The 288358-nt window shown below is 32.4% G+C and overlaps 3 protein-coding genes and 2 long non-coding RNA genes across 11 annotated transcripts; 4 read left to right on the forward strand and 1 right to left on the reverse strand.

The window, feature by feature from the left end:
- Positions 1 to 35912: 35912 nt before the first annotated feature.
- Positions 35913 to 40464, forward strand: LOC143069443 (uncharacterized). 2 transcript variants are annotated; one of them, XR_012976398.1, is made up of 4 exons: positions 35954 to 36025; positions 37268 to 37350; positions 38608 to 38853; positions 39597 to 40464. It is a non-coding gene; the product is annotated as an uncharacterized LOC143069443 (long non-coding RNA). The 2 variants fall into 2 exon arrangements; XR_012976397.1 differs by lacking the exon at positions 37268 to 37350 and having other exon boundaries at positions 35913 to 36025.
- Positions 40465 to 42365: 1901 nt separating this feature from the next.
- LOC143069444 (GPI-N-acetylgalactosamine transferase PGAP4-like) lies at positions 42366 to 51047 on the forward strand. 3 transcript variants are annotated; one of them, XM_076244079.1, is made up of 2 exons: positions 42366 to 42430; positions 49677 to 51047. In XM_076244079.1, the coding sequence occupies exon 2, from the start codon at positions 49732 to 49734 to the stop codon at positions 50968 to 50970; it is 1239 nt and encodes a 412-aa protein (XP_076100194.1). In that variant the 5' UTR covers positions 42366 to 42430; positions 49677 to 49731; the 3' UTR covers positions 50971 to 51047. The 3 variants fall into 3 exon arrangements, with proteins under 3 accessions (XP_076100194.1, XP_076100197.1, XP_076100196.1); XM_076244082.1 differs by lacking the exon at positions 42366 to 42430 and adding an exon at positions 42936 to 42954; XM_076244081.1 differs by lacking the exon at positions 42366 to 42430 and adding an exon at positions 46351 to 46479.
- Positions 51048 to 53144: 2097 nt separating this feature from the next.
- Positions 53145 to 57450, forward strand: LOC143069445 (uncharacterized). Its single transcript, XM_076244083.1, has 2 exons — positions 53145 to 53830; positions 57073 to 57450. The coding sequence occupies exons 1-2, from the start codon at positions 53194 to 53196 to the stop codon at positions 57102 to 57104; spliced, it is 669 nt and encodes a 222-aa protein (XP_076100198.1). The 5' UTR covers positions 53145 to 53193; the 3' UTR covers positions 57105 to 57450.
- An 11634-nt stretch (positions 57451 to 69084) lies between these two features.
- LOC143069448 (ATP-binding cassette sub-family C member 10-like) lies at positions 69085 to 222459 on the forward strand. Of its 4 annotated transcripts, XM_076244087.1 has the most exons (20): positions 69086 to 69199; positions 70209 to 70271; positions 70457 to 70542; positions 71143 to 72716; positions 73650 to 73877; positions 75435 to 75597; positions 76414 to 76532; positions 77040 to 77288; positions 80354 to 80452; positions 81474 to 81663; positions 82388 to 82612; positions 83375 to 83468; positions 83840 to 84026; positions 85111 to 85326; positions 86584 to 86711; positions 87385 to 87554; positions 92654 to 92814; positions 94769 to 95022; positions 98330 to 98573; positions 100317 to 100570. In XM_076244087.1, exons 4-20 carry the CDS (start codon positions 71208 to 71210, stop codon positions 100554 to 100556), a joined length of 4476 nt encoding a protein of 1491 aa, XP_076100202.1. In that variant the 5' UTR covers positions 69086 to 69199; positions 70209 to 70271; positions 70457 to 70542; positions 71143 to 71207; the 3' UTR covers positions 100557 to 100570. The 4 variants fall into 4 exon arrangements, with proteins under 4 accessions (XP_076100203.1, XP_076100202.1, XP_076100201.1 ...); XM_076244088.1 differs by lacking the exons at positions 70457 to 70542; positions 100317 to 100570 and adding an exon at positions 222206 to 222459 and having other exon boundaries at positions 69085 to 69199; XM_076244086.1 differs by lacking the exon at positions 70457 to 70542 and having other exon boundaries at positions 70209 to 70275.
- An 11061-nt stretch (positions 222460 to 233520) lies between these two features.
- On the reverse strand, positions 233521 to 234764 carry LOC143069446 (uncharacterized). The gene is made up of 2 exons (XR_012976399.1): positions 234707 to 234764; positions 233521 to 233710 (listed from the first exon to the last, which is right to left on the reverse strand). It is a non-coding gene; the product is annotated as an uncharacterized LOC143069446 (long non-coding RNA).
- Between the last annotated feature and the right edge of the window lie 53594 nt (positions 234765 to 288358).

Genomic DNA, 288358 nt, shown 5'->3' on the forward strand with positions numbered 1-288358 from the left:
CTCATAAGAGATAATGTGGTTTGCAATGAAGTATTCACAAAAACACCGATAATTGCTTATAAAAGGCACAGAAATTTATCAGATATTCTGACATCGACCAAGGTAAAGAAACCATAATTTTTTAAACATATAGGACAATCCCTGATGATGGCGGACCTATATAACAATATTTTATTTATCATAAAAAAATACCGCCGAAACGCTATATTAGTGTAGGATTGATTGCAAACATATAAAATTTATAAATAGCATATATAATACAAACCTGATAATTTCTTATCAGAAGGAATCTATCTCTATATAAACATAATTATAGATTATGTGATATAATTATTGCAAAACATTAGTGAAACCAATATATTTCGATTTGGTTCCGAACATGAACCTTGCAATGTTCTATGAAAACAATGATAGTAATTGTGTGAAGATGAAGAGGGAAGCCGTGGACGTTGGGTTTCGCTTTTTCTTAAAGGATTGATTGCAAACATATAAAATTTATAAATAGCATATATAATACAAACCTGATAATTTCTTATCAGAAGGAATCTATCTCTATATAAACATAATTATAGATTATGTGATATAATTATTGCAAAACATTAGTGAAACCAATATATTTCGATTTGGTTCCGAACATGAACCTTGCAATGTTCTATGAAAACAATGATAGTAATTGTGTGAAGATGAAGAGGGAAGCCGTGGACGTTGGGTTTCGCTTTTTCTTAATTGTTTATGTTGGGTTTTTGCCCACCGGAACTTACCCGAGAATAATCATTTAGTTGATTATCCGGTTTTCCCATACTTCACTCAATTAATGTCATTGCATTGTAATATTTACAAAGAGATCATAATACATATATAAACCATGTTATAAGCTCTATTGTTTTAACAAAGACTCCATGACTGTATTTTATTACAGTCAATTGTTTGCTCAAACCAGCCTGATAGTGCTTCGGTGGCCTTTGAAAATTTCAACCGTAACAAATTTATAATTACCAACAAGTAGCAAAATTTGTCGATTTTGCCGGTCCCCCTTTCACCCTCATAAGATTTATGAGATCCTATAAGACAATGTACTTCCTGCCATTCTAGTGATCTTTGACACTAGTAGACTTTGGTCATTTATACTTTGAACGTTTAATGTACTGCACGCCATTTCTAGTAAAGATGAGTAAGCTGTCTCTAAATAAATCCAAAAAGGAGGAAATTCCACCAACACAGGATGACTTCAAGGACCCTATTGATACGGAGGATTTTGACCTATCTCTTCCCCTGACAAATATTTCGTCGGCATCGAAGAAGGAGGAGGACAAAACTGAAAGTGATTTCTCGGATGTGGTATCTGGCGCCGTCAGGGATTTGAGGACTATTATGAACAGCAAACTGGCCATAGCTAAGGCCAGAGAGGGATTGGCCTATGGCCTGCAAGAGGATGGGAACATTCCTCCATTCTGCAAAATCCTTCTTGATTGTAGACCGGACCTCCTGAATAGAGATTATTCAAAGGAACTGGTTGAAATATGGACAACCAAGCTGAAGGAAACCAAAACAACCCTCCTTACAGAGTCCGTTAAATTCCTAGACAATAAAATTTCTGACATTGATGGGGAAATTAAGAAAAAACTAGATAACACCAAAACTATCATTGGTGCAGCAACTAAATGTGCTGGCCTGGCTCGATCCGATTTGGCTAAGAGATTCTTGGACATGAAGGAACGCCAGGAGAAGGATCTAGCAGAGTTCAAAACCGACATACGTGCCAAACAACCCATCCCTACATGGAAGAGATCCAACATCCATTTCAAAAAGGGCAACAACAGGAGAGGAAGACCATACTAAATAACTGTGTAATAAACATTATACTGTGTAAACATGAACATATTGGTTATACCTACTGGATGAGTGCGTAAAATTTTGAACGTGATTATTTGACAGACTATATGTTTTTTTCACATTGAGATTAATTTTCTATTTAATGGTATGTTATTCTTTTTTATCAGACATTATTTAGTCGCTTTTTGTATTCCATAACGCATGATGAACAGTAAATATTTTATTGTTTTGATATTTTTCATATGGGATAATTATCAATATAAAAATGTGTTAAACTTCCAATGTTTTCGTTACTTCCTGTCAATCAGTAAATTTATATCAATGACCAATCAGATAATAGCTATGCTATCCAGCCACACCCCATTGAGTTTCCCAGTCTGCATTGACACACAAGACAATTTCATCTCTGCGATATTGCGGCAGTCATGGCTAGACGCTTTAATGTTCATATGAAAAAGAAAAAGTATGGCAAGCGCCAAAGAAACAAAGTTGCAATGCAACAATCAAAAATAAAATTCCAAATAAAACAGGCTAAACAGCATGTGGTTAATCTGTCAATGAAAACTTTAACTGACAATGAGTATTTGCTGCTTTCAAAAGGGTTGAAATTCATACCTGCTCCCGCATTGAAAGGGGCAAAAAATGATTTAATGAGAGACTTTAATGAATTTGCTAGAAAATTAAGATGTAAATTTCTATTTTATTCAAAGAATGAAAATATACACCCATTCAGGGAGAATAGCAAATATGAACCTCACTACAGCTGTGATGCACTTGAAAATTATATTTTCCAAACAAAACATGAGTTGTCGTCAATGCAGCCTCGGAGATTTAGAGACAATCTGAAACCTGGTGAGAGGTCAAGCATATCTTCACTTTTGCGAGACAAATCAATTCTTATTAAGAAAGCTGATAAAAGCAACAATGTTGTTGTTCTTGATAAGAGTATTTACTTATCCGAAGCTTATCGGCAATTACAATCGCATCACTACACAAGTCTTGACGGTTTTGACTTCAAGGTTCTCAGAAATAATATCAATGATTATGTCACTAGAATGCACATTCATAATGAAATTGACGAAATTTCATTCAAATACATGATAAATGGCAATCAGAAAAATTACGGACCGGGACAAATGCATATATTACCGAAAATACACAAAATAAATTTTGTAGATTATGACAATGTCATGAGAAAAGGATTTAATATTGATTTAATAGTTCCTCCAGGGAGACCTATCATTTCCCAGATTGGTACGATCACTGAATACATAGGTCGTTATGTTGATTATTTTCTTGTGCCAATAGTTAAGAAACACCATACTTTCATCAGAGATTCATCTGATTTTATACAAAAAATAGAAACAATCAAACCATTAGACAATTGCCTATTATGTAGTTTTGACATAAGTCAGATGTTTACCAACTGTCCAATTGAAGAAATTCTTTTAGCAGTAAGAGCAGCATATGATGCATTTGATAAATCGCATTACACTATAAAATATCCCTCTACAGATGATTTAGTTTCCCTCTTGGGATATGTTCTGCAACATAATATCTTTGAATTTAATGATCAATTATATCAACAATGTCTAGGTTCTGCAATTGGGGCCTGCTGTGCACCGGAATGTTGTAATATTTTATTATATCAAATAATGAAAGAAATTATTTCGTCATTTCCTTACAAGACAAACATATTTTATTATGCCAGATACATGGATGATGGAATAATAATACACCACGGTAAAAGACCTGAACTTGAAGAATTTTTTAAATTGGCTAATAGCCATCACAAATTTCTCAAATTCACATATGAAATTTCAGAATCTGACACAACATTTCTAGACGTTCATTTATTCAAGGGCAGAAGATTTATAGCAGATAATATATTAGACATGAAAACCCATTTCAAACCTACGAATTCTTTTCTATATTTGCACAGAAATAGCTCTCATACGGAGCACGTGTTTAAAGCATTTATCCGGGGAGAAGTAATTCGTTACAGAAGATCAACAAACAATGATAATGACCTTAGAGAAATTCTCTTAAAGTTCAAACAGAATTTGATAAATAGGGGTTACACTGACACTGAAATCATGTCTAGCTTCAATGAAGCCTTAACCAAAGAGAGAAAACATTTGTTTTCAACTAAGGAAGGGAAACGTAAAGAGGAAATTCCTCTTGTAATGGCTACTAAATATAATCCTTGCATAAGCAAATTACGAAAACACCTTTTAAAACATTGGCATCTCATAAGAGATAATGTGGTTTGCAATGAAGTATTCACAAAAACACCGATAATTGCTTATAAAAGGCACAGAAATTTATCAGATATTCTGACATCGACCAAGGTAAAGAAACCATAATTTTTTAAACATATAGGACAATCCCTGATGATGGCGGACCTATATAACAATATTTTATTTATCATAAAAAAATACCGCCGAAACGCTATATTAGTGTAGGATTGATTGCAAACATATAAAATTTATAAATAGCATATATAATACAAACCTGATAATTTCTTATCAGAAGGAATCTATCTCTATATAAACATAATTATAGATTATGTGATATAATTATTGCAAAACATTAGTGAAACCAATATATTTCGATTTGGTTCCGAACATGAACCTTGCAATGTTCTATGAAAACAATGATAGTAATTGTGTGAAGATGAAGAGGGAAGCCGTGGACGTTGGGTTTCGCTTTTTCTTAATTGTTTATGTTGGGTTTTTGCCCACCGGAACTTACCCGAGAATAATCATTTAGTTGATTATCCGGTTTTCCCATACTTCACTCAATTAATGTCATTGCATTGTAATATTTACAAAGAGATCATAATACATATATAAACCATGTTATAAGCTCTATTGTTTTAACAAAGACTCCATGACTGTATTTTATTACAGTCAATTGTTTGCTCAAACCAGCCTGATAGTGCTTCGGTGGCCTTTGAAAATTTCAACCGTAACAAATTTATAATTACCAACAAGTAGCAAAATTTGTCGATTTTGCCGGTCCCCCTTTCACCCTCATAAGATTTATGAGATCCTATAAGACAATGTACTTCCTGCCATTCTAGTGATCTTTGACACTAGTAGACTTTGGTCATTTATACTTTGAACGTTTAATGTACTGCACGCCATTTCTAGTAAAGATGAGTAAGCTGTCTCTAAATAAATCCAAAAAGGAGGAAATTCCACCAACACAGGATGACTTCAAGGACCCTATTGATACGGAGGATTTTGACCTATCTCTTCCCCTGACAAATATTTCGTCGGCATCGAAGAAGGAGGAGGACAAAACTGAAAGTGATTTCTCGGATGTGGTATCTGGCGCCGTCAGGGATTTGAGGACTATTATGAACAGCAAACTGGCCATAGCTAAGGCCAGAGAGGGATTGGCCTATGGCCTGCAAGAGGATGGGAACATTCCTCCATTCTGCAAAATCCTTCTTGATTGTAGACCGGACCTCCTGAATAGAGATTATTCAAAGGAACTGGTTGAAATATGGACAACCAAGCTGAAGGAAACCAAAACAACCCTCCTTACAGAGTCCGTTAAATTCCTAGACAATAAAATTTCTGACATTGATGGGGAAATTAAGAAAAAACTAGATAACACCAAAACTATCATTGGTGCAGCAACTAAATGTGCTGGCCTGGCTCGATCCGATTTGGCTAAGAGATTCTTGGACATGAAGGAACGCCAGGAGAAGGATCTAGCAGAGTTCAAAACCGACATACGTGCCAAACAACCCATCCCTACATGGAAGAGATCCAACATCCATTTCAAAAAGGGCAACAACAGGAGAGGAAGACCATACTAAATAACTGTGTAATAAACATTATACTGTGTAAACATGAACATATTGGTTATACCTACTGGATGAGTGCGTAAAATTTTGAACGTGATTATTTGACAGACTATATGTTTTTTTCACATTGAGATTAATTTTCTATTTAATGGTATGTTATTCTTTTTTATCAGACATTATTTAGTCGCTTTTTGTATTCCATAACGCATGATGAACAGTAAATATTTTATTGTTTTGATATTTTTCATATGGGATAATTATCAATATAAAAATGTGTTAAACTTCCAATGTTTTCGTTACTTCCTGTCAATCAGTAAATTTATATCAATGACCAATCAGATAATAGCTATGCTATCCAGCCACACCCCATTGAGTTTCCCAGTCTGCATTGACACACAAGACAATTTCATCTCTGCGATATTGCGGCAGTCATGGCTAGACGCTTTAATGTTCATATGAAAAAGAAAAAGTATGGCAAGCGCCAAAGAAACAAAGTTGCAATGCAACAATCAAAAATAAAATTCCAAATAAAACAGGCTAAACAGCATGTGGTTAATCTGTCAATGAAAACTTTAACTGACAATGAGTATTTGCTGCTTTCAAAAGGGTTGAAATTCATACCTGCTCCCGCATTGAAAGGGGCAAAAAATGATTTAATGAGAGACTTTAATGAATTTGCTAGAAAATTAAGATGTAAATTTCTATTTTATTCAAAGAATGAAAATATACACCCATTCAGGGAGAATAGCAAATATGAACCTCACTACAGCTGTGATGCACTTGAAAATTATATTTTCCAAACAAAACATGAGTTGTCGTCAATGCAGCCTCGGAGATTTAGAGACAATCTGAAACCTGGTGAGAGGTCAAGCATATCTTCACTTTTGCGAGACAAATCAATTCTTATTAAGAAAGCTGATAAAAGCAACAATGTTGTTGTTCTTGATAAGAGTATTTACTTATCCGAAGCTTATCGGCAATTACAATCGCATCACTACACAAGTCTTGACGGTTTTGACTTCAAGGTTCTCAGAAATAATATCAATGATTATGTCACTAGAATGCACATTCATAATGAAATTGACGAAATTTCATTCAAATACATGATAAATGGCAATCAGAAAAATTACGGACCGGGACAAATGCATATATTACCGAAAATACACAAAATAAATTTTGTAGATTATGACAATGTCATGAGAAAAGGATTTAATATTGATTTAATAGTTCCTCCAGGGAGACCTATCATTTCCCAGATTGGTACGATCACTGAATACATAGGTCGTTATGTTGATTATTTTCTTGTGCCAATAGTTAAGAAACACCATACTTTCATCAGAGATTCATCTGATTTTATACAAAAAATAGAAACAATCAAACCATTAGACAATTGCCTATTATGTAGTTTTGACATAAGTCAGATGTTTACCAACTGTCCAATTGAAGAAATTCTTTTAGCAGTAAGAGCAGCATATGATGCATTTGATAAATCGCATTACACTATAAAATATCCCTCTACAGATGATTTAGTTTCCCTCTTGGGATATGTTCTGCAACATAATATCTTTGAATTTAATGATCAATTATATCAACAATGTCTAGGTTCTGCAATTGGGGCCTGCTGTGCACCGGAATGTTGTAATATTTTATTATATCAAATAATGAAAGAAATTATTTCGTCATTTCCTTACAAGACAAACATATTTTATTATGCCAGATACATGGATGATGGAATAATAATACACCACGGTAAAAGACCTGAACTTGAAGAATTTTTTAAATTGGCTAATAGCCATCACAAATTTCTCAAATTCACATATGAAATTTCAGAATCTGACACAACATTTCTAGACGTTCATTTATTCAAGGGCAGAAGATTTATAGCAGATAATATATTAGACATGAAAACCCATTTCAAACCTACGAATTCTTTTCTATATTTGCACAGAAATAGCTCTCATACGGAGCACGTGTTTAAAGCATTTATCCGGGGAGAAGTAATTCGTTACAGAAGATCAACAAACAATGATAATGACCTTAGAGAAATTCTCTTAAAGTTCAAACAGAATTTGATAAATAGGGGTTACACTGACACTGAAATCATGTCTAGCTTCAATGAAGCCTTAACCAAAGAGAGAAAACATTTGTTTTCAACTAAGGAAGGGAAACGTAAAGAGGAAATTCCTCTTGTAATGGCTACTAAATATAATCCTTGCATAAGCAAATTACGAAAACACCTTTTAAAACATTGGCATCTCATAAGAGATAATGTGGTTTGCAATGAAGTATTCACAAAAACACCGATAATTGCTTATAAAAGGCACAGAAATTTATCAGATATTCTGACATCGACCAAGGTAAAGAAACCATAATTTTTTAAACATATAGGACAATCCCTGATGATGGCGGACCTATATAACAATATTTTATTTATCATAAAAAAATACCGCCGAAACGCTATATTAGTGTAGGATTGATTGCAAACATATAAAATTTATAAATAGCATATATAATACAAACCTGATAATTTCTTATCAGAAGGAATCTATCTCTATATAAACATAATTATAGATTATGTGATATAATTATTGCAAAACATTAGTGAAACCAATATATTTCGATTTGGTTCCGAACATGAACCTTGCAATGTTCTATGAAAACAATGATAGTAATTGTGTGAAGATGAAGAGGGAAGCCGTGGACGTTGGGTTTCGCTTTTTCTTAATTGGGATTGATTGCAAACATATAAAATTTATAAATAGCATATATAATACAAACCTGATAATTTCTTATCAGAAGGAATCTATCTCTATATAAACATAATTATAGATTATGTGATATAATTATTGCAAAACATTAGTGAAACCAATATATTTCGATTTGGTTCCGAACATGAACCTTGCAATGTTCTATGAAAACAATGATAGTAATTGTGTGAAGATGAAGAGGGAAGCCGTGGACGTTGGGTTTCGCTTTTTCTTAATTGTTTATGTTGGGTTTTTGCCCACCGGAACTTACCCGAGAATAATCATTTAGTTGATTATCCGGTTTTCCCATACTTCACTCAATTAATGTCATTGCATTGTAATATTTACAAAGAGATCATAATACATATATAAACCATGTTATAAGCTCTATTGTTTTAACAAAGACTCCATGACTGTATTTTATTACAGTCAATTGTTTGCTCAAACCAGCCTGATAGTGCTTCGGTGGCCTTTGAAAATTTCAACCGTAACAAATTTATAATTACCAACAAGTAGCAAAATTTGTCGATTTTGCCGGTCCCCCTTTCACCCTCATAAGATTTATGAGATCCTATAAGACAATGTACTTCCTGCCATTCTAGTGATCTTTGACACTAGTAGACTTTGGTCATTTATACTTTGAACGTTTAATGTACTGCACGCCATTTCTAGTAAAGATGAGTAAGCTGTCTCTAAATAAATCCAAAAAGGAGGAAATTCCACCAACACAGGATGACTTCAAGGACCCTATTGATACGGAGGATTTTGACCTATCTCTTCCCCTGACAAATATTTCGTCGGCATCGAAGAAGGAGGAGGACAAAACTGAAAGTGATTTCTCGGATGTGGTATCTGGCGCCGTCAGGGATTTGAGGACTATTATGAACAGCAAACTGGCCATAGCTAAGGCCAGAGAGGGATTGGCCTATGGCCTGCAAGAGGATGGGAACATTCCTCCATTCTGCAAAATCCTTCTTGATTGTAGACCGGACCTCCTGAATAGAGATTATTCAAAGGAACTGGTTGAAATATGGACAACCAAGCTGAAGGAAACCAAAACAACCCTCCTTACAGAGTCCGTTAAATTCCTAGACAATAAAATTTCTGACATTGATGGGGAAATTAAGAAAAAACTAGATAACACCAAAACTATCATTGGTGCAGCAACTAAATGTGCTGGCCTGGCTCGATCCGATTTGGCTAAGAGATTCTTGGACATGAAGGAACGCCAGGAGAAGGATCTAGCAGAGTTCAAAACCGACATACGTGCCAAACAACCCATCCCTACATGGAAGAGATCCAACATCCATTTCAAAAAGGGCAACAACAGGAGAGGAAGACCATACTAAATAACTGTGTAATAAACATTATACTGTGTAAACATGAACATATTGGTTATACCTACTGGATGAGTGCGTAAAATTTTGAACGTGATTATTTGACAGACTATATGTTTTTTTCACATTGAGATTAATTTTCTATTTAATGGTATGTTATTCTTTTTTATCAGACATTATTTAGTCGCTTTTTGTATTCCATAACGCATGATGAACAGTAAATATTTTATTGTTTTGATATTTTTCATATGGGATAATTATCAATATAAAAATGTGTTAAACTTCCAATGTTTTCGTTACTTCCTGTCAATCAGTAAATTTATATCAATGACCAATCAGATAATAGCTATGCTATCCAGCCACACCCCATTGAGTTTCCCAGTCTGCATTGACACACAAGACAATTTCATCTCTGCGATATTGCGGCAGTCATGGCTAGACGCTTTAATGTTCATATGAAAAAGAAAAAGTATGGCAAGCGCCAAAGAAACAAAGTTGCAATGCAACAATCAAAAATAAAATTCCAAATAAAACAGGCTAAACAGCATGTGGTTAATCTGTCAATGAAAACTTTAACTGACAATGAGTATTTGCTGCTTTCAAAAGGGTTGAAATTCATACCTGCTCCCGCATTGAAAGGGGCAAAAAATGATTTAATGAGAGACTTTAATGAATTTGCTAGAAAATTAAGATGTAAATTTCTATTTTATTCAAAGAATGAAAATATACACCCATTCAGGGAGAATAGCAAATATGAACCTCACTACAGCTGTGATGCACTTGAAAATTATATTTTCCAAACAAAACATGAGTTGTCGTCAATGCAGCCTCGGAGATTTAGAGACAATCTGAAACCTGGTGAGAGGTCAAGCATATCTTCACTTTTGCGAGACAAATCAATTCTTATTAAGAAAGCTGATAAAAGCAACAATGTTGTTGTTCTTGATAAGAGTATTTACTTATCCGAAGCTTATCGGCAATTACAATCGCATCACTACACAAGTCTTGACGGTTTTGACTTCAAGGTTCTCAGAAATAATATCAATGATTATGTCACTAGAATGCACATTCATAATGAAATTGACGAAATTTCATTCAAATACATGATAAATGGCAATCAGAAAAATTACGGACCGGGACAAATGCATATATTACCGAAAATACACAAAATAAATTTTGTAGATTATGACAATGTCATGAGAAAAGGATTTAATATTGATTTAATAGTTCCTCCAGGGAGACCTATCATTTCCCAGATTGGTACGATCACTGAATACATAGGTCGTTATGTTGATTATTTTCTTGTGCCAATAGTTAAGAAACACCATACTTTCATCAGAGATTCATCTGATTTTATACAAAAAATAGAAACAATCAAACCATTAGACAATTGCCTATTATGTAGTTTTGACATAAGTCAGATGTTTACCAACTGTCCAATTGAAGAAATTCTTTTAGCAGTAAGAGCAGCATATGATGCATTTGATAAATCGCATTACACTATAAAATATCCCTCTACAGATGATTTAGTTTCCCTCTTGGGATATGTTCTGCAACATAATATCTTTGAATTTAATGATCAATTATATCAACAATGTCTAGGTTCTGCAATTGGGGCCTGCTGTGCACCGGAATGTTGTAATATTTTATTATATCAAATAATGAAAGAAATTATTTCGTCATTTCCTTACAAGACAAACATATTTTATTATGCCAGATACATGGATGATGGAATAATAATACACCACGGTAAAAGACCTGAACTTGAAGAATTTTTTAAATTGGCTAATAGCCATCACAAATTTCTCAAATTCACATATGAAATTTCAGAATCTGACACAACATTTCTAGACGTTCATTTATTCAAGGGCAGAAGATTTATAGCAGATAATATATTAGACATGAAAACCCATTTCAAACCTACGAATTCTTTTCTATATTTGCACAGAAATAGCTCTCATACGGAGCACGTGTTTAAAGCATTTATCCGGGGAGAAGTAATTCGTTACAGAAGATCAACAAACAATGATAATGACCTTAGAGAAATTCTCTTAAAGTTCAAACAGAATTTGATAAATAGGGGTTACACTGACACTGAAATCATGTCTAGCTTCAATGAAGCCTTAACCAAAGAGAGAAAACATTTGTTTTCAACTAAGGAAGGGAAACGTAAAGAGGAAATTCCTCTTGTAATGGCTACTAAATATAATCCTTGCATAAGCAAATTACGAAAACACCTTTTAAAACATTGGCATCTCATAAGAGATAATGTGGTTTGCAATGAAGTATTCACAAAAACACCGATAATTGCTTATAAAAGGCACAGAAATTTATCAGATATTCTGACATCGACCAAGGTAAAGAAACCATAATTTTTTAAACATATAGGACAATCCCTGATGATGGCGGACCTATATAACAATATTTTATTTATCATAAAAAAATACCGCCGAAACGCTATATTAGTGTAGGATTGATTGCAAACATATAAAATTTATAAATAGCATATATAATACAAACCTGATAATTTCTTATCAGAAGGAATCTATCTCTATATAAACATAATTATAGATTATGTGATATAATTATTGCAAAACATTAGTGAAACCAATATATTTCGATTTGGTTCCGAACATGAACCTTGCAATGTTCTATGAAAACAATGATAGTAATTGTGTGAAGATGAAGAGGGAAGCCGTGGACGTTGGGTTTCGCTTTTTCTTAAAGGATTGATTGCAAACATATAAAATTTATAAATAGCATATATAATACAAACCTGATAATTTCTTATCAGAAGGAATCTATCTCTATATAAACATAATTATAGATTATGTGATATAATTATTGCAAAACATTAGTGAAACCAATATATTTCGATTTGGTTCCGAACATGAACCTTGCAATGTTCTATGAAAACAATGATAGTAATTGTGTGAAGATGAAGAGGGAAGCCGTGGACGTTGGGTTTCGCTTTTTCTTAATTGTTTATGTTGGGTTTTTGCCCACCGGAACTTACCCGAGAATAATCATTTAGTTGATTATCCGGTTTTCCCATACTTCACTCAATTAATGTCATTGCATTGTAATATTTACAAAGAGATCATAATACATATATAAACCATGTTATAAGCTCTATTGTTTTAACAAAGACTCCATGACTGTATTTTATTACAGTCAATTGTTTGCTCAAACCAGCCTGATAGTGCTTCGGTGGCCTTTGAAAATTTCAACCGTAACAAATTTATAATTACCAACAAGTAGCAAAATTTGTCGATTTTGCCGGTCCCCCTTTCACCCTCATAAGATTTATGAGATCCTATAAGACAATGTACTTCCTGCCATTCTAGTGATCTTTGACACTAGTAGACTTTGGTCATTTATACTTTGAACGTTTAATGTACTGCACGCCATTTCTAGTAAAGATGAGTAAGCTGTCTCTAAATAAATCCAAAAAGGAGGAAATTCCACCAACACAGGATGACTTCAAGGACCCTATTGATACGGAGGATTTTGACCTATCTCTTCCCCTGACAAATATTTCGTCGGCATCGAAGAAGGAGGAGGACAAAACTGAAAGTGATTTCTCGGATGTGGTATCTGGCGCCGTCAGGGATTTGAGGACTATTATGAACAGCAAACTGGCCATAGCTAAGGCCAGAGAGGGATTGGCCTATGGCCTGCAAGAGGATGGGAACATTCCTCCATTCTGCAAAATCCTTCTTGATTGTAGACCGGACCTCCTGAATAGAGATTATTCAAAGGAACTGGTTGAAATATGGACAACCAAGCTGAAGGAAACCAAAACAACCCTCCTTACAGAGTCCGTTAAATTCCTAGACAATAAAATTTCTGACATTGATGGGGAAATTAAGAAAAAACTAGATAACACCAAAACTATCATTGGTGCAGCAACTAAATGTGCTGGCCTGGCTCGATCCGATTTGGCTAAGAGATTCTTGGACATGAAGGAACGCCAGGAGAAGGATCTAGCAGAGTTCAAAACCGACATACGTGCCAAACAACCCATCCCTACATGGAAGAGATCCAACATCCATTTCAAAAAGGGCAACAACAGGAGAGGAAGACCATACTAAATAACTGTGTAATAAACATTATACTGTGTAAACATGAACATATTGGTTATACCTACTGGATGAGTGCGTAAAATTTTGAACGTGATTATTTGACAGACTATATGTTTTTTTCACATTGAGATTAATTTTCTATTTAATGGTATGTTATTCTTTTTTATCAGACATTATTTAGTCGCTTTTTGTATTCCATAACGCATGATGAACAGTAAATATTTTATTGTTTTGATATTTTTCATATGGGATAATTATCAATATAAAAATGTGTTAAACTTCCAATGTTTTCGTTACTTCCTGTCAATCAGTAAATTTATATCAATGACCAATCAGATAATAGCTATGCTATCCAGCCACACCCCATTGAGTTTCCCAGTCTGCATTGACACACAAGACAATTTCATCTCTGCGATATTGCGGCAGTCATGGCTAGACGCTTTAATGTTCATATGAAAAAGAAAAAGTATGGCAAGCGCCAAAGAAACAAAGTTGCAATGCAACAATCAAAAATAAAATTCCAAATAAAACAGGCTAAACAGCATGTGGTTAATCTGTCAATGAAAACTTTAACTGACAATGAGTATTTGCTGCTTTCAAAAGGGTTGAAATTCATACCTGCTCCCGCATTGAAAGGGGCAAAAAATGATTTAATGAGAGACTTTAATGAATTTGCTAGAAAATTAAGATGTAAATTTCTATTTTATTCAAAGAATGAAAATATACACCCATTCAGGGAGAATAGCAAATATGAACCTCACTACAGCTGTGATGCACTTGAAAATTATATTTTCCAAACAAAACATGAGTTGTCGTCAATGCAGCCTCGGAGATTTAGAGACAATCTGAAACCTGGTGAGAGGTCAAGCATATCTTCACTTTTGCGAGACAAATCAATTCTTATTAAGAAAGCTGATAAAAGCAACAATGTTGTTGTTCTTGATAAGAGTATTTACTTATCCGAAGCTTATCGGCAATTACAATCGCATCACTACACAAGTCTTGACGGTTTTGACTTCAAGGTTCTCAGAAATAATATCAATGATTATGTCACTAGAATGCACATTCATAATGAAATTGACGAAATTTCATTCAAATACATGATAAATGGCAATCAGAAAAATTACGGACCGGGACAAATGCATATATTACCGAAAATACACAAAATAAATTTTGTAGATTATGACAATGTCATGAGAAAAGGATTTAATATTGATTTAATAGTTCCTCCAGGGAGACCTATCATTTCCCAGATTGGTACGATCACTGAATACATAGGTCGTTATGTTGATTATTTTCTTGTGCCAATAGTTAAGAAACACCATACTTTCATCAGAGATTCATCTGATTTTATACAAAAAATAGAAACAATCAAACCATTAGACAATTGCCTATTATGTAGTTTTGACATAAGTCAGATGTTTACCAACTGTCCAATTGAAGAAATTCTTTTAGCAGTAAGAGCAGCATATGATGCATTTGATAAATCGCATTACACTATAAAATATCCCTCTACAGATGATTTAGTTTCCCTCTTGGGATATGTTCTGCAACATAATATCTTTGAATTTAATGATCAATTATATCAACAATGTCTAGGTTCTGCAATTGGGGCCTGCTGTGCACCGGAATGTTGTAATATTTTATTATATCAAATAATGAAAGAAATTATTTCGTCATTTCCTTACAAGACAAACATATTTTATTATGCCAGATACATGGATGATGGAATAATAATACACCACGGTAAAAGACCTGAACTTGAAGAATTTTTTAAATTGGCTAATAGCCATCACAAATTTCTCAAATTCACATATGAAATTTCAGAATCTGACACAACATTTCTAGACGTTCATTTATTCAAGGGCAGAAGATTTATAGCAGATAATATATTAGACATGAAAACCCATTTCAAACCTACGAATTCTTTTCTATATTTGCACAGAAATAGCTCTCATACGGAGCACGTGTTTAAAGCATTTATCCGGGGAGAAGTAATTCGTTACAGAAGATCAACAAACAATGATAATGACCTTAGAGAAATTCTCTTAAAGTTCAAACAGAATTTGATAAATAGGGGTTACACTGACACTGAAATCATGTCTAGCTTCAATGAAGCCTTAACCAAAGAGAGAAAACATTTGTTTTCAACTAAGGAAGGGAAACGTAAAGAGGAAATTCCTCTTGTAATGGCTACTAAATATAATCCTTGCATAAGCAAATTACGAAAACACCTTTTAAAACATTGGCATCTCATAAGAGATAATGTGGTTTGCAATGAAGTATTCACAAAAACACCGATAATTGCTTATAAAAGGCACAGAAATTTATCAGATATTCTGACATCGACCAAGGTAAAGAAACCATAATTTTTTAAACATATAGGACAATCCCTGATGATGGCGGACCTATATAACAATATTTTATTTATCATAAAAAAATACCGCCGAAACGCTATATTAGTGTAGGATTGATTGCAAACATATAAAATTTATAAATAGCATATATAATACAAACCTGATAATTTCTTATCAGAAGGAATCTATCTCTATATAAACATAATTATAGATTATGTGATATAATTATTGCAAAACATTAGTGAAACCAATATATTTCGATTTGGTTCCGAACATGAACCTTGCAATGTTCTATGAAAACAATGATAGTAATTGTGTGAAGATGAAGAGGGAAGCCGTGGACGTTGGGTTTCGCTTTTTCTTAATCGAAAAATTTTTGGGACCCTTTTATGCAGAATTTTTTTTTTTTTTCGGTTTTCGGTCATTGGACGGTTAAAAGAGGAGCTACATGTTGTGATGTACATAGGACTTATAAACAATTCATGAATGCAAAACTATTTAGAAATCTTGACTTCTGAATAGAGTAAAGCATGATTAATTGAATATGTAAGCAACACATTTTTGAGATACAGAATTTACTCAAAATTGTCCAAAATATGCTCTTCGGGAACGTCTCTATTACTTTGTCAATATTCACACTGAAATCCCGATGAATATAATAGAGTAATGCTAGCGATAATAACCTAGCTGTAGTTGTTCATGGTTAATCATACATATATTTTCAAAAGATGTAGTACACTGAACGATCTCTCCGCGGTAGCACTCGTGTTCGCCATCGAGCGACCTCCCGATTGAATTTGACAAATTATGTGCCAGGCCAGTTTCGTATGTCTCAAACAATGCAGATATTTGTTCGTTTGTTGTATAACCGACAACACGAGGAAGCAGATAATGCGCATAGAAGCGATTTCCTGATGATATCAGACGCGACTCCAGTTCCAATACTGTTTTAGCGTGTTTGCTGGGGGGGATTGGCTCTGGTAGGCTGTCGAACACATCGCCTCGGCATACTTTCAACGATATCGAAGGGTACTGATAAATCTAATGTCAATTGGTACATCGCAGTCCAAACAGTTAAACCGTACTCTGTAAAATGTGCCCTGAAACTACTGGAGTATAACAAATTCAAATCTTGTAATAGATGCAAGTTACTGTTAGTCTTTTCATCTCCAATAAAACTTTAATTTTGAAACCAAATGCCACTATTTAATGACATTACATCATTAAAAAAAGCGATTACATATATGTAAACATTTAATTTATAAATTTTTATTTTGCCATTTTTTTTTTTTTTTTTTTGCATGCCGAATTGATGTGCACGCAACTGCGTGTTGGCGTATAGGGAGCTACGCGCCTGTCAAATATTTCATTGGATAAAGCACATATCAAAAAAAAAAGATGGCATTGCGTATTCCAAGTGTACTTCAACAAACATGACATATACAACATGACAAATAATGTAAATAAAACATAATGCAAAATAAGAGAAAATTTATTATATGCTGTATCTATAACTACAAGTCTATTTTGTGTGTAGTTCTTCATTTATTTATGGTAGACTAACTGACACTAAGCATTGTTTTGAACTAACTTTAAATTGTGGTTTTCTCATTGTTGATTTAATGACCGTACGGTTTGCCTGTAATTACAATGTACTTATATCCACTTCATTTGAACTTTGGTGGATAGTTGTCTTATTGCCAATCATACCACATCTGACATCTCCTTTTTTGCATGAACCCCCTGAGGGGTTCATGCTTATATATTGGCGAGTTTTGGGTGTGTCTATGGGCCACTCGATATCTCTCGGCCGGAAGTCAGAATAAAATTCTCGGAACGTCTCGAAAGTTTTCGGTCATTTATACAGGTCTTAACAGGTTGTTATCTACGTCTTTGATATTGTCCCTTGATGGCCCTTGACGACGCTATTATAAACGACCACTGTACTCTGTGTGTATCTGGGTCAATTATAACGTGGTATTTTCTGTTGTTTCGATAACATGTAACTAATTAATTTTGAAGATTTAACCACGGGATACTGTGTATTTCATCATAGACTTACGGGAGAGAACATTTTGGTTAAAATATTAATATTAGATAGGAAAACAGAAAGATAATATTATCAAACGTATTTAATTCAATCGGAATCAAAGAAATATATATATATATATATAAAATATGTACTGTATCTATGTTTCTGAAGAAACTAACAATGATTGAAAGCAGATTATTTTCAGAGTTGCAATTAAGAAATAAGTATTTTATATGACAAGATCGTCTGCTTTGGTATTTTTAAATATTCATTTGTAAAGGAAACATAAAAATTTAATATTAATAAATTCTTGCATCCTACAAAAAAAATGTTTATAAACAATAATCATTATATTTCTACGTTAATTATTTCATACCATTTTTAGTATTTAAGTTCTATGAGTAAGTATTATTTATTTTTTGTATTGTAATATATCCATAAAATGAAAGTAAGATAAATCTATTAGATATTTAAATTTTTTAAGGTGCCAGTCTTTGTAAGAATCAGGCAATTTAGGTATTTAGGTAAAACTTAAAACATGATAAGAAAAAACCCACCGAGTTAATCAAGCTATTTGATACTAACCATCATCCTGAGTTAAAAAGTATTAGTCTTTCGTTTGTGTGTGTCTGGTAATATCAAATAACTTGGTTAGAAAATTGGTTAGAATGATAGCAAATTACAGAGTTATCTCCCCTTATTCGTTAATTTCTAGTGCATTTCAACCAAATTGTATCTTCTATTACCAGAGCAGAAAACAGAAATGCATGTTATTTTTGTGCATAACTACATATTATGAACTAAATGTCAAATTGGGTGGGGTTTTTTGGTCATGTTTTCACCACTGCCTGATTCTTAGGCAGATTGGCACTTAAAACGGTCGTGAATAAAAATACTTGTGTGTTTTCAATTCATAAAGCATGATTTTAAATCCTTGCAATTCACAATAACCGTAAAAATAATTTACAATAATCACAACAAAATTTAATAACAACCATAATGTTGATTATTTTATACTGTTTTAGTATGGATTTAGAAGTCTTTGCTTATATTTTGTATAGTAATATATTCACAAAGTGGAATGTTAGAATTTAAAAATAGATTCATTCGATAAATAAAATGTCCCTCCGTAAATACTTGACGTTCGTGTTTAAGACATGAATCAATCAAATTAAGGTCATCACTCAAGAAATTTTACGGTCGTCATCATGAGCTGATTATGACAAAAGTGTGTCAGAAATCATATCCGATATTCTTCCTCAGTCATAATAACCTTCCATAATTACCGAACTGAACAAAGAAATAACACGACGGGTGCCGTATACGGTGCAGGAAATGCTTACCCTTCCGGAGCACCTGATTTCACTCCCGGTTTCTAGTGGAGTTCGTGTTGTTTCTTGATTATTATTTATAACTGTTGATGTAAATGTCCTTTGGTTTTGTAAGTCTTTGTTTACTCCTTGGTTTTGATTGTTATTGTCTTTATTGATATTATATATATTCAAAAGAATTTGAAAAAAAATTACTAACAGGAACTTTAGTTTATCATAAAGTTTTAATTCAATTTTTGTTTTTTTTGTTTTAATAGTTTAACCTTATAGCATCTTTATATTTGTACTATGGTACGGTTTTGAAAATGGTATTCATTGTGTTGACCAACTATCCTACACGTCTTCATTCATTCACATTATATATCACATTTCAAAAGCACACTATCGGTTTGCGTTCTCAAAAATTCCGGATAAAATGTCAATGAATCCGGAGTCAAAACATTTAATGTAGGCCGTTTGGCAACTATTAGATTAAGATATGTGATGACGCAAATGCGTATTCTTTTCCTGAGTATCAGTGAGATGCTTTCTATTTACTATTTTGTGCGCTAAAATACTACTTGCATGTAATAACACTCGTGAAAGCTAATTTTCGTTTTTGTTATCTAAATTCAGGACACGGCAGAATGAGCTCTTCATGTGACTTTCAAGCACGGTCATCATTACTCACGGTATTCTGACTTCGAGTTGTTTCTCTTTTGTTTCGTTTTTGAGTCACTGTCCTATTATAAACTTGGACCTTTTCGAAAAGCTAAGGATTGTCTACCCAAGGAATATATTCTTAACTTTATAATGTATTAAGCCTTTTAACTTTTTTCATTCGAGCGTCACTGATGCTTTTTTGTAGACTTAACTCGTGTCTGGCGTCCATCATTTTAATTCTGGTATCTTTTTACATCTACCTACCTTTTTATATAAATTGATTATTTTGTAAGTGTGTACAGGTATTCATAAACATCTGAATTAGGAAATTCTTCGGCAAAACTAAGTTTTCCTGTAGAATGTTTAAATAAATTTAAGTAAAATCAGGAAATCCTTAAAATTTGAGATGTTTTATGGGTCCCAATCAATTGCATGCCACAGGTTTCACCGCATACAACATCTACCATGAGTAAAGACAGCTTCAAATACGACTTGAGAAAATTAAGGCATTCATGTAGGAAACAAAGTATAAAGATATGATAGATAAAAATAAATGCATCCAGAATTCCAGATTACAAAGCAAACTGAGTTCATAAATTTATATTGCGATAGGTTTGTGCAATTTGCATAAGTCATCCGGTTAGTAGAAATTATGATTTGCCAAATGGTTTTAATCGGAAAAATTATGTATAAATTGGCCCCAGCAACATCTGAAAAATGCCACAAGGCCAATATGTTGGCCCTTAATTGGTAAACATATTTTTCATATTTTCTGAACAAATACGGCTTTATGTCTTTTGAAATGTTGAAAATAAGTTGGTTTGAGAACTACGACAGTTTAATTCAAATAATTTAACGGTTTTATTTTCTATACTGTAAACAATAGTTTGACGTTGACGTTTATTACGTCACTTTCACAACAACAACAGGTACCCGCGCTGAAACAAACACAACGTTAGAACACTGTAGCCATATATAAAACTTCAAATTAAAAAAATATATATATTTCTTATAGACTTGAATACATCGGTTTTACTGTGTTAGAAAGTTCTTCATACAATCGAAATCTTCATACATGTTCTTCTATCAAATTATTATCTATACAATATATGCATGTAATAAAATCATGAAAAGAAAAGTAGGGATTATCGGGCCAAAATTGAAAAAAAAAACGAGAATAAAGAACTACCTCTCGTTAGAACTTGCAAGTGCAAGGGGAAATCCGTGACGAACGAATGTAAACAAACGTACACTGCAATGAAAATAGTAATACAAGATTTTGAAGGAATAAATCAAATACACCTAATCATTTAACAATATGCTAAAAGGAAAAGAGTTTGATTTTTAACACATGGAAACCCATGGAAAATAAAAAAAAAGTAGCATGGCTCTATAATCAATTCAATTATTTTTCATATGCAACACGTGTTATGTTTAATTTTAATCAATGCCACAATCCGGTAAACTTCGGCACCACACTCGAAAGTTAATAAACTTCCAATCAACAAGTACTGAATGAAACATCATTTGTCGGTAATACGTTATAGATTGGTAATAAATGTGCATACATGAATTATTTCCGTATAAACATTATGCATACACAAGTTCAATAACTTTTATGACCCTGTTAATGCAATAAACTCATTTCATGTAAAGTGCAATTTCGAGACTAAACATATTACACTGATATGATTTATCTGAGATTACATGTGTTATAGTAATCTCAGGATTTATAAAACGAATGTTGTTGGTTTTTTTTTAAATTGAAATGTTTATTGATAGTTTAAAAACATATCTGACCGGCATTTACAAGTTCTTCTATTAGCTTTGTCTGTGTATTTGCAAAATTGATATTTTCACCAAATACCATTTACATTGTGAACATGGTGAAATAGGAAAACTTATGAAAAACTTTCATATTCGTGCATTTTTGACGTCAAATGGAACTTTGCTTAATACGGCAAATATGGCAACTCCTTGTTTCTGTATTTTTCCGCTGGAAAAAAATGCTGAAGACCCCAAATTTATTTGCGAAAGGGTTGTAAAGAATATATACTAGACAGAGGAGCTCCTGCAATAGCATATTTTATGCTCATGTTTACAACTAATCTTATGAAGAAGATAGTTCTTGAAACAAACAAGTAAAACTGTTCGCTATTCTAGTAGTTCTGTTTTCATGAATCTGATAAACTGTTAGTGATAGAGTATATATTTTGTCATACTTTAACGGATTATCCTATATATATCTGTAGATAAAAGTATAGATTTAACAGAAACACTTTCCGACTGCATGTGAATTTCCTAAAATCTTATCAAATGATTATTTCATCTCCCCTATAACAAATCCCCACTTAAAAGAATATAAGCACACTTTCCCGATGTTCAAAAGAACTATTGTAGTCAATGTACAACCGTTAGAAGAAAAGGAGTGAACAGTCTAGAGAAAATATCATAGTAAATATAACCAAAGGCATTATTGAAAAGTGTTTCATTATGTCAATATGATAAGTTAATGAAGCAAGGTTGTTTGTTTTTGTTTTTTGTTTGTTTTTGTTTTGTTTTTTGTTGTTTTTTTTTGGGGGGGGGGAGGGGGGTAGGGGGGTCGGATTAGGGTGCGCGTATCGTGAATTTAAACAGTTAGTGTATGATAATGATCGTGTGTTACTTCTTTTTGTTTGCGACTGAACAGAATTAAGAATCGTTGAAGTCCAATTCTTATTTGCAGACGAAAATAATGTAATACTATAAAAATCTCAGAAATTCAATATTCTTTTTTGAATAAACAAAAATCATTTATTTAAGTGTCAAAATAATTGTGTGTTTCTATTTCATTTCTCTTAATGGATAAGTGAGAAACCCCCTTTATATTTCAAAACATTAAATATGTACTACATGTATTTATAGATACCCACGTCTCTCGCTCCAAGTAGAAAAAAACAACACAAAAAAAAATTACCAAAAAGTTCTAAAAAATCTTGGCAAAATGTTTTTAATTTCATGAACATAAAATTAACGAACCGGAATGTTAACAGACAATTGAAAAATATGAAGCGGCTAGCAAAATTATTTCCCCTGAATGTCTAAGATATTTTTTCGCGAACTTATCGATTAAATCGACTATTGATTGATTTCTTATCACATATATTGAAGTATCTACAGCACGGTATTACAAAACGTAAAGTTTCAGGCAGAAACGATACCACTTTAATCCATCTGCAAAGTTAAAGCTGATTCTTCATTGAACATGCAATCTAAATATCTGTATACACCTGAAAGAAACCATCGATTGATTGACCAGTTGGTTGGACCACGTGCACGCTCTGTAATGACACAATATATACCATCAAAAAGCCTCAAATTTGGCATCAAACTTTGGATGCTGGTTGAATCTATTTCCTGTTATCTCATACATACTACTGTTTTTAGAGGCCGTCGTTTTGATCCTGTGTCTGATGGGGAACTTCAAAGTAGCATTATATTTAAAAGATTTATGATAAATTCGTACACTATCACGCCTACGGTTTATTCATGAAGTAGTTGAAAGCTTATTAACAGAACACAAGAGATCGATTTCTGGGTCAGTTAGAAAATCGGAAGCAAGAACTTTAAAGGTTAGTCAACGACAAAGTGAAAGATTGTGTCGTATGTTCATATGGGAAAAACGGAAGAAGGAAGCGATCAAGTCTACTATGTTGTATAACCACATTGTAGATCTCTTAACGGTGTACAGTCTGTGTGTCAACAGACATTTAGTTCTATGTGACGAATAGTAACTTTTTGACATTTACAAATAATAAACTCCGGATTGCTACTTGTTATTAATTCTAATTCATTATTTATAATAATGATTTCTGAAATAAATAAGTGTTATTAGTTGTCAAGAAACTGCCCCCCCCCCCTTAAAAAAGGCAATTAACTTTAAAAACACTTTTTAAAAATGTAAGTTTTCCCGTGTAAGGTCGATGGTTCTAATTGGGCCGTTCTAATAGGGGCACTCTGGCTTTCCTCCAACGAAAATTGAATTGGGACAGGCGCACAAATGCGACGGGGTTAAACATGTTTCGTGAGATCACAACCCTCCGATCTATACCTCTAGCCAATAAAGAATGAAAAACACCAGTGGCGGATCCAGCCATTTTAAAAAGGGGGGGGGGGGGAGATTCACAACCCAGGACAAAAGGGGGGGGGTTCCAACTATATGTCCCCATTTAAATGCATTGATCGACCAAAAAAAGGGGGGTTCCAACCCCCGGAACCCCCCCTCCTTGGATCCGCCACTGAACACACAGTAATACGAACAGTAAAACGCACTTGAAAAGGAAATACAAGTCCTATGTCAGAATAGGAAACAAACGAAACTAATCAAAATGACAATGATGATAAATTAACAAAGGACTACTATATATAAAGCTAGCAGTTACTGTCATACGCCAGCTCCAGACCTCAATTAAACTGATTGAAAGGTTATGTCTTCATTATACACACTCTCTCCCTGTTTTATTTATTGCTAATTTGTTCCGGAACATTCATGAAATATGCGTTACTGGCAACAAAAAATCGATAATTTAAAATAGGTTGTTTACGTACAAATTACGAAGTAACTTAGGATTCAACTCCCTCTGACAAAGTAGCCTTTATAGATGGATTTTGATATGTTTTAACTTATTTTTCTTGACTTTCAAATTTCAGTTTTCAGCGTTCCGTAGTTGCATTCTTTACTTAAAATTCAGGGTTTTACATTGTACTGGTTTTTCGAGAGCAACATTGGTGTATGGCCAAAAATGGAAAAATTCATCATGCAGCTGACACTGTAGTTTGCTAAAAGTCGATTGTCGTACGATAACTTAAAAAAAACTTCAAAATGCAAATACGGAACAATAATATCCCTTAATACAAAAAAATCCCTTTACTTTTATTTACTATTTAAAAACAGTGGTTGATCTAGGACCCATAATGGAGCTTCATGTACGTATATGATAACCAGTCCAAACGTTGTCTATAAGGGAGCAACCATTTAACTTTAAAAGTGGGGTGTTTTGTCGAAGCGCTAACTATTTTATTAAGTATATCGCTGATATATACTTTAATTTGAAAAGAATTTAATTTTCAAATTGCCGACACCTACAAATGGATAGATGGGCGCTTAATGTAGTACAGCGGTAACTATTACATACATATGAATGCTGAAAATAATATTTATGGTATACGTTTATATATGATATGAATGGTTTCAACTTTTACAAAACCAGAGCTATAAGTTTGATATAAACGTTTAATTTATTTGGCCTTTTTAATTTTATTTAACTTTATTTGCCTTTTTAACTTGATTTGAATCGAGCGTCACTGATAAGTCTTTTGAGGACGAAACGCGCGTCTGGCGCAAAAACGGCAAAATTTATATCCCGGTATTCATTTATGATGAGTTTATGTAGATACCTTGTAGTAGTATCTTGGCTCCAATCTACTAATATTTGGTCTTAGTACTCTTAATTTGAGCGTAAATAAGATATATATCAAAAACCTCCACATTGTAGACTAGTACAACCTTAATTGGGACACCATGCATTCAGTATTCCTACCGTACCAAAAAAAATATTAACTAAAATCATTGGTACAAGGCAATATAATTATGATCGTCATACAACCGATAAAAATGAAAACTTAACGTTAAAAGTTACGACCGAAGCGCTTTTCTGGATCGACCTTCTTAGGGAACGCTCAAAGCTGAATATTAAGGGCCAACAACTTACAAAGAACAGATTAAATTACATATTCTTTAGCCAACATGATTGCAAAAAGTAAGAAGTCGTAGAGCAAAACAGAAAAATTTGAAATCAAAAGAGATAATACACCGTGTATTGAGCCTTTCTATTGCTTAGAGTTCAGTAGAAAATATATATACATGCTCAACCTAAACATACTATTTGACCTACTGCGAGTTGTTCAGTTTTTACTGTTACTCCTGTTTCTCCTAAAATATGGGTGCTAGAAAAAACAGCAAGTAAAATGGCCAATATCAGATCCGTACGTCTTGTTTTGAAATGAATTCTCTTCTTTTGAGAAATATTTATTTTGTCATCCAATTTTTCACCGCTTACAACTGTCTGTCTGTGGTTTTATTTCATACATTTTAAAACTTTTAAGTATCAGTATGTTTTCAATTTATATTGTTTCGTTTCGCTTTTTTGCAGGTACCCCTCTTTTTGCCCCTTTTCTATTTTTAATATTTTAATCAAAAATTTATAAAAATCAAACTTTCAAAAAGTGAAATAATCAACATTGCACGTAAGGTTTAATATTCTAGAAGTTTGATCAAAATCCAAAACTATCAAATTTAAAAACAATGTTTAGAATTTTAATATTTAAATAATTTGGTTAAAATTTCAAAATTTCAAAACTTTTACACAATTTGAAATTTTGATATTTTAAACTTTGATCAAAATTCCAAAAATCCAAAATTTCAAAACTTTTTAAAACTTTGAATTGATAAGTGTTACACGGACCCCATATACATCATCCGCCATTTTGAAAAATCCCGATATATTCAATTTTTGACAGAAATTGCCCAGAAATTAAACTGTTTCAAATAGTATTTTTCGCCAGATATATGTTTGAATATACTTAATCGATTTGCAAAGTTTTCCCTTACAGAAATGAAAAGTTTGCTGCAATATTGCAACAATATAGCGGCAATATTGCGGCAAACAAATTTGTTTGCAAGAAGTGTTTGCAAGAAAGTTGCAGGTTGTTGCAGCTACCTGCAACATTCTCGCAATGTTACTGCAACAAAAATATGTTTGCAAGAAAATTGCAGCAAGTTTGCTGCAATGTTGCAAGAAAGAATTTGTTTGCAAGAAAGTTGCAGGAACTCTTTCTTTTATTATTTAAGAAATAACTATTTGCAACAACTTTGCAAGAAAAGTTTTTTCCATAATGTCTGAGACTGAGACATGATAGTCTGCACCAATTTTTGAAGCATTTCAAAATATCGTATATGCATTATTTGCTTTAAGGTTCAAATAATACACAACATATTGGTTAGTTGAACATTTGTTGATATTACTATTTATCTAAATTTGTTATCGTCATACTTTATTTTACTCAGAAATATCTGGATATTTGAATTATTCATTTTAAATAAATCTACAAATAACAAATTGAATATGCTTATAAAGAATTCCTAAACTGTACATCACATTTATATGATAGTTTGTAAGGAAAGAATTTCAAGAATACTTTGGTATTTAAAATTTAATCTAAATAATTGAGTCATAATCATTTTTTGTTCTATATGTATAATTATTATGCCTTTTTGTCACTTTTTTGTGACATTTTTCTATGAACAATATTTTTAATTCTAATATTTTCCATCAAATGAATTTTAAGCCTCACCTGCAGATTGCATTTTGTTTAATTTCTAGTATCATTATTCTAAAATTATTTATACACAAATTATCTTTATCATCTCAATAAGTAATATGAGCTGGTGATAGACATGTTATATGCCATCTGGTTTCCATTAATTTATCTCTGTGTAGTGGCAAAGACAGGAAGTACCATAAATTAATGTACACACATAGTTTGAGGCCAAATCAAGGACGTATAACTAACTATACGTCCTTGGCCAAATTAAGGAAAGAGCAATTCTTCTTTGTATATATTTCCATTATAACAAGATAAACAAATATATATATATATATAATTATTTTTTTTTTTAATTATAATATATAACAAATATTCAAGATTTAGGCAATTGATATATATAATTAGGGGCAAATTTCAAAGGGATCACACTGTCATTATACCCTTAGCAACCTTGATCAACATATTCAAAATTTGAACTGGACATGAACATGCATATACAACAAAAAAAGATGTCTTCTATCAGGAACAAAGTAATATGAATTTTACAGTGGATTTAGATCCAAATGTTCCAATTAATTCTATTGACACTGGATAGTGCACATAATAGCCTTCAGTTGACATGACTCTTGGATTTAGGAAGATTGGTGTTTACACATAATTTGGATAACATCTTTTGGTAAGTACAATGGAGTAGAATGTCCATCATTTTGAATAAGTGTATTCTCTAGCTTACAGTTCAAAAAAGTAATATTTAAAGAGTCATCTTAACTTAATAGAGTTGACAAAAGTATCAGACAATAGATTTATGCACATGAATACTATTGAAATTTTGTAAGACAGGAGATATTTTTTTAAATCTTTTTAAGTTTATATGTTTTAGAAAGTACATTACGTAAATTAAAACAAGAATTTAAATCTTCTAATAAAAGTAGTTTGGTATTAAATTAGAGATCTGTGATTTGACTGCCAATAAGACATCTATCAACAAATGACAACAATATATACTTCTTATATATACACAGCTAATCACAAAAATTAAAATTTTAAAGAATAGGCAAGACCAATTATGTTATAAGTTCAATGAAAAAAAGATTCAAAAAAGCAATAACAACCTAGTACTGAGTGGCATGAGGTTAAATGTATTCTATAGTAAAACTGTATATATATATATTAATTGCTGATCAAGAAATTTAAAAAAACATGCAATTTCTAGAAGGACTAGTTTTACACTAGTAATTTTTGGGCCCTTTATAGCTTGTTGTTCAGTGTTGTCCAAGGATCCGTGTTGAAGGCAGTACATTGACCTTTAATGGTTTATTTTTATAAATTGTTATTTGGATGGATAGTTGTCTCATTGGCACTCACACCACATCTTCCTATATCTATAGACCCTTTAAGTGAAACAAATGCTTGAAACAATTGCTCTGTAATCATCTCTTCAAAAAGAGTTATTTTCATTCTACAAGTCCAGAATTTACAATATATAGTTGTAACTTATATCTTTATAATGTTTAGTTATTCTTTTTACATATGCTAAATTTTTCAACTTTCATTTTGCAGAATTTGAAACCAGAAAATTCAACTTTAAGGACAGTGAGTACAGAGAAACGGAACTAAAAGATACACAGATGTAACACGACAACCTATAGAGGACAGAGGAATTTTTATTTTTATTATTAAATAATATTTTCTTAAATGCTTAGTTTTTAATTCCTAATTTTTCACCTAAAAATTGTTGAAAGATTTGCTGCAATGTTGCTGCAATATTGCAAGAAATTAATTTTCCTGCAATATTGCAGCAACATTGCAGCTAATAAATTTGCCGCAATATTGCTGCAACAATCACAGCTACTGATTTTCCCGCAAACATTTGCCGCAATATTGCCGCAATTAGTTGCGGCAATGTTGCAGCAACTGTTTGCAAGAAAACTAATTTGCATACGAAAAATGAATATTTGCAGCAATATTGCCGCAAGTATTTGCAAGAAGCCTTATTTTTCCATAAGGGTTATTTTTATTAACGGAATTTCTTTATTTGTTGTACACACGGGGGGGGGGGGGGTAACTTCGATATCTTTTTGGTAGGGGTGTGCCATTTGTGCCTCAAAAAACGTACCCATTTTAATATAAAATTCTCTGAAATTCAGTACCTATAGTTATATAAATATTAAAGAAAGAATGACCTATACTTATATACAATACTTAAAATATGACCCATGCTTATATAAGCACTAACTCATCATCACTCATAATTCATAAATATACCAGCTACCCTTAAGTTTTTATATATGAATTGACATCGTTTGGTGCACATATATTTTATTGTTATATATACGCATGGATTGTTGGATTGGTGTGTAGATTATACCCCAAATCAATATACAGTTATCAAACGTAAATGCATTTTAATATAGGATGTCATTAAAAAGGAGGGTCATTTTTATATAAAATCTCGCAAAATTATGACCCATATTTTTGGCACATCCCCGTATACCCAATAATAGGAAGTTACCCCCCGTGGTTGTACAAGTAGACGGTACATTAGCATTGAGGTAACGAAGAAATAACGAGAAAAAGTAAAGTTTTTACGATTCTCATTTGACAGAATTTAATAAAAAAAAAAAAAAAATTAAACTGTTAGGACCAACATTGTTTGATAGAAATATGTTTGAATATCAAGGATTGATTTGCAAAAGTTAGAAAACGGGGTCAGGTTAATGAGAAAATTAAACTTTACAAAATGGCGGTTGGTATACGTTACAAAAGTCACGTGATGTCCGACTTAGTTGGAGATGAAGTTAAACCAAAAAGAATGCACTGTGTTGCTGTATTCATTGGTATCATGATTAAAACAGAAACTGAGCGACTTTCTTATACATGTATTAGATTGTGTAAAAGTTGTCTTTCTATGTTTTAATTATGATCGGAAATAACACCCAGCAAATATTACTTTGGCACTGGCTACGGTTACATGGAAATGTAACAATAATAAAAATATTATTGTCACATTGAAGACTAATTGCCGGAATGCATTGTTGGATAAGGAACCGATTAATTACGAATGTAACAATAATATCTGAGGCTACGGTTACATGGCGTTATTGTTACATGAAAAACAGCAATGTACGATGGAATATGTACTAATGATAATAAAAATTAAAGACATTAAAATTTTATTTGATATGCAATGTATACAATAATAACATACAATTTCGTGATTTTTTTTTTTATTTACAATGACAGTTTCTACATATCCAGTAAGTGGTTTTTGGAGCATGTTCAAGTCCGACAAATTTTTGATGAAACAACTCCAAGCAATATTCGTATATAGGTATATGGGTTAAAAAAGGGAAAAAAATACCTTTGGTTTGGGTGAGCTCCATCCGTGATTTTGAAACGAAATTACGTCCTCCATGGACGAGATTGAGCGGATGGATACATCATCGTAACATATATACAGAAGTTCATAGTATTTAAGTTCACAGTAAGCAAACTTTGCTTTTGATGTATCAATTTTTTTTTGTATATATGAAGTTGTAGGTTTGTGTCTTGATATTGTTTCAGTTTCGTTTCAAACGCATTCCAAGTTTTAATGTTTTCACCCAATACTAAATTGGTAATAGGAATCTCTCCGTCCATTGTTCAAAATATAATGACAGTTATAAAAGTAGCTGTGCAGTTAAATACTTAGAAGGGCACACTTTTCTCAGCCCGAGTTCTCAACAACAAACCATCATGAACTATATTTTTCGCCTACTTATCTGAAGTAGTATATCTTTCAGAACATCAAAACCATTAATACGTAAAACTATTTAAACACCATTTGTTGAATAATGATATTTATTATTTATCATTATAACAAGTATTATTTAGTACATATGAAAGAATTAAGCAACAAAACTATAGAAGATTTAAGTTTAATAAATCTAGCGTACATTGCTGTTTTTCATGTACTAACAATAACGCAATTGTAAATGTAGCCTCAATAATTATTGTTACATTGATTTCGTAATTAATCAGTTCCTTACCCAACTTTGCATTCCGGCAATTAGTCTCCAATGTAACAATAATATTTTTATTATTGTTACATTTCCATGTAACCGTAGCCAGTGCCTATTACTTTTGTATATTATATTGAGGGTTTGGATGGGGTTAAATGATTAAAGAATAATGCCCTTAAAAAATGAAGATTAGAGAATAACAGGCAAAAAAATTAAAAAATTAGAGAATAACAGGCAAAAAAAATGAAGAGTAGAGAAAAAGGGGTTAATTTTTTGAAGATTAGAGGAAAAAAGGGGTGAAAATTAAATGTTTACAGAATAACAGACAACCCCCTCCCCCACAAATCCAGACCCTCTTATATGGCCCCGAGAACACAGTTATTTCGTAGTGCATTTATTTTAGAAAATGCAAATTTAAAAAAATGCACCTGTTCTATCTCAAAAGAAATTTTACAGTGTAGTGTACTACTATTGGGACAAACAATATAAAAATTATAGAAAAGTCTACCAGAACTAACTCAAAATATGGACAATGTTATGTTAAGGGGGTCTTAAATTCAGTTTTAGAGCTTCAGACATGTATACTATTTTTTTACCTTTTTTCACTGGACTGCTACTTAACATAAAGATTCAGCAAGTAATTTCATCCCCTTTTTTATTATTTCATGCATAAAATATTAAGAAAAAAATTGTTAAAGTGTATTTAAGAAATTTGGAAAGTTATACACTGTTTACACTAGGGACTATATTCGTCCTCGGACCATATGCCCATCTCGTAAAAGTTTTGACGAAAAGAAAACACGTGTAATATCCATTTTTGTCAACTCCTTTACACCAGCATGTGTAATTATCAATGTGCAAAAATAGAATAAAAACATGTTTATAAAAATTAGAAGATGTGGTATGATGGTTAGTGAGACAACTCTCCACAAGAGACCAATTTTACATAGAACTTTACAACTATATAGGTCACCGTACAGCCTTCAATAATGAACAAAACCCATACCGCTATAGTGTGAATATCAAAAAGAGAGAAAATAAGTGTGTTTGACGTTTGAGTCCGTAAAAAGGCAAACCACCATTTAACTGTTTCAATGGCGGAACAATGAAGACAAATGTACTAATTCTTATATGAAATTGTATTGTCTTTATTCGCATGATTTGTTCTCTCTCTCTCTCTTTCTGACAACATTGACAATCTCTTTTGCTTTCTCGCTAAGATATTTTTTATTCTTTTCTCAGATAAAAACATGAGGCGTCAAGGTATAAATATATATGCAATGCCCTAAAATTGTCATGGCTTAGTGTACATGATAAATACCGGTTATTCGGGCATCTGACAACCAGAATATACCCGGACTATTGTTACTAAGTTGAACTTTCACTTTATTTTCTCCATGAACACATATATGTTTTGGAATAGTGAAAGATTGTTCTCTAAATGCCATATCATTGCTTAATCCTGCAAAGTCTGTCACTACAGGAATGTTGTTTACAAGTATATCAATAAGACCATGATAATGTTGCCCTGTGCAACCGTTGAGTCCTAAATGTATTTCTTGTAAAAAGTCCAAATCTATGATGCTAAATATAATGTCCACGCTACTTCTCATTGGATAGTGTAGGAGTTTATATGGCATTCCAGGTCTGTACTGGTCTGTGGTCTCTGTACACTGGAAACATACATTGTCGTATGATTGGTTAAAGTCTAGAAATATACAGGAACTTTGTATACCTACAAAATATTATTTGAAAAAATTTAAGTTGTACATTTTTGTAATTAGATAGATTGATTGATTGATTGTTGGTTGTTTAACATTCTTTTTTTTTCTAATTTTGTTATTGTTCTAACGTTAAGATAAAATGCACATATAAGCCCACCTTGCGATTTTATTAACTTCACTACTTTTACAACTAATTAGATACTTTTCAATTCATTCCTGCATGTTTCTAGTTGATGGATATATGTTATTTCTCTTTTAATGTGATTTAAATAAAATGTATGTATGTCCTCGAGAATATCTGTGTGTATTTGTTGGTGTTCTTTGTCGTTTTCGAAACAGTACGAACTTCACCCCCCCCCCCCTCTCTAAAATAAAAACTAAAAAAAACATCATTTTCTCACATTGTTCATTTTTATAAGTATAGAACAGACATTAACTTCGTAGTTCAGTGACGATTTTATGCAATCGTAAATTGGAAAATCTTCAGATCAAGAAGACAGACTCCTGACTGACAGCAAGCATGAAATATTTGCCACTGGAGGTTCAGCAACCAACAATCAATCAGACTAGTGTAGTTGACCATAGAACGTATGTGTGCTTAAAATGGCAAAAATAAGAGCCTTTTTGGAATTGCTTAGAGTTGCAGTTAATAGATGTTAGAGTTTTAGTCAGAAAATAGTGGCTGTCAAGATAAAAATAACATTAAGCAAATACTAGTGCAACAAAAGCATTTTTTTTAAATGTATTACATATAAAAGATATTTTAAGTAAACTAATAATAAATTAACAAACACAATAAAAGATGAAAATGCTATTTACACTTACTGAGGCACAGTGAGTCGTACGTTCGTCGATATTTAGTTGAAGACGGATCATGTCTCTGTTCGTTGAAACTCCTTTTACGCGAATTAGTTTCAATTTCTGTGAATTCCCTGAAAAGAAAATAGAAGATGCCGTTGTTAATTTATAATTCAACGTGTAACGCTGCTGAAACTGTTCAGAACCCAAACAATCCATACGTTTCATAATAAAACCTTGAACTCAAATATTATTTGGAGAGGTTTAAGCCCTCCGATTGGTGTCAGAACCAGTCCATACCCCAACTAATAAGTAACCAATATATTTCAATTTGTAGGTCCGACAACTTTAGTACAAAAACTATGGTTGACGTACGTTCCTAACGGAATAAATAGTTGGAATATTTGTTCCAACAGGAATAGGTATTATGACATTGTTTATAACAAAGTTTCTAGTGGAACTTCTATTAGGTGAACAAATATATACGTTGACAACATGCGGGCAGGTCTTTTTGAATAATTAGAAAAAAATACATATAATAAAAGAAGATGTGGTATGATTGCCAATGAGCCAACTCTACACAAGCGACCAAATACATGCATGATATATATATAGAATTTAATTATCCAACCGATTGTCCAAAAAAACAAAACACTTGCTGCATGTGTGAAGGACTGTGAACATACTGCCATTGTCAAGAACACAACTTACATTATAAGCTGTTACTTAATAAGTCTAAAAGGAAGTTGTAAATATCTAACATGATAGTCACGCTATTTTTAATTACGGAAATAAAATGAACAAATACATTACTTACATATTGTTGGAATAGGTTGTTGCTATGGACGCAAACCTTTTTTCCAATTATTTGCAGTAAATAGTCGATAAAATATATACTGATGTGATTCAAGTCTTGTTCAAAATTGAATGTTTATATAAATCTTCCTATATCAAGATCAAGATCAAAAGTTTAAGGAAATTGTAAACCAATTGAAGCGTTTTGTTTACATTTAAACTAAAAATCAATAACAAATACACAATATATGGAATTTAAAAGCGCATGCGTAACTATCATGACTATATATATATATATCCAGAGCCCATACATTTATTCAAGAAAATTTCATTCTTGTTCTGAAATAAATAAAATCTTGTCTGATTTCAAACAAATCAAAATTTTCTTTTGAATTGAATATGTAGAAAGTAATTCCCCCCTCAACAGAAATCATCATTATCATCGCGGTAAATTTTATTTTCAGACATTTCTGGAATACGCGGGATTCGGTTAAACCTATTTTTTTGTTTTGTAACCAAATTTATCACTTTGATATCTAAAAACGAAATACTTTAACAGTTTTTCTCACAAATTATATTTAAAAGAAAGTATCACCATTAAGTTTTACAATGCAATAGTGAAAAGAAGCAATTCAATAGCGACTATAGAAGGCATGCATTTTCCCAAGTTTTCTGAAAATATTCGAAATATCTCATGTGCTCCGTTCTGATCATAACATAAAAATAAAACAAGGATTATCATTACAAAGCGATCCAAAGAAAAAGTGACAGAAACAGTTTGATTTACAGTAACCCCCCTTTTTTCCCGCCCCGTCACGAATGTTTTATTCATTTTTGGTACTGTTAAAATGGTTGAAAGAACATCAACATACAAAAATAAGACACAATGATCTTACAAACGTTGTCAATTTATACAATACAAGATAGACAAACAACCTGGATATTAGCCATAAACATATATCTTAAAACAATGGAATTATGACACTAATCATCGATAAATTTGATTACTTAACAATAGTTCTTTACATAGTCACAAAGTATAAAACCGGAACCCAAAACCCCTTAACTGAGGAATATTCTAAATAATAACGTAGTCAGCAATTATTATTTAATGTTACAATATAATAATGAATACTAGATCTTAAACAAAATTAAAAGGTGAGTTGTTTAAAATAAGTATTATCGGTTATGTCTGTTTGTTTTTCTAAATTGTTTACTTAAAGTGCACGTCGTTCAAAATCTATTTTCTTGTTTTTCGGGCTTTGCACACATCATTTCGATTAAAACTGAAATTATTTCAAAGATATATATATCATCGACACTTCACGGATACATGTCACCCTTAAGTTCTTCCATAAAAAAATCATTAGAATTTCATTTTCAGAATTTCAAAGATACAAAGGCATGTACCTCTGTATATCATATATATAAGATACAAAAATACGTATGGAAAAAATATAAACAATATGACGAAATGCACCATCTTTGTTCCTAATTCAATGGTAAACTCGACATTCAGCTTATCAACCTTTCATTCATAGACAATGGACGTAAAGCAAACAACAACAATCCATCTCATTCATATACGGCTAAACATGGGGAAGATATATAGCTTTACATGTGCTTATTATGCCCAATTCTATAAAACGATTGTAGTTATATTTAACTATTTATATCTAAATTTTCTCAACCAAAACACGACACAGCATATAAACAACACATTTCCAAAAAAAAAAAAATCTTGTTAGACTGGATATATCCAGACCATGTCATTTCTTGGTGCTCATCTATAATAAAACTAGACTCTAGAATCAGTCTATATATCAGTCGATCATCTTCCGACTGCAGTATTTGTTTTAAAAAATATATACTAGTATGCGGACATTGTCCTATATTCAACCGTTTGGTCACTGCATAGTTTGGTCAGTGTGATACCAAAAATAATCTTATGGTTACACTGTTTTAGGGCGCAAAGGTTGTTTCAGATAAGGCTAGGGCTCTTCATTTGTAGCCATTGCAAATTACGAATCTACAGTTCAGAAGAAAAATCAATATCATGACTTCAAAGCCTTAAACTCATCATTAAAGTCTTCTGATTAAAAGATGGGGACAAGGTCGGTTATTTTTTGGGGAAGGGGAGGGGGGGTCATAATTAAATTATAACTTTATTTTTACTGAACTTCTAGCCCATATATCTTCTTGATGAACTATATAGGGACTCATCTACATAATTGCGAATCTGGTATTTCTTATTTAGGCCTCATTGACTCATCTTAGTTATAGAACTACCATTACTCACACATTTAAGATTTTGTATCTGTTAAATTGGCGTGAGGCGGTTTTTCACATTTCACTCATGTTCATGCTATTCACATAATGCACACATTCTTCATTTGAAAGCTATAGGTCAATGGCATCCAGAAAAAGTGCACCTTTCGGGTTTCTCGATTCCTCATCCGGATCCATCAGCAGTATTAGTACAGGTATATTGCTCCATTTCACTAACATTCAGAATATTAACAACCTATATCTGTATGGATGAACGCCTGTCCGTTTGGTGTCATGTCATTTGAACATCTAATAGCATCTAACAGTATGGCTTACTAATATTGCATCAACCGCATTTTTCACATCATCAGAATATTCGTTCATAATTACTGCATGACATAAAACTGTTCTTATGCATGGCTCAAAGCTAACGCGTTATTATGTCAATCTTTATACAGCAACCGAACAACACAACAAACTAGTGTTATCTTCGTCGTTTGAACTCTGGTAGATTAAGTATATTTTATATTTCAACTCCGACTTCGTTTCTGATGGTTTTAGTATATTTTGGTAATCTGCTCTGCTCTTCCTTTTTAGATATCAAGACGTGGATGTATATAACGGCAACTTGTGTCCCCCATAATTTACTTAAATCTTAACCAGATTCATAATTTTATAATTAAAAAATGTTTATACAAGACGTGCACAACATGAGTCTAGATAAGACTCGTCAATGACGTTAGAATCAAAACAAAGGCCAATTAATCACAAAAAGTTTCAAAACTTTCTACGAAAACAGTTCAATCCATCATAAAAATAACAAAAAGGCCAATGCAATGTAAATCGCAGTGAATTCAGAAATATTTGTTGCAGATATAGGTTTCACACAAGTACAAACTCTCATTTTAAATTTTGACATCATTATTTGCAGTGCATGTATAGCAATTCTAGAAAGCGCAATATAAACTCACATATTTGTCCATTGTTCAACGATCGCAATTATTTATTCACGCAAAAATTTCTTAATTTTCAGTAATTTAAATCAAAATACTGTAGAAAGTCGGAAGATACCAATGGGAGAATCAGCGCTCAAAAGACGAGGAAAAGCTGCCCAAATCATTAAAAAACGACGAAAACACAAACATCCGTTTATAAATCGCTTCATACAAACTTAGAATAGAGTAACACAAATCACGATGTCGAGAAACATATAAGTTCATTCATTTATTTTATAAGTTCCGAATGAAAGAATTATTCTGTAATCTAATTTACACTGGAACAAAAGTTACAATATTTGTTGCAAACGGTATGAATGATATTTACTATTTGTTCCAACGTTAACAGGAACAAGTATTATGCCAGTGTTTATAACAAAGTTTCCAGGGGAACTTCTGTTAGACAGAATAAATAAATTTTGACAACACAATAACTGAGTGTGATATCAGGTGATAAAAGTTTTATCTTTTTTACAGGGGACATCGGGAATCTTGAAATGGCCGATCTGTCATTTGATTCTCAGAATTCATCAAGATTAGAGAGAAAAATGAATATCGATGACGAATTAAAAAGATGTGAAGATTCGTTACTTGAAGCACAGGAAACCAATGTTAAGTGCCAAGTAGCACACGAGACCATTGAACGTGTTCTCCATTCTAATAATACCAAAGGAGCAGACATTTTTACAAGTAACAGAGGAAGATGGTCGTCACCTAGACCAAGTATGAATAGCTTTACAAAAAGTGTAGATAAAAAGTGTGATGATGTATTAACGTGTATACTAATTTACAGAAAAAAGTACAAAGTCATTTAACTTCTCAACTTAAGATTATATATATATATAAGAAGATGTGGTATGAGTGTCAATGAGACAATTCTCCATCCTAGTCACGACGTATAAAAAGTAAACAACTATAGGTCAAAGTAAGGCCATCAACACTATCTTAATTATTATGCCCTTATAAACTTTTGGAATAGAAAAAAACGGAATTTTCTCTTTCGTATCTGTGCGAAAAAAATATCATTTGTTTTAGAAATTGAATATATAAAAAAGAAGATGTGGTATGATGGCGAATGAGACAAGTCTTCACAAAAGACCAAAATGAGTCAAATGATGGCATGATCATCTTCAATCGGAGCTTGCTTATAGTGTCCATGACCATTGTCATTTTACATAATATATACCCTTACATCTAGTCACAGCGCTCTAAAAATGACTTCCTTAATCTATGTTCGGTTCACAAAGGTCCAACCTAAAGCCAGGCAAATCATTACTTTTGTCCCTACAGTAGCAAATCAAAAGCGAAATACTGAGGGTCTAAATTCATTTGCCACAAAGCACCACATGTAACTTTATACAAAAATATCTGTTTTTCAAAATGAAAATCTTCGACTGAAAAATGAAATGCTCTAATATGACTTAGAACATAGCTTTTAGAAATATTTAAATAACTTTTCTTTCTAGAAACTGCACCCGCAGATAAACGTATGAATGGTGACCAACTCCTCGACGACGAAGATGAATTTGACCTCGACACGAAAAAGACGACACTTCATGGCGCAGCAATATGTGGGGACACAATTCTTATGGGTCAGTTACTGAAAGTTGGAGCGAGGGTAAATTCGCAAGATAGCAACGGGAAAATACCGCTCCATTACGCAGCTGAGTATGGCCAACTTCCGGCATTGCGGGTTCTTATCAAATCTGGATCTATTGTTAACATGATAGATAACAGAATTAAGGCTCCACTATTTTATGCAGTGGAACATGGTTACGTGGCCGCCGCCAAAGAGCTTATTGATAGAGGTGCGTCCGTTAACTGCGCGGATAAACGTAAAAGGATGCCATTACATTGTGCCTCTGAAGACGGAAGGAAAATGATGGTGGACCTTCTCCTGCGGACTGGAGCATCCGTGTATTCTATGGACTCTGATATGAAGGCCCCGGTTCACTATGCAGTGGAAAAAAATTACCTGCAGATCACTCAATCTCTTGTGATGCATGGCGCACCAGTAAATCAGAGTGACGGAAAACAGCGCAAACCTCTCCACTACGCTGCAGAACTTGGATATATCTCTATAATCGACTTCTTAGTCCAGCGAGGTGCAACTTTAGACGCCTTAGATTGTAATCTTCGGACACCAATGTTCTTAGCTATTGAGCATGGTCATGATTTTATAGTTCATGCTTTGATGAATTATGGAGCCTCTGTCAAAACTGCAGACAGAAATCGCCAGACACCTCTCCATGTCGCAGCTTGTAAAGGTTTGGTTGCCACTGCTAATGATCTGATCAGGAAAGGTTCTCGCCTAGATGTTCAGGATGATGAAGGGAAATCACCCTTATTTTATGCCGTAGAACAACGAGAGATAAGTATGGTGGACACACTCTTAAAGTCTGGAGCCTCGGTCGATATGATAGACAACAGTGCCAAAAGTCCTCTCCACTATGCCGCCGAAACAAAGGATACAGACCTCATGTATCTGCTGGCCCAACATGAACTCAAAACATCTAAAACTAAAAATGTTTATCGAAGAGTTCTCGAAGTTGCTATACGGTATAACAATGATTATCTTGGACAGGTCGTTTGGAACCGCCTTCTGGATAAATATACAGATGCAATCATTGCAAGCGATAGAACGTATCCTTATGACTTTGAATCAAGAGAAACCACTAACATTGTTAAAATACTCCTCCGTATGACCTGCGAGGCTTTCGCTAAAGTTCACAAGGAGAGGTTATGGAAAGCCAGTCCTGAACTTCAAGATGGAAGTGGCGAACGACCACTGATTGTGGCATACGTTTTCTTGTGGCCACACACAAAGAAAAAGGTATTCATGGGAATTCCTGTTGTGTACCGCATGTATAGCGCTACCAATGAAACCGATGCCGGGTATGATGATGTGGATTCTCAGTTTAAGAAATTCTGAGAAGCTAACAAACAGGATTAACCGATCTCATGACAACAGTTGTAGCCATTTTGTTTTGTTTATTTCATGCGACTCGTTGACAGTTTTGAAGACGAAAAAAAACATCGTTAAGTTTTGTAGTTTTTTTCTTAGCTGTTAATCATTAAAATGTGTATTTAAATACTATATTACGATAATACGTTTTATTCCGAAGTCAAATACAGCTGTTTTATGATACATGCTACATTGTAGGATAAAAAGTTTATACGCACCAATAATAGAATTTTTATAAAATATTCTTTAATTATACAACACACAAATATAAATGTTTACATGAAATACAATATAAATACAAAAATACAACATATACGAAAGTTTTGGTTTGATTCGGTTCACATTGAAACAATACACGCATCAATGATTAAGCTCTTGAGAACTTTTTGCAACCGGGGAATGAGGAATTAAAATGAAAACCGACCGTGATATTCGTTGCCGTCTGCGGATGGAAGCAGGCATTAATAGGACATCAAGTTGGAATCATTCAGGTTTATTTTGGCAGCGCTAAAATTACTAAGATTGCGTTTTTTTCCTTCAAAACAGGATCATTTCATCTCAACAGAGACATATAATACAAGACTCTGATCTCGATCTCAATAATAAAACAAAATTATCGCATTCTCTCTATAACGATTTTTTTACTTTTATTTTTGATTTAGTTGTCCACACAGGTACATGTGAAGTATACTTGAAGAGTAAAGTTAAATTCTCTCCCAGTATCTTTTTTTCAGATTCTTGTAAAGAAAAGCGGTTTATTTTTTGCATTCTAATAGATATATAGGAAGATGTGATGTGAGCGCCAATGAGACAACGTTCTCTCCATCCAAATAACAATTTATAAAAGTAAACCATTATAGGTCAATGTACGGCCTCCAACACGGAGCCTTGGCTCACACCGAACAAAAAAGCTATAAAGGAACCCCAAATTACTAGTGTAAAACCATTCTAACGGGAAAACCAACTGTCTAATCTATATAAAAAATGAGAAACGAGAAACACGTATAAATTACATAAACAAACGACAACTATTGTACATCAGATTCCTGACTTAGGACAGTTGCAAACAGTAATGTTCTCAATTAAGTACGAACATACATGTAAAATATTACAATAAATCTTCTATACCTCCAAATTCACAAAATGATTGTGTTTCTTCGCAAGCGCTTGCCTATACTGGGCGCTCCTTAAAAAAAACAGACATATAGGCACTTTTCGTATTTTTTTTTACGGAATTAGATCGAATCCGATTCTTCATTTTTAATTCAGTGACGAAAGAGGTCACAATATAGGGCGTTCTTAATCACGAAACACTTATGTTAAAGTCACAAAAATGTAAGTTCCTTCTATTATACTTTTATTAAAGCAAGTAGACTAAGTTAGCGGAGTGGTACCAATCTTTGTCTTGAATTTAATAGCAGAATATGGAAACTTTCAACATTTTCCATTAACATTTTTATGATGTTAAACCGACTGTGTGATGACTGATCGTCTGATGCATCCGGGCGCAAGTCCTGTTATGATCTGATGATCGTTAGCTGTCTAAGAGCTCTGTAGAATCACTGATCTCACAGATCACTCTCTCACTTGAGCTCTGTCACTAACTGTAGTATACACAATATGTCTCTGGTCAATATCACAACAGCTCAAAATATTGGCCACTAAATACACCTATACAATAAATAGAGGTCCATCAAGGGGTAATGACAAGGATTCACTCATAATTCAGTTTTATCAACATATATCACACTAAACAGGACATGAATATAATCAGAGACATATACAATACTGATACAATTTATAATACTGGTGTAATACAGTCATAACAAACAACCACAAGATCAAGGACTTGATTGCTGGTATGTTGCTAAAGTTCTACCCAAGGGAAATCCTGGATGCATACTCTTGATTAATTGATTGCTTAGTTTTAGGGGACACTAGTGGACAGGCTTTTAAAATGGATCTTTCTGTGTTGTTATCAGCAGAGCAAGTACATGTATTAAAGTATTATACATGTACAGTATACACTGGGGTAAATGTGATCTCCGTAACTGCAGTTACGTATATCCAAAGATGGCGAACGATGTTTCTGGTCAATATTTCTTTTGTCAATTGTGTTATAATTCTGTATTATTCTTCGGTATTTCGTGTCTTTTATAACGTATTACAATATTTGAAACTGAAATACTAAGTGTTTAATTCATAATTCAACCGCTAAATGGAGAAAACAGCCATTTAAAATATCGTGATGATATGGGTAACTGAAGTTAATAAATTTTTAATGATATACGTAACTGGAAGTATTGATATCCGTAGAGTAACTGATTTTATTTTTAAATAATTCAATCATGTTTGAAATGAAATAAATGTCTCCGGTTATTAAAAGTGTAATAAATATGAATCAGAAATGATCTTCGAAGTTCGAAGTCTTAAATTATTATGGAAAAAAATGATCAGGCTTCCAATTTTTAATTTCTATATTGTCAGCAGCATGCATGCATAGTGAGCTAAAGGATTGGATAGCTTATTATAGATGAAATATAAGTAAAATTGAGAACGGACAGTACTTAAGCAAATGAGAAAAAAAAATCTAAAAAAACACCAAACGAATTGATAACAACTGTCATATTCTTAATTTGGCACAAACATTTCCTTAAGTAGAAAATGATAGAGTATAAGCTGGCTGTATAACTAGCTAAGCCCCTAACTTGTATGATAGTCATATAGGATTCCATTATATTTACAATAATACAAAGCAAACAGACATGATAGGTCAGAAATCAAAATTTGGGGAACGATGCATCTAAGTCAACATAATTTTAAAATTTATTACACGATTAACAATTATTTCAACAGAGAAACACAAAATGGCATATACACACGTTAAAGATAGAGTTCATAAAACAAATTTGAGGGCAAGAGTACAAATTGACCATAGCACCGTAGTACAATGGCTGTATGTATGAATACTGAGCCACCCCAAAAAATAATCAAACAGTACTATAGAGTTAAGGTTAACAATAAACATTTGGACAAAACAAAGTAGCACAAAATCACGTACATCAGATGATAAACAACAAGTACATTAACACAATATTTCAAGACCCCCAAGAGTGACTGCGGTTGGAAAAATGGTCTCCATTGGTCTACCTCCCCTTAAATTATAGCCATAGTGTTGTATCAGTTTTTGCTGTCCAGGATGCACAAGTACGCATCCACTTCTGGTCAGAATAGGGACGTTAATTCAGATGCCACATGTTGAGAGAATTCCGTGCTCTTTGTAGATAGGTTAATAACCCTTGTAACAAATCTTTGAGGGGTCCATAAATGGCCAGTGGCAAAGACAGACTCCCGTCCCTATCCAATCTGCCATACCCGTGGTAGTCCAAATTTCTTTTACCTTCATCCGGGACGGCCTCTGATGCAAGACTTACCTACTGTATCTATATTTTTTTCTCTTCCTGAACATATATTTAATATAAAGAAAATGTGGTACCACTGTAATAGAGACACAAGAGACTAACTGACACAGAAATTATTATTTTGGTCACCATACGACATTTAACATTGATCAATGCCCATACCGCATAGTATTCTATAAAATATAATTCAAACAAGTCAACTAATGGTCTAGGCCTTATTTAGGTGCCATTTTTTTTTATAAATAACGAAAAACACAGCAACAAATCACATCCAATGCATTGCAGGCTCCTGATTGGTGTCAGACCTAGGCAAATACTGGATGTGGCGATGATAAACATGTTAACTGGCGTCCAATGCTCCACTGACTTGGACAGTGGTGTAACAGTACAACATAAGAGAAAGCTAAAAAAATCAGTTGAAAAGGCTTAACTCATCAGGTGGATACAATTAAAAATAATTTGTACACAAAAAAAAAGTGAACGTGGGAGGGTACTTGTACATCCCAAAAACAAAATCCCAAAATTAAACAGTCACTAAATTAAGATCTGGGAGTAGTCGCAAGTACTGAAAGCTATTTCAAAGCCAAAAAGAAAAATTAAAAAATCATGCATCTAAGACTAATTTATCAGTTAATGCACATCCCGCATCCAAGGGATTAAGTGTGAAGAAATCTTAAACAGTAGATTTTTTTTCTAATGTTGTTAGAACATTGTGGACATATTATTTTTGATCCCGATGATTTCATATATTTAGCTTAGCCGTATTTGGCACAACTTTTGCAATTTTGGGTCCTTAATGCTCTTCAACTTTGTACTTGTTTCAAACGGCTTTTTAACTGTTTTGATATGAGTGTCACTGATGAGTCTTATGAAGACAAAAGGCGTGTCTGGCGTATTTAATAATAATCCTGGTACCTTTGATAACTTTTTACACCACTAGGTCGATGCCATGGCATGCACTGCTGGTGGACGTTTCGTCCCCGAGGGTATCGCCAGCCCTGTAGTCAGCACTTAGGTGTTGACATGAATATCAGTTATATGTCTTTTTAATAACTTTCCTGTGTACAAAACTTTGAATTTTTCGAAAAACTAAGGATTTTCTTATCCCAGGAGTAGATTAAATCAATCTAATTAAAACCCGATCTCTCATTGCTCCCGCGCGACATATCAGAAAATGGGAGCGATGAGAGATCAGGTTTTAATTAGATTGAGATTACATTAGCCGTATTTGGCACAACTTTTTGGAATTTTGGGTCCTCAATGCTCTTCAACTTTGTTCTTGTTTTGGCTTTTTAAATGTTTTGATATGAGCGTCACTGATGGGTCTTATGAAGATGAAACGTGCGTCTGGCATATTGAATTATAATTCTGGTACCTTTGATAACTATTTTGACGAAATTATGACAGATTTATTTCCGAAATAAATGATGGTCAAACTATTTAATCGAGGATAATGAATGAAGCAAAAACAACAAAATTCAACAGTTACGGATATCCTTCTATAACCATTTATTACAGTTACGGATATCAACATTTACAGTTACCCATATCCTCGGGATTTTTTTATTTGATGATTTCTCCATTTAGCGGTTGAACTATGACAAGAAAACGTTGTATGTAAGTTTCAAACTTAGTAATACTTTAGATAAGACACGAAATACTGAAGAATAATACAGAATTATAACACAATTGACAAATAAAATATTGACCAGAAACATCGTCCGCCATCTTTGGATATACGTAACTGCAGTTACGGAGATCACATTTACCCCAGTGGTATAGAGGGAGCTGCAAGGCGCTCTCCAACACCGTCAATAGGTGTCTCTCTCTCCCGTTGAGCAAGGATTTGTATTATACTATACAAATCCTTGCGTTGAGTAAAAACCAGAATTGGTGTCTTCACCGTATACATACAGATACAGATACAGAAAGATAAATAAATAAATATGGGCCATTTAAAACGTTAGTTAGATGGAACAAACACCAGTGGGCAGTTCTTCATAGTTTTAAGAATATAATCCAGCAACATTAAGCAGTTAGTAATTATGAAAAAGTGTAAATTGAACAAATGTGTTTTATGTCATACTTGTTTTAACAATAGACGACACTGACAAGTGTCTAAACTGATGTATATCTCAGTGATACTGGCCCCTCCTTTAGTGTTTAAAAATTTGTAAATTATATATATAAGGAATGACTGGAGCAGGCACCCTTATGGTATGAAAATTGCTGGCTCTTAAAGATTGTACCATTAAAATCACTTCAGGATTAGGAATTTATTTAATTTATTTATTAATTTATTCAGAGCTCCAGATAAGAATTCACAAATTGGGGTTTTTACCCACCATTTTCTTATGTAATTGGGTGATAAAGTTTTTGAATTGCATTATCAATTTTAATTCACCCCCTCAAGCAAATATCAAATTGGGTTTTTCACCACCGAGTTCCTTAAGGTATATGCCTGGCAGTTTTGTATTTTGTCACAACTTATATATGATAAAAATAGAATTACGCGAAGACTGTAAACTGATAAGGGTTAATAACGCAAACGATAGAGAATAAAAGCGTTGAAAACTCATGGTTTTGGCATATAATTGAGTTTTCCTTTGAATTAATTGGGTTATTGAACCCTGCAATGGACAATTGCATTGGGTTTTTAATTATTTGTATTGCGTGATCACGCAAATACGCAGCTTATCTGGAGCTCTGATTTATTTATGAAATGCACATTTATACTTTATAATACAGATTTTCAAATGTCAAAACACAGATACATGTAAAACAATACAGTTGAGTAGTTACTACATTGTACAGAAACCATTACTTATCAATCTGCTGATACAAACATCATGCCATCTACCACTGTAGTGTAATATTGGCCACTTTACTTCCAAGAAGATCCCACATAAACAATGCAGTATGTTTTGAAAAATGTCTTAGGTAAAAATTTGAATAAAAAAAGGAAATAAAAATAAAACAACATTCAAGCTGTCATAGCTAGCAAATGGAAATATGTATACACTATTTCAATATGAATGAATTCACAGCAACAGTATAATTATACCCATGATCAGTAGGTCTATAAAACAATGATAAAGAAAAAAGGACAGTGCCTAGAGACAATGACCAAGATTTAGAAATTTTTCATCAGTATCTGTGTCATGAATTTCGTCAGGAGCAAATAACTCTAGATGGATATAATATTTAAAACAGACAGAGACTGTTGCAAAATGTTCAATCAGATTTGATTCATAAATCAAAAAAACTCTATAAGAGACCTAATTTGCAACCATGGCCACTTTTGAAAGGACTTAAAATGACCCCCCCCCCCTTTCCTCTCCCCCAAAAAATCCAATTTAATTTTACACTCTTACACTTGACGAAGTTAAAAGCCTTTAACACTCTAGTGAAATAATAAATATATTGATTGAATATATTAAGCATTAGTAAGGTCCTGTTTGGTTTGAATAGCATTTTGGTAGTGTGCTCCTGGCTCAGCTAGTAATGCTGATGGGAAAAAACCTGTGACAAACTTTTCTTTTTAGCAAAGAAATATAAATAGGTACGGATTGCATGTACCCAGCTAAATCAGACAGGTCTTTCAGGCCCATTCAATCAACAAAGAAAAATAAATTCATATTAAAGCAAGAAATCTTAGTGTCATCTCAACCCTTCAACATTATTAAAATAAAGGCAGGCAGTGATGACTCGAAAGCTTTTTTTACTTTATTTAAGTAAACAAAAACAATATTTAAGCATTTTCGTACACAGTTTGTCTGGAAACGTTTTTTGAATGAAAACACAAGGCCTTACATTTTTGTACTCAGACTAACAGTTCGACCGATTCATGTACCTGATTTTTGGTTTCGAGCTCACATTTTGTACTCCAAGTACTGAGTATAAAGTGTTATTACAGAAACCTTAAAATCAGACGGGTAAAGTCCATAAAATCGTATGTGACTGGAGCAACGATGGCTTTCGTGGATTTCCTGTTGGAAATCAAGATATTTTAATCAACTCATAAAAACTATTGTTTTTTAGTGAAAGTCTTAATTTTCGCTCATTTTTTCCCCTAATCTTTTCCATGACCTTTCTTGTTTCACTTTCCTTTATTGTAAAATTCGTCTAGCAAAGGCCTTAACTACTTTCCACTGGGGTTTAAATTAAGAAAAAAATAATAAACAAATCGTTGCTATTCCAGGATTACGATCCGTTCTATCCTAGCTCTCTATAGGGGAAATAATTTGTAAAGTCAAGCGCTGTTGACGTAAAATCGAGGGCTTAAGATATATAAAGTCTGCTGGGATATCAAGTCCGGTGCTTTCAGTTTATTTTCTGCCAATCATTTCAGAGGCATTTTGGACTCTGGGTGATATATTTGTCTCGTTAAGCAATCTCCCTTTTTAAAAATTTACCTCCAGAATTAATATATTCTTACAGTTGCAAAAGTGTCGGAAAACAGTTGTAAATTGGCTACAAATTTAGATTTGGCATGGCTTTTCAAAACTTTAAATTTTCGAAAAACTAAGGATTTTCTTGTCCCAGGAACAGATTACCTTAGCCGTTTTTGGCACAACTTTTTGGAATTTTGGATCCTCTATGCTCTTCAACTTTGTATTGTTTGGCTTTATAACTATTTTGATATGAGCGTCACTGATGAGTCTTATGTAGACGAAACGCGCGTCTGGCGTACTAAATTATAATCCTGGTACTTTTGATAACTATTTACACCACTGGGTCGATGCCACTGCTGGTGGACGTTTCGTCCCCGAGGGTATCACCAGCCCAGTAGTCAGCACTTCGGTGTTGACATGAATATCAATAATGTGATCATTTTTATAAATTTCCTGATACAAAACTTTAAATTTTCGAAAAACTAAGGATTTTCTTGTCCCAGGAATAGATTACCTTAGCCGTATTTGGCACACCATTTTGGAATTTTGGATCCTCTATGCTCTTCAACTTTGTATTGTTTGGCTTTATAACTATTTTGATATGAGCGTCACTGATGAGTCTTATGTAGACGAAACGCGCGTCTGGCGTACTAAATTATAATCCTGGTACTTTTGATAACTATTGTCTTTATTTAATGAAACGACTTTAAACTGCATTTCTTTGTAAGAACAGGTATAACAGAATTTAAACTTTGTATTTTCCAGGGCTTTTGAATTAGAGACCACCAAGTAATGGAACGTATCAAAAGTTTATTGATCAATGAAAAAACACAGATGTTGGGCTTTCAGGATGGTTCAACTTCCAAAGATCATGCGCAATATTGTTCTAATACTCACGGCAACGTCAGTCTGCATACTGCTCTCTATCCTTTACGCAAACAACAAGCCCTTTTCGAAAGTTTACCATTTATTTAATTCTAAAAACGATGTTTTTAAACTTGCAAAGCAATTAAATAGTGAACGCTTGTTCAAGGCCCATCAATATTTAGATGGATTAAATAAAACTCAGCAGCCGAACTACGACAGCCGACCGGAACTTGCAATAGTCATAGTAACCGTCAAAAGAAAAGCGTATGATGCAAGTAGCCTTGGATACGTATTACAGTCCATATCAGCCACACATAAACTTTTTGTAAATGATCTTGTCTTCCCGAAGAAAACCATGATGATATGCAATGTAGACTTACATCCTGAAAACTATACAGAAATTGTTAACCTTAAACCGTTTATTCCGGTAGTGGAGCGATATGGAGCATCCTCTTTACCAATAACCATTAATAGTAGCAGGATTAGTATGTATGCAAAAAGAAGATATAATAGTAAATATGATAAAGAGACTGTAGACTATATGTACTGTTTAGAATCGGCTTATTCACTTGGTGCTAGTTATGTACTGTTAATAGAAGACGATGCTCTTCCTCGGGAAGATACATTAAAAGTGCTCAAAAACAAAATACTATATATAAAGAGTAAAAATAAGGGACGTTACTCTTTCATTAAGTTGTACTATCCACAAAGATGGCAAGGATATGCGTATGAATCTAGCCGGATACTAGAGATTATAAGTGTAGGGTGTGTTGGGGCGGGATTGGCAGTCGCTATCCAATTTATTACATGTAGAACGAAGTCATACTTTTTACAAGTGATGTATTTTTCGTGTGGTGCTTGGCTGTTTGTTACAGCTGCTCTTATCATTGGAAGACAAAACGTGTTTGAATTTTATAGAATTTCTAAATATTTATATTCTTTGAGGAATTCACCTGGGTGCTGTACGCAAGCGATGTTGTATACAAGGCAATTCATTCCGGCATTAATTGATTTTTTATCGGTGAAACACAAGGCATTACATACGGACTTGGCCATATATAACTTTACAAATGTGACTGGTATCCCAGCGTACCAGATCGAACCGAACTTGTTCTACCATGTTGGAATGTATACCTCTTTGTCATCATCCGATAAACACAAAAACGCAGAAGAATTTATCTTCGATCCATGATTTATATGCAATTATATATATTTATTTGTTATTTTTTAAGAATAAAATTGTTTTTACTCTATTATTAATTTAAATAGTATCTATTGAGTGAAAGTTTTTTTTTCTTCTAACACATCCATGAAGGGTTTCTGTTCCATGTCGTCCTAACCGCCTCTAAGGTCTCGTAGTATCGGGCTCACATCAAGTGTGGTAGGAAGTTTGTTCGTTCAAAGACTGGGACAAGCTTCAGATTTTGAAATTGTTATTTGATGTTTCTTCTTTAAGCACACTGCTTTTGTATAGTAGTCAGAACTTTCAAGACTTGTGATCAGAGTCAAATTCAGAATGATATTTTCGGATAGGATAACTTACCTTCCTGCAGATTCATGCTATTTTAGCAAAAAAAAAAAAAAAAAAAATATCGATTCCCATGAAACCCTTGCTAAAGTGGGTTGTCTGTTTGGGTTGTTGATATGTACACGCCCGGTCTGTAGGGAGGCAATTACTTAGATGGCTCTTGTATCTAGTGAGTGAGATGGAGATAGTTTTACGCTCGCTACAGGTAAACGAACTGTAACAACAACTCGCTGAATGTCCGTACGGTTGATTGCCTGTTGCATGCAAAATGTATGTCCCACCCAACATACCCTTATGGTATATTGTCAGCAAACATTCTTGCCCGTCATCCGCCCTTCCTATATGCAGAACCTCTAAATAATAAATAAATTAAAACTAATTTGATCACGTTCTGAGGTCAGATGCTAAAGTGCATATCAGTTTTTCAAAGTTCAAATTAAAAACCTTTTTTGGCGTGGAAAAAACAGTAATTGTTTAATTTCATATTTTTAGAAAATTTCATGTTTTAAATGACTATTTAAATGAGTTTTTTTCTTAAACCAAGTAGGCTATATGAGATATAACCTCCTTGCCAAAACTATTTGTACATCAACTATTTTTTTCATAATTTTACATGAAAATATTACTTTTCTTCGAGTGAATATATACGCTATTTTATTCAAAATCTGATTAACATATTATAGAAAACCTTGAGATATTACAAAGTTTATGTTACAGTGAAATATGCGTCTCTGTCACGGTATTTCTTATTTAACAAACTAAGGAACAACATAATTATATCCATCTGGATGACACTAATTTTGGAAATGACTGACACTATCACCATCGTTTAATTATATATTTAAGACGCGGACGTGATAGAGAGCACCCATTAGGTCATGAACAAAGTTTAATTACATTCTCTCTTTGTGATAATGAGTTTCCATGTACTTAGTACATTTTAAATGTGAAAACAAGCACATAGTACTACAAAGGTTATGAGGATGACAAAATATCCAATCAGGAACTTGGTCTTCACTAAAAGAAAAGGACAAACAAGGTTGTTGTAATTACTTTATAGTTAAGTCCCAAAATCGTATCAGTTATTGGTACAACTTCCTTCAAATATAAATTAATAAATACCTTCTGTTAATATCATTAGACAGTAAACTACTTTATAACCCCTTAAGGTCTTACCAGAGACATTTAATTATCTCTGCTTTAACTAACTGCCTATACCATCTTTATCTTATCTTTATCTTTATACCACTGAATTTTCAAGTCTAAAAGTAGTCTCGTAAATTTCCCTATCCACAGTTCAGACATTTGTCTTATTTTTTTACCAAAGGAAACACATTTTATTTTATTTTTGCCTCTTCCCATGCACCCAAAACTTGATAGGTCGTCCGTAATTATATGGTTAGGAGGAAGCACACTACGAAACGATTGCAGTCAATTTCTTAATAAATTTATTGAAAATTTCGGATTAGATCATAGCAGCGATCTAAATAAAGATTAGTTTATAAGAAATCCTATAGAAAACATAAAATACTTTGGCTATAAACTTCAACCTTCTTAAATTTTTAATTTCTTGTCTTGAGTTTGTTAGTTTTAATCTCGTTTTAATGAATGATGATCATGCAATCATTAAATAACAATTATATTTTTCAATTTACTTTTGAAAGATGATATATATGTAGTAAGTATATATATTTCTGTATTAATAAGGTAAGTATGTACACCTGTAAGGCCGATCTGTCTAATAAATAAAGTGTGTTAACCAACCGTAAATATTATGTATTGATCGTTCACATGTGTTATTTTCTGCAAAAATCCTTATCATAATCGTATATGCATTGTGTATTACCCAACACATGTTGCATCGCCTTGGTTGTTTATTTTGAAAAGATGGCTTCAGAACCTATGAGCGCCGAATATGCTAAATCAGCGAAGTCTGCATGTAAAGGCTGTATGAAGAATATAGCGAAAGGAGAACTCCGTATAGGATTCGTCGGCAAGGCTAATTTCGGCACAACTGCGTGGTACCATTATGATTGTATTTGGAAGAACTACGAAAATCTCAAATCAATCGACAGCTCTAAAACAACAAAAAGCATCGTTCTGGGATATTCAGATTTGAAGGAAGATGAGAAAACGAAACTAGATGCGGACTTGCCTAAATATTGCAAAGAAGCCGCCGAAAAGGCAGTCGCTGCAGCCAAAGAAAGACCATTACCCATGGCTACAGAATATGCTAAGTCTGCCAAATCTTCTTGCAAAGGTTGTTCAAAAGGTATCGACAAAGGGGCACTCCGTGTTGGATTCACAGGAAAGGCTAACTTCGGTGCCACAGCGTGGTATCATTATGACTGTATTTGGAAGGACAATGAAAATTTAAAGTCAATTGATGGCTCAAAAGCGGCGGAGAAGATAATTAAAGGATATTCCGATCTGCAGGATAAAGATCAAGATAAACTTGAAGCCGACTTGTTGAAGCATTGTAGTAAACCACCAGCAGAGAAAAGAAAATCGGACGCTTCTAAAGGTAAATTAACATACAGGTTATATATATGTAGCAAAAAAGAGCGACTTTGAGATGGACTAACTTATATTTCCAACAAGTTTTCAAAAAAGAATAAAAAAAAGAGGGGGGTCTTCAGGCTCCCTCAATGTCCCATATACAATATAGTAGTAGAGCTTACATCCTTCGCCACCAATTCGAAATCATCTATAATATATATATATATATTATAACATGAAAATGTATGTAGTTCGTGTACTCTAAGAACTATATAGCAAGTAGACAATTAAAAACAATATGATGGATGAAGCACAGAGTCATTTGCATGCCCTGTAAATAGAAAATAAGAAAAACTTGTAATTAAGCCGATGACATCTTTCATGTCTTTATTAATAAGTTATATTGTGCCCGTTTTATTACAATGTAGTTTTAGTAATGACGAAGTTGCTTTCAAACAACAAAGTCATAATATAACTACATCCATTACTATGATAACATTGTCACGAAATTTCTGAATAAAACCAGTGGCAGGTTTTGTATGCCCCTTTCATTGGCATTATGTTTTCTGGTCTGGTCGTCCGTCTGTCCCGCTTCAGGTAAAAGTTTTTGGTCAAGGTAGTTTTTGATGAAGATGAAGTGCAATCCACTTGAACACATGATCCCTATGATGTGATCTTTCTAATTTTAATGCCAAATTAGAGTTTTGATCCCAATTTCACAGTCCACTGAACATAGAAAATGATAGTGCGATCGGGACATCCGTGTACTATTGACATATATGTATTTTGTTTGTTCCCTGTCAACTTCAATTATCATTTTGACCAGCCAACTAGTCAACCAGTCAACCAGCCATAAAACGCACTAAGACATAAAATGCACCATAGACTGATCATGTCAGACAGACATATCTGGGTTTGGGGAGGGGTTAACACGAATAATTCAGTCGTTATATTCCGCTGATCTACGAAGCTGCATTAACGTGTGGGAGAAAATCGGGCACGGAAAGGGCTTGAATTATTCGAGTTAGGGAGGGGGTCTTATTTCTTTTTTTATGCCATTTTCTCCATTTTTACACGACCGCAAAAATTTTAATTTTTCGTCGTATATTGCTATCACGTTGGCGTCGTCGTCCTGCGTCGTCTTGCGTCTTGCGTCGTCGTCGTCGTCGTCCGAATACTTTTAGTTTTCGCACTCTAACTTTAGTAAAAGTGAATAGAAATCTATGAAATTTTAACACAAGGTTTATAACCACAAAAGGAAGGTTGGGATTGATTTTGGGAGTTTTGGTCCCTAAATTTTAGGAATTAGGGGCCAAAAAGGGCCAAAATAAGCATTTTCTTGGTTTTCGCACTATAACTTTAGTTTAAGTAAATAGAAATCTATGAAATTTTGACACAAGGTTTATGACCACAAAAGGAAGGTTGTGATTGATTTTGGGAGTTTTAGTTCAAACAGTTTAGGAATTAGGGGCCAAAAAAGGGCCCAAATAAGCATTATTCTTGGTTTTCGCACAATAACTTTAGTATAAGTAAATAGAAATCAATGAAATTTAAACACAAGGTTTATGACCACAAAAGGAAGGTTGGGATTGATTTTGGGAGTTGAGGTCTGAACAGTTTAGGAATTACGGGCTAAAAAGGGGCCCAAGTAAGCATTATTCTTGGTTTTCGCACCATAACTTTAGTATAAGTAAATAGAAATCTTTGAAATTTAAACACAAGGTTTATGACTATAAAAGGAAGGTTGGGTTTGATTTTGGGAGTTTTGGTCCCAACAGGTTTTTAGGAATAAGGGGCCCAAAGGGTCCAAAATTGAACTTTGTTTGATTTCATAAAAAATTGAATAATTGGGGTTCTTTGATATGCCGGATCTAACTGTGTATGTAGATTCTTAATTTTTGGTCCCGTTTTCCAATTGGTCTACATTAAGGTCCAAAGGGTCCAAAATTAAACTTAGTTTGATTTTAACAAAAATTGAATCCTTGGGGTTCTTTGATATGCTGAATCTAAAAATGTACTTAGATTTTTGATTATTGGCCCAGTTTTCAAGTTGGTCCAAATCGGGGTCCAAAATTAAACTTTGTTTGATTTCATCAAAAATTGAATAATTGGGGTTTTTTGATATGCCAAATCTAACTGTGTATGTAGATACTTAATTTTTAGTCCCATTTTCAAATTGGTCTTCATTAAATACCAAAGGGTCCAAAATTAAACTAAGTTTGATTTTAATAAAAATTGAATTCTTTGGCTTTTTTGATATGCTGAATTTAATCATGTACTTAGATTTTTGATTATGGGCCCAGTTTCAAGTTGGTTCAAATCAGGATCCAAAATTATTATATTAAGTATTGTGCAATAGCAAGAAATTTTCAATTGCACAGTATTCAGCTATAGCAAGAAATCTTCAATTGCACAGTATTGTGCAATAACAAGAAATTTTCAATTGCACAGTATTGCACAATAGCAAGAAATATCTAATTGTGCAATAGCAAGAAATTTTCAATTGATTGGAGTTATCTTTCTTTGTCCAGAATAGTAGTTGAATCAACTTAAATCATTGTTTTATACAATACACAATGTATATTCACTTTTACTACCAACTGATAAATTAAAACAATCTTTACCATTCAGTGATAACAAGCACTTTTTGTTACATTTTAATATTTTATGATGTAATTAAATGAGTAGTTATTGTTGCAAACTCCATTAGAAATTTAAATTGAGATCAGTTTTGAAAAAAGGGAAAGGGGGATGTAAAAAAAAATGGGGGGGGGGGGTTAAATTTTTCTCATTTCAGATTTCATAAATAAAAAGAAAATTCTTCAAACATTTTGTTGAGAGGATTAATATTCAACAGCATAGTGATTGCTCAAAGACGAAAAAATTATTTTAAGTTCATTAGACCACATTCATTCTGTGTCCAAAACCTATGCTGTGTCAACTATTTAATCACAATCCAAATTTAGAGCTGAATCCAGCTTGAATGTTGTGTCCATACTTGCCCCAGCCGTTCAGGGTTCAACCTCTGCGGTCGTATAAAGCTGCGCCCTGCGGAGCATCTGGTTTTACATATTATTTTCTATTCTATTAATTATTTTTTACTACCCATTATTCTCTTTTCTTTATTTTGTCAATAATAGTGTCAAGCAAATTATACCATTTGTCGTGATATATAGTGCAGTTTTTTTTTTAAGGAACACAGGTCTTGTGCGATAAATTTGGTCTAATACATTTACATTCAGGAAGGTTTCATTTCTTTTTTTTTAGATGGTCCAACAGCTGCCAAAAAGTCTAAATAGGTCACCACGTGTACAGATGGAGGACATGTGAATATAATCATCGAGAATCCATGGACACAGATTCGTGAGAACTTAATGTGTATTGGACGTTAATATATACGCATGCGTTCGTCTACATTATATGTGCTTTAAGCTTTCTTATAATCCTGCTGGAATCAAGCGGAATAGTTAGTGTGGGTGCCAGGTTTTTATGTACTTTTCCTAATAAGGAATGTGACTGTCGTGGTAACAGTTTGAGTGTGATTAACAAAGATGACTGAAAGTTTGTTTTGCTTTGAACTTTGTAACATAGTTTATACGCCTAGTCATTTTATTCATTTAAAAATAAAGCTGTCAGGAGTTTAAAGTTTAGTTTTAAACATATTTAATTATAGTGGATTGGGAAACAAATTTTGCAATTTATATTAATCCCTTTCCACTTTGCAGGTGCGAGTGCTGCCTTTTTGCGGCATTAGCCTGCTCTTTTTCGAAATCTACAAGGGTGTCTTTAACGTGCAAGAGATATGGCTCTCTCTTAACACGGGTCATCCATTTATCGTCCCCTTCCGACGGACTATCATCGTTTCCTCAAGACCATACTCGCAAATGGTGTCAAGGGAGCGCCGAAAATTCAGTCCCTAAAATTTTCATCCCAGACGGGAATCAAACCAGGAACATTTGTGTTAGTGGTCCGATGCACTAACCACTACATCACGGCGACAGCTGTCAGGAAAGTCAGTCATTATTTAAAAGTAAGATAACAAAAATACTGATCTTTAAGGAAATATCAAAAAGGAATATCCGTAATCAAAGGGCAAAATCAAAAGTGAAAACACATCAAACGAAATGATAACAACTGTCATATTCCTGACTTGGTAAAGGCATTTTCTTATGTAGAAATTTGTGAATTAAACCTGGTTTTTGTCGAGCCTGCAACTTTTGTTGCAGAAAGCTCGACATAGGGATAGTGATCCGGCGGCGGCGGCGGCGGTGTTAGCTCACTTCTTAAAAGCTATATATTTTAGAAGGTGGAAGACCTGAATGCTTCATATTTTGTATATAGATGCCTCATGTTACGAAGTTTCCGTCAGTCACATGTCCAATGTCCTTGACCTCATTTTCATGGTTCAGTGACCACTTGAAAATAAAGTTCAAAATTTTTGTAGTGTTGAATTCTCTCTTATTATAAGTAATAGGATAACTATATTTGGTATGTGCGTACCTTGCAAGGTCCTCATGCCCGTCAGACAGTTTTCACTTGACCTCGACCTCATTTCATGGATCAGTGAACAAGGTTAAGTTTTGGTGGTCAAGTCCATATCTCAGATACTATAAGCAATAGGGCTAGTATATTTGGTGTATGGAAGGACTGGAAGGTGTACATGTCCAACTGGCAGGTATCATCTGACCTTGACCTCATTTTCATGGTTCAGTGGTTATAGTTAAGTTTTTGTGTTTTGGTCTGTTTTTCTCATACTTTATGCAATAGGTCTACTATATTTGTTGTATGGAATGATTGTAAGGTGTACATGTCTAGCGGGCAGATGTCATGTGACCTTGACCTCATTTTCATGGTTCAGTGGTCAAAGTTAAGTTTTTAAGTTTTGATCTTTTTATCTAATATTATATGCCAAAGGTCAACTATATTTGGTGTATGGAAATATATTATGATCTATATGTCAGTCCCACAGGTTTTATTTGACCATGACCTCAATTGTACGGTTCATTGGACAGTGTTAAGTTTTTGTGTTTTGGTCTATTTTTCTTAAACTATAAGTAATAGGTCAACTATATTTGTTGTATGGAAGCATTGTTAGCTGTACATGTCTGCCTGGCATGGTTCATCTGACCTTGACCTCATTTTCATGGTTCATTGGTCTTTGTTTAACTATCTTGTTTAATGTTAAGTTTATGTGACAGTTGTAATAACGCTTTATACTTAGGACTATCAACATAATATCAATGATTAGTAAAGAAGGCGAGACATTTCAGTGTGTGCACTCTTGTTTTAGATAGGTAGACCTCTTACTTATATGACAGTCGCATAATAATCCAGTATATTGACAACGATGTGTGAACAAAACAAACAGACATACTATAGGTAAAAATGTCAAAAATAGGGGTACAGCAAGTGCATGTCGGAAATTATTGCCATGTTTAAATCAGAATTCAAATGAGATATTGAGATAATGTTATTGTCGAGCCTGCAACTTTTGTTGCAGAAAGCTCGACATATGGATAGTGATCCGGCGGCGGCGGCGGCGGCGTTAGCTCACTTCTTAAAAGCTTTATATTTTAGAAGGTGGAAGACCTGGATGCTTCATACTTTGTATATAGATGCTTCATGTTACGAAGTTTCCGTCAGTCACATGTCCAATGTCCTTGACCTCATTTTCATGGTTCAGTGACCACTTGGAAAAAAAGTTCAAATTTTTTGTAATGTTGAATTCTCTCTTATTATAAGTAATAGGATAACTATATTTGATATGTGCGTACCTTGCAAGGTCCTTACGTCTGTCAGACAGTTTTCACTTGACCTCGATACTATAAGCAATAGGGCTAGTATATTCGGTGTATGGAAGGACTGTAAGGTGTACATGTCCAACTGGCAGGTGTCATCTGACCTTGACCTCATTTTCATGGTTCAGTGGTTATAGTTAAATTTTTGTGTTTTGGTCTGTTTTTCTCATACTATATGCAATAGGTCTACTATATTTGTTGTATGGAATGATTGTAAGGTGTACATGTCTAGCGGGCAGATGTCATGTGACCTTGACCTCATTTTCATGGTTCAGTGGTCAAAGTTAAGTTTTTGAGTTTTGTTTATGTGACAGTTGTAATAAAGCTTAGCTTTATACTTAGGACTATCAACATAATATCAATGATTAGTATAGAAGGCGAGACATTTCAGCGTGTGCACTCTTGTTGTTATAGGGGGAGCAGCATAACGACACAATACAAAAAGACGTTTAGAGCACAACTGCCGTCTTCAACAATTGGTATAGTTTCTATACGATATTTCAAACTCTAAATTGTCCAGAGTCTTAAACGTTTGATAAATGAAACCGTTACTATCGAGATCAGTTTTATTTAAACTTGTCATAAAAGAGTATTTGTTATCAATGATAATTAGTTCTTTCTGTGTCGGATTCGACAAGGGAGAGCCTCTTCGCTATCCAAGGGTAGCTATATCCTCACCCCTATTAGGCCCTTGGTTAGCGAAAAAGGGGGAGGTGTGCATGGAAGCTTCTGAAGGTAAGAAATTTAAGTAAAGATTTAAGAAAATGAAGCTCGCCATATTTAAAGCATATTTGCGTTTTAGTAGTAAAAAGGCATCTTATTCTCTTTAAGTATAAGCATCTGCGATAAATGTTTAAGATAGTAAGTTTATTTTCACATGTAAAACAATATTCGATATACACTCGTGTGTGTTTAAAGTAATACACATAATGTTATGTTAATATATTCGTTATAAACGAAACTTCCGCGATCTAATAAATTAAATTAGAGCATTGAATCTAAAGAAGTAGAATTCAGTTTGTATTGCCTTGCAGACCGATTGTGATGGCTAAACGCTAAGGTGATTCATTGAGGCGGAATTTCCGGATCATATTTGTGAACAATTATATAACAACTGATAGTAATTCTTGTGTGGGTGGAGTCTTTCTGTTCCGCTAAATTAGACAGAAGATCGTAATACTGTGACGAACTTTCAACGCCAGTAACGCGGACAAAATAAGTAGTTATTTATTTTCCATAAAAAATGATGAATTCAAGTAATGCATTTCTGATGAAATACAATAGAAAGGATAAATAAAGTAGGATATTTTAAATAAAATAACAACTTTAGCGATTAAAAAAAAAGTATCGTTTTCTAACATAACTGTCTAAGGTCTTCGACCATGAACGTCAGTCATAAATACAACTCGACTTTAGCAACATCTAATATGCCATGCATGAGGGCCTGACTGGTTTAATTTCTGTATTTCTTATATTAGCCCACATTCTCTTGTTTACAATCTAATTAGAATATAGAACTCTGATTTAATTACACTTTATAACGACATCAGAGTTCTAAAATTTGTTTGTAGTTTTAATTATTTGACATGTTGATCTCTCTTTTCTCTTTTTGTTTTGCCAATTTTTTTCTCCTCTTTATTTCTTTTCCATTTTCATTTGTTTATATAAAAAAGAAGATGTGGTGTGATTGCCAATGAGACAACTATCCACAAAAGACCAAAATGACACAGACATTAACAACTATAGGTCACCGTACGGACTTCAACAATGAACAAAGCCCATACTGCATAGTCAGCTATAAAAGGCCCCGATAAGACAATGTAAAACAATTCAAACGAGAAAACTAACGGCCTTATAGCCTATTGTTCATTTTGTAAACCCTATCCAGACCACCAAACACGCTCATAAACATTCAATATTTGCAAAAGTGTTACTGTGTAATATATTCTAGGATACAACATGAACTAAATTTCTACAAAAAATAGGTAGAATCAAACGTATATTAATATACACAGCTAACTTCTCATGAAAAAAGGTGTTAACTTCTAGTAAATTGTCAAAAAGACGTATTGGAAAAGAGTCGTTTCTGTTTCATCTGTATACATAAGTAGATTTTAAGGTCTTCGTTACTTTGTTATAAGTGTTTTAAGATGCTTGATTTCTTGATTGACAACATATTTGTTACGTTTTGAAGACGTGTTTTTCAACAGACAGTCGGAATTCCAATGGGAACCAATTTTGCCCCTCTTTTTGTCTACTTGTTTCTTTATTATTATGAGGCTGACTTCACACAGGAACTTCTTAGGAAGAAAGATAAGAAGTTAGCAATGTCCTTTAACTTTAAGTTCCGCTATATAGCTGATGTCCTCTCACTAAATAATACAAAATTTGGTGACTATGTTTAACGATTCTATCCCATCGAACTAGGGATAAAGGATACTACAGATATAGTTAAGTCTGCCTCATATCTTGACTTAAATCTAGAAATTAACAATAAGGGTCGGTTGGAAACAAAACTTTACGACAATAGAGATAATTTCAGCCTCCCAATTGTGAACTTTCCATTTCAATGTAGCAACATCCCAGCAGCGCCTGCATACGGAGTATATATCTCCCAATTGATACGATATTTCCGGGCTTGTATTTCTTATCAGTATTTCCTTGATAGAGGATTGCTGATCACAAGGAAGCTATCAAACAAAGAGTTCCAAATGGTGAAGTTGAAATCATCCCTTCGTAAATTTTACGGACGCCATCACGAGTTGGTTTAACTTGGCGAATGTGATATACCGAATTAGACTATTTACCAGATTTGTAATAACATAAGCAACACGACGGATGCCACATGTGGAGCAGGATCTGCTTACCCTTCCGGAGCATCTAAGATCATCCCCATTATTTTGGTGGGGTTCGTATTGCTTAGTCTTACGCAAATTGGGCCTTGCAGTATCACAACGCTACATGCTTATTTTCTGTCGATCTCTTTTTCTTTACTTATATATGTAATTTTTGTTCATCGTATATTTTCGTTCGACGATATTCATAATTTAGCGTATGCAAGAAAAAGGCTTGAAAATGTAACAAAAATCACATGCATTGGATTCTGTTTTGTGCAACATTCTCTGTGCTATACATTATACCTTAAACTTTTTGAAAAGTATATTATATACAAGACGGCCTTGGAGGAGGGTCTGAAAGTCGCCTTGATTAAACCAAGAAAAACACAGACTCTATGCGTACATGTCCAGTTCGAAGCTAACATGTTATCGCCCTGAATATGAATGTTATATTTGCGGGCATAACTTTTGATTGATAGTTGGTTTCTTAGCGTCCAGTGGCAAAAAGTTCTTGCATTTTTATAACGAGAACAATTTAACAATAAATGCATTATGTAGGTCTTGCAATAGATGCCATACGGGGTGCGCGAACATTGGAAATTCAACAGCCATCAACCAAACGAAGAAGAAAAAGAAGCTTTGTTCGAATTGAGAAGTAGCGATACCACCAACAGGTCGTATCATTGTACTCACTATGGAAATAAGGAAATTTGGCAAATAATGGAATAAGGCAAATTTATCAGAACGAGGGTGTCCTTGTTTGTTCGATATCAGTAGATTGTTTATTAAGGATTTGTTTAATTAATATGATAGGAACTTGAAGGTTGTTTTGCATTTAACGGCAACATTCTTGGTAAAGGGTAAACTCATATTTTTATAATTTTGATTAAAGTATAAATGACTGGGCATCTAGTAAGCGGGTCTTGGTACATAATCAATAAAAGGACAGGGGCGTGTTTTGTAGGTAAACGTAGCGAAATATTCTTTTTAGATACTTCATTATTTTCTTAGTCTTTAGTTTTCTATGTTGTGTCTTGTGTACTATTATTTGTTTGTTTGTCTGTTTAGTGTGTAGCCATGGCGTTGTCCATTTATTTTCAATCTATGAATTTGACTTGTCCCTCTTGTATCTTTCGCATGCTTTGTAAATCCAGCCATACACGACCCTGCTCGAATCTTCCCCTGTAGGGTACAGTTTTCTGAAATATTTTGATATCGTTTTGTTGTTGTTGCTGAAGCTTTACAAACCACATATATCACATTTCATTTCAAACATATCATTTATTCTTTTCTATACTTTTAAACGAGAAGACCTGATTTTGTGTGTCGCTTCTCTTCCTTCACACAATAAATCAATCATCATGCCTCTGTGTCCTATAGATAACATGATTAGTCGCATTTGTCATCCATTCTTATGATTATCACAATTGAGTTATTTGGGAGAAAAACGACAAAAAAGAAGTCCGGATATGATTCCGTCATCGGACTGACTTTTAGTCATATATAAGACTTCCGGTTTGAAACATGCACAAATACAACCAATCGTATGATAGATAACAAAAATGAAAAATAAATAAGCCAATCAGAGCGTTCTCTATATCATGGTGTTTAGATCGCAAGAACCACAACTATCATACCTCCTTATAGAGGACAATTATTTTTCGTGTTTATCTACATGTAAACTACGATTAATTTATACTACTTTAATATATAGAGACTCTGTATTCTGTCTACTGTTTTCTTTGATTTTTTTACTATTTAAGGGGTCATACCACTTGCATATTACTAGATGCCCAGTCATTTATACTTTAATCAAAACTCGTTTAATAGTTGCATATGCTCAACTTCATCTAAAACTACCTCGACCAAAAACTTAAACCTGAAGCGGGACAGACGGACGGACGACCGAACAAATGGGGCACAAAAAATTATTGTTGAAAGGGAAAATAGTGATTTGGCCAAAATGAAAGTGAGGTAGAGATTAGAGGGTAGCAGGACCATTTTCGGGGCGTCGGGATCGGGTGTTTTTAAGCTCGGGATTTGGGGATTGATCCTCAGGGGATCCGGGAATACATTTTTCGATTTCGGGATTTCGGGATATGATTTTTTTTAAATTCTGCATTTCGGGATTTCACGGTTTTGAGCCCGGAATTTCGGGATCAGGACCCCTCCGACCACCCACCAAATTAGCCTAAGTCGGTCTTATAGTCATTTTCAATGATACATGATTCATATTCTACCATTGACATATTAATAAGGCTCTCAAAAGAAAAAGCACTGGTGGATTGTCCAAGAAGCCTATTTTATTAGACTAATAATGGTCTATATATAAGCAGTTACATTTATTTCATATTTGAAATGGTGCAAATTTTTAATTTGATTTGACTTTTACCAAAAGAAGCATTGTAGCACAGGAGAAGAATAACTATAAAGACACACGAACATAATTGAATTTAACAGAAAGGAAACGAATATCGGACTTTGGAAAAAGGGGAGGGGCTTTTGATACCTTTTATGAAATTCTCCATACATAATATCTTTTACAAAAAATCATCCTACAACAGTTCACAAGTTGTATATGCCCGCGATTTCGCGGGTGTGTTCTAGTGTTATATATATCAGGCGAATTACCAGTATCTTTGAAACAAACAAAAATACCCGAGGACATATTGGTTGAAATCAGTAAGATAAATTTTATTTTGCCACTATATGAATGTGTAATAGAATAGAGCTGAAGTAACTTCTTTGTGAACAAACAATTAAGATTTTTTCGTGGAGATATCATCATGATTATTATATGTTGCCCTCTTCAAAATGTCGGCGAATCCTTTCACTTGGATAGGAGTACACCTCAGTTGCACATGCACTTTTGTTTTGGCTTTATAGTTTACCATGCATATGAAATAGGTTTTGTCGGGTGGTCTGAAGGATTTGAACAGTAAAATCGTAATTTGGTCTAAGGTATGAAAAATATTCACGGACAGATACAAGATATCTTAATGAACTTAATATATTGAATAAGAAATCTTTTCAAACTTATACAGTTTATAAGATATCATTTTTACATTAATGCTAGCAAGACAAATCTTTGTTTGGCTTGCTTGCTTTGTTTGTATCAATGTTTGCTCAAGCATGGTAATTAAGATAGGCGGGGCTTCAGCTTGTATACATCATACTTAAATTTTATTGGACGTTATGTTGGAGGTGACACATGACACATATTCGCACATGTTTCCTTACCTGTAAATATACAATACAGACAGGATTCTACTCTTCGTCGAAATTATCTTCCTATTACGCCAGTTCATTTTCACAATCTTAGAAACGGAAGACAATTTTTTTTTCAGAGATCTAACTTAAAGACTGTCGTTAAGCACTTTTAGTAAAATAGCTATTCGAACACACCTACTCTGATTTTGTGCTCCATTAGATAGGTATTTCACTTGACCCCTATATTTCATCTTTTAGTACTGTGATTTTTTTTATGTTATAAAGTCAACCTGTAGCTTTGCTATATAAAATGATAGAGTCTGAAGCGAGATGATGTATCAAATACTCTTGTTTTGTACATTTTCAAGACAAAATATTCATCTTCATTATTCAAATCTAAGTATGATGTATACAAGCTGAAGCCCCGCCTGTGTTAATTACCATGCTTGAGCAAACACTGATACAAACAAAGCAAGCAAGCCAAACAAAGATTTATCTTGCTAGCATTAATGTAAAAGCTGTAATAAATTAGATTTCTTATATAGTTTATAAAATATCACATATTTTTTCAAAGATTTCGTTTTTACCGGCAGAAGAGATATATATCTTGCCGTATAATTTTAAAGATATCTTATTTACTGTATCATATATCAGTCATTCCCAAAAAATGGGTACAATTACAAAATTTCAGTGTCGCCGGCAAATAACCACAAAATGCAAGCTTAACATATGTCACAGATAATCTTTTTCGTGTTCTAAGTGATTAATATGTATACTAAAATAAAATTATATTCTTTTGTGATGTATATCGTAAATATATTTGTGTGATTTTCTATTCAATATACGGAAATCACACGAATTCCGAATGTCGCCAAGAAAAACTCCTAATATCGGTGTGAATTAAAATACTTTATTTCATCTAAATCATGATTAGATTTGCTTTTTTTATTTGACACTATATTGATTTTTATCCACAAAAATATTTTAGAATCAAAAGTTATAATATACACTTTGATTAACCCATTAAACCAATGTCGCCGATAAACGTATAACCTACCGTAACGTATCTTTAGGTACAGTCAAAACCTATTTATATGATTGGAAATCATGCCCAAAGTGACTTCAAGCAAAGTTGATACATCAAATTTTAAAATCCTGCCTTTAACTTTTATTGCAATGAAACGAAAATAAAAAAAAATCTTCTCTTTCTCTTTTTTTTTCGATTGTCGCATATAAGAATCCAACCTACGTAACGCGTATTTTGGAACGCACTAACCAAGAACAAATCAAAATGATGATTATTTCATTGAAAGCACCCATAAAGCTTCTCAATAATCAGTTTTGAGAAAGCAACTCAACAATATTGTTACATATTTCCATGTATAATGTAAATAAAACTAACCTCCGTTTAAATAACCTCCGTGACGCAGTTATTTACAGTTAAGTTGTCAGAATTTTTTATCAGTATCAGCGGCTGCCGACACTACCGAAAGTCATTTTTCAGTGTAGCAGACATCATTTGTTATAAAGAAAACAGACAAACAAAATACAGATTTTGAGAAAAAAATGTTGTTTTGAGAAAGGTAGGTTAACTTGTTTTTTCCCTATTATGTGAGCAACATTATAACGTTTAATAAACGTTATATCAGCCATTTTCTCAGATTTAAAATAGTCTACAACACAACTTGTGTAATTACGACGACAATCATAACTTTAACAGCGGTTTATGGCAAACATTTACAAGATTATTTAGGACTCATCAATGTAACGGAGGTTATACAAATAAAAAAAATCTAAAGATGCATGTAAACACGATCATACCAATTGAAATTCTTGTACATTGTTATAGATACCAAATCAGTTCATCAATTATCACTAATAAAAATCAAAAGTTGATGTCAATCATAGACGACATCATTGATTTATGTTACGGAGGATAGAAATTTAAGGAAAAAAAGTTTTTTTTTCTCTAACAGGACTTTACTCTTTTTAGATAACGATTTACTAAGAAAAATGTTTAATTCTGTTGTCTTGTTTGTCATTTAATTCCAATATTTACATTCATTTATATGTTTGCTGTTGGTAAGAACTGGAATTGTCCGTTATGGAGGTTTTAAATGTCGTTACAGAGGATAGAAATTTTCGAAATGCAACTATTTTGACTCTAAAACTTCATAGTTGAGTATAATACATACATTATGGTGTGAAGGAAGATGACATTATCTGTATAGAGCTAATAAAATTAAGTTGAACAGTATTCGGTTTAGGTAAAACATATTTTTGAGTGAAAGTTCATGAATCGTTACGGAGATTTTGACAAGAACAAGTCCATTTGACTAAAAGGAACATATAACTTGATAGAAAACAGTTTTTTAGTTTGTAATGTCAATAAATTGTTTAGAAAAGCTAGCATTAAAGAGTTAAGTGTTACTATGTATCAGCATTCAGATACTGGTTTGATATCAACCTCCGTAACAAAGATGGGGGTGTGGATTAATACAAGCATAAAAAATACATACAAGTGATTCAAAACATAAATAATAGGGTTTTTCCTGGAAAGCTGTATTATGAAAATAAAATATTATACAGCATAACATTTCATTAGTTTAAATTTATTACTAAACAAGTTGTGAAAACTACTTATTTGAATTATTTTTTAAACACTATATTAATTCAGACCTTAAAATTGGTATTTGCTTTCAATATATACAGAATAATACGTATAAATCAGTTTGCTATGGTGGTAAATGTAACCCATTTCACATGAGCCTGGATTTAAATCTTGTGTTTTTCTCTAATGCAATTTTTAAGATGACTTCATACAACACTAACCTCCGATACGTTCATACTAACCTTGTCTTACAAAAAATACTAAAACTAGAAAACAACTTAAATGGTGTAAGTAAAAATTAAAATAATGACAGACTAGATATAGACACAGAAGAAAACAACACTCTCTCTCTGCTCAGTTGAAATTTATTTTTTAACAGTGTCTACATTCGAATTGTACCCATTTTTTGGGAATGACTCATATCGTAATTTTAATAAGATTTTCATAATGGATCCAAAACATATCTTATATTAGATTTTTTTTTATCAGATTCCTAAGTGTCAGATAATTTCAGTTTACAAGATTTAGGGGGAGGGGGGATATATCCATGATAATTATTTTATGAGATATATCATACGTGTGCCGTTTTTTGATAAGATCAGTATCTTATTAACGATATATTGAAAATGGAATTATACGATAAAATAGCTTGCAATAGGTGTCAATTTTTTACTGCCTGGCTGACTGTGAATTATACAAATTTTGATCTGACGCAAGGCAAAAGAAAAATAAAACAGGCGTGACACAAAATTACCCGCGTTTTTTTGTGGTCCGCGTTTGGGTCATGTTAGCATTGTGTCATACCCGCTAAACCTAATCGTGGTCACAAATGCGCTTCAATGACGTCCTACTTTCACTTTCTCCACAATATGACCTGATTCCTGACACCGGCTGAGAAAAAGTAGTTTTAGCAACAACAGCCATTAGTTTCTTGATCGGTAACATTTAAAAGCTGCATTGGGTTTATTCAAATCTCATTCTCTGACAATGTTTACGTTAAAATAATCAGAGTTTTAAGTAATATGCAATTTAACTCATTTTCGCTTGCACAGTATTGAAGATTTATAGATATAAATTGAAATTATAATTAATTATGCATTAAATTCATACATTGTACCAAGAACTACTCATTCAATGATTCATTTTAAAATATTAAAGGGAGATAATCATAGCTCATTATAGTAACTACAGCTCATTTGAGCTATACACAGCCATTTACGTGAAGGATTGGCTATATATTGTGATGGTCAGTTTTTATGTATTGCATGGTATATGCCCAATTTAACTATTGATTTTCACTGATGATAACTTTTTATTTGAATTGCAGAATAACCCTTGGTTTCTTAATCATGCTGTGTCTTAGTCCAAATAATTATGACGATTTGACATGTTTGAAAGGCTATTATATTTTTTTCTTTGACGTGGCTGGAAGGCGTCAAAGCAATAATTTAAAGTAGCCTCCCAAGATGTCATAATTATTTGGACAAGCTCAGTGTATCTAAGTGATTTGTCTCATTTCATGTATCTGCAACCGCTCCTGCATGAACAACTTGTCAGAATTTTGTTAAACTTTCACTGAATATTACTTACATAATGTTACTTTTGAACCTCCTATTTCATTTCTTCATCTGAAGTGTTTTGGGGTGTCCCTTAGCAAATTATTGGTTTTGCTAGGGGCAGGGTAATCTGTTTCTAGGCTTTGCTTTCAGTATTCAGATTTTCTTGTAATTTTATGACAAATAACTTTCTTGCTAATATACATGTAAGGTACACTTTTTTTTATATAACTAAATGTCAACTTTAAAACTTCCATACTGCATGTACTGTTTTCTGCAAAAAATGTAATTTTATAATTAATAAAGCAGCTAAAGCATCAGATCATATTATCTTGACACTAAAAATAATATAATTAAACAATTATTTACTCTCTTGTGCCCATTTTTACAGGAAAATAGACTATGGTGAGAAATTGGTACAAACGGAGAAGTTCAGGAGATAAACCGTCTGACTGTAGGTAGATTTTCTGTTAATTTTAAAATTAGAAACATTTAGAGCCTCTACTGATGTCTACAAGTATGTTACTTTATATTATGATGGAAATTATCTAGATTGATTGATTGATTTTGCAATGGTGTTTAACACAACATTCAGCATTATTAAATATGTTGTAGCCATCTGACACTTTTTATTGACAGAGGAAGCCAGAGTGCCCCAACCATACTCTGCAGGAACACTGACAATTTTAGTCATTAAGGATGTGAATCAAATGCACATGATATAGGTAATGTAAAACAGCACAGCCTAGCAATAATAGAATATGCTAGATGAACTATTTAGACCATCAGCCAATCAGTCCCACAAAATTATGTTGACTATCTTTTTGTTTCAAGGAGCATTATGTGTTATAAAGCTTAATAGTTTGGCTTAAAGCACAAGCATTAAAGTTTTGTTCATAAAGTCATTGCATTATCAGTAAGGGGACTTACTTAAATGAGTGATTTTCTAAATCACTGATTTAAGTAACATTATGTTCATAAAGGTTGAAAGTAAGAGTTGCCTTTCTTTAATAATCACCTATTTAAGTAGCACAAATTTATCACTAGATTAAGTGATTTAATTTTATTGTAGTTTTAAATATAGAATACTAATGATTCAGTGACTAATTATGTTGCTAAAATTATCAGAGCCAACATCTGTATTGTCTAGGATTACCAGGTCATGTTAGGTGATGGCCTTGAACTGAATCTAGATAGGCTTTTTCATTCAATATGTTATCATTAGCTGTTTATATTTGAAAAAAAAAAACATTAATTTTTTGTTAGTTGCTATCTTAAAAGTTAGCCTTTTCTATAAACATCATTTAGTGATATATTTTTTTTAGGTTGATAATGTTGAAAATCATCTTAACCAGTTTCTACACAAAGTGAAGGTCAAACACCATACAAGATGGGAGAGGAAACGTATTGGAAATCACTTTGTGGTCACCATGACAACATGACAGCATGGAGTCATGGAGATTTTGGTCATTGTTTTGAACATGTTGTGATAGTCCTTCCAATCCATGTGATACTGATATTAGTGACAACATTCCATATAGCTCAGACCAGGAGGGTATTATTTTACGATTCTGTCTCGTTACCAAATAACGTCAGATTGAGATTATTTATAACGGTATGTCTCACGATCCTGCCAATTGTGCAAGTGACTGTCAATTACTTTGTAAATCATGTAAAGCTTAGTGCTGTCGACATATTAGATTTGTGTGTTCTGACTTTATGTTGGTGTTTACAATCAGTGTATATTTACCGATTGAAGTACATGTTTTGGGAATCATATCGAGGACATGTTGTAAATATTGTTGTTTATTTAATGTTATTTGTATCAGTATGCTTTGAGTTGTATACTGCCATTTTAAATACATTGCAAAAACGACATTTGATGGAATCTTACTGTATTTTTGTAACATTTGGAGGTCATATCTTGTACTTACTGACCTTGACATGTAGAGGTCAACGTGAATTAGAAACTGGATTATTACATGGTACCATCAATGTTTCACCATCAGAAACTATGAATTTTGCTCAGAATTATCATTCATATGGTTCTATACCAGTAGAAGAAAGGGAGATTACTCAAGCAGAGAGAGGAGCCTCATGTTTTTCTAGACTTACATTTTATTGGGTTAGAAAATTAATGTTGAAAGGTTCAAAGCAACAAATTAGGTCAGCAGATGATATTTTTTTACTGCCAGGAAGGTTAAATACTGTAAAAGTGAACGCTTTATTTGATATTTGTCTTAAATCAAAGGAGACTGTTAATTCATCAAGCAGTTCATCAGACGTACCAGAAGTCCAAATTCACTCGCCAAAACAGAACAGAACATTAGTGAGAGCTTTGCATCAAGCATTTGGTGTTGAGTATTACTCATTAGGAATTCTTAAGCTACTGGCTGATGGGGCAGGATTTGCTGGCCCTATACTACTAAATTTTCTGGTCACATTCATTGAGGAGAAAAAAGACCCACAATATTATGGATATATTTATGCTTCCTGTTTATTAATAGCAACTCTTATTGGATCATTCTTATCAACACAGTTTGATTATAATGTCAAGGTTGTAGCCTTTAAAATCAGGACTGCCATAATAACCACAATTTATCGAAAGTCTTTGACAGTTAGCAGTGTATCTGCATCAAACTTTAGTTCTGGCGAAATTGTTAACTTCATGAGCACAGACAGTGACCGGATAATCAATTTCTGTCCAAGTTTTCATGCGGTATGGAGCTTACCATTCCAGATTGGTGTATCTTTGTTTCTATTATATCAACAAGTGGGATTGGCTTTTTTAGCCGGACTTGGATTTGCCTTGATACTTATTCCTATAAATAGATGGATAGCTAACAAGATCGGAGAGCTTAGTACAGACATGATGGCACAAAAAGACAACAGGGTCAAGGTAAGTTAAGTACCTGATACTGAACATTTTGGGGCCACAAAAAGTTAAGACTCAATTTTATTGTGAAGTCATGAACTATTGGTAAACCTATGTTCAACTTAAGTTGTAAGATTTTTTTTTGTGAAACTAGTCACAAGTAGTAGTCTGTCCATTCTTAGACCAGAAAACAGTCAAGATGGTTAAGTACCACATGTGTCAATTTTGAAGCCAGAAATGTCTGATCCCTACCAGGCTTTATCTTACTGCAAAGCATGGCTAAGTGTGAGATCTAAAGTTCCTGGTTACATGGTTACCAGTAAAGACTTTTTTTTGAAATTATCAGAATGAACAGCAGCAATTAATCCATATTCTTTAAATTTATTGATTTATTCCAATTGTTCTACAAGCATGACAAGTATATTCATATTGTCTTGTGTACAAAATGAACATGTACAAGAAGAAAAATAATATTGATACCCAATGAATAAAATTATGCAATTAAATAGGAATTAGTTTTATAAAAGAAAAAAAAATAATTGTGAAATTTTTATCATATAATTTATTATTGAAAAAAATGCTATTGGATAGTAGATGTAAAAACAAAATTTGCATTCAAACTTTTGACTGAATTACAAATGTATTTGTATACTGCATTTCCTGAAAAGAAGACCCAAAATGACTTGGAATAGAATATTAGATGTTAAGAGACTTGTTAACATCAACAGACATTGGGCACACTTCAGAAAACTGTCAACGACCAACAAAAATAGTAAATCTTCCTTACTGCCCGATACCAATGGGTGCACATGGGCAGTAAGTAATTAAGCATTTCCTGAAATCAAAATAATTGATAACTGTTTAACAATTGGGGATAATAATAAATGCATTAAAAAATATCTGAATTTACCAAATATATAAACTCATACCATATCATAATATTTGTATATTTAACAGATGATGAACGAAATACTTTATGGTATAAAAGTTGTAAAGTTTTATGCATGGGAGGACCATTTCAAAACAAAGATAGAAGAGCTGAGACATGCTGAATTAAAAAGTTTGAAAGGAAGAAAATACTTAGATGCTCTTTGTGTTTATTTCTGGGCCACTACTCCTGTGCTGATATCAATTATAACATTTACTACATACTCACTACTTGGACATGAACTAACAGCAGCAAAGGTAGGGCAGTTCCACCCATTTGTCCAAGCTCTGACATAAACTAGTCCAGAGCTTCCGAGTTGTGGGCTTTTTTTCTTTTAAAAAGTAGGATTTTCCTGTTTTCAGACAATAATTCAGAAGTTCTTAGAGCAGTTTTCATGAATATTTTAAGATTAGTAGTTTATGTCTGTTGAAATGTCCTCCCTTTATTTTATCTTTTTTATAAATTTCTGATAGGAAATTAATGAGTTATGGAATTTTACTAATTGCAAACACACAAACAACTGGGTCAGGGGACATAAATTGCAGTATATATCTTTATTTCTCAACAAACCAAATTACAATGGTATAGAGATACACACAATAACTACATAGTGTACATGTATATGTACAGACATACAAAAATTATACGAAAGCAAGAGGGAGGTACATATCATATATTACGGTATACATATTAAACTAAATGGTATCAAGTACATGAATTACCCAGGAGAGCCTAAATGAATATTTACAAGTCTTATAAATTTGCACAAGTTATTAAGATCAGAAAGATTTTTACTATTCATCAGTTCATTAAATTTCAATGCATTTGGTTGATTTCTATATTTGTTTCTCAAAAACTTTTTACGATCATCATTGAATACAGCACACATAAAAATATAATGAAATTCATCTCCGATGTCGCCAGAATTACAAAGTAAGCATTTTCTATTTTCTCTTGCAACATTTTGCCATCTACCAGTCTCAATAGGAAATCTATGATTTCCTGTTCTCAATCTACATAATGTAATAATATTTCTATCATCTAAATTTTTAAAATAATATTCAAATTCACAGTTTTCTTTATACATACGGTAGTTTATAGCTTTTGGCGATTCTTGCACGTTAGTATTCCATTTCTGTTTAAATTGATCAGCAAAATTTGTTTAACAATAGTATATAGCCATGTATTATTTACAAAATATTGGGTATCCCACACAAATGATAAACCAGATTCATCAAGAATGGATTTAACATGTTTCAACCAAGTAATATCATTTTTATATTTATACAATGAGTACTTGTAATGTGATTCAGCTAGCATTTCCTTCATTGTTATAAGCTGATTAGTAAAATATTTACTATTTTATCGTAAAAAATTAAATGACATGAACTTACCACTGAATAAACTTATATTAGCTTTTGATATTTAGCTGAATTTTGTTTCTGAATGACTATAGATATGTCTTCAAATAACCATTGCAATAGACAACAACATTTTAATAAGTACATGTATGACATCAAATTATAAAAATTTAGAGGCAAACTTTTTGGGAATCTTTGAAGTACCTGGTGAAAAATTTGAATACAAATGTGAATACGTCTATGAGTTTCTGGATTGGGTTTACAGAGAATAATGGTCCAAATGTACCTCAAAATTAAAGAAAAGAGGAAATTAGGCCAAAAAATAAGGATTAAAGAATAATGGGACTCGTTAATTTAAAGATTACAGAAAAATGGCCTAGAAATAAAAGAAAACAAAAATGATTGACTTTGTACAAATCTGTTACAAGGGAAGTAACTTTATTGTTTTTGCAGGTTTTCACCAGTTTGTCTTTGTTTTTAATGCTGATTAGTCCATTGAATGCCTTTCCCTGGGTAATAAATGGTCTGGTAGAATCCTGGGTATCACTGAAGAGAGTTCAGGCTTTTGTTTCTGTGAAAGATCTTGACTTGGACAGCTACTATAGTAACGACACAAGTAAGTGTTTCTATAAATAGTTATGATAAAGTGCATTTGCAGGTTGTGTCATTTAAAGTTATATTTATTTGGATTGAGGAGGCTCGCGTGTATAAATCATTTTTTTCTGTATATAAACTTTATCCAATACTTACATGTAATAGAAAAATAAAATAAAAATATGGTGTCTTTGTTCATTTAAGCTCACAATCTGCCTTAGAGCATGCATTTTTGTTAATGTACCTTTTTTCTGTTGAACTAATAGAAAAAAAGGTAATACTGAAATAAAAAAGAACTAAATTACAGAAATCACTTAAAATTTACAATATATTAGTTTGAGTACAGTTTATTTGAAAAAAAATAATAAAAATATAGGTCACTGATGAGTTAGAAAAAGTTATTACAATTTTAATGCAAAAAAAAATGGCATTTTTTCACCAAAGGGAGATAATTTGCAGCTTTTTCAATAGTACATGTAGTAATAAATAAAATTTTTAATGAAAAAAAAATGTTTCTAGCCTCCTTAACATATGATGAATGCTGTTTGTAGAGGTGCAACTTTAAACTACAAACAATTTTCTAGGAGCAAAAGGCAGAATATGCCTTGGGATTTTTATTGATAAATTTTGAAATTGAATGATTCATCAGTTAAAAAATTAACTTTTTTGATAGCATCATAGAAGTGGGGTGTAACTAGTAAATTAGAGGACTTCTTTCTTTTCAAATGAATAAACATGTATGTGTGATAGAATTGTTTGTGAGCACAAATAAAAATAATATGATAACCATGTTTTTGTTATGAAATTGTTGTCTTTGTCTTTAATTTGTATTTCTTAGATATTTACAATCCAGAGGAAGTAGTCAAGGTCAGGGATGGAGTTTTTTCATGGACTGAATCATCAAATGAAAACCCTGGAACACTGACGCTGAGGAATCTTAACTTTATTATTGAAGAGGTAGTTTTATTTATAGATAGGTGCTTGTTTTAAAAAAAATGGTATACCTGTTCTATTGATTTTATACAGAGATAATTTAAGGTGGTACCCAACACTTTCACTAAAATTAATTTGGCTCGTTTAATTTTCCTAAAATTTTGTCAAAGCATTTACTTTGACACTTTAACAAAAATATAAAAATTTAAAAAATTTTGAACCAACCGTTTTGTCAGAAAAATTACACTGGTTATATAGCAGATTGACAAACACCAATTTTGATCATTGAGAAGCTTAATATTCCCTTTACAACACAACGTTATTAAAACGTTAGGCTGATTTTACAGAGTTATCTTCCTGTAGTGTTAGGTACCACCTTAATGTCATTTAAGTCAAATATCAGTTAAGTGTAATTACAAAAAGAGAGCAGGTTTATAGGTTTTCTATTGAATTAAGTTCCATTCTAATGTAAAATGTAGGAGATTGAAAGAAAATAAGATTAAGAAAATACCTTCTCTTCTTTATTTTCAGGAACAGTTTGTAGGAATTGTGGGTAAAGTTGGATCTGGTAAAAGTTCAATATTTAGTGCAATCCTGGCTGAGATGTCACATGTCAGTGGATATATACATGTCGAAAATTTAGATAATATTGCCTTAGTAACACAGGAACCATGGATACAACATGCCACTATCAGGGATAACATATTATTTGGACAGGAGTTTGATCACCAAAAGTATGAAGCTGTTATTGATGCTGTAGCTTTGCAAGATGACCTTAAGGTAAGAACAGTCGTTTTTACCAAATTGAGAATAGTCAAACCAAAGAATGTACAATTGATAGTTTTCTGATAGGGTTAGCTATGAGGCAAATTTTTAATAAATAACCTTAACGCATAAGACAGCAATTGAAAATGTTTTTTTTAGATTGCAGTATAAAGACAATAATAGTGCATTGACTTGACATATCAACGATATAAGGATTTGGCCCGAAACGGGGAAATAGCTTGGCACAGCCTCGCATTTCCCCGTTTCTAAGCCTCATCCTTATATCGTTGATATGTCAAGTCAATGCACTATTATTGTATATTTATATAACGTTTTTTATTGGATATTTTTTTTTACTATTAATATGTTCTGGTTTGAACATTGATATTAAAAAAATATCTGATAAAAAATATTGAATGTAAATGATATCAAACTCATAAGTGATCTATTCTTTTATGCCACCCTTTGTGTACATGAATGTCTAGTACATTTTACTGAGACATTGACCTTCACTCAAAAACTTAACATAACTGTAGCTAAAAGTTAATGTCACTTTATCAATAGTGTACTACCCAAGGTCTACATGTACAGGTCAAGTTTGTATATATTAGCCTATAGTAGCTGAGAAAGTTGCTGTGTTACACATTTATTTTTCATTCGTTTTTTTGTACATTAATTCAGCCGTCAGATTTCTTGTTTGAATTGTTCTACATTTGTGATTTCGGGGCCATTTATTGCCGTCTATGAGGTAATGTGCTTTACTCATTGTTAAAGGCTGTACAGTGACCAATAGCAGTTAATTTCTGTGCCATTTGGTCTATTGTGGAGAGTTGTCTTATTTGCAATAATACCACAATTTCTTTTCCATGCAGCCTTAACCATGTTAACTTTTGAGTCACTAAGCCAGAGGCTCAATTTTTAGAAAATTTTAGTCCAGCATCTTGGTTTGCACTCATGTGTCAGAGTTGCCAAATAATAATTTGATATATTTGTATAAAAATTATGTTACTAAGGAAGTACATACAAAAGTTTGCCAAAAAAATTGAGCAGGGGTTCCCCCCATTTTTAAGCTTTCCCCCCCCCACCAACCTCTAAACCCAGGACTATCTGATGCAACAAAAAAAAAGCAAAGAGAAGATGGGAGAAGGTTCCCCTTATCCTAAAGGAACCAGTCCTCTCTTTGAGAAATGATTTTGTTTCAATTAACGGTAACCTACCTGTGAAATTTGCCACTGCATGTTGTATCATCGAGTCTAAGTTTTGTTTTAGCATTATAATTATTCAAACATCTGGCAGCTGTTTTGCCAGACGAAGCTTGTCTGGAAAAACAACCGTCGGACGTCAGGGAGGGTAATATAGGACTAATCTCTGGGCTGGTCAAACAAACATCTTTGTCTCATGGTCTCCGTTTGAAATTAAAACCCCCCCCAAAAAAAGAAAAAGTTACAGTATGGCCTTTACCAGGCTATACAGGCCTTACTTCATATTTACATATGGATAGACACAAGTGCAACGCTGGCAACAGTGCCATTGGCTGTGATATTAGCAGTATAACTTAAAGTTTTAGGTTTGTTTGTTTGTTTGATTTTTTTTTGTTATTGCATGATTGGAATATTGTCCTTTTTTGTCTTAGTCTAAAGTTTTAATAATCAGATTTTGTGGTACATTTAACAAGTAAAATGTATGTGTTTTTCTTCTAATTACCATTTGTAGTTTATCCTCTGCTATTCATGCTTGTCTGCCTGTCGTCTGCTATCCCAAGTGAAATTCCCACCAACAATCCATTCACATTCAGTATAGCAAGTGTAGTGTTCTTGTCTCTCAAGAGAAAACTCCGTCAGGGGAGATAATTACTGAGGCTCCAAATGGGATAATTTGCCAAATTGAATGGGTTTTTTTTACATGGTCCATGATTTGCCAGTCAATTTTATTTTTTATTTATATACATTGAATTCCCCTAAAAATGTTTGAATAATTTTCTAGACTTGAAGTTGTTGTAGATTGGCATATCAGATAATCTTATATTAATACAATTTGACTGAATATGCAACCAAAAAAGATCAATAAAAGCTTATTATAAAAAAAATATACTATTATTTGCTAAAATCAGCATTATTAAATATCAAGCAAATTATATTCAAAGACTGAGATTACTTATGGGACTGATTTTCGACATAAAACTATATATTTTTATTGAAATCTGAGAATTGGGTGTTGATAACACTTTGTAGGTCTAAGTCTTCACCGGTTTCCATAGCAACACAATAAATTGGGGTCTCTGAACTACCAATTCTTTAAAAAGACTCAATACAAATCGTTTTAAGTGGTTTTCAACTTAATTAGTGATTTTGACACTTTCCATATTTTTGACAAAATGCTTGGTACCTGGTGACTTTCTCTCTTAACCTTGTGAACTAGCTTATAACAAATTTAGCATAGCTTGTGAACTATTTTAAAGCAGTATTAAAATCATTTTATAAAGTTCTTTGTTTGAGTAAAACTTGACTTTGCCGACAGGAAGTTGAATACATTTATGTCTCTTGCTTCAGATGACTTCAAATTGTTTTCTGATTAGTTAATAAATTTTATTCCACTAATATGAATATGAAAACAATTTATTTTTATTTTGGAGCTAGAGTTGAGAGATCTTTCTTGATTTCAAATAAATGCCGACTATATCAGAAAAAAAATACTGGTTTTTATCAAGGGAAATCACTCTGAACAAATAAAAAATGAACATTCAGTCTGCTTCTTTCCATCAGATACAATAATATTACTTTGTTACCCTGTATCTGCTTCCAGTAAGGGTAAAAATGTTACCCTTTTACTTAAATTGGAACAGATTACTAGTGATACATGTAGATTATATATAATTGCCTTCTATAAGACAACTAACAGTAGGCAGTTATAAATCTGCAAAGTCCAAGGTAGCACAATTTTGCACTTACTAGGGACAGGATAATGTTTACAGGAAGAAGACATCACTTATGGTGTTGTAACTTGTGTCCAGTCCCTTCATTTTCCCTTTTGCTATTTTTGCAAATAATATATGTTTAAACTTAAACATGTCATTTTTACAGATATTACCAGCTGCAGATAGGACTGAAGTAGGGGAGAATGGAGTCACTCTAAGTGGTGGACAGAAAGCAAGACTTTCATTGGCCAGAGCTTTGTATCAGGTGAGAACAAAAAGAAAGAAACACTGCCTGATTGGCTAAGTCTAAATATCATATACAGACAGAAACTAATCATTGGCTCAGGCTAAATATCAAGTGAGGACAAACAGAAAGAGGTCATTAGTCTCTGCTTTGTATCAGATGAGGGGGAAAAAAATAAAGGACCATTTGCCATTGCTTCTTATCATATGAGGTAAAAAATGTAGGTTGTTTTGATATATGAGGAAAATATAGCATTCATCAACTTTAATTTGTATTAACTTAGGACAGAGAACAAAGGGGATTGTGAAGAGAGTCTGATTTTTCCCCACAATGAAACTATGGCTATGTAACTTGAAGATATGTATAAAAAGCAAGCCTATTTACACTTTTTGCTATTTGTCCACCATAAGACGACTTCATAGACATTCACATAAAAGTCTGAAATCTGAAGAGAAAGTGTCTGACTTCACAAAAGAGAAATTATTATTGTATGACTTTAATAGTTTAAGTGTTGTAATTTTTTATGTCAAGAGTCACAAATTCCAAAATATCAAATAGATCTATTTGGTGGAAATGTCGGGCTGATTAATTAAAAGCTAGGCTGTATGGGTTTGAATAACAAAAACTTACTTTTGTAAGAGAAAATTAAAATGAAAAGTAAGAAGTCAGTTAGCAAAACTTTCACATTGTAGCAATTATAGCAATTATTAATATAACAAAAATTAAGATACGATATCGATCCATCCAAACTTTATAAATGATATTTTAAGTGAGATATTATTAACAATAACATGCCTTTTACTTTGGCTTTTTCAGATGAAGGATGCTTTGAATTCCGTTTTTTAATGTACTGAGAAGCACTTTCCATTGCTTTTTGGGAAAAATAAACTAAATTATTATGTTTTTGAGTTGCTGTCCTATTTACATACAATTTAAAAAAACTTGTATTTATTTTTTGTCATAAAACTGCCAAACAGTGTAACTTGTTAGCAACAGCCTCCATATTATTATAATCAAGTATGTATATCCACTTATTTTATAGGACAAATCTGTTTACTTACTGGATGACCCACTAGCTGCAGTTGATGCTCACGTTGCTAAGCACTTGTATACAAAATGCATTATGGGATTGTTAAAGAATAAGACCAGAATCCTTTGCACTCATCATACCAAATACCTCAGCAATGCAGATGTTGTCATGGAGATCAAGGATGGTACTATAGTCCAAATTGGTAAGCTACAGAAAGAGGATTTTTGTTGAGAAATTATATCCTATATTTTTAAATACCTAGAGTTGTCTAGATATTCAATGTTGAGTTTTTTGAGTATCTCTCTTTTTAGAAGATATTTTGTATAAGTATACACTAGAAATTTATAATTGTGGAAAAACAATGCACTCAACAGATGATTCAGAAATAGCCACTGTTATCGCTATTTTTCCTCTGATCAATGTTGATCTTACTGACTGATAATTTTCCTTCTCAGTACAGTGATATGACAAATTATTGCTAAAAACTAAGGACAAACATGCTTTTGTCAATGAAATTAACAACGTCTTCATATAGGTATAATAGCAATAGACAGATTATCATTGGTCATCTCAATCGATTGCTTTTTCTCCATTTCACCTTACCCGCTGAAGTGAGAAAATCAATCTCATTGAGATGACTTACAATAATCTATAATTATTTATGCAATAGAATGCTGATTCTGGAAGCAATATCTATAAAACATTTAAGAGCATCATACATGAAATGGCCTTAAAACAGAGCAAACAATAATGTAGAACAACTTTTCATAAAAAAGTTGCTACCTTTGATTAAATTTTGTTAGATAATACATAAAGTGAATGATATCATGAAATGACAATGGAGTTGAAATTTGAGAATAATTAAAAAAAGATAAAAAAAATTTGACACTGCTATCCAAAAAAATGTACTTCTGATCCTTTTACAGGAACTCCATCTGAGGTTCTTGGTACTATTGAGCTTCAGGATGAAGAGGAAACCACAGAGACAGAGATCCAGGATGTAGAGCAAACTGAGATGGAGGATTCTGGTTTGGTACAGGAAGAAGAACAGGAACAGGGTGTGGTCAGATTACTGGTATACAAATCCTACTGGTTTGCTGTTGGTACCTGTCTAGCTCCTCTAGTATTGATAGCATTGTTTCTTATGCAAGGTATGGTGGTAAAATCATTAATAACAAGAATGTGTCCATAGTACACGGATGCCCCACTTGCACTATCATTTTCTATGTTCAGTGGAATGTGAAATTGGGGTCAAAATTATAATTTGGAATTATAATTAGAAAGATCATATCATAGGGAACATGTGTACTAAGTTTCAAGTTGATGTAACTTTAACTTCATCAAAAACTACCTTGACCAAAAACTTTAACCTGAACTTCGCTCTATCATTTTCTATGTTCAGTGGACCATGAAATTGGGGTCAAAACTATAATTTGGCATTAAAATTAGAAAGATCATATCATGGGGAACATGTGTACTAAGTTTCAAGTTGATTGAACTTCAACTTCTTCAAAAACTACCTTGACCAAAAACTTTAACCTGAAGCGAACGGACGCACAGACGGACGCACAGACGGACGGACGAACGAACGGAGGCACAGACCAGAAAACATAATGCCCCTCTACTATCGTAGGTGGGGCATAAAAATTGTTTTTAAACTACCCATTATCAGGCATGAGAAATGTTTTAATGTTTTAGTTTTAAGGCTCAATTTAGGTCACTCCCTTTTTTGCCCAGTCTAGTTTTATACTACAGCAGCATTTCTATTTCATTGTGTCTCTTACCAAAAACAAAAAACCTTTACATTATGGGTTATATGTGCAAGTTGTCATATTATATATCTTCTGAAGTTTGTTTTGGTCTCTACAATTATTATATTGCCGCAATATTGAGAACATATTTATTTATTTCAGCATCCAGAAATATAAATGATTGGTGGTTGTCCTACTGGGTGACACATTCACATAGTCAGGATAGTCCTGTGGATGAAGTATACAGTGGATTTGGGTAGGTATTATATAAGTTTTATACATGGTTGATGAGTAGTTAGTTGGTACTGTCACATATTTTTTTCATATTATTCATGCAACTAGGACACAAAAACTTCACCCAAATATTTATAACGTTGAAAGATCAGGAAAGTCTAACTGTTATTTAAGCCACCATCTGAAGTATTTTGCAATATACTTTGAATATCAAACTTGCATTTTGGGTCTGTACATCTTAAAATGAAATATATCAGTAAATTCCTCTTAATAGTACATGTATTTACATATTTTCATACTTATATATTTACGTATTTACATATTTACATTTTTATATATTTACATATCTATATATTTACATATATATTCAGTCTTAAGAAACTTTCATTTCAGATCTCTGCATGAGGGTTGGAAGAATTTGACACAAGCAGAAGATAACTTGCATTTCTATCTGACCGTGTATGGATGTCTGGCTGCTGGTAATTCTTTGTTTACATTGATGAGGGCATTTTTGTTTGCCTATGGTGGAATTTGTGCAGCTAGAATCATGCATACACAAATACTTGATTCAATTTTGAAGGTAATTGTTTCGGCTTGACATTATACATTTATATTTCTGAAAAAAAAAAAATAATGGCAAACTTTATTAGTTATTATTACTGTGAGACTGTTGAAAACAATTTCTGAATAAAACTGAAGTACTTCAGAACTTTATAAATGATTTGCAATACTTTTTTTTTGGCAAATTTAAGACAGTATTGGTTAGATTTCCATGCCAGATTTATTTTATAATTTTTAAATATTACAACGCAGCTGTTTTCCTTAAAGTCATAAGAAACGAGTGACTGGTGAAAAATAATGTTCATCCAATTCTTGAACCAATGCATGTATATATCATAAACTTAGTCTTCTGTGCACGATTTTATCATTTTTTACGCAAATATATCGTATATTCGTCAATTTTTTTTCTATCTGTCTGTTATGATTTAACAAATATGGCTACTCATTAAATGCCGTGTTTTCAAGCCGAAGTTTACCGATTGTCACCTTATAGTAAATAAACAAGAAAAAGCATGGGTATTTAGCACGTGTTTAACATATACAATCAGGTAATTGTTTATTTTAATGACAGATTCATGCGTATTGCTATCACCGGATTTTAACGAGGAGGGTCACGCTTAGGTCACTATGCATACGGAAAATATGTCGGCGAATTGCTTCCTGGCAGCAAGCAATTAAAAATAAGTAAACTTCTTCTTAATTTGGACAAATTAAAGAATTTTCCTCAGAAAAAAGTATATGTACATAAGTTGTATAATGAAAACTATCCATTTAGTTTTAAAAAAACATATGCATATTTGTTTTTTTATTTGAGGTTTCGTATGACTTTAATGTACAGAGGTATTTTGATCAACATTTAGCAATCAAATCTGCTCAAACAGATGTAAAGAGTCATCTTAAACATTTAGTGAAACAAGAGTTTTTACTTCATGTCAAAGTCCTTATTGCAACTTTAAGGTGAAGAACAGCAATACAAGTGTTGTTCCTTTGCTTTTTTTTCTCATGTGAGCCTAGTGATTTTGAGTCATGAATTGATATCAATTTTGTTTCTTTTCCATTGTAAATCTATAAGAAGCAAGTATACACATATATATTTATTTTAGGCTCCTATTTCTTTCTTCCAAACAACACCCATCGGACGAATTATCAACAGATTTTCATCAGATTTATACAGCATTGATGATTCCTTACCATTCATACTGAACATATTCCTGGCCAATGTCTATGGAATTTTGGGTACAATTGCTGTCCAGTGTTATGGGTTACCATGGTTTGCTATTCTACTGGTTCCTTTGGGACTTATCTATCTTAAACTTCAGGTATGTAAAGAGATACTGTGGATACAATATTGATTGTTGGATACCAACTTTTTGTGGATTTGCAGGGTCAACCATGAATTTAACGATATACAAATTTTTTATAAGGTTGTATGCAGACTTTGGCAAATACGATGCAAGTTTTATTTAATCCATGAAAATTGGTACCCACTTCAGTGAATCCACACTAAATATTTTGTACAGTTATGTCTGAAAGAAAAGATTAAAGGCAAAACCTAATGATAAAAAACAAACAATTAGACTAATAAAAACAATAATGTCTGAATTGTGACATTCTGTGGATTTATTTATTTTCGTGGGTATCAATTTTCGTGGATTGCTGAAAGCTTGTATTTTCGTGGATATTTGATATCAATGTTTTGCCAATCTCTGTATTCAAAGTCTATTGAAAAGTTGGTATTTGTTGAACATTTGAATTCGTGGTTCACCTGTACCCACGAAACCCACAAAAATTGATATCCCATGAATATTAACGAATCCACAGTAATCTGCAGATTTATTTAAATGCTGGATACTTATGCCAATTCAGGGGGTAGACCTTGATTCAGGGAGATAACTCTTTAAATCAGTTATGCGTTTATAAAAGTCAAGTATCATCAATGTATTTTAAGCATTTACCTGAAACAGATTGGAAATAATCTATGTAACCTAGAAGCTTAGAATATATTTATGAAAATGGTTGCAAAACGTACTGATGATTTTAAGAGTTATTTTCCTTAACCTAGGTCTACCTCCTTAAATTAAATGTAATTGATTTTAATCCACACGTACAACAAATTAGGGGTAACGTTTGATGTTTATTTTTTTCAAAGAAAAATCCCCCTTAATAACATCATGTTAGTTTTAAGTTTTGATAATGGGTAACTGTTCATGTCTGTTGCTATGTAAATAGTAGATGTAGACCTATTCCAGTTCCAGGACTTGAAAAGAATAATTGTATTGAAAAAACAACCCTAAAATGGGTTGATATATTATTGTGAATAGTGTGTGCTTGCAACTTTGATCTTCATTTTAACTAACCCTAAGATTTTACAACAGCTTGAACTAAATTTGCTGAACTGAAGGGTTAACTTATGAAATATGACATCAAAATTTTAATGAATATTCTTAGAGTTAAAAAAAATTGCCAATTAAATGTTTTGAATATAAAAATGTTGTTTCTTAATAGTTACATGGTTGATGAAAGTTGATATGTCATATCAAAATGTATTTGATTTTTTTTTTCTTTATTTTATTCAGCAATATTACAGACATACATCCAGAGAGCTAAAGAGAATTGCAAGTGTCACTTTGTCACCAATATATGCTCACTTCTCGGAAACTATCACAGGCTTAGTGACAATCAGAGCTTTTAGGGCCACAGAAAGGTAAAAATGATAACAATTTAAACAATTTTGAACCTTTTATCTTTCCAAAGAGAGTACAAAAAAAATAAAGAAATTTCACAATATACATTCAATTTCTGAATAGCTGTCTCAGTTCTGATAATGAACAGAAATATCCCTATGGTGGTCAAAGGGAGATAATTTCCATCAAACATATTTTATTAGCAGTTTAGTAGAACATCATTTTACATCTTCACCAATTTCAGTAATTTAGGAATAATATTAACAATGTCTTTTCTTTCATTAGCTAATCATCTTTCTGTACATTGTAGCAAGTTGATGTGAAAAAATTGTAACATGCACACACACAACATTTGCTATCACGAATTTTTTTTTTATAAAAGATAGATAGAATCAATAATTGAAAAGGATAAAAAGGCTTTAACATATTGTAAGAACTGACAAGTATTACATATTAACACTTTTAAATTGTCCATAGTGGAATAATATTCAGGCACAATTGAAGGACAAGTTTCTTGAATAGATATAAGATTGACTTCTATCTTCATGTTCAAAATTGACTTCTATCTTCATGTTCTTGTGAATGATTCAACATGAAAATGTACAACACATTTTATTCCTAATGCATTGATTTTTAATTTACACTTTTATTAAATAGTCTTATGGTCTAACAATCACATTAATTATGTTACAGATTTAGAAAAGAGAATTTAATTAGACTAGACATTAACCAGAGAGCCCAGTTTGCTGGTCAAGCAGCTTCTAGTTGGTTAAACTTTCATTTACAAATGGTTGGAGTAATTATGGTTGGAGGGATAGCATTCATTGCTGTAATACAACACCATCTAGATACTGTCTCACCAGGTATACTGCTGTTTATTATCACTAGGGTTTGGGGTTGAGGTAGTTCGGTTATGGATTGAGGGATAGCATTCATTGGTGCAATAGTCAATGCCATCTAGATACTGTCTCACCAGGTAGTATGCTGTTTATTACTGGGGCTTTAGGGAATTATGTTATGGTTGGAGGGATAGCTTTAATTGCTCTTATTCAATAGAATAGAAAGATTTTTATACCCCCACTGTTTCTGCGCATTCGGTAATATCGTGCATTACCTGATTTTGTAATATAAGCAATGTAACGCAAATAAAATGGTTCTTGTTATTGTTTTAGTAATCCGAAGGGACAGAAAAGATTAAGATTGATAAGTTCAAGATTAACTTAATAACTACAATCCGATGATTAACCATATTTTGACAATCACCATTAAAAATATTACATCATCAGATAGAATTTGCTTTATTAAATTTTAAGTTTAATTAAAATCAGATGGAAATAATTTTTGCTCTGCATACTTGGCAGTCTGTTTGGTTCAAATTATATTTTGTACTATAAAATCTTTCCTTTTATTCCCTTTAAAAATGGAACAATTGCTGAACTTTTGTTTCCATTCTTTTTAAAACTTAAGTTTGCCTCAAACAAATGTTATCAAACTTATACACAATGCTCAGTACCACAAAGCTCTGATCAATTACAAATTTGATTGGCATCACTTACTGTGAAAGTACTTTAATTCCACGAAAACCACGAAAATTGGTACCCCAAGATTAAAATACTTCCACAGTATACAATTCTTGGGTTATGTCTCTTTATAACGTCATATGCAAGTGAGACATCATCTGTGTCCCATTACATTTAAAAAAAAAGTTGATATAGATGGTTGTGATTAAAAAAAAATCAGTTCACTGTAGAAATTAAAAATTATTTCTAGTTCCCAAAATGAGAGTGGGTTTCTTAGCTACAAACTCCTTCAAAGTGCAATAGTCTTGGAGATTAGATATAGTGGCAAAACCTCCTCAAGTTCAACGAATATAGATAATCTCTATTTTCTTAGACAAAGTCAATGTCATTTACATTTTGGCCTATGACCCATCATGTTCTCTCTTGAAAAAAAATCAAAAAAAGTAGAGAAGCTAGGTGATATAATGTATTCATACAGAATTATCAATTTTTTTTTTTCTGTATGAATACATTATATCACCTAGCTTCTCTACTTTATGTGTTACCACAGGTTTGTGTATGCGCCTAGTGCAGTTGGAAGTCATAGACTCTTAAACTGCCGCTGGATAGCTTATATTCATAGGTGAAAAGAAAGCCGAGTGCGTAAGTCTTTCCTGCCAGTACATAGCCTCTACACTAACAAGACTTCTACAGTGCCTCCCCGCGACAGCACACGGTAACTAGGACCTTGTGTCCTAGGCCTTACTGTAGAGGATCTCGGAGTAGCAAGGACCCTAGAGATGAAGTGTGTAGGCCCACCGGCGTGTGGATACGCCCTAGCACTCATCAACCTTGCCCCAGTTATGGGTTAATAGCCGGCTAGATGAAAGTCGTCAGCCTTGAAAGGCAATTCATATAGGAGAAGAAAACTCTGATATAAAATACCGGGTAGATTTGACTCGTCAGCCTTGGTCGGCAATGGATCTATAGGAAAGAAACCTTGAGTAAAGATTCTCTGGTTCTCCAGGTTGGGGATTGAGCGTTAGGCCAACAACCTATCCTTGTAAAAAACTTTAAAGTTACAGAAACGCGAAATGGAAGAACGACTTTTCTGATGGGAAATACCGAGGTGAGACCAGAAAACAGAAATCAGTTAGAAGGTTTAATGAATGATGTTGGCCAAACCCAAAATCAATTGGAAGCAAACATCAGGAGAGAACCGTTGGTTCACCCTAGAAAACAGATCAAGGTCGGATGCTGGAATGTTAGAACAATGTATGCACCTGGAAAGACATACCAGGTAGTAAATGAAATGAACAACTATGGAATTGATGTATTGGGTATTAGTGAATGTCGTTGGACCGGAACAGGAAAGATCAACCTCAGAGGTGGTGAGACTATGCTATACTCAGGACAAACAGAAAGACATGAGTATGGAGTAGCACTTATTATATCAAAAGCAAACAGAAAAACACTCATGGAATGGCAACCTATTAATGAAAGAATAATAACAGCTCGATTTTTTTCTAGACATATAAAGTTGACCATAATACAGTGTTATGCACCAACGAATGACGCTTCTGATGAAGTAAAAGAGGAATTCTACCAAACCTTGAACGATGTAACAGCAAAAGTTCATAAACATGATATGATAATTGTAATGGGTGACATGAATGCAAAGATAGGATCAGATAATGTTGGATATGAAGATGTAATGGGGAAGAATGGGTATGGTGTTATCAATGAGAACGGAGAACTATTTCGGGATTATTGTCAGACTAACAACATTGTAATTTGCTCCAGCATATTCCAACATAAAGATATTCATAAATATACATGGACGTCACCAGACGGAAACATCAAGAATCAGATTGATCACATCACGATTGACAAAAGGTTTAGAGGATCTATGGAAGATGTACGGTCATATAGAGGTGCTGATGTTGGTAGTGACCATGAACTACTTATATCCAGAGTTAAGCTTAAACTTTGTAGACAGAGAGTAAATCAGGGACAGAAGAAAAGATATGACACAGATAAGCTAAAGATACCAAAAGTTGCACAAGAGTTCAAACTTGAGTTAAGGAACAGATTCCAGGTATTGGGAGAAACAGAAGGCATAGAAGAACAGTGGATAGATATTAAACAAGCAATATGTGAGGTTGGTGAGCAAACATTGGGATTTAAAGACAGAAAACAACCAGAATGGATTACTACCAACAGTATCCACAAAATACAAGAACGTAAACAGATAAAACAAAAAATCAATGCTACAAGATCACAAAGACAGAAAGAAAAGCTTGAGAAAGATTATAAGGATAAGAACAAGGAGGTAAAATTTAGTACCAGAGATGATAAGAGAAAATATATTGATAATATTGCAAAAAGTGCAGAAGAGGCAGCAAATAGAGGAGAGCAGAAAAAGCTATATATGCTGAGTAAGAAAATTTCCAACAGCAGCATGAGAGGGAACAGACCTGTAAAGTCAAAAGAGGGACATGTTATAACCAACGAGAAGGAACAGTTAGAGAGATGGAAAGAACACTTTGAAGAGATTTTAAATGCGAAAGATCCACCAGTACTAGCCGATATTCATCCTTCAGATGTTGTCGATATGAATATTGAACCACCAACCATAGAAGAGATAATAAAGAGCATAAAGGCACTCAGTAATGGTAAGGCTCCAGGTATTGACAACATACAAGCTGAACTATTGAAAACTGATGTAGGCACAATAGCAAAAGTCTTTTGCCATTTATTTACCAAAATTTGGAACAGGGAAGAAATACCAACAGACTGGCAAAAGGGAATTATAATCAAACTCTCAAAAAAAGGAAATTTAGAAGAGTGTGAAAACTGGAGAGGAATTACCTTACTATCTGTACCTGGGAAGGTCCTCTGCAGAATCATCATCAACAGAATTAAAGATGCTATTGACAACATACTACGTAAAGAACAAGCTGGGTTCCGAAGAGGTCGAGGCTGTATCAACCAAATATTCATCCTTAGAAATATTATAGAACAATGCATTGAATGGAACAGCCCCCTATTTATCAACTTCATCCACTTCAGAAGAGCATTTGACACTATCCATCGAGAAACCTTAAAAAAGATCATGGCAAACTATGGAATCCCAGGTAAAATAATCAGGATGGTTCAAGCATTTTATGATAACTTCAGTTGTGTAGTAGAACATGAGGGTAAACATTCGGAATGGTTCCACATTAAATCAGGAGTCAGACAAGGTTGTATAATGTCTGGTTTCCTTTTCTTACTGGTTATAGATTGGACAATGAAGCAAACAACACAGAAAAAGCGTGGTATCAACTGGGGAAGACTACAGGTATTAGAAGATCTTGATTTTGCAGATGATATTGCTCTCCTATCAGCAACAAGAACGCAGCTGCAAGCTAAAACAGATGATATACAAAAGATAGCTAAAACAACTGGCTTAGAAATAAACAAGAAAAAGAGTAAAATAATGTATGTAAAGGCAAACAACATCCAGCCTATTACATTGAACAACGAAGAAATAGAGATAGTAGACAGCTTCACATACCTTGGATCGGTCATAGATACCAACGACAATGCAACAGCCGACATAAGGAATAGAATTAAAAAAGCAAGAGCAGCATACTATAAGCTAAGAAAAATATGGACATCAAACCAATACAGTAAGAAACACCAAAATGAAAATTTATAAAAGCAATGTTATATCAGTGTTGCTATATGGGGCAGAATGTTGGAAGATAAGCAAGAGAGATGGAGATAGACTTAACACCTTCAACACCAGGAACTTGCGTAGAATCTTTAAGATATTTTGGCCAACTACGATATCCAACGCAGAACTGCTACAAAAAGCCAATATGTGCAACATAACCAACACCATTAAGATCAGGAGATGGAGTTGGATAGGTCACATCCTGAGGATGGACCCATGGAATGATTGTAGAATCGCCTTGACATGGACACCACCAGGAAAGAGAAATGTAGGAAGACCAAAAGAAACTTGGAGACGAATGGTAGATAAGGAAAGAACAGAGTTTGGATGGAGAACATGGGGAGAAGCACAACAAGCAGCAGCAGACAGACTCAGATGGAAGGCTTCCATTCGCGCCCTATGCGACACATGGCGCTAACGGGAGTTGTAAGTTGTAAGTTGTAATTATACCCCTGCTTTAAAAAAGTGGTGTTATACTGTTTTACCTCTGTCTGTTCATCCGTCCATCCATCAGTTAGTCTGTCCATCCATCTCATAAATTTTTTTGTCGCATCTTTCTCAGGAACTGCATTACAAGGATTTCTGAAATTTGGTTTGAGGGTTTACATGAGTCGGCTATACTGTTTGAGGCGTTTTCAGATTCATCACTCAACAACTTCCTGTTTACCTTATACTTTTAGCAGAAGGGGGTATCATTAGTGAGCACTAGTCACTTGTTATATGCTGTATTTCTTTTTTTTAGGACTTGTAGGTCTGGCTATTTCTTACTCCTTATCTGTAACCAATCTTTTGTGTGGAGGTGTAAACTTTTTCACAGAGACAGAAAAACAGATGGTCAGCATAGAAAGAACACAGCATTATATAGACAACATTCCTGCAGAGCATATGGAGGGGTCTTTGATTGTAAGTTATATTTTGGAAATATGCTATCTGTAGATGAGGTTTACAGAATAGAGAATAAAATGCATAATGTGCAGAATGAGGGTTGAAAAAAATAAAGAATAAGGAAAAGATAACCCCTATCTAGACCCTGAATGAACCAACTCTTTACTGACTCTTAGAAAAAAAATTAACACTGGGCAAATGAACTTGTTACCAATATGACTATATATAAGACAAGGGATATACATTAATGAGACAGCAACCATACAACAAAATAAATTGAAAGATATCTAGGTCTAAATGCAAATCTCAGTAAGTTTAAACATATTTATTTAAAGTGGATTGGGAAACAAGTTTTGCAACTTATATTAATCCCTTTCCACTTTGCGGGTGCGAGTGCTGCCTTGTAGCAGCATTAGCCTGCTCTTTTTTGAAATCTACAAGGGTGTCTTTAACGTGCAAGAGATATGGCTCTCTCTTAACACGGGTCAGCCATTTATCGTCCCCTTCCGACAGACTATCATTGTTATATTTTGGAAATATGCTATCTGTAGATGAGGTTTACAGAATAGAGAATAAAAGGCATAATGTGCAGAATGAGGGTTGAAAAAAATAAAGAATAAGGAAAAGATAACCCCTATCCAGACCCTGAATGAACCAAGGCTTTACTGACTCTTAGAAAAAAAATGAATCACAATCTCAGTAATAGGCAGGTGTCAAAACTAAACATGTTTGTCATGGAATCCATCTCTAACTCATCTAAAGTTGGGAAAGGTTGTGAATGAATTAACAGAAAATTTCAAAGAATTGCATTGAAGAAGAATTTTATTTCAAAGACGATCAATAGATCAATAGAGTCCAACCTTGTTGTGTCGAAGTCGAAGGGACCAGACAAAAGTATTTGACTCATCCGAGGTTCGACTCATCTGAGGTAGGTCGAGTGTGACGTCATATATTTGAAATGTATGAAATACCAATATGCGATTTCTGTAAACTAGATGCATGTTTATTGATCATTGTGCTTTTTTCGATATGATAATATATGATTGTGTATTTATGTTCCGTATTTTTAAAGATTCAACACACAACAATCACAAATAAAATCAATACACAAATATTTACAAAGATCAATCACTATAAATTATGGAATCATTAGCGAAAATATTTTCATACCTAATCTTTAAAGAATGTGAACAGTGTTCATAGATTAAAAAGACCGACTCATAATAATTAATAAAATATTTTAATCCTTTTAATTATTGTTCTTATTCCAATGACTAATTTAATCTCAGCTTGGGTGATTGAAATTCGTTTCGTTTTTATACCAAGTGAAATAGGTTCAGCACATTCAAGTTCTGCATGGACGATCAACAAAGGTATTGATTAGCGGTCATCATAAACATGTCATTTTAACTGTTTTACAAACAAGTATGTTTACAAAGCTTTAATCAGTTATGGAAATGAATAGGTTAAACAAGAAAAACATCTGTTATGAATTTTATTTTTAAAGTTTTTATTTCTTTCGATTTTTTTTAAAATTTTGAACTTCGAGACATCAGGGTCAATTTACATCAATTTTACATCAACGGGACTTAAGAATTACCTCGACTTAACCGAGAATTCGAATCATCCGAGTTCGACTCATCAGAGGTTAAAATGCATTGATCAAACTGGAATTATACTGGGACCCAGAAATTACTTCAACTCATCTGAGTTTTCGACACAACAGAGTTCGACACAACAGAGTTCGACACAACGAGGTTTGACTGTATTGTTTTTATGCCCCTTTTTGTCTTTTTTCACTCTTCACTTGTTTCAGTACTTTTACATCTTTGGTTTTCAAATATTTTGTTTTAGGCATTCCTGATGACGGTAACTATAGAAAAATTATTTGGATGCAAAAAATTTACAAAATGTTATTTTTTATTTTTATGAGAACTGTTTAAGAAATGACAATATTTTTTGTATTTTCTAGGTATCACCAGTTTGGCCAACAGCAGGAATAATCTTCTTTAAAAATGTGTTCATGAGGTACCGTGAAGGATTACAAGATGCTTTGCATGATGTCACATTCCAGACACATCCAGGGGAGAAGATCGGCATTGTGGGAAGGACTGGATCTGGAAAATCCAGTCTATTTTTAGTACTGTTTAGAATTGTAGAAATTCAAAAAGGAAGTATTACTCTGGATAATACAAATCTACAACACATAGATCTCAAAGATATTAGGTAGGAATGATAACTTCAGACATTTTGAATTTAGAGATCAAAAAGCATTGAGGAATTTGTGATCTGACAAAGAAGAAATGGTCTGTTTATCCCTGTCATCTTTCATAAATTTTAAGTATGTTATACTGAATAATTTCTGAATGCGGGATTGAGATCCTTAGATATCTTGCAGATGTTTGGTGGCTGTTAATATTATATTTGATACTGAAAATATGAGGAAATTGATGTTATTTAACAATTGAAAACAATGCATTTTAAAGGTCAGGATGAAATGAATAACAAAATATTCTTTAGAATTTTCATTGTCAATTTCTGGTGAAAAACTAAATCAAACCGAATGTTATGTTCACCTTTAAATTTATCTAGAATTGAAGCTGACTTGAACAAAACTTGTCTGGCAATAAAGGGAAGACTACTTTTTCCCTCCTGTATTTCCTTTTTAGCTCACCTGGCCCAAAGGGCCAAGTGAGCTTTTCTCAGCACTTTGAGTCCATCGTCCATCGTCCATCTGAAACTACTAGAGCCAAATTAAACCAAACTTGGCCACAATCTTCATTGGGGTATCTAGTTTAAAAAATGTGTCCGGTGACCTGGCTAACTAACCAAGATGGCCGCCATGGCTAAAAATAAAACATAGGGGTAAAATGCAGTTTTTGGGTTATATCTCAAAAACCAAAGCATTTAGAGCAAATCTGACATGGGATAAAATTGTTTTTCAGGTCAAGATCTATCTGCCTTTAAATTTTCAGATGATTCTGCTGTCCCTGAAATGGTAATTTTAAGGAAATTTTGCCGCTTTTGGTTATTATCTTGAATATTATTATAGATAGAGATAAACTGTAAAAATCAATAATGTACAGCAAAGTAAAACCTAAAAATAAGTCAACATGACCAAAATGGTCAATTGACCCCCTAAGGAGTTATTGCCTTTTGTATAGCATATTTACCTGAGGGTATCAGGATATTGGTATTTAGTCAGATCTTAACCAGAATATGTGACACATTTAGAATTCTAAAATTTATAAAACGTAAACAACATGTCGAAATATTTATGCTTGAAATAAATATATTTTTGGATAAGTTATTTCAAGCACACAAGGTGTATAGTGTCTTATACAATTACAGGTTTGTAATGTTTAACAACCCTATTATATCAGTGTGTAAACACGTCTAATTATGAGCTTTGAAAGGCAAGTAGTTCGAGCATTTTTCTGAGTTAGTGTTAAAAAATTTCAAACAAATATTCTTTACTGTGGTTAGCATTCATTAGTCGTAAGTATCTATAGATTAACAAATTGTGGTTATATTGATAATTTAGAATCTTCCCTAAAGGTGGCGCAAAAATTTGTAGCTAAATAATTCGATTGATGTGTCATTTGTATACAAGAGTTATATTCCTTTGAAATATGAGTCTCTGTTCAATTTCATAAAGTCTATATGTTGATTGTCTACCTTGAACAGGGTTATAGTTTTATCTTATACATGTAGTTTTTTTTTTATTGAATTTAAAATTGTTACAAAATCTGCAATGTACTAGATACTTGCATTTTTCATTAGTATATCAAAGACATTTAGGTATTTTCTTTTATTTGTTTTGAAATGTTTAAAATTAATATATACCAATATAAAGAATTATTTTGTTATCTTATAAATATGTTTTTGTTATCTGAAAGCATTCATACCGTCAAAACTAAGCAAGGTCAATTTTCCTTTATCATCACCAACTTTCTTAGAGCGATGAGACAAACTGCTCTAAATCACAGATCACAGGCACTCGTTTCAGAATAAAAATATCCTTTATTTATGAATTGAATGCTTCTTTTTTTAAATTCATTAAGGTGTAAAAGCGTTGACCAAAGTACATTTTGTATAAAGTGCAGAGGCGCTTCATTTTAAAAATGTGCGCATGGTCAACGCTTTTACAACCTTATGAAGTTACAAAATTAAGCAATCGATACTTATGATTACATTTTTTTAGCTATGAACATGAAAACAAGAATTTTATATTATTTTTATTTAATTCACCTGTGCACTTTATTGTGGGACCACGTGTTATCATGAATGGTAAGTTTTATTGAGCAATGCAATTGCTTAAGGAATAATATGTGATGTGCAGTTAGCCAATCAGAATAAAGTATTATAATGAAACATACATCTAATGTAATTATTATACCTTAATATGCCATTAAGGTAAATAGGGGGAAATATTCTGAAACAAGTGACTATGTCACAGGAAAAGCATCTTCCAAGTATTCATGAAATTGCTCTCTATTAAAGCCATTTCCTGGAAATTACTAATAAAAACCACTTTTTTCCTTCTCTTAATTTGAGGTACAATATTCCGGTGAAAAACATTATTTGTGTTGTCAAGAATACATTGTTTCAAGTTGTAGTATGCATAAAAAAATGCCCAACAGCATTCGTCATTCTACTCGTAAAGGCATCTGTTTCTAAGATCGGTATGGTTTATACCATTATGCCAGAACTTAAATGAAGCAGAAAGATGATGTAACTTATCTGCTTTACTCCATCCCTTAAGACAAATACATGAAAGAAGTGTAATAACGCCTAACACAAACACAAAACAGTACACCATAGTCACCATTTTATTCCAGAAGCTTCTAACTGATGCCGAATGCTAGAGTGTAAAATTGTAATTGAAACCTACCCAAAACAATAAGAACTTTTCTGAAAAAGACTTTAAATGAAAACAGAACTATATCATCTTCCCATAATGATTGAATGTAAGGAAAATTGTCCAGAGTTATCTTACTTTAATCACAGAGAGGGGAAAGGAAACAATTTTTAATTTAAGCCTAATTAACATTAAAACAATTTTTCACTAACAAATAAAGTTACCTTATTGAAATATACGGACTTTGTTAGCTAAATCTATTAATTTTATTAGATATTATGAATTTTTATGACAATAGAGAAACATGCTACTTTATATTAAATTTTTAACAATTTTCATAAATTTGTAAATTTTTACTAACTTTTTCTACTGACACTGTAACTACTGGGCCAAGTTTATTTTAGATAGGGATAATTGTAAGCAGCACGAATGTTCAGTAAAGTGAGATCTACAAACACATCACCATCACCAAAACCCATTTTCGTCATAAATCCACCTGTGTCCTTTGTTGATTTTCACATAGACCAAGTTGAGCGACACAGGTTTGAGAAATATTGTAGTTTTGGATTTGTCACATCGTATAGGAGAAGATTTCAACAAATTGATGTAAACACTTTTCTTGTATTTCCTATAAACATTTTCATTATAGAAAAAAAATCCCTTCTTTTTCAGGTCAAGATTAGCCATTATTCCACAAGACCCCTTTTTGTTCAGTGGAACTGTGAGAGAAAATCTTGATCCTACATCATGTCATATAGATTCAGATCTGAATAATGTATTAGAAAGATGTCATCTGAAGGTACCTGTAGATAGACTGGGTGGTCTAGAGGCTGATGTAGGAGAACGTGGCAGAAATTTCTCTGTAGGACAAAGGCAACTTGTGTGTCTAGCTAGGGCATTATTAACTCGAGCAAAGGTTAGTAATTAGATATTTTTTCTTGGATGATATTTCTGTGTAGGACAAACATACCTTGCCTGTATAACTAAGGCATTGTTTACCCAAGCAGTGATAGATTTTTATATTCAGTCAGATATGACAGTTTTTTGTAGGGCAAAGGCAGTTTGTCATTTTGCTATGGTATTGTTAACAAAATCTTGGGCAATATTTTTTTCTGTATTCTGGCAAGGTTTCTCTGTAGGGGAGACACCTGAAGTGTTCTGCTATATTTTTGGAAATAGAAGAGATGATACAAGTTGAGCAGGTATAGCTGTCCCTCTGAAGCACATGTTGGTATCAGATTTATGTTATCTGGCTTGCAACAAAATTTGCAGAAAGTAGGAGAAAAATACGATAATTTTTGGGTGGCATGAACTATTTATAATCTTTAAATTTTAGTAGGTAGAATAAAATTGAGAATGGAAATGGGGAATGTGTCAAAGAGACAACAACCCTCCCAAATAAAAAACAACAGCAGAGGGTCACCAACAGGTCTTCAATGTAGCGAGAAATTCCCGCACCCGGAGGCGTCCTTCAGCTGGCCCCTAAACAAATATATACTAGTCCAGTGATAATGAACACCATACTAATTTCCACATGCTTCATGTGTTTCGTTGAAAAACTCACTTTTTGTCATGTAAATTTTTCACTTATTATGAGTAATAAGAAAATTTTATTTAGTACATTGGATCCTAGAAAGGTCTTCAGGTCTGTCAGACAGGTTTCACCTAACCTCAGCTTCATTCCATAGATCAGTGATCATGGTCAAAGTAATGGGATTCGGTCCATTTGTCAGTAACCATAAGCAATAGGTAAACTGTACTTGATGTATTCAAGGATTGTAAGGTGTAAAAATCCCACTGGCAGATATCATCTGACCTTAACCCCAAATTCTTTGTTTATTGGTCAAGTTCATGTTAAGATTCCCAAGATTGGTCCTATTATTAAATACTATTACTGCTGTAACCATATTAAAACTAGTTTACTGATTATGTCTATTTGTTCATGCATTGTTGTAAAAATAATGGAATTTGATGCGACTGTCATACAAGTGAGAGGTTTAGCGCTATAAAACCAGAACCAATCAACCATTTTCTACATTTGTAAATGCCTGTACCAAGTCAGGAATATGACAGTTGTTGTCCATTTGTTTGATGGATTTTATCATTTGATTTTGACATTGATTGGGGACTTTCCGTTTTGAATTTTCCTCTGAGCAGTATTTTTGTGATTTTACTTTTTAGGAAAAGTTCAATTATATCTGTTAGGCAGGGTTTATCTGACCTTGACCTCATTTTTCATGGTTTGCTGTTCAATATAAGGTTTTTCTGGTTCAGTCAATGATTTTAAATAGGTTAATATTTTTTGTGTATGGAATAATTGTAAGGTGTGCATTTTATCTTGCAGAGTTAAACTGACCTTGACCTCATTTAAATGGATCAATTATAAAGTTATCTTAACTTGCAACATAACAACCAATCATAATCTGTGAAGTAGGTGACACATTTCAGTGAGTGCACTGTTGTAAATTTAAAAAATAAAGAAATTGAAATAGAACACTTCAAATAAAAAAGTAGTTTGAATATGTAAGAATACTAAAGACCAAAAATAATGATCCTGGGAGAGAATCAAGATTTCAAAAGACTTCAAAGCAGATGATTCTAACTGTTTAACTTACATGTCAAATATAAAATGCTGTAGATAGAAATTTTATTATTTCAGGTTTTGTGTATAGACGAAGCCACTGCCAGTATCGATTTTGAAACTGACCAACTCATTCAAGAAACAATAAAACAAGAATTCCATGACAGTACCGTGCTGACTATAGCACATAGAATCGACACTATACTGAACAGTGATCGTGTGTTAGTGATGAGTGAAGGCAGTGTGGCTGAGTTTGATCAGCCAAATATCTTATTACAAAAAACTGAATCTCTTTTCTTCAAACTAGTCCATAAATAAATTATGTCACTATCTATTTAGTTATTGTGTTTATATGAATGCCATTAAAGAAGAACCTAATTTACGGGCATTTATTTCAGGTAAAAACTGAATTGAATCTGATGTTGGGTTAAGTTTTGTAAACAGAAAAAAATGGGACTATCAAAATCAATAAATTTAGGCATTTTGCATCACCAGTGTCAACAATTTCTTAAGGTTTGTTATCCAGTTTGAGAGTTTAAAGGGAACCATTTAAGAATAGTTGGAGATATTTGTTATAAAATTGTATCAGTTTTGGCACAATCATTTTCTATTTAGATTAGTTGGCCATGTTCCCTCAGTTATGACTTAAACTTTTATAAAGAGTATAGATAATTGCATTGGATATTAGAATGCAAGTACCATACTCACACAATCCCATTAAAAAACGAGAGGTTCTAAAGAGCTTTTGTTGCTCACCTGATATATTTGTTTACAATTGATGCACCCCCACAAACTATGAATCTTGAAACAAGCTCACTATAGACACTAGGATTGAATATTTGACGCCAGATGAGCGTTTCGTTAAATGAGTCACCAGTGACCATGGTGACGGTAACAACAGTTTAAAATATCTATTTACTGTGCAGAATTATAAATTAAAAGACGTACACTTCATGATTTTTGAACAAAATAAAAAATAATATATCAAATATATTATTCCTAAACTTATAAAAGTGCTTTTGTAAGATGCATGTCTAATTGTATTAATCACATGAATTAAGCCTTAATCAATTGATTTTTATAGTTTGCTTTTATGTTGTATCATTATCACAGGTTATGGGATGGTTAGCCCCCTCAAACTAGTGTAAACGCGGCATTCTATATATGTCCGTCTGAAGTTAGGAACCTATAATTTAGTGGTTGTTGCTGTTTATCATATGCATTTGTTTCGTTTAGTGTTTTGTATAGTGTGTTATTGTGTTGTGCTGTTGTACTGCTGTCCAGTGTTATAGGGCGGGTTTGGTGCGATCAAATAAGTTTCACCCTACCATACTCTTTATGTGTCACTAAGTCAGGAGCCTGTAATTAAGAGGTTGTCGTTTGTTGCTGTGTATCATATTTGTTTTACGTTCATCATTTGGTATATAAATTAGGTCGTAAGTTTCCTCGTTTGAACTGTTTTACACTTGTCATTTTGATGCCCTTTACAACTTGCTGTTCGGTGCGATCGAAGTCGCCAAGTAGCCGTGTGGAAGGCCGTTAATTTTGTGTCCTCAATGCTCTTCAACTTTGTACTTGTTTGACTTTATAACTATTTTGATCTGAGCGTAACTGATGAGTCTTTTGTAGACGAAATGCGCGTCTGGCGTATTAAATTATAATCCTGCTTCCTTTGATAACTATTGACCTATAACCGTTTTCATCTTGAATATTGAGATTTGGATGAAGAGGTGTCTCGTTGTCACTAATTCCACATGTTCTTATTTCTATGTACATAAAAAATTAAAAAAAAAAAAACAACCTTTCTTTGTTCATAAGATCTTTTTTCTTTTGTTATTTGAAACAACGAGGAAAACATTTATCCTAACTGATGTAATAATGTTTTAGAAATATTTCATATGAAGGCTACTGTTGATAGACTTGGGGACCTGGAGACTAATGTTGGAGAACGGCGCATTTTGAATTCAAAGGAAACTTGTCTGTTTAGCTAAGGGTTAATCGGACAAGGATAAGAGCTAAGCTTAGTTTCTTAGACACCATCTTTGCGTAGGATAAATTTACAACACTTTTTAGATCACCTGGCCCGAAGGGCCAAGTGAGCTTTTCCCATAACTTGGCGTCCAGCGTCCGTCGTCGTCCGTTGTCGTTAACTTTTACAAAAATCTTCTCCTCTGAAACTACTTGGCCAAATTAAACCAAACTTGGCCACAATCATCATTGGGGTATCTAGTTTTAAAAATGTGTGGCGTGACCAAAATGGCCGCCATCGCTAAAAATAGAACATAGGGGTAAAATGCAGTTTTTGGCTTATAACTCGAAAACCAAAGCATTTAGAGCAAATCTGACATGGGGTAAAATTGTTTATCAGGTCAAGATCTTTCTGCCCTCAAATTTTCAGATGAATCCGACAACCGTTGTTGGGTTGCTGCCCCTGAATTGGTAATTTTAGGTAATTTTTGCTGTTTTTGGTTATTATCTTGAATATTATTATAGATAGAGATAAACTGTAAACAGATGTCGTTTGATTGCCAATGAGACAACTGTTCACAAAGGACCAAAATGACAAAGACATTTATACAACTATAGGCCACCGTACAGCCTTCAACAATGAGCAAAGCCTATACCACATAGTATGTCTTCATTTTAATGGCACCACCGTCAGGCTATTGAAAATGCATATTTGTATTTATTTTATGTAAAATAAAAAGTGTAATGAATAATACAAAGTTTAGATGGATATTAAAAAAATATTAAAACTCTCAAAAATTAGACGTTTTATCAAATAAAAAAACTTCATAATAGTGTAATGTGTATCAAAAGTAATGTATCTAAGTCATCACACTAACAGTTTAAGAACAATTTATCCCGTTCAATCAGATATTTATTCTCTATTAATTAATCAACCGTTGAATTACTATATCAAGACAAATTCGGGCCGTCTATAAAAAAAACATACTGTCTATGATGATTAGTCACACCCTATATAATGTCAGTCTGTTTTAGAGTGACAACTTGGGCAGTCCTGCAGACAATGGTTCGTTCATTTTATGATAGATATGAAAAGATAAATGGACAACCTCGACCTTTCTATGGGTAACACTATATACCTGGAAAAAAGTATTCCAACACTTCCATTAAAAACAATGCAAAATGACATGATTGTAGAATGTGTATAATTTGGGTTTTGCTAAATACCTTTAATCTGTTTATGGTTTCAAATTCAATGCAGTGTATTAACTTACTTTTTATCTAATATTAATACTTTTTCCAGGTGTATAGTATCGTCAAATCAGTCTGTTCGACCTTCAAGCAAAGAAAAAAAAGAAGAAAAAAAAATGATTCATTCTTAAGCAATAAACCAAAATTAAATATTGAATACAGTCACTAATATTTTAGAGATTCACGACTTGGGAGAGGCACAAAAAGACTATGTGTTGGGTTGAATATGTGAGATTGCATAGCCTTTCCCTTGTCGAGGGACAGTGAGGAAACCGCTAAACAAACGATAAAAACCAGTGTGAAAGAACTTGCTTCATCTAAACACAAAAGCAAATAAAAGATTAGACAAACAAAGTGTCGAGCTAAGAAACATACAGTTACTAAACACAAAGATGAAAGTTCACTACAACTTAGAAATAAATCGTATTTACGAGAACTACATATCAATCAGTACATATCTGAAATAGGCTATAATTCTGTGTAATGCTGAAATACAATTTCGACATCTTATAGTCCAGAAATTATTCATAATTGTATAGCAATACATAAGAAGTTATGTTTGAATTTATTGAAACATGTTAGTAAGTATACAAATCTTACTTTGTATATTTAATAAAAATGGGGTACTATATATGGAATACATCATTTCGGGTCTAGTTTTTAATACTGAGGATTGATATTCTTTTTTTCTTGGATACCAATTTACGAGGATTGAAGACAAACATCTATTTCGATATTCTCTTTTATCTCTCCACACACACAAGTATGTATAAACTTATTATTCTTATTCGCGTTTCACCTATAGCCAAGAAATATACGAAAATTATACCCATTGCAGAAAATGAATCCACAATAAACTGCTTCGAAAAATATAAGGTTTCTATACAGATTTGCTTTAAAATAAGCGAGATAATTAACCACATCCGATGTACAAATAATACCACTTCTGATGTCATAAGTAACTTTCATTATATTGATTCGTACCAAAAACATTGATTTTAATTTTTCAATACATAAGCATGCAATACGGGAAATAATTAATATATAATATGTAAAGATTAAGCAACAGAAATCAATGGTAAACATTTGGTGTATGCGGTTTCTGCTCCACATGTGACAACCGTCATTATACTCTTCAATTACAGATCAAATGATAAGTTGATTTCGGTAACGTGACAATCAAATGCTATATTACAAAATTCTTTATTGGGAATCTGCTATACATACATTTCTGGCTTGTTTTAATTATATAAAAAAAAATCCTTATCATGGTTCTTTGCTATAGTCATTCTGATTGTCTGTTAAAAACAACTCTTTCTTTTGTACAAAATGCATAAAATGTGGTGTCAATAAAAAATCAATTATTATGAAGGCTTTGTTTATTAAAGTAGAATTTGTCTCTTCTTTAACATTTTGAAATAAGATATTGTATCTGCGTTTCTCGTTTTCTGTCATCAAACAAAATTCTTTCAATCGGTTTTTATGCTTAGAATGAGAAAAACAAATATAAAATGAAGACAAGTCAAATGTTTAATACTATTGCATGAGGGAATAGGACATTGATAGTATATACTATATCATATCTTTTCAACTTTTCTAACTTTTAAGTTTCCAGATCTGATCCACACCACCTCTAACTAGAGTAGTTAGTTTTCCCAGTAATGGTGAAGCCCGGTTTTTGTTTGTTAAGGGATCTCTGAAGGACACCAGATAAAAAAGATGATATTGATATGAATACCGGAGCAGGTTTTAAGGGAATATTTGGCATACCAAGCAATGTTATAATGTTTGTTAGGACTCTTATTTAGTTTGGGTGTAAAGAAATATAATAGATGACCCAGTTCTATATCTTTGAACCTGGCCCGTTTTTTTCTCTTTTGTAATTTGTTTATCTGTACCGTTAAATGCCTATCATGGAGGTAAGACAAGTGCTTAACAACATTTAGGTGTTTGTAGATAGATGAAACACGAGTGCTTTATTCTGATTTGTTTCAACGACCTCACAGTCTCAGCACATTCGAAAACAAATATAATCGTTTTCATTATCATGGTTTGCTTATTATCTGGTGTAATCACTGAGTAAGACCTTCACTACAGTTGGTAATCAAAACCCACAAGTGAAATAAAACAGTCAACAATATGTCTAAATATTTAAAAATTTAAAATAAAAAAATACGATAAAAACCGCACAAAAACAGAAACCCCATCAAAAACTGGAAGTCAACTCAGGTGCATCGGAATTGACAGTAGTTCCTGTCGCACTAGTTCTTCCAGTCGTGTAACTGAATGATAGCATTCGTTAAATTTTGGAGTGATGACTTCAATTGATCATTGTAAACAGAAATTCTTTAAACACGAAATCAGTTTAGAAAATATACCAGCATTGTACAGTTGTCCATAATTTTTCGAGTTGAAAGCCGGTGCCGAAATAGTGGTATTACACCTGAATGTTATGTTTTCGATTGAAAAGTAAAAGAAATTATATTAACTCTGGAATAAAATTGTGGGTTATATTTAACAAAAATTATTTACTGCAAAGACTTTAAACCCAACGACAAGGATAATGAAAAAGTTTGTCTCAACTGCATTTCAGCAAACATATTCTATACTATACGATGCAATTCGGTGTTGCATTCGTTCATTCTTTTTAGATCAACTTTGAAATACACAAATAGCTTCTAGCTATGAAACTAAGACTATTGTTGGTTGGAAGCGTTACACAGGCGGTCTAGTTATTTAATAAAAAATCAATAGAGATGCGATACATAAGAACAGAAAGTCCCTGATTTCACAAGACTGCAAAATTGCCATTTCATATGACAAGACGAATAAAAGAGGGACAAAAGATACCAGAGGGACAGTCAAACTCATAAATCGAAAATAAACTGACAACGCCATGGCTAAAAATGACACTTTTGACCATATAAGGAGCAAGTTGAACATTTTATTTTATGACAACGTTAAAACGCTGCCCTGTAAAAGTTCGACTGTGCTATTCAAAAGAAGTAAAATCACAAAAATACTGAACTCTGAGGAAAATTGAATCGAAAAATCCCTAATCAAATTGACAACAACTGTCATATTCCTGACTTGGTACAGGTATTTTCCAATGTAGAAAATGGTGGACTGAAACTGGAAATACTGTCATCGACCGATTACAGACTGGAGTATTCAAAAGAGATGAAGAAATAACTGAAAATATTTGCCAGAGCACAGGTTCTTAAATTTCGAATAGATACCAGTAGACTGGTTGTATTAAAGCCTGACCGAGGTGCTGACGACATTGTCTGTAGACTCCTGGTCAAGGTCGTTACATGTGGGTATTTATTCTATGGAATCGAAGCGTGGCCCCATCAGTCACTGCAAGTGGGCAAGACAAGACAATATAATTTATTACAACTTAGACATGTGTATGGCGCTAAAAGAGGATTATAGGTGATATCATACAATAAATATACCAGGGATATACCAGGATTCAGAAGAAACAGCTCATATACAGTCTGCAATCAACAGTAACAACATGGCTCTAGAGGCCGTATCTTGGACCTTTTTTTTTAGGCACAGACAGAATAAAGCACGAGAGTGCGTCAAGTTTAGGGTCGGGATATTCTGAAATTGACGCAAAATCTGGTTCAGTTATGTGTCCCGTCTAATTCTTCAGAAACGTAACGTTATGGATAAACTGGTGTCTTCCGACTCAATAGGTTATGGTTTATACTAGGATAATAAATAAAAAATACTTAGGCAGTCACAACACTTTTATTTACTAAAACAAAACCAGACAAGACCATAGTAATAAAACAGCAATAAAACTTCTAGCAGTCAATAGTTCAATAAAAAAAATATCAAACTGAAATGAAATTTTCAAACGAAAAAGTCCCGTTGGCAAAATCAAAAGTTCAAATATTTTTTACAAAATCGCTACCCCGAAATCTAGTAGTTGAGCAACTTCAACCAGGGAATGGTTTCAGATGCAGAAGACGGGTCAGCAGGTCTTGTTTGAGAGGTCTAGGTGATCTTATTTGAAAGGATTGTTGAGTCATATTCAATAATTAGGCAAACACCATATAAAGTTGATTTTATGTTTTTCTTACGAAACTTAAAATTTAAAATTTGTTAAACTATAGTTAGATGTATTTTATCAAAAAATTGAGCAAGGTAAACGTTTGAAACGAAAAAAAGTCTCCTATATATGTACGTAGGAGTAATAAGATTGGCACTGTTTAACAACGCAGGCATTTGAAAAAAATAATGAGCAAATAATCTAACATTGAAAGCATAAACAATATGAACTCCTTTTAGCAAAGGAAGAAACGGAGGTGTACGTACTTAGGGGGTAGATAGTATTTTGTAATCTGATAGCACTTGTCATGTTACTCACTGTATTGGAAAGTTTTGAAATAAGTCATTTTTATTGATAATCTTGATGTTACCAAAATGGAGCAAAAAGAAAGGATAGGATCAAGAAAGAGTGGAACATTTTCATTATCATTTGTGACTCTGATAGTACTCAACGGTCAAACAGATTCCGAATCCCTGAAAACAATTATGGGATCTTTAGTTTAAGCCCCACTCCCACTAGACCACGATCGCACCACGCTCAGCGCGATCTAAAATAAATTTAGATCGTGGTGAGGTCGCGGTATGAGCGGCATGAAATTGTTAATTTTCGTTGCTTTCACGATGCTTCTACGTCCTAATTACGCTTCTATAACGATCCCGCTACGATTAAACCACGTTCTCACTGCGCTTATTCTACGACCTCACTACGCTTATAAAGATCTTTCTACGCTCTTCACGTTCTCACTACGCCCATACCACGAGTTATCCGATTGCAACACGATCTTTCTGCGATTATAGCACGTTCTTACCACGATTATACTACGTTCATATCACGATCTTACTACGTTCTCAGCAATACCGTCAATATCGTGTTTCATATCAATATAGTTCCGTTCCTTCTATATCTGATTAAAACGGCGATTTCACGCAAACAATAAGACATGCCACCAAAATCTACTAGAACACGTGGGCGAGGTGGTAGGGGTTGATGTAGAGGAAGAGGGAGCAAAGTATGAACGCCATACTAAACTCCAAAAAGTACACAAGAAACTAAAATTAAAAATAGTACAAGACTAACAAAGGCCAGAGGCTCCTGACTTGGGACAGGCGCAAACATAGTGGGGTTAAACATGTTTTTGAGATCTCAACCCTCCTTCTATACCTCTAGCCAACGAAGAAAAGTAAACGCATAACAATACGCACATTAAAATTCAGTTTAAGAGAAATCCGAGTCCGATGTCAGAAAATGTGACTAAAGAAAATAAACAAAATGACAATAATACATAAATAACAACAGACTACTAGCAGTTAACTGACACGCCAGCTCCAGACTTCAATTAAACTGATACTATACACATAAGTAGTATATTACTTGTCATCAAGAGATGTCGGAACGACCAATCAAACCTGAATTACAACCTATTGCTGGTCCATAAAGCTCAAATGACGATATTTAAGTGAACGATAGCAGAGATGACACAGATGTGTCAATATATATAGGAAGATGTGGTATGGGTGACAATGAGACAACTTTCCATCAACGTAAAATATATAAAAGTAAACCATTATAGGCCAAGGTACGGCCTTCAATACGGAGCCTTGGCTCACACTGAACAGCACGCTATAAAGGGCCCACAAAAATACTAATGTTAAACCATTTAAACGGGAAAAACCAACGGTCTAATCTATTTAAAAACGAGAAGCATGGTTGAGCCGTTAGAGCAAATGGATAAATACATTCAGACAAACAAAATCTAGGGAGTTTGTTTTAATATATTTTATGTAAAATTACAATAAAAATGATGGTCGTAGTGTGAACGTAGTAAGGTCGTGAGAAGAGCGTGATGAGGACGACAAGGGCGTGCTAGAATCGTACTATGGTCGTGAACAGCGTGGTAAAGTCATAGTGGAAGCGTAGTTGGATCGCGGTGAGAACGTGATGGTCGTAGTAAAGTCGTGATAACGTCGCTGTAAGATCGTAGCGCAATCTCTCCGAATAGAATCACGCTTTCGCTACGCTCACGCTACGATTGTACAGCGACCTTTGCGATCTTGCTACGATCTTAGTACGCTTCTACTACGACCTTATTTCGCCACGACCGCACCACGATTGTTTTGAACATGTTCAAAGTTGGCCACGCTCTTCACGATCCTGAAGACTTCACCACGACCGTGGTACGACCTTACTGCGACCTACACGATCGTACCACGATCATCAAAATTTGCATTTTTTTCACAGATCGTAGTGCGATCGTGGCCTAGTGGGACTAGGGTATTAAACAACATGTTTTTCTTCAAAAGTGCACAAAATACAATTATACAATAAAAAAATACTGGGATTATATACCAAAATTGAGAAATGCGATAAAAACGTCATTAGGAGAGATAGCATTAGAGATCATATGTAAAGGATATAAATAATAAATTATCAAGAGATAACTAGACATAATACATAGACAATTATAGTGCATTGCCTTGACATATCAACGATATAAGGATGAGACTTAGAAACGGGGAAATGCGAGGCTGTGACGAGTTATTTCCCCGTTTCGGGCCGAAGCCTTATATCGTTGATATTTCAAGTCAATACACTATTATTGTCTTTATACTGCAATCTAAAATAAACATTTTCAATTGTTGTTTAATGCGTTAAGGTTGTTTATTTGATTTAGATATTAGGGGGAAATACCCTTTTAAAAGGCCTCACATCATGCTTGCGGAGAAATATACAACACAATGAAATTAACATTTACCTGTTGAAACCAACACTCGAAGGTGAACGAAATCGTTTGAGTATGGACTTAACTATCAACCATAAGCATAAAAAATAATGATTTATAGGTTGCAAACAAATATCTTAACAAATTAAATATGTTTTTCCAATAATTGCAAAAGAAACAATGTTGAGTCGTTTCACGCATCGTTGTATGGATTTGAAACAAGAACAGGTTGAAGAGGTTGTATGAATAATTCAATATTATTTCGACAATTTCTATTTAAATATTCATGAGGAAAAGTGATATAGGGTCAGTGACTGTATATGACATAGAAATATACAGTCTACGCATTTTGACTGCTCAAATAGAACGAGTGCAGTATAAATTTCTTAATACTGCATTCGTCCTATTTGAACAGTCAACGTGCGTCAACTGTAAATTTCTATGTCATATACAGTCACTAATCAGATATCACTTTTCCTCGTGAATATTTAGATAGTAGAGCATGAACTATATTTAAATATGCATGACGCCCCCTTCAAGCGTGAAACGACTCAAACTTATTTCTTTTATAATTGATGGAAAAACATATTTCACTTTTTAAAATTACTTGATTAAACCATAAATCATTATGTTTTATGCTTATTATTGATATTTTAGTCAAATGAATTTGTTCACCATCGATTTGGTTCAACAGGTAATGTACATTTTGTTGTGTTATATATTTCTCCGCCATATGTGAGGTATTTTTAAATGGAATTTTTCCATTTTTTAAATCAAATAAGTAGCAATGACACAATAAACAAAATTTGCAAATGTTTTTTTCTACATAACAGTATAAAGACAATAATAGTGTTTTGGCTTCGCATATCAACGATATCAGGATTAGGCTTAAAAACGGGAAATATTTATTTTTGAAATTTACATTGGAGTTTTCTATATTTTATTAGTGTTTTTTCATAACGAATGTTCACAATTGGTACTAATAAATCTGGTAATACACTTCACTTTTATTTCGAAAATAAGTTACCTCGCTAAAATAAAATTATTTTCATAAAAAGTTTTTCCCCGTTCAGGGATCCGTATCGACTACAAATGATTGTATATATTTTCTCACAGCGCATTTACATTCTGATTAAGTCGTTTTGATGTAACAAGCAGGTATACACGTTCTTGTGTGAGCATACCCGTTTAAACTAAAAATACCGTTAAGCAGTAATTATACTGCAATTACCTATTTTACTATACAGATAAAGCTATACGTATAAACGTTAACTTTATACGTCAATGACCTCAACTAACCTGTAAGCCCCGCCTACTTACCAGAACTACTGTATTTCATCAACAACGTCACGTCACAACCATGACAACTTGTAGTAACAAAGGTCAAACTTTTATGAATTTAAACTTGTTATGTCTTCAAATTGGTAATTTATATACCATGTCTATTAAATGTTATTAATTAAGTTCATTTTTCCTTTCTAATTCCTTAAAATGTCAATGTTTTACCGCCTGGACTACGCTCATAGGGAAATACCCCAAAATGGTACCCCAAGAGGGAAATTCCAAACACTTTTTTTTAACAATGTTTGTTACATATTTTTTTTTTTTTTTTTTTAATTTTTTATCGATTTCAGTATAAAAACAATATACGTATAGTGTCTTGAAATATGAAATTTATTTGTATTCGGCACGAAACAGGGGAAATAATGCTCGGTAGAACCTCGCACTTCCCCCGTTTCTAAGCCTCATACAAATAAATTTCATATTTCAAGACACTATACGTATATTGTCTATGTAGGCGTCAAGCAGATTCCAAAATCATATATACATGACTCAGCAGTGTCAAGCTGTTGACAGAATACGATAACATGTATTCACTATTACAACGTTGTGATATGTATACCTTTTGAACATACGGACGAATGGACACCCAGACAGAAAACACATGGAAAATATGACTGCTATGAATTCCAACCCGGATAAATATGACGTATTCATTTTGGATTTTATTTTTAACTCCTGAAACATATCTTATGATGAACAATTTGATAAGGAAATTTTGAAATAAATAGATGCGATACAATTGTCACGTAATCAGATATCAATCAGATATACCATGAAAATGAAATGAATAATAAATGCTATGTGATTATACTGCACATAATACTTTTCTTTAGATTTAAAATGATAAGTTTGATAAAAAGATATGTACAGTCAAAGTCCGTCCATTTGTTGCGGAACAGTTTTCATTGCCTACATCAGTAAGTGAAAGGTTCATGTGTACACAGCCAAAATTTGCTCGCATGAATTCACATGAATCTCATGTGAGATTCACCTCAAACGAGCTTATACATGAAACTCACTTGAAAATTTTCATGTGAATTTTACGAGATATTTTTCATGATTTTTATTCAATTTGAAAATTTAGATGTTATTTGAATTACTCTATTTTAAAAAAGTCGAAATTCATATGAGTTTCACATGAGATTCAAGTGAAACTCACAAAAACTGATTTTATGTGAGTTTCACGTATAAGCTCGCGTAAATTCACATGAAATAGATGTGAGTGAAATTTGCCTGTGTAGCACTTCTGTTTTGACTCGAGTTATCATTGATATGTTCATAATTATAAATTAACAAAACTTTGATTTTCTATAAAACGAAGGCTTTTCTACCTCAGGAATAGATTACCTTAGCTGTATTTAGCAAAACTTTTAGTGATTGTTGGTCCTCAATGCTCTTCAATTTCACTTTATTTTATTTTTGACTTTTAATTTTTTTTTATTCGAGAGTCACTGTTGAGTCTTTTGAAGATGAAACGCGCGTCTAGGGTAATTATAAAATTTCAATCCTGGTATCTATGATGAGTTTATTTCCTAACCAAATAAAGAGTCTTGGGAATGAAAATAATTAAAGTTACATAACTGTCAGCTTGAAATGAATATTAAAACTCAAAAGAAAATCTGCAGGTAGATTAAGTTGTATACAAGTCTCGAGTTTTTTTCCCTATTTTAGTTTTAATTGAAGTTGCAGCTTTTAGTGATAATCTACAATAGTTTAATATACATATGCCACTTATTTTCTTAATTTGTCCCTTTTTAATCATAAAAGATATTTTGACATTGGCACAATTTTAAAATGCAAAACAATTAAAAAATATTAAAAAAACATTTTTTTTAAAACTGTTTAACCGGTGATTAAGTTATAAATATAGATACACCATGAAATAATAAGAAGAAGAACAATGTCAAAATTGTAGATAAATCATAAAAATATAACCAAAACATTGTCAACACGATAATAATATTAAAAGATACATCACATAACTAATACTAGTATCAATCTAAAACAAGGTTCAATCCACCATTTTCAACATTTGAAAATACCTTTACCAAGTCAGGAATATGACAGTTGTTGTCCATTGGTTCGTTTTGTTTTATCTTTTGATTTTGCTATGTGATTAGGGACTTTTCGTTTTGAATTTTCCTCTGAGTTAAGTATTTTTGTGATATTACGTATTTCTATAACCGCAATATCGAATCATCATCTAAATAATTATATATAACAATAAAGATACAATATATAAATAATGATAATAAAACCAATGTCAACAAAGAACATGCATCATAAGAATAATGAAAATATGAACAATTTAGATACAACATACAAATAATAAAACTTTGGTTGTAACACGTCTTCCAGTTTTGTCTATCAGCTCATGGACATAATTTGGCATTTGACGTCAGCAACGGTTATTTTTCAAAATTTAAACCTTAAAATGGAATTTAGAATTGAATTATAAGGAATGACTGTAGCATTTTTTCCGTGTACTCGATGGCGCATAATTTAAAATAATTCTTATATGATTTGCATATCTAAATATACTTGAATTGGACTGGTCAATTATAATTTTTCTCTAGTTTTACACTTCGATAAACCATGACCCTGAAACTACTTTCGTAATCTATTCATGCGCGATACCGTTTTTGCAAGGATACTGGGATTTTCAGCAAATTGAGATTAAAGCATAACAGTTGTTTCTATTCTAATGCATATATATAACAAAAAGATTTAAAATTAATGCACTAAAGCTTCGAAAATGTGAATTTCCGGACGCAGAGTTCATATCCGTTCCATACATGCTCCGCAATACTGCACTTAGTATGAGTGTAGTGTTACAAAGTATTGAACGGAACGGATATGCTCTCTGCGCCGGAGATTGCGAAAATGTATAAAAATAAATTTAGATAAAATTCCGCGAAATTTCATGAAGGATTTGGCGAAGTTACGTCATGGCAAAAGACGACGTCATAGGAATGAAAACTTTCAAGAGACAGTTGGAAAGCAGGTTACGGTTTGACCCCTAGTTTATCAGCACCAATAGAGTCACGTGACCGTTAAAATTAAGTTAAAAAACGGACGAAACAAACCTGATTTTTACTCAGTAAATACTATTGTCGTAATAAAAAAATATTGACTAACCTTATCTTGAATATACATAGTTTTCACTCGTCAAAACTTACACATCAAATAAAAGTCCTTTATTCTTTATTTTATCTTCAAACTTGGAGTTTGGGTGAAAATTGTCGAGTCTCCCGATCGAAAAATCTAAATATTTATAAGGAAACTAAAAATGATGGGCTGAATTTAAATTTAATAAAGCATCTCATTAAGACAAACACTCGATATAAATATCTCGGCACTAGAATGTTGGATACGCAAACGTCAAGTTATTTTCGATACGAAGCGGTGGTTTTTATGCCGATTTGTGCAAGTGGTTATCTCCCCTTAATATCACCAGTCAAATATAAAAACCCAGTAAAATGCATAAAAAGGAGTTTACTTTACAAAAATTAGAAAGAAAATATACGAAACTCGATTTACAACTACATGTATGTTATAATAATATAAAGAAGAGATACTTCCCTATTTTTCAGAGAAGGACTAAATGTAATAATTATAAGACACACTATTTATATTAGTAAAAAAAAAAACAATTCAGAAATGTGGATAATTGCACCTACATATAAAACTAAAAACCTAGCTATATTGATATAAATTAGATCTGGCTGATGAAATATACTTTGTAATATTTATAATTGTATATGGGATCACACCTAGTGGAATTTTTTTAAACACTTCTGATAATATTTAATGCAATAAAACATATTTTATACAATTTGAATAATCTTTCTGAAAATTGATAGAATAATAGTACTGATCATTTATATTTTATATTCTATAAAGTGGGACCAAGAGTAACAATAACTTTCTTCAAAATAAGAGAGCCTTTAAACTGAAGCCTATGTAACTGTTTCTTAGTTCAACAGTAAAATACTGCATAGAAAATATCCTACAGAAAAGGGATAACGTTTTATTAACCCTCTTGCTGCCGAGTTGTTTTCTTGTTTTGTCGCGCCAAAAGCATCTTGACGTTTCTTATCTGTGACGTTGCAAACATGTGCCTATCTGTAGAACTGCGATTTCCCGCCGTCCATAATTTTTCCCGCGTCAATGTGGCCGTAATTATGAAAACGATGTATAAGTAATTTTACGGAAGTTAAATATGCTCTAAGATTGTCATAAACGATGTTTTTAATACAAGATTATTTAAAAATATAAATTTTAACCCTGGAATATTTTCTATTAGGTAATTGGTATAAATACTGTAAAACAATTCTCTCAAATCATTATATAAACGGCAAAACAACGACACTCAATGAAAATGAAAATAAAAACAAAGCGTGTACAATTCTTAAAAATAAATAAAATCTCCGAGCAGCTGTTTTATGATTCTATGAACTACTTCTTGTTGTGAAGTATCAAACGTGTCAGATTAAAATTATCATGATTTCAATCCTTGTTTCGGTAGGCGAGGAAATATTTTTTATATAAAAATTATTATCCATATTCATTTTGCTTATTTTTTTAATCATGTTTATTATAATTTTGTTGACCACTTATTGCTCAAAATTTGAGAGAAAACGAATTAAAAAAAAACCACAGCAAAACGAGGAAATAAATTCTCTAAAATGAATTTCTATTGTCTACAAGTGAACCTGAATCAATCATAATTCATTTTCATTTACTATGATAAAGTACACACTGTAATTGACATACACGAAATATCTTTAAATCTGTTAATTGATAAATAGTTCTCTTCTCAACGTTCAGTGGCAAATATTTCATGCAATATTAAGGACATCTGAAATTCAATATACAATAAATCTATTGATCAATAAGTCCTACAAAGTAAACGATCTGTGGTGTTACCAGAAAAAAGAGGTTGCCACTTGGAAAGGATATCTATGATATATATGATAGGAATAGAAATCATTGTGTCTACTACTTATTTAACATCCCCATTTGGAATGAAAATAAACATTTTTAAGGCAGTGCTTCCATGATGAAACAGGTTTAAAATGTATTGAAATTTCGTATGGCAATACATGTACATCGGTTAACATGTGTGTACTTTTACAAGAAAAAAAATTCCGAACTGATATTTTAATCGTGGTATTTGAGCCCTAAATAAATTATCCAGTTCTTTTAAATAAAACGTGTATTGTGAATGAATATTAATATTTAACGTAATCAAGTATAACAGTTACCTTTGTTATGATTATTTATCAGGGATAAGATTTTTTCTTTATGAGATATTCTGATTGATAGATGTACGAAAAAAACATAAAACAAATTTCTCGAAAGAATGCAACATTTTACATGAAAATGACGAACTAGATAATTAGTAAACAACTTAAAATAATTGTTATTATAGTACTAACAAGCTTATGATCCTGTATCATTTCTTGACATCCGTTTTAAGTATACTTTTAAAGCATTTTATTCAGTTTGCTTCATTCCCGCCAAAATCGCCCTTTTGACGCCGTATTTTTACGTTGTCAGTGCCCCTGAGTACTGTGACGTTACAATGGACCTTTGACGTTCTACACAATCAACAAGATTTGTATGTAGAAGCCATAAATGTCCATTTGGCAGCAAGAGGGTTAAAATTATAAGTGAAAGTGACACAATTTTGAATTCCAAAACCATTATTATTGTAGAATTAGAATTAAACTATTAGATTAGCTTGCACAGTAGCCCTTTGTCTTATTTCTCATTATATAGATTATGAAAGTAAATTTTTTGAAAAAAATTGGGCTTCTTCTCTTCAGATTGCTGTATCAGCTGCTGTATTGTATATATATTTTACTGGAATAATTGGATATTAATCTCAGAAATGAAATGAAATGAAATTGGTGGGACAAATCTTGTGTATTTTACTTTAATAATGATCAATGATGATTAAATTTGACAAGAATTTGCCAAATAAATTCAATTTTGTAAGAACACATCTTTTGACTGAATAAGCTAGTTTTTGCTCTTATTATTGTAGCTTGCTTAGTAAAGAGATAATAATATAAGCAAGATTTTAACTTATAAAATATAAATACAATTAACTGACCTTCATTCCTTTTTTAGTATGTTTTTTTCCTCCAGAAATTTTCTTTGCAATGCATTTCTATTGCTATTTTTTGTGCTTGTGTCCATCAATAGGCTAACAATAATTTGTCAGATTTGTCAGAATTTGCCGAGACGTATAGTTTCAAACGCAATAAAGAAGATCTTTGTTGCATGACGTCGTTGATAAAAGAAAACAAAGTCACCGTCAATTTGTGAAGGGGATCAAAATGCGTTTTAGTTACTTTAAAATACAGGTGTCGTATGGAATTGTGAAAAAAACACAACTTTTAATAAAAAATTCATTCATATCTTTAATAAATTCAGTATTTTACAGTACTTTTGAAACAGGTACAATAAAAGAAGCTAAACTTCACTGTTTTGAAGTAGAAACGCAGCTAAAACCAAATACCAATTGACATGGCTGGTGGTCACTAAAATTGACGTATAATGGTAAAAAATGATGGCTTCAAAAATGTGTAGAAATTTGAAATATAATATATTTGCATTTAACTAATTTAGAATATAAAAGTTTATGCATTTAATCAACTGTATAAAAGAGGGGCGAAAGATCCCAAAGGGAAAGTCAAACTAACAAATCGAAAGTAACCTGACAACGCCATGGCTAAAAAACACCAAACAGGCAAAAAATAGTACAAAAGACACAACATAGAAAACTAAAAACTAAACAACACGAACCGCACCAAAAAATGGGGATGATCTCAGGTGCTCTAGAAGGGTTAGTACATATCATGACAATGATAACACGACACATTATTAGTGCCTATTATTTTTTTTCTCACCTCGTATATCTGAAATACATAGTATCGATCTGAATCCCACTGATGAATTACAGTTTCCAGAATGTCTGTTTACATGTAAGAAAAACACTTTTTGTTACTCACTCTTGTTATATGAATGCTGATTGTTAGCATCCGTCTATAACACTACGACTTCTTTTTTTTTAGAACTTTATTTCGATATATATTCAAGTTTTCGTTAAACATTAACATTGAGCGCTTTTCCAATAAAGTAGATATTTATGTTTTTCATTTTGGAGTTAAACAATTTAAATTCATGGCTGAATATGTGCAAACAGATTTCTTTCTTTCTTTCTTTATAACGTTTTATATTTTTGAATGTTGATAAATTTTAAGATTTAGGAATATTCTAATTATGACATTTAAATAACGAGGTTCGATGTGTAAGCCGTAATTACAAAAAATCGGCGAATCAAAGAATTCAACGTTGTATCTAGAAAAGTAATCAACAAGTGTATCTAGAAAAGTAATCAATAAGTGTATCTAGAAAAGTAATCAATAAGTTATTACTTGATTTATTTCACTTAACTGAGTGGAGTTTAACCCGTTTGCTCATCCTTGATTTATTTCACTTAACTGAGTGGAGTTTAAATAGACTTATTAAAAGGGGATATAGTTACGATACTGTTGTCAGGTCATTAAAGATTGCATATTTTGGCTTTAACATTGATTCACTGATAGGGTCTTTGCATCGGAACTAAACACATTTATTTCTAAAAAAACAGTTGTTGGCATGACACGGGTTATGTTCTTCTCATATATTTTATGATAGTATGATACTAAACCCCTAACGGGAGGGATTGTACCTGATATTCATATGATGAAGACATAATCTTTCAATCAGTTTAATTGAGATCTGGAGCTGGCATGTCAGTTAACTGCTAGTAGTCTGTTGTTATTTATGTATTATTGTCATTTTATTTATTTTCTTTTGTTACATCTTTTGACATCAGACTCGGACTTCTCTTGAACTGAATTTTAATGTGCGTATTGTTATTCTTTTACTTTTCTACATTGGCTAGAGGTATAGGGGGAGGGTTGAGATCTCATAAACATGTTTAACCCCGCCGCAATTTTGCGCCTGTCCCAAGTCAGGAGCCTCTGGCCTTTGTTAGTCTTGTATGATTTTAAATTTTAGTTTCTTGTGTATAATTCGGAGTTTAGTATGACGTCCATTATCACTGTACTATTATGCATATTTTAGGGGCCAGCTGAAGGACACCTACGGGTGCGGGAATTCTCGCTACATTGAAGACCCATTGGTTGCCTTCGGCTGTTGTTTGCTCTATGGTCGGGTGGTTGTCGCTTTGACATATTCACCATTTCCTTTCTCAATTTTATTTAACCCGTTTGCTCATCCTTGATTTATTTCACTTAACTGAGTGGAGTTTAACCTGTTTACTCATCATAGAACAATTCATCTATAGACAGGTGATTCAGGATAAACTCATCAAGTCTAGTTATTGATTCTGGTAAAATAAATTTGTATCGTAAAATAAATAATTAGATACAGCCGTATATTTTCTAGTAAAGCAAAGTTAAAAACATATTAAATTTGTCAATGCACTTCAACTTCGTACTTTGATTGGGCTTTTTTTTAACATTTTTTTTATTCGAGCGTCACTGATGAGTCTTGTATAAATCAAACGTGCGTCTGGTGTAAATATAAAATTTCAATCCTGGTATCTATGATGAATTTATTCACTTTTGTAATTTTGGAATATGAAAGTATTAAATTTGAGAAGCAAATAATTTTATACTACTTTTTTAAAATATTATTTAAAAACATTAGTTATGAGCTATAAGTCACGTGGCTCGAGCATTTTTCTGAGGAAGTTTTAAAAAATTTCAAAGAAATATTTTTTACGGTGGGTTAGCTTTCATTAGTCTTCACTATCATATAGATTAACAACTTTTGGTTATATTTATAATTAAGAACCTTCATTGCAGGTGGAGCACGAATGCACAGTTAATCAATTATATTAATGTGCCATTTGTATGCAAGAGTGACATTTCTTTGTATTATATGCCGATTCAAAAAGTTATACGAGTATTTTCTCCCTTTAACATGTTCATTATTTTATAATTAAGTATAGGTTTCTGATATAATTTTGAATAATTACAAAATGTATCAATTCAATATATTTAAGTTTTTGTTATTGGTGTATCAAAACATTTATAATTTCATAAATTTGAAACGTTTAAAATGATTACATACCTATATTAAGTTATCAAAGGTACCAGGAGTATAATTTAGTACGCCCTACACGTGTTTCTTCTACACAAGACTCATCAGACGCTCATATCAAAATATTTATAAAGCCAAACAAGTAAAAAGTTGAAGAGCATTGGGGATCCAAAATTCCAAAAAAATGTGCCATATACGGCTAAGGTAATCTATGCCTGGGATAAGAAAATCCTTAGTTTTTCGAAAAGTTCAAAGTTCTTTAAACAGGAAAATTATAAAAAAAGACCATCATTATTGATATTCATGTCAACACCGAAGTGTTGACTACTGGACTGGTGATACCCTTGGGGCCGAAAAGTCAACCAGCAGTGGAATTGACCCAGTGGTGTAACTAGTTATCAAAGGTACCAGGATTATAATTTAGTACGCCAGGTGTGATTATATCTACAAGTATCATATTTTGAAAAAAAGAGAACTTAAACATGATAAAGCTGTACTTTCTTTAAGAGTGATGTTTGAAGTTAGCATAATTAACTGATGCACAGATAAGTGTTCAATATTCTGGTAAATTTTGAAAGGATGTCCCGCACACGCTCGCCTACATGAATTGTTGATTGATTCAAAAATTCATTCTAAGCTCGAAAACGACCTATTGATAACACACCAGTTAGTCTTATAACTATGTTACTAATTAGATTTATAAAGTAAGTTCCCTTAAATCGCGTATGAGGCATGAGGCATCGATAATTAAACCCAAGGCTGCACATGGTTGTTACATATGCAAAAACCGCTTCATATACTTGTTACATATGTAAATTAAGAAATAAAAGTGCAATTCACATATATAAAACGACTAAAATATGCAAAACAATCCTTTTAAATTTATCCTGAATACTTTCACAGGAAAAGATACTGAATTGAAATGTCCGTTTTGCTTTGGTGCAATGGAATAACACTTTTATTATTAATTGGAGAGAGTTGCAATGCCAACCTAGATTGTAAGATAATATCTAGTTGTGAAATGGTGTGTCAAACCGAAGGACCTTCGTATGAATGCTACGGAAGAGAACTATTAGAAGTACCAATCTTCCCTGAGACAACATTATTTCTGTATGTAGTGATCATATGTAGAAGAAACTGTTTAAATCATATATTCTTTGCCCTTTTAATAACATGTTATTTTACAAAGTCATGACTTATCTTCTATTGCTTAACATGTAATATTGACTCTTTGGAACTTATGGGTTTGACTTTTTTATAAGAATATTAACATTTTAAATGTGAAAAGTCCTAGAAATTCGAAAAGCTAGAAAGTCTTAAACTTAAACTTGATCTCGGGCAAACATCATGCTCTTACAAAAAAGAACTTGGAATGGTTCGATTAAAATAAGAAAATATCAAGGCGAATATACTATCATTAAGATATTCTGACAACACAAATGCCAAAAATCAAACATAGAATGTTTACTGGTCAACACAGATAAGATTGTGGTATGCTGAACTGGTTTGTTTACAACCTTGTAACTTTATTATTGAATTTCCGATGATTTTTTTTCTTCTTTCTTGTGTGTCACAACCTTATTATATGTTTTTTTCTTTTTTCCATCTAGTGTAACATTGTTATTTTTTTTTTAACAGTTTACTCCTTGAGTATTACAATATGAAATGGATTAATATAAGCTAACAGCTTGTTCCTGGATCCTATTAATTATTTCACATGTATTATTATGTAAATTTGTGTACATTACTTTACCTGAATTTAATTAATAAAATATGTGTACACTTACCTTGTAACTTGTGATATCTTAATATTAGGGATGTTAACAAATGCTAAGTACTTAATCATTGCTTGTTGTGAGTATCGAGTATTAAATGACCCTCAAGGACGTTTAGTTTAGACGATGATGGTGTACATTCTTTTTTTCTTTTAAAAATATAATCTCCATCTTTGCATTGACTGATTAAATTCACAACTCTTATCAAAGAATGAAATAAATATTCATTAATGAAACATACTTCTACTACGCTTTGTATGATTTATACTATATACAATTCAAAGCGTTAAGTTTTGCTAAAAGGCCCACTTAATCTTCTGTTGAAAAATAAGTACTACGTGTTTTTAACAGTAAAACTGAACAAAAGTATCAATTTTTTTTAGGTAAATGGTTAAGGCATAAGTGGCTTCTAATCGTCAAGTTCTTGAAACTGTGCTGTCTTAAGGCGAAGTGTACGTAATTAAACTACACAATGGATTTTTTTAAAATGTTACATGTAGTTTCTGCTTGTAAAAATAAATCGGAAAATAAAATAAAAAAAGGGGGTAACCGTTTTCGTTTTTGAGATACGAGCTGTTAAAGTTAACAGCATCATACACCAAAATTACAAAGGATATATAGGGAAAATCGTGAAATTCAGCAGGAATTGTTACATTTCCAACATTTTCTATTATATTAGACAATCGATTTTTTTAAAAATGTATGAGACGATTCTAAAATGTCTGAGGAATCGATTGGTGCAAAGAAAGTCCTTAGCAACCGTGCTACTTTTCAAGCTATACACTGTTAAAGTTGAATCTTGAGTGTAAAAAAACAAAAAACAACGACAACGTTATTGACGTCGCAGCAACAGTTACGACGCTTCATATAGTTTTATATATAGTATACCATTTTGTTGGAGTTCGTGTTGCTCGGTCTTTAGTTCTTTATGTTACGTTTTGTGTACTATTGTATTGTATTTGTCTATTATATTCGGGTGCGTGCGGAGATCGCCAAGCTAGAAAACGGTTGACACTTTCTTCATTATGAACTAGAACTATTTTTGACCTTGGTCTCTTTTCAGAATATCAGTCATCTGTCTGGCACAGGATAACAAATCAATATTTAAGTAAATTTAAGTTGTGTTGTAATTCTTAGTACATTTGGGTAAATTAATCTTATCTTTGTGCCGCATAAGCATCTTTATAATTCAACACATCCCTGAGCCACGACCTTTACTTTTATGTGCATTCGGGATTTACACAAATTGTAACCCGAATAATTCAGTCGTATTATTCAGCTTATGTACGAATGCTACATTTCTCGTGTGGGAGAAAATCGGACATGGAAAAAGCTTGAATTATTTGAGTTACTCAAATTGAAACTCGGGAATATATTTCTAGCTGTTCGGAATTCGCGGAAAAAAAAATGATTTTTTTCGGCATTACGGTATTGAATCAATATGAGACAGGGGCGTAGCTAGGTATTCAGTCAACTGTGTACACATGACATTCAATAATTAAAGAGTTTTGACAACTTCACCGGTTTTCATCTACAGATAACATTTTTTACTAATTTTTTTTAATAAAAGAAAAAAAATGTGAAAAAAATTATGTGTAGGCACGTGCCTAAAGTGCCTAACGGCAGCTACGCCCCTGTGAGATACCAATTATTTCTTTTCACAAATTCGATTACCGGTCAGTTTATAGGACTTCAGTTTGAAATAGGGGCGGCAATTCATTCATTTTATCCAATCAATTGGGGGAGGGGTCAATATTGATAGTCAAAAAGCCTAGAAATATTCGATAAAAAACGTTGAATGTAAATTATATGAACTACAAAGACTCATATTATAAGACTAGTAAACCACAGTTTTCTCAATTCATGTATGATCATGAACTTGGTAAAAACCTAGAGCTGACCGAGTGCGAGATCCTCATGGATAATCATCGAGGTCGTTAAACACCCCTTGCAGTAAACTTGGGTTCAATTTAAAAAAAAAATCGAAATGTAATAGTCTGAACACATTTCACCTCTCATTCCACTAAATATAATATTAAATTGCAGTTACAAGTTTCACAAAACTTCCCTGACCTCTTTTCTTTAACCATAATAGAGGAAGGAGGGAAGGAGGGATCCAGATCCCGAAAACCCTGGGTTAAAAACACGAAATCCCGAGGTTTTAAAAAATAAATAAATCCCGACTACCCGAAATTCGGAAATAGAATTCCCGGATCCCGAAAGGGTCAATCCCGAAATCCCGAGCTTAAAAACACCCGATCCCGGAGTTCTGATAAAGGTCCTACCCCCCCTGTAATTCTATATTCTATTCATTCATAATCTTGAATTGAGACTTGATACTTTAAAATTACATTCTCTAATTTTGAATGATGCATACAGGCACATTAAAAGAAAACAGATTTCGCTATATATCTCTTCGAAATTGGAATTTGTGAAAGAAGAAATGACATGTTATATTTTATGTTACATGTGTTCTTTCAATTTCAATATTGTTCTAAATTTAGATTTAGTTTTATAAATTGCGGACGGAATAGAAGACACCTGTTTATTTTCTGCACATGTAGAAAAAGTTGAAAACTGGGAGTTGAATGACAGAATTTTTACTTATTTTAAGATAAATGTTAGAGTGAGACAACTTTTAAGTTACTGAGTAATTTTAGGGCCTAATTTGTTTATTTTTTGTTTGTTTTCCGTCTTTGTTCTTCCGACTGGTAAGTTTTGCACTAGTGGTCAAATTATTCTCTTGGTATAGTCTGATTTCTTATATGAATATCAATCATGTCCTTAAATTTTCAATTGCACAAAATACGAACATTTCAACGTCTTTTTAATTAAACAATTAAATTCACACGTCTTTCAATAATTATTTGTAACCTATAATAAAACTTTACGTTGAGTATTGTGTTTTTCGTTCAAGACTACGGCTTTTTTTAAAACGATATTGTTTGGTCATTTCAGGTTTTATTTTAATTAATTTGATATCAATAGAAGAAAAATTGTTACATGTTTATTTGTTTCTAATTTTGTTGTGAGGCGTTTTTTCTTTCTGTTGATATCATTATAAACACGAAATGCCTTCTCCTACGCGCCTAAAACAAAACAAAACAGTGTTTTTAAGTCAAGCTGCCAACAGAACAACGTACAGAATGCTGTGATTTCTAATTGGAGTTATTTAGATAATTTCTATGAGGTTTACGAGGGCACATGCGTGCTTGTTGGATTCATTATAGACCGCAGAAAGTAGTTTTCTTTCGTGTGTCCTTTCTTGGAGTAAGGGAGATAACTTGCGTAACTAACGACGAACGTTTTTAATCCCGTATTCCGCTAGAGGCGTGCAATTACGTACACTTCGCCTTAACAAAACATAAGGGTTCTTGATCTGGTTTGACTCATATAATTATTTGTTGTTCAATTATTGATAATACAATTTTTAAATGAGCTATCAATAAGGGTTTATAATGCAAATCAACAAATAAAACGAAAGACTGAACAACACAAAACACACCAACAACAGGTGCTCCGGCAAGGTTGGCAGATACTGTTCCACATGTGATACTCGTCGTGTTTCTCATTGATGTACAAACCGCATAATATATATAATTTGGAAAGTCACAATCAGGGGAAGGGGATGAGGTTGTAATTTCGTCATCTGTGAAACAAATATACCATTACATTCAACCAACTCGTAGTTCAATCATTAGAATGAATTAATTTTCTCCAAACAATAAAGTTACACAAGTGTATATATATTGCAAAGTTACATTTTTTTTTGAAGAACAAGTAACCAGTACCTACAATCATTAATTATTAAATTACAAAACAACCAGGAGGTTTGACCCTTTCATATTTTTGTATTTTGGTCTACATACCTTGTAATTAACCATAGTGATGACCGCCGAAGACTGTGGACAAATAAGAACAATATAACTAAACTAGTAAAGTTTTGATGCAAAATGACATTACTGGTAACACACCAACCTGATCGAATAACTATTACATATGTTTACATCTCATTGGGTAGCCTAATTAAATTGACTACTATTTTCAGTGCTTTATTACCGGAATAAATTGTCAATTTTTCTATCATTTACGAACTCCAATAAGTGTCCACATTTGATGGAGACAGCATCAGATGGTGACCATTTCAAAGAGTATGTCACGGGTCGCACTTTATCTAAACCATATAGCATTTTTAACTATACCAAATAAATATTAGAACAAGCAGATGTCACTGAAAGATATTTTGTCAGCAATTTTTAGTTATCCTATTCTTTCTAATAGATTTAATTTGCTCAAGATAAAACAATTGATGTTGTCAAATAACAATATGTGTTTTTGTTTTTGTTTTAGGGATTTGTCTTATAACGCCATTAAAACCTTATACAGTGATACTTTTGAGGATTACCTCAATTTATATAGACTGTAAGTAATAAAATAAACGGTTAACTTTAAATAAATAGAAAACATATAACGAAAGGAGAGTAATATGTAAGAAGTGCTGTCATTGCTAATTAGTATATCCGAGGAGCATGTATTCCCTCCGTCTAGTCCCCACTAGCTATATATAGGAAATCGCAGTGAAGTTGATGATGTTGTCTCTATTCATAGTATAGTCAGTGTGTATAAAAGACATAAGATGTAGTTCTTTGAAAAAAAACTCAAATGTATATTTATACCCAGGGAATGTGATATAACCTCCCTAACTAACACAAATATACTGACAAATAAATCGAACTTAAACAAGGACATGCTGATGTGTAATTATATCATTAGATAGCTTACGGTGTAAAGTTTATTAAAAATCGTGGCAAAGACTTCTTCTTCAAGATATTCATATTAAAGCATATCTTACATATTGTGCCTTTCTCACAGTTTTGGGTACATTTGTTTATCATTATAGTTATCAAAGGTACCAGGATAATAATTAAGTACGCCAGACGCGCGTTTCGTCTACATAAGACTTATCAGCGACGCTCAAATCAAAATATTTATAAAGCCAAACAAGTACAAAGTTGAAGAGCATTGAGGATCCAAAATTCCAAAAAGTTGTTCCAAATACGGCTAAGATAATCTATGCCTGGGATAAGAAAATCCGTAGTTTTTTGTTGTTGTCTATTTTCTGCGCAATGTAATTTTATCAACTCTTTCTATAATTTAAAAAAAAATCGAACTGGGATGCCAGTATGACCTTGTTCTAATATTTGTTTAGTTTTTCAGTTTAATTTTCGGGTTTAAAACGCCTATTGACTATCTTTGTTCCAAACGAGTTACTCCCCTTTATATATTGAAAACGCTGATTTACCTTTTAAATGAGTTGTGGTTTCTCTGCCTATACTGTAGTGAGTTTAAGTTCGATTCTTTCATTTGTATGTCAATATAATGATAAGACTTACGTATCGATTGATACAAACAATTATGAGAACATGAACATGACCTTTAACTTTTTAGAGGTCACGAGGTGTTGTCATTATACGTTTTTTTTCTGGAATCAGGGTGTTCACCGGAAACGATCTTCAATTTTGCACGCCTTTATGACGTAATTTACCAGATATAAGGTGCGTCTGTATCCCTGCTCCATTTAAAAGTATCCAGCACTTTCATAATCGTAGGGAAGTATAGAAATAATTTATGTTCCTTATGTACGTATTCGTGATTGCCGAATTACTGAGGGAGGGTAACCATCTTATAAGATTTTTTTAATTACCAACATAATTTGTGCTGTAAAAAATAAAACTTTGTCACCCGTTCGCTCAACATGTGTTGGGAATGACGATGCATATATTTTTGTCACGTGCTGATGGAGTCACATGAGGTCCGAGTACACAGTTATTTCGTAGTGCATTTCTTTAAGACAATAAATGAAAATTAAAAAAATCCCACCTGCGCTTTCTCAATAATATTTTTACAGTGTGTTGTAGTACTTTTGGGACAAATTATATCAAAATTATAGAAAACTTCATCAGCTCTAACTCAAAATATGGACAATATTGTGTTAAGGGGGGTCTTGAAATCTTTTGACAGCTTCCGAAGTGCTAATTTTTGACCTTTTTCAGCTGGACCTAATCACTACTTTACATTAATATTTATGACCCAAATTGTTTTACAGTGTCATTTCACCCCCCAACTTGCTATATGAGGCATAAAACATAGAGAAATAAATTTGGAAGGGGTATAACAAAAATTGACAAGTAACACACTGTCCACACTAAGGACTATATTCGTGGACAACGAAAATCAAAGGACGATAACTGTGTACTCGGACCATGACATGTTCGTCTAGAACCCGTATCCCGGAACTGGCCTATTTGGCAAGAATTATGTCAGTTAATGATTTAAAACATTAATTCCTTGAAGAAAATTCATCCCAGGCAAACAGAATAACAGCATCTGAAATATGAGTAAAACGGTGCACGACCGCTTACACATCTTCTCACCAACTGTACCATTATGATAAATATAATATATATTGTGCTTTATAATACCGAACCTGTCTTACTGTAGCAAGAACTTATCTTAAAACCGGACTTATTATATTAAAACCGAACGTCCGAAATAAAGAAAGCAATGGAATTAAGATAAATTACTTATACCTAATATCGTTACAGTAAAATCGCTCTAATTTTCATCAAGGATTTCAATCATATATTTGTTTAGATTTGGTTGATTGATTAGTGTTTAACGCAACACTTTAATGATATTTTGTGACGGTCAGTTTTTATTGGTGTAGGAAACCGGATGGGCCGGAGAGTAACACCGACCTTTAGTAACATCGATAATAATTTGAAAATGCTTTGCGTCCTCTGGTTTGTTGTTTTGAGTTGTTTCATTATATCTTAGCATGATGAAAAGACAGAATAGGAATATTACGAAATACACGATGTCAAATTAATGTTTTTGTCTAATCACAGAGTCCTAATCAAAGTTAAGATTTTATTGACATGCATCACACAATGTAGACGTAATGAAAACATGTAACCAGAAGGTTAATAAGCTGCCGTCAGCTCCATTTTGTGAAGTAACAGGCATAATGTGATACAACATTATACACTCAACACGTGTTAAAAGACACCCAATCACTGATAAGTTGTCTATTCTAATTTTAGATTGATTATTCAAATTGTATTATGAAAAAAACTTTGCTTGACAACTGGTGAATATATTTATTTTAATTAGAAATGCACATTGGAATGAAGGTAATATATTGATGTCAGAATTAATACATTAGTTGCTGACAAATTATTCATAAATAGAATAATTTTCTTGTTTGATTTTAAAGAATTTACTTCCTTACCATATTGATATTTATGTATATGAATTAATCCCCTAAATGTACCTTCTCTGTTTTCTGAAAGTGTTCACAATCAATGACATTTAACTCTAAACTTTTTTTTTTCAATGTAGGGATTTATCTAACAACTATCTAACTGGCTTACCTGCGTCTGTTTTCAGTAATAATGTGGCATTACAATTTCTGTAAGTATAACATAACTGTTCTCATGTTAGTATGCCTTTTGAAAGGAAAGTATTTACTTTTTATCGCTAATTTACGAAATTGTCCTTTGATTTTACTGCCTGGTAATTCTCTACCTCTTGACATAATGTGTTGAGTGATATGAAAAGTTAATACTAGAAACAAGTGGCGCATGTGCCGCCCATCATCAATTGATTTAACAACGTTATATTACGTAAAATAGCGATTAACATATTATCATTGGTCATCTGAACTCGATTGCTTTTTTCACTTTCGCCGTACCAGTTCAAGCGATAAAATCAATCTCATTGGGATAATTGTTGTCAGATGTTTTTTCAGAATCTTACAGTTCAATATATACGTTTAAAGTACTTGATAATTATAATTTAAAAAGCATGTGGTAAACTTGAATAAACACAGTAACCAAAATTCCTAAATTATCTGAATCTTATTAACAAGAGAACAAGCAATCTTTAGAACATCATTATCATGCATCAAAATTATTAAAGGTTATGAATATACTAGATAAAAAGGACAAATAGCTGAAACATGCACCATTTTGTCAAATAGTATGTCCATTATAAGTAGACATTAGACAATCAACATCTATGACGAGACAACCAGCAACTGAAAATGTTGACTATCATTATTCTTGCTTGTTTTGTTTCAATCAGTTTTAATAATAAAACTTCGTTAGCTACCTAGTACAAGTATTAATTCACTTCAATGTGATCTAGAACTAAATAGCTGTTTGTTTAATTTAATACAGACATTTATCACACAACAATCTAACTAGCTTACCTGATACTATTTTCAAGTACAATGTGGCACTGATGAAATTGTAAGTAAACAATAAATGTTATTATGTCAGTATAATGGTTGAATGTCTTTAGAAGAAAGAAAAGAAGTAAGCAGCTGTGTTCATTAAATTTACTTTTCCCTATATAAATCGCGTGCTCTCACTAAATAATTCAAAGTGGAGTGACATTGTCGTACGCAACTATCCAAAGGATACGAAAATACAGATACAGTTAAGACTGTCTCATATATTGTGTTACATCTAGAAATTGACCATGAGGGTCGCCGCTTGAAAACAAAATTTTATAATCAAAAGTTTTCAGCTACACAATTGTGATCTGCCATTTCCTAGTAAACATTCAAAACACACCTACAGGCGGAGTATATATCTTCCAGTTGATAAGATTAAATATTCCAGAGCATGTTTAACATGCCATGACTTTCTTGGTACAGAGTTGCTGCTCCTTAGGTGGCTACTAAACCAAAAGTTCCGAGTGGTGCAGTTAAAATCTAGACTGTGATCCCGCTATATATAATCACCTTCATACCACATCTTCCTATATCTATTGTTCTATAAATATATGATATATGAAATATGTAATATTAACATTTATCTAGACAGCTAACCAGTCTAATTGAAATCTTCCCTTCATTAATATTTCGGACTCCATGACGAATGGGTTGGCCGTTATGGAATATCCGTATGACAGTTGTTGTCTATTCGATTGATGTGTTTTATCATTTGATTTTGCAAGTTGATTAAGGACTTTTCGTTTTGAATTTTCTTCGAATTTCAGTATTCTTATTTGTGACGTACCGAATAAGACTTATTATCGGTTTTGTACCAACATGGCGTTGTCCGAATGAATAATTTAATATGTACAAACTAGTATATTTCAATTTAAAAACAGCATGTTATTTCAGTTTATTTCATAACGGTTAATCTTTATATAAGCTTCGGATTTCAAATATTTTGGCCACAAGCATCACTGAAGAGACATGTAATGTCGAAATGCGCATCTGGTGCAGAAAATTGGTACCGTTAATATTATTATCGATAATATACAATATGAACGGAATTTGGACTTGTGGTTCGACTAATAAAATTTTGCCTGTCAAATCGAGCCAAGTAATGTTGACTTATTTTATGAAAAGACGACATTTTGTTGTGAAGTTAAGTGGCGATCGAGATAAGTGCTTCGCATTCGTTCGAATATGGTTTTCGATAAATATTTTTGATTATGATTTTATCGCCTTAATCAATACACAATATAAAGGTGGTTTTTGCGATGAATGTTTGTAGGATTTGTTTTTTTCTTTATCAGCTATTGATATTTGTTTATGTCACTATTATCCATATTCAATATTGCAATGAATTACATTGATTTCCCAGTAAAAAATAATTCAAATATCGACTTATATTCAATTCTTCACCGAACAACACTGATAATTAACAATGCGCTACGCTCATTCGTGAATTGATGTGTTGTTCGGTCACTTGTTGAATATTTTTCTCTATTTAAATTCCTCGATTAGTTTTCTATAATTATCTTCAATTTGTCAATCAAACAATATTATCAAATACTTGTAACTTTGACATTGAAATGATTGTTATAAATTGAGTAAAAGATGGAGATTAGTTTTCGATGTGACTGAATCCTATTAAAATCTATTCCAATATGTCAGAGATGTAATGTCTATGACGTCAAATAAATTTAAAATATGAGAAAAAAAAATTGTAAAGCGCGGCAGCCGATTCTGATCTATTTCCTTTTCATCCATTCCATTATTTTACTATTATTATGCACAATTACTCTCTATGTAAGGGTTGGTAAAATCGTAAAGATTCTTTGTTTGGTTTTTGTATTGATATTTTATAATTTTGTCCTGATATTATTAATGTATTTACATTCTTATAAGAGATTTAGATGGAAACTCTTTGACCACCTTGCCACTTAATCTGTTCTCCTCTAACGTTGGATTGCTACATCTGTAAGTAGTGTTTGTAAAAGTTATCAAATGTCAAGCTGACTTTAAAAAAGAAGATGTGACAACTGTCCACAAGAGACCAAAATGACAAAGAAATTAGCAACTATAGGTCATCGTATGGCCTTCAATAATGAACAAAGCCCATACCTCATAGTCAGATATAAAAGGCCCCGATATGGCAATGTAAAACAATACAAACTAGGAAACGAACGGCCTTATTTATTTTTAAAAAGAATATGAAATAAAAACAAATTTGTAACACATAAACAAACGACAACACCTGAATTACAGATTCCTGACTTAGGACAGGCACATACATACTTTAATGTGGTGGGGTTAAACATGTTTGCGGGATAGTTCGTTATCACATGGAGGCAGGAGATACAAATATGAGAATCAAAATGCATGCATCGATCAAAAACCGACAAAACTACGACGAAAATAGAAAATTCTACCATAAAATAGACATCTGTCTACAAAACAATACATATATATAATGTAACTAACCGACATGAATCCGTTGCTGGAGGATGATTGCAGCAAATCTGAACAGGTAGGAAGAGAATGGTCCATATGTTGTTTCCCATGGTACGAGACAAGGAAAAGGCTTAATTTTGTTAGATTATTTGGCAATTGAGATAATATAACATGATTGTGACTTCAACTACTGAAACATATCATAGTCATCTGTGACATCAATAACAATTAACGAACTGATGATGACATCCATACAATTTTCGAAGATAGCCATTCATCTTCACTTTTTAATACATTACTCTATGGGTTTCTCAAAAGCAGTATTAGGTAAAATAGCGATTAACATATTATCATTGGTCATTTGAACTCGATGGCTTTTTTCACTTTCGCCGTACCAGTTCAAGCGATAAAATCAATCTCATTGGGATAACTGTGGTCAGATGATTTTCAGAATCTTACAGTTCAATATAAATGTTTAAAGTACTTGATAATTATAATTTAAAAAGAATGTGGTACACTTGAATAAACACAGTAACCAAAATTCCTAAATTATCTGAATCTTATTAACAAGAGCACAAGCAATCTTGAGGACATCATTACCATGCATCAAAATTATTAAAGGTTATGAATATATTAGATAAAAAGGACAAATAGCTGAAACATGCACCATTTTGTCAAATAGTATGTCCATTATAAGTAGACATTAGACAATCAACATCTATGACGAGACAACCAGCAACTGAAAATGTTGACTATCATTATTCTTGCTTGTTTTGTTTCAATCAGTTTTAATAATAAAACTTCGTTAGCTACCTAGTACAAGTATTTTTCACTTCAATGTGATCTAGAACTAAATAGCTGTTTGTTTAATTTAATACAGACTTTTATCACACAACAATCTAACTAGCTTACCTGATACTATTTTCAAGTACAATGTGGCACTGATGTATTTGTAAGTAAACAATAAATGTTATTATGTCAGTATTATGGTTGAATGTCTTTAGAAGAAAGAAAAGAAGTAAGCAGCTGTGTTCATTAAATTTACTTTTTCCTATATAAATCGCGTGCTTTCACTAAATAATTCAAAGTTGAGTGACATTGTCGTACGCAACTATCCAAAGGATACGAAAATACAGATACAGTTAAGACTGTCTCATATATTGTGTTACATCTAGAAATTGACCATGAGGGTCGCCGCTTGAAAACAAAATTTACGATAAAATGTTTTCAGCTACACCATTGTGATCTTCCATTTCCTAGAAAACGTTCAAAACACACCTTCAGGCGGAGTATATATCTTCCAGTTGATAAGATTAAGATCTTCCAGAGCATGTTTAACATACCATGACTTCCTTGGTAGAGAGTTGCTGCTCTTAAGGTATCTACTAAGCCAAAAGTTCCGAGTGGTGCAGTTACAATCTAGACTGGGATCTCGCTATATATAATCCCCTTCATACCACATCTTCCTATATCTATTGTTCTATAAATATATGATATATGAAATATATAATATGAACATGTATCTAGACAGGCTAACCAGTCTACTTGAAATCTTCCCTTCATTATTATTTCGGACTCCATGACGAATGGGTTGGCAGTTATGGAATATCCGTATGACAGTTGTTGTCCATTCGTTTGATGTGTTTTATAATTTGATTTTGCAAGTTGATTAAGGACTTTTCGTTTTGAATTTTCTTCGAGTTTCAGTATTCTCATTTGTGACGTACCGAATAAGACTTATTATCGGTTTTGTACCAACATGGCGTTGTCTGAATGAATAATTCAATATGTACAAACTAGTATATTTCAATTTAAAAACAGCATGTTATTTCAGTTTATTTCATAACGGTTAATCTTTATATATTAAGCTTTGGATTTCAAATATTTTGGCCACGAGCATCACTGAAGAGGCATGGAATGTCGAAATGCGCATCTGGTGCAGAAAATTGGTACCGTTAATATTATTATCGATATTATACAATATGATCGGAATTCAGACTTGAGGTTCGACTCATAAAATTTTGCCTGTCAAATCGAGCCAAGTAATTTGACTTATTTTATGAAAAGACGACATTTTGTTTTGAAGTTAAGTGGCGATCGAGATAAGTGCTTCGCATTCGTTCGAATATGGTTTTCGATAAATATTTTTGATTATGATTTTATCGCCTTAATCAACACACGATATAAAGGTTTTTTTTTTGCGATGAATGTTTGTAGGATTTATTTTTTTCTTTATCAGCTATTGATATTTGTTTATGTCACTATTATCCATATTCAATATTGCAATGAATTACATTGATTTCCCAGTAAAACATAATTCAAACATCGACTTATATGCAATTCCTGACCGAACAACACTGATAATTAACAATGCGATACGCTCATTCGTGAATTGATGTTTTGTTTGGTCACTTGTTGAATATTTTTCTCTATTTAAATTACTCCATTAGTTTTCTATAATTATCTTCAATTTGTCAATCAAACAATATTATCAAATACTTGTAACTTTGACATTGAAATGATTGTTATAAATTGAGTTAAAGATGGAGATTAGTTTTCGCTGTGACTGAATCCTATTAAATCTATTCCAATATTTCAGAGATGTAATGTCTATGACGTCAAATAAATTTAAAATATGAGAAAAAAAAGTTGTAAAGCGCGGCAGCCGATTCTGATCTATTGCCTTTTCATCCATTCCATTATTTTACAATTATTTTGCACAATTACTCTCTATGTAAGGGTTGGTAAAATCGTAAAGATTCTTTTTTTGTTTTTTGTATTGATATTTTATAATTTTGTTCTGATATAATTAATATATTTACATTTTTATAAGAGATTTAGATGGAAACTCTTTGACCACCTTGCCACTTAATCTGTTCTCCTCTAACGTTGGATTGCTAGATCTGTAAGTAGTTATCAGATGTCAAGCTGACTATAAAAAAAGAAGATCGACAACTGTCCACAAGAGACCAAAATGACAAAGAAATTCGCAACTATAGGTCATCGTACGGTCTTCAACAATGAGCAAAGCCCATTCCTTATAGTCAGATATAAAAAGACCCCGATATGACAAGGTAAAACAATACAAACGAGAAAACTAACGGCCTTATTTATTCAAAAAAAAAACAATGAAATAAAAACAAATATGCAACACATAACCAAACGACAACCACTGACTTAGGACAGGCACATACATACTTTAATGTGGTTGGGTTAAACATGTTTGCGGGATAGTTCGTTATCACATGGAGGCAGGAGATACAAATATGAGAATCAAAATGCATGCATCGATCAAAACCGACAAAACTACGACGAAAATAGAAAATTCTACCATAAAATAGACATCTATCTAAAAAACAATACATATATATAATGTAACTGACCGACATGAACCCGTTGCTAGAGGATGATTGCAGCATATCTGAACAGGTAGGAAGAGAATGGTCCATATGTTGTTTCCCATGGTACGAGACAAGGATAAGGCTTAATTTTGTTAGATTATTTGGCAATTGAGATAATATAAAAGAGGGACGAAAGATACCAAAGGGACAGTCAAACTCATAAATCTAAAACAAACTGACAACTCCATGGCTAAAAATGAAAAAGACAAACAGAAAAACAATAGTACACACGACACAACATAGAAAACTAAAGAATAAACAACACGAACCCCATGATATAACATGATTGTAACTTCAACTACTGAAACATATAATAGTCATCTGTGACATCAATAACAATTAACGAACTCATGATGACATCCATACAATTTTCGAAGAAAGTAATTCAACCTCACTTTTTAATACATTATTCTATAGGTTTCTCAAAAGCAGTATTAGGTAAAATAGCGATTAAGATATTATCATTGGTCATCTGAACTCGATGGCTTTTTTCACTTTCGCCGTACCAGTTCAAGCGATAAAATCAATCTCATTGGGATAACTGTGGTCAGATGATTTTCAGAATCTTACAGTTCAATATGAACGTTTAAAGTACTTGATAATTATAATTTAAAAAGAATGTGGTAAACTTGAATAAACACAGTTACCAAAATTCCTAAATTATCTGAATCTTATCAACAAGAGCACAAGCAATCTTGAGGACATCATTACCATGCATCAAAATTATTAAAGGTTATGAATATATTAGATAAAAAGGACAAATAGCTGAAACATGCACCATTTTGTCAAATAGTATGTCCATTATAAGTAGACATTAGACAATCAACATCTATGACGAGACAACCAGCAACTGAAAATGTTGACTATCATTATTCTTGCTTGTTTTGTTTCAATCAGTTTTAATAATAAAACTTCGTTAGCTACCTAGTACAAGTATTGTTTCACTTCAATGTGATCTAGAACTAAATAACTGTTTGTTTAATTTAATACAGACTTTTATCAAACAACAATCTAACTAGCTTACCTGATACTATTTTCAAGTACAATGTGGCACTGATGAATTTGTAAGTAAACAATAAATGTTATTATGTCAGTATTAAATGTCTTTAGAATGTTAGAAGAAAGAAAAGAAGTAAGCAGCTGTGTTCATTAAATTTACTTTTTCCTATATAAATCGCGTGCTCTCACTAAATAATTCAAAGTTGAGTGACATTGTCGTACGCAACTATCCAAAGGATACGAAAATACAGATACAGTTAAGACAGTCTCATATATTGTGTTACATCTAGAAATTGACAATGAGGGTCGCCACTTGAAAACAAAATTTTACGATCAAAAGTTTTCAGCTACACAATTGTGATCTTCCATTTCCTAGTAAACATTCAAAACACACCTACAGGCGGAGTATATATCTTCCAGTTGATAAGATTAAATATTCCAGAGCATGTTTAACATGCCATGACTTTCTTGGTACAGAGTTGCTGCTCCTTAGGTAGCTACTAAACCAAAAGTTCCGAGCGGTGCAGTTAAATTCTAGACTGGGATCCCGCTATATATATAATTACCTTCATACCACATCTTCCTATATCTATTGTTCTATAAATATATGATATATGAAATATATAATATGAACATTTATCTAAACAGGCGAACCAGTCTAATTGAAATCTTCCCTTCATTAATATTTCGGACTCCATGACGAATGGGTTGGCCGTTATGAAATATCCGTATGACAGTTGTTGTCCATTCGATTGATGTGTTTTATCATTTGATTTTGCAAGTTGATCAAGGACTTTTCGTTTTGAATTTTCTTCGAATTTCAGTATTCTTATTTGTGACGTACCGAATAAGACTTATTATCGGTTTTGTACCAACATGGCGTTATCCGAATGAATAATTTAATATGTATAAAGTAGTATATTTCAATTTAAAAACAGCATGTTATTTCAGTTTATTTCATAACGGTTAATCTTTATATAAGCTTCGGATTTCAAATATTTTGGCCACGAGCATCACTGAAGAGGCATGTTATGTCGAAATGCGCATCTGGTGCAGAAAATTGGTACCGTTAATATTATTATCGATATTATACAATATGAGCGGAATTCGGACTTGTGGTTCGACTAATAAAATTTTGCCTGTCAAATCGAGCCAAGTAATGTTGACTTTTTTTTTTATGAAAAGACGACATTTTGTTGTGAAGTTAAGTGGCGATCGAGATAAGTGCTTCGTATTCGTTCGAATATGGTTTTCGATAAATATTTTTGATTATGATTTTATCGCCTTAATCAATACACAATATAAAGGTGGTTTTTGCGATGAATGTTTGTAGGATTTATATTTTTCTTTATCAGCTATTGATATTTGTTTATGTCACTATTATCCATATTCAATATTGCAATGAATTACATTGATTTCCCAGTAAAAAATAATTCAAATATCGACTAATATTCAATTCTTCACCGAACAACACTGATAATTAACAATGCGCTACGCTCATTCGTGAATTGATGTGTTGTTCGGTCACTTGTTGAATATTTTTCTCTATTTAAATTCCTCGATTAGTTTTCTATAATTATCTTCAAATTGTCAAACAAACAATATTATCAAATACTTGTAACTTTGACATTGAAATGATTGTTATAAATTGCGTAAAAGATGGAGATTAGTTTTCGCTGTGACTGAATCCTATTAAAATCTATTCCAATATGTCAGAGATGTAATGTCTATGTCGTCAAATAAATTTAAAATATGAGAAAAAAAGTTGTAAAGCGCGGCAGCCGATTCTGATCTATTGCCTTTTCATCCATTCCATTATTTTACAATTATTTTGCACAATTACTCTCTATGTAAGGGTTGGTAAAATCGTAAAGATTCTTTTTTTGGTTTTTGTATTGATATTTTATAATTTTGTCCTGATATTATTAATATATTTACATTCTTATAAGAGATTTAGATGGAAACTCTTTGACCACCTTGCCACTTAATCTGTTCTCCTCTAACGTTGGATTGCTACATCTGTAAGTAGTGTTTATAAAAGTTATCAAATGTCAAGCTGACTATAAAAAAGAAGATGTGACAACTGTCCGCAAGAGACCAAAATGACAAAGAAATTAGCAACTATAGGTCATCGTATGGCCTTCAATAATGGACAAAACCCATACCTTATAGTCAGATATAAAAGGCCCTGATATGACAAGGTAAAACAATACAAACGAGAAAACTAACGGCCTTATTTATTTTAAAAAAAATATGAAATAAAAACAAATTTGTAACACATAAACAAACGACAACCACTGAATTACAGGTTCCTGACGTAGGACAGGGACATACATACTTTAATGTGGTTGGGTTAAACATGTTTGCGGGATAGTTAGTTATCACATGGAGGCAGGAGATACAAATATGAGAATCAAAATGCATGCATCGATTAAAAACCGACAAAACTACGACGAAAATAGAAAATTCTACCATAAAATAGACATCTATCTACAAAACAATACATATATATAATGTAACCGACCGACATAACCCGTCGCTGGAGGGTGATTGCAACATATCTGAACAGGTAGGAAGAGAATGGTCCATATGTTTTTTCCCATGGTACGAGACAAGGATAAGGCTTAATTTTGTTAGATTATTTGGCAATTGAGATAATATAACATAATTGTGACTTCAACTACTGAAACATATCATAGTCATCTGTGACATCAATAACAATTAACGAACTGATGATGACATCCATACAATTTTCGAAGATTGCCATTCAACTTCACTTTTTAATACATTATTCTATGGGTTTCTCAAAAGCAATAAGATTTATTCAAAAACATATGACAAAAATGCAAGTTCGTGGATACCGTTTTAATATGTAGGTATATACTATATATTAAAAACTGCTGAAATGATGATACATTAAAATATAAACATTACAATTGAAAACTGAAACCATTTCTCTTGTTTTACAGACTCAGTTTTATAATCAACAAGCCTTATAGTTTTAAAATGTTAGTCAAGATGTTTTCTGCGTTATCCTTGATTTTAAGTTCGATAAGATCAATGTTTGGCATGGTAACCAAACTGTGAATTATTATGTAGATTGTATGTACCATTATATCAAATCTTTAGGAAGTGTTTAGTTTCTATCGAGCTCGTCAATTCAGTATGTTGTTTTACTGTTACCTTGAAATCCGGTGTAAATTAATGATATAAATGAGAAACAAAAAAGAATATATATATGTTTAGATGAAATAAAAGAGGCCTAATGTCCACATTTGGCCAACTTTAACATGATACGAATGATTACAATAATTTTTCAAAATGATAGTATACTAGTCAACAAAAGAAACGATACACAAGTTTGAACTCCAATTTATCATACAATATGATAAACAAGAAAAACTTTTAAAATATCCCATGGAAAATATTCACAAGCAAATGCATATGATTGAAAGTATCTGACCAAATTAGAAAATTAGAAAATACCGAGTTTTTGAACGCTGGGCTAAAATTCATATTTTTTTTGCTAAAAATGATGACAAGGTCGACAATTTCGAGGACAAGAATTAAGTATTCAAAATAAGGGACGAAAGATACCAAAGGGGCAGTCAAACTCATAAATCGAAAATAAACTGACAACGCCATGGCTAAAAATGAAAAAGATAAACAGACAATTAATAGTACAAATGATACAACATAGAAAACTAAAGAATAAGCAACACAAACCCCACCAAAAACTAGCGCTGATCTCAGGTGCTCCGGATGATTTCAACTTCACTATTTGGACCCGTTGGTTTAATAGCTTCCTTGTGAGTAGCAACCCTCTATCAAGAAAATCATGATAGGAAATGCAAGCATGGGAATATGGAATCAATTGGGAGATATATACCCCGTCTGCAGGTGCTGCTGGAATGTTGCTACTTAGAAATGAAAAGTTCACAATTGGAAAGCTGAAATCATCTCTTTTGTTGTGAAGTTTTGTTTTTAACCGACCCTCATTGTCAATTTCTAGATGTAAGTCAATATATGAGGCCGACTTAACTGTATCTGTAGTATTCTTTATCTCCAATTCGACGGGATAGATGCGTTCCACATAGTCACAAAATTTTGAATTATTTAGTGAAAGAACATTATCTATATAGTGGAAAGTAGATTTAAGGATATCTATAACTTCTTATCTTTCTTGAAGTTCCTGCATGACGTCAGCCTCATAATAATAAAGAAACAAGTCGGCAGGTAGAGGGGCACAATTTGTTCCCATTGGAATGCCGACAGTCTGTTGAAAAACAACTCCTCCGAACGTAACAAATATGTTGTCAATCAAGAAATCCAGCATCTTGATAATGTCAATTTCAGAGAATTTTTGTTTGAATCAGAGTGATCCTTTACCAAGTAGGATTTATCCCTCCCTAAGACAAATTACTGGTATTTACGTTGGCCATTCTTTTTTATGAAGCAAAGCAATACCAACTCTTTCAATTTGTCTTTTAGTTTGGAATGTGGAATACAAAAATATGCAAAGGCATTCAAAATTTTAAGAATACCATGTTTAAGTTTAAAATTTTAAGTTGTAAGATAGCTTTTGATTATTGTTTAGTAAAATTATATTTGAAAAAAATATTTAATTTTACTACCCTTACACCATAAAGTGATATTTTTTATATCATTATAAAAGAAGGAATCGTGGGTGACCATATAGTTCTTAACGTTTTATGATTGATTAACGTTTACGTTCAATGTCATAATATAAGAAGCACATACTAAAATTAAAATATAAAACAATACTGGCAAATCGTCATTAAAACCAAATGTTTTGTTTTCTGAGCCCTTGTTCTGTTTTAAAGTGTTGTCCGAATATTCTACTTCAGGCATTGTGTATTAGCTATACAATAACAATATTTGTTTGTACTTTTGCATTTTCATTGTTATATCTTTTTGGTACAACTGAGCACATATAACTAAAACTTGTTATAATTTTCTCTTTTAAAGTAATCTCGACTTTAATTATACAGTTAGTTTGCAACAGAATATTTTCGCTAACAACTTGGATTTACAAACGCTTAAGTATTTCTGATGAAGTATTCATGGCACAATAGCACATGTGTATTAAATTATTAAAACACCAAGTAAATGCATTATTTGTATTATGTGTTGCCGATAGGTACATTTTGTTACCTAAATGTTTCATTTCTCATTTGAATGGCAATCGCCCTATATTGATAAGTCCGTCTGTCCGTATGTCTGTACTTCCGTCGGTCCGTTACAAATTGTGTCCGATCTTTGTCAAGAGAACCGTTATGATTCATACTATATATCTATATTAACCAACACTCAAAGTAGTGTCATAATGTATATACTTCCTAGTTTGAAGGTCAAGGTCAAAAACTTTTGTTTTAGTTAACAACAGAATGTCATATTGTAAGGATCGTGTTCGGCCTATATCTTGAGAACGGGAATTGTTTCGAAGTTTATACTTGCCATGTAAATAAACCAACACCATAGGGCGTGTCATAATGTATGTACAACTTAATTGGTCACAGTTCAAGGTCTAAAACTATGGTTTCAACTAGAGAACAGTTATGATTTCAAAGTTTATAATTGACACGAACATTAACTAACACCAGGAGGTGTGTCATAATGTATGAACAACCTTCTATGACAAAGGCCAAGGTCAAAATCTTTGGTTCCATTTCAAAACCATTGTCATAATCTAAAAATACAACGTTTTTACTGCACACTTTTCACATCGGGGCCCAAAGAGATTGCTTTCAGCTCAATGATGTCTATTTTTTATTGATGATTCATGAGCATTTCGCTTTTTCATTTCAAGTTTCCCGTGTTTGTTCCCTAAATGTTGGATGTTAAATGTTTTGACAGTAATCTAAAAAGGGAAATTACTCCTAAAACGGTTTCAAATTTGTCCAATTTTACATCATTAAATACAATAAGCTGTAGTATAGTTTCTAATCCAATTTTTTTGATGTGTTGTTCGGTCACTTCATGCACTTGTTGAATATTTTTCTCTATTTAAATTCCTCAATTAATTTTCTATAATTATCTTCCATTTGTCAATCAAACAATATTATCAAATACTTGTAACTTTGACATTGAAATGATTGTTATAAATTGCGTAAAAGATGGAGATTAGTTTTCGCTGTGACTGAATCCTATTAAATCTATTCCAATATTTCAGAGATGTAATGTCTATGACGTCAAATAAATTGAAAATATGAGAAAAAAAAATTGTAAAGCGCGGCAGCCGATTCTGATCTATTGCCTTTTCATCCATTCCATTATTTAACTATTATTTTGCACAATTACTCTCTATGTAAGGGTTGGTAAAATTGTAAAGATTCTTTTTTTGGTTTTTGTATTGATATTTTATAATTTTGTCCTGATATTATTAATGTATTTACATTCTTATAAGAGATTTAGATGGAAACTCTTTGACCACCTTGCCATTTAATCTGTTCACCTCTAACGTTGGATTGCTAAATCTGTAAGTAGTGTTTATAAAAGTTATCAAATGTCAAGCTGACTATAAAAAAGAAGATGTGACAACTGTCCACAAGAGACCAAAATGACAAAGAAATTAGCAACTATAGGTCATCGTACGGCTTTCAACAATGAGCAAAGCCCATACCTCATAGTCAGATATAAAAGGCCCCGATATGACAATGTAAAACAATACAAACGAGAAAACTAACGGCCTTATTTATTTAAAAAAAAATGAACTAAAAACAAATATGTAACACATAAACAAATGACAACCACTGAATTACAGGTTCCTGACTTAAGAAAGGCACATACATACTTTAATGTGGTGGGGTTAAACATGTTTCCGGGATAGCTAGTTATCACATGGAGGCAGGAGATACAAATATGAGAATCAAAATGCATGCATCGATCAAAAACCGACAAAACTACGACTAAATAGAAAATTCTACCATAAAATAGACATCTGTCTACAAAACAATACATATATATAATGTAACTGACCGACATGAACCCGTAGCTGCAAGGTGATTGCAGCATACCTGAACAGGTAGGAAGAGAATGGTCCATATGCTGTTTCCCATGGTACGAGACAAGGATAAGGCTTAATTTTGTTAGATTATTTGGCAATTGAGAAAATATAACATGATTGTGACTTCAACTACTAAAACATATCATAGTCATCTGTTACACCAATAACAATTAATGAACTCATGACGACATCCATACAATTTTCGAAGATAGTAATTCAACTTCACTTTTTAATACATTATTCTAAAGGTTTCTCAAAAGCAGTAAGGTTTATTCAAAAACATATGACAAAAATGCAAGTTCGTGGATACCGTTTTAATATGTAGGTATATACTATATATTAAAAGCTGCTGAAATGATGATACATATAAATGGAAACATTACAATTGAAAACTGAAACCATTTCTCTTGTTTTACAGACTCAGTTTTATAATCAACAAGCCTTATAGTTTTAAAATGTTAGTCAAGATGTTTTTCTGTGTTATCCTTGATTTTAAGTTCGATAAGATCGATGTTTAGCATTGCAACCAAAATGTGAATTATTATGTAGATTGTATGTACCATATCAAATCTTTGGGAAGTGTTTAGTTTCTATCCAGCTCGTCACTTCAGTATGTGGTTTCACTGTCCGGTGTAAATTAATGATATAAATGAGAAACAAAAAAGAATATATATATATGTTTCGATGAAATAAAAGAGGCCTAATGTCCACATTTGGCCAACTTTAACATGATACGAATGATTACAATAATTTTTCAAAATGATAGTATACTAGTCAACAAAAGAAACGATACACAAGTTTGAACTCCAATTTATCATACAATATGATAAACAAGAAAAACTTTTAAAGTATCCTATGGAAAATATTCACATGCAAATGCATATGATTGAAAGTATCTGACCAAATTAGAAAATTAGAAAATACCGAGTTTTTGAACGCTGGGCTAAAATTCATATTTTTTTGGCTAAAAATGACGACAAAAGTCGACAATTTCGAGGACGAGAATTAAGTATTCAAAGAGAGGGACGAAAGATACCAAAGGGGCAGTCAAACTCATAAATCGAAAATAAACTGACAACGCAATGGCTAAAAATGAAAAAGATAAACAGACAATTAATAGTACAAATGATACAACATAGAAAACTAAAGAATAAGCAACAAGAACCCCACCAAGAACTATACATATATATAGAATGAAATTCAAAACAGTGTGGCTGTGGCCATTGATTGACACATTAAATTCATCCATTGACTGGGACAATTTAGTTGAACGTTTGTATGTAACGACCACTGCCCACTATGCACTTTTTAATGACACTTAAAATATGGGGTCACCAAAGGTTCTGAACACCTTTTAAATAAAGTAATTCGAAAAATTAATCAGAAATAACACGATGTTTTGATTTATATCAATTATATAAATCAAAGCATAAGGCTATTCCTGATTAATTTTTCGAATTATTTTATAATTAAAGGCGTTAAGAAACCTTTGGTGACCCTACAGTTTAAATGTCTATCGTAGGTGGTCGTTACAGACAAACGTTCACGTAAATTGTCCCAGTCAATGAATGAATTTAATGTGTCAATCAATGGCCACAGCCACACTGTTTTGAATTTCATTCTAATGTAACTGACCGACATGTCGTCATGTAAGATAATAGAGATATGAATTGTACCAAATAGACATTTTCTTCCATTTTAGATTTATAACGGGAAATCCCATCGACAATATAGACACACGTTTATTTGATAATCACAACGACATCGGAAACCTTATAGTGTAAGTATGTATCTAAATGAAACTCAAAACAATAAACAGATTGCTTAATCAGTGTCCTATTACACTCCGGAGTACACGAGATAAAGGTGTTTGGTGTTGGTTCGTGTTGGTCATCCGGTCATATTTGTGGAAATAGTGTTCAATACACCGATGTTATTCTTTTCATTATTGTTACATATTTTGCCATTGTGTTTTCAGTTCTCCCCATCTTACTAGTTTTGAAAGTCCATTGAGAATTATTCATATGAAATTATCCAATTTTTCTTTCTGATCACTAATTAACATCTTGGCTTTAGAATCATAGGTGTTTAAAATTGGCTGTTACAAAATATTAGAAATTATTATAAATTAAGGAATGTATCTTCCTCATGCAAAGCTCTGATTCCTTTCACGGATTTGGCTATACTTTTTGGACCTTTTGGATTATAGCTCTTCATCTTTTATATAAGCTTTATATAATATTTTGGCCACAAGCTTCACTGAAAAGACATGTATTGTCGAAATGCGCATCTGGTGCAAGAAAATTGGTACCGTTAATTTTATTAGTAATGTTTATACAGTGATGAATATGTGTGTTTGTATAAGAAACGCCAGACACGCCATATGCAGAAGTTTATAACTTACCTACACCCGATGCTAATCCCTGTATGTGTTTACATGATATATTAAATATTAAAAAAAAGGATAGCAGTTGTAAAATATAAAACCATGGTTGATACGAAAAATTGTTTTAAAATGAAACCCCGAAAGTAACCTTACGAACGAGAACTCCCTAATTTTGATAGAATATGAAAACAAAGGACAGGAGGGCATCTATTAATCAGTAAATTCACAGCAAATAACCGCACTAGGTTATACATTAATGTTTCTCTTATATTGCTTCCTTAAGCTTGGTTTGTACATCATATATCTCTTTTATTATGAAAGTATGAAATGAAAACTAAAACATCAATTCATTAATCTATCAAACAATTACATTTTTTTATTTGTTATTAACTGGTTGACATGAAAATAGTATCATTACTTCTCACACTGTATGTGCATAGTTGAAATTGTAGTCGAAAGTTGCATAGAAATACAATTGAAAAATGGAAGTTATATCCTTAAAAAATTTCTTTTTTAATAACTCTTTAATTGTTAAAAAATTAATAATAAAAAGATTAAAAGGAGGAGGTATAAACTTTCCTTTTATTATAAACCACGTCATGCATGATTTTAAAATTGATGTGATTCTCAAGTGTTTGATCCTTGTCTGCCTTACGTTTCCAATCAAACTACGACAATACATATTGACATATAATGCTTATTATTTCTTTAGAGATTGCAGTAAATGTTTTGACTGTGACTGTTTGTCTGTTTCAACCTATGAGTGGATAACGAAAAGGGTAACAGACCTTTTTTTATACAAATTCTCATGCCGTAACGGAGTATCTCTCCCTAACACCGTGGTTAATTGCTCAGGTTAGTTGTCCCCTTTGCACACATTTATTCTCTAATCATGTTAACTGATTTGTTTTTATCTCGTCTCTTTCATCGTTTTATTATAAAATGTTGTCCTTATATCATTCTGATTTTACAATTTCCTTACAGCTGAACTTAATTTTGGAGTATTCCTTTTATTAAAAACCAAAAAACTTCTGCTAGGCAACATATTACCTCACCAATGAGTAAACAGAGATAATTATAAATATGTCAAATGAGAGATTTTCGAATTACAAATTCGAAGATGCGACCGGAATAAACAAACTGCCGTGGTTTTAAAAGATCGCGTACTTATTCTATTGGCAATATGTGAAAAGTGTTGAATGTACAGAATGGAAGGAGAGAAATGAAATTGGAAAGACGTTTCCGTTTTTAAATTTGAAGAAACACGGAGTCTTGTCTCACATCAAACAGCAAGTTATAAAGGGCCCCTGCAATGATTTGTGTAAAATAATTCAAACAGGGAAACCAACAGTAATATCTATATAAAAGACAAGAATCGAGAACCACTTATGCACCATATGAACAATCGACATTTACTTTGCAATTTTGCAAACAAAGTGTTTAAAGTCATTCCCATAGTCTTATCACTAAGTATAAATATTCTCCACTGACTATTTTTTTATTTCTTAGATTGTGGTTGTTTTAAAATTGTTTAATTGATCTTCTACGTCAGCAATTTTTGGAACTCTTTCAAGGCAAAGTATTGCATTTGTGTTCATTGCCGTCAATATACATGTATATTGCAATTTTTGCATTAACTCCTGTCCAACTATACGTGTCTGATGAAGTGCTGTACTTGCATGTTTGTCTTCCGTCCATAATGCAGTAATTAATTGGATTTTATTTCGTCAGTATGGAATTTAATATTTTAAATCAGTGCATTATAAATAAATATATGAACTAATCTTCTCTTAATTACGGATAAATTCTCATCATCTATTAAAGAAACATTTCACAAATGTAAAGCTGTCAATACACAGATCATCATCGAAGATAGACTTTTGAGGCAATGATTGACAAATCGGTATCATTTGACGTAACATCTGTTTTAAAGTTATAAAACTCCAAAAACAAGACTAAAAGACACAAACAAATACTGTTCATCCATTCGTTTTTTATGCGTCTTGTCATTTGATTTTTCCATGTGATTATGGACTTTCCGATTAGACTTTCATCTGAGTTCATTATTTTTGTGATTTTACATTTTTCATAACATTACAAATCATAACAAATTGAAAAAGTAAATCTTGAAAATTAAAATAATTCCAATGGTATTCGTATTATTTTAATAGACGACGGATCATATTTATCAGTGATGATAATGCCAAATGAATCATCGTGTAACTGCAAAAATTCCATTGCAATGAAAGCATCCTTTACGGATACAACGACTGTAGGAACCCCGGCTTTGGAATCAACCATTAACAAAGTTCAGCATAAGACGAAGACCAAAGGCAAGTCACATTAGTAATGTTTAAATTTGTAAATATATATACTAGTGATGGAAGATGGAAAATCATTAAGATATCAGCAAAGTAACAACTGAAATATATGTATAGAAGTCACATTGTTAGGAGACTATTTATCACTTTGAACTATTACTGGCAAATATAGAAACTTAACAAAACATTATTGATATTATGAAAGATTTACACAGTGAATATCTTGTATCATTATATATGTTATATAATTTTCTTTACTAGTTGAATTGCACCAGTTGAACAATCCATTAATGATGCACTGATCTATAAAAAAAAATATAAACACAATACATTTGACTAGCCTAATTTCCATAGATAAAGTTGCTGTTGTAAAACTGATACAAAATATAAATACAATCGCTTGATTTTTTTTTAAAGAAAATATAAGTATAACCATATAGTCGTCCTTAACATGCATATGTTAAACACTGCATGTTAATCAAAATCAGTGAATTAAAAGAAACAAATAAGAAATTCAGCGAAACATTACACTTAACGTACTGTATAAAGAGGTCATATTTAGGGACACTTTATCATGGTAAAACAAAAAAAAAGGGATTGATGCCGTTCGTGGTAAACGTATCGCCCCCGAGGTATCACTAGCTCAGTTGTCAGCACTTCGGTCGTCACTTCAAATATATGGTCATTTTTATAAATTTGATGTTTTCAAAAGTGTGATTTATTCGAAATACTAAAGATTTTCTTATCCCAAGAATAGATCACTTTAGCCGTATTACGCACAACTTTTTTGGAATTTTGTCTAGTCAATGCTCTTCAACTTTGTACTTGGTTTTTTTTCGAACTTTTTTATCTGAACGTCACTGATGAGTCTTCTGTAGACGGGTCTGTGGTATCAAATTATAAGCCTGGTACTTTAGTTTACTATTTACGTATTTCATTCAGGTATCAAACATACTGCATAAGATATTTATCATCGATACACAAAAACAAACCATATACTATAGTAAATATATTTCACTGACCATATTGCTATAATGTTACAGATGCTTTTTTATTGGATTCCCTTAACGTGATTATATAAATCGATTTATCAGCCATCGTCGTATTAAATCATGATTTGAAAGGAACTCAATTTAAGTTTTATTTTTTTCTTCAATTAGGCTCATCTTACACCTATATAGGTGTTATAATAAGTGGAATGGCTGCATCAATTACGCTTTTTACATCATTCACAGCACTGAGACGGTTCATAAACACAGCGAGTAGAATTAGACATGTACATATTATGTTTATTTATAAGACACAGACATACTTACACGTATATATACATTTTGAACCGCACATTAACAACTTAATAGAAACATTTAATACAGAGCCGTCTTCAGAGCTCTACAACCCAAAGCAAAGTCAGAGGTCATATCAGGTGTCTCGGAAAGGTAGCACGTCATATCAGATATAATAACCCATCATTCTGTATCTTCAAAACTTGCAAGGAATTACGGATCAAAACTAAGACTTCCAAATATGTAATCCAAGGGTCTTGATCAAGCACGTGAAATGAAGGACTTGTCAGTTCGGTGTCAAAATATCTTAGAAGCTACCATGTAAATTATCAAATACAGTGTGTCAGACAGACACAAAAACAATTAAGGAGATGTGATATAATTGCAAATGAGACAACGTACCATCAAAATTCAAAGTAAGTTTCAAATGACTCTTTGATATGTTAAAGGACTAAATATATATATGCAAAGGATATTTGTCAAAGAGTATTAAAAAAATTTATTAGAAAAATGCCTGTATTAATAGGATGGAAATATCAGGTCCTAGGTTGTTTGATGAATTCCATACATAGTTGATAAATTAATAATCTGTTAAATTTAGTAACATATTGTAATGATAATTAACAACGTTGTCTTAACCTGTCGAATTAGTGCTAGTTAATCCAGCATCTCGTTTAAATACATTCACTGAATACATTTACAGAACTTTCAACATTGTTGTACATCGTCTGTAATGATTGAACCCTCCTATGTCTTGTGTTATCTGGTATACTTAAACATCTAACATCAATCTTTTGTTGCGATACCTTTTGAAGTTTCAAGATGATTAAGTTTTGATTGTATCTTTTTAATTTCAACTGTGTTATGCTTTATATTTTCTATTATTTAGTCAGATCTGACTGACACTGAACACAACATCTCAAGCAATGATGGTATTGATGTCATCAGAGCACTAAACTGTAATGGACAGATCGTCAAGGAATACAACAACATTCCACCTAAAAGTCACGTGAACCCAAGCAACGATGGTATTGATGTCATCAGAGCACTAAACTGTAATGGACAGATGAACAATGAATACAACAACATTCCACCTAAAAGAGCACTAAACTGTAATGAACAGATGGACAATGAATACAACAACATTCCACCTAAAAGTCACATGACTTTGTCTTCTTTCAGCAACATTCCTTACACTCACCATTTAATGGTTTTTGAGAGAAATTCAACCAGTGGAAAAAGTGAAATAACTTTTGTTGAAGCTTCCGAACTGTAAACTTGTGCATAAACATGTTTTTGATATTGGAATTGAACATTGTAATGCAAGTTTGTAAAGCATGCATGTGTGTGTTTGAATCAAAAAGTGTGATGTTGGAAATATATTTTTGTTTTTATTTCACACTCACAAAAAAGAGAAATTAAGACGACAGTGGTTTACCGATGTTCAAATCTTTTATATCGATTCGAAAGAAACAAATTAAAGTTACACATAAAACCCGAAAGAATTCATAACATCTAAAACATGATGGTTTCTTCGAACAAAATACGGATGTATGCCATGTTCTCTTTGTTGGAAGTTAACCACTAATTAATGGTCCCATTGCTTTCTATGTTAAACTTCTTCGTTTCAAGCAGGCACACGTCTTTTGTTAAAAGTTCAAATAAAGTGGCAATCATTGCATTTCAAAGCAACACTTTATGGTGTCTTTTACTGAAAAAATCAACATACCTTTAATGGCATATAAGAAAGAACTGTTTACCAGAACTTCGGATGTACCAAAACAGGTACTTCAGATCTGACAAACAGACAAAATGTACCCTCTTTTTAAAATCTGGTGCAGTTTTTTTAATATTCAAAATTAAAAGTCCAAAAGTGTTCTAGAATGATCACCAGTCCTTCAGCTTTTATTTGATACCAAAAATACCTAAATATTCTACATATTTTGAAAGTTACACTCATGCGTAGGAACTATTTTGTGTTAAATATGTACTACTTTCTGGTATGTGCTTTCTGGCCGGGACCGAATTAGTGGTGTTACACCTGTTACGACCCTACGACGGCTACAGTTGTTCATATATCTTATACGACCTCTAACGTGGAACGTACCATAGTCATCTAATATTGGGTTGAGCGATATCAACGAGCTATCCTTACTTCTTTATCAATTTCGGGATCGACGAACAGAAAACGTTCCTGATCATCATTATGTTTGTTGTTAAGCAACTCGGTCCTCTAATACATGCACTTGACGGTAAATCACTAGCTTAACATGGACGTTGGCGAGTTCAGCTGAATTTTTGTTGTGTCGACCTATGACTCCATTGTTTCGGTGTACTAAATACTTCAATTCGACCTTTACGGTTAGCAAAATGGACCAAAAAATATGTTTTCGTCATTTGAGATATAGCCGAGTACTATTTGGCTATCTGTATAGAATTGGGAGATTTCATTATCTATGTACAGTTGTTCTGTATTTATCTCTGTTGTGCCAATTGTATGAACAGCGACACATAATTCATAACGGGGTATAAAATGTCGTGCTTCGGAGCAAATTTTACTTTCCTAATAAAGAATCCAATATCTCTAACTTTAAATGAGAACACCTTTAACTATGCAACCGCGGCTACAGCTTCTTTCGAGTCATCACAAAAACATTAGCGTTATGCCTAATCGAATTTTCAATTGAATGTACAAAATGCATTCTCGGAATATACAAATTATAAAAGCGCATCAAAAAAGAGTCATCCTATATTTCCAGCGTTTATGAAAATCTTCCTAGTCAGTAGACGAAGAACATGCTCATGTAGACACAAAAGTGCTGAATACTGGGTTGGTGGTACCCTCGTCGACGATGAAACGGCCTCAGCATATGGCATCGCCTCCACTCAGTGACGATGAAATCTCTTTATATGCACCAGGCTTAGAATTTGGTACATCATACATCATACATAATACTCATCATTTTAGCTAGAATAAAAAATGTTGAAAGACAAAATTAAAAAGTTAGAGCGCATAAACCAAAATTTCATACAAATTGTACTGAATACAGCTAATGTAATATACGCCTTTGGGGCAGAAAAACCGTAAGTTGAACTATGCCGTATGGAGACAAAACAATCACTAATAGACATTGGTGACTTTAATTACTATCTGAACAAACTATTTATGATTTACAAATTAACCAAGTAAATCTGCAATTAATTTACAATAAGTCCTGCAAAAATTCCAGAAAAGATTGTGTTGCAACCAAATGAACATACAATTAATTATGTGTTTAGTTGCATAGAAAATCATTATGCAATTCAATAAAACAAAAATGAATTTTCATTGATCATTGCTTGAGATAACAATTCAATATAAGATAACTATTCATCAATTTTCGGAGGGTGAAATGCATGATATTTTTCATTGACATTTACCAAACTATTCTTTTCTTTAAACTACAAACTATCAAGACAGCATTAAGTATCTTTCAAACAAGAATAGCATGAGGGTTTTACATTCATGAAACAATAATTCAACACCAAAAAAAACCTAAAGACGCTTTTTTATAAGAATAGATCCTCGTGTTTAAGTCTTACAAACATATGCTTAATTATCTTACACAAAATGAACTTAACTGTATTGAAAAAGGTTCTGTTTATGCATGTGGTTATTCCCAAATTATCTATATCGGCTTCAATCATTAAACTGAATTTCAGGAACAATAAGTACAAAATAGGGAAAATGTATTATATACTATTTGTCATAATGCTGGTGTCTCAAAGGAAGTAATAACGTGGTGTATAGAATCTTTTGTGGAGATTGTGAAAAACCTCATAGAATGACCAGACTGTCTAAAAACCATAAAACAATAACCTCTCAAGATTATCAAGAGCTACCTTCAATCGTGCAAGAAGTTAGTAGCCAGTACAGAAACTACAACAAGAAGTTTGAACTCTATTGTCCTTCCCATACATTAATCATTCGAAATGTCAACAAATGAACCCACTGTCAGACATTTTAAGGAAATCACATGCCTCGGTTCAGTTTTTCAAAAGGGATTTGAAAGATGTAAAAACTAAATTAAAAAACACCATAAAAAACCTGAAAGTATGAATCAGTACCACAAATATTAAAAAAAAACCAACAAAAGCAGTTGAGAAAATTCGCAGAAAGATAATTACTAGTACTTGAATACATTAGAGCTGAAATACTTGATGACTTGGAGTCCATGCATTCAAAGCTGAAGTCAAATATGACTACTTTCGTGCAACAAATTGAAAGTGAGCCAAGCAGATAGACCGAATGCAAAGCGAGTTTATAAATTAAAAAAAGTTTGAATGTGTGTTTATATAAAACCACATTCAACGAATCGCTTCAAAACATATTCTCTCGTATGTTAAAATATATTTTAATGTAAGGATTTAAATGGCAACCCGTAAATAATGGACTAACTTAACGTTTAAAGGACAATGATAATGTCAATAAAAAATATGTATTTCAATACAATACATCAATGTAATTGTTATATCAAAACAAACTTTAATGATCTAATGAATTATTACAAAATTTTAAAAACTCAGTTTTCGACGTGACAAAACAATCAAAGATAATGCAACATAAAGATCTTTCTTCTGAACAATGATGTATAATTAAGGTAATGCGGTTCGTTCAAATCACTTTGTCACCTCACTTATATGTGCGCCTGATATTTGACATTTTACTTCCCGGTGAAAATTCCTTCTCATCAAAATGGCGATGGTAAGAAAATCAGGGATTATGATGTTATAATTATTCAAATTAGTCTTCAAAAAATGCATGCCGTTGCAGTATATGTAGAGCATCAACATTTTTAACTCTTGAAAAATAAAATCACAAAAATACCGAACTCCAAGGAAATTTCCAAACGAAAAGTCTCTAATCAAATGGCAAAATCAAAAGTTCAAAAACCCCAAAAGAATCGATAACAATTGTTAATATATATGGTACATACATTTTCTTACGTAGAAAATGGTAAATTAAACATTGTTTTGTGCCTGTCACTTGTAGTACAGTCGCATAAAATTGCATTATTTTGACAGCGATGTATGAACAAAAGAAACAGACATATAAGGTAAAAATGTCAGAATAGGGGTACAGCATTCAGAGGGATTATATCTAATCAATCAAAAAAACAATTTTAATATAAACGTTTTAGAATTCTCTCGTGCAACAAATTGAAAGTGAGCCAAGCAGATAGACCGAATGCAAAGCGAGTTTATCAAATTAACACAAGTTTGAGTGAGAATATGTGTTTATATAAAACTAAATTCAACAAAGCGCTTCAAAGCATATTCTCTCGTATATTTAAATATTTTTTTTATGTAAGGATTTAAATGGCAACCCGTAAATAATGGACTAACTTAACGTTTAAAGGACAATGATAATGTCGAGAAAAAATATGTATTTCAATACAATACATCAATTGAATTGTTATATCAAAAAAAACTTTAATGATCTAATGAATTATTACAAAATTTTAAAAACTCAGTTATCGACGTGACAAAACATAGATCAAAGATAATGCAATATTTTTAGAGACTACGACCGGGTGAAAATTAAAGATCTTTCTTCTGAACAATGATGTATAATTAAGGTAATGCGGTTCGTTCAAATCACTTTGTCACCTCACTTATATGTGCTCCTGATATTTGACATTTTACTTCCCGGTGAAAATTCCTTCTCATTAAAATGGCGATGGTAAGAAAATCAGGGATTATGATGTTATAATTATTTAAATTAGTCTTCAAAAAATGCATGACGTTGCAGTATATGTAGAGCATCAACATTTTTAACTCTTGAAAAATAAAATCACAAAAATACCGAACTCCAAGGAAATTTCCAAACGAAAAGTCTGGCAAAATCAAAAGCTCAAAAACCTCAAAAGAATCGACAACAATTGTTGATATATATGGTATACATTGGAGACCAAATGACACATAAATTAACAACTATTGGTCCCCGTACGGTCTTCACAATGATCAAAGCCCAAACCGCATAGTAAGCTATTACAGACAAAACTGTAAAAATATAAGGGCATACACTACAGGCACTAAGACACATTCTACTGCATCTACAAAGCATGAGTAACAAACCTCAAATGTTTTCATTAACTATGTTTCACTCTAAATCTGATATATTGATCATGAGGAATCTAATCTCAATAAATGAAAAATTTAAGGAAGTACACCATTAATTTTTTGCCAAATTGCTTTCTAAGTTAAACTCCTCAATGTCAAGCAGGCACAGCTTTTTTGTCTTATGTTCAAATAAAGTGACATGCATTGCATTTACACATCTCGACACAAAACATCCATATGTCGTCTGCTCTTCGGTCGGTTTATTGTATCTTTGGCACATTCTCAATTTTATTCATAATCAATATCATAAGAATCAAGGGCAAATTAATTTACGGCTCAAAATACTATGTTGTAGGGCGGAAATATTCCAATTAATGAAGAAATAGCAGAAATTTCTCCATATATTCATCACAGCAAAATTGCCTCAACGGAACAGCCAATTTGTACAATATGCGATGATGATGGAATCTCGAAAACAGCAGTCACGTGGTGCACAGAATGTGAGGTTTTCTTTTGTGGAAAGTGTGAAAAACCTCACAGAAAGTCAAGACTGTCTAAGGACCACAAAACCATGTCAGCTGAAGATTATCATCAATTACCTACATTCATTAAAGAAATTAGTAGTCAGTGCAAAGAACATCAGGAGAAGTTTGAACGCTACTGTTCTTTTCATGCCTGTCTCTGCTGCGTGCAGTGCATCACAGATAAACACCAGAAATGTCAAGACATAAAACCACGTTCAGTTATTCTAAACCAAGTAAAGTCATCTGCCTCAGTTCCGCTTTTCGAAAAAGATTTGAAGAATTTAAAAAGAAACTTAGATAAGGCACTAAAATACATGAAAAAAAGGATAAGTGCAAACAATACTAAAAAAACAGAAGCCGTCGATGAAATCCGACATATGAGAAAGTTGATCGATGATTTCTTAAATGAATTAGAGCAAAAAATACTTGATGAGTTGGAGTCAAAACATTCAAAGCTGAAATCAGAGATGGTCATTCTCGTTCAACAAATGGAACAGCGAGCCGTTCAGATAAACCAGTTGCAAGTCGAGTTTACCAAGATGACGCAATATGCAACTGATCTACAAATGTACGTTGGCCTGAAAGAAATTGAGAAAGCTACATCAGAAGTAACAAAATATATAGAAGATTTAAAACGGGGAGGCCAATTTGATGAAAACAGTATAGAGGTTACCATCTCATCTGATCTTCATTCAATTTTACAAGATGTCAAATCGTTTGGATATATCAATATTCATACCACCCCTTCAACTTTCTACGTGAAGGCAGGAAGAAAAGATCAAGCACAGCACATGCTTGAAAGCAACACTGATATCCAACAAATTATGCCATCGTTGTTCAGAACACTGACAATTCCAAAAGATATGAATTCTTTAAGTATAAGGGCTTGTGTAGCATTGCCTGAATGTAAAATAATAATACTTGATTATAGCCAATTTCAACTTCTACTGTTCAGTGAGAATGGCATCTTTATCAGAAAAGTAATTTCATTCACAGCAGGTCCATGGGATGCTTGTTATGTTGTGAAAAATACAGTGGCTGTAACATTAGGAAATGCAAACCAGACGGCTATCGTGAATGTAGAAAAAGGTACATTTATTCAAACAATTACACTTTCTCATTATTGTAACGGAGTAGCAAGTGATGGCAAAACTTTGGTCATCAGCAGTAATCATGACCAGACTACTTCAGTGAATTTAAAAGATATGTCTCGTACAATCTTAAAAGAAGTTAGGGCAAGTAGTATTTCTTTATTCCAAGGAAATATTTATGTTTCCATTTTCAGAGGAAATGAAATCAGCTGCTACAAAAGAACCGGAAATCTTCTCTGGACATTTATTCACGATGACCTTTCATTTCCTCGAGGACTTGCCTTAGACAAGGATGGCTTTATATATATAGCTTGTAAAGAGGAAAACTGCATCGTTGTAGTATCTCCAGATGGTAAAACATGTAAGACAATACTGTCGGAGGCTGATGGAATCTTAGATCCGTATGCAATAGACATCAACAGAGAAACGGGAATGATGCTAGTGTCAAGTGAAAACAATTTATGTGAAACAGTTTATGTTTACAAAATTTAATATATAAATAAACTCATCATAGTAACCAGGACTACAATTTTGAATACCAGACTCTCGTTTTGTAAGCAAAGAAAATTATCAGTGACGCTCGAATCCCAAAAGATGAAAAAAAGGTTAATAAAATATTTTATGACCAAAAATTCTGAAAAGGTTTGCCAAGTTCAGCTCAAGTAATCTATTCCTGGGATAGAAAATTTCAAACTTTTTTTCAACAGTTTATTTATAATCATGACGATATCAAGATAAATAAAGGCAACAGTAGTATATCGCTGTTTAAAACTCGTAAATTTATGGACAAAAACAAAATCGGGGTAACAAACCAAAACTGAGGGAAACGCATTAAATATAAGAGGAGAACAACGACACAACATAATGCATGCCAACACAGAAGTGCTGACTATTGGGTATGTAAAACCTCTACCAGCAGTGGCATACAGTTGTTGTAAATACTATAGCAGATTCATCATAGATACCAGGATTAAAATTGTGTTAGCCAGACTAGTGTTTATTTATTATGTTAATAAAGATTTCATAACGGAATTTATTTACAAAACATATTGTTTCTTGGTGAATTTCAACTCCTTCATTTAGGATACTCAATTAGAAATATTGACAACTGATTATGGATAAATTTTCAAGGACAGCTTTTTATTCTTTTTTTTATATCATTATTTAACAGCTTTTGGTGTTTAGTCAAGGTTATCGAATTAATCGTACCCTCTGACATTGCATGCGTGTTATGTTATATCTTTATCATAACTACTATAATTTAACGGACGCTACCAGGAGTTGGTTGACCGTTAAGGAATACATAGTACCGATTTTATTATTGGTTTCCATTTTGCTTTCGGTTCATGGTAAATATGTATCTTACTGCAACATAAAAGCAGAAAGAAAGATTATACAATTAACTTGCCTTTTCAAAAAGATTTTGGAGTTATCATCAAGACGACGATCAATAATGAAATTTATCTTTTTATCAATATTCATGTTTATATCAGATTATATAACCGTCCGCAGTCTCGGAGGTCAACTCGATGGTTGGTTATATGGATTCTAGACTAAAATACACACGAAATTCTGATTCATATTATGGAGTTCGTGTAACATGAATTGTTTATTAATACTTTTTTTATAATTTTGAATTTCATTTCAGTATGCTATAAATCAAATTTGAGAATTTTACCTAAATTGGCGAACATCAATTTGACAGCTTATGTCCCATTAACATTAAGGTATTTACAACAAGTATCCCATATGCTTAACATTATCAATGATCAATATAAACGCAGTGAAGGTAAAATCAAACTGCCAAACAGATATACACAACTTATAATTGCTTCATACACAAAATCAAATATGATCTATTGCTTTAAAAAAAAATTCATTGAACTTTTATGGATAATTGTCCCATTGGCAATTATACCACATCTCCTTATTTTTATACAGACCTAACCATGAAATTTTAATATTGATCAATAAAACATGAAAAATGAGGTCCAGATCAGATTAACCCTGCCAGACAGATATGCACACTATAAAAGTAGTTCATATATCTTTTTCATGTGGACAAAACTTGTAATAAAATTAACGGTACCAATTTTCTTACACCAGATGCGCATTTCGACAATACATGTCTCTTCAGTGATGCTCGTGGCCAAAGTATTTGAAATCCAAAGCTTATATAAAAGATGAAGAGCTATAATCCAAAAGGTCCAAAAAGTATAGCCAAATCCGTGAAAGGAATCAGACCTTTGCATGAGGGAGATACATTCCTTAATTTATAATAATTTCTATCATTTTGTAACAGCAAATTTTAATAACACAAAAAATCCGTATTTTCATGCCAGTACCGAGGTACTGGCTACTGGGCTTCTTGCACCAGATGCGCATCTGGTTCAAGAAAATTGGTACCGTTAATTTTATTACTACCACTGGGTCGATGCCTCTGCTGGTGGACTATTAGTCCCCGAGGGTATCACCAGTCCAATAGCCAGTACTTCGGTACTGGCATGAAAATACGGATTTTTTGTGTTATTAAAAATCTTCTATATATTTCTGATGTAGCTTTCTCAATTTCTTTCAGGCCAACGTACATTTGTAGATCAGTTGCATATTGCGTCATCTTGGTAAACTCGACTTGCAACTGGTTTATCTGAACGGCTCGCTGTTCCATTTGTTGAACGAGAATGACCATCTCTGATTTCAGCTTTGAATGTTTTGACTCAAAGTCATCAAGTATTTTTTGCTCTAATTCATTTAAGAAATCATCGATCAACTTTCTCATATGTCGGATTTCATCGACGGCTTCTGTTTTTTTATTATTGTTTGCACTAATCCTTTTTTTCACGTATTTTAGTGCCTTATCTAAGTTTCCTTTTTAAATTCTTCAAATCTTTTTCGAAAAGCGGAACTGAGGCAGATGACTTTACTTGGTTTAGAATAACTGAACGTGGTTTTATGTCTTGACATTTCTGGTGTTTATCTGTGATGCACTGCACGCAGCAGAGACAAGCATGAAAAGAACAGTAGCGTTCAAACTTCTCCTGATGTTCTTTGCACTGACTACTAATTTCTTTAAAGGGAAATTCCGCGATTTTTTACTTATCATCTAATTATGTTCATCTTAACATAAAAAACACATTTGCAAAGTTTTTAATTTATATTCCTTCTAATAACGGAGAAAATCAAGTATTTGTAAATTTTTTGGTTGAATTCTCGAGTGGGTCGTGACGTTTTAGCCCGATTTGTTGAATTCTGGGAAAAAATAAAATCTGTTTAACTCTTATAGCTTATCGACAATATACGTGATTAAAAGCGCACAGCTGACGAATGGTCGTAGTTATTAACCACAATATAAGAATGAACGAAAATGAATATGCATATACCGTTTTGTATTGATTGAAATAAACTCCTAAAAAATTATCTCTAGTAAATGTTTTTGAATAAATTTCATTAATTATTGTTGAGATTTTTTTCATAAAATATTTATTTAACATTTTTACTGATATTGAACTGAATATTTCAGTTCTATTAACCGTTATTGTTTTGATAATCATTTCAATGCAACTAACGTGTGAGCAGAGTGTGTATATTATTTTGTAAAGGTCACTGTATATTTCTCGGCTTGAGGTCAATTCGTTTACCTTGTAGCTATCTAGCCGCAGGTGTGAGTTCAAGCGTACACAGGTATGAATGTTGTTATTTGGAAAGGATAAACAGAAAGGATTAGAAAGAGTATGCTGATATTTAATACACTAAGATTTAATACACGATGAGAATAAAGATACAATAATTCAATTGTGTAAATTAATTGAAAATAAAATTCAGATTCGTAATTTCGAAGTGTATAAAATAAAAGGAAACAATTTTTGATTACTTTCTTAGCGGCAATTGGCGTAAAGATTCAAATGTGAAGTAAAAAATAGTAGTTTTAATCTTTAGTAAAAACTAAATGCAATAATACCCAATTTGATATACCATTGTACATCTGTTTGATATCATTGACTCTACCGGAATTTCTTTACTTGCATTCAAATCTGGCTGTGTTTAAATGCTCATAAAACTATCGCAATTTTGAAGTTTTTAATTGAAAAAAAATACAACATACAACATGCATGATTTTTTATTAGTTTATTTTTCACATTTCATTCTTACATAATTAAATTCATTTGACAATTATTTACACGAACTTTTTGTGAAAAAAATACCAATTATCTAAGCTACTTCTAGGCATTATTTTTTTTGAGGATTTTTGTACATTTTTTTTTTAAAATTCTATGATAATATTTGTGCAATGTTGAACATGATAGCCGTCATTAATCCAAATAAGCAATACAGTAGTTGTAATAAAACTTATATTGTAGTTATGCATAACTGATATTGACGAATTTAGAATAGTTCGTCCCTGTATCGTTGTTCTTGAAACAATCATTATTAGTATACAAGAAGTTTCCTGACGTATAAGCGCCATTGAGGATGAGCTCCATTGAAAGCAGACTAGAAGCGTTTCGTTAGTTTGTTTCTTGGGAAAGGAGAGGTAATGCAACCACTTGTACAGATAAACGACAGAATTACCATACAAGCATTTATAGTCAACACAACCAGAAAGAGTTCCCATCGTATAAAGGCCACAGTAGTATACCGCTGTTCAAAACTCATAAATCCATGGACAAAAAACAAAATCGGGATAACAAACTAAAACAAGTGACATGTCTAACTCTGAACAGTTAGAAAACGGACTATCGACATCGACCGCTTGTTCTTGATATTTGAAACTGCATGCATATATACGTATACGTTTATGATAGTGATGAGTTCTTGCGTCTGACAAAAACTAAATTCCTTCATGGTTATATCTTGCTATACGTTTATATTGGTTTGTAAGTTAAACGAACAGAAAGTCACAGGACAAAACGTCGCACGACATAGTCACAAATTAGTAGTACAAAAAGTCACAGGACAATTAGTCACAAAAGTTTGTTGACAATTATTTGAATATATAAGAGAAATATCTTGAAATATATGCTTTTTTATACAAATGTTCATATTTAAGTTTAGGAAATGTGTCATTATACTTGAAAAATGAGGATTTATTTAATTTTCATCATGCAAAGGATATATTTTTTGGCACCATGAAGCCATTTAAGTGCAAAGCCACGTTGGCATTTTTTTTTTTTTTTAACAATTATTTGATCATCTTTGATATATTTTGGATAAACTTTGTTTACAAAGTTGGTTTATATATAATAGTTCCAGAAAAATACAAAATTATTTGTAGAAATAAGCGTTTTTTATTCAAAGAAAATATTCAGAAAAAATGAATTGTGACTTTTTGTCCTGTGACTTTTTGTCCGTGACTTTTTGTCTTTGACTTTTTGTCTTGTGACTTTCTGTCCTACATTTGTTTGTAAGGTGATAACTCAAAATCGTTATTTGAAAATCCTGTTTGTGAGATGTAGATTCATTTCTATACAGAAATTTCGTATATATATATTAAGTTTCACAAGTGTATAACACGGAGAAGCTCTCAAGGTACATCACTCCCATTTTGTTTGGGTGTGAACCATCGATGTTTACAGCAATATCAAAGAATAAAATGATGATGGTAGAAAGACTTATGGGCGTCATGTGGCAAATATTACATGCATATCGGACTATGAGTTGTCAATTTGTATGAAAAGATTACTAATACAACCATATTATTGAGAAGGAATGTTTACATGCTATACCGTCTCGTACTAGTATTACAGGGTACATGTGGCGTTCACCTTTGACACAAAACTTTTTTACGATGTTTAAAAAAAAGACAGAACCAATTTAATGTCATATTTCCCTATTTTTTAAATATAACTAAAAGTCTTTTATCCGTCAAGAATACCCCTATTTAGCGGACAAGTAATTTATTCTTTTTTCTGTTATTGAATACCAAGAAAGAAAATAAATCCCGAAATTAAGTTAATTTTTTTGAAACTTTGATACTCAATAGTTTCCCAGCAAAATATTCACATCCCTTGACGAATTCCTTCCTTTGTTCGAGAAAAATCTTATTGAAAAATAAATCTGTGATTTTACTAAGTCCACAACTTCGAGGAACAAAAGCAAGTTATACATCAACATGTATTTAAATCAAATTGGTTCTCTTCTTCTTCCTTTTCTTCTGGTATACAATAGTCTATCGACATTCGATGATTACATACTGTTGGCATACGTGGACTAGTCTATTTACAAAACTTTTACCCCAATTTATTCAAAATATATGTTTTTTTCTTATGTTCAATGTATTATACATGTTTATATTTTAAATTGCGCTATAGTTCCGTAACTTTCTACCCAGTCGTATAAACGAATCGTCGACAAGTGCGTACATTTTTTAAATCAATATTTCTGGTATGTTCCAATCTGTCCTTCACTATTGACAATGAGTATATTTTACATTTTCCCAAATTCACCCTTGGAAAAAATATTTAAATAGATTTTAATTTCATCAAATCTTATTTTTTGGGTATTATTTAATTTTTATGAATAATATTCTTTACACCAGACATGTTATTTATAAACAAGCGTATGAGTTTAGTAATGACAAGTAAGACAGAGTTGTTTATTATGCATCTGTTGTTCAAAATGGAAAGTTATAAGTTATCGACCGTGTACACTGATTAATACCTGCAGAAGTGAAACGATGCATGAACTTGCAAGCCCGACAGGAAATCGCTTGAATACCTGGACGTGTCACCTCACACCCCTCGCAATACCTTTGGAAGTAATACCTTTAGCCATGCTGGTGATCAGATGAGGGAAGATCAGAATTTATTTGAAAAAAGTTTATTACTTTAAAGAATTATGATCAAATTAGATTTTCGAAAACAATTTTCACGGAACACTTATATGTGATTTCAACTTTGACTTTTTACCTAATTCCAATATTAACAGTTTAAAAACAACAGACCATGGTAATTTAAAAAATAAGAATATCCTCCGTATCAAGTTAGTGAGTCGGATAAAACAACCGTACGATTGACAAGATATCGACACGCAATTACGACTACATCGGTTACTGTAGTTTTGTTCCTTTGCGGTTTATAGACATATCGTTGTTATAAATCGGGAAAGAAGACAAAATGGCCGAACGCAGAGAATTGATACTCTAAATTTAAAATCGATGGTGATCGCTTATCTAGCGGAATAAAACTTTAATATCTATGAATTTGAGCATTTTTATACAGAATGAACATAATATCAATTTTTGATTTTTTTGCGAAGTTTCCCTTTAATGAATGTAGGTAATTGATGATAATCTTCAGCTGACATGGTTTTATGGTCCTTAGCCAGTCTTGACTTTCTGTGAGGTTTTTCACACTTTCCACAAAAAAAACCCTCACATTCTGTGCACCACGTGACTGCTGTTTTAGAGATTCCATCATCATCGCATATTGTACAAATTGGCTGTTCCGTTGAGGCAATTTTGCTGTGATGAATATATGGAGAAATTTCTGCTATTTCTTCATTAATTGGAATATTTCCGCCCTACAACATAGTTTTTTGAGCCGTAAATTAATTTACCCTTGATTCTTATAATATTGATTATGAATAAAATTGAGAATGTGCCAAAGATACAATAACCCGACCGAAGAGCAGACGACATATGGATGTTTTGTGTCGAGAAGTGTAAATACATATCCATTGGCAATAGTAGAGCTAACTGCGATGTTATTTTTACTGGTTTGCACCTGCACGGATTTAGGTATAAAGTTGTGCTTTGACATGCAATGCATGTCACTTTATTTGAACTTAAGACAAAAAAGCTGTGCCTGCTTGACATTGAGGAGTTTAACATAGAAAGCAATTTGGCCATAAATTAATGGTGTACTTCCTTAAATTTTTCATTTATTGAGATTAGATTCCTCATGATCAATATATCAGATTTAAACTGAAACATAGTTAATGAAACCATTTGAGGTTTGTTACTCGTGCTTTGTAGATGCAGTAGAATGTGTCCCAGTGCCTGTAGTGTATGCCTTTATATTTTTACAGTTTTGTCTGTAATAGCTTACTATGCGGTATGGGCTTTCTCATTGTTGAAGACCGTATGGTGACCAATAGTTGTTAATTTATTTGTCATTTGGTCTCTTGTCGAGAGTTGTTGCATTAGTAATCATACCACATCTTCTTTTTTATATCAGATTTCACTTTCAATTCCATTCCTAAACTAAATGTCAGTGGTAATTTGAAATAAAATACGCTTATTAACAATGAATTCTAAAACGTTTATATTAAAATTGTTTTTATGATTGATTAGAGATAATCCCTCTGAATGCTGTACCCCTATTCTGACATTTTTACCTTATATGTCTGTTTCTTTTGTTCATACATCGCTGTCAAAATAATGCAATTTTATGCGACTGTACTACAAGTGACAGGCACAAAACAATGTTTAATCCACCATTTTCTACGTAAGAAAATGTATGTACCATATATATTAACAATTGTTATCGATTCTTTTGGGGTTTTGAGCTTTTGATTTTGCCATTTGATTAGAGACTTTTCATTTGGAAATTTCCTTGGAGTTCGGTATTTTTGTGATTTTATTTTTCAAGAGTTAAAAATTTTGATGCTCTACATATACTGCAACGGCATGCATTTTTTGAAGACTAATTTGAATAATTATAGCATCATACTCCCTAATTTTCTTACCATCGCCATTTTGATGAGAAGGAATTTTCACCGGGAAGTAAAATGTCAAATATCAGGCGCACATATAAGTGAGGTGACAAAGTGATTTGAACGAACCGCATTACCTTAATTATACATCATTGTTCAGAAGAAAGATCTTTAATTTTCACCCGGTCATAGTCTCTAAAAATGTTGCATTATCTTTGATTGTCTTGTCACGTCGAAAACTGAGTTTATAAAATTTTGTAATAATTCATTAGATCATTAAAGTTTGTTTTGATATAACAATTAAATTGATGTATTGTATTGAAATACATATTTTTTATTGACATTATCATTGTCCTTGAAACGTTAAGTTAGTCCATTATTTACGGGTTGCCATTTAAATCCTTATATAATAAAATATATTTTAACATACGAGAGAATATGTTTTGAAGCGCTTCGTTGAATGTGGTTTTATATAAACACACATTCAAACTTGTGTTAATTTGATAAACTCGCTTTGCATTCGGTCTATCTGCTTGGCTCACTTTCAATTTGTTGCACGAGAGTAGTCATATTTGACTTCAACTTTGAATAGATATAGGAAGATGTGGTGTGAGTGCCAATGAGACAACTCTCCATACAAATAACAATTTAAAAAGTAAACCATTATAGGTTAAAGTACGGCCTTCAACACGGAGCCTTGGCTCACACCGAACAACAAGCTATAAAGGGCCCCAAAATTACTAGTGTAAAACCATTCAAACGGGAAAACCAACGGTCTAATCTATATAAACAAAACGAGAAACGAGAAACATGTATATATTACATAAACAAACGACAACTACTGTACATCAGATTTTTGACTTAGGACAGGTGCAAACATTTGCAGCGGGATTCAACGTTTTAATGGATCCAAACCTTCTCCCTTTTTCTGAAACAATAGCATAACATCACAACAAAGAAAAACATACGATAAAATATCAATTGGCAGACTTAACTCAATCAAAAAACGTATGATTAAACAATGAACGAATAAATTTGATCTGCGATATCTGAATACAAATGCACAGTTAATTAAATATTAGAGACAAACATTCATGACCACAAAGCTAACAAACAAATTCAAACACAGGACATGACTGAGAAATATTTAACCAATCAATGTTCACTTTAGAAAAAAACCGTTTTTTTATAATCTTGAAGTTTATACAAATGTTGTAAGAATAAGTGAAAAATTGAAGATATTCAAAGCTGGTGTACAGACAAGAATGCATGGACTCCAAGTCATCAAGGATTTCAGCTCTAATGTATTCAAGTACTAGTAATTATCTTTCGACTTTTGCATACTGCGAATTTTCTCAACTGCTTTTTTTTTTTTTTTTTTTTTTGAATATGTGTGGTACTGATTCATACTTTCAGGGTTTTTATGGTGTTTTTAAATTTAGTTTTTACATCTTTCAAATCCCTTTTGAAAAACTGAACCGATGCATGTGATTTCCTTAAAATGTCTGACAGTGGTTTCATTTGTTGACATTTCGAATGATTAATGTATGGGAAGGACAATAGAGTTCAAACTTCTTGTTGTAGTTTCTGTACTGGCTACTAACTTCTTGCACGATTGAAGATAGCTCTTGATAATCTTGAGAGGTTATTGTTTTATGGTTTTTAGACAGTCTGGTCATTCTATGAGGTTTTTCACAATCTCCACAAAAGATTCTATACACCACGTTATTACTTCCTTTGAGACACCAGCATTATGACAAATAGTATATAATACACTTTCCCTATTTTGTACTTATTGTTCCTGAAATTCAGTTTAATGCTTTAAGCCGATATAGATATTTTGGGAATAACCACATGCATAAACAGAACCTTTTTCAATACAGTTAAGTTCATTTTGTGTAAGATGATTAAGCATATGTTTGTAAGACTTAAACACGAGGATCTATTCTTATAAAAAAGCGTCTTTGGTTTTTTTTTGGTGTTGAATTATTGTTTCATGAATGTAAAACCCTCATGCTATTCTTGTTTGAAAGATACTTATTGCTGTCTTGATTGTTTGTAGTTTAAAGAAAAGAATAGTTTGGTAAAAGTCAATGAAAAATATCATGCATTTCACCCTCCGAAAATTGACGAATAGTTATCTTAAATTGAATTATTATCTCAAGCAATGATCAATGAAAATTGGTTTTTGTTTTATTGAATTGCATAATGATTTTCTATGCAACTAAACACATAATTAATTATATGTTCATTTGGTTGCAACACAATCTTTTCAGCAATTTTTGCAGAACTTATTGTAAATTAATTGCAGATTTACTTGGTTAATTTTGTAAATCATAAATAGTTTGTTCAGATGGTAATTAAAGTCACCAATGTCTATTAGTGATTGTTTTGTCTCCATACGGCATAGTTCAACTTACCGCTTTTCTGTCCCAAAGGCGTATATTACATTAGCTGTGTTCAGTACAATTTGTATGAAATTTTGGTTTATGCGCTCTAACTTTTTGATTTTGATTTACCGTCAAGTGCATGTATTAGAGGACCGAGTTGATTAACAACAAACATATGATGATCAGGAACGTTTTCTGTTCGTCGATCCCGAAATTGATAAAGAAGTAAGGATAGCTCGTTGATATCGCTCAACCCAATATTAGATGACTATGGTACGTTCCACGTTAAAGGTCGTATAAAATATATGAACAACTGTAGCCGTCGTAGGGTCGTAACAGGTTCAACACGACTATTTCGGGCCCGGCCAGAAAGCACATACCAGAAACTAGTATACATTTATATTTAACACAAAATAGTTCCTACGCATGAGTGTAACTATCAAAATATGTAGAGTATTTAGGTATTTTTGGTATCAAATGAAAGCTGAAGGATTGGTGATCATTGTAGAACACTTTTGGACTTTTAATTTTGAATATTAAAAAAAGGGCACCAGATTTTAAAAAGAGGGTACATTTTGTCTGTTTGTCAGATCTGAAGTACCTGTTTTTGGTACATCCGAAGTTCCGGGAACCAGTTTTTTCGTATATACCATTAAAGGTATGCTGATTTTTTCAGTACAAGACACCATAAAGTGTTGCTTTGAAATGCAATGATTGCTACTTTATTTGAACTTTTAACAAAAGAGGTGTGCCTGCTTGAAACGAAGAAGTTTAACATAGAAAGCAATGGGACCATTAATTAGTGGTTTACTTCCAACAAAGCGAACATGGCATACATCCGTATTTTGTTCGAAGAAACCATCATGTTTTAGATGTTATGAATTCTTTCGGGTTTTATGTGTAACTTTATTTGTTTCTTTCGAATCGATATAAAAGATTTGAACATCGGTAAACCACTGTCGCCTTAATTTCTCTTTTTTGTGAGTGTAAAATAAAAACAAAGGGTGTTCAATATACTTCCAACATCACACTTTTTAAATCAAACACACACATGCATGCTTTACAAACTTGCATTACAATGTTCAATTCCAATATTAAAAACATGTTTATGCACAAGTTTACAGTTCGGAAGCTTCGACAAAAGTTATGTCACTTTTTCCACTGGTTGAATTTCTCTCAAAAACCATTAAATGGTGAGTGTAAGGAATGTTGCTGAAAGAAGACAAAGTCATGTGACTTTTAGGTGGAATGTTGTTGTATTCATTGTCCATCTGTTCATTACAGTTTAGTGCTCTTTTAGGTGGAATGTTGTTGTATTCATTGTCCATCTGTTCATTACAGTTTAGTGCTCTGATGACATCAATACCATCATTGCTTGTGTTCATGTGACTTTTAGGTGGAATGTTGTTGTATTCCTTGTCCATCTGTCCATTACAGTTTAGTGCTCTGATGACACCAATACCATCATTGCTTGTGTTCATGTGACTTTTAGGTGGAATGTTGTTGTATTCATTGTTCATCTGTCCATTACAGTTTAGTGCTCTTTTAGGTGGAATGTTGTTGTATTCATTGTTCATCTTTCCATTACAGTTTAGTGCTCTGATGACATTCATACCATCATTGCTTGTGTTCATGTGACTTTTAGGTGGAATGTTGTTGTATTCCTTGTCGGTCTGTCTATTACAGTTTAGTGCACTGATGACATCAATACCATCATTGCTTGAGATGTTGTGTTCAGTGTCAGTCAGATCTGACTAAATAATAGAAAATATAAAGCATTACAGAGTTGAAATTAAAAAGGTACAATCAACACTTAATCATCTTGAAACTTCAAAAGATATCGCAACACAAGATTGATGTTAGAGGTTTTTGTATACAAGATAACACAAGACATAGGAGGGTTTAATCATTACAGACGATGTACAACAATGTTTAAAGTTCTGTTAATGTATTTAGTGAATGTATTTAAACGAGATGCGGGATTAACTAACACTAATTCGACAGGTTAAGACAACGTCGTTAATCTTATTTAATTAAGTAACATATTGTCATTATCATGATTATAATTAATATCATTTAATATGTAACTAAATAAAACAGATTATTAATTAATCAACTACTGTATGTATGGAATTAATCAAACAACCAAGGACCTGTAATTTCCATCCTATTAATACGGGCATTTTTAGATAAGTTTTTAAAATCTCTTTGACAAATATCCTATGCATATATATTAAGTCATTTAACATATCAAAGAGTCATTTGTAATTTAATTAGAATTTTGGTGGTAAGTTGTCTCATTCGCAATCATATCACATCTCCTTATTTTTATTTGTGTCTGTCTGAAACACTGTATTTGATAATTTACATGGTAGCTCCTAAGATATTTTGACACCGAACTGACAAGTCCTTCATTACACGTGCTTGATCAAGACCCTTGGATTTATATATTTAATAGTCTTAGTTTTGATCCGTAACTCCTTGCAAGTTTTGAAGATACAGGATGATGGGTGATTATATCTGATATGACTTGCTACCTTTACGAGACACCTGCTATGACCTCTGACTTTGCTTTGGGTTGTAGAGCTCTGCAGACGGCTCAGTAGCAAATGTTTCTATTAAGTCGTTTTTCTTTTTGTGTCGTTAATGTGAGGTTCAAAATGTATATATACGTGTAAGTATGTCTGTGTCTTATAAAGAAAAAGAATATGTACATGTCTAATTCTACTCGCTGTGTTTATGAACCGTCTCAGTGCTGTGAATGATGTTATAAGCGTAATTGATGCAGCCATTCCACTGATTATAACACCTATATATGTGTAAGATGAGCCTGAATGAAAAAATAAAAGAAAACCCTAATTGAGTTCTTTCAAATTATGATTCAATACGACGATGGCCGATAAATCGATTTATATAATCACCTTAAGGGAATACAATAAATAAGCATCTGTAACATTATAGCAATGTGGTCAGTGAAATACGATTACTATAGTATATGGTTTGTTTTTTGTGTATCGATGATAAATATCCTATGCAGCATGTTTGATACCTGAATGAAATACGTAAATAATTAACAAAGGTACCAGGCTTATATTTTGATAAAACAGAAGCGCGTTCCGTCTACAAAAAACTCATCAGTGACGTTCAGATAAAAAAAGTTGGAAAAAAAAAAACCAAGTACAAAGTTGAGGAGCATTGACGAGACAAAATTCCCCAAAAAAGTTGTGGGTAATACGGCTAATTTTTTCTATTTTTTTTACCATGATAAAGTGTCCATATATATGACCTCTTTATACAGTACTTTAAGTGTAATGTTTTGCTGAATTTCTTAATTGTTTCATTTAATTCATTTATTTTGAATAACATGCAGTGTCTAACATATCATTCATGTTAAGGACTACTGTATGGTTATACTTATATTTTCTTAAAAAAAAACAAAATCCAGTGGTATTTATATTTTGTATTAGTTCAAAGTGATAAATAGTCTCCTAGCAATGTGACTTCTATAAATATATTTAAGTTGTTACTTTGCTGATATGTTAATGATTTTCCAGCTTCCATCACTAGTATATATATTTACGAATTTAAATATTACTAATATGACTTGCCTTTGGTCTTCATCTTATGCTGGACTTTGTCAATGGTTGATTCCAAAGCCGGGGTTGCTACAGTCGTTATATCCGTAGAGGATGCTTTCATTGCAATGGACTTTTTGCAGTTACACGATGATTCATTTGGCATTATCAACACTGATAAATATGATCCGTCGTCTATTAAAATAATACGAATACCATTGGAATTATTTTAATTTTCAAGATTTACTTTTTCAATTTGTTATGATTTGTAATGTTATGAAAAATGTAAAATCACAAAAATAATGAAATCAGATGAAAGTCTAATCGGAAAGTTCATAATCACATGGAAAAATCAAATGACAAAACGCATGAAAAACGAATGGATGAACAGTATTTGTTTGTGTCTTTAAGTCTTGTTTTTGGAGTTTTATAACTTTAAAACAGATGTTACGTCAAATGATACCGATTTGTCAATCATTGCCTCAAAAGTCTATCTTCGATGATGATCTGTGTATTGACAGCTTTACATTTGTGAAATGTTTCTTTAATCGATGATGAGAATACTCTGCCTTGAAAGAGTTCCAAAAAATGCTGACGTAGAAGATCAATTAAACAATTTTAAAACAGCCACAATCTAAGAAATAAAAAAATACTCAGTGGATAATATTTATACTTAGTGATAAGACTATGGGAATGACTTTAAACACTTTGTTTGCAAAATTGCAAAGTAAATGTCGATTGTTCATATGCTGCATAAGTGGTTCTCGATTCTTGTCTTTTATATAGATATTACTGTTGGTTTCCCTGTTTGAATTATTTTACACAAATTGCGGGGGCCCTTTATAACTAGCTGTTTGATGTGAGACAAGACTCCGTGTTTCTCCAAATTTAAAACGGAAACGTCTTTCCAATTTCATTTCTCTCCTTTCATTCTGTACATTCAATACTTTTCACATATTGTCAATAGAATAAGTACGTGATCTTTTAAAACCACGGTAGTTTGTTTATTCCGGTCGCATCTTTGAATTTGTAATTCGAAAATCTTTCATTTGATATATTGATTATTATTTCTGTTTACTCATTGGTGAGTTAATATGTTGCCTAGCAGAAGTTTTTGGTTTTTTTTTATAACAGGAATATTCCAAAATTAAGTTCAGCTGTAAGGAAATTGTAAAATCAGAATGATATAAGGACAACATTTTATTATAAAACGATGAAAGAGAAGAAGGTGAATTTATTCATAAACAAGTTGCGTAGAGGGCGATGTCGTTGCCATTTGCGGACTCATGCATGGTGAATGGTAAAGTACTGTTTATCACAAATGTAAAAAAGACTGATATACTGATTATTCATTGCATAATGATAAAAAACAGTCTTAGAAATAAGAGATAAGAACAAATCAGTTAACATGATTAGAGAATAAATGTGTGCAAAGGGGACAACTAACCTGAGCAATTAACCACGATGTTAGAGAGACCAACTCCGTTACGGCATGAGAATTCGTAAAACGAAAGATCTGTTACCCTTTTCGTTATCCATTCATAGGTTGAAACAGACAAACAGTCACAGTCAAAACATTTACTGCAAAATCTAAAGAAATAATAAGCATTATATGTCAATATGTATTGTTGTAGTAATTTAATTGGAAACGTAAGGCTGACAAGGATCAAACAGACAAACAGTGACAGTCAAAACATTTACTGCAAAATCTAAAGAAATAATCAGCATTATATGTCAATATGTATTGTTGTAGTTTAATTGGAAACGTAAGGCTGACAAGGATCAAACAGACAAACAGTCACAGTCAAAACATTTACTGCAAAATCTAAAGAAATAATCAGCATTATATGTCAATATGTATTGTTGTAGTTTAATTGGAAACGTAAGGCTGACAAGGATCAAACAGACAAACAGTCACAGTCAAAACATTTACTGCAAAATCTAAAGAAATAATCAGCATTATATGTCAATATGTATTGTTGTAGTTTAATTGGAAACGTAAGGCTGACAAGGATCAAACAGACAAACAGTCACAGTCAAAACATTTACTGCAAAATCTAAAGAAATAATCAGCATTATATGTCAATATGTATTGTTGTAGTTTAATTGGAAACGTAAGGCTGACAAGGATCAAACAGACAAACAGTCACAGTCAAAACATTTACTGCAAAATCTAATGAAACAAGAAGCATTACATGTCAATATGTATTGTTGTAGTTTAATTGGAAACGTAAGGCTGACAAGGATCAAACAGACAAACAGTGACAGTCAAAACATTTACTGCAAAATCTAAAGAAATAATAAGCATTATATGTCAATATGTATTGTTGTAGTTTAATTGGAAACGTAAGGCTGACAAGGATCAAACAGACAAACAGTCACAGTCAAAACATTTACTGCAAAATCTAAAGAAATAATAAGCATTATATGTCAATATGTATTGTTGTAGTTTAATTGGAAACGTAAGGCTGACAAGGATCAAACAGACAAACAGTCACAGTCAAAACATTTACTGCAAAATCTAAAAAAATAATAAGCATTATATGTCAATATGTATTGTAGTTTGATTGGAAACGTAAGGCTGACAAGGATCAAACACTTGAGAATCACATCAACTTTAAAATCACACATGAAGTGGTTTATAATAAAAGAAAAGTTTACACCTTCTCCTTTTAATCTTTTTATTATTAATTGTTTCAAAAAACTATTTTTAAAGGACATAACTTCCATTTTTCAATTGTATTTCTATGCAACTTTAGACTACAATTTCAACTATTCACATACAGTGTGAGAAGTAATGATACTATTTTCATGTAAACCACAAGTTAATACAAATAAAAAAAAAGATTTTGTTTGATGGTTAAATGAATTGATGTTTTAGTTTTCATTTCATACTTTCATAATAAAAGAGATATATGATGTACAAATCAAGGAAGCAATATAAGAGAAAAATTAATGTATAACCTAGTGCGGTTATTTGCTGTGAATTTACTGATTAATGGATGCCCTCATATCCTTTGTTTTCATATTCTATCAAAATAAGGGAGTTCTCGTTCGTAAGGTTACTTTCGGGGTTTCATTTTAAAACAATTTTTCGTATCAACCATGGTTTTATATTGTCAATACAACTGCTATCCTTTGTTTTTTTTTAAATTTTATATATCATGTAAACACATACAGGGATTAGCATCGGGTGTAGGTAAGTTATACACTTCTGCATACGGCGTGTCTGACGTTTCTTATACAGACACACATATTCATCATTGTATAAATATTACTAAAATACCTATGATTCTAAAGCCAAGGTGTTAATTAGTGATCATTAAGAAAAATTGGATAATTTCATATGCAGAATATTCTCAATAGACTATCAAAACTAGTAAGATGGGGAGAACTGACAGAACAATGGCAAAATATGTAACAATAATGAAAAGAATAACATCGGTGCATTGAACACTATTTCGACAAATATGACCGGATGACCAACACGAACCAACACCAAACACCTTGAGTTTATCTCGTGTACTCCGGAGTGTAATTGGACACTGATTCAGCAATCTGTTTATTGTTTTGAGTTTCATGTAGATACATACTTACACCATAAGGTTTCCTATGTCGTTGTGATTATCAAGTAAACGTGTGTCTATAATGTTGATGGGATTTCCCGTTATAAATCTAAAATGGAAGAAAATGTCTATTTGGTACAATTCATATCTCTTTTACAAAGTTATGAGGAGGACAGATTAAAATTGACACTCCGTAAATTTTATGGACACCATCACGAATTGGTGGATCCATATAATGTCTCTTTAGCCAAACTAGCTAAGGACATTTTTACCACATGGTAGATTGTGGTTTGTCATTATGTCGTCTAATCTTTTAATTACCAAACGTGACTTATTCCCGATTGTGACGGTTTTGCTGAATGTTAATTCGCATTACTATAAGACGTGTTTCAGTACTTGTTTATCCCAAATTCATGTATTTAGTAGTTTACATGTTTAATGTTATATTTGTAATTCTCATCGGATTTTGTCAAATGTGTTGACGTCTTTTTATTATATTTAGGTGTTACGGATAGAAAAATTAATCACCGCCTTTATTAATCATATTAAATTTTGTACGATTATTTACGTTTGAAGTTGGATTCATAACAAACTGGACATATATATATTACAGTTAATTGCTATTAATAAGTATTGCAATATGCATTTTGCTTAAATTAATTATCAGTATTTAGTTCTGATATAATCTTAAATCAATCCTAATTCTATCTCACTTTGATAGTTTTTCATATGTGACGTCATGCTGTTTCTAAATTTCATAAATTCAAATGTGGCATAACGTTTGTACCTTTTCGCCATCGTATGTGACGTCACATTTTTGTAATTACGTTGACGCCTGGACTGATTCGGGTGTGTCTATTCTGTGTTAAACTTTAATAGCATTATGTATTCGGGTTTAGTTTTCTGTAATTAGTTAATACTTCAGTTTCATTATGTATATCTCTTTCATATTCATTTGTTAAAATTTACTGTTTGCAATAGCATGCATTGTTCTATATAATAAGGATGTTCTTATCCCGGGCATAAAAACAATGCCGTATTTGGCAAAACCTTTTCAACTTTTGATCTTCAGTGCTGTACAACTTTGTACCTTTTTCACTTTCGATCTTTTATATCTGGGCGTTATGTATTCGGGTTTAGTTTTCTGTAATTAGTTAATACTTCAGTTTCTTTATGTATATCTCTTTCATATTCATTTGATAAAATTTACTGTTTGCAATAGCATGAATTGTTCTATATAATAAGAATGTTCTTATCCCGGGCATAAAAACAATGCCGTATTTGGCGAAACCTTTTCAACTTTTTATCTCCAGTGCTGTACAACTTTGTACTTTTTTCACTTTCGATCTTTTATATCTGGGCGTCACTTGTAAGTCCTATGTGGACAAGGCGCGTTTTTGGCGTATTGAATTTTAAACCTGATGCTTTTTGTTATCTATTAATCATGTTTTTCTTTGTCTAATATGTTCTCCTATTTATTTGTATTGTAGTCCTGTAATATTATGTTGTCATTTCAATGTTATATTTAACTTTGCCATTAAAGTGCGAGGTTTGGCATGCCACAAAACCAGGTTCAACCCACCACTTTTATTCCCCTTTAAAAGTGTCCTGTACCAAGTCAGGAAGATGGCCATTGTTATATTATTGTTCGTTTCTGTGTTTGTTGCATTTTAACGTTGAGTCGTTTGTGTTTTCTCTTATTTTTGAGATATTGAGATCAGACGTGGCACGGTACTTGTCTATCCCAAATTCATGTATTTGGTTTTCTTGTTATATTTGTTATTCTCGTGGTGTTTTGTCTGATGCTTGGTCCGTTTCTGTGTGTATTAAAAAAAGTTATCCATTCGTTTGATGTGTTTGGAGTTTTGATTTTGCCTTTTGATTTTTGATTTTCCTTTTTGAATTTTCCTCGGAGTTCAGTATTTTTGTGTTTTTACTTTTTACGTTTCGGTGTTATGTCGTTTTTCTCCTCTTATATTTAATGCGTTTTCCTCGGTTTTAGTTTGTTACCCCGATTTTGTTTTTTGTCCCTGGATTTATGAGTTTTGAACAGCGGTATACTACTGTTGCCTTTATTTATCTTACATGACGACATGTTGACACTGATGTTTTTTTGCTGCTATCAAAAGAGTAAAGTCGTTGTAAACAACTGTGAGGATAAAAAATTTGGGAGAGGAGCTATACTACAGCTTATTGTATTTAATGATTAATTTGACAAATTTGAAACCGTTTAAGAAGTAATTTCCCTTTTTAGATTACTGTCCAACATCTAACATTTAGGGAACGAACACGGGAAACTTGAAATGAAAAAATCGAAATGCTCATGAATCATCAATAAAAAATAGATATCATTGAGCTGAAAGCAATCTCTTTGGGCCCCGATGTGAAAAGTGTGCAGTAAAAACGTTGTATTTTTAAATTATGACAATGATTTTGAAATGAAACCAAAGATTTTGACCTTGACCTTTGTCATAGAAGGTTTTTCATACATTATGACACACCTCCTGGTGTTAGTTAATGTTCGTGTCAATTATAAACTTTGAAATCATAACTGTTCTCTAGTTGAAACTACAGTTTTAGACCTTGAACTGTGACCTTTAAAGTTGTACATACATTATGACGCACCCTCTGGTGTTGATTTATTTACATGGCAAAAGATAAACTTCGAAACAATTCCGGTTCTCAAGATACAGGCCGAACACGATCCTTACAATATGTCATTCGTTTGTTGACTGAAACAAAAGTTTTTGACCTTGACCTTCGAACTAGGAAGTATATACATTATGATACTACTTTGAATGTTGGTTAATATACATGTATAGTATGAATCATAACGGTTCTCTTGACAAAAATCGGACACAATTTGTAACGGACCGACGTAAGTACAGACATACGGATGGACGGACTTATCAATATAGTGCGACTGCCATTCAAATGAGAAATGAAATATTTAGGTAACAATAATGCATTTACTTGGTGTTTTGATAATTAAATACACATGTGTTATTGTGCCATGAATACATCATCAGAAATACTTACAGCATTTGTAAATCCAAGTTGTTATCGAAAATATTCTGTGGCAAACTATCTATATAATTAAATTCGAGAGAACTATAAAAGAGAAAATTATAACAAGTTTTAGTTATATGTGCTCAGTTGTATCAAAAAGATACAACAATGAAAATGCAAAAGTACAAACAAATATTGTTATTGTATAGCTAATACACAATGCCTGAAGTAGAATAGTCGGACAACACTTTAAAACAGAACAATGGCTCATAAAACAAAACATCTGGTTTTTAATGACGATTTGCCAGTATTGTTTTATATTTCAATTTTAGTATGTGCTTCTTCTATTATGACATTGAACGTAAACGTTAATCAATCAGAAAACGTTAAGAACTACTGTGGATTCATTTATTTTCGTGGGTACCAATTTTCGTGGATTAAGAAAAACTTGCAAATTCGTGGATATTTAATTTCGTGGTTTTGCTGGAGTATGCATACAAACCTATAGAAAAATTATCATTCGTTGAATATTTAATTTCGTGGTTTGACTGTGCCCACGAAATCCACGAAAATTGGTATCCAACGAATAATAATGCATCCACAGTATATGGTCACCCACGAGTTCTTCTTTTATAATGATATAAAAAATATCACTTTATGGTGTAAGGGTAGTAAAATTAAATATTTTTTTTCAAATGTAATTTTACTAAACAAAAACCAAAAGCTATGTTAGAACTTAAAATTTTAAACTTAAACATGGTATTCTTAAAATTTTAAATGCCTTTGCATATTTTTTGTATTCCACATTCTAAACTAAAAGACAAATTGAAAGAGTTGGTATTGCTTTGCTTCATAAAAAAGAATGGCCAACGTAGATACAAGTATCTTGTCTTAGGGAGGGATAAATCCTACTCGGTAAAGCATAACTCTGATTCAAACAAAAATTCTCTGACACTGACAATATTAAGATGCTTGATTTCTTGATTGACAACATATTTGTTACGTTCGGAAGAGTTGTTTTCAACAGACTGTCGGCATTCCAATGGGAACAAATTTTGCCACTCTACTTGCCGACTTGTTGATTTGTTATCACATAATCAACACGACGGGTTCCACATATGAAGCAGGATCTGCTTTTTGATGGGGTTCGTGTTGCTTATTCTTTAGATTTCTATGTTGTATCATTTGTACTATTAAATGTCTGTTTATCTTTTTCATTTTTAGCCATGGCGTTGTCAGTTTATTTTCGATTTATGCGTTTGACTGTCACTTTGGTATCTTTCGTCCCTCTTTTTGAATACTTAATTCTCGTCCTCGAAATTGTTGACTTTTGTAATCATTTTCAGCAATATGAATTTTAGCCCAGCGTTCAAAAACTCGGTGTTTTCTAATTTTCTAATTTGGTCAGATACTTACAATTATATGCATTTGCTTGTGAATATTTTTCATAGGATACTTTAAAAGTTTTTCTTGTTTATCATAGTGTATGATAAATTGGAGTTCAAACTTGTGCATCGTTTCTTTTGTTGACTAGCATACTATCATTTTGAAAAATTATTATAATCATTCGTATCATGTTAAAGTAGACCAAATGTGGACATTAGGCTTCTTTTATTTCATATAAACATATTTATATTTTTTTTGTTTCTCATTTATATCATTAATTTACACCGGACTTCAAGGTAACAGTGAAACCACATACTGAAGTGACGAGCTGAATAGAAATTAAACACTTCACACATATTTGATATGGTACATACAATGTACATAATAATTCACAGTTTGGTTACCATGCTAAACATCGATCTTATTGAACTTAAAATCAAGAATAACACAGAAAAACATCTTGACTAGCATTTTAAAACTATAAGGCTTGTTGATTATAAAACTGAGTCTGTAAAACAAGAGAAATGGTTTCACTTTTCAATTGTAATGTTTCCATTTATATGTATCATTATTTCAGCAGCTTTTAATATATAATATATACCTACATATTAAAACGGTATCCACGAACTTGCATTTTTGTCATATGTTTTTGAATAAACCTTACTGCTTTTGAGAAACCAATAGAATAATGTATTAAAAAGTGAAGTTGAATTACTATGTTCGAAAATTGTACGGATGTCATCATGAGTTCGTTAATTGTTATTGATGTCACAGATGACTATGATATGTTTCAGAAGTTGAAGTCACAATCATGTTATATTATCTCAATTGCCAAATAATCTAACAATATTAAGCCTTATCCTTGTCTCGTACCATGGGAAACAACATATATGTACCATTCTCTTCCTACCTGTTCAGATATGCTGCAATCACCCTCCAGCGACGGCCGGTTCATGTCGGTCAGTTACATTATATATATGTATTGTTTTGTAGACAGATGTCTATTTTATGGTAGAATTTTCTATTTTCGTCGTAGTTTTGTCGGTTTTTGATCGATGCATGCATTTTGATTCTCATATTTGTATCTCCTGCCTCCATGTGATAACGAACTATCCCGGAAACATGTTTAACCCCACCACATTAAAGTATGTATGTACCTGTCCTAATTCAGGAACCTGTAATTCAGTGGTTGTTGTTTGTTTATGTGTTACAAATTTGTTTTTATTTCATATTTAAAAAAAAAATAAATAAAGCCGTTATTTTTCTCGTTTGTATTGTTTTACATTGTCATATCGGGGCCTTTTATATCTGACTATGAGGTATGGGCTTTGTTCATTATTGCAGCCGTACGATGACCTTTAGTTGCTAATTTCTTTGTCATTTTGGTCTCTTGCGGACAGTTGTCACATCTTCTTTTTTATAGTCAGCTTGACATTTGATAACTTTTATAAACACTACTTACAGATGTACCAATCCAACGTTAGAGGAGAACAGATTAAGTGGCAAGGTGGTCAAAGAGTTTCCATCTAAATCTCTTATAAGAATGTAAATATATTAATAATATCAGGACAAAATTATAAAATATCAGTACAAAAACCAAAAAAAGAATCTTTACGATTTTACCAACCCTTACATAGAGAGTAATTGTGCATAATAATAGTAAAATAATGGAATGGATGAAAAGGCAATAGATCAGAATCGGCTGCCGCGCTTTACAACTTTTTTTTCTCCTATTTTAAATTTTTTTGACGTCATAGACATTACATCTCTGAAATATTGGAATAGATTTTAATAGGATTCAGTCACAGCGAAAACTAATCTCCATCTTTAACGTATAACGCAATTTATAACAATCATTTCAATGTCAAAGTTACAAGTATTTGATAATATTGTTTGATTGACAAATGGAAGATAATTATAGAAAACTAATCGAGGAATTTAAATAGAGAAAATTTTCAACAAAGTGACCGAACAACACATCAATTCACGAATGAGCGTAGCGCATTGTTAATTATCAGTGTTGTTCAGTCAAGAATGGAATACAAGTCGATATTTGAATTATTTTTTACTGGGAAATCAATGTAATTCATTGCAATATTGAATATGGATAATAGTGACATAAACAAATATCAATAGCTGATAAAGAAAAAAATAAATCCTACAAACATTCATCGCAAAAAACCACCTTTATATTGTGTATTGATTAAGGCGATAAAATCATAATCAAAAATATTTATCGAAAACCATATTCGAACGAATACGAAGCACTTATCTCGATCGCCACTTAACTTCACAACAAAATGTCGTCTTTTCATAAAATAAGTCAACATTACTTGGCTCGATTTGACAGGCAAAATTTTATTAGTCGAACCTAAAGTCCGAATTCCGCTCATATTGTATAATATCGATAATAATATTAACGGTACCAATTTTCTGCACCAGATGCGCATTTCGACATTACATGTCTCTTCAGTGATTCTCGGGGCCAAAATATTTGAAATCCAAAGCTTATATAAAGATTAACCGTTATGAAATAAACTGAAATAACATACTGTTTTTAAATTAAAATATACTAGTTTGTACATATTAAATTATTCATTCGGACAACGCCATGTTGGTACAAAACCGATAATAAGTCTTATTCGGTACGTCACAAATAAGAATACTGAAATTCGAAGAAAATTCAAAACGAAAAGTCCTTAATCAACTTGCAAAATCAAATGATAAAACACATCAATCGAATGGACAACAACTGTCATACGGATATTCCATAACGGCCAACCCATTCGTCATGGAGTCCGAAATATTAATGAAGGGAAGATTTCAATTAGACTGGTTAGCCTGTTTAGATAAATGTTCATATTACATATTTCATATATCATATATTTATAGAACAATAGATATAGGAAGATGTGGTATGAAGGTGATTATATATAGCGGGATCCCAGTCTAGATTTTAACTGCACCACTCGGAACTTTTGGTTTAGTAGCTACCGTAGGAGCAGCAACTCTCTACCAAGAAAGTCATGGTATGTTAAACATGCTCTGGAAGATCTTAATCTTATCAACTGAAAGATATATACTCCGCCTGTAGGTGTGTTTTGAATGTTTACTAGGAAATGGAAGATCACAATTGTGTAGCTGAAAACTTTTGGTCGTCAAATTTTGTTTTCAAGCGGCGACCCTCATTGTCAATTTCTAGATGTAACACAATATATGAGACAGTCTTAACTGTATCTGTATTTTCGTATCCTTTGGATAAATGCGTACGACAGTGTCACTCAACTTTGAATTATTTAGTGAGAGCACGCGATTTATATAGGGAAAATTAAATTTAATGAACACAGCTGCTTACTTCTTTTCTTTCTTCTAAATACATTCAGCCATAATACTGACATAATAAAATTTATTGTTTACTTACAAATTCATCAGTCCCACATTGTACTTGAAAATAGTATCAGGTAAGCTAGTTAGATTGTTGTGTGATAAAAGCCTGTATTAAATTACACAAACAGTTATTTAGTTCTAGATCACATTGAAGTGAAACAGTACTTGTACTAGGTAGCTAACGAAGTTTTATTATTAAAACTGATTGAAACAAAACAAGCAAGAATAATGATAGTCAACATTTTCAGTTGCTGGTTGTCTCGTCATAGATGTTGTTTGTCTAATGTCTACTTATAATGGACATAATATTTGACAAAATGGTGCATGTTTCAGCTATTTGTCCTTTTTATCTAATATATTCATAACCTTTAATAATTTTGATGCATGATAATGATGTTCAAAAGATTGCTTGTTCTCTTGTTAATAAGATTCAGATAATTTAGGAATTTTGGTTACTGTGTTTATTCAAGTTTACCACATTCTTTTTAAATTATAATTATCAAGTACTTAAAACGTTCATATTGAACTGTAAGATTCTGAAAATCATCTGACCACAGTTATCCCAATGAGATTGATTTTATCGCTTGAACTGGTACGACGAAAGTGAAAAAAGCCATCGAGTTCAGATGACCAATGATAATATGTTAATCGCTATTTTACCTAATATTGCTTTTGAGAAACCTATAGAATAATGTATTAAAAAGTGAAGTTGAATTACTATGTTCGAAAATTGTATGGATGACATCATGAGTTCGTTAATTGTTATTGATGTCACAGATGACTATGATATGTTTCAGTAGTTGAAGTCACAATCATGTTATATTATCTCATTTGCCAAATAATCTAACAAAATTAAGCCTTATCCTTGTCTCGTACCATGGGAAACAACATATGGACCATTCTCTTCCTACCTGTTCAAATATGCTGCAATCACCCTCCAGCGACGGGTTCATGTCGGTCAGTTACATTATATATATATGTATTGTTTTGTAGACAGATGTCTATTTTGTGGTAGAATTTTCTATTTCCGTCGTAGTTTTGTCGGTTTTTGATCGATGCATGCATTTTGATTCTCATATTTGTATCTCCTGCCTCCATGCGATAACGAACTATCCCACATACATGTTTAACCCCACCACATTCAAGTATGTATGTGCCTGTCCTAAGTCAGGAACCTGTAATTCAGTGGTTGTCGTTTGTTTATGTGTTACATATTTGTTCTTAGATCATATTTTTTTTTAAATAAGTAGGGCTGTTAGTTTTCTCGTTTGTATTGTTTTACATTGTCATATCGGGGCCTTTTATAACTGACTATGATGTATGGGTTTTGCTTATTGTTGGAGGCCGTACGATGACCTATAGTTGCTAATTTCTTGGTCATTTTGGTCTCTTGTGGACAGTTGTCACATCTACTTTTTTATAGTCAGCTTGACATTAGATAACTTTTACAAACACTACTTACAGATGTAGCAATCCAACGTTTGAGGAGAACAGATTAAGTGGCAAGGTGGTCAAAGAGTTTCCATCTAAACCTCTTATAAGAATGTAAATACATTAATAATATCAGGACAAAATTATAAAATATCAATACAAAAACAAAAAAAAAGAATCTTTACGAATTTACCAACCCTTACATAGTGAGTAATTGTGCAAAAATAATTGTAAAACAATGGAATGGATGAAAAGGCAATAGATCAGAATCGGCTGCCGCGCTTTACAACTTTTTTTTCTCATATTTTAAATTTATTTAACGTCATACATGTAGACATTACATCTCTGAAATATTGGAATAGATTTAATAGGATTCAGTCACAGCGAAAACTGATCTTCATCTTTTACGCAATTTATAACAATCATTTCAATGTCAAAGTTACAAGTATTTGATAATATTGTTTGATTGACAAATGAAAGATAATTATAGAAAACTAATCGAGGAATTTAGATAGAGAAAAATATTCAACAAGTGACCGAACAACACATCAATTCACGAATGAGCGTAGCGCATTGTTTATTAACCGTGTTATTCGGTCAAGAATGGAATACAAGTCGATATTTGAATTATTTTTTACTGGGAAATCAATGTAATTCATTGCAATATTGAATATGGAAAAAAGTGACCTAACCAAATATCAATAGCTGATAAAGAAAAAAAATAAATCCTACAAACATTCATCGCAAAAAAAAACCTTTATATCGTGTATTGATTAAGGCGATAAAATCATAATCAAAAATATTTATCGAAAACCATATTCGAACGAATGCGAAACACTTCTCTCGATCGCCACTTAACTTGACAACAAAATGTCGTCTTTTCATAAAATAAGTCAAAATTACTTGGCTCGTTTTGACAGGCAAAATTTTATGAGTCGAACCTCAAGTCTGAATTCCGCTCATATTGTATAATATCGATAATAATATTAACGGTACCAATTTTCTGCACCAGATGCGCATTTCGACATTACATGTCTCTTCAGTGATGCTCGTGGCCAAAATATTTGAAATCCAAAGCTTAATATATAAAGATTAACCGTTATGAAATAAACTTAAATAACATGCTGTTTTTCAATTAAAATATACTAGTTTGTACATATCAAATTATTCATTCGGACAACGCCATGTTGGTACAAAACCGATAATAAGTCTTATTCAGTACGTCACAAATGAGAATACTGAAATTCGAAGAAAATTCAAAACGAAAAGTCCTTAATCAACTTGCAAAATCAAATTATAAAACACATCAAACGGAATGGACAACAACTGTCATACGGATATTCCCATTCGTCATGGAGTCCGAAATATTAATGAAGGGAGTATTTCAATTAGACTAGTTCGCCTGTCTAGATAAATGTTCATATTACATATTTCATATATCATATATTTATAGAACAATAGATATAGGAAGATGTGGTATGAAGGTGATTATATATAGCTGGATCCCAGTCTAGATTTTAACTGCACCACTCGGAACTTTTGGTTTAGTAGCTACCTTAAGAGCAGCAACTCTCTACCAAGGAAGTCATAGTATGTTAAACATACTCTGGAAGATCCTAATCTTATCAACTGGAAGATATATACTCCACCTGTAGGTGTGTTTTGAATGTTTTCTAAAAAATGGAAGATCACAATGGTGTAGCTGAAAACTTTTTATCGTAAAATTTTGTTTTCAAGCGGCGACCCTCATTGTCAATTTCTAGATGTAACACAATCTATGAGACTGTTTTAACTGTATCTGTATTTTCGTATCCTTTGGATAGTTGCATACGACAATGTCACTCAACTTTGAATTATTTAGTGAGAGCACGCGATTTATATAGGGAAAAGTAAATTTAATGAACACAGCTGCTTACTTCTTTTCTTTCTTCTAAAGACATTCAGCCATAATACTGACATAATAAAATTTATTGTTTACTTACAAGTTCATCAGTCCCACATTGTACTTGAAAAGAGTATCAGGTAAGCTAGTTAGATTGTTGTTTGATAAAAGTCTGTATAAAATTAAACAAACAGTTTTTTAGTTCTAGATCACATTGAAGTGAAACAGTACTTGTACTAGGTAGCTAACGAAGTTTTATTATTAAAACTGATTGAAACAAAACAAGCAAGAATAATGATAGTCAACATTTTCAGTTGCTGGTTGTCTCGTCATAGATGTTTATTGTCTAATGTCTACTTATATTGGACATAATATTTGACAAAATGGTGCATGTTTCAGCTATTTGTCCTTTTTATCTAATATATTCATAACCTTTAATAATTTTGATGCATGATAATGATGTTCTAAAGATTGCTTGTTCTCTTGTTAATAAGATTCAGATAATTTAGAAATTTTGGTAACTGTGTTTATTCAAGTTTACCACATTCTTTTTAAATTATAATTATCAAGTACTTAAAACGTTCATATCGAACTGTAAGAATCTGAAAAACATCTGACAACAATTATCTCAATGAGATTGATTTTATCGCTTGAACTGGTACGGCGAAAGTGAAAAAAGCAATCGAGTTCAAATGACCAATGATAATATGTTAATCGTCATTTTACCTAATATAACGTTGTTAAATCAATTGATGATGGAATCCACATGCGCCACTTGTTTCTAGTATTAACTTTTCATATCACTCAACACATTATGTGAAGAGGTAGAGAATTATCAGGCAGTAAAATCAAAGGACAATTTCGTAAATTAGCGATAAAAAGTAAATACTTTCCTTTCAAAAGACATACTAACATGAGAACAGGTATGTTATACTTACAGAAATTGTAATGCCACATTATTACTGAAAACAGACGCAGGTAAGCTAGTTAGATAGTTGTTAGATAAATCCCTACATTGAAAAAAAAAGTTTAGAGTTAAATGTCATTGATTGTGAACACTTTCAGAAAACAGAGAAGGTACCTTTAGGGGATTAGTTCATATACATAAATATCAATATGGTAAGGAAGTAAATTTTTTAAAATCAAACAAGAAAATTATTGTATCTATGAATAATTTGTCAGCAGCAACTAATGTATTAATTCTGACATCAATATATTACCTTCATTCCAATGTGCATTTCTAATTAAAATAAATATAGTCACCAGTTGTCAAGCTAAGTTTTTTTTTCATAATACAATTTGAATAATCCAACTAAAATTAAAATAGACAACCTGTCAGTGATTGGGTGTCTTTTTTAAAACACGTGTTGAGTGTATAATGTTGTATCACATTATGCCTGTTACTTCACAAAATGGAGCTGATGGCAGCTTATTAACCTTCTGGTTACATGTTTTCATTACGTCTACATTGTGTGATGCATGTCTTTGATTAGGACGCTGTGATTAGACAAAAACATTAATTTGACGTCGTGTATTTCGTTATATTCCTATTCTTTCTTTTCATCATGCTAAGATATAATGAAACAACTCAAAACAACAAACCAGAGGACGCAAAGCATTTTCAAATTATTATCGATGTTACTATAAAGGTCGGTGTTATTCTCCGGCCCATCCGGTTTCCTACACCAATCACATCGACTTATGACTTTGACTGTCCTTTTGGTATCTTTCGTCCCTCTTTTTGAATACTTAATTCTCGTCCTCGAAATTGCCGACTTTTGTCATCATTTTCAGCGATATGAATTTTAGCCAAGCGTTCACAAAATCGGTGTTTTCTAATTTTCTATTTTGATCAGATACTTTCAATCATATACATTTGCTTGTGAATATTTTTCATAGGATACGTTAAAAGTTTTTCTTGTTTATCATATTGTATGATAAATTGGAGTTATCATTTTGAAAAATTATTATAATCATTCGTATCATGTTAAAGTAGACCAAATGTGGAAATTAGGCCTCTTTTATTTCATCTAATAAAATTGAGAATGGAAATGTGGAATGTGCCAAAGAGACAACAACCCGACCATAGAAAAAAAACAACAGCAGAAGGTCACCAACAGGCGCCAAAATGCGGCGGGGTTAAACATGTTTGTGAGATCTCAACTCATCCGGTTTCCTACACCTATAACAAACTGACCGCCACCAAATATCATTAAAGTGTTGGAAGTGGCATTAAACACTTATTAATCAAGCAAATCTCAACAAATATATGATTGAAATCCTTGATAAAAACTAGAGCGATTTTACTGTAACGATATTAGGTATAAGTAATTTATCTTAATTCCATTGCTTTCTTTATTTCGGACGTTCGGTTTTAATATAATAAGTCCGGTTTTAAGATAAGTCCTTGTTACAGTAAGACAGGTTCGGTATTATAAAGCACAATATATATTATATTTATCATAATGATACAGTTGTTGAGAAGATGTGTAAGCGGTCGTGCACTGTTTTACTCATATTTTAGATGCTGTTATTCTGTTTGCCTCGGATGAATTTTCTTCAAGGAATTAATGTTTTAAATCGTTAACTGACATAATTCTTGCCAAATAGGCCAGTTCCGGGATACGGGTTTTAGACGAATATGTCATGTGACTCCATCAGCACGTGACAAAAATATATGCATCGTCATTCCCTACACATGTTGAGCGGACGGGTGACAAAGTTTTATTTTATTCAGCACAAATAATGTTGGTAATTAAAATCTTATAAGATGTTTACTCTCCCTAAGTAATTAGGCAATCACGAATACGTACATAAGGAACATAAATTATTTCTATACTTCCCCACGATTATGAAAGTGCTAGATACTTTTAAATGGAGCAGAGATACAGACGCACCTTATATCTGGTAAATTACGCCATAAAGGCGTGCAGAATTGAAGATCGTTTCCGGTGAACAACCTGGTTCCAGAAAAAAACCTATAATGACAACACCTCGTGACCTCTAAAATGTTAAAGGTCATTTTCATGTTCTCATAATTGAATGTATCAATCGATACGTAAGTCTTATTATCTTATTGACATACAAATGAAAGAATCGAACTTAAACTCACTACAGTATAGGCAGAGAAACCACAACTCATTTAGAAGGTAGATCAGCGTTTTCAATAAATAAAGGGGAGTAACTCGTTTGGAACAAAGATAGTCAATAGGCGTTTTAAACCCGAAAATTAATCTGAAAAACTCAGTCATAAAAAATATTAATTCAAGGTCATATTGGCATCCAAGGTCGATTTTTTTTTTAAATTATAGAAAGAGTTGATAAAATTACATTGCGCAGAAAATAGACAAAAAAACCTAAGGATTTTCTTATCCCAGGCATAGATTATCTTAGCCGTATTTGGAACAACTTTTTGGAATTTTGGATCCTCAATGCTCTTCAACTTTGTACTTGTTTGGCTTTATAAGTATTTTGATTTGAGCGTCAATGATGAGTCTTATGTAGACGAAACGCGCGTCTGACGTACTTAATTATTATCCTGGTACCTTTGATAACTATAGTAATAAACAAATGTACCCAAAACTGTGAGAAAGGCACAATATGTAAAATCTGCTTTAATATGAAAATCTTGAAGAAGAAGTCTTTGCCACGATTTTAAATAAACTTTACACCGTAAGCTATCTAATGATATATTTAAACATCAGCATGTCCTTGTTTAAGTACGATTTATTTGTCAGTATATTTGTGTTAGTTAGGGAGGTAATATCACATTCCCTGGGTATAAATATACATTTGAGTTTTTCTTCAAAGAACTACATCTTACACTGACTATACTACAATGTATGAATAGAGACAACATCATCAACTTCACTGCGATTTCCTAGTGGGGCCTAGACGGAGGGAATACATGCTCCTCGGATTAGCAATGAAAGCACTTCTTACATATAACTGTCCTTTCTTTATACGTTTTCTATTTATTTAAAGTTAACCGTTTATTTTATTACTTACAGATTAAATAAATTGAGGTAATACTCAAAAGTATCACTGTATAAGGTTTTAATGGCGTTGTAAGACAAATCCCTAAAACAAAAAAAAATCACATATTTTTATTTGACAACATCAATTGTTTTATCTTGAGCAAATTAAATCAATTAGAATGAATAGGATAACTAAAAATTGCTGACAAAATATTTTTCAGTGACATCTGCTTGTTCTAATATTTATCTGGTATAGCTAAAAATGCTATATGGTTTAGATAAAGTGCGACCCGTGACATACTCTTTGAAATGTTCACCACCTGATGCTGTCTCCATCAAATGTGGACACTTATTGGAGTTCGTAAATGATAGAAAAATTGACAATTTATTCCGGTAATAAAGCACTGAAAATAGTAGTCAATTTAATTAGGCTACCTAATGAGATTTAAACGTATGTAATAGTTATTCTACCAGGTTGTTGTGCTACCAGTACTTTCATTTTGCATCAAAACTTTACTAGTTCAGTTATATTGTTCTTATTTGTCGACAGTCTTTGACGGTCATCACTATGGTTAATTACAAGGTATGTAGACCAAAATACAAACATATGAAAGGGTCATGCCTCCTGGTTGTTTTGTAATTTAATAATTCATGATTGTAGGTACTGGTTACTTGTTCTTAAAAAAATAATGTAACTTTGCAATATATATACACTTGTGTAACTTTATTGTTTGGAGAAAATAATTTATTCTAATGATTGAATTACGAGTTGGTTGAATTTAATGGTATATTTGTTTCACAGATGACGACGGATATGTTCCAATTGTCGGAAATACAATCTCATCCTCTTCCCCTGATTGTGACTTACCAAATTATACATAGTATTCGGTTTGTATATCAATGAGAAACACGACGAGTATCACATGTGGAACAGTATCTGCCAATCTTGCCTGAGCACCTGTTGTTGGTGTGGTTTGTGTTGTTCAGTCTTTCGTTTTATTTGTTGATTTGCATTATAAACCCTTATTGATAGCTCATTTAAAAATTGTACGATCAATAATTTAACAATAAATCATTATATAAGTCAAACCAGATCAAGAACCCTTATGTTTTGTTAAGACAGCACAGTCTCAAGAACTTGACGATTAGAAGCCACTTATGCCTTAACCATTTACCTAAAAAAGTTGATATCTTTGTTCAGTTTTACTGTTAAAAACACGAAGTACTTATTTTTCAACAGAAGATTGAGGGGGCCTTTTAGCAAAACTTAACGCTTTAAATTGTATATAGTATAAATCATACAAAGCGTAGTAGAAGTATGATATTTTAATGAATATTTATTTGATTCTTCGATAAGAGGTCTGAATTTAATCAGTCAATGCAAAGAAGAAGATTATATTTTAAAAAGAAAAAAAGAATGTACACCATCATCGTCTAAAATAAACGTCCTTGAGGGTCATTTAATACTCGATACTCACAACAAGCAATGATTAAATACTTAGTATTTGTTGATCTCCCTAATATTAAGATATCACAAGTTACAAGGTTAGTGTAAACATATTTTATTGATCATAATCTTTCAGTCAGTTTAATTGAAGTCTGGAACTGGCATGTCAGTTAATTGCTAGTAGTCTGTTGTTATTTATGCATTATTGTCATTTTGTTTATTTTCTTTGGTTACATCTTCTGACATCAGACTCGGACTTCTCTTGAACTGAATTTTAATGTGCGTATTGTTATGCGTTTACTTTTCTACATTGGCTAGAGCTATAGGGGTAGGGTTGAGATCTCACAAATATGTTTAACCCCGCCGCATTTTTGCGCCTGTCCCAAGTCATGAGCCTCTGGCCTTTGTTAGTCTTGTATTATTTTTAATTTAAGTTTCTTGTGTACAATTTGGAAATTAGTATGGCGTTCATTATCACTGAACTAGCATATATTTGTTTAGGGGCCAGCTGAAGGACGCCTCCGGGTGCGGGAATTTCTCGCTACATTGAAGACCTGTTGGTGACCTTCTGCTGTTGTTTTTTTCTATGGTCGGGTTGTTGTCTCTTTGATATATTCCCCATTTCCATTCTCAATTTTATTTCTTAATTAAATTCAGGTAAAGTAATGTACACAAATAGGCATTTACATAATAATACATGTGAAATAATGAATAGGATCCTGGAACGAGCTGTTAGCTTATATTAATCCGTTTCCTAATGAGAACATTTCATATTGTAACACTCAAGGAGTAAAATGTTAAAAAAAATTAACAATTTTACACTAGATGGAAAGAAGAAAAAAACATATAATAAGGTTGTGACCCACAAGAAAGAAAAAAAATATACATCGGAAATTCAATAATAAAGTTACAAGGCTGTAAACAAACCAGTTCAGCATACCACAATCTTATCTGTGTTGACCAGTAAACATTCTATGTTTGATTTTTGGCATTTGTGTTGTCAGAATATTTTAATGATGGTATATTCGCTTTGATATTTTCTAATTTTAATCGAACCATTCCAAGTTCTTTTTTGTAAGAGCATGATGTTTGCCCAAGATTAAATTTAAGGTAGACTTTCTAGCTTTTTGAATTTCTAGGACTTTTCACATTTAAAATGGTAATATTCTTATAAAAAAGTCAAACCCATAAGTACCAAAGAGTCAATATACATGTTAAACAATCGAAGATAAGTCATGACTTTGTAAAATAACATCTTATATAAAAGGGCAAAGAATATATGATATATAACAGTTTCTTCGACATATGATCACTACATACAGAAATGCTGTTGTCTCAGGGAAGATTGGTACTGCTAATAGCTCTCTTCTGTAGCAGTCATACCAAGGTCCTTTGGTTAGACACACCATTTCACAACTAGATATTATCTTACAATCTAGGTTGGCATTGCAACTCTCTCCAATTAATAATATCAGTGTTATTCCATTGCACCAAAGCAAAACGGACATTTCAAATCTCTATCTTTTCCTGTGAAAGTATTCAGGGTAAATTTATAAGGATTGTTTTGCATATTTTAGTCGTTTAATATATGTGAATTGCACTTTTATTTCTTAACTTACATATGTAACAAGTATCTGAAGCGGTTTTTGCATATTTAACAACCATGTGCAACCTTGGGTTTAATTATCGATGTCACATGCCTCATACGCGATTTAATGGAGCTTACTTTATTAATCTAATTAGTAACATAGTTATAAGACTAACTGTTATACCACTGTCCCAGGTTAGGGGAAGGGTTGGGATCCCGCTAACATGTTTAACCCCGCCACATTATTTATGTATATGCCTGTCCCAAGTCAGGAGCCTGTAATTCAGTGGTTGTCGTTTGTTTATGTGTTACATATTTGTTTTTCGTCCAATTTTTTTTTCTACATAAATAGGGCCGTTAGTTTTCTCGTTTGAATTGTTTTACATTGTCTTATCGGGGCCTTTTATAGCTGACTATGCGGTATGGGTTTTGCTCATTGTTGAAGGCCCTACAGTGACCTATAGTTGTTAATGTCTTTGTCATTTTGCTCTTTTGTGGATAGTTGTCTCATTGGCAATCATACCACATCTTCTTTTTATATATGGTGTGTCATCGATAGGTCTTTTTCGAGCTTAGAATGAATTTTCAAATCAATCAAAATTTCCTGTAGGCGAACTCTGGGGGACATCCTTTCAAAATTTACCCGAACATTGAACACTTATTAGTGCATCAGTTAATTATTCTAACTTCAAACATCACTCTTTAAGAAAGAACAGCTTTATCATGCTTTAGTTCTCTTATTTTAAAATATGATACTTGTAGATATAATAACAGTTGTTTGCTCGTTATGTATATTGACAACGGATGTTATTGACATGGACTTTTCAATCGATGTTCAAGATTCGTTTGCTAAAGGTATTAATATCTTAATCTTTGATTGATTTAAGACTCCTCTTTTTGATTACAATTTTAAGAAATTTTACTATAACAGAAATATTAGTATAATTTAACTTTCAAATCGATGCCCTCAAAGATGACGACTATTTGAAGTTCAGGGAAAGTTTGAAGAAGGGTGAAGGCTATATGTCCGAATTAATGTATTAGTTTCTACAAATGCTTTTTTTCATTCCGAGACGAAGTTTTACTTTTGTTCATAATTAGAACTATTTCCTGCAATATGTTTTGCATGCGTAGATTATTCATGTTCATCATGTATTGACCAAAGTTATTTATTTAAAGTTCATACCACGAAAGCCTTTTCATTTTTATAATCCTCCACCCAACCCTTGACAATCAATTAGCATATTAATCTATTGTCATAAAAATTCATTATATCTAATAATTTTTTTAGATTTAGCTAACAAAGTCCTTATATTTGTATTGAGAAACATTCGTTTATAGTAAAAAATTGTTTTACGTTAAATAAGCTTCAATTTAAAATTGTTTGCTAGTCCCTCTCTGTGATGACAGCTTTTACATTAATGCTAGCAAGACAAATCTTTGTTTGGCTTGCTTGCTTTGTTTCTATCTGTGTTTGCTCAAGCATGGCAATTACGATAGGTGGGGCTTCAGCTTGTTTACATCATACTTAAATTTAATTGGACGTTATGTTTGAGTTTAAGGACACTAAATTTTAAAACATCACATGACACATATGCTCATATGTTTCCTTACCTGTAAATATACAATACAGACAAGATTCTACTTCGTCGAAATGATCTCCCCATTACGCCAGTTCATTTTTACAATCGTAGAAATGGAAGACAATTTTTTTCAAAGATCCAACTTAAAGACTGTCGTCAAGCACTTTCAGTAAAATAGCTATTCGAACACACCTACTCTGATTTTGTGATCCATTCGACAGGTATTTCACTTGACCCCTATATTTCATGTTCTTTCACTAAATAATTCAAAATTTGGTGACTATGTGGAACGCATCTATCTAATCGAGCTAGAGATAAAGGATACTACAGATACAGTTAAGTCGGCCTCATATCTTGACTTACATCTAGAAATTGACAATGAGGGTCGGTTGAAAACAAAACTTTACGACAAAAGAGATGATTTCAGCTTTCCAATTGTGAACTTTCTAAGTAGCAACATTCCAGCAGCACCTTCATACGGGGTATATATCTCCAAATTGATACGATATTCCCGTGCTTGCATTTCCTATCATGATTTTCTTGATAGAGGGTTGCTGCTCACAAGGAAGCTATTAAACCAAGAGTTCCAAATGGTGAAGTTGAAATCATCCCTTCGAAAATTTTACGGACGCCATCACGAGTTGGTTGACCGTTATGGAATAACCGTTTCACAAATGATATCGGATATGTTCCTTACGTCGTAACTACAATCCCCTTCCCTTTCATGAATGTGACCTACCGAATTAGACTATTTACCGGATTTGTTATCACATAAGCAACACAACAGGTGCCGCATGTGGAGCAGGATCTACTTACCCTTCCGGAGCACCTGAGATCACCCCTAGTTTTTTTGGTGGGGTTCGTGTTGTTTATTCTTTAGTTTTCTATGTTGTGTCGTGTGTGCTGTTGTTTGTTTGTCTTTTTCATTTTTAGCCATGGCGTTGTCAGTTTGTTTTAAATTTATGAGTTTGATTGTCCCTTTGGTATCTTTCGTCCCTCTTTCATCTTTTAGTACTGTGATTTTTTATGTTAAAAAGTCAACCTGTAGCTTTGCTATATAAAATGATAGAATCCGAAGCGAGATGATGTATAAAATACTCTTGCATTGTACGTTTTACAGACAAAATATTCATCTCAAACACACCCTAACAAAAAAAGAAGCACTCGATTTTCTCTTTTCGATACAGTTATTTCCCATTTTTTGGAATATTTTCTTGAGTTACATAATGGAAGGACATGCATGGAAATAACTGACTGAACTAATAAATTGATATGTTATAAAAAAAAACAATATTAGGTCAATGTTGAAGGCCAGTTTCTCAGTCTCATTCTAGAAAAAAGTTTACATTTTTCCTTTATTGACAAATTATTGTATTTTTACAGGTGAGGAAACATGTGAGAATATTTGTCAAGTGAGGTTTTAAAATTAGGTGTCCTTAACCTCAAACATAACGTCCATTAAAATATAAGTATGATTTATACACGCTGAAGTCCCGCCTATCTTAATTGCCATGCTTGAGCAAACATTGATACAAACAAAGCAAGCAAGCCAAACAAAGATTTGTCTTCCTAGCATTAATGTAAAAGCTGTAATATTATATAACTCTGGTAAATTTTACAATCAATATATCACGAAGGGGAGATAAATAATTATACTTTCATTTATAATCTTTTTCAAATATGATGAATTGGTCTTTATATTGGTATATTATCATTTTAAACGTTTCAAATTTATGAAATTATGTTCGTACATCAATGTTTTTGATATACCAAAAACAAAAACTGAAATATATTGAATTGATACATTTTGTAAGTATGCAAAATATATATCAGAAACCTATACTTAATTATAACATAATGAACCTGTTAAAGGGAGACTATACTCGCATAACTTTTTTTTTTGAATCGGCACATAATACAAAGAAATGTCACTCTTGCATACAAATGGCACATCAATATAATTAATTAACTGTGCATTCGTGCTCTACCTTTAATGAAGATTTAAATTATAAATATAACCAAAATTTTTTAATCTATGGGAAAGTGAAGACTAATGAAAGCTAACCCACTGGAAAAAATATTTCTTTGAAATTTTTTAAAACATCCTTAGAAAAATGCTCGAGCCACTAGACTTCCATAGCTCATAATTAACGTTTTAACACAATATTTTAATAAAGTAGTAAAATATTATTTGCTTCTTAAAGTGTAAAAAAAATTGTATGCTTGCATCATCTTACCCAAATACAAATTTACTAAAGTCCTGAACATTTCAACATTTGTTTGTTTATTTTTAAAAATACCGGTTTTTAACAAATCACAAGTACATGTTAAAATCCGAATTAAAACCGATACCCCGATATCGTCAGGTAAATATGCCAAATCAATAGGTCATTTCCTATTGTAAACTATAATATGACGTGCTTCTCTCGATTTGTAAACAACAAGTACTATGATAAAATTCTCCGTATATTTATGATAAGCGCAGACTCAGAAATATACATAACAATGATTTCGAAATATCAGGACACACAAAAAGAATTTCAAAACGGTTTGTAAAATACCGACATACGAAGATGCTGCAATTGATGTACTCATAGTTTTAATTTCATATTCCAAAATTACAAAATGTGAATAAATTCATCACAGATACTAGGATCGAAATTTAATATTTACGTCAGACGCACGTTTGGTCTACACAAGACTCATCAGTGACGCTCGAATAAAAAAATGTTCAAAAAGCCCAATAAAGTACGATGTTGAAGAGCATTGACAAATTCAACATGTTTTAAACTTTGCTTTACAAGAAGAGACGGCTGCGTCTAATTATTAAGTTTGCGATACAAATTTATTTTACCAGGATCAATAACTAGACATTTCATTGATGAGTTTATTCTAAAACACCTGTCTATAGATGGACTGTTTCTATGATGAGCGAACAGGTTAAACTCCGCTCAGTCAAGTGAAATAAATCAACTAATAACTTGTTGAATATTTATCTATATATTACGTTGAATTCTTTGATTCGTCGATTTTTCTTAATGACGACTAACACATCGAACCTCGTTATTTTAATTTCATAATTAGAATATTTCCCAAATTTTAAACTTGATCAACATTCAAAAATATAAAAAATATAAAGAAAGAAAGAAAGGAATCTGTTTACACCTATTCAGCCATGAGTTTAAATTGTGTACCTTCGAAATAAAAAAAAAACCCCATGAATATCTACTTTATTGGAAAAGCGGTAAATGTTCAACGAAAACTTTAAAATATCGAAATAGAGTACTATTGTAGTTGCTTTTCTATCCAAAAATTGAAGAAATCGTAGTGTAATAGACGGATGCTAACAATTAGCTTTTATATAACAATAATGAGTAATAGAAAGTGCTTTTCTTTTACATGTATACAGACATTCTGGAAACTGTAATTCATAAGTGGGATTCAGATCAATTTTAGATTTACGAGGTGAGAAAAAATAATAGCCACCAATAAAGTGTAGTGTTATCGTTGTCATGATACACTACTTACTCTTCCGGAGCACCTGATATCACCTCCATTTGTATGGGGTTCGTGTTGCTTAGTTTTTAGTTTTCAGTGTTGTGTCTTTTGTACAAATATTTGGCTGTTTGTCTTTTTTTTAGCCATGGCGTGGTCAGTTTATTTTCGATTTTTTAGTTTGACTGGTATCTTTCGCCCTTCTTTTATAAATTTGATTAAATGCATGAACATTTATATCCATTTGGAAATTTATATCTATTCGAAATAACATAAAAAATGTGGTGCACACTGTGAAATAACTCGCTACGCGCGTTATTCAGTGTGCACCACATTTTTTATGTTATTTCTTCATAGACAGAAAAAATATTACAGTCATTCCTTAAATAACAATCTAGATGATGATTCGATATTTTGGTTGTAGAAAAAATAATCACAAAAATTCTGAACTCCATTGAAAAATCAAAACGGAAAATCCCGAATCAAATGGCAAAATCAAATGATAAAACACATCAAACAAATGGACAGCAACTGGCATATTCCTGACTTGGTAAAGGCATTTTCAAATGTAGAAAATGGTGGATTGAACCTTGTTTTAGATTAATACTAGTATTAGTTCTGTGATGACATGTATCTTTTATTATTATTATCGTGGTGTTTTTATGATTTTGTTGACATTATTCTTTTTATCATTATTTCTATGGTGTATCTATATTGATAACTTAATCACCGTTTAATCAGTTTAAAAAAATGTTTAATATTTTTATTTTTTTTTTAATTTCAAAATTGTACCATTATCCAAATAACTTTGTTTTTAGATTTAAGATAGACTGGTAAAGAAAATAAGCGGCAATTATATATTAAACTATTGTAAATTATAACGAAAGGCTTTAACTTCAATAAAAAACTAAAAGAGGGGAAAATTGGAGACTTGTTATATGAAAACATATACAACTTAAAGGGAAATCACACTATTTATACTACTAATAATAATTCATTGAAATTTTGCATGTACACGGAACTATTTATTTTTTATTTTTCTGTTACATCTTTCCGTGTTTCTGTGGAAAAGTTGATATACATTTGTATTTTATCTAATCCTAGTTTTTTATCAGATGACAAGTGAAGTGTTGATAAGATTTATAGACATTTTAATTAGTTCGAGTTCCAGTTAGATTTTGAGTTGAAGTTCGAGTATCATTTTGAGTTCGCATATCAACTCGAGTAAGAGTTCTAGATAAAGCTCGAGTTCCGCTTAGAACTTCCAAGTTCTAGTACTACTGTGAGATAGTATGACAAATTTTGGTAAGAGTTCAAATTTTGAGATCCGATATTATTGATGGTAATATAGATGTTAATAAATTAGTATTATATTATTATATATCCGATGAAATTAAGAGAAATAATCTTTCTCCTAATTTCGTAGATTGCAGTTTCTATTTTCTGTTGGTTCACCTCTTTTTCTTTGAATGTATATTCTTTTATCACATTTATGATTCAATATGGTATACATGTATATACTTTTGTTTCCCAATACGGATTAATAATAAGTAATTTGAAAATGACTGATTAATTGTGTGTGCCATTTTCAGCACTCTGATATATCATGTTGGCCATTATTTTTAAAGAACCAAGGTATCAAGAGAAAATCAGCTGCCTTTGTATTAAAACAAAATCGTAAGGGTTCCGCGGAACTCAGTGTCTCGCCTTCTTTTAATCTGTTTATCCCTCAACAAAAATGAGGGAGGGGGGAATCAATAAGAACATCCCCCTCGATACTATCTTTTCATTGTACATGTTGTAAGAAGCTTCTGTCCAAGATTGGTAAACATTAAGGATAGTTTATGAATCTTATAAATGTTTTAAAAACTTTAACTGTAGACTGTATGTAATATTATCTGGAAGAAAAACTAAGGTCATTTATAAGTAAAATACGGATAAACAGGTACAAACTTTTAACAAAATTTCCTTCTAGATACTACCCTTTAATCATAAACAAGCTTCAGTCCAAGTTTAGTACAAATCCAGAAAAGTATAAGAAAGTTATTAAAATTTAAAAAAAACTTTGACCACAAAGTCAATGTATTGAATCCGGGTAGAAAACCTAAGTCTATTTATAAGTAAAATACGGAAAAAATGGATATTCTTTTTTCAAAATTTACTTCTTGATACTATATAATGATCATAAACAAGCTTCTGTCCAAGTTTGGTAGAAATCCAGAATAGTTTAAGAAGGTTATTCAAATTTCAAAAAACTTTAATCACAGCGTGAATATTTGTAGACGCCGACGCCGACAGAATGTAGGATCACTATGTCTCCCTTTTTCAACTAAAAATTTGTTGTCCTTTTCAGTCATGATCGTATTCCGACAATCTCCATATGTCACTGTTTTTTTGACAGGCAAGTGATCACATTGAGAGATATGGACACGCAACCACCAATTTTTGTTTTGTTTTTTCCCCGTCTTTTTCTTACTTTTTGCAAATATTTCAGTGGCAAATATTACACGAAATTCGGCCAAAAACATTTTTCTTTATGAGTTGAATACTCTTTTACAAGACGGACCCTGGTGTGATGGTTACATTTTAGCACTCTGAAAGATTTGTTACTCTACATAAATACATGTATTTGTGTGTTAAATATTCCTCTTGTAAAGCCAAATATACAGTGTGGAACTTTTGTTGTTGTAGTCATCAATAGGACCAAAATAACTAGGCATAGTGTTTGATATTCCCATATTGCTATGACGTCTAGCGGTCGTATGTTTAATCTGCTGGTCGTACAGTTTGCTGCATGTAGCTACAGTTTGAAGAAATACAACAACATATATTATTTTTGGTGCTTAAATTATGTAAGCCTTTACAAAGCATTAAAGAAAGATTGAGTATGATTTATTTAATAATACAGTGCTACAGATGGATGCAGTCCTAACCTGTACAGCAAGTTAACTTGATGACCAGTCATTTGGACTGGTCAAAGTTAACCTGTGACCGGATTCAGGACTGCTCTGACCAGTCCTAGGACCAAAATCTAGTTAACTTGAAAAGCGGACATGGTCCTAGGACTGCTTTTTTTTGTCAGCCAAAAAGTTAACTTGGAAACAGGTCCGCTATTGATATAAGTTAACTTCGAACCAGTCCTGTCATAAGTTAACATAAGTTAACTTCGGAACCAGTCTTGTCATAAAGTTAACATAAGTTAACTTCGAAACCAGTCCTGCAACAAAGTTAACATAAGTTAACTTTTGCTTTGACAAATCCGATCAAAACCAGACCTGTTCCCAAGTTAACTTTTTAATGTTCTGATCAACACTAAGTTAACTTGTAACCAGGACCGCTCTACATCGATTTTTTAAAAATATTTTTCATATCTTTGTTTCGTAGTATAAACATCGAAAATAAAGTAAAATTAATAATTCCGATTTATAAACCGGATTAAATACAAATATTTGAAAATTAAGAACGCATAACACGTTGCTTTTAACACAAATTTATTTGTGATCTGACAATCTATCTATTATAAAAACGATCTTGGTTACAACGATAACGGGCACTGAATATATATTCCTATACCTATCAAATTCAATTATATATGCACTTTATTATGTATATCTTTGAAAAGATGTATATTTGATGTTAGTTGTATACGTCCTTGTTAGTTATAATCCCTGAACTATGCAGCCACAATCAGCAATAGTTTATTTCATTTAAACACATGACTACAAATTTTTGTTCACATAAAATTATATTCAAAATCTTGATACGTAACAAAATTTCAGTAGTTTTGATACCTCATGCTGACTTGTACAACTAAATTATTTGACCGCATTGTCCAAAACTGACCATATGTGCACTATAATTTATAAATCTATATACCCGCATAGTAAATTAGCCATATTTTTATGTCAGGATTAAATGTATGATACAATGGACAGCAATATTGCAATATAATAACAACAAATGTTTGGTCGCATAAATTTAGGGTGCCAGCATGTCCTCTTTTTACTCAAAATACTGATACATAACAAAATTTCAGTAGTTTTGATACCTCATGCTGACTTGAACAACTAAATTATTTGACCGCATTGTCCAAAACTGACCATATGTGCACTTTAATTTGTAAATCTATATACCTGCATAGTAAATTAGCCATATTTTTATGTCAGGATTCAATGTATGATACAATGGACAGCAATATTGCAATATAATAACAACAAATTTTTGGTCGCATAAATTTAGGGTGCCAGCATGTCCTCTTTTAATTCATAATACTGATACGTATCAAAATTTCAGTAGTTTTGATACCTCATGCTGACTTGTACAACTAAATTATTTGACCGCATTGTCCAAAACTGACCATATGTGCACTATAATTTGTAAATCTATATACCTGCATAGTAAATTAGCCATACTTTTATGTCAGGATTCAATGTATGATACAATGGACAGCAATATTGCAATATAATAACAACAAATTTTTGGTCCCATAAATTTAGGGTGCCAGCATGTCCTCTTTTTACTCAAAATACTGATACATAACAAAATTTCAGTAGTTTTGATACCTCATGCTGACTTATACAACTAAATTATTTGACCGCATTGTCCAAAACTGACCATATGTGCACTATAATCATGATAATTTGTAAATCTATATACCCGCATAGTAAATTAGCCATATTTTTATGTCAGGATTCAATGTATAATACAATGGACAGCAATATTGCAATATAATAACAACAAATTTTTGGTCGCATAAATTTTTGGTGCCAGCATGTCCTCTTTTTACTCAAAATACTGATACGTAACAAAATTTCAGTAGTTTTGATACCTCATGCTGACTTGTACAACTAAATTATTTGACCGCATCCACTAAAACTGACCATATGTGCACTTTAATTTGTAAATCTATATACCTGCATAGTAAATTAGCCATATTTTTATGTCAGGATTCAATGTATGATACAATGGACAGCAATATTGCAATATAATAACAACAAATTTTTGGTCGCATAAATTTAGGGTGCCAGCATGTCCTCTTTTAACTCAAAATACTGATACGTAACAAAATTTCAGTAGTTTTGATACCTCATGCTGACTTGTACAACTAAATTATTTGACCGCATTGTCCAACACTGACCATATGTGCACTATAATTTGTAAATCTATATACCTGCATAGTAAATTACATGTAGCCATACTTTTATGTCAGGATTCAATGTATGATACAATGGACAGCAATATTGCAATATAATAACTACAAATTTTTGTTCGCATAAATTTAGAGTGCCAGCATGTCCTCTTTTTATTCAAAATATTGATACGTAACAAAATTTCAGTAGTTTTGATACCCCATGCTGACTTGTACAACAAAATTATTTAATTATAACTGACCATATGTGCACTTTATTTGCAAATCTATATACCAGTATAGTATTGTACCAAGCGCCTTAATGTCCTCTCTTTGCACTCCTGCGCACATTTGAGTAGAACCCAAAATGTACACGTAATCAATATATTGGAAAAATTAATGCAAAAAAAATTCTGAATAAATTGAGAGTGTCAGCATTTCATCTCTTTATTCATAATAACAGTCACTACATATATAGTAGTTCATGATGGTGTGTAAAACAACACTATTATGCCGCATCATCAAAGTACCAACACTGACATGACTGACACGTTTAAATTCATTTGTACTATTTATCTGTATCTGTAGTGGTACAGGTAGAATCCTGTTTAGGCTTTTATACACGGTGGAGAAGAGCGCCGTTGTTATTGGAAGTGTTCTTGTAGAGCGGTCTTAAATGCCTCTACGGAACCTGCATGCACAACTTTATCTGGTAGTTGGTTGCAGTGAATAGTTGTTTCCACAAAAAATGAATGTTTGTTGCTATTTGGTACTTTAAGTCCTCTGGTGTTAATGGTAACTTGACGTTAAATGATATTGTCAGTTTCACAGTTTGAATAAATTTTGGCTTTTATAGTTCGTTTAGGTCTTGCTGGTATGACAAAATTGTCGGCTGGTAGAGCCGGCACCAGACCCTCAACCACCTTGTAAATCAGGATAATTTACAATGATTTTTAAATAAAAAACAAAGTATATGAGGTTCTCTTCTGGGAATAGTATACTGTTTATCTATTTTGTCGGTTGATTGATTTTATTTGTAGTTAAACGTCAAGTGACAACTATTTCAGTAACTTAAGTTCGCATTGAGTATAATTTTGGGAAGTCCCATGCATATATCAATATCATAATCGGCAAAGACAAATCTCTCGATAAATCTGACGAATTTGGCGAGATTGTTGATAGTTTTACCGAACAGTATGCTTACGGACACTTTACAATTTCTGTTAGAATGTTCTGCGTAAAATAGAATAGTAAATCCAATGCAAACAAGTTGAATAACAATGAAATATCCATGCATGTATAAATTATGCATAAATTTTTTAGGAAGGGACAGGTAAAAAACGGGGAACGAAGCAACGTCGACAATGTTGTTGATATCCCGTGATATAAGAATATTGTTCCGATGCGTTGGATAACCTTTCTATCTGCCTTCTTATAAAAAAAACTATCTGTGTGATTGTATAGCCATTTTTTTTTATTTATATAAGAATACATGTATATCAAATAAAAAAAAAAGAGTCTTGCGAGTAAATAATAAATGATATCTTTGGAAAAACAATGCGAATGTTGTTTACATATTTTAATTAAAGCTCAAGTCTGATATGAAAACTCTTAAACACGATAATATATCATAAGCAGACCTGTCCTTAGGTCTGGTCAATAGCAGACTTGTCCACAGGTCTGGTCAGGAGCAGACCTGTCCACAGGTCTGGTCTGAGGCAGACCTGTCCCAAGGACTGGTCAAAAGCAGACTTGTCCACAGGTCTGGTCTGGGGCAGACCTGTCCTCAGGACTGGTTAAAATGGAGCAGACCTGTCGATAGGTCTGCAGCAGTCCTAAAAAAGCAGACAGTAGGTCTGGTCCACAAACGACGAAGTTAACTTGCTTGACTGCTTAAAAATTCTCAAGTTAACTTAGAAAGCAGTCAATAAGTTAACTCCAAGTTAACTTTTGTCAAGGTTAGGACCGCACCCATCTGTAAGTGTTCATTGATTCCGACAGCAAGCAACCGATGTAAAATTTTGTATGCTTCTTACAGGGATTTTTAAATGGCGTTATTCCTAAATAACATTTGATATTTCAACAACTACACGATTACTCTAGAAATCAATCGTGTTCATGTATTTGTGCTCCACCTCCCCAAAAGATAAAGAAAAAAAAAAGAGGAAAAGAGAGACGTAAGATACCAAAGGAATATTTTAGGAAAGATGGATGACACTTGGATAATTCCTGTCGTCACATGCGAAATAAATAATATTTCAAACACTTCACACATTAACGACCAGTGGCAAGTTAAATACATATTCAGAACTAGAACATATTGACTTATGAATTTTGACCCTGCTTTCTATAACCTGAAAGGCTGAGCCGGATAAATACAAATGTGAAGTTAAGTTTTGATGAATTGTTTATACATGTAGTATAGAGGACTATATAGTAATGACGTTTCATGTGATATGAGAAAACTTACAGTCGACAGAAACTCCTTGTTGTTGTTTACGTCCCTATGCTGGACAGAAAACTATAAGTTATGGAAGCTGTACGCTTACATGCTGTTTCTCTTGGTAATAATACATTGTTTTATTGTTTTTTTCCGGAAAATATACGCTGAATCCCACAAACCGCATCGCCACGATACGCTGCCAACAGCTGGGCTACACTAATAACAGGACGATTGCCCGGATTGTGACAGGATATTCACCGGAACTTTCTTGTTATTTGATAGATTATTTTAATATTTGAATACCTTTGAGATACAAGACTATTTTATATGAAAATCTATCAAAAATAGTTTTAAAAATATTTTTGAGCAAAATAAAACTTACCGGACGGATTTCACTCTATGTACGCTTTATGTATTGAACTGATCGACAAAAAGTGTTAATATCTCTTTTGATTTACAATATGTTTTTATACTACTAAGACATCTGCGAGATTAATAGTTATCTTACATGAAAATTTAACTTAATAATAAAGCAAATTGTTTTTCTAAAAAAAAATATGACCGGACGGATTTTATATTCGCCAATTTACGTGTTGATTATATTGAACTGATCGACAAAAAGTTTTAATATCTCTTTTTTTTTTACAATACTGTTTCATACAACTAAGAAATCTGCGAGATCAATAAATATTTTATTTAATATTATATAAACTTTACAGTAAACTTAAAGGTTTTTTTTTTATACAAAAATAAGTTGAGCGGACGGTAATTAATATCAAGACCATATCAAGACCACTATCGGCTATTTTTGTTGCCATACATTGTGATTGTGTCCATTTCAAGTAGCATTTCCATTGTTGTATTTAAATCAAAACATGATTTGCTTTCTTCTGCTTTAGTGAAACGTACCTTCGAGCGGGCCGCCATTTTAGAAATTAGGAACCACTTCGACGGAATCGAAAACGGCGACGTCATAATACGGCCACGACACTTTAGCGGCACCGGGAGCGATGCGTATAAACAATAGTGTGATTTCCCTTTAACCTACCTATGTTCTTTCGAGTTTCAATATTCATTTCAAGCTGACAGTTATTCTACCAGTATTCAAGACGTCAATTGTTTTTCAAACCAATTTCCAAAGACTCTTTATTTAGTTTGGAAATAAACTCATCATAGATACCAGGATTGTAATTTTATATTTACGCTAGATGCAAATTTCGTCTTCAAAAATACTCAACGGCGACGCTCGAATAAAAAAATTGAAGAGCATTAAGGACCACAAATTCCTAAAAGTTTTGCCAAATACAGCTAATGTAATCTATTCATGAGGGAGAAAAAACTTAGTATTTCAAAATTAAAAGTTAGGTTAACTTTAGTTTATAATTATGAACATATCAATTATAACTCGAGTCAACACAGAAGTGCTGCACGTAAACTTTTTACTTACTGGTGTAGGCAATGAACATAGGTCCGTAACAGAATCAACAAGTGGACGGACTTTAACTGTACATATCTTTTTATCAAACGTATCCTTTTAAATCTAAGGAAAGGTATTATTTCCAGTATAATCACATAACATTTATTATTCATATCATTATCATGTTATATCTGATAGATATCTGTTTACTTGACAATTGTATATATATTTTATCAATTCCTTATTAAATCGATCATAGGTTTCAGGATCTATAAATAAAAGTCCAAAATTAATACGTCATATTTATCCGGATTGGAATTCATAGCAGTCATATTTTCCATCTGTTTTCTGTCTGGTTGTCCATTCGTCCGTATGTTCAAAAGGTATACATATCACAACGTTATCATTGCCAAATAAACTAAATGTTAACGTATTCTGTCAACATGTTGACGCTGCTGTGTAACGTGTTTACGAAAATCGAGATCTGCTTGAAGCCTACTTACTGCTTAACGGTATCTTTAGTTTAAATGGGTATGCTCACACAAGAACGTGTACACCTGCTTGTTACACCAAAACGACACTAGTTATGAAAAAACGCCAATAAAATATAGAAAACTCCAATGTAAATTACAAAAATAAATATTTCCCCGTTTTTAAGCCTAATCCTTATATCGTTCATATGACAAGCCAAAACACTATAAATGTCTGTATACTGTTATGTAGAAAAAAACATTTGCAATTGTTGCTTATTATGTCATTGCTATTTATTTGATTTAAAAAAAGATGGGAAAATCATCTTTTAAAAAGACCTCACATCTGGCGGAGAAATATATAACACAACGAAATGTACATTACCTGTTGAACCAAATCGATGGTGAACAAATTTATATGACTAAAATAACAACAATAATAAAAAAACATAATGATTTGCATGTTTAAACAAGTAATATTAAAAAGTGAAATATGTTTTTCCATCAATTATAAAAAAAAGTAAGTTAAGCGTGAGTCGTTTCACGCTTGAAGCGGGCGTCATGAATATTTAAAGATAGTTCATGTTCTACTATTTAAATATTCATGAGGAAAAGTGATATCGGGTCAGTGACTGTATATGACATAGAAATATACAGTTAACGCACTTTGACTGCTCAAATAGAACGAGTAAAGTATAAAGAAATGTATTATGTCTATTTATCTTTTGATAATTTATCATTTATATCCTTTACATATGATCTCTGATGCTATCTCTCTTAATGACGTTTTTATCGCATTCCTTAATTTTGGTATTAAGTTATTTTAATCATATAGATATAACATCCATTTCAAGATCCATAGTCCAGCTGATTCGTGTATCTTTTCAAAAGAACTGTGCCAAAAAAAAAACCGAAAAAAAACCAGGGAAATCTGTACAATTGTAGATATATAATCAGGTTTCAATGAAAAATTGATGCTGTTGTAAGACAATTTTAACAAAGATCCCGTTAAGAGCGACGGATTTATATAAGTTTTTATTGATTACGAATCCCAGTATTTTTGTTGTATAATTGTATTTTGTGCACTATGGAAGAAAAAAATATTGTTTAAACTCAAGATCCCGTAATTGTTATCAGGGATTCAGAACCTCTTTGACCGTTGAGTACTATCAGAGTCACAAATAATAATGAATATGTTCCACTCCTTCCTAATCCTATCATTTCCTTTTGCTCCATTTTGGTAACATCAAGATTATCAATAAAAATGAATAATTACTAAAGTTTTTAATACAGTGAGTAACATGACAAGTGCTATCAGATTACCAAATACTATCTACCCTTCTAGTACACCTCCGTTTCTTCCTTTGCTAAAAGGGGTTCATGTCGTTTATGCTTTCAATGTTAGACTATTTGCTCATTAGTTTTTTCAAATGCCTGCGTTGTTAAACAGTGTCAATCTTTTTACTCTTACGTACATATATAGGAGACCTTATTTCGTTTCAAACGTTTACCTTGCTCAATTTTTTGATAAAATACACCTAACCATAGTTTAACATATTTTAAATCTTTTAAAAGATTCGTAAGAAAAACATAAAATCAACTGTTATATGGTGTTTGCCTAATTATTGAATATGACTCACCAATCCATTCAAATAAGATCACATAGACATCTCAAACAAGACCTGCTGACCTGTCTTCTGCATCTGAAACAATTCCCTGGTTGAAGTTGCTCAACTACTAGATTTCGGGGTAGCGATTTTGTAAAATGTATTTGAGTTTTTGATTTTGTCATTTGATACGGACTTTTTGAGTTTGATATTTTTCTTACTGAACTTTTGAATGCTAGAAGTGTTATTGCTGTTTATATCCATAGTCTTATCTGGTTTCGTTTTAGTAAATAAAAGTGTTTTGAGTGCCTGAGTATCTTTGTTTTTATCCTAGTATAAACCATAAATTATTGCACCGGAAGACACGAGTTTTTTCCATAACGTTTCTGAAGAATAAAACGGGACATAAAACTCAACCCGATTCTGCGCCAATTGCAGAATGTCCCGACCCTAAACTTGACGAACCCTCGGGCTTTATTCTGTCTGTGCAAAGCCATAAAAAGAGGTCCAAGACACGACCTCTAGAGTCATGTTGTTGCTGTTGATTGCAGACTGTATATAAGCTGATTTTTCTGAATCATTGGATATGCCATTTCGTTGTGTCGTTTGTTTTCTCTTATATTTGAGTGTGAATTCATATTACTATAAGACGTGTCACGGTACTTTTCTATCCCAAATTCATGTATTTGGTTTTGATGTTATATTTGTTATTCTCATCGGATTTTGTCTAATGCTTAGTCTGTTTCTGTGTGATGTTACATTTTAATGCTGTGTCGTTGTTCTCCTCATATATTTAATGCGTTTCCCTCAGTTTTAGTATTTTACCACGATTTTGTTTTTTGTCCTTAGATTTACGAGTTTTGAACAGCGGTATACTACTGTTGCCTTTATATATCCCTGATATATCTATTGTAAGATGTCAGTAATTTAATTATTGTGTGTCTTGCTTGCAAATGTATAATTATCTAAGTTTTGATGAACTGGTATAATTATCATTCTCTTGTAGCGCCATACACATGTCTAAGTTGTATTAAAGTTTTATTGTCTTGTCTTGCCCACTTGCAATGGCTGATGGGGCCACGCTTCGATTCCGTAGATTAAATACCCACATGTAACGACCTTGACCAGGAGTCTACAGACAATGTACCTCAGCACCTCGGGCAGGCCTTAATACAACCAGTCTACTTGTATCTAATCGAAATTTAAGAACCTGTGCTCTGGCAAATATTTTCAGTTATTTCTTCATCTCTTTTGAATACTCCAGTCTGTAATCGGTCGAGGACAGTATTTCCAGTTTCAATCCACCATTTTCTACATTGGAAAATCATTGTACCATTAGATTAGGGACTTTCTGATTGAATTTTCCTCGGAGTTCAGTATTTTTGTGATAGCATAGTCAAACTCTAACAGGGCAGCGTTTTAACGTTGTCATAAAATAAAATGTTCAACTTGCTCCTTAAGTGGCCAAAAGTGTAATAGTTGAGTTGATCAACGTTATCAAACTTTGAGTCGGAAAGGTCATATGCACTTAAAGCTCGTTGCATTCCTTTATTTTTATTCTGGTGTCATGTGTACTATTGTTTGTCTGTTTGTCTTTTTTAATTTTTAGCCATGGCGTTGTCAGTTTATTTTCGATTTATGAGTTTGACTGTCCCTCTGGTATCTTTTGTCCCTCTTTTATTCGTCTTGTCATATGAAATGGCAATCTTTCAGTCTTTTGTAATCAGGGACTTTCTGTTCTTAGGTGTCATGTCTCTATTGATTTTTTTTATTAAATAACTAGACCGCCTGTGTAAAGCTTCCAACCAACAATATGGACAACTGTACAATGCTGGTATATTTTCTAAACTGATTTCGAGTTTAAAGAATTTCTGTTTACAATGATCAATTGAAGTCATCACTCCAAAATTTAAAGAATACTATCATTCAGTTACACGACTGGAAGAACTAGTGCGACAGGAACTACTGTCAATTCCGATGCACCTGAGTTAACTATCAGGTTTTGATAGGTTTCTGTTTTTGTGCGGTTTTTATCGTATTTTTTTATTTTAAATTTTTAAATATTTAGACATATTGTTGACTGTTTTATTTCACTTGTGGGTTTTGACTACCAACTGTAGTGAAGGTCTTAGTCAGTGATTACACAAGATAATAAGCAACCATGATAATGAAAACGATTATATTTGTTTTCGAATGTGCTGACACTGTGAGGTCATTGAAACAAATCAGAATAAAGCACTCGTGTTTCATCTATCTACAAACACCAAAATGTTGTTAAGCACTTGTCTTACCTCCATGATAGGCATTTAACGGTACAGATAAACAAATTACAAAAGAGAAAAAACGGATCAGGTTCAAAGATATAGAACTGGGTCATCTTTTATATTTCTTTACACCCAAACTAAATAAGAGTCCTAACAAACATTATAACATTGCTTGGTATGCCAAATATTCCCTTAAAACCTGCTCCGATATTCATATCAATATCATCTTTTTTATCTGGTGTCCTTCAGAGATCCCTTAACAAACAAAAACCGGGCTTCACCATTACTGTGAAAACTAACTACTCTAGTTAGAGGTGGTGTGGATCAGATCTGGAAACTTAAAAGTTAGAAAAGTTGAAAAGATATGATATAGTATATATTATCAATGTCCTATTCCCTCATGCAATAGTATTAAACATTTGACTTGTCTTCATTTTATATTTGTTTTTTCTCATTCTAAGCATAAAAACCGATTGAAAGAATTTTGTTTGATGACAGAAAACGAGAAACGCAGATACAATATCTTATTTCAAAATGTTAAAGAAGAGACAAATTCTACTTTAATAAACAAAGCCTTCATAATAATTGATTTTTTTTTATTGACACCACATTTTATGCATTTTGTACAAAAGAAAGAGTTGTTTTTTAACAGACAATCAGAATGACTATAGCAAAGAACCATGATAAGGATTTTTTTTATATAATTAAAACAAGCCAGAAATGTATGTATAGCAGATTCCCAATAAAGAATTTTGTAATATAGCATTTGATTGTCACGTTACCTAAATCGACTTATCATTTGATCTGTAATTGAAGAGTATAATGACGTTGTCACATGTGGAGCAGAAACCGCATACACCAAAAGTTTACCATTGATTTGTGTTGCTCAATCTTAACATATTATATATTAATTATTTCCCTTATTGCATGCTAATGTTTTAAAACATTAAAAAACAATGTTTTTGGTACGAATCAATATAATGAAAGCTACTTATGACATCAGAAGTGGTATTATTTGTACATCGGATGTGGTCAATTATCTCGCTTATTTTAAAGCAAATTTATATAGAAACCTTATATTTTTCGAAGCAGTTTATTGTGGATTCATTTTCTGCAATGGGTATAATTTTCGTATATTTCTTGGCTATAGGTGAAACACGAATTAAAATAATAAGTTTATACATACTTGTGTGTGTGGAGAGATAACAGAGAATATTGAAATAGATGTTTGTCTTCAATCCTCGTAAATTGGTATCCAAGAAAAAAAGAATATCAATCCTATTCAAACTATTCTGTGAGACCACAAATGATGTATTCCATATGAAGTACCCCATTTTTATCAAATATACAAAGTAAGATTTGTATAGTTACTAAAATGTTTCAATAAATTCAAACATAACTTCATATGTATTGCTATACAATTATGAATAATTTCTGGACTATAAGATGTCGAAATTGTAATTCAGCATTACACAAAATTATGCTTATTTCAGATATGTACTGATTGATATGTAGTTCTCGTAAATACGATTTATTTCTAAGTTGTAGTGAACTTTCATCTTTGTGTTTAGTAACTGTATGTTTCTTAGCTCGACACTTTGTTTGTCTAATCTTTTATTTGCTTTTGTGTTTAGATGAAGCAAGTTCTTTCACACTGGTTTTTATCGTTTGTTTAGCGGTTTTCTCACTTTCCCTCGACAAGGGAAAGGCTATGCAATCTCACAGATTCAACCCAACACATAGTCTTTTTGTGCCTCTCCCAAGTCGTGAATCTCTAAAACATTAGTGACTGTATTCAATATTTGATTTTGGTTTATTGCTTAAGTATGAATCAATTTTGTTGTTTTCTTCTTTTTTTTTCTTTGCTTGAAGGTCGAACAGACTGATTTGTCCCTATTGACGATACTATACACCTGGAAAAAGTATTAATATTAGATAAAAAGTAAGTTAATACACTGCATTGAATTTGAAACCATAAAGTTAAAAAGGCCAAATAAAGTACGAAGTTGAAGAGCATTGAGGACCAAAATTCCTAAAAGTTTTGCCAAATGCAGCTAAGGTAATCTATGCCTGAGGTAGAAAAGCCTTAGTATTTCAAAAATTCTAAATTTTGTAAACAGTTAATTCATAAATATAAGCACATCAATGTTATTCATGTCAGCACAAACAGTGCTGACTACTGGGCTGGTGATACCCTCTGGGAAATAAATCTCCACCAGCAGTAAAATCGACCAAGTGGTTGTAAGTAAATTCATCATAGATACCAGGTCTAAATTCAGTATATACGCCAGACGCGCGTTTCGTCTACAAAAGACTCATCAGTGAATCTCGAATCCAAAAAAAGTTAAAAAGGCCAAATACAGTACGAAGTTGAAGAGCATTGAGGACCAAAATTCCTAAAAGTTTTGCCAAATCCAGTTAAGGTAATCTATGCCTGAGGTAGAAAAACCTTATTATTTCAAAAATTCTAAATTTTGTAAACAGTTAATTCATAAAAGATCCCGAAATGACAATGTAAAACAATTCAAAGAGAAAACTAACGGCCTTATTTATATGAAAAAAAAAAATAGTGAAAAACAAATATGTAACACATAAATTAACAACAACCACTGCATTACAGGTTTTTTTTTTAATAAGAAAATAATCATATATTTGGGATTTTATAGACGAAAGCTGAATCAAAGGATTCCGTATCCCATTCACCACTTGAATCATAGGGCACCATCATCAGTCCTGATTCTGTGTTTATATCTATTGACCAAGGCCAATGGATGCCGTCATGTTCGGATAGTATCGAACTACATCTTTTACCGTCGGGTGATACTACCACGATACTGTTGTTATTAGAAGAAGCTATATAAATGCTTCCATTTTTGTCTAATGCTAGTCCACTCGCTTCATCAATCTCATGGTGCGTAAATGTCCAAATATGTTCTCCATTGTTTTTGTAGCAGCTCACTCTGCTTTCATTGTTTTCATCAATAACACCGTAAAGGTTTCCTTTGAATAATGAAATATGGTTTGTTTGAAGGTCGAACAGACTCCTTGTCAGATTGTACAACATATGTTATTCAAATTTATTAGGGTACTCTTCTCATCACTGCTGACCACCATCATGTTATAAACTGCTACTCCATCACATTTATGAGAAAGTCTAACTATTTTGATAATTCTGTTATGTTTTACACAAACCAGTGCGATCTTGTTTGCTGACCCTAATGCAACCGCTACTGTATTTGTTTTAACAGACATCCAATGTAATATCTCTGAATGTATATATTTTTCTCACAAAACAGACGTTGTAACTGAACAGTAGTAGCTGCGTATCTGCCAGGATCATAAATGTATCATCAGGTAATACTACAGAGGCTATTATGAATAAAGAAAACATACTATCTGGAATTGTCATTGCATACATCCTTAATGGTTTAATTTTTTCAACATCAGGAATGTTTGTAGCTAATTGCTGCGCTTCTTCAGTTTTTAATTTGAAGAGTAGAAAGGCTGATACTAATAGCAATATCCCCAAACGAGTTAACATATTGCAAAATATATTGAAGATTAGATGAAATGCTCATATTCAAGTTCTTTTCACTCAAATCATCTCCTTGTTTGAAATCTTCAATTTAATTTAATATTCGTATTGAAGACTTTTCAATTTCAATCAAACAAATGTATATTTTTAAATCTGTTGCACATCGTATCAAATAAGTTAATTCGCTCTGCATTCGGTCTATCTGATTTGCTCGCTGTTCCATTTGTTGTAGTAAGGTGTCATGTTTGATTGCAGCTTTGAATGTTTAGACTCCAAGTCATCCAGTAGTGTCTGCTCTAACTGGTTTAGATAATTATCAATCGACTTCCTCATGTACCTGATTTCCTCAACTGCTTTCGTTTTTTAAATATGATTTGTACTTATCTTGGTTTTAAGATATTTAACGGATTTTATTAAGTTTTCCTTTACATCACTCAAATCTGTTTCAAAGTTTTAAACTGAGGCAGATGATTTAACTTGTTTCAGAATATCTGACAATGGTTTCATGTCTTGATATTTTAGGTGTTTATCTGTAACACACTGGACACAGCAGGGACAGGCATGGAATGAACAGTAAAGTTCAAACATCTTCTTGTTATCTTTGCATTGGATACTAATTTCTTTGATGAATGTAGGTAACTTTTGATAATCTACAATTGATATGGTTTTATGGCCTTTTTGTGAGGTTTTTCACAGTTTTCGCCAAACAATACGCCACATTCTGTCTGCTATCTTCGTTAACTCATCATCTTTGCAAATTCTACAAAAGTGTCTGTCAGAGGAAGCCATTTTTATTTCTGTTACTTCTGAAATAAACAAAACATTTTGAAAGTCATAGAATATTCATGCATATGATCCTTGAACTTGAAATGTTCCTCCTTTTATCATTATGTTTTTACAAACATTTTATTTTATCATTACGGAAAAAATAAAGTAGTGATTAGGTACATAGAAACGTCTTCAAATTAGAAATTTTGTCAGTATGACCAAGAAGAATTCAACAGAACATATCACTGGGACAGATTTAAATGGGTTACGGCAAATTTGTCCAGAAGTGAAAAACTCACGAAAGTCGTTTCCACTTCAAAATCAACCGTTCTGTTTACTTTCAGACAGGTTCAAATATTTCTAAACCTGAGAAAATTGTAATGCCTAAAAAAGCTTTAAAAACACCTAAGGTTTGATACAGTTATTTTCTAGTATACTTTCCTTGAACCCAGAATTTTAATCATTCGTTCATATTGTGATTAATGTCACTTTTGACTAGAAAAATAGAGAATCAATTGCATGTTTGTGTTTAATTTAAATTACCTAGTGGGTTACTTGTACTCAGAGCAATATGAAAAAGATAAAACAGACATGTAAAAATTTATTAGATTAGCAGAAATAAAAATTGTGACAAATATGTAGTTTTAAGGTGATATGTGCGTCTTTCGCCACCTTGGATTGTAAAAAACAGGGAATCAAAGGTCAAGTTTTTCGATCAAGTTTGCAAAATTTGATGCAAGAATGCAGATAATTAATGTAAATTAGCATTTGAAAGAACAAATTTATAACTTTGTAACTTATAAATATTAATCTTGTTACAATTGTTGATTATTTCTGCTTGATTTTTAATATTTTCAAATTAATATTTTTTAAAAGGGAGGTAACTCTGAAATAGTGAATTTTCTGAAGGAATCTACATGGAATTTTGCTATTTTGTATTTTAGCCAGAAAATATTCTCAAATCATTTTCTAAAAGCTATCTTCTCGTATTTTATTTTACAATTCTATCATTCAGTTTAGCGTCTAATCACATACTGGTGCTTTTTCCTGTATAATCCATACAAAATGTGTCATTTTGTGACGACCTGTAGCTTGAGAAAATGCGCGGTGACCTATCATTTTTATGATATTTTGTAACATATATGAATAGATACTACGTTTTGGCAAAGTATAAACAATTTATATCACTTTTAGTTTAGACTCCCACACCACAATAAATAAAAAAATGTTGGTATATATGTTACAGGAAATTTGTAAAATCAGGGATTTTGTAAAATCACTGGACTAATTAGTGACTTTGTAAAATCACTAACAGTTTCATTGGTTTTGTATAATCCTTGAATTTGTTCGGAATTTTACAAAATCACTGAAAATAGAACTAGTGATTTTGTGAAATTCCTGATTACAAGTTTAACTTGCTATTAGAAATGTGTTTTTCTTAATACAAAAACTGTATTAGACCGACTAAACATACGATTGGCTTGTTTTACCAATGACTCGGAAGCGTTTGTACGTTCTTTTTCAATGACCGTTTCTGTATAACACAGAAAGCAATTTACTTTTGACGGAAAGTCTTTTCCATATAAAACATGTACAGTTTTGTTACAAGAAGAACAAGAAGTTGCATTCAATGCAGTTACTTTACATACAACACACATGTCAGATTTTGCTTTAGTAGGCTGTAGCTCAGAAATCTCCATTGCTTCATCATCAGTTGTACATGTTTTTTTTTCATCAGTATTCATATTGAATTCCATGTTTGGTAAATCTGACAAATGTTCTTTGCTGTCAACTTTTAGCTATAAGTTCATCAGGGAGGGATCATGATGTTTCCCAACTCTTGCGTCTACCCCAAACATAGCTTTGTAGAGACTTCTGTTTATGCCTGAATAATGACTTCTGTTTTACTCAAATTTATAACATGTCAGTTGTTTAGTCCATGAAAACTGCTCACTTAGTATTAAAATAAAGACTATATTAACGACAAACCTATTGAGTGCTACTGCTGTAGGATTTTTTCACAGAAGTTTTCAAGCAATAAGAATGAATTAAGTTAATTTACAAATTCCCTGAAAACAATCAGTGAATCTGTAAAAAAGATCTTAATCATTTCAGGGATTGTGTTGATTAACACAACATAGAAAACTAAGACTAAGCAACATGAACCCCACCAAAAACTGAGGGTGATCTCAGATGCTCCAGAGGGTAAGCAGATCCTGATCCCCATGTGGCACAAGGCAGGTGTCAGTACATGTATATGAATGAATCCAGCTTTAACTCATCCAAAGTTTAAAAAGGTTGTGATTAAATTAACAGAAAATTTCAAAGAATTGCAATGCAGAAGAATTTTATTTTAAAGTCGATCAATAGATAGATTTGAATATTGTTTTTATGTCCTTTTTTTTTTATCTTTTAACTCTTCACTTGTTTCAGTACTTTTACATCTTTGGTTTTCAAATATTTTGTTTCAGGCATTCCTGATGAAGGTAACTCTAGAAAAATAATCTGTATGTAAAAAATTTACAAAATGTTATTTTTGATTTTTATGAGAACTGTTTAAGAAATGACAATATTTTTCGTATTTCTAGGTATCACCAGTTTGGTCAACAGCAGGAATAACCTTCTTTAAAAATTTGTTCATGAGGTACCGTGAAGGATTACAAGATGCTTTGCATGATGTCGAATGTCAGACAAATCCAGGGGAGAAGATCGGCATTGTGGGAAGGACTGGATCTGGAAAATCCAGTCTTTTTTTAGAACTGTGTAGAATTGTAGAAATACAAAAAGGAATTATTACTCTGGATAATACAAATCTTCAACACATAGATCTCAAAGATATTAGGTAGGAAAAAAATATTCATAACTGTGTTGACTAATTTTGTGATCTGACCTTGAAGTAACAATCGATTATCGATATCCACCATTTGTTAAAGATATGATGTTTGTAAATTCTCCTACAGTTTAATTGAAATACTCTTGCAAATTTATACATCTTTGACCTGCAATGTTTAAGCTTGGGCCTTCTGAACTCATGAAGGTAAATTCTGAAAAGCACTTGGGATGCACAATATTTTATTTTCTGTGATAATCCAAATATGATGAAATTTTGTGCTAGCCTAAAATTATTCTGGAATAACAACACTTTGAAGTCCTTTTACATGGTTTACAAAAAATGAATTCAATAAAGTGAAAAATGTGCTTCCAACAGGACCCAATTTCAGATCCTTCACCTCTTGCTGATAAGCCATTGAAACTTTTACTGTAAATAAAGAAGAAATTGTTTTCAAGATTTAACTTTGCTTAAATACATTATAAAGTTAAAATAAAATCTTTTATTTTTCAGGTCAAGGTTAGCCATTATTCCGCAAGACCCATTTTTGTTAAGTGGAACTGTAAGAGAAAATCTTGATCCTACGTCATCCCATATAGATTCAGATCTGAATAATGTATTAGAAAGATGTCATCTAAGGGTACCTGTAGATAGACTGGGTGGCCTAGAGGCTGATGTAGGAGATCTAGAACGTGGCAGAAATTTCTCTCTAGGACAAAGACAACTTGTGTGTCTAGCTAGAGCATTATTAACTCGGGCAAAGGTATTTGAGAATTCTTTTTATGAAATTTCTGTGTATGACAAATATACCCTGCCTACTAAGATGAAGCAAGTTTGGATGTTTGTATTTAGTCAAAGATAGGGAAAACATGCGATGCCTATTTAGCTACGACATAGTAAACAATCAAGTGAAAGTATCTATATTGTTTTAGGGAAAATGTTCCTCTTTGTTGGCATACGATTTTAATGAAATATACTTTCCAGACTTACTTTTTCAAGATAAATTTTGGTCTATCTCCGTTTCAAGTAAAAATAAAAATTTTCATATTTCAACACTTGGTTGAAAAAAAGCACACCTTTTAAACCAATAAAGATACTTTCACTCGTTTTTTTGGTAAAATGTTCCTTAGCTTATATGCTTTTAAAGGAGTTTCCAAGATAAAGGTGAAATACGACAAAATTGGCATGAAATGTGTAATTTGGGGTGACATAAAGCTGTCTGCAGCTTTCTTTTTCCAATATAAATATCAATCTCGAAATAAAGATATATTGTTTCCTGTGACTAAATGAAGGTCAAGTCCGATTTTCACAATTTTAGCTTTTATCTTTGCTGAGAATTAGACCTATAAGTAGGAAAAAATTACACACTTAGAGCGCTGTCCATGCAATAACTTTAAAAGGCTTTAAAGACATCTATTCAAATTTAGATATTTTGTTTCCTGCGACTTGATCAAGATGAAGATCAAGTTTGATTTTAAAGACTTTAGATTTGATCGTTGTTGAGTTGTAGATCTTTCAAATTTTTAATAGGGAAAAGTGATGCTTAGAGTGTTTTCCATGCAATAGCTTGATAACAATTTGACTAAATCTTTTCAAATTGAGACATATTGTTTCTTGTGACTAAATGAACGTCTAGATTGATTTTAGATTTCATCATTTTTGAGTTATAGACTTTTAAGTAGCGAAAAGGGATACTTAGGTTGATTTTGGCCTTTACATTTCTGAACCCTTCAATTTTTTATACTTCTTTCCTGATCCTTTTTGGCTGTTAAGATTAACAAATAATATTTTAAAGCAGAACAATTAAGTTTGCCATCACTCTGACATCCTGTTATCTATGCCATTAATTTATGATTTAAAAATTTAATCTTGAAATCTAATGATTTTCCAATATTGTTGAAGAAAAATTAATTATCAAGCTAATCTTTATTTGAATGAGTGTGCATATGGTGCTGAGAGAAAATATGATAGCAAAAAACTTTAACAGAAACAATGCTATTAATAGAATTGTTTTTATTTCAGGTTTTGTGTATAGACGAAGCCACTGCTAGTATTGATTTTGAAACTGATCAGCTAATTCAAGAAACAATAAAACAAGACTTCCATGACAGTACCGTACTGACTATAGCACATAGAATCGACACTATACTGAACAGTGACCGTGTGTTAGTGATGAGTGAAGGCAGTGTGGCTGAGTTTGATCAGCCAAATATTTTATTACAAAAAACTGAATTTCTTTTCATCAAGCTAGTCCATAAATAAATTATGTCTCTATCTATTTAGTTATTATGTTTTTATGAATGCCATTTATTCAGGAAGACCTTGATTTACTCTCCGTTGTTTCAGGTCATAACAAATAGTTAATCAGAGACTGGTTAAAGCTTTGTTTCAGACCGGTAAACTGAAAAATAAAGATTCATAAATGAAGAAAATTTGTGACTGAATATCTATTTTGCAAAAATAAAAATTAGAATTTGAAAACATTTTTTTTACAATGCAGAATTTCTTGAATTGCAATTATCAATCTCATATTTTTGAGTGCACTGATGAGTCTTTGTTGATGAATGGATAAAGGCAACAGTAGTATACCGCTGTTCAAAAGTCATAAATCGATTGAGAGAAAACAAATCCAGGTTACAAACTAAAGCCGAGGGAAACACATCAACTATAAGAGGAAAACAACGAAATAACAGAAACACTGAAGTGCAACAAAAAACCAAACGACAATTAAGCACACAGAGAAACAAACTATAAGATAACAACTGCCATTTTCCTGACTTGGTAAAGGACATTTTAAGAAAAAATGATGGGTTGAACCTGGTTTTGTGAAACGTGTGTTTAGAATTTAAAGATTTAAGCCTGGTATTTATGATGAGTTTGAATACTGATTCATTGTATCAAATTTGTGGTAATACTTATGTTGCCTTGTTTTAATGAAGTTGTTGAGAGTGTTTATGGCAGTTGCATCATCAGCTCTAACAATTTGTTAAAGTTTGTTTTCAACTGTATAGTTAAAAGGGAACCACTAATGACCAGTCAATGATATTTGTTATGAAAATGTATCAGCATTTGCATATCTATATTCCATGGAGATTATTTGGCAATGTCCCCTCAGTTTTGTATAAAACTTTTGCTAAGTTTAAGTACCGGAAATTCAGAAATTATTGCGATTCTGACATTACCATCCGAATTGGAGATTAATTAATGTAGTTTCAGGAAATAGGATATAGATTATTGCATCAGATATCAGAATGCAAGTTGCCATTCTCACACAATGGCATTAAAAAACCCCAACTCACAAAGATTTCTGAATATACAGTTTTACAGTTTATGATATGGTCAGTTTAAAGGAAATTGTTTTGGCACCGTCTTCTTATTCATGATCTAATTACTTTTTAACTTTTGCCACGAGCTTCAATTTAGTAATGTTATATTTTTTATGATGTATGCTTCCACCATTTTGGCCGCTGGATTCCTATTATGTCATGTTAATTAATTAAGTCTATGGGTTGGTAACACTATATTTGTCAATATAATCTAACAATAGTCAACTGTCATTCAAGTGGTAGATTTAGCTAACTGTAAAAACATGTTTAACACACCATTTTCTTCGGAAATACCTCTACCAGGTCAGAATATATTGCTTTTCAGTTGTTTCGTTGGTTAATGTATTTAAGTATTTTGTTATGTCAGTTTTGATGTTCATCTGGGGCTCTGTTTAAAAAAATCTTAAGACAGAAATTGACCCCAACTTATTCTGAAATGTTCATGAATTGAGAGTATTTTTGTTTTATGTTTTTGTAAAAATGATAGCAGTATCTGTACCGCTAAACAGCTGGTTTACACCCAAAAAATTACTTTGGATGTAGTCAAACCTTTGCATCTGGAAATGTTAGGTAGGCATAACCTAAATATATAGTTATCATAGTTACCAGGATTATAAATATAATATATAAAATTCAAATGGACTTCTCTTATATAAAATTCTGATTTTACTTTTTGATTTCCAGTTTTCATATATAGCATTTGGTTTGATTTGTCTGAAGCCGTAGTTTTCTTAATAATACCACTAGAGAATTTCTGTAAGATCCGACTTAAACCAATGCTTGATTGTAGATGACAGAAAACCTTTGATTGGTTGAATCAGTTTTTGTGAAACAAAATGAATCCGTATGTTTTCTGGAACTTGATAAAGTTGAGTTAAAAGTAAAATCACAAAAATACTGAGCTCCGAGGAAATTCGAAAAGAAAAGTCCCTAATCAAATGGCAAAATCATGTGATCAATCACATCAAACGAAGTGAAAACAACTGTCATATTCCTGACTTGGTACAGGTATTTTCAAATGTATGGAATGGTGGATTGAATCTGGTTTTTCTATGAAACGAGATTTCAGATCATTTTGAGGTCCACCAGACAATCCCGGGTGCCAAACAATTTACCTTGCATAACTAATCATCTATGATTTCATAGACCATCCTGTTCATAAAGATATCTTGACATTATTATATTCAACACAATGAGCAGGTTGCTGAGGAAGATGTGGCGGCCTTTTTAACTAAAACTCGGTTTCAATGGGACTTTGATCAAGCATGAAAAACTTCCATTACTATCCATGTTAAAAATATTTATGATAACAACACAATTTCATGATCAAGTTGTCTCGTTGTTACTCTGCTTTCTTTGCAACAACAACAATAATAATAATAATAATATTAATAATAATAACAATACCAAGCTAAGGGTTTAAATTAAAGTTTACATGAATACGGATCCAATGAGGTCGAATTATACACTTGTAAGTGAATAATTCATAATCAATGTTGTTTTGCTTATTTTGACAAAATTGAACCTTATTGGCTACTAAAAAGGAATTAATATTTCACTATTTGTATTTCATTACTGATTGAGCCAAACAAAATGATATATTAGGTTTTTCATATATCTCGTAGCTAGTGCCCCTTTAATTAAAAGGCAATTGTTACATTGAGGTTTTATAAACAATTTCTTTGATAATCAAAGTTCCAAAACATCCCTAACTCACTTTCTCACGAAGTACATGAAAGTGCCCTACCCGTGGTTGGGTTGGTTATTTCATCATGTCACGACCAAGAAAACAGTCCATGTTAGATTCTTTCAAAATGAAAGATAGAAATATTGTTTCAAGTTAAAGGTTGGTTTATCAATTTGTATCATTATTTAATATTTTCGTGTCTATATAATTTTTTCTTGTAACCGCAAATTTTTTCCGAAGTATGCATAAACGGTAAAGCCCACCCCCTCCCCCCACCGACACGTAATTCCGTATTACACGGGATCCCAAGAAAATAAACATAACTTCGTCAAAGCTCCTCAATCGAATTTTTGAGATATTCGGCGAAAACAGTATTTTCATTCTCCGAAAATCATAAAATTAAAAACATACGAAAAGACAATTATAAATTGCTGGTAGAGGTAGAAATTCATGTTCGTTTTCAAAATCTAATATTGGTCAGGTGAACTATTGTCATATGTCTCGTCTCACTTTGCGTCCGTCGGTCCGCCCTTCTATTTGTCAACTCTTCACATTTCCCTCGTCAAAACTAATATATACTTTGTAGTACATGCATGAGGTGAATGCACTAGATTGTATATTGAAAATGTTGATTATTATGGTGATTTTAGATTGTTGTCAGGGGTGGATTTAAGCAGTTTTAGCTTGAAACTTTAATTTCTCGGTAATCATACAACAAAATATTTCTCACAACGTTTGGCTTTGGCGAGATATCTTCATTGCACCCACTCTAGAAGAATATTTCGATAATTTTACCTCAAAATTATTTTCGCCTCGCTCCGCTCGACGATCATTTAAATTAACGACCCCTAACCTAAAATCCGGGATCTGCCACTGTTACATGCCAACTATCTGGAATCTGAGGTTAATATTAAGATAAAGCTTTGAGTAAAAAAAAATACACCGAACACAGCAGTCAAACATTCCTTAAATTTTATGATACTTTATGATTTTTTTCTATAAGTTATAATATCTGAAGTATAAGTAATAAAACAATTTTTTAAAGTATTTCATTGATAAATGACTCGGCATTTTTCAGTAAAATTTGACAAAAAAATTTGTGTTAAACTGAAAAAACAATTTTCCTGAGTCTTTCTGATCAACGCATTCGGTTCTTGACAGTCATCATTAGACTCTTATAGTGAAGGAACAGCAGAAGCAAACGAGACACGATGGTAACTTTTACTATTGTTTTAATTTTTAAGTGTCATTTATTTATTTTGTTAAGGTTTTCTGGTTTTAAATTAACAATTTACGAGTTGCTTGATTATGTTAAGGATATTTTGCCAAATGAAACACATATCTGTATATTTTGATTAAAAAAAAGGTCATTATTGCAACAGATATGTGGAAATAGCTACAAGATAATTTAAAGAAAAAAATAAAATATGACTTTTTATTGTTCAGTCATTTATGAAAGTGATAAAGTGGAATGAAAATTTGCTTTTAGCACGTAGTTAAAAGCAAAGAAACATCGCTTATGACCTATTCACTTGCGAGTGAGTAATTCGATTTCATTAAGTCCGTATTCAGGTGAACTTTAATTAAACCCCTTATATAGAGATGTGATGTGTTACATTTGAACTAGGCGTGTTTATTGAAAGAAATATGAAAACCAGTACACAAATCTGACTATAGAACAGATATTGATTAGAAGATTCAAATCTTCTGGCGGTCTAATCAGGGGAAGAGTAATGGGTAAATCCCAACGAGCACAATGGAAACTATATATTTCAGCTTGTGCAGGATCAACAGTGCCGGCGGGCAAGCTCTTACTGGTGTTGGCTACTGTATAAATGACCAGAACAAGGAAGCAACCCGTGCCAGAGAAGAACGAGACAGTGTAGACACTCTTGTGATTCTCGATAACCTTAGTGTAAGTAATCCTTTTACTAATGATGTTTCACTTATGAAAATTGAAACCGGTTTTGAAGCAGAGCCTGGTGCTAACGTAGATAAAGCAGAAAGTATTGGAAATAAAACTTTAGAATTGATGGAAGGCGAAAACGTTTGGAGTTATACCTACAAGAAGTCAAACCAATCAATAACATTGGCAGCAAAACCTAAGTCCAGGTCAGATTCAGAATTTTTAAATACGGACATAGATCCTCAATTGATGTTCAAACGCTTGACCACAGCGGCAAATTGTCTCTTTGAAAAATACTTTCAAGGTAATTTAGAAGAATTTTCCAGCGTTCCTTCTATGTTTGAATGCAAATCAAATTTAGCTGATGCGATATGGGTATTAGGAATTGATCGATACATGCAATAGATGGTGAGGCTTTTTTTTATGGTGGATGACTATTTTAACGACTTCCTTGAACACATGGAGATTCATTTGGATATATTACACAACTGTATGTTCATCATATTATTAGAAAATACAAAGACCCTGTTGTTGTTTTTGACAGTCTTTGTAGAACTTCATTCAATTAAAGATATAATACATTTGTGTAAAACAAAATACATCATTTGACCAAACATCAAGTTCACCTCTTCTATGCCTTGCAAAATTAAAAAGGAACTTTTCATGTTAAACAGTCATAACAGAAAAGCTCTTATCAAGATGCTTTGTGACTAGCTTAACGATAATGACATTAGGTGTAAGAATTCAACTGATGATGCAGATCTTCTTTTTACGCAAACAGCTGTCAATTGTGCTTTGCATTCAAAAGTCGTAGTAATTGGTGAAGATACGAATCTATTGGTGTTTCTTATTCATCATGTTAATCAGCAGTGCAAACGGATTATTTTTAGATCAACAAAAATAAAAATATGGCACAAACAACAGTCTAAAGGATTTCTTTAGGAGGATATTTGTAATTTGTTGCCCTTCTTGCATTTCATAACAGGCTTCGACTTGCATTAAAAAGACGTAATCAATATTATCTGAAAATGCAAAGTAAAGTTTCATGAATAACAATTCAATTAAATTAGGAATCATCAAAGCATGAGAAACAGCGCTCATATGTTTATCAAAAATCTTTTGTTTTCACCTAAAATATCATGTTTATAAACGTTTTTTTAAATATATTTTTAAAGTAGAAAAAAACCTAAGACGACACGTTAAGGTCAGCATACAGGTGAAAGTAAAAGACAACTGTCCAAACGTATGTCTATTTCAAAATATGCAAAAGAAATAGCTGAAGTGAAATAACACAAAAGAAAGAAACTTTAAATCACTTTAATAAAAGAATACAGGTACTCCATTAGAGCTCCTTGGTACTTGGTACAGGAAGCTAGAAAGAACAACAAAAACAACACCTTACTGTACTAGGAGTATTGATTTCTAAACTTGAACTTCTTTAAGATGATGTTAAAAAAGCATCTGGAGATAACGGCAGTGTGACTATATTTTAATTTCGTTTAGAAAGAATATTAATCCCACTGTCTGTGTTAATACGTAAATCATATGAAAATCAAGATAACTTTAATGGTACGACCAAACATTATTAAATGATGAAAATAGCACTGTATTAACTTCGTGCATCTTACGTGATTTTCTCAATCTATCTCCACCAGGAGCGATCAATCCTAAATATTTACAAACAAGGGATGTTTTAGGTCTATTCACATACGTTTCATTTTATTTCGACAATTTTAAGATTTGTCATAATGATTCTATAGCTACTTTACTTTATCGTTAAATATTAGATACATTGGAACTAGTCTTATAACATTGTATAATGTACATTTGCTTTACTTTATCTTGACCGAATTGTAACACATTTTTCAAGGCTAGTTTTATCCTTTGAAGACTTACATTTATCAATCCAGATTTGTAATGTCATGATGTAAAATATTTGATAACATCCACTCCTCATGATATCTTATGTTTGTTTAAGATGATTTATACATAATTTATAGATAATTTTTGTGTTTTGTTAAGGCAGACAAAGTATTTAGTTTGAATCGTTTCAGATCGTCGTGATAAAGGTATGGGACGTTTATTGATGACAATTTGACAATCACTTGCCTGTCTTTTGATAACTCAAGTTTTCTGTAAAGAATTTTGAAGAATTGCTACACTGTATTAAGGTGAATGAATTCAAGTTCTGTTTTATGACGAATTTATTTACAACAACTGGGTCAATGCCACCACTTGTGTAGGTTTCTCCCAGAAGAGTATCACCAGCCCAGAAGTCAGCAGTTCTGTGTCGACTTGAATTATCATTGATTGTTCATAATTATAAATTTACTGTTTACGAAACTTGAATTGTTCGAAATACTATTTTCTACACCAGGAATAGATTACCTTAGCTGTGTTTGACAAAACATTTCAGAATTTAGGTCCTCATTGCTCTTTAACTTATATTTTTTTTGGCCTTTTTTTCCCTTTTTTTTTTATCAGAGCGTCGCTGATGAATCTTTTGTAGACGAAACGCACGTCTGCCGTATAAAATTTAAATCCTGGTATCTATGAATTTATTCAGTTGTATTGTTTTCAAAACTGTACTAACATATCTTCATTCTTCAAAGTTTTGGCAATGAATTAAAAAATCGAAATAGTAATAAAACTACCTCTCTACCAATTTTAAGCTTTGACCATGAAGCACCTCTGGGGGTGTGGGATTTTCTCGCTGTGTTAAAAATCCTTTGGTGACCTTGGGCTGTTTTCTGCTCTTTGGTCGGGTTGTGGTCTCTTTGACACATTTTCCAATTCTATTCTCAATTTAAAACATATTCTATGGAGAATCAAATGGTAAAGATAGAGTAAGGCGACAATAGTTTACCGCTGTTAAAATCTCGCAAATCGTACAGGAAAACACAAATCAAAGCTTCAAAAAGAAAGTGAGGGAATCGCATAAATTTCATGAGGAGCGATATCGTGTGTGTCTGGTAAATGTCTCATGTTATGTATGTATCTCCCAAATTCCTAAACAGTAAAAATGTCACAATCGGGATAGGATACATACGTTAAAATTACAGTTCAGTCGGCTATACTGGAATCTTTAGACCTAAGACGGCGACAAAATGTCGCTAGTGAGTTGAGACACCAACACATCGTACTGGTCAATCGAGATGTGATGGTGACCGTAAAACATATGTAGTGTGGATTTCAGTTAATCTTTCTTATGATTCCTCATGCAAGGAGCAGTTAATGAAGTGCGAATAGTGTGAACAAGCACGGGCGTAGAATATCTGAGATAAGTTTACACCAAAAAGATGGGGCAGAGTGTATATTACTGCTAGGAAATGGAAAGTTGACAACTAAACAAGTTGAAGTCAACACGTTTGTTATATACTCTAGTTCGAAGTTGTCCATTTGGCCAATATCGAAGAAAAAACTAAGATATGACTCAGACCTTCTACTTTCGGTAGTTTAAGGTTCACTGGGACATATATATTTCACGTATCTATCCCATCGAACTTGAAATAAAGAATACAACATTATAATAACATTAAAGGTACCAATTTTTCTGCACCAGATGCGCATTTCGACAAATAATGTCTCTTCAGTGATGCTCGTGGCCAAAATATGTAAAATCCAAAGCTTATATAAAAGATGTAGAGCTATAATCCAAAAGTTCCAAAAAAGTATAGCCAAATCCGTGAAAGGAATCAGAGCTTTGCATGAGGGAGATACATTCCTTAATTTATAATAATTTTTAACATTTTGTAACAGCAAATTTAATAACACAAAAAATCCGTATTTTCATGCCAGTACCGGAGTACTGGCTACTGGGCTGGTGATGCCCTCGGGGACTAACAGTCCACCAGCAGAGGCATCGACCCAGTGGTAGTAATAACATTAATGGTACCATTTTTTCTACACCAGATGCGCATTTCCACAAATAATGTCTCTTCAGTGATGCTCGTGGCCAAAATATGTAAAATCCAAAGCTTATATAAAAGATGTAGAGCTATAATCCAAAAGTTCCAAAAAAGTATAGCCAAATCAGTGAAAGGAATCAGAGCTTTGCATGAGGGAGATACATTCCTTAATTTATAATATTTTTTTAACATTTTGTAACAGCAAATTTAATAACACAAAAAATCCTTATTTTCATGCCAGTACCGGAGTACTGGCTACTGGGCTGGTGATACAGTGTACCCTCGGGGACTAACAGTCCACCAGCAGAGGCATCGACCCAGTGGTAGTAATAACATTAACGGTACCAATTTTTCTGCACCAGATGCGCATTTCGACAAATAATGTCTCTTCAGTGATGCTCGTGGCCAAAATATTAGTCTGCCTCATATCTTGAATTGTATCTAGAATTTGACTATGAAGGACGGTTGAGAACAAAACTTTACGATATAAGAAATGATTTCAGCTTCCCAATTGTGAACATTCTATTTTTATGTAGGAACATTCCAGCAGCACATGCATATGGAGTATATATTTCTCCAAATTGTTCTGAAACCAAATAACTTATTATTCAAAGATGAGGAATGAATATCAACAAAACAGATCTACAGACGAACAGATATATATTCAACAGCGATTGCTTCAGAAGGAATGTTTAAGATAAAGCTACCGTGACCTAGTGTTTCCAGTTTTTTAAGGGCAAGCATTTACTTCTCTACAATAAAGACCTGCATTAGGTTTTCTAAGCCAGTAACAGGCTTTTATACATTTCACGAATATGATAATCAGATATGTACTTTGACCTTGATGGCACATTTTCAAAATATTATCACATAATCGTTATCATTACACTTGTGTGTCTCCTTTTTATCAAACATTGAGCATTTGAATAAAAGCTATTTTTTCTAATTACGTCGTTATTCCAAAATGCCACTGGATTTTTCTCTACACAAACATTATATTCGTTTCTATCCGAAAACAAGCAACTCAGTTATTCTCAAAGATGCGGATGGTGAATATGTAAGAAGGCTAACAAACATAGAGATTCTTTAACATTTAAAACCTTTGAAATAACGTGTACTATTTATTTTCTTTACCAAAAAACATTGATTCTTAAATGAACTTTCGCACAAACTGATATTAAAGCTGAAAATGTTAGACAACCACACACACCACACAACACCAAACGACATCTCATCTTATCCGATTAATTCAGCTGATTATTTGTTTAAACTTTAACCAGTAGGTAAATATTTGAAATAACGACTCTGTTGATCAAATAAAATTTCCATATTTTCATATCACTGTCTAGATTACTGACCTTTGATTTGTTATGTAAGTAAGTACATGTTTTCTTGTGTAAATTGAAATATTTTCAATAACTTTTATTTCATAAAGAAAATAAACTACTGCGTCTTTTGATGAAAGGATTTTTCTCATTAAACACATTTTGCACTGAGAAACCTTTTTTTTATATAATGTAACAAACAATCACACATTTTAAAATTTATAGACCAAAGCTGAATCACTATTTTTCCTTAATTCAATTGACACTATCATCATTCCTGTTTCTCGGTTGATGTCTATGGCATAAGGATTTTTTATTCCATCAGCTTCTGATAGTATTGTCTTGCTGGTTTTACCATCTGGTGACACTACCACGATACTGTTGTTTCCACGAGAAGCTATATACACGAATCCATTTGTATCTAATGTCAGTCCTTGTGGCAGGTTAATGCCATGGTGCTGAAATGTCCACAGAGGTTCTCCAGTACTCGTGTAGCAGAAGACTTTGTTTTCATAGTAAATTGTACCATAGATATTTTCTTTGAAAATCGCAATGCGACTTGCCCTCACACCTTCTAAGATTGTATGAGACATATCATTCAGATTCACTTTGGTACTTTTCACCATGCCGCTGATGACCAACGTTTGACCATCACTTGCTACAGCATCACAGTCATGCAAAAGTTTAACTATTTGTGTGATTTTATTCTGCTCTATATCCACTAGTGCTGTCTGGTTTGATGAACCCAATGCTACAGCCACTGTATCATTTCTAACTAGACAGGCATCCAATGGAATTTCTGTGAATGAAACTACTTCTCTCACAAAGAGGCCATCAGTACTGAACAATAGTAGTCTATTTTGGTTGTAATCAAACATTATGAATTTGCCATTCGGTAATACAAAACAAGCCCATATATTCAAAGACTTTATATTGTCTGTAATTGTCAATTTTTTCATCAACGATGGCTTTATTTGTTCAATTCCTGGTGATTTAACTTCCTTTAGAATATCTGACAGTGGTTTCATTTGTTGACATTTCTTATGATTATCAGTGATGCACTGGACACAGCAGGGATATGCATGGGTAGGACAATAGAGTTCAAACTTCTTGTTGTGGTCTCTGCACTGGCTACTTCCTTCTTGCATGAATGAAGGTAACTCTTGATAACCTTGAGAGGATATGGTTTTATGGTTTTTAAACAGTCTGGACATTCTATGAGGTTTTTCACAATCTCCACAAAAGAAAACCTCACATTCTATACACCACGTTATTGCTTCCTTTGAGACACCACCATCATTGCAAATAGTACATAATTGCTTGACTAATGAGGTCATTCTGTTTTCTTTCGAGATTTATGAAAAACTTGTTGTCCCTAAAATATAGCAATTTAAAAAGATAAATGAAAAGTGCTTACAGTATAATAATCATGACTATGAATTGATGCTTTAAGTCGATATAGATAATATGGGAAGTACCAAATGCATATTCAGAGCCATTTCCATACGTTGTTCTCAAGTTTATATTGTCTAAGATGTTTTAGCATCTATTTGAAAGACTTGAACACGAGAATTAATTCAAATCAAAGATTATCTTTTAGGATTTTTTGGCGTTGAATTCTTGTTTTATTAATGAACACCTCATCCTTTTTTGGTTTGAAAGATACATATTGCTGTCCTGAATGTTTGTAGTTTAAAGAATAGAATTATTTGATAAATGTCAATGAATACCATTTATTTGACCTTCCGAAAATTGATAAATTAAATTGTTTAACATCAATATAAGTTCTTGTTTAGATTAGTTTATTTTTTCCGTAACAGTCTACCGGTTAAATATATTTATAAGGATAATTCCAATACTTCAAAATATCATATCAACTTTTCATATTGATTAAAAAGTTCGATTGATCATCACTTTCGGTATAGAATTACATTTAAAAAACAAAGCCATTTTTAAAGGAATTTGAATCTCAATTTGAACTAGCTTTCAAATGATATGTAACTGATATAGTTTTGAATAATGAACCATGTGAACCGTACCTCGAAATAGACGGAAGTGTTGGAGAGGAATGATTAGTCGTTACATTTTTTATAAAAATGTTTCTTGTATTCATAGAATTAAAACTTTATTTAAATATGTATTAACTGCAATCAGCAGTACAAGTTAAAATGAAAAAAATAAATAAAATAAAAACAAACAAACAACCAAACAAAATCAAAACAAAATCAAAACATTTCGATTCATTGAAAGTAAAATGCATTTGCGCGTAATGAATTGTTTGTATTTCTATCAAATTGTTTGTAAAGCATTCGATATTTAGATTTTTGTAAAAATAAAAATATCAACAATGGAAATATTTCAAAACACTTACCATGAACAATATGTCGGAAAGAACTTGATACAGGGGAGTAAAATGTTAAATATCTGGGATAGTTATCTTAAATTGAATGATTATCTCAAGTGGTGCAATCTATAAAATGACTTTGGCGAAGGTCATCTTTTATGTCTTCTTTAATATGTTATCACAACTGTCATGCACAGACGTGCAGTTTCTCAGTATGTAAAGTAAATAATAAGCGTTGAAAAATCACCTTTGTTTTAACATGTTTAAATTGCGAAAGGGTTCACATTCCAATTGAACACAGAACTAAAGAATCATTTGGTAACCATGCAGTCATTTTCGGGGTTTTCTGTAAAATGGGTGGAAATTATTTGCAGACATATTTTGTTCATTTATGCCTACAATTAATGTTCAGACAGTCGTTTACGTCATTAATATTAATGAGTGTCTTTCATTGAGACGTCAGAGTTTAAATTCCAGTTTTTTTCTATCCCGAATCAAAGATTGTCCTAGCCGAATTAAGTGCAACTTATATTTTGTTTGTTTTTAGTGCTCTTCAGTTCAGTATTTAATTTTGTCTTCCAACTGTTTTGGATCAAATTATAATGATGAGTATGATATATGATGTTGTACCAAATTATAAGCTTATTAGGATTGTTTTTTTTTCCTCACTGAGGTATGCCAATGCTGGTAGTCTTTTTGTCGTCGACGAGGGTATCACCATCCCAGTAGTCAGCATTTTGTGTTGACATACAATATCATTGATATGTTCATTAATGAGAGAGTTTTTATTCCCGAGGGTATCACCAGCCCAGTAGTCAGCAATTCTGTGTTGACATGAATAGTCATTGATATGGTCATGATAATAAATTAACTGTTTACAAAACTTTGAATTTTTGAAATACTAAGGCTTTTCTACCTCTGGAATAGATAACCTTAGCTGTATTTGGCAATTTTTTTGGAAACTTTTTTTCGACAATGCTCTTCAACTTCGTATTTTATTTGGCCTTTTTATTATTTTTTTTATTCGAGCGTCACTGATTAGTCTTTTGTAATCAAAACACGCATCTGGCGAATATACAACATGTCAGTTCTGGTATCTATCATGAGTTTATTTACAATCACTTGGTCGGTGCCACTGCTGGTGGAGTTTATATTCCTCGAGGGTATAACCAGCCGAGTAGTCAACACGTCTGTATTTACACGAATTAAGAATTAACTGTATTGTGTTTGAAGCTCTAAGGACGTCCATCGGCAGTTTTACTGTCGCAAATTTAGTTTACAGTTAAACGGGTATTTGCGACAGTAAAACTACAAATGGACGTCCGCAAAGCTTCAAATACAATACAGTAATCTCTATTCTAATTCAAAACAAGTTCATAATTAAATTTCAATCATTATTTTTATGTAAAATCTCCATTAAAGAAAATTCCGCGAAAAGATGTTATCTTCTTTGGTCCCTACACTAGGTGACGTCATGTGGATGCTTCCGGTGTCAAACATGAACACCGGGCGTTTTTTCTGGCTTCTGTGCCGCTTCAGAATGTAATAAAATTTGATAAAAAGAAGATTTTTAGGTGTATCATGTGAGTTTTTTGGCTTATTATTGTAGAAATTACATGTCAATACATTCAGCAATTCAAAATGTCGGCTTCCTTAGTAACAGACAAGGAGATAGAGAATTTTACTCTAACTGTTATCCCATCAGAGCCATTGATACAAAATAATTGCCTTAGAATTATCATTGAGATGGTCCTAATTGTAAATGAATTGTTTACAAAACTTTGAATTTTGAAACACTAAGGTTTTTTTTTTTACCTCAGGAATAGATAACCTTATCTGTATTTTGCGAAATTCTCAGATATTTTTTTGGTTTTCAATGCTCTTCAACTTCGTACTTTATTTAGCCTTTTTAACTTTTTTTGATTCGAGCGTCACTTATGAGTCTTTTGTAGACAAAATGCGCGTTTGGCGCAAATACAAATTTTCAATCCTGGTATCTATGACGAGTTTATTTATTATTTACAAAATGTTGAATGATTCGAAGTACATACATTGTTCTAACAGTATTTTCGCAACTTTGTTTTTTGTAACTTTATATGTTTAACACACATCGACTTCGTATTTGATTTGGCGTTCCAACTCTTCCAAATTGGAGAATATAAAAAAAGAAGAAGTGGTACAGTTGCCGAAGAGACAACACTCCACAAGAGACCAAATGACACAGTAATTAACAACTATAAGTCACCGTAAGGCTGTTGTGTTTATAAATGATTTATTGATTTTTGTTATGAAATGAAAACAAATAAATGTTCAGGCTTGTTAAAATATTTCAGCGGTTGATATCTTTCAAAAAATGGGGCGGAGCTTCAACCATGGAATTACATGAAAATAAATATATTGTACCATAGCTAAGCTCCGCCTTCTTCCCTTTAGATTATTGTTGAGTTGCATATTTAATTAGCAAAATATGGTTTAACATCAATTTGCAGATAATATACCATGGTTTTCCCTAAACACACTTTATAAGCAAATTATTTTATTAAAATATCAAAAGAAAAAATACAATTTATGTTACAAATGTTTTTAAACTTCAAACTTGAAAATTTCTACATGTGATTCAAAATTCAAATTTTTTAGTGAGTAGACCACAATAAAACTCATTGTCGGTATTGTCAGCTTTTTCAAATATTGTACTGCACATTTAGCATGTTAAACATTTTAAACTGGAATGAACTCTTATCCTAATGATTATTACATCTCATAATAATAATATATATTTTATATTCTCTTAGTCATTTTAACATTCATGAAGTATAATGATGCATGTTATTTCTAATGCGAACCTAAATCAAACAATATTTTAGCATACAGAAAAGCATATGTGAGTCTTTCTTACTGGAATGCCAGTTTTGGGCCACAAAAAGGAACAAATTGCGTAATTGATGATTACGTTTGTAAGTGTGTAAGCCCGACTTCTCTTTACCTGACGATGTGGCGGACTGCAACAATCTTTATGTTTTTTTTTTGTATCAGAAAAATTATCACAAGAACCGATTGAGTCGTAAACAGTACTATGTAAATCAGTGTGACACGTTTGAATGTTGATAAAAGATTTATTTATTGTTTACAAAATGTTGAATGATTCGAAGTACACACATTGTTCTAACCGTATTTTAGCAACTTTGTTTTTCGAAATTTTCTATGTTTAACACACATCGACTTCGTATTTGATTTTGGCGTTCCAACTCTTCCAAATTGGAGAATATAAAAAAAGAAGAAGTGGTTTAGTTGCCGAAGAGACAACTCTCCACAAAAGACCAAATGCACAGTAATTAACAACTATAAATCACCGTAAGGCTTTCAACAATGAGAAAAGCCTTCAACTTTTACAAAACATATCTCGAGATTGCATGATAAGATACCAAGGTGACATTTAAAACAAGTTACGAAGAAAATCATTGGATCTACATATTATATATTTTATACATGCATATTCCACAGATGATTGAGTTTAAAGATATTAAGAGTATGTGTTGGGAAAACAATAAATATTGATTTATTTGAAATTAAGTTTTTTTTTTGTTAATTTCAGACTTCTTGTCAGTGAACATATAAGGTAATCAACACATGGTTGGAGAAAACGTACCAAGTAACATTTATCCTTTTTAAATTAATATCAACACATCAATAATGGCGTTGTTTTTGATTCAATATCATAACGATAATGATGCTGGTTGGCACTCTTTATTTTAGCTTACAATGGCAAAAACGCCCCAAAAAAACCGTTGGTGGAAAATGATTGTCCCAGCAATGGCCCAATAGTCCCAAAATAGCATGTGGTAGGGATATGTTTTCCCAACATGACCTAAAAAATTGATGCTATCTGTCATGATTTTTTATGTGCCAAGCTCCAAGCAAGTGTAAGCTTTCCATATTTCTATGCGCTTGCAATTCGAATTAATGTCTCACAGCTGAAACGACATTTCAGACGTGTGTTTCATATCAGGATTTCATGATTAAAGGAGAGTCGCTGCTTACAATGAACAAGGGGAAAAATTACAAAGCCAGTCTTTTAAACACTATCATGATGAACCAATATTTGAAATCGCACGATTGGCCCATTTAGGAAGCAGGATATCAATTTTGATTTTCTATTTGGTATATTCTCCTTAATTGTTTTAGTTTAATAAAGAAGGTATTCTAATGTACAAAATGGAAAACAACACGTTTAATAATTTCATGCGTCCAAAGCGCCTTTCGGGATATAACTTCATCAGGAACGCTCAAAGCCAAACTTTTGAAATCCGAACATGTATAGATACCGAACCCATTGAAGAGCTATATGACAAAAAATACCTAAAATAAATAGCCAAATTCATCTAAAGTCAAATTTGCCTGAGGGAGTTGAAACCTTAGTTTCTTAATAATTTCAAAATTTATAAACGGATAATTTTAGAAAAAGTTGTCAAAACATGTCAATAAAAAAAGTACTGACTAATGAGCTGAAGATACCCTCGGAGACTGAAATCCACCAGCAGAGGTATCGGCCCAGTGATGTAAAAAATGGAAAACATCACGTTTAATAATTTCAGGCGTCCTAAGCATTTTTCTGGATTTACCTTCACCAGGAAGGCTCAAAGCCAAACATTTGAAATCCGAAGATTTATAAGTACCAAACCCGCTGAAGAGCTATATGAAAAAAATACCTAAAATAAATAGCCAAATTCATCTAAAGTCAACTTTGCCTGAGGGAGTTGAAATCTTAGTTTCTTAATAATTTCCAAATTTATAAACGGATAATTTTAGAAAAGATTGTTAAATCATGTCAGTACCTAAGTTCTGACTACTGAGCTGAAGATACCCGCGGGGACTGATACGAACCCCACAAACAAACTAGGGATGATCTCAGGTACTCCGGAGGGTAAGCAGATCCTGCCCCACACGTGGCATCCGTCGTGTTGCTTATGTGATAACAAATCCGGTAAATAGTCTAATTCACCTGAGCAATTTAAAATCCTGTTTGATTCAAGAAATTTGTAAAAGGTAACAAAACATCCATCCTGTTGCTACATGACAACAGCAGTGAATGGTCGTAACATTCGGCTTCCATTAACGTTTTTATCATCGGATGTTTTATATAAAAAGTACTCAACAGATAATTCAAGCTTGAAAATTTTTACATGTGATTCAAAATTCAATCTTTTTATTGAGTAGACGACATTAAAACTCATTGTCGGTATTGTCAGCTTTTACAAATATCGTACTGTACATTTAACATGTTAAACATGTTAAACTGGAGTGAACTGTAATCCTGATGATTATTACATCTCATAATAATAATACATATTTTATATTCTCTTAATCATTTTAACATTCATGATGTATAATGAGGCATGTTATTTCTAATACGAACCTAAATCAAACAATATTTTAGCATACATAAAAGCATATGTGAGTCTTTCTTACTGGAATGCCACTATTGGGCCACAAAAAAGAAACACGCGTACTTGATGATTACGTTTATAAGTATGTAAGCTTGACTTCTCTTTACCTGACGATGTGGCGGACTATAACAATCGTTATGTTTTTTTGTATCAAAAAGTTCATCACAAGAACCGATTGAGTCGTACACAGTACTTAGTTAATCAGTGTGAGATGTTTGCACGTTGATAAAAGATGTCACCAGATACCATTTTAGGTGTTATGACTTGTTCACTTTGAATGACCTTTAAAACGAGAGGCGAAGAGGTATCAAAGGGATATTCAAACTCATACTTTTTTTAAGTTAAGATTTGTGTATAATTAAGAAATAATTCATGGAAGCCATAGATTTTTTGGAAATTTACACATGGCCTGGGCCGTGATATTCGAATTTTATCCTGAGCGTTAGCGAGGGATAAAATTAACGAATATCACAGCCCAGGCCATGTGTAAATTTCCAACAAATCTATGGCTTCCATGAATTATTTCGATTCTAATAGGACAAATACGATCATTAAAAAACTGAAGCGATGATGGGTATACCGTGTGTGGCTGTTCTATTTTACCCACTGTTCGATAATTGTAAAACAAATTTAATAAACCTGCATGAATGATTTCTTAACTAACCGCTAGAAAAAAAAATGTGATTACTTTTTTTACTTCTCAGTAAACCCAACATTTGCAATTTTAAATTTACATTTTTTATCGTAAGCTACCGTTAAATTCACTGTTGACATGTTGTAACCAAGGAGCCGCCATGTTGACTTGCTGAAATTAGTAAATTTAATAGAACAGAAAACAAGCAACACCTACCTCAATACTTTATTTTAATGCAATTGTGACTGTTTTGCTGAGTGTGAATTCGCATTACTATTAGACGTGTTACGGTACTTGTCTATCCCAAATTCATGTATTTAGTTTAATGTTTAATGTTATATTTGTAATTCTCATCGGATTTTGTCAAATGTGTTGACTTCTTTTCTATTGTATTTATGTGTTATGGAAAATAATATTAATCACCGCATTCATTTATTAGATTTAATTTTGTTCAACGTAATCAGTGCGATATTTTACGTTTGAAGTGAGATTCAAAACAAACCGGACATAGCTTTATAATATAGTTAATTGCTGCCTTAGTTTGCTATTAATAAATATTGAAATGTGCATTGTTATTAAGTGCAATATCAGTATTTAGTTCAAATGTATAAATCTTCGGTCAGTCCTAGTTCTATCTTATTCATTCAAATGACGTCATTTTTCATTTTTTGATGATCTGTTTTACAAATTCAAATGACGTCATCATTTTTTTGTCATTTTTTACAATTTCAAATATTACGTCACATATTCGGATGTGTCTACATATTGTGTTGCAAATGTCTGGTTATGTAATGTATTTCAGTTATTTCCTGTAATAAGTTAATATTTCAGTTCTATCATGTACAGCCTTTGTTTATTAATTTTATAAATTTACTGTTTGCAAAAGTATAAATTATTCTAAATGATAAGGATGTTCTGGTAACTAACAGAAAACCCTGACCGTTTTTGGCACAACTTTTTTTATCTTTTGGTCCTCGATGCTGTTCGACTTTGTACTTGTTTCGGCTTTCAAACTTTTGTATCTGGGCATCACTAGTACATCTTGTGTGGATAAAATGCACTTCTGGCGTATTAAAATTTTCAACTTGTTGCCTTTTGTTGGCTGTTGTTCGTATGTTTCTTTGTCAATTGTGTTCTCCATTTTATTTATATTGTAGTCCTGTGGTGTTGAGTTGTCATCTTAATGTTATATTTCACATGGCTATAAAAGGGGAGGTTTGGCATGCCACAAAACCAAGTTCAACCCACCATTTTTTTTTCTTTAAAAATGTCCTGTACCAAGTCAGGAATATGGCCATTGTTATATTATAGTTCGTTTCTGTATGTGTTACATTTTAACGTTGCGTCGTTTGTTTTCTCTTATTTTTGAGTGTAAATTCACATTGCGATAAGACGTGTCACGGTACTTGTCTATCCCAAATTCATGTATTTGGTTTTGATGTTATATTTGTTATTCTCGTGGGATTTCGTCTGTTGCTTTGTCCGTTTCTGTGTGTGTTACATTGTAGTGTCGTGTCGTTGTTCTCCTCTTATATTTAATGCGTTTCCCTCAGTTTTAGTTTGTTACCCCGATTTTGTTTTTTGTCCATAGATTTATGAGTTTGAACAGCGGTATACTACTGTTGCCTTTATGTATCCGAGTTTAGAAGGTAAACGCAATAGAAAAACCTTCAGCTTTGACGTTTTCATTCGTATGACGTCATGTTTTGAAATGACTTAATGCGCCAAAATCATTACTGGAATTTCGCGGAATTTTAATTTATTTTGTTTTTGTCCATTTTTCCGTTCTCTAATGTGTAAATTCTTTTTGTTATGCGTCAGAATCAGAATAAATGTTCTGTAGGGTTTTATTCAATTGTAATTGTTGACACAGCGAAATCCACAACCGTTTACACATAGGTTACGATACACGTGGATTTACGTGGGAGGCATATTTAAACAGCCATTTGTGTACATCTTGGAGTCTGCGCTAAGTATAGATATATCGAGAATTTTATCACGGTGTTGTTTACAAAGCGAAAGAAGCACGTCATATTAGAATGTTATTTATAGGATTACTGTCCTCAAATATATATATATATATATATAAATTGTCTACTTTTACAAAGAATAAAACATTCATATTGTGTGATAACATAATTACTTAACTCTAAATAAAAATTAAAAAAAATCAAACTAAGTTTCATAAAAACAAAATACCCAACGCTGATAAAGATATCTTGTTCTGCAAGATACAACTTTTTCTTTGATCAAAGAGTCTCAGATTAGAAAAAGGTGTTTGAAAATGAGAACAACAAGTTTGAAGCGGTTTTTTTATCACCAGCTATGTTTGATATTTTGTTTTGATTGTCCAATTCGGCAGGCAACAATCAAGGAATAGAAGACGGGATTGTGGTTTTGACAATTACAGATATATATCTCTTAATGTCATCTGTTTATTTCTGTATATTAACAGTTGATAAATTCTTGAAATATTCAAACCCCAAGGTTTTCTATCCTAGGTATGAAATACATTTGCTGTAAATAGCACATTTATTTGGAATTTACAGTTATAGATGAACAACGTATTATTTGATTTGACTTTGAAAGTGTTTTCATTTGAGCGTCACTGATAAGTCTTATATAGACGAAGTGTGTATTAGGCTGAACACAGTATAAGATTACCTTAGCCGTATTTGGCACAACTTTTAGGAATTTTGGATCCACAATGCTCTTCAACTTTGTACTTGTTATTTTTTATATGAGCGTCACTGATGAATCTTATATAGACGAAACGCGCGTCTGGCGTACTAAATTATAATCCTGGTACCTTTGATAACTATTTACACCACTGGGTCGATGCCACTGCTGGTGGACGTTTCGTCCCCGAGGCTGTCACCAACCCAGTAGTCAACACTTCGGTGTTGGCATGAATACAAATAATGTGGTCATTTTTATAAATTTCCTGTGCACAAAACTTTGAATTTTTCGAAAAACTAAAGATTTTCTTATTCCAGGCATAGATTACCTTAGCCGTATTTGGCACAACTTTTAGGAATTTTGGATCCTCAATGCTCTTCAACTTTGTACTTATTTGGCTTTATAAAAATTTTGATATGAGCGTCACTGATGAATCTTATGTAGACGAAACGCGCGTCTGGCGTACTAAATTATAATCCTTGTACCTTTGATAACTATTTACACCACTGGGTCGATGCCACTGCTGGTGGACGTTTCGTCCCAGAGGGTATCACCAGCCCAGTAGTCAACACTTCGGTGTTGGCATGAATACCAATAATGTGGTCATTTTTATAAATTTCCTGTGCACAAAACTTTGAATTTGTCGAAAAACTAAGGATTTTCTTATTCCAGGCATAGATAACCTTAGCCGTATTTGGCACAACTTTTAGGAATTTTAAATCCTCAATGCTCTTCAACTTTGTACTTATTTGGCTTTATAAAAATTTTGATATGAGCGTCACTGATGAATCTTATGTAGACGAAACGCGCGTCTGGCGTACTAAATTATAATCCTGGTACCTTTGATAACTATTTACACCACTGGGTCGATGCCACTGCTGGTGGACATTTCGTCCCTGAGGGTATCACCAGCCCAGTAGTAAACACTTCGGTGTTGGCATGAATACCAATAATTGGTCTTTTTATAAATTTCCTGTGCACAAAACTTTGAATTTTTCGAAAAACTAAGGATTTTCTTATTCCAGGCATAGATTACCTTAGCCGTATTTGGCACAACTTTTAGGAATTTTGGATCCTCAATGCTCTTCAACTTTGTACTTGTTTGGCTTTATAAAAATTTTGATATGAGCGTCACTGATGAATCTTATGTAGACGAAACGCGCGTCTGGCGTACTAAATTATAATCCTGGTACCTTTGATAACTATTTACACCACTGGGTCGATGCCACTGCTGGTGGACGTTTCGTCCCAGAGGGTATCACCAGCCCAGTAGTCAACACTTCGGTGTTGGCATGAATACCAATAATGTGGTCATTTTTATAAATTTCCTGTGCACAAAACTTTGAATTTGTCGAAAAACTAAGGATTTTCTTATTCCAGGCATAGATAACCTTAGCCGTATTTGGCACAACTTTTAGGAATTTTAAATCCTCAATGCTCTTCAACTTTGTACTTATTTGGCTTTATAAAAATTTTGATATGAGCGTCACTGATGAATCTTATGTAGACGAAACGCGCGTCTGGCGTACTAAATTATAATCCTGGTACCTTTGATAACTATTTACACCACTGGGTCGATGCCACTGCTGGTGGACATTTCGTCCCTGAGGGTATCACCAGCCCAGTAGTAAACACTTCGGTGTTGGCATGAATACCAATAATTGGTCTTTTTATAAATTTCCTGTGCACAAAACTTTGAATTTTTCGAAAAACTAAGGATTTTCTTATTCCAGGCATAGATTACCTTAGCCGTATTTGGCACAACTTTTAGGAATTTTGGATCCTCAATGCTCTTCAACTTTGTACTTGTTTGGCTTTATAAAAATTTTGATATGAGCGTCACTGATGAATCTTATGTAGACGAAACGCGCGTCTGGCGTACTAAATTATAATCCTGGTACCTTTGATAACTATTTACACCACTGGGTCGATGCCACTGCTGGTGGACATTTCGTCCCTGAGGGTATCACCAGCCCAGTAGTAAACACTTCGGTGTTGGCATGAATACCAATAATTGGTCTTTTTATAAATTTCCTGTGCACAAAACTTTGAATTTTTCGAAAAACTAAGGATTTTCTTATTCCAGGCATAGATTACCTTAGCCGTATTTGGCACAACTTTTAGGAATTTTGGATCCTCAATGCTCTTCAACTTTGTACTTGTTTGGCTTTATAAAAATTTTGATATGAGCGTCACTGATGAATCTTATGTAGACGAAACGCGCGTCTGGCGTACTAAATTATAATCCTGGTACCTTTGATAACTATTTACACCACTGGGTCGATGCCACTGCTGGTGGACGTTTCGTCCCCGAGGGTATCACCAACCCAGTAGTCAACACTTCGGTGTTGGCATGAATATCAATAATGTGGTCATTCTTATAAATTTCCTGTGCATAAACTTTAAATTTTTCAAAAAACTAAGGATTTTCTTAACCCAGGCATATATTACCTTAGCCGTATTTGGCACAACTTTTTGGAATTTTTATTCTCAATGCTCTTCAACTTTGTACTTGTTTGGCTTTATGAAATTTTGATATGAGCGTCAATGATTAGTCTTATGTAGACGAAACGCGCGTCTGGCGTACTAAATTATAATACTGGTACCTTTGATAACTATAAGCAAAGTATCTTTGATAAGTTTATATAGAAAAGAACTGTTTAGTACATTTAAATATCAGCTGTATTTGTACGAGGCTGAGAAACAGGTGTAATAAGAGTTCAACGTGCTATTTCTCCTGCTTCGAATCGAGTACAGATACAAGTTATATTTAAAAACACTACCTTATTCGGCAAATAATTTTAAATATGTTTTGTTTTGAAAACAAAAAAAACTCAAATTTATTCCATTTATTTTCGATTTAAAATCCTTTGAGTCCCGCGAAATTATATTCTCGAATGGTAAACAATAACACATCGCTCAAAGTTAATAATTATTTATCATAACATACCAAGTAATTTCAACAGTAAAAATAAATTACAAAACATTGTCTGATTTAAATCAAAAGTTTATAATTTTTCCTACGCTTCAGAATTTTGAACTGAACAAGGTATTCACTGAACATGCTGAAATTGACATTCTTGCATGGTTGTTTTTGTGTGTTACATATGAACACATTCCAGTTTTAAACTAGATGATGGTCGCCGTAGAAAATGGAGTTAATTCTGTTTTTTATGTTTGTCTGTTAGCCAAAAATTTGTTTAATATTCATTTTGCTCTAAAGAAATGCTAGAAAACAAACAGAACGTAAATTAATCTATAATTCACATACGGTCAAGCGATATGTCATTGGAATGCGACTGCAATACTCATTCTGAGGTCATGCACGTTTATACAACACTCGTCAACAGCAATACACAAACGTAGTCCGGCAGTGGGCGGGGTGTTAATGTGATACATGTATAGTATACAAATACAGCGTAGCAATAGCTGTTGGACTGGAAATGTATGATAAGACACCTAATTGCAGGATAACAAGTTTAACCCTAACACTAACCTTTTATGTAAAGTAAAAAAAAATGTGTATATAAACGGACTGAGGTGCATAAACAAGAGAACATCATCTTTGAATCATTTAGTGGAGATGTTAACCACGATAATAAAAAATAACGGGATATAATGAACTAGCTACATTCGATTTTCTTTAGGTCGTAGAACAGTCATAAATGATGCGTAGTTAAGGAACTCATTTTATAAAAGGAGAAAACCTCAACGGTTAATGAGTGATATATAAGAAAACGTTTCGTGCAAAATATTAAAGAAAATTATAAACCAATCGTCAAGAGAACCATTGAAGGTCTTTCCACAAAAAAACATGTATTTAATATGAAAATAGTAAAATTTGGTATAAAATGTCATTTCTAGCTTCAAATGATAGCTTTTGTACGCTGATTCCCAAAAAATATGATTTATATACAATAGTTTTTAAATAAGGAAGATAATTTGTTACTTCCGGTTTGAAAAATATTACTTCTGGTATTATTCAACGTTTAATTGACACTGATACCAAAAATATCTGGTTCTATAAACTTTTATATTAATTAAGTACAAAAAAAGATACTTCCGGTTTACACAAGGTCACTTCCGGTTGGCTTTTCTAAAGTAAAATGGTTTGAAACCTAATGCAAAAGTCCCATGGCTTTCTCATGTATACATATGAGATAAAAGCAAAGGTCATAATCTAGAACGTCAATTTAACCTCTGACCTTGAGCTCATTTTAAGTTTATTACCCAAGGACCTCAAATCAAAAGACCCTAGCTCTTAATTATATTTGGTTCATGAGTTATATCACCATATGCATATTTTAAAATAAAAGAGGGGAGAAAATTCTAATTTGATGTAAGTATACCCTTGAAACCAATATGAATGTGTTACGACATGTCGCAACTAACAATTAACTAAAGATATGTTGTCGATATCTTATTCGTGTTTGAAAGAGGTGAAAATAAGCCAAAATCCAAATTTAGAAATGACCTTGACCTTATTTTCCTTTTTTTGTACCAAGGACCTCAAATCAAAAGACCCTAGGTGTCTATCACTTATGGTTTACCAATTACAATTACATTTTACTTATTCTAAATACAGAAGGGGAAATAACTCTCATATGAAGTTGCCAGACTTCTTCGGTCAAAATTATTCTTAACATCCTGAGGATATAACGAGCAAATTGGAGACATAAATTTGCACAAGCAAAATAGTGTTTGGGAAGATAACTCATACAATAACAAGTGTTCGGTTCGATATCATATGCAAAAATTCTAAGCGACATCTTGCGAAACGAAAAAGCACCGTCAGAAAAAATTGAGATGAAAAAAAAATACTAATCAGAAGAAAACCAATAGGTCTTATACATTATGTGTAGCAGATCAAATCAACTTGATTACACAAAAGGCACATTTTCATTTGTGTTTCAAAAACTAATATCTCTACTTAATAAAGCTACATGAAACTCAAAACATATTGTATTTGTTTCTTAGACTACACAAACAACATATTTCAGATTTTATAAATTAAAGCGGAACTATAGATATTCCTTATTTCAATTGACACTAACATCATTTCTGTTTCTTTGTTGATGTCTATTGCATAAGGAGATTTGATCCCATCAGCCTCTGATAGTATTGTCTTACAGGTTTTACCATCTGGTGAAACTACTACGATTCTAGTTTTGCCACGAGAAGCAATATAAACAAAGCCATTATTGTCTAATGTAATTCCTTGTGGAGATTTAATTTCATCGTGTTTAAATATCCACAAAGGTTCTACAGTACTTTTGTAGCAGTAAATTTGGTTTTCATTATTAATGGTCCAGTAGATATTTCCATTTGATAATGCAATATGATATGCGCCAACGCCTTCTAAGATTGTAAGAGACATATCATTTAGATTTACAATGGTACTTTTCTCAATACCGCTGACCACCAGTGTTTCACCATCACTTCCTACTGCATCACACTGATGAGAAACATTAACTGATCTAATAATTGTATTCTTTTCTATGTCAACTAACGCTGTCTGATTTGCTGATCCTAATGCTACAGCCACTGTATTATTGCCAACTAGACAAGCATCCAATAGAGTTTCTGTGAATGAATATACTTTTCTCACAAAGATGCCATCATCACCGAATAGCAGTACTCGTGCTTTATTGTAATCGAACATTACCAATTTTCCGTCGTGTAATACAACACAAGCCCATACATTCAAAATTTTCACATCTTCCGGAATTGTCAATCTTCCAATAAAGAATGGCTTAATATCTCTAATTTCAGGAGAACTTGGTACCAAATGCTGGGCTTCATTTTTCCTTCCGGTCTTAACTCGGAGATTAGAAGACGTGGTTGTAACAATAATCTCTCCAAACGATTTAACATGTTGTAAAATTGATTCAAGTTCCGATGAAATTTTGACTTCTAAGTTTTCCTCATTAAAAATGTCCCTGCTTCCTAAATCAGCTATGTATTTCGCTGCTTCTGACGTAGTTTTCTCAATTTCTCTCAGACCAACATACGTTTGTAACTCAGTTGAATTTTCGGTCAACTTATTAAAATCTCTTAGCATCTGATCTATTTGACTGGCTCGCCGTTCCATTTGTTGTATGAAACTGTTCATGTTTGATTTCAGCTTTAAATGATTAGTTTCTAAGTCATTGAGCATTTTTTGTTCTAATCCGTTTAAATACTCATCTATCGACTTTCTCATAGTCCGGACTTTCTCCACGGCTTTTCTTTTCTGAATATTGTTGGTATTGATTCTGGTTTTCAATAATCGTATCGCTTCAAATAAGTCTCCCTTTACATCCTTTAAATCCTTTTGAAAAAGTTGAACGGACGCAGATGATTTTACTTTCTTTAGAATCTCTGACAATGGTTTCATGTCACTACATTTCTGGTGCTTGTCGGTTTTACACTTGACACAACAGGGACAGGAATGAACAGAACAGTAAAGTTCAAACCTTGTGTTGTGGTCCCTGCACATACTACGTATCTCTTTGATTAATGTAGGTAATTTTTGATAATCTTCAGCTGATATTGGTTCATGGCTTTTAAACCGTCTTGACTTTCGGTGAAGTTTTTCACAGTCTCTACAAAAGAAATTCTCACATTCTTTGCACCATGTGACTGCTGACTTGGATAATCCACCATCATAACAAATGGAACAAAAGTGCTTGATTGATGCGGACATTGTTTTTATATACTATTGAAAAGTATCTAACATTTCATTATCCTAAAATAGAAAATCATGAACTAATAAATATCTATTTGTCTTTTTTATCATTGGGTTTCTGCTCAGTTGACTTTGATTAAAATCAAATATGCCCTCTAAACTTTTAAACATTAAACTTTGACTTTCTAAATTAAATAAAAGCGATCAGAAATGGACATGTTTTTCAAAAAGAACAATTTCAAGCAGTCACTTAAAACATCTGTATTTTATGACGATCCATTTTGAATGTTCAACTGTTTTGGCAAGAGCAGGATAGGAGACAGATATTTGAATTATTGATAATATTTCACAAAAGATCAAATGTGTTAACATGATGAAATACCGGTACTTGTCTGATTAGATAAAAAAGGTTAATAAATCTATTCCTGTGCATACAATAATGGTGGATAACAATCTTGGAGTCTGAAACACAAATGCATTATTGAGATACACGTACTTGTTTCAATTTAAAAAAAAAACCAGTTTTTTACTTCCTTTTTATGCAAAAATTCTAACTTTGACTTTCATTAAAATGAACAAAAAAATGTAACATCTTTTTGTATAGCTTTTCTTAAAATCCGACAATTCGAAATGAATAAAAAAACTGGGTTACGTTACAATTTGCGTGCTGTTATTTAAAAAAAGTTTTTTTTACTGTATTTCTTGATAGTTGCATTTCGTATGTCAAAAAAATTAAAACTCGACGTTTGTGACGTCACATTCCAAACAAGTTTAGTTCCATATTATTCTGTTTGAATTGTCTTTATCAAGTAAATATCTACCACGCTTATCAGTGGTTTTACTACAAACCGATGGGTTACCTTGCAACATTAGAGTGAACATTCATTTTCCTTGAGAATACTTCACCTAACTTTTTAAAGTAGATCTTAACTATTTATCGAAGGTTAACATCAAAAGGGTTTCTTTTATCATAAATCTGTTAGACAAAGAAGGTAGTTTCATTTTCAAGTACCCGATTACATATTGAAAACACGTGAGTAGTTATTTTATTTGACTTGTATTCAATTAAACATATACTAAGCCATCAATCATTGGTAATACTTAAAACGTTAACAAACATCATAAACAGAGATAATGTTCAGTACACTTGAAAAAGCTAAAAGTCACTGCACGATTTATAAATTTCCCCTTAAATCAAAAGTGATACAAACCTTCTCTGATTTTTAGAATCAATTGTTAAAACTGTGCAATATCATGTCTAATGTTTAAATATACCCTATTGTAAAATTATACTGCCATAAAATGACAGAAATAGCATTAACTGGTAAAGTGGCTAACTAACTAACTAAATAACTTGCGAATCCATAGAGAATTATACTTGGAAAAATCTGTATCATATGCCGTATCATCCCGAGATACCAATATCAGCCAGAGGGCCTTTAGGCCCAATGCATGATATTGGTCGAGGGTAATATGGTATGTGATACGGATTTTGCCATGTTTTATACGCTTTATCATGTTTTTCAACAGGAGAGTATATATAAATTTCTTTCTGATCCCTAGCATCTTGGTTACATTCAGTTCTACTTTTTGTTACTCATCCAAAGCACCTGGGTTACATGACAATTTGCGTGCTGTTATTTTAAAAATATTTTTTTACTGTATTTTTTGATAGTTGCATTTCATGTGTCAAAAAAATGAAAACTCGACGTTTGTGACTTCACATTCCAACAATGACGTCATTCAATAAAATGCGTCATGCCAGAATGACCTTTCATTTAGGACCCATTTTCAGAATGATTTTTTCTGAAAAAGCTTGCATAAAATGTAAAAATGAAAAAAAAAACAAATCAGTAGGGTTGTGATAAAGGTGCGATAAAGGTAAGGGGTGTGATAAAAGGTGTGATAAAGGGTATGATAAAGGGTATGATAAAGGGTGCGCACCAAAGTGGCGCGATATGGATTAACCAGCTGGCCATTTATCAAATATTCAAAACTACTGTATTTACTAATAAATGTATGATAATATCAGATTATTACATGGCATTTTTCATATCGTATGTATTATCAGCCCTAGGTTCAATATCAGCACAAAAGCCGCAGGGATGATAATACATGCGATTTGAAAAATGACATGTTATGATCTTTTTATCATATGCTTCAACAATGGAGAAAAATAATAGTTTCATTTATTGATCCTTTTACGTGGTTCCCAAATTGATTTCAAAGAGTGAAAAGTTCACGGACTTCGGACCCCAAATTTAGTACATTCGATATGAAATCTTTCTATCATATGCCTCAACATAAAAGAAACATATTTTAATATAGACGAATTTGAAGAAAAAAAAATAATAATTCAACAATAAACATAATGAACACTGTTTGAAAAAGTTTTTTATTTTACACAATATACTTTCCAGTATCAAAATAATTGTTTTGTACACTACTTTGTAATGTTTTTCACTGAAAACGTAGCATTGAGGTGTATTTTCCGGAAATTGCCGAGTATCACCGGAATGCCATGCGATAACATTACGGAAAGGCATGTGATAACGATCGAAACATGTGATAAACTTTTCATATCAGCCCGCTAAGCACCAATCCGAAAAATATGGAATTTACGTAAATGTAATGCTATTATCATACAGTAAAAATCATATGTTATATAGTCTAAGTATGAGAACAGGTTTATCTTTGATCAGTTAAAAAAAATATCAAAGAAAGGAAAAACGTTTCTCAAATTTTTGAATTGAAACAAGACGATGATTTTATGTGACCGTTATGAAACATATATATTTCCTCTTATATTTAATGCGTTTCCTCAGTTTTAGTTTGTAACCCGGATTTGTTTTTTTCTCAATTAATTTATGAATTTCGAACAGCGGTATACTTCTGTTGCCTTTATTTCTATAAATACACCGTTATGAAACATATTTATATAAATGCACCTTTATGAAACATATGTATATGAATGCACCTTTATGAAATATATTAATATAAATGTATCTTTTGACTTTATAATTAAATCGTTCATAAATATTGGCCTAATGGCACTTTCTGACAAAAAAGAATATTTAGTAAAATGTCCAGGCTTAAATACAAAAATGCCGAATGAAAAATATAAACCTGTATTTTCATTTTACATTTTCATTTTTCTAAAACAAGCAAAATGAAAAGAAAAAAGGAGAATGACCCAAACAAGCAATTGAACCATTGAACCTGTGGTTTTACTGATAGAATTAAGAAACACAGTCTTTATATATAATTTTGAAAAACGAACATATAATCGATGCACAAATAGTCCTAGTCGGTTGTCTGCAAGGTTTGTTTTTCACGACTTATAACTTGTTGTCTGAATAATTTTAAAAGATCTATGCAATGCTGGTATTCCTAAAAAGACATTTTTTTAGCATCGGTTTGTGTGTTTATCCAGAAAATTAAACCATTTATAAAGCTGAAAAGTGTCATGACCACAACGTCTGTCTATCCAGAGTGAGCTATAATGTTCTACTTTCTATTTTTATTGAGTTTCTTATTCATTCTATGCAGAAAAGGAATTATTATATCATATATCTAATAGGATAGGACAGAAAATATCGATGAAATATCTTGAATTAAATTTACCAACGTTAAATGACTTTGCAAATTTCAGAAATAACTACTTGTCCACAAACATAGATTTTAAAAATTTCTTTAAATTGATATCTTACCTTAAAAAACGGAGTAAAACATGAATGTTTGCTGAGGCGTTCCCAAGCCTTGATTATGGTAACATTTTCTTTTACTTTTACAAAATTTACAATAAATAAAAAATATGGATGGGGTCTTTAAATAATAAACCAGTCAGATAAAGAAGGTCGTTAAATTTACAAGCACTTTTTTGTATGCTAACAGATGACAAGATAAGACTTGACGTGCATAAATAAAACAAAATTAAAAGTCATCATTTTGTGCCTGAAATCGAAAAAAATTTAGGTTGATACGATATTCACACTATATTAGAGAAATCATGTCGACATTGACTTATTTTTCAAAATAAATTGGCATTTTACACATTGTTTCAGGAGATAAAGAATATAGACCAAGATATTTTTGTAAGTTTATAAAACTTATTTCAATTTTTCTAATCGTTCAAAAATTAACCTCACGAAACCTTCTCCTCTCAAACATTAATCATTGAAGGATATAACCATTTTTGAATTTCAGATGTTAAATGTAGAAAAAAACACGTTTCAATAGTTATCAAGGGTACCCGGCTTATAATTTGATACGCCAGTCGCGCGTTTTGTCTACATCAGACTCTCAGATCAAAACAGTTATAAAGCCAATGAAGTACAAAGTTGAAGAGCATTTAGGACCAAATATTCCAAAAAATTAGACTATATATAACATTTATTTAGTAGCAGTGCTGCTATATGGGGCAGAATGCTGGAGAATGACAGAAAAAGACATCAAAAAGCTCTCCAGTTTTCTGCGGTTGCCTTAGAAAGATCTTAATGATATTCTGGGCGCGTAAGGTCACTAACAAAGACCTCCATGAAACAACAGGATCCAACAACATGGAGACTTTATTGAAGCAGAAAGGTGGAGATGGATTGGCCATGTTCTTAGACGAACAACAGAGGACTTGACCAGAGTCGCCCTCAGATGGACACCTGAGGGAAAAAGAAAGAAAGGAAAACTTGGAGAAGAACAGTTGAAGCTGAAACGAAAGAACACGGAATCAGCTGGGGCTAAATAGAAAAGCACAGCACACAGATAAGTGGAAATATCTAGTCCTTGCCCTATGTGCCTCCGGGCATAATAAAGACTAGGTAGATATTCCAAAAAGTGATATAAAATACGGCTAAGGTAATTTATGCCTGGGATAAGAAAACCCTTAGTATTTCGAAAAAATCATAATTTGGAAAATAAGAAATTTTATTGCTGACTACTGGCTTGTGATATCCTCGGGACGACACGTCCACCAGCGGTGGCATCGACATAAAACTCAGATATGGGAAAGAACAGCTGAAATCGACAATAGGTAACCGTCACGAATAGGTTGAAAGATATGATGGGCTGATGTCGTTTTCTCAATTTACTAGCGACATGTTTTTCTTAGATCTTTCGATACCAGTACAGTCGTCTGTTCTATTGTTTTACTGAGTGTATCCTATTTCCATTGTGACATTTCGACTGATAGTGTATTTACACTGCATGTGATGCATGTATATCCAGAGATGAATATCCTCCCGACTTAACCAGCCTCTCCGTTTGGAGTTCATACGATTTCGTCGGGTTTTGTAGGTTATTTTTACTAACGAGATACGAACATCGAAAAACTGCTGTCATATTAGTTTGATGATCTTATCTTAAAACAGGGGGGAAAGATATCAGAGGGACAGTCATACTGATAGCTTGAAAATAAATGCCATGGCTAAAAAATAGAAAAAGACAAACAGACAAATAATAGTACAGGACAATGTTATTAAAAATCCGGTAAATAGTCTAAATCGGTAGGTCACAATCGTGAAAAGGGAAGGGTATTGTAATAACGACATAAACACATATCCGATATCATATGTGAAACGGTTATTCCATAATGGTCAACCAACTCGTGATGGCGTTCGTAAAATTTACGAAGGTATGACTTCAACTTCACCATTTGAAACTCTTGGTTTAATAGCTTTCATATGAGCAGCAATACTCTATCAAGTACTCAAATACTCCGTATGCAGGCGCTGCTGAAATGTTGCTTATACTCGATTTATTTCACTTGACTGGGCGGAGTTTAACCGGTTCGCTCATAATAAACCAGTCCATCTTTATATAGGTGTTTTATGATAAACTCATTAATGAGGTGTCCAGTCATTCTTGTGTAAATTCCTTTGATGACACTGATAGGTGATCAGTAATAATTATAACGGCAATCATCCTTAGCACACACATCTTCAAATAGACTGTCCTTATGCAAATTAAAACGTAAGCTCCGCCCTATCAGTTGAAATAACATTGGTAATACATAGAAATGGAAAGTTAAATATTGGGAAGCTGAAATTATCTCTTTTGTCATAAAGTTTTGTTTTTAACCGGCATTCATTGTCAAATTAAAACGTAAGCTCCGCCCTATCAGTTGAAATAACATTGGTAATCCATAGAAATGGAAAGTTAAATATTGGGAAGCTGAAATTATCTCTTTTGTCATAAAGTTTTGTTTTTAACCGGCATTCATTGTCAATTTCTAGATGTAAGACAAAATATGAGGCTGTCTTAACTGTATGTGTAGTATCCTTTATCTCTATCTCGATTGGATAGATTCGTTCAACATAGTCAGCAAATATTTATTATTTAGTGAGAGAACATCATCTACATAGCGGAACGTAAAGTAAACAAAAAATATTGTGCTAACGTCTGATCTTTCTTCATGAGAAGTTCCTGATGAAGTCAGCCTCATAATAATAAAGAAACAAATCGACAAGAAGAGGAGCACAATTAGTTCCCATTGGAATACCGACAGTCTGTTGAAAAACACGTCCTCCAAACGAAACAAATATGTTGTCAACCAAGAAATCAAGCATCTTGATAATGTTCGTTTCAGAGAATTTTTTGTTTGAATCAGAGGGATTGTTTACAAAGTAGGATTTATCCCTCCCCAAGATTAGATACTGGTATCTACGTTCGCCATTTCTTTTAATAAAACAAAGAAATACCAACTCTTTCAAATTGTCTTTTAGTTTGAATGGGGAATTATTACATGAGCAGCAACAAGACGGCTGCAACATGTTGAGCAGGATCTGCTAACCCTTCAATAGCAACCAGGGATCACCCCCATTTTTTTTTAATTTGGTACGTTTTGCACAGTCTTTAATTTTCTATGGTGTGTTTTGAATGCTGTCGTTTGTCTGTTTGTCTTTTTCTTTTTTAGCCATGACGCTGTCAGTTAATGTCTTACTTATGAATGGTAGTCAGCACTTCGGTGTTGACATGAATAGCAATTATGTGGTAATTTTTATAAATTTCCTGTTTACAAAACTTTGTATTTTTTTTAAAACTAAGGATTTTCTTATCCAAGGAATAGATTACCTTAGCCGTATTTGGCACAACGTTTTGGAATTTTGTGTCTTCAATGCTCTTCAACCATTTGTTTGGCATAATAACTTTTTTGATCTGAGCGTCACTGATGAGTCTTATGTAGACGAAACGCGCGTCTGGCGTATTTAATTATAATCCTGGTACCTTTGAAAACATTTTATGAAAATGTCCAGATGGTATCGTTCGACTCTCTTTTGAAATGCGTTTTGTGACGTTAGATTTAAAAATAACGTTTTTCTAAATAATGATTACTCTGATTTAAAAAAAAATATATAGTCATTATATATGAAAATATTTATATAAAGTTTTATAATCCATTTTCAATGACACTACATACTCCAAGTAAGTTTTAAACATATTAAGTTGCAAAAAATAACAATCACATATTGTTGTTGCATTTACAATTTGTGATTGTAAGTTCAAAAAAGAACACCTCCAAACATAACATAACAACATCTGTTCAGTAATAATTTCGAAAGCTTGAATAAGTTGCTAACTTTTTGGACAATTTTAACCACAGAAGTGAATTAATTAACACTGTAAGCACTTGCTCCAAAGTTGAACTAAAACAAAATGTATTGTCCAGATATGAATAATTAACGAGTGTCATTTTACTACCAAAGAGACACTGTAATTCGGTGGCAAAGATATGCTTGAATTTAACGCAGCATCAGTTTTCTTTAAAAATGCATCTTATCTGAGAACGTCAAAAAAAATATATCTGGTAAAAAGAACGAACCAATAACTGTGTACTAGGTGTTTATGACTGTTTTCCGTGCGATACAATGCACCTTAATGGCAGATATTTTTCGTTGTTTAAAGAAACTGATCTTAAAAAGTTCCGAAAAGCCATTATATTGTATATATGCTATTGTATCATGCTGTTTGCTTTCACAGTCTGTCAATGATTGGAGAACATCCTAAACACTAAACTGATTATCAAACTTTCTTAAAAAGATCCGATGAAACTCGATAAATAAGTCTTTCTTTACTGGTTTTCAGATAGCCTAGATGATTGCATTATAGTTTCAACAGGTCTGCACTGTTAAGTCAAAGTAGCCGTTCATTTAAAATGTGTCCGAGCGGATCAGATTGTCTACTACGACTAACTTCATTTTATAAAGGTATCGAACTGTATAAGATGCACTAATTAGCTTAATTTTTCATAGGTTCCTATTGTTTTAATGTTTAATGTTTCGTGTGTATTCCGTTGCATTTGATGAATTAGTAATTAGCTGTGAAATGAAATCAAACAGGTGATTGACAATAGATGTTTATTAAAACAAATATGGTTATAACACAAGCCATTTAGTTTTTTTCTTCGTGCACATACATGTATCAACATATATTTTCTTGTGGCATTCTATGAACTTACATATGAATTAAGTATATTAGTAACATTTTCATTAATATAGAATTAATAGTAATAGTAGTGCAAGAAATATATGAGCATACATATGGTATGGTTTAACAGTATACAAATAATATCAAATACTCGTATACATACAAGTATATGCATTTACCTCATTGAAATTTAATTAATGACCTTAGCCCAGGGATTCCAGTACAAGTTGTGTTCTTCCACACTTAAGTATTTTGAAGAAATATGTTTCTCTAAAATTCCCGTACAAGTTGTGTTCTTCCACACCACATAAGTATTTTGAAGAAATATGTTTCTCTATAATTAAGGTTTCTTTTATGTAATCTTGAAGACCTTTTATATGCGGTCTTATATCTTGAATCTTACATCTGTAAATAAAGTACTTCGTCAGCAAGATAACTGTATTTTTAATAAAATTCAGTTTATAACTTTCATAAAGGCCAAAAATGACAATTTTCAAATTAAGTGGAATTTCGATAAGAACCTTATCGAAAATCCAACAATTTAGATTGTCCCAAATGTTGGCTACAATATGACAACACCAAAGTAAAATGTACACAAATTAAAATCAACAAGTTTAAAAAGTAGAACATTTGTCCCTAAGATATTAAACCAAACCTTCCCATTTTTACTGCTACAAAATCTGTAGGTAAAGTTCCTTGATTTATAATAGTATACATGTCCTTTGGGCCTTTTTCAGACTTGAAGACAATATTAATATTGTAATGTATAATAGCTCGATATTTTTTTTCTCTTTCAGTGTTGATTCCAATGGATTGTAGCCACTTTTTTTTAGTGGTAATATAACTCCATTAAACTGTAGAAACATGGGTTTGAAATTATACATAATTAAAAATTTTCATATGTTAATATATGTTTATGTTCATCTAACAGGTCAGTTACAGTCCTTATCCAATGTTGTGCTCCATTTTTATAGTAAACGCTGACATAATCAATTTCAATATGTTCGTTATGCCATATAGATGCAGAAATGACTTTCTCAAAATGAAATGGATGAAACACAAGCCATTTATAATTAGGTTTCTGACAGGGTCGTACCTAGATTTATTTGCTGATATTTATCAATTTACCCATTTTGCTTTAAAAGCGAACAACAACATGAACATAATACCATCAATAGAAGGACTATTTGCCGTTTTTAATGGTAATTGTTGTACAAAACGAGGAATCTTTTTCAAAGAAATATTTGTTATTTCATAATATTTTATCAATAATAAATGTTTAAGATATTTTGAAATCCAAGAAGTTCATGTCCTAGTTTTCTGATTAGATTTAATTCTACCATGTTTATCTCTTATCTACGTTTTAGTGTGTTCGCTGCTTTATCATAATTCTTATATTTAATGCGTTCCCCTCAGTTTTAGTCTGTTACCCCGATTTTGTTTTTGTGCATAGATTTATGAGTTTTGAACAGCGGTATACTACTGTTGCCTTTCTTTATCATAATTCTTGACCTAGAAAGACTAATCAATTTGACAACAACGGAATAGTCCATTATACTATCTTTTCCACTTTCATTAATGGTCTTCTATTTTTTATTGTCCTCTTGATATTTTTTGTAGATCTTTTAATACCTATATTATTTTCACAGAAAAAAAAACGTTTGTAATATCGGTTAAAAAAGCATATTCATTTAGACATAGTTATGTTAGAAGAAGGATAATCCTAACATCTCTATTACACAAAATATTCAAGCGTGAAGAAATAACTTACACAGTAAATTTGTTTTCTTTCGATACTATTGCAATTTAAAGTACTTTGTTGCATCATATTATAGATACTGCATATTTGAGTTCACTTTTAAGAAGAGTCTTTAGAGACATGTCATTCAGATTCACCTTCGTAGTTTTTTCACCACCACTGATGACCAATATTTGACCATCGCTTCTTACTGCATTAAAATGATGAGCAATTTTAATTATTTGAATACGTGAACTCTGTCCCATATCTTTCAGTGGTGTCTGCTTTGTACCTCCAAATGTTACAGCCACTATATTGTTCTTCACAAGACAAGACACATTTCAAATGGAATTAATGTCATAGTTACTACTTTTGTTTGCAAAGATAACGTCATTACCGTAGAGCAGTATTACCATCAGGTAATACAATAAATGCCCTTATATTTATATTTTCTGGCTTTGAGAGTCGTCTTAACAAGACTAGCTTCATTTGTTCAAATATAGGAGGAATTTCAGTATTATTTTGAAGAGAAGAAGGGCTAGTATTAATACTGATATCTCCAAATGATTTGAAATTATGTAGAACAAATGTCAGAGCAGATGAAATGTAAACCTCTAAATTCTTTAACTTAAAGTAGTTGCCTCTTTCTAAATATGTAAAGTACTTTGATGCTTGCACTGTACTTTTTTAAATCTGTTTAAGACCAACATACATTTGTAGGTCTGTTGCATTTGTCGTCATTTTCTTGAAATCGATTTGCATTTTGTGTATCTGACTGGATTGCTGTTTTTTTTTTTTGGCTGTACGAGAGAGATATTGTTTGGTATTAACGTTGAATATTTAGACTTCATGTCATAGATTATTTTATTCTCTAATTGGTTTAAATAATTATATATCGACTTCCTCAAGCAGTGGATTTTCTGCACGGCTTTGTGTTTTGATTAATGTTTGTAATGATCCAGGTCTCTGCACTGGCTACCTCCTTATTGCATGAATGAAGGTAAATCTTGATAACTTTTAGAGGATAAGGTTTAAGGTTTTTATACACTGTCTTGACATTCGATGAGGTTTTTCACAGTCTCCATTAGAGAAAACGTCACATTCTATACACCACGTTATTGTTTCCTTTGAAACTCTACCATCATGGCAAATAGTACATAATTGCTTGACTGATGAGGTCATTCTCCTCGCTTCACTGTCGAGATTAAAGCAATATTTGTTGTCCCTAAAATACAAAAAATTAGATTTTTCCCCCCTATGTTATACTTTTTGTCCCTGAAATTAAGTTAAATGCTTAAAGCAAATATAGATTATTTTGGAATAAGCACATGCATATACTAAAGTTTATTTTGTGTAAGATGTTAAAGCATATGTTTGAAAGACACGAGAATCAATAGAAATATAAAGGCGTCTTTAGTTTTTAATGTGTTGAATTCTTGTTTCATAAATGTAAACCCCTCAACCAATTTTGTTTGAAAGATACTTATTGCTGTCCTGAATGTTTGAAGTTTAAAGAAAAGAATAATTTTGGTAAATGTCATTGAAAAAAATATTTGACCCTTCAAAATTTGATGAATACTTATCTTAAATTGAATTATTATCTCAAGCGATGCAATCTATAAAAATGACTTCGGGGAACGGTTGTCATTTATAAGTTTGTTAATTGACAACTGCATAATTTAAATTTCTCAGTGTGAAGGTAATCAATGGTCAGTGAAAACTAGTTTTTGTTTTATAGAATTGCGAAATTATTTTCTAAGCAACTGAAGACATAATTAATTGTATATTCAATTGGTTGCTACACAATCATTTTGGGAATTTTTGCAGAACTTATTGTAAATTAATTGCCGACTTACTTGGTTTACTTTGTAAATTAATTGCAGATTTGCTTGGTTAATTTTTGTAAATCATAAATAGTTTGTTCAGATAGTAATTAAAGTCACCATTGTCTATTAGTGATTGTCTTGTCTCCATACGGCATAGTTTAACTTAACGCTTGTCTGCCCCAAAGGCGTAGATAACATTAGCTGTATTCAGTACAATTTGTATGATATTTTGGTTTATGTGCTCTCACTTTTTAATTTTGTCTTCCAACTTTTTTTATTCTAGCTAAAATGAGTATGATGTATGATGTATGATGTTGTACCAAATTCTAAGCCTGGTGCATATAAAACGATTCCATCGTCACTGAGTGGATGCGCTGCCATATGCTGAGGCCGTTTCATCGATGAGGATACCACCAACCCAGTATTCAGCACTTTTGTGTCTACATGATCATGTTATTCGTCTACTGACTGAAAGGATTTTCAAAAACGCTGGAAATATAGATTGACTTTTTTTATGCGCTTTTTGTAATTTGTGTATTCCGAGAATGTATTTTGTACATTTAATTGAAAATCCGATTAGGCAAAACGCAAATGTGTTTGTGATGCCCCGAAAGAAGCTGTAGCCGTGGTTGCATAATTAAAGGTGTTCTCATGATAAGTTAGAGATAGTGGATTCTTTATTAAGAAAGTAAAGGTTGCTCCGAAGCACGACAAATTATACCTCGTCTTGAATTATGTGTCGCTGTTCATACAATTGGCACAACAGAGATAATTACAGAACAACTATACATAATAATGATAATGAAATCTCCAAATTCTATACAGATAGCCAAATAGTACTCGGCTATATCTCAAATGACGAAAACATATTTTTTGGTGCATTTTGCTAACCGTAAAGGTCGAATCGAATTATTTAGTACACCGAAACAATGGAGTCATAGATTAACAAAACAAAAATTCAGCTGAACTCGCCAACGTCCATGTTAAGCTAGTGATTTACCGTCAAATGAATGAATTAGAGGACCGAGTTGCTTAACAATAAACATAATGATGATCAGGAACGTTTTCTGTTCGTCGATCCCGAAATTGATAAAGAAGTAAGGATAGCTCGTTGATATCGCTCAACCCAATATGAGATTACTATGGTACGTTCCATGTTAGAGGTCGTATTAGATATATGAACAACTGTAGCCGTCGTAGGGTCGTAACATAGCGAACATGGCATACATCCGTATATTGTTCGAGGAAACCATCATGTTTTAGGTGTTATGAATTTCATCGGGTTTTATGTGTAACTTTAATTTGTTTCTTTCGAATCGATATTAAAGATTAGAACATCGGTAAACTACTGTTGCCTTAATTTCTCTTATTTTGTGAGTGTAAAATAAAAACAAATGGTGTTCAAAATATTTCCAACATCACACTTTTTGATTCAAACACACAGATGGAAGCATTACAAACTTGCATTACAATGTTCAATTCCAATATTAAAAACATGTTTATTCACAAGTTTACAGTTCGGAAGCTTCGACAAAAGTTATGTCACTTTTTCCACTGGTTGAATTTCTCTCAAAAACTATTAAATGGTGAGTGTAAGGAATGTTGCTGAAAGAAGACAAAGTCATGTGACTTTTAGGTGGAATGTTGTTGTATTCCTTGTCCATCTGTCCATTACAGTTTAGTGCTCTGATGACATCAATACCATCATTGCTTTTTTTCATGTGACTTTTAGGTGGAATGTTGTTGTATTCATTGTTCATCTGTCCATTACAGTTTAGTGCTCTGATGACATCAATACCATCATTGCTTGGGTTCATGAGACTTTTAGGTGGAATGTTGTTGTATTCCTTGTCGATATGTCCATTACAGTTTAGTGCTCTGATGACATCAATACCATCATTGCTTGAGATGTTGTGTTCAGTTTCAGTCAGATCTAACTAAATAATAGATAATAATCCTGATGTTTCTTATTGAACTTGTATAGTTTGCAGTTAAAGCATAACACAGAATGATACAGTTGAAATTAGAAAAGTACAATCAAAACTTAAATGTAATCATCTTGAAACTTCAAAAGGTATCGCAACAAAATATTGATGTTAGATATTTAATAAAATTGAGAATGGAAACGGGGAATGTGTCAAAGAGACAACAACCCGACCAAATAAAAAACAACAGCAGAGGGTCACCAACAGGTCTTCAATGTAGCGAGAAATTTCCGCACCCGAAGGCGTCCTTCAGCTGGCCCCTAAACAAGTATATACTAGTCCAGTGATAATGAACGCCATACTAATTTCCAAATTGTACACAAGAAACTAAAATTAAAATAATACAAGACTAACAAAGGCCAGAGGCTCCTGACTTGGGACAGGCGCAAAAATGCGGCGGGGTTAAACATGTTTGTGAGATCTCAACCCTCCCCCTATACCTCTAACCAATGTAGTAAAGTAAACGCATAACAATACGCACATTAAAATTCAGTTCAAGAGAAATCCGAGTCTGATTTCAGAAGATGTAACCAAAGAAAATAAACAAAATGACAATAATACATAAATAACAACAGACTACTAGCAGTTAACTGACATGCCAGCTCCAGACTTCAATTAAACTGACTGAAAGATTATGATTTCATCATATGAACATCAGGCACAATCCTTCCCGTTAGGGGTTTAGTATCATACCATCATAACATATATGAGAAGAACACAAGTATACAAGATAACACAAGACATAGGAGGGTTCAATCATTACAGACGATGTACAACAATGTTAAAAGTTCTGTAAATGTATTCAGTGAATGTATTTAAACGAGATGCGGGATTAACTAGGACTAATTCGAAAGGTTAATACAACGTTGTTAATTATCATGACAATATGTTACGAAATAAAACAGATTATTAATTTATCAACTATGTATGGAATTAATCAAACAACCAAGGACCTGTTATTTCCATCCTATTTATACGGGCATTTTTAAATAAGTTTTTAAATTCTCTTTGACCAATATCCGATGCATATATTTTAAGTCCTTTAACATATCAAAGAGTCATTTGTAACTTACTTTGAATATTGATGGTAAGTTGTCTCATTCGCCATCATATCACATCTCCTTATTTTTATTTGTGTCTGTCTGACACACTGTATTTAATAATTTACATGGTAGCTCCTTAGATATTTTGACATCGAACTGACAAGTCCTTCATTTCACATGCTTGATCAGGACCCTTGGATTACATATTTGGAAGTCTTAGTTTTGATCCGTAACTCCTTGCAAGTTTTGAAGATATAATGGGTGATTATATCTGATATGACTTGCTACCTTTCCGAGACACCTGATATGACCTTTGACTTTGCTTTGGGTTGTAGAGCTCTGCAGACGGCTCAGTAGCAAATGTTTCTATTAAGTCGTTTTTCTTTTTGTGTCGTTAATGTGAGGTTCAAAATGTATATATACGTGTAAGTATGTATGTGTCTTATAAAAAGAATATTTACATGTCTAATTGTACTCGCTGTGTTTATGAACCGTCTCAGTGCTGTGAATGATGTTATAAGCGTAACTGATGCAGCCATTCCACTGATTATAACACCTATATATGTGTAAGATGAGCCTGAATGAAAAAATAAAAGAAAACCCTAATTGAGTTCCTTTCAAATTATGATTCAATACGACGATGGCTGATAAATCGATTTATATAATCACCTTAAGGGAATCCAATTAATAAACATCTGTAACATTGTAGGAATGTGGTCAGTGAAATATATTGATGATAAATATCTTATGCAGCATGTTTGATACCTAATTGAAATACGTTAATAGTTATCTAAGGTACTAGGCTTCTAATTTGATACCATAGACGTGTGTTCCGTCTACACAAGACTCATCAGTGACGTTCAGGTAAAAAAGTTCGAAAAAAAAACCAAGTACAAAGTTGAGGAGCATTGACTAAACAAAATTCCAAAAAAGTGCGTAAACGGCTAAAGTGGGACTTTTATAGCTGACTATGCAGTATGGGCTTTGCTCATTGGTGACCTTTAGTTGTTAATGTCGTTGTCATTTTGACCTTTTGTGAATAGTTGTCTCATTTGCAATCATACCTTCTTTTTTTTATATTTGAAGTGATGACCGAAGTGCTGACTACTGAGCTAGTGAAACCCTCTGCGGCGATACGTTTACCTCGAATGGCATCAATCCCGTTTTTTTTTTGTTTTACCATGATAAAGTGTCCCTATATATGACCTCTTTATACAGTACGTTAAATGTAATGTTTCGCTGAATTTCTTATTTGTTTCATTTAATTCATTGATTTTGATTAACATGCAGTGTCTAACATAGCATGAATGTTAAGGACGACTATATGGTTATACTTATATTTTCTTTAATAAAACAAAATCCAGCGAATGTATTTATATTTTGTATCAGTTTTACAACAGCAACTTTATCTATGGAAATTAGGCAAGTTAAATGTATTGTGTTTATATTTTTTATAGATCAGTGCATCATTAATGGATTGTTCAACTGATGCAATTCAACTAGTAAAGAAAATGATATAACATATATAATGATACAAGATATTCACTGTGTAAATCTTTCATAATATCAATAATGTTTTGTCAAGTTTCTATATTTGCCAGTAATAGTTCAAAGTGATAAATAGTCTCCTAACAATGTGACTTCTATAAATATATTTCAGTTGTTACTTTGCTGATATCTTAATGATTTTCCATCTTCCATCACTAGTATATATATTTACGAATTTAAATATTACTGATATGACTTGCCTTTGGTCTTCGTCTTATGGTGGACTTTGTCAATGGTTGATTCCAAAGCCGGGGTTGCTACAGTCGTTGTATCCGTAGAGGATGCTTTCATTGCAATGGACTTTTTGCAGTTACACGATGATTCATTTGGCATTATCACCACTGCTAAACGTGATCCGTCGTCTATTAAAATGATACGAATACCATTGGAATTATTTTAATTTTCAAGATTTACTTTTTCAATTTGTTATGATTTGTAATGTTATGAAAAATGTAAAATCACAAAAATAATGAACTCAGATGAAAGTCTAATAGGAAAGTCCATAATCACATGGAAAAATCAAATGACAAAACGCATCAAAAACGAATGGATGAACAGTACTTGTTTGTGTCTTTTAGTCTTGCTTTTGGAGTTTTATTACTTTAAAATAGATGTTACGTCATATGATACCGATTTGCCAATCATTGTCTCAAAAGTCTATCTTCGATGATGATCTGTATATTGACAGCTTTCCATTTGTGAACTGTTTCTTTAATCGATGATAAGAATGTATCCGTTAGTAAGAGAAGATCAGTACATATATTTATTCATAATGCATTGATTTCAAATATTGCATTCCATACTGACGAAAGAATATACAATTAATAACTGCATTATGGACGGACGACAAACATACAAGTACAGCACTTCATGTATGGTTGGACAGGATTTAATGCAAAGACTGCAATATGTATGACGGGAAAGAATACAAATGCAATACTTTTGCCTTGAAAGAGTTCCAAAAATTGCTGACGTAGAAGATCAATTAAACAATTAACAACCACAATCTAAGAAATGAAAAAAATACTCAGTGGATGAAATTTATACTTAGTGATATGACTATGGGAATGACTTTAAACACTAGGTTTGCAAACTTGCAAAGTGAATGTCGATTGCTCATATGGTGCACAAGTGGTTTTCGATTCTTGTCTTTTATATAGATATTACCTTTGGTTTCCCTGTTTGAACTATTTTACACAAATCATTGTGGGGGCCCTTTAGAACTTGCTGTTTGGTGATAGAGAAAACTCCGAGTTTCTCAAACTCAAACGCCTTTCTAATTTCATGTCTCTCCTTTCAGTCTGCGCATTTTCAAAACTTTTCACATATTTTCTATAATTCAAGTATGTGCTCTTTTAAAACAACGGTAGTGTTTTCATTCCGGTTGTATCTTCGAATTTGTTACTCGACAATCTATCATTTGACATATTGATAATGATCTCTGTTTACTCATTGGTGGGTTGATATGTTGCCTAGAAGAAGTTTTAGTTTTTTTATAAGAGGAATACTCCAAAATTAAGTTCAGCTGGAAGGAAATTGTAAAATCAGAATGATATAAGGACAAATTTAAAAAAAAAAACGATGAAAGAGACGAAGGTGAATTTATTCATAAACAAGTTGCGTGGAGGGCGATTTCGTCGCCGTTTGCGGACTCATGCATGATGAATGGTAAAGTACTGTGTTTCATAAATGTAAATAAGGCTGATTATCTATTGCATAATGACAAAACACAGTCTTTGAAATAAGAGATAAAAACAAATCAGTTAACATGATTAGAGAATAAATGTGTGCAAAGGGGACAACTAACCTGAGCAATTAACCACGGTTTTAGGGAGAGATACTCCGTTACGGCATGAGAAGTCGTAAAATAAAAGGTCTGTTACCCTTTTCGTTATCCATTCATAGGTTGAAACAGACAAACAGTCACAGTCAAAACATTTACTGCAAAATCTAAAGAAATAAGAAGCATTATATGTCAACATGTATCGTCGTAGTTTGATTGGAAACGTAAGGCTGACAAGGATCAAACACTTGAGAATAACGTCAACTTTAACATGCATGAAGTGGTTTATTGGCAAAACTTTTAGGAATTTTGGTCCTCAATGCTCTTCAACTTCGTACTTTATTTGGCTTTTTCAACTTTTTTGGATTCGAGCGTCACTGATGAGTCTTTTGTAGATACAAAATTTAGTTCTGGTATCTAAGATGAGTTTATTTATAATAAAATGAAAGTTTACACCTTCTCCTTTTAATCTTTATATTATTAATTGTTTAACAATTAAAGAGTTTTTAAAAAACTATTTTTAAAGGATATAACTTCCATTTTTTAATTGTATTTCTATGCAACTTTCGACTACAATTTCAACTATGCACATACAGTGTGAGAAGTAATGATACTATTTTCATGTAAACCACAAGCTAATAACAAATAAAAAAATGTAATTGTTTGATAGATTAATGAAGTGATGTTTTATTTTTCATTTCATACTTTCATAATAAAAGAGATATATGATGTACAAATCAAGGAAGCAATATAAGAGAAACATTAATGTATAACCTAGTGCGGTTATTTGCTGTGAATTTACTGATTAATAGATGCCCTCATATCTTTTGTTTTCATATTCTATCAAAATTAGGGAGTTCTCGTTCGTAAGGTTACTTTCGGGGTTTCATTTTAAGACAATTTTTCATATCAACCATGGTTTTATATTGTCAATACAACTGCTATCCTTTTTTTTTATTATTTAATATATCATGTAAACACATACAGGGATTAGCATCGGGTGTAGGTAAGTTATACACTTCTGCATATGGCGTGTCTGGCGTTTCTTATACAAACACACATATTCATCCATGTATAAACATTACTAATAAAATTAACGGTACCAATTTTCTTGCACCAGATGCGCATTTCGACAATACATGTCTCTTCAGTGATGCTCGTGGCCAAAATATTATATAAAGCTTATATAAAAGATGAAGAGATATAATCCAAAAGGTCCAAAAAGTATAGCCAAATCCGTGAAAGGAATCAGAGCTTTGCATGAGGGAGATACATTCCTTAATTTATAATAATTTCTAATATTTTGTAACAGCAAATTTTAAACACCTATGATTCTAAAGCCAAGATGTTAATTAGTGATCAGAAAGAAAAATTGGATAATTTCATATGAAGAATATTCTCAATGGACTTTCAAAACTAGTAAGACGGGGAGAACTGACAACACAATGGCAAAATATGTAACAATAATGAAAAGAATAACATCGGTGTATTGAACATTATTTCGACAAATATGACCGGATGACCAACACGAACCAACACCAAACATCTTTATCTCGTGTACTCCGGAGTGTAATTGGACACTGATTAAGCAATCTGTTTATTGTTTTGAGTTTCATTTAGATGCATACTTACACTAAAAGGTTTCCGATGTCGTTGTGATTATCAAATAAACGTGTGTCTATATTGTCGATGGGATTTCCCGTTATAAATCTAAAATGGAAGAGAATGTCTATTTGGTACAATTCATATCTCTTTTATCTTACATGACGACATGTCGGTCAGTTACATTAGAATGAAATTCAAAACAGTGTGACTGTGGCCATTGATTGACACATTAAATTCATCCATTGACTGGGACAATTTACGTGAACGTTTGTCTGTAACGACCACTGTTCACGACGTACCTACGATAGACATTTAAACTGTAGGGTCACCAAAGGTTTCTTAACGCCTTTAATTATAAAATAATTCGAAAAATTAATCAGGAATAACCTTTATGCTCTGATTAATATAATTGATATAAATCAAAACATCGCATTATTTCTGATTAATTTTTCGAATTACTTTATTAGGGTGTTGAGAACCTTTGGTGACCCCATATTTTAAGTGTCATTAAAAAGTACATAGTGAGCAGTGGTCGTTACATACAAACGTTCGCCTAAATTGTCCCAGTTAATGGATGAATTTAATGTGTCAATCAATGGCCAAAGCCACACTGTTTAGAATTTCATTCTATATATATGTATAGTTTTTGGTGGGGTTCGTGTCGCTTATTCTTTAGTTTTCTATGTTGTATCATTTGTACTATTAATTGTCTGTTTATCTTTTTCATTTTTAGCCATGGCGTTGTCAGTTTATTTTCGATTTATGAGTTTGACTGCCCCTTTGGTATCTTTCGTCCCTCTTTTTGAATACTTAATTCTCGTCCTCGAAATTGTCGACTTTTGTCGTCATTTTTAGCCAAAAAAAATATAAATTTTAGCCCAGCGTTCAAAAACTCGGTATTTTCTAATTTTCTAATTTGGTCAGATACTTTCAATCTTATGCATTTGCTTGTGAATATTTTCCATAGGATACTTTAAAAGTTTTTCTTGTTTATCATATTGTATGATAAATTGGAGTTCAAACTTGTGTATCGTTTCTTTAGTTGACTAGTATACTATCATTTTGAAAAATTATTATAATCATTCGTATCATGTTAAAGTTGGCCAAATGTGGACATTAGGCCTCTTTTATTTCATCTAAACATATATATATTCTATTTGTTTCTCATTTATATCATTAATTTACACGGGACAGTGAAACCACATACTAAAGTGACGAGCTGGATAGAAACTAAACACTTCCCAAAGATTTGATATGGTACATACAATCTACATAATAATTCACAGTTTGGTTGCTATGCTAAACTTCGATCTTATCGAACTTAAAATCAAGGATAACACATAAAAACATCTTGACTAACATTTTAAAACTATAAGGCTTGTTGATTATAAAACTGAGTCTGTAAAACAAGAGAAATGGTTTCAGTTTTCAATTGTAATGTTTCCATTTATATGTATCATCATTTCAGCAGCTTTTAATATATAGTATATACCTACATATTAAAACGGTATCCACGAACTTGCATTTTTGTCATATGTTTTTGAATAAACCTTACTGCTTTTGAGAAACTTTTAGAATAATGTATTAAAAAGTGAAGTTGAATTACTATCTTCGAAAATTGTATGGATGTCATCATGAGTTCGTTAATTGTTATTGGTGTGATAGATGACTATGATATGTTTTAGTAGTTAAAGTCACAATCATGTTATATTATCTCAATTGCCAAATAATCTAACAAAATTAAGCCTTATCCTTGTCTCGTACTATGGGAAAAAACATATAGACCATTCTCTTCCTACCTGTTCAGATATGCTGCAATCACCTTGCAGCGACGGGTTCATGTCGGTCAGTTACATTATATATATGTATTGTTTTGTAGACAGATGTCTATTTTATGGTAGAATTTTCTATTTAGTCGTAGTTTTGTCGGTTTTTGATCGATGCATGCATTTTGATTCTCATATTTGTATCTCCTGCCTCCATGTGATAACGAAATATCCCGCAAACATGTTTAACCCCACCACATTAAAGTATGTATGTGCCTGTCCTAAGTCAGGAACCTGTAATTCAGTGGTTGTCGTTTGTTTATGTGTTACATATTTGTTTTAAGTTCATATTTTTTTAAAATAAACAAGGCCGTTAGTTTTCTCGTTTGTATTGTTTTACATTGTCATATCGGGGCCTTTTATATCTGACTATGAGGTATGGGCTTTGCTCATTGTTGAAGGACGTACGATGACCTATAGTTGCTAATTTCTTTGTCATTTTGGTCTCTTGTGGACAGTTGTCACATCTTCTTTTTTATAGTCAGCTTGACATTTGATAACTTTTATAAACACTACTTACAGCTTTAGCAATCCAACGTTAGAGATGAACAGATTAAGTGGCAAGGTGGTCAAAGAGTTTCCATCTAAATCTCTTATAAGAATGTAATTACATTATTAATATCAGGACAAAATTATAAAATATCAATACAAAAACCAAAAAAAAAAAGAATCTTTGCAATTTTACCAACCCTTACATAGAGAGTAATTGTGCAAAATAATAGTTAAATAATGGAATGGATGAAAAGGCAATAGATCAGAATCGGCTGCCGCGCTTTACAACTTTTTTTTCTCATATTTTAAATTTATTTGACGTCATAAACATTACATCTCTGAAATATTGGAATAGATTTAATAGGATTCAGTCACATCAAAAACTGATCTCCATCTTTTTCGCAATTTATAACAATCATTTCAATGTCAAAGTTACAAGTATTTGATAATATTGTATGATTGGCAAATGGAAGATAATTATAGAAAATTAATTGAGGAATTGAAATAGAGAAAAATATTCAACAAGTGACCGAACAACACATCAAACAAATTTGGGTGAGAAACTATACTACAGCTTATTGTATTTAATGATGTAAAATTGGACAAATTTGAAACCGTTTTAGGAGTAATTTCCCTTTTTAGATTACTGTCAAAACATTTAACATCCAACAATTAGGGAAAAAACACGAGAAACTTGAAATGAAAAAACGAAATGCTCATGAATCATCAATAAAAAATAGACATCATTGAGCTGAAAGCAATCTCTTTGGGCCCCGATGTGAAAAGTGTGCAGTAAAAACGTTGTATTTTTAAATTATGACAATGGTTTTGAAATGGAACCAAAGATTTTGACCTTGGCCTTTGTCATAGAAGGTTGTTCATACATTATGACACAACTCCTGGTGTTAGTTAATGTTCGTGTCAATTATAAACTTTGAAATCATAACTGTTCTCTAGTTGAAACCATAGTTGTATACCTTGAACTGTGACCAGTTAAGTTGTACATACATTATGACACGCCCTCTGGTGTTAGTTTATTTACATGGCAAGTATAAACTTCGGAACAATTCCCGTTATCAAGATATAGGCCGAAGACGATCCTTACAATATGACATTCTGTTGTTAACTAAAACAAAAGTTTTTGACCTTGACCTTCAAACTAGGAAGTATATACATTATGACACTACTTTGAGTGTTGGTTAATATACATGTATAGTATGAATCATAACGGTTCTCTTGACAAAGGTAGCAATACACAGTTAGAAGTTTAGTTTCGCATTATGGCCCCTGTGAATTTTTTAAATATGAAAGTTTTTGTACAATAAAATTAATTTTTTGATAATTGAAGAATAATATAGCCTTCTTAGTGGGTTTATATGAACATTAAGATGGTTTTTAAAATGTTTTATAGGCCATTTATATGATTGACAGTCCGTATTTTCCTATCCGTACCGTTCATAGGTCCATACATTATTGTAGTGTTTATCAACAAAGATTTTGCGCTCGATCTTTTCAATTCAATTTTATGGAAAAACGAGCAGATAAGCATATGATTTTTTTGGGACCACTTGGTAGATATAAACCTATGGATTCAGGAAAGGTATTACTGTAATTGATTGAAATTTTCCTTTAGACCAAATTTTGGAGACTTTTGTGACATGTTCACCCCCCTTTTTTGCTATATTTTGTATCTAAGAAATGCAGATTGTTGCCATGGTTACACCCAAGAGGGATTATATTTCACCCTTATGACCATTAGAAATCAAATCTATGGAAGATTCTCTTTCTATAAGTATATACATGCATAATACACATATAAAGCCTTCTTTGTTAGACAGGAGGGGAAAGAGGGTGTTTAAAAATTATTAGTGTCAATTTTAAGTTTTTTTCCTAACTGTGTATTGCTACCAAAGATCGGACACAATTTGTAACGGACCGACGGAAGTACAGACACACGGACAGACGGACTTATCAATATAGGGCGATTGCCATTCAAATGAGAAATGAAACATTTAGGTAAAAAAATGTACCTATCGGCAAAACATAATACAAATAATGCATTTACTTGGTGTTTTAATAATTAAATACACATGTGCTATTGTGCCATGAATACTTCATCAGAAATACTTAAGCGTTTGTAAATCCAAGTTGTTAGCGAAAATATTCTGTTGCAAACTAACTATATAATTAAAGTCGAGATTACTTTAAAAGAGAAAATTATAACAAGTTTTAGTTATATGTGCTCAGTTGTACCAAAACGATATAACAATGAAAATGCAAAAGTACAAACAAATATTGTTATTGTATAGCTAATACACAATGCCTGAAGTAGAATAGTCGGACAACACTTTAAAACAGAACAATGGCTCAGAAAACAAAACATTTGGTTTTTAATGACGATTTGCCAGTATTGTTTTATATTTCAATTTTAGTATGTGTTTCTTCTATTATGACATTGAACGTAAACGTTAATCAATCAGAAAACGTTAAGAACTATATGGTCACCCACAAGTCCTTCTTTTATAATGATATGAAAAATATCACTTTATGGTGTAAGGGTAGTAAAATTAAATATTTTTTTCAAATGTAATTTTACTAAACAATAATCAAAAGCTATCTTACACTTAACATTTTAAACTTAAACATGATATTCTTAAAATTTTGAATGCCTAGCATATTTTTGTATTCCACATTCCAAACTAAAAGACAAATTGAAAGAGTTGGTAATGCTTTGCTTCATAAAAAAAGAATGGCCAGCGTAGATACAAGTAACTTGTCTAAGGGAGGGATAAATCCTACTTGGTAAAGGATCACTCTGATTCAAACAAAAATTCTCTGAAATTGACATTATCAAGATGCTGGATTTCTTGATTGACAACATATTTGTTACGTTCGGAGGAGTTGTTTTTCAACAGACTGTCGGCATTCCATTGGGAACGAATTGTGCCCCTCTACCTGCCGACTTGTTTCCTTATTATTATGAGGCTGACGTCATACAGGAACTTCAAGAAAGATAAGAAGTTATAGATATCCTTAAATCTACTTTCCGCTATATAGATAATGTTCTTTCACTAAATTATTCAAAATTTTGTGACTATGTGGAACGCATCTATCCCGTCGAATTGGAGATAAAGGATACTACAGATACAGTTAAGTCGGCCTCATATCTTGACTTACATCTAGAAATTGACAATGAGGGTCGGTTAAAAACAAAACTTCACGACAAAAGAGATAATTTCAGCTTTCCAATTGTGAACTTTTCATTTCTAAGTAGCAACATTCCAGCAGCTCCTGCATACGGGGTATATATCTCCCAATTGATTCCATATTCCCGTGCTTGCATTTCCTATCATGATTTTCTTGATCTGCCTACCCTTCCGGAGCACCTGAGATCACCGCTAGTTTTTGGTGGGGTTCGTGTTGCTTATTCTTTAGTTTTCTATGTTGTATTATTTGTACTATTAATTGTCTGTTTATCTTTTTCATTTTTAGCCATGGCGTTGTCAGTTTATTTTCGATTTATGAGTTTGACTGCCCCTTTGGTATCTTTAGTCCCTCATTTTGAATACTTAATTCTTGTCCTCGAAATTGTCGACTTTTGTCATCATTTTTAGCAAAAAAAATATGAATTTTAGCCCAGCGTTCAAAAACTCGGTATTTTCTAATTTTCTAATTTGGTCAGATACTTTCAATCATATGCATTTGCTTGTGAATATTTTCCATAGGATACTTTAAAAGTTTTTCTTGTTTATTATATTGTATGATAAATTGGAGTTCAAACTTGTGTATCGTTTCTTTTGTTGACTAGTATACTATCATTTTGAAAAATTAATATAATCATTCGTATCATGTTAAAGTTGTCCAAATGTGGACATTAGGCCTCTTTTATTTCATCTAAACATATATATTCTTTTTTGTTTCTCATTTATATATTAATTTACACCGGATTTCAAGGTAACAGTGAAACCACATACTGAATTGACGAGCTCGATAGAAAGTAAACACTTCCCAAAGATTTGATATAATGGTACATACAATCTACATAATAATTCACAGTTTGGTTACCATGCCAAACATTGATCTTATCGAACTTAAAATCAAGGATAACGCAGAAAACATCTTGATTAACATTTTAAAACTATAAGGCTTGTTAATTATAAAACTGAGTCTGAACAACAAGAGAAATGGTTTCAGTTTTCAATTATAATGTTTATATTTTAATGTATCATCATTTCAGCAGTTTTTAATATATAGTATATACCTACATATTAAAACAGTATCCACGAACTTGCATTTTTGTCATATGTTTTTGATTAAATCTTATTGCTTTTGAGAAACCCATAGAATAATGTATCAAAAAGTGAAGTTGAATGGCTATCTTCGAAAATTGTATGGATGTCATCATGAGTTCGTTAATTGTTATTGATGTCACAGATGACTATGATATGTTTCAGCAGTTGAAGTCACAATTATGTTATATTATCTCAATTGCCAAATAGTCTAACAAAATTAAGCCTTATCCTTGTCTCGTACCATGGGAAACAACATATGGACCATTCTCTTCCTAACTGTTCAGATATGCTGCAATCACCCTCCAGCGACGGGTTCATGTCGGTCAGTTACATTATATATATGTATTGTTTTGTAGATAGATGTCTGTTTTATGGTAGAATTTTCTATGTTCGTCGTAGTTTTGTCGGTTTTTAATCGATGCATGCATTTTGATTCTCATATTTGTATCTCCTGCCTCCATGTGATAACTAACTATCCCGCAAACATGTTTAACCCAACCACATTAAAGTATGTATGTGCCTGTCCTACGTCAGGAACCTGTAATTCAGTGGTTGTCGTTTGTTTATGTGTTACAAATTTGTTTTTATTTCATATTTTTTTTAAAAATAAATAAGGCCGTTAGTTTTCTCGTTTGTATTGTTTTACATTGTCATATCAGGGCCTTTTATATCTGACTATAAGGTATGGGTTTTGTTCATTATTGAAGGCCATACGATGACCTATAGTTGCTAATTTCTTTGTCATTTTGGTCTCTTGCAGACAGTTGTCACATCTTCTTTTTTATAGTCAGCTTGACATTTGATAACTTTTATAAACACTACTTACAGATGTAGCAATCCAACGTTAGAGGAGAACAGATTGAGTGGCAAGGTTGTCAAAGAGTTTCCATCTAAAACTCTTATAAGAATGTAAATACATTAATAATATCAGGACAAAATTATAAAATATCTATACAAAAACCAAAAAAAGAATTTTTACGATTTTACCAACCCTTACATAGAGAGTAATTGTGCAAAATAATTGTAAAATAATGGTATGGATGAAAAGGCAATAGATCAGAATCGGCTGCCGCGCTTTACAACTTTTTTCTCTCATATTTTAAATTTATTTGACGTCATAGCATGGCATCTCTGACACATTGGAATATATTTTAATAGGATTCAGTCACATCGAAAACTAATCTCCATCTTTTACGCAATTTATAACAATCATTTCAATGTCAAAGTTACAAGTATTTGATAATATTGTTTGATCGACAAATTGAAAATAATTATAGAAAACTAAACGAGGAATTTAAATAGAGAAAAATATTCAACAAGTGACCGAACAACACATCAATTCACGAATGAGCGTAGCGCATTGTTAATTATCAGTGTTGTTCGGTGAAGAATTGAATATAAGTCGATATTTGAATTATTTTTTACTGGGAAATCAAGGTAATTCATTGCAATATTGAATATGGATAATAGTGACATAAACAAATCTCAATAGCTGATCAAGTAAAAAATAAATCCTACAAACATTCATCGCAAAAACCACCTTTATATTGTGTATTGATTAAGGCGATAAAATCATAATCACAAATATTTATCGAAAACCATATTCGAACGAGTACGAAGCACTTATCTCGATCGCCTCTTAACTTCACAACAAAATGTCGTCTTTTCATAAAATAAGTCAACATTATTTGGCTCGATTTGACAGGCAAAAATTTATTAGTCGAACCACAAGTCCGAATTCCGCTCATATTGTATAATATCGATAATAATATTAACTGTACCAATTTTCTGCACCAGATGTGCATTTCGACATTACATGTCTCTTCAGTGATGCTCGTGGCCAAAATATTTGAAATCCGAAGCTTATATCAAGATTAACCGTTATGAAATAAACTGAAATAACATGATGTTTTTAAATTGAAATATACTAGTTTATACATATTAAATTATTCATTCGGACAACGCCATGTTGGTACAAAACCGATAATAAGTCTTATTCGGTACGTCACAAATGAGAATACTGAAATTCGAAGAAAATTCAAAACGAAAAGTCCCTAATCAACTTGCAAAATCAAATGATAAAACACATCAATCGAATATACAACAACTGTCATAGGGATATTCCATAACGGCTAACCTATTCGTCATGGAGTCCGAAATATTAATGAAGGGAAGATTTTAATTAGACTGGTTAGCCTGTTTAGATAAATGTTCATATTACATATTTCATATATCATATATGTATAGAACAATATATATAGGAAGATGTGGTATGAAGGTGATTATATATAGCGGGATCCCAGTCTAGATTGTTACTGCACCACTCGGAACTTTTGGTTTAGTAGCTACCTAAGGAGCAGCAACTCTGTACCAAGAAAGTCATGGTATGTTAAACATGCTCTGGAATATCTTAATTTTATCAACTGGAAGATATATACTCCGCCTGTAGGTGTGTTTTGAATGTTTATTAGGAAATGGAAGATCACAATGGTGTAGCTGAAAACTTTTGGTCGTCAAATTTTGTTTTCAAGTGGCGACCCTCATGGTCAATTTCTAGATGTAACACAATATATGAGACAGTCGTAACTGTATCTGTATTTTCGTATCCTTTGGATAGTTGCGTACGACAATGTCTCTCAACTTTGAATTATTTAGTGAGAGCACGCGATTTATATAGGGAAAAGTAAATTTAATGAACACAGCTGCTTACTTCTTTTCTTTCTTCTAAAGACATTCAACCATAATACTGACATAATAACATTTATTGTTTACTTACAAATTCATCAGTGCCACATTGTACTTGAAAATAGTATCAGGTAAGCTAGTTAGATTGTTGTGTGATAAAAGTCTGTATTAAATTAAACAAACAGCTATTTAGTTCTAGATCACATTGAAGTGAAACAATACTTGTACTAGGTAGCTAACGAAGTTTTATTATTAAAACTGATTGAAACAAAACAAGCAAGAATAATGATAGTCAACATTTTCAGTTGTTGGTTGTCTCGTCATAGATGTTGATTGTTTAATGTCTACTTATAATGGACATAATATTTGACAAAATGGTGCATGTTTCAGCTAGTTGTCCTTTTTATCTAATATATTCATAACCTTTAATAATTTTGATGCATGAAAATGATGTTCTAAAGATTGCTTGTGCTCTTGTTAATAAGATTAAGATAATTTAGGAATTTTGGTAACTGTGTTTATTCAAGTTTACCCCATTCTTTTTAAATTATAATTATCAAGTACTTTAAACGTTCATATTGAACTGTAAGATTCTGAAAATTATTTGACCACAGTTATCCCAATGAGATTGATTTTATCGCTTGAACTGGTACGGCGAAAGTGAAAAAAGCCATCGAGTTCAGATGACCAATGATAATATGTCAATCGCTATTTTACCTAATACTGCTTTTGAGAAACTTATAGAATAATGTATTAAAAAGTGAAGTTGAATTACTTTCTTCGAAAATTGTATGGATGTCATCATGAGTTCGTTAATTGTTATTGATGTCACAGATGACTATTATATGTTTCAGTAGTTGAAGGTACAATCATGTTATATTATCTCAATTGCCAAATAATCTAACAAAATTAAGTTTTTTCCTTGTCTCGTACCATGGGAAACAACATATGGACCATTCTCTTCCTACCTGTTCAGATATGCTGCATTCATCCTCCAGCAACGGGTTCATGTCGGTCAGTTACATTATATATATGTATTGTTTTTTAGATAGATGTCTATTTTATGGTAGAATTTTCTATTTTCGTCGTAGTTATGTCGGTTTTTGATCGATGCATGCATTTTGATTCTCATATTTGTATCTCCTGCCTCCATGTGATAACGAACTATCCCGCAAACATGTTTAACCCCACCACATTAAAGTATGTATGTGCCTGTCCTAAGTCAGGAACCTGTAATTCAGTGGTTGTCGTTTGTTTATGTGTTGCATATTTGTTTTTATTTCATTTTTTTGACTAAATAAGGCCGTTAGTTTTCTCATTTGTATTGTTTTACCTTGTCATATCGAGGTCTTTTATATCTGACTATAGGGAATGGGCTTTGCTCATTGTTGAAGACCATACGATGACCTATAGTAGCGAATTTCTTTGTCATTTTGGTCTTTTGTGGACAGTTGTCACATCTTCTTTTTTATAGTCAGCTTGACATTTGATAACTACTTACAGATCTAGCAATCCAACGTTAGAAGAGAACAGATTAAGTGGCAAGGTGGTCAAAGAGTTTCCATCTAAACCTCTTATAAGAATGTAAATATATTAATAATATCAGGACAAAATTATAAAATATCAATACAAAAACCAAAAAAAGAATTTTTACGATTTTACCAACCCTTACATAAAGAGTAATTGTGCAAAATAATTGTAAAATAATGGAATGGATGAAAAGGCAATAGATCAGAATCGGCTGCCGCGCTTTACAACTTTTTTGTCTCATATTTTAAATTTATTTGACGTCATAGACATTTCATCTCTGAAATATTGGAATAGATTTAATAGGATTCAGTCACAGCGAAAACTAATCTCCATCTTTTACTCAATTTATAACAATCATTTCAATGTCAAAGTTACAAGTATTTGATAATATTGTTTGATTGACAAATGGAAGATAATTATAGAAAACTAATCGAGGAATTTAAATAGAGAAAAATATTCAACAAGTGACCGAACAACACATCAATTCACGAATGAGCGTAGCGTATTGTTAATTATCAGTGTTGTTCGGTCAGGAATTGGATATAAGTCGATATTTGAATTATTTTTACTGGGAAAAAAATGTAATTCATTGCAATATTGAATATGGATAATAGTGACATAAACAAATATCAATAGCTGATAAAGAAAAAAATAAATCCTACAAACATTCATCGCAAAAAGCACCTTTATATTGTGTATTGATTAAGGCGATAAAATCATAATCAAAAATATTTATCGAAAACCATATTCGAACGAATACGAAGCACTTATCTCGATCGCCACTCAACTTCACAACAAAATGTCGTCTTTTCATAAAATAAGTCAAATTACTTGGCTCGATTTGACAGGCAAAATTTTATGAGTCGAACCTCAAGTTTGAATTTCGCTCATATTGTATAATATCGATAATAATATTAACGGTACCAATTTTCTGCACCAGATGCGCATTTCGACATTACATGTCTCTTCAGTGATGCTCGTGGCCAAAATATTTGAAATCCAAAGCTTAATATATAAAGATTAACCGTTATGAAATAAACTGAAATAACATGTTGTTTTTCAATTGAAATATACTAGTTTGTACATATTAAATTATTCATTCGGACAACGCCATGTTGGTACAAAACCGATGATAAGTCTTATTCGGTACGTCACAAATGAGAATACTGAAATTCGAAGAAAATTCAAAACGAAAAGTCCTTAATCAACTTGCAAAATCAAATTATAAAACACATCAAACGAATGGACAACAACTGTCATACGGATATTCCATAACTGCCAACCCATTCGTCATGGAGTCCGAAATATTAATGAAGGGAAGATTTCAAGTAGACTGGTTAGCCTGTCTAGATAAATGTTCATATTTCATATTTCATATATCATATATCTATAGAACAATAGATATAGGAAGATTTGGTATGAAGGGGATTATATATATAGCGGGATCCCAGTCTAGATTTTAACTGCACCACTCGGAACTTTTGGTTTAGTAGCTACCTTAAGAGCAGCAACGCTCTACCAAGGAAGTCATGGTATGTTAAACATGCTCTGGAAGATCTTAATCTTATCAACTGGAAGATATATACTCCGCCTGAAGGTGTGTTTTGAATGTTTTCTAGGAAATGGAAGATCACAATGGTGTAGCTGAAAACATTTTATCGTAAAATTTTGTTTTCAAGCGGCGACCCTCATTGTCAATTTCTAGATGTAACACAATATATGAGACAATCTTAACTGTATCTGTATTTTCGTATCCTTTGGATAGTTGCGTACGACAATGTCTCTCAACTTTGAATTATTTAGTGAAAGCACGCGATTTATATAGGGAAAAGTAAATTTAATGAACACAGCTGCTTACTTCTTTCCTTTTTTCTAAAGACATTCAACCATAATACTGACATAATAACATTTATTGTTTACTTACAAATACATCAGTGCCACATTGTACTTGAAAATAGTATCAGGTAAGCTAGTTAGATTGTTGTGTGATAAAAGTCTGTATTAAATTAAACAAACAGCTATTTACTTCTAGATCACATTGAAGTGAAACAATACTTGTACTAGGTAGCTAACGAAGTTTTATTATTAAAACTGATTGAAACAAAACATGCAAGAATAATGATAGTCAACATTTTCAGTTGCTGGTTGTCTCGTCATAGATGTTGATTGTCTAATGTCTACTTATAATGGACATAATATTTGACAAAATGGTGCAAGTTTCAGCTATTTGTCATTTTTATCTAATATATTCACAACCTTTAATAATTTTGATGCATGATAATGATGTTCTAAAGATTGCTTGTTCTCTTGTTAATAAGATTAAGATAATTTAGGAATTTTGGTAACTGTGTTTATTCAAGTTTACCACATTCTTTTTAAATTATAATTATCAAGTACTTTAAACGTTCATATTGAACTGTAAGATTATAAAAAACGTCTGACAACAATGATCCCAATGAGATTAATTTGATCGTTTGAACTGGTACGGCGAAAGTGAAAAAAGCAATCGAGTTCAGATGACCAATGATAATATGTTAATCGCTATTTTACCTAATATAACGTTGTTAAATCAATTGATGATGGGCGGCAAATGCGCCACTTGTTGCTAGTATTAACTTTTCATATCACTCAACACATTATGTGAAGAGGTAGAGAATTATCAGGCAGTAAAATCAAAGGACAATTTCGTAAATTAGCGATAAAAAGTAAATACTTTCCTTTCAAAAGGCATACTAACATGAGAACAGTTATGTTATACTTACAGAAATTGTAATGCCACATTATTACTGAAAACAGCCGCAGGTAAGCTAGTTAGATAGTTGTTAGATAAATCCCTACATTGAAAAAAAAAGTTTAGAGTTAAATGTAATTGATTGTGAACACTTTTAGAAAACAGAGAAGGTACCTTTAGGGGATTAATTCATATACATAAATATCAATATGGTAAGAAAGTAAATTCTTTAAAATCAAACAAGAAAATATTCTATCTATGAATAATTTTTCAGCAACTGATGTATTAATTCTGACATCAATATATTACCTTCATTCCAATGTGCATTTCTAATTAAAATAAATATAGTCACCAGTTGTCAAGCAAAGTTGTTTTTCATAATACAATTTGAATAATCAAACTAAAATTAGAATAGACAACTTGTCAGTGATTGGGTGTCTTTTAACACGTGTTGAGTGTATAATGTTGTATCACATCATGCCTGTTACTTCACAAAATGGAGCTGATGGCAGCTTTTCAATCTTCTGGTTACATGTTTTCATTACGTCTACATTGTGTGATGCATGTCAATAATATCTTAACTTTGATTAGGACGCTGTGATTAGACAAAAACATTAATTTGACATCGTGTATTTCGTAATATTCCTATTCTTTCTTTTCATCATGCTAAGATATAATGAAACAACTCAAAACAACAAACCAGAGGACGCAAAGCATTTTCAAATCATTATCAATGTTTCTTAAGGTCGGTGTTATTCTCCGGCCCATCCGGTTTCCTACACCTATAAAAACTGACCGCTACCAAATATCATTAAAGTGTTGGAAGTGGCGTTAAACACTAATCAATCAACCAAATCTAAACAAATATAGGATTGAAATCCTTGATGAAAATTAGAGCGATTTTACTGTAACGATATTAGGTATAAATAATTTATCTTATTTCCCTTGCTTTCTTTATTTCGGCCGTTCGGTTTTAATATAATAAATTCGGTTTTAAGATAAGTCCTTGCTACAGTAAGACAGGTTCGGTATTATAAAGCCCAATATATATTATATTTATCATAATGGTACAGTTGTTGAGAAGATGTGTAAGCGGTCGTACACTGTTTTACTCATACTCATGCTGTTATTCTGTTTGTCTGGGATGAATTTTCTTCAAGGAATTAATGTTTTAAATCGTTAACTGACATAATTCTTGCCAAATAGGCCAGTTCCGGGATACGGGTTTTAGACGAATATGTCATGTAACTCCATCAGCACGTGACAAAAATATATGCATCGTCATTCCCAACACATGTTGAGCGAACGGGTGACAAAGTTTTATTTTATACAGCACAAATTATGTTGGTAATTAAAATCTTATAAGATGGTTACTCTCACTAAGTAATTCGGCAATCACGAATACGTACATAAGGAACATAAATTATTTCTATACTTCCCCACGATTATGAAAGTGCTGTATACTTTTCAATGGAGCAGGGATACAGACGCACCTTATATCTGGTAAATTACGCCATAAAGGCGTGCAGAATTGAAGATCGTTTCCGGTGAACAACCTGAGTCCAGAAAAAAACGCATAATGACAACACCTCGTGACCTCTAAAAAGCTAAAGGTCATTTTCATGTTCTCATAATTGAATGTATCAATCGATATGTAAGTCTTATTATCATATTGACATACAAATGAAAGAATCGAATTTAAACTCACTACAGTATAGGCAGAGAAACCACAACTCATTTAGAAGGTAGATCAGCTTTTTCAATAAATAAAGGGGAGTAACTCGTTTGGAACAAAGATAGTCAATGGCGTTTTAAACCCGAAAATTAAACTGAAAAACTAAAAAAATCTTAGAACAAGGTCATACTGGCATCCCAGGTCGATTTTTTTTTTAAATTATAGAAAGAGTTGATAAAATTACATTGCGCAGAAAGTAGACAAAAAAAAAACAAAAACAACTAGTTCGTTAGAGAGGTAATATCACATTCCCTGGGTATAAATATACATTTGAGTTTTTCTTCAAAGAACTACATCTTATGTCTTTTATACACACTGACTGTACTATGAATAGAGACAACATCATCAAATTCACTGCGATTTCCTATATATAGCTAGTGGGGACTAGACGGAGGGAATACATGCTACTCGCATATACTAATTAGCAATGACAGCACTTCTTACATATTACTGTCCTTTCGTTATATGTTTTCTATTTATTTAAAGTTAACTGTTTATTTGATTACTTACAGTCTAAATAAATTGAGGTAATCCTCAAAAGTATCACTGTATAAGGTTTTAATGGCGTTGTAAGACAAATCCCTAAAACAAAAAAAAAACACATATTTTTATTTGACAACATCAATTGTTTTATCTTGAGCAAATTAAATCTATTAGAATGAATAGGATAACTAAAAATTGCTGACAAAATATTTTTCAGTGACATCTGCTTGTTCTAATATTTATCTGGTATAGTTAAAAATGCTATATGGTTTAGATAAAGTACGACCCGTGACATACTCTTTGAAATGTTCACCATCTAATGCTGTTTCCATCAAATATGGACACTTATTGGAGTTCGTAAATGATAGAAAAATTGACAATTTATTCCGGTAATAAAGCACTGAAAATAGTAGTCAATTTAATTAGGCTACCTAATGAGATGTAAACATATGTAATAGTTATTCGATCAGGTTGTTGTGTTACCAGTAATGTCATTTTGCATCAAAACTTTACTAGTTTAGTTATATTGTTCTTATTTGTCGACAGTCTTCGGCGGTCATCACTATGGTTAATAACAAGGTAGGTAGACCAACATACAAACATATGAAAGGGTCATACCGCCTGGTTGTTTTGTAATTTAATAATTAATGATTGTAGGTACTGGTTACTTGTTCTTCAAAAAAATGTAACTTTGCAATATATATACACTTGTGTAACTTTATTGTTTGGAGAAAATTAATTCATTCGAATGATTGAACTACGAGTTGGTTGAATGTAATGGTATATTTGTTTCACAGATGACGACGGATATGTTCCAATTGTCGAAATTACAACCTCATCCCCTTCCCCTGATTGTGACTTACCAAATTATACATATTATGCGGTTTGTACATCAATGAGAAACACGACGAGTATCACATGTGGAACAGTATCTGCCAACCTTGCCGGAGCACCTGTTGTTGGTGTGGTTTGTGTTGTTCAGTCTTTCGTTTTATTTGTTGATTTGCATTATAAACCCTAATTGATAGCTCATTTAAAAATTGTATTATCAATAATTGAACAACAAATAATTATATGAGTCAAACCAGATCAAGAACCCTTTGTTTTGTTAAGACAGTACAGTTTCAAGAACTTGACGATTAGAAGCCACTTATGCCTTAACCATTTACCTAAAAAAATTGATATTTTTGTTCTGTTTTACTGTTAAAAACACGTAGTACTTATTTTTCAACAGAAGATTAAGGGGGCCTTTTAGCAAAACTTAACGCTTTGAATTGTATATAGTATAAATCATGCAAAGCGTAGTAGAAGTATGTTTTATTAATGAATATTTATTTCATTCTTCAATAAGAGTTGTGAATTTAATCAGTCAATGCAAAGATGGAGATTATATTTTAAAAAGAAAAAAAGGATGTACACCATCATCGTCTAAAGTAAACGTCGTTGAGGGTCATTTAATACTCGATACTCACAACAAGCAATGATTAAGTACTTAGCATTTGTTAACATCCCTAATATTAAGATATCACAAGTTACAAGGTAAGTGTAAACATATTTTATTAATTAAATTCAGGTAAAGTAATGTACACAAATTTACATAATAATACATGTGAAATAATTAATAGGATCCAGGAACAAGCTGTTAGCTTATATTAATCCATTTCATATTGTAATACTCAAGGAGTAAAATGTTTAAAAAAAAAAATAACAATGTTACACTAGATGGAAAGAAGAAAAAAACATATAATAAGGTTGTGACACACAAGAAAGAAGAAAAAAATCATCGGAAATTCAATAATAAAGTTACAAGGTTGTAAACAAACCAGTTCAGCATACCACAATCTTATCTGTGTTGACCAGTAAACATTCTATGTTTGATTTTTGACATCTGTATTGTCATAATATCTTAATTATAGTATATTCGCCTTGATATTTTCTTATTTTAATCGAACCATTCCAAGTTCTTTTTTGTAGAGCATGATGTTTGCCCGAGATTAAGTTCAAGTTTAAGACTTTCTAGTTTTTCGAATTTCTAGGACTTTTCACATTTAAAATGTTAATATTCTTATAAAAAAGTCAAACCCATAAGTTCCAAAGAGTCAATATACATGTTAAGCAATAGAAGATAAGTCATGACTTTGTAAAATAACATGTTATATAAAAGGGCAAAGAATAAATGACATATAACAGTTTCTTCTACATATGATCACTACATACAGTAATACTGTTGTCTCAGGGAAGATTGGTACTTCTAATAATTCTCTTCCGTAGCATTCATACGAAGGTCCTTCGGTTTGACACACCATTTCACAGCTAGATATTATCTTACAATCTAGGTTGGCATTGCAACTCTCTCCAATTAATAATATCAGTGTTATTCCATTGCACCAAAGCAAAACGGACATTTCAATTCAGTATCTTTTCCTGTGAAAGTATTCAGGGTAAATTTATAAGGATTGTTTTGCATATTTTAGTCGTTTTGAATTGCACTTTTATTTCTTAATTTACATATGTAACAAGTGTATAAAGCGGTTT

The sequence above is a fragment of the Mytilus galloprovincialis genome, chromosome 3 (genome assembly GCF_965363235.1).
Source record: "Mytilus galloprovincialis chromosome 3, xbMytGall1.hap1.1, whole genome shotgun sequence".
NCBI lineage: Eukaryota > Metazoa > Mollusca > Bivalvia > Mytilida > Mytilidae > Mytilus > Mytilus galloprovincialis.

What these genes read in the sequence shown, in the direction of transcription:
- LOC143069444 (XM_076244079.1), top strand. Translation starts at nt 49,732, where the DNA reads ATGAAAAAACACAGATGTTGGGCTTTCAGGATGGTTCAACTTCCAAAG.
- LOC143069445 (XM_076244083.1), top strand. Translation starts at nt 53,194, where the DNA reads ATGGCTTCAGAACCTATGAGCGCCGAATATGCTAAATCAGCGAAGTCT. An exon ending in AAAATCGGACGCTTCTAAAG is followed by an intron (nt 53,831 to 57,072) that starts GTAAATTAACAT and finishes CTTTTTTTTTAG; the next exon opens with ATGGTCCAACAGCTGCCAAA.
- LOC143069448 (XM_076244088.1), top strand. Translation starts at nt 71,208, where the DNA reads ATGGGAGAGGAAACGTATTGGAAATCACTTTGTGGTCACCATGACAAC. An exon ending in TACTTGATTCAATTTTGAAG is followed by an intron (nt 84,027 to 85,110) that starts GTAATTGTTTCG and finishes TATTTATTTTAG; the next exon opens with GCTCCTATTTCTTTCTTCCA. An exon ending in TTATCTATCTTAAACTTCAG is followed by an intron (nt 85,327 to 86,583) that starts GTATGTAAAGAG and finishes TATTTTATTCAG; the next exon opens with CAATATTACAGACATACATC.